At 54.3% G+C, this 253,180-nt stretch overlaps 5 protein-coding genes and 2 long non-coding RNA genes across 21 annotated transcripts; 2 read left to right on the forward strand and 5 right to left on the reverse strand.

Moving 5' to 3' along the window:
• Positions 1-1,413: 1,413 nt before the first annotated feature.
• PELI2 (pellino E3 ubiquitin protein ligase family member 2) lies at positions 1,414-61,533 on the reverse strand. Its single transcript, XM_029079439.1, has 6 exons — positions 61,431-61,533; positions 38,382-38,511; positions 9,328-9,429; positions 6,316-6,519; positions 5,099-5,287; positions 1,414-4,060 (listed from the first exon to the last, which is right to left on the reverse strand). The coding sequence occupies exons 1-6, from the start codon at positions 61,505-61,507 to the stop codon at positions 3,494-3,496; spliced, it is 1,269 nt and encodes a 422-aa protein (XP_028935272.1). The 5' UTR covers positions 61,508-61,533; the 3' UTR covers positions 1,414-3,493.
• Positions 61,534-113,193: 51,660 nt separating this feature from the next.
• Positions 113,194-174,604, reverse strand: KTN1 (kinectin 1). Of its 13 annotated transcripts, none has more exons than XM_029079343.2 (43): positions 174,047-174,604; positions 171,316-171,453; positions 169,269-169,439; positions 167,574-167,704; positions 165,827-165,943; positions 163,944-164,084; positions 162,604-162,710; positions 160,701-160,833; positions 158,805-158,892; positions 157,532-157,698; positions 155,454-155,525; positions 154,509-154,546; positions 153,490-153,580; positions 152,215-152,283; positions 151,378-151,415; positions 150,691-150,781; positions 148,157-148,225; positions 144,806-144,840; positions 143,840-143,930; positions 141,383-141,451; positions 140,067-140,104; positions 138,816-138,906; positions 138,561-138,629; positions 137,898-137,935; positions 136,850-136,940; positions 136,678-136,746; positions 135,752-135,789; positions 134,147-134,237; positions 133,991-134,059; positions 133,164-133,198; positions 131,894-131,984; positions 129,010-129,096; positions 125,167-125,256; positions 123,573-123,653; positions 123,007-123,096; positions 122,339-122,431; positions 120,619-120,690; positions 119,639-119,722; positions 119,377-119,460; positions 117,045-117,128; positions 116,235-116,327; positions 115,030-115,150; positions 113,194-113,721 (listed from the first exon to the last, which is right to left on the reverse strand). In XM_029079343.2, exons 1-43 carry the CDS (start codon positions 174,570-174,572, stop codon positions 113,717-113,719), a joined length of 4,086 nt encoding a protein of 1,361 aa, XP_028935176.1. In that variant the 5' UTR covers positions 174,573-174,604; the 3' UTR covers positions 113,194-113,716. The 13 variants fall into 13 exon arrangements, with proteins under 13 accessions (XP_028935176.1, XP_028935175.1, XP_028935174.1 ...); XM_029079342.2 differs by having other exon boundaries at positions 155,457-155,525; positions 171,316-171,456; XM_029079341.2 differs by having other exon boundaries at positions 171,316-171,456.
• Positions 171,691-208,108, forward strand: TBPL2 (TATA-box binding protein like 2). 2 transcript variants are annotated; one of them, XM_039914079.1, is made up of 6 exons: positions 171,691-172,010; positions 201,102-201,189; positions 202,510-202,601; positions 204,348-204,515; positions 205,930-206,024; positions 207,784-208,108. In XM_039914079.1, exons 1-6 carry the CDS (start codon positions 171,706-171,708, stop codon positions 207,858-207,860), a joined length of 825 nt encoding a protein of 274 aa, XP_039770013.1. In that variant the 5' UTR covers positions 171,691-171,705; the 3' UTR covers positions 207,861-208,108. The 2 variants fall into 2 exon arrangements, with proteins under 2 accessions (XP_039770013.1, XP_039770014.1); XM_039914080.1 differs by lacking the exons at positions 171,691-172,010; positions 201,102-201,189 and adding an exon at positions 196,941-197,047.
• On the reverse strand, positions 199,526-214,869 carry LOC120638810. The gene is made up of 3 exons (XR_005660774.1): positions 214,792-214,869; positions 209,952-210,040; positions 199,526-199,859 (listed from the first exon to the last, which is right to left on the reverse strand). It is a non-coding gene; the product is annotated as an uncharacterized LOC120638810 (long non-coding RNA).
• On the forward strand, positions 214,657-225,923 carry ATG14 (autophagy related 14). Its single transcript, XM_029079351.2, has 10 exons — positions 214,657-214,851; positions 217,852-217,914; positions 218,784-218,826; positions 219,774-219,855; positions 220,884-221,121; positions 222,153-222,382; positions 222,947-223,064; positions 224,149-224,239; positions 224,331-224,416; positions 225,552-225,923. Exons 1-10 carry the CDS (start codon positions 214,664-214,666, stop codon positions 225,883-225,885), a joined length of 1,473 nt encoding a protein of 490 aa, XP_028935184.1. The 5' UTR covers positions 214,657-214,663; the 3' UTR covers positions 225,886-225,923.
• Positions 225,924-228,306: 2,383 nt separating this feature from the next.
• Positions 228,307-229,848, reverse strand: FBXO34 (F-box protein 34). Its single transcript, XM_029079276.1, has 2 exons — positions 229,329-229,848; positions 228,307-228,981 (listed from the first exon to the last, which is right to left on the reverse strand). Exons 1-2 carry the CDS (start codon positions 229,845-229,847, stop codon positions 228,460-228,462), a joined length of 1,041 nt encoding a protein of 346 aa, XP_028935109.1. The 5' UTR covers position 229,848; the 3' UTR covers positions 228,307-228,459.
• Positions 229,849-229,924: 76 nt separating this feature from the next.
• Positions 229,925-251,525, reverse strand: LOC114816376. Of its 2 annotated transcripts, none has more exons than XR_003764143.2 (3): positions 251,491-251,525; positions 230,177-230,302; positions 229,925-230,022 (listed from the first exon to the last, which is right to left on the reverse strand). It is a non-coding gene; the product is annotated as an uncharacterized LOC114816376 (long non-coding RNA). The 2 variants fall into 2 exon arrangements; XR_003764144.2 differs by lacking the exon at positions 251,491-251,525 and adding an exon at positions 230,937-231,355.
• Positions 251,526-253,180: the final 1,655 nt, after the last annotated feature.

The raw sequence follows: 253,180 nt of genomic DNA on the forward strand, positions 1-253,180 counted from the left end.
AAGCGTGCTGTTCCAAGCAACCGGACGGTCGCCATCTTCCTGTGGAGAAAAAAAAAGGCCGCCACCAAGAAGCTTTAGGAAGACAAACTCTCCTTGGCTTTCTTACTAACAATCTGGAAGCTGAGGTGGCCGTCGTTTTAGAAGCAACAGCTGGCAGCCCTGGAAATCGAGCTCCGTCCATCTCCCCTCCGGAGCCCACGACGTTTATCTTTCCTCACGCCCGCAGTTCGTCGCCGGCCAGCCTCGTTTCCGGTGCTCCCCGAGGCACAGAGTCATGATTAAAAATGAAGGGGTGACGACCCTGTTCTCTTCTTTTCTCCCTTATTCCAGTTCCCTTGGATGTCTTGAAAAACACCAGCAACTGTGACGCTGAGTCCTCCCTGGGGATAAGGTGCCCCTCGAACCGATCTGAATCCGACGAACAGACGGCAGGCGGGGTAATGAGATGGGTAATGAGAGGAGCTCCACCGTGAACCATTTTTTTCCATCCCAAACTTGCTAGGTCACCAAGGGGAAGAGGAAGACAACGCATGAGGAAGGGCAGAGTGGCCTAGTGGAAAGAGCCCGGGCCTGGGAGTCAGAGGACCCGGGTTCTAATTCCATCTCCGACGTTTGTCTGCTGAGTAACCTAGGGCAAGTCGCTTACCTTCTCTTGGCCTCAGCTTCCTCATCTGCAATATGGAGATTCAACACCTGTTCTCCCTCCTAGTCAGGCTGGGAGCTGCATGTGGGACTGGGGCTGTGTTCCCGCCCTTTCTTACCCCAGCGCTTAGTACAGTGCTCGACACACGGTAAGAGCATAAGAAATACCATCATTATCATCATTATTTTGGACCCGCTGCTGCAGCTGATAACCTAATTCTCAGAAGGATGCCTGCGCAAATCAGCCAAGACCCTCCGGGGGGTCCCTAGTGGGGTCACAGCAATCCCTAATAATAATAATATTTGTGGGATTTGTTGAGTGCTTACTGGGGAGGATACAAGCAAATCGGGTTGGACACCTGTCCCAGCTGGGGCTCAAAAGTCTCAATCCCCATTTTACAGATGAGGCAACTGAGGCACAGTGACTTGCCCGAGGTCACACAGCGGAGCCGGGATTAGGAGCCATGACCTGCTGACTCCCAGGCCCGGGCTCTATCCACTTCGCCATGCTGCTTCTCTATGTGGTATCGGGGTCTGTGCTTCACAATGCACAATAATGGAGCTTGAGCTTTATTGTACATAGTAACGGGCCTAGCATCACTAGGAGTGGAAATGGGATTTGAATTTTGCCGGACATGATATCAGGGTTCCGAGCTTCACCGTGCATGGCATCGTGCACGGAGAAGTAGCGTGACCTAGTGGCTAGAGCCCGGGCCTGGGAGTCAGAAGGACCTGGAGCCCCACCACATGTCTGCTGTGTGACCTTGGCAAGTCATTTCACTTCTCTATGCCTCAGTTACCTCATCTGTAAAATGGGGATTAAGTCTATGAGCCCTATGTGGGGCAAGCACTGTGATCAATCTGATGATCTTACCCCAGCACAGCCCAGTGCTTGACACACAGTAAGCGCTTAACAAGTACAGTAATCATTATTATCTGGATGTGAGCTTCTCTGTGCACAGAACTGGGGAGCTGAGCGTCACTGTGCCCGCTACTGGGGGGGTCTGAGCTTCACTGAGCTTGATGAACGGGTTTTGTAGTGGTGTTTGTTAAGCGCTTATTATGTGCCAGACACTACTCTAAGCACTGGGGTTGTTGGACACAATGACCTTTTGTGGCCTCTAGGCTCGGAAAGTTTTGGAGAACTATTTTTTCCAAGGTCGTAAACCTGATCCTTTGCAGTTGAGGTGGTGGGTGGGTGTTTGTGTGTGAGTGGATGTGTATTGGACGCGTTGAAAAACAGGGTCACTTGGCTGACTCGTCACCCCTCGGACCTCAAAATTTCTGACCTCGGAAGCCATTTCTGACCTCGGTGCCTTGGGAACGAGCACAACCGGCATCTGAATCCCGGGCTCTGACCGACTGAGGAGGCCCCAGGACCCTCTTCAAGGCCCGCCCGATTGGCTCCGTCCCCGCCCGCTGGCGAACCGAGGCGAACCGGAGCATGGCACCGGGGGCTTCGGAGTGGGAACGCCCGCTACTGCCGCTGACCGTCCTCTTCCCTCCCAATCCCAAACGGTCCCCGCTCCCGACACACTTCCTAAAAGGCGGAGGAAGAGTAGAGCTACTGTGAGAGAACGGACAGGATGGATTTTATACCGCAAGGAGCTGTGGGAAGCAGCAGCCTGTCCAGCATTGACAGGTTAACTAGAAGATGGTGGACAGCCCAACACTGATGAAAATCGCCCAAAATCAGAGCTCTCTACAAAGGCCCCGCCCAAGGCCCGACGGTGGCCAAGGTCAGACCGGACTGGACTTCAATCCTGGGTCACGTGCTCCACTTGGCTCCTCCCAGACCCATCTGATTCCAAAGGAGAACGGCCGCCACGAAGGCTATTATTCGGGACGGAGCGAGGCCGTGGGACAGAGGGCACGATTCGGCTCGAGAAAGCCCCTGGACGAGCTCGAGAGCCACGATGCCAAGCTGGGGACCACGTTCACACTCTTCTGGGGGACGGAGAGCTGAGGATGGCATCTCCACTTCTGCCCAGCTCGCAAACGTTTTCCAGAGGCTTCTCACGCTGCCACGGAACCACAACCCCATCTCCCGACAGTTTGCCGTCCTCTGCTCGTGGTATTTTGGCTACCCTAAAGCCAGGAAGAAAACTCGGGCGCGAGCTTGGAAGTGGCCGCTTATCCCGGTACCGCTGTCCGACCTCGACAAGCGACTCGATTTGCCTAAATCTGGAAAGGCGGCATCCGGGCTTAGTTGGCTTCATCGGCCAGGGTCGCTACATTTCGATCCGCCCTCTGGGCAGACAAGGGGAGCAGTAGGGACGTCAGTGAGGGAGGATGGAAGGGGGTGGAAAATTCCTGGTTTTAACCTTAGAAGGGGCTCCGGTGGTGCAGGGGTGGAGGGAGGTGAGAGGAAATTTCACTCCACCGCATGAAGTTCCAAAAACACGACCGCCAGCGGGATCTCCGTGCCCCTCCGAGGGGAGCGCCAAGACAATCTCCGGTTCCAAATTGGGCTGAGGCGGCTCCTCGGCCATCCCACCCTGGGCACCCGGCTGGCACCGACAGGACCCTCCAGGGGGCACGGACAGCGCGCCCTCACGTGCCTTCTAAATCTGAAAGACACGGACCTAGGGGCCGGGCAGCACCCACCAGGAACAAACGTCGCCAGGAGAGCTGAGGTGAAAAAATGGAGGACCCCGTCGACCCGATCGCTACAGAAGCGCCTCAGGTCTGGGCCGATGCCAACGCTTCTGTCGCCGGAGAGCAGGCGACATCGCTGACGGATCCGAGGGACTCCCGGCCCCCCATGCCCCGGAGGGAGGATTGATCCAAAGGGAAATCCGGTGACCGGGGACAGGCCGGGGGTCGGCGGGGAATGGGGGCACAGGGAGCCTCAGTCGATGGGGCCCTGGAAAATGAGTTTGATGCAGTTGTGTTCGGCGGCCAGCTGCGTCGCACAGAAGGGGCAGGCGGCGTGGAAAGCGTGGGTGCCGTGAGGCAGGGGGATCTGGGACCAGTATCTGGCCGACTTCTCCGAGCACACGTGGCCGCAGGGGGCGAAGGCGTGGGTCGGGGGCCCCGCGTCGACGTAGAAGCCGGCCTCGCAGCCCAGCCAGAGGGGCACGTAAGGGCCCACCGTCCGGCACATGGGGCACTCGCGCTCGTTGGCTTCCGCGTCGCTGCGGTGGCCCCAGTTGTGGTGCCCGTGAACGTGGCCGCAGGTGAGGTACGCCCAGGGCTGCTTCTCCTCCACCACCTCCTTGCGGCTGATGCTGGGGAAGGCCAGGGTGTTGAGCCCCACGGGGCACTGGGGGCGGGCGGCGTTGATCTCCCGGCGCAGGGCTTCGATGTGCTTCTGCGTCGGGGTGTGGAGCAGCCCGTCGGCCGTCCGCCAGAGGAGGGTGGCCCCGCACAGGTCCACCAGGGAGCCGTCCTGAAGGACGTTGGTCTCGCTCTCGACCTGCACGAGGGGACGGCGGAGACGGGACGTCAGATCCTCCGGGACGGGGGTCGTGCTCGCGAACGCTCTAGGCTGTCAACTCACTGGGGGAAGGGAATGCGTCTGTCCTGTTGGACTCTCCCAAGCGCTTACTACAGTGCTCTGCACAGTAAGTGCTTAATAAATCCCACTGACTGACAGACTGGATAACCCAACCGGACTCTCCCAAGCGCTCAGTAGAGCGCTCTGCGGTCGGAAGACTGTAAGCTCCTGTAGGCCTGGGACTGTGCTCGTTGACCCAGCTGGACTCTCCCAAGCATTCAGTGGTGTTCCGCACACGGGGTTGACACTAGAGAAACAGGATGGACACAGTCTCTGTCCCGTATAGGGATCACAGCCTTAATCCCCATTTTACAGATGAGGTAACTGAAGCACAGAGAAGTTAAGTGATCGGCCAAAGGTCACCCAGTAGACAAGTGGAGGAGCTGGGATTAGAACAGACCTGTCCTCTTTCTACTGGGCCATGCTGCTTCTCCTCCTGTTCCCCCTTCTCTTCTCCCTTTTCCTTCTCCTTTTTCCTCCCAAACCCCAACCTACAGATTTAAACCTTTTCCACAGACGTTAGGGCTTTGCAGAGGGAAGGAGCTTGGCCTAGTGGATGGAGCCCAGAAGGACCCGGGCTCTAATCCCACCTCACCACTTGTCTTCTCTGAAATCTTTGGCAACTCACTTCACTTCTCTGGGCCTCAATTCCCTCTTCAGTACGAGAGGGATGATGACTGGGAGCCCCATGTTGGACTGGGACTGTGTCCACCCTGAAAACTTTATAGCTACCCTAGAGCTTAGAACAGTGCCTGGCACATAGTAAGCGCTTCACATTAAGAGTGTGAGCCCCAGATGAGACAGGGACTGTGTCCAAACCAATTTGCTTGTCCCCATCCCAGTGCTTAGAACAGTGCCTGGCCCACAGTAAGCACTTAACAAATACCATTATTATTATTACTATAACAAATAACAAATTCCATTAAGGAAAAGAAAAAAGGGGGGATCTGCACCCACCAGCTTTCCCCTCTGTTGCGCAGATCTCGTCTCTCGCAGCGTGTAGACGTCTCCGCACACCGAAATCTCCCTCCAGACTCCGGGTTTGGACTCTTCGGTGAAGCCGCCCCTGGGGTGCATCACCAGAACCCCGTTTGTGGTCAACCCGTCCATATGGCCGTCAGGGTTCTTCCACTTAGCGGCCTTTTCCTAGACGACACGCCACAGTACAGAGGAGAAAGTCGTGCTTTTATTTTCAAAGACTCGATAGGGAGATGCCTTTTTTGGGGTGGGGGGTATTTCAAGGTTCTTGGAAATCATTTACTGCTCTTTCTCATTCTTCCGCTTTGAGGGAAGACCATCGATAAACGAGCTGATCATTTATGCTACCGAATCTGGCAAGATTTGAGAGGAATGGCTTCTCTTCTGACAGGAAAATCGATGTCTGCAGTGAATAGCTCACCCCTGTTCCTCCAGGGATCTCAAAGGGCCTTCCCCCCATCCCGCTGAACCCTGACCAGTAATCCCGGGAGGCTAGGAGGAGTGTCAGTAGTACCCTCTCCCACCCCACCGCCCCGTGAACCCCGACAGAAGTTCCGGTCGGTTGGGGGAGTGTTGGTACGTAGCAAGGAAATCCAGAAGCTCTGTTGTTCCCTGCTCAAGAGCCGGTTCAGTTGGTGACTACGGGCCTACTGGATTGTGCCTCTCCTTAAAAATAAACAAATACATAAATAAATAAATAAAAACCAAGGCAGGAAGTCTCAGAATCCTTTGGCGGGGGGCGGGGTGGAAATCGGGCTAGCACCCTGGACCTCCAAGGTGGGAGTTCCCAGATCCGACTACCATCCTGGACTTCGACACAACCGTACGCAGAGCATGTTCCGACTTCGCATTCGGGGATCGGTTTTGTTCTGTATCCTGAATGGGGGGATTTGCCTAATTTCTTGGAAAGGGAACCCTCAGATCAATGAGCGATACGCACAAACACACATTCTCTCTCTGCATCTGTTTTCTGTCTCTCTCCCTCACTTATTCCTTCCCCTCTTGTAGGGCAAAACCCCAACACTCTAGGCCTACCTCCGGAAACCCAGCCACACCACTGAGGCGAGGTGACTTTTTAATGTCAGCTCTCCAAACTGACCACGGGAAGAAACACGGCCCAGGCCCAGGGGCCGTGACCAGACCTAGACCGAGGAGCCGAGCTTTGTCCGGGCCCCGGGGGTCCAGACGGCGCTCACCCCGAGGAAGATGTTTTTGGAGGAGTCGAAGCCTGCGGCGAAGATGCGGGCCGTGTAGGGGGCGTTCCGGTCGCAGACGATCCGGCAGGCGAACCGCGAGATGGTACTCTGCGTGATCTGCGAGTCGTCGTCGGCGTCGTTCTGGCCGCCGGACAGCGTGTCCGTCACGACGAAGTCGATGGGGCTCTCCGTCGACCTTCCGACCTGCGAGCAGATGACGCCGTCACCCGCCCGCACTCCCGGCCCCCCGAACCTCGTGGTGTTCAGAATGGCAACAAGAATAATGACGACGATGGTATTTGTTAAGCACTTACTATATGTCAAGCACTGTTCTAAGCGCTGGGGTAGAGACAAGCTTATGAGGTTGGGCACAGGCCCTGTCCCATATGCGGCTTAATCGCCTTAAACCGACTTAATCCCCATTTTACAAATGAGGTAACTTAAGACCAGAGAAGTGAAGTGACTTGTCTCTCCCCCACATCCTGCTTCTGGCCTGGAACGCCCTCCCCTCCTCATATCCGAGAGCCAATTACTCTCCCTTCCCTTAAAGTCAAACATCTCCTCCGAGAGGCCTTCCCAGACTAAGCCCTCCTTTCCTCTTCTCCCACTCCCTTTTGTGTCGCCCTGACTGGCTCCCTTTATTCATCCTCCCTCCCAGCTCCGCAGCACTTATGTCCATATCTCTCATTTATTTATTTCTATTCATGTCTGTCTCCCCTTCTAGACTGTAAAATCACTGTGGGCAAGGAATGAGTCTGTTTATTGTTCTATCGTCCTCTCCCAAGCGCTCAGTATAGTGCTCTGCACGCAGTAAGCGCTCAACAAATACAATAGAATGAACGAATCAATAAATCTCCCCCTTCTATTAGCTTGGAGTTTGGGCACCTGGCTTGAGCCTCATAAATACCATTCTTATTTTTAAGCAGCATGACCTAATGGATACAGCACGGGCTTGGAGTCAGAAGGACCTGGGTTCTAATCCCAGGTCCACCGCTTGTCTGCTGTATGATATCAGGAAGTCATTTCACATTGTAGAGCATTTTGTACAGTGCCCGGCGCCTGGTGCTTAACAAATACCATTTGTTTGTGTGTTTTTTTTAAAAAAAAGGCATTTTAGCCCATTTTACAGATGGGAAAGCCGGACCCAGAGAGGGTAAGTGAGTTGTTCCACGTCACCCAGCAGGCCAGTAGCAGATCTGGATTAGAACCTGGGTCTCCTGACTCCCAGTTCTACATTCTTCCCACTGGGCCACCCTGCCCCCCAATCTGTGTTGAGCCAATCTGGCCCTGCAGCAGGTAGGGGAGGGAGGTAAGGAAGTGTGGTCATTCATTCATTCAGTCATTCAATCGTATTTATTGAGCGCTTACTGTGTGCAAAGCACTGTACTAAGCACTCGGGAGAGTACAGTACAACAACAAACAGACACAATCCTTGCCCACAACGAGATCACAGTCTAGAGGGTCACACAATATATTGATTCCCAAATAGATATTACAGATTTAAGACCCAGGGCAAATGAAAACTTTGGTTCGCCTATTCCAAAGCGTTCTTAGTTAAAAAATAAGAGGTTTTGGAGGGTTTTTTTAAGATCTCTTTTTGCTGGAGCAGAAACCATCTCTAGATGGATCTTTCCATAGCAGCCACGTCGTTTAAACTGTACTTAAGCTGCACTTAACAACTGTTTAGGATTTTGTTATATTACCTTATTGATCTTTAGCAATAAACAAAGAGGCCCTGTCTGATGAGTTAAATTTCTGCTTTTTTCTCAGAGGATCTTGGCTCTCTAGGAGCGATACTAAGCTTGCAAGCCATAGAGATGGGATTTGGGGAAGGTATCCAAAAAGAAAAGAAGAAGAGCACTTTGAAATCCTAGAGAAATAATATCGATCGGAATATGAATGCATCGCAAGTGTTTTCATCCCCGGGACAAGCAGGTTGGAGTAGTGTGTGAGGGTGTGAGTAATTAGCAACGACAATAATGAGCATATCCGTTAAGCGCTTACTATGTGCCCGGCACTGTACTAAGCACTGGAGTAGATTTAATAAGATCAGATCAGACACAGCCCCTGTCCCACAAGGGGCTGACATTCTAATGGGGAGGGAAATAATAATAATAATGTCGGTATTTGTTAAGCGCTTACTTTGTGCAGAGCACTATTCTAAGCGCTGGGGGAGATACAGGGTAGTCAGGTTGTCCCATGTGAGGCTCACAGTCTTCATCCCCTTAAAAATCACCTCCTCCAAGAGGCCTTCCCAGACTGAGCTCCTCTTCCCCCTCTACTCCCTCTGCCATCCCCCCTTTACCTCTCCGCAGCTAAAGCCTCATTTTCCCCTTTTCCCTCTGCTCCTCCACCTCTCCCTTCCCATCCCCACGGCACCGTACCCGTCCGCTCAACTGTATATATTTTCGTTACCCTATTTATTTTGTTAATGAATTGTACATCGCCTTGATTCTATTTAGTTGCCATCGGTTTTTACGAGATGTTCTTCCCCTTGACGCTGTTTAGTGCCATCGTTCTTGTCTGTCCGTCTCCCCCGATTAGACTGTAAGCCCGTCAAACGGCAGGGACTGTCTCTATCTGTTGCCGACCTGTTCATCCCAAGCGCTTAGTACAGTGCTCTGCACATAGTAAGCGCTCAATAAATACTATTGAATGAATGAATGAATGAATCCCCGTTTTCCAGATGAGGTAACTGAGGCCCAGAGAAGTGAAGTGACTCGCCCACAGTCACCCAACTGCCAAGTGGCAGAGCCAGGATTCGATCCATGACCTCTGACTCCCAAGCAGGTTTGGAATGCCCACTTTACAGATGAAGCACTGAGCAATGAAGTGACTTGTCCAAGGTCACGCAGTAGGCGAGAGGCAGACCCGGGTTTAGAATTCAGGTCTCTAGACTCACAGTCCTGGGGTCTCGCCATGGGCCACCCTGCTTCCCGATTCATCGTCAGGAGCAGAACCAAGACACTTTTAAGAGGCCTGCTTCCCCCCGATTTTCATAAGCAAACGTACCTGGAACATATCTGTGTCTTTGTCATGGATATATTCCACCACCACCGTCTGGTTTCTTGACAAAGTGTATGAGATACTGTGCTGACCTTTACAGCTGACGGCCTGCGGAGAAAAGGACAAGAAAAATTTGCCATTTCAAAATCCCAATCGACTCTACTGCTTCACTTTGTTAGCAGTGGAATAATAATAATAATAATAATGATAATGTGCTTATTATGTATGAAGCCCTGTTCTAACCGCTGGAGTAGATACAGAGTCATCAGGTTGTCCCACGCGGGGCTCACGGTCTTGAGAAGCAGCGTAGCCCAGTGGAAAGAGCCCGGGCTTGGGAGTCAGAGGTCATGGGTTCGAATCCCAGCTCTGCCACTTGTCAGCTGGGTGACTGTGGTCGAGTCACTTAACTTCTCTGCGCCTCAGTTTCCTCATCTGTCAAATGGGGATTAAGACTGTGAGCCTCACGTGGGACAACCTGATGACCCTGCATCTACCCCAGCGCTTAGAACAGTGCTCTGCACATAGTAAGTGCTTAACAAATACCAACATAATTATTACTATTATTATTAATCCCCATTTTTCAGATGAGTTAACTGAGGCCCAGAGAAGTGGAGTGGCTTGCCCAAGGTCACACAGCAGACAAGTGGCAGAGCCGGGATTAGAACCCATGTCCTCTGACTCCCAAGCCCGGGCTCTTTCCACTAAACCACGAACGGCATGAGAAGCAGCATGGCCTAGTGGATTGAGCAAGAGCCTGGGTGTCGGAAGGACCTGGGTTCTAATCCCGGCTCCGCCACTTGTCTGCTATGTGACCTTGGACAAATGGCTTCACTTCTCTGGGCCTGTCAAATAGGGGTTAAGACTGTGAGCCCCACGAGGGCCTGGGACAGTGTCCAACCCGATTTGCTTGGATCAAATCCAGTGCTTAGTAGAGTGCTTGGCACAGAGTAAGTGCTTATCAAATATAACTATTGTCGTCGTCATTATTATTATTACGGGGCAATTTTTTTTCTAAATCAAAAGGACCAAACAGTCCAAGAATGAACCCCAGTTATTCATGGACTGCCGAAAACAGTTGCTTGAAGTTACTGTGACATTTTCCATGAATATCGAGTTATCTAAAAACCGGTTTGGCACTGGAGAAGCAGCGTGGCTCAGTGGAAAGAGCCCGGGCTTGGGAGTCAGAGGTCTTGGGTTCTAATCAAGGCTCCGCCACTTGTCAGCTGTGTGACTTTGAGTAAGTCACTTCTCTGTGCCTCAGTTCTCTCATCTGTAAAATGGGGATTAAGACTGTGGGGCTCAGTCAGTCAGTGAACGGCACCTGTGACAGTCCTAAAATGATGGTGGTCTGTTTCGGCTTTCCGACATTCCTTCCTGGCTATGGCTCTAGGGGATGCAGGTGGTTGGGGAGAAGGGAGGCCCACAGGGAGAAGAGGGAATTGAGGAAGCAATTTAACAATTTTAAAAGTTTAGATGTGTGGCAGGGGAGGAAGAGGCGGACAGGGAGAGGCCTGGTGAAGGGGGTTTCCTTGATAGAACAAATCAGCTTGGCATAGTGATAAGAGCTCAGGCCTGGTAATCAGAAGTTATGGATCCTAATAAGTACCCGTTGTGTGCCCTTAAGTCACTTCACTTCTTGGAGCCTCAGTTCCCTCTTCTGCAAAATGGGAATTCAATCCCTGTTCTCCCTTCAATTTAGAGCCCCATGTGGACCCGGATTATCTTGCGTCTACTCTGGCGCTTAGTAAAGTGCTTGGGGTATCGTAAGCGCTTATCAAATACCCAAATTATTATTAAATCACCAGGGAGGGTCCAAATTTCCACTTTACTTCCAGTGAAGTTGTATTTATGGATCAATTCACAGTTCTGGGTAATTTTGCCAAACGGGGTGTCCCAGGCTTGATTCAGGGACCAAGCATCCATTGTAATGTTCCGATGAGAAGACGGATTCTCACAAAATTCCGACTCCTGAGACAGTCCTTTGGAAGAAGCTAATCATCCCTGAAACGTGCCACCTTCCAGATTTCTTCATTTGGGCTTGGGATGCACAGTGGCTGTCGTCTTAAATCTCCCGGAGATAATCCGATCGTGACAAATATTAGTTTCCCCAAACCATGGCTTTTAACATCAACATAAAAAAGACAATTGTGCCATAAATCTCCGACATCAGACATAAATTGCCTAGGGGAAGAGGAGAGGGCTTCGCAATGACTATAAAATATGCATGAGTTGTTTTTCAAAGAAACAAATTTAGCCGAAGGAATGCGGAATCTATTTTGTGTGTTGATGTTCTTGGGAATTTTCTGTCTTTTTCCAGGAATAACATTTCCATCACGCACTTGGAAGGTGGCTGCCTCGGAGGAGCCCCCAAGTGCTGACTCAAATATTTTCCTAATAATAACGGTCTGTTGTGTGTGCTTACTTGATGCCAAGCACTGTGCTAAAAGCTGGGGTGGATGCCACTTGTCAGCTGTGTGCCTTTGGGCAAGTCACTTCACTTCTCTGGGCCTCAGTTATCTCATCTGTAAAATGGGGATGAAGACTGTGAGCCCCACGTGGGACAACCTGATTACCTTGTATCTACCCCAGTGCTTAGAAGAGTGCTTGGCACATAGTAAGCACTTAACAAGTGCCATTATTATAAGTACCAGTTAGAGATAATTGAGCAGTGTGGCCTACGGGTTGAGCCCGGGCCTGGGAGTCCAAAGGACCTGGGTTCTAATCCCGGCTCCGCCACTTATCTGCTGTGTGACCTAAGGCAAGTCACTTCACTTCTCTGGGCCTCAGTTCCCTCACCTATATAATGGGGATTAAGACCGTGACCCTTATGTAGGACAGGCACTGTGTCCAATCTAATTAGCTTGCATCTACCCAGCGCTTAGAACAGTGCTTGACATGTAGTAAGCACTTAACAAATACCAGCATCATCATGTGGATTGGGTCCGACCGAATTAGGTTGCATCTATCCCAGTGTTTGGCATATAGTGAGTGTTTAACATGTACCATTAAAAAAGGAAATACATAATAATAATGTTGGTATTTGTTAAGCGCTTACTATGTGCCGAGCACTGTTCTAAGCGCTGGGGTAGATACAGGGTAATCAGGTTGTCCCACGTGAGGCTCACAGTTAATCCCTATTTTACAGATGAGGTAACTGAGGCACAGAGAAGTTAATGACATGCCCACAGTCACACAGCTGACAAGTGGCAGAGCCGGGAATCGAACCCATGACCTCTGACTCCGAAGCCCAGGCTCTTTCCACTGAGCCACGGATAAAAACTAATGAGAATCTAGTGCCTGGCTGGATCTGCCACTGAGGGAAAAGATTTCCTCTTGGCACCCGGAAACCAGTGAGGCTTTTGAGTGGCGAACAGGTCAATATAACGGACTCCAATATAACAGAGCGGGTAGACGCATTCTCTGCTCCTCAGTGCCCTTTCTCGACCCCCCTCCCTGACTACACACCTCAAAAAAAGAGTCTAAAACAGGAAGCTGGGTATCAAATTGTCTAAATTTTGTTCAAGAGAGCAGTGCTTCATAGCAGGAGTCAGAGTATAAATGTTCTGTAGCTAAACTCTGATTTTCAGCCTATTTCCCCAGCCTCCCTCCCAAAGATGGACTTTAAAAATCTCAGATGCCACATAAACCCTTCCTTACTCGGCCACTCAGTCTCCACGGAATCACTTATCCCACACCGTTGGGGGAGGGACATATTTTTCTACCGTAGCTATTGTTTAAACAGCTGCCCACCTTTTAAGGTTTAAGTAAACCAAAGATGCACTAAGCAGAATTTAGCAGAGGATAAAACCCCTCTTGCCAACGGGTTTGCGAATGGGAGTGGATTTCGCCGGCAGGCTGCAGTGGCAGCCAGCCTAAGTGAACAGAAATAGAATTCGCACTTCTCATTTCTTTCCCAGGAGAAATTTGGGTGCAAACATTTCAGCTCTCCCTGAAACTCTATTCGTTCTCCGTCTTCAGGCGCCGAACATAAGGACACTGGCGAAATTCCTCCTATATAGCCACATTCCCAATCCGGCTTTTCCCTGGCAACTCGAAGCTTGGACTGTAAGCTCGTCGTGGGCAGAGAATGTGCTTGTTATACTACCCTTTCCCAAGCTCTTGGTAGAGTGCTCTGCACATAGTAAGCTCTCCTTAAATACTACTGACTGATTGGCAGGGGTAATGGTATTTCTGGAAGCCTCGTAAAGGCCCGGCCTCCCCTCCTTCCCTCCATGTACACTGGCAGAAATGGATTGGAAAATCTGTAACTCCCAGGGTACGGTTGCTGCTCTCAGAAAAATCTTTGTTAAGCGCTCCCTGGGGGGGCATTTGGAGAAACTAAGACCTTTCCACTCTTCCTCAGGGATTTCAGGGCTCCGTTTTCCCTCCCTAGATAATAATACTAATAATAATTGTGGTATTTGTTACGTAATTATAATAATAATAATAATGTTGGTATTTGTTAAGCGCTTACTATGTGCCGAGCACTGTTCTAAGCGCTGGGGTAGACATAGGGGAATCAGGTTGTCCCACGTGGGGCTCACAGTCTTAATCCCCATTTTACAGATGAGGGAACTGAGGCACAGAGAAGTTAAGTGACTTGCCCACAGTCACACAGCCGACAAGTGGCAGAGCTGGGATTCAAACTCATGAGCCCTGACTCCAAAGCCCATGCTCTTTCCACTGAGCCACGCTGCTTCTCCACGCTGCACGTGCCAGGCACTGCATTAAGCGCTGGTGTAAATACGAGGAAATCGGTTTGGACACAGTCTCTTTCCCACATGGGGCTCGCTGTCTTCATCCCCGTTTTACAGATGAGGGGAATGAGGTCCAGGGAAGTGAAGTGACTTGTCCAAGGTCACATAGCAGACTGTGAGCCCCATGTGGGACAGGGATAGTGTCCAAACTGATTAACTTGTATCCATCCCAGAGCTTAGAACAGTGTCTGGCTCGTAGTAAGCGCTTAATAAATACAAAAAAAAAAAAGTCATTTACTGCAGTGCTCTGCACACAGCAAGTGCTCAATAAATACCACTGTTTGATTAACTGCTGGCAAACATCGGCTCTTGCCAGTTCCAAAACCCAGATGATTAGACCCCTAAATGGGGTTGGAATTCTAGTCTAGGTAGGCGGGAGAACGGGTATTGAATCCCCATTTTACAAATGAGGGAACTGAGGCATGGAGAAGTGAAGTGACTTGCCCTGAGGTCATATGGCAGTCAAGCGGCAGAGCCAGGATTAGAACCCAGGACCCCGGACTCCCAGGCCCCGTCTCCTTCCATGAGGCCTGGCTGCTTCCCAACTTGGCTAGGATTGTGCACAACAGAGGCTTCTAACTGATAATCCAAAGTATCAGTGGCCAGAATCCACCAGGACTATCCCAATTCCATGATGAGAGAGAAGTTTCTTTTATAAAAAGCAACACGGCAGTTAAATGTAAACTCCTGATTACAGGGTCTTCAGTGTAAACGAGCTGTGATCCCACCTATGGAAGAACAAATTTCACATCTTCGAGGAAAATGGAACCCCACTCTTTCCATGCTGAACTTTCATTTGTTTAAAATAGCTGTTTGTGCTTGGGATACAAGTCTTCATCAACGATTGTGAAAGGTCACCTCTCTGCTTTTCCAGTAGCTTTTCCCTCCTAATGAAAGCCTCGCTAGGAAGATGAAGAGAGTTTTATTTTGTCTCAAGGCAGCGAGAATATAGGCTTGTAAAGAACCACCGGTACATAAGCCACGGGGTTAGGAAACATTAAAAGAGAAGCTAAAAAGTTTCTCGTCAAGCACTCGAACAACAAATGGTAAGAAAAACTGACAGGCCAGTGAAAGATGGCGTGCTCACCTTTGAAGATAACCTGGGAAAGAGACCTCAAAGGATTTATCTTTCTCCGAATCCTCTGCTCCTAATTGGCTTTCAAAACGGAAAAGTGGGCCAGAAAATTCCACCCCGCCTCCAACCAAAAAAATAAATAAATAAATAATGGGCATTCTCATTCCTTGGGCTGCCTGGTGGGGTTTTTTGGGGGTTTTTTTTGGCAAATTAGAAGGAATGAGCAACTCTTGGCTGAGAGGTGAGAATCTGCTGGTCCATCAGCCACTGGTATTTAGTGAGGGTAAAGCAATGGGTCCATGAATACTATTTACTGAACACCTGCTGTGTGCAAAGAACCGCCCTAAGTGCCTGGGTGAGTACAATAGGGACAGAAGACAAGATTCCTCCCCTCAAGGAGCTTACAATATTTTGGGGAAGACAGGCATTCAAATACATTATAGGTCAGGGGAAGCAACTGAATATAAGATCACCCAGCAGAACGATGGCAGAGTCAGGATTAGAATAATAATGATAACAATTGTATTTGCTAAGCGCTTACTATGTGCCAGGCACTATACTAAGCGCTGGGGTAGATACAAGGTATTTGGGTTGGACACAGTCCCTGTCCCACATGGGGCTCACAGTCTTAATCCCCATTAAACAGATGAGGGAACCATAATAATAATAGTATTTGCTAAGTGCTTACTATGTTCCAAGCACTGGGGTAGATAGAAGGTAATCATGTTGTCCCACGTCGGGCTTAATCCCCATTTTACAGATGAGGGAACTGAGGCACAGAGAAGTTAAGCGGCTTGCCCAAGATCATAAAGCGACAAGTGGTGGAGCTGGGATTAGAACCCAGGTCTCCTGACTCCGAAGCCCTTTCTCTTTCCACTAAGCCACTCTAGTTCTCAGAAATAATAATCATGTTATTTGTTAAGCGCTTGGTATGTGTAAAGCACTGTTCTAAGTCCTGGGGTAGGTATAAACTAATTAGGTTGGCCACAGTTCATGTCCCACATGGGGCTCACAGTCTCAATCCCCATTTTACAGATGAGGGAATGGAGGCACAGAGAAGTGAAGTGACTTGCCCAAGGTCACACAACAGACAAGTGGAGTCGGAATTAGAACCCAGTTCCTCCAACTCCCGTGCCCCCGCGTTTCACTAGGCCTTGCTGTCTCCCTTTTCGCAAGCTTCTCCTCCCCCTTAATGACTCTGTGGCTCTGGGCTGTTGAGATTAAATTCGGTTTATGTCTAGCACAAGTACCAGAACCCATTAAATGCCTTTATGGACGATCAATTGTCTGAAATAAACCCAGCCCCAAGGAGTTCGAGACAGATTTAAAAGCAAAAAAGTAAAATGCCTTGAGATTGAACTGAGCTTCATTGATGAGCATGTTGCAAAATAATTCAGGTATATTCACTTATTTCCTTATCCACAATATCACACTGGGCATTCAATTTCTTTTTATTCCGGTTACTCTGCCTACAGATGGTCTTACGTCTGTCTCTTCTAGAGTATAAGCTCCTTATGGGGAGGGAAGCAGTGTTTGACACATAGTCAGTGCTTAGGAAACAAAATCCTCATTTTACAGATGAGGTAACATTCATATTAATGTCTGTCTCTCTTTCTAGACTGTAAGCTCAATATGGGCAGGGAACACATCTAATTTCTCTTGTACTCTCCCAAGCACTTAGAAGAGTGCTCAATAAATAACACTGACTGATTGACTGATTGATGTTACTTTTCTGGTGCCACCCAGGCATTAATACAGTGCATTCCATCCAATGGTGCCCAATAAATGCTTTTCCAATGACTACTACAAACTCAGACCATATTATGCCAAGCACAGACCAGGTCACAGTCCAAAATCAACATCATTAGAAGATCAAGACAGACAAAGACAGATCCCATAAACTCTTGAGAAGAAATCTGTCAGGAAACAAGTTTAAAGGACTTCCACCTTCTTTCTTTTGTGGTATTTGTTATGCAGTTACTTACTATGTGCAAACTAGTGGGATAGATACAAGATAACGGGGTTGGACCCATTCCCCATCCCACATGGAGCTCACAATCTTCACCCCCATTTTGCAGATGAAGAAACTGAGGCCCAGAGAGAAGTTAAGTGACTTACACGTCCAAGGTCCCACAGCGGACAGGTGATCAAGTCAGGATTAGAACCCAGGTCCACCAGGCCGGGACTCTTTCCGCCAGGCCACCCTACATCTTCTCTAATACGTGATCAAAGAGATGTGTTTTTCATCCTTTAAACATCCCCTGGACGTAAAGAGATCACTCACACAGATGTAAAGTTCTTTACTAACTTCCTTTTTTAATCTGACATTCTCTGAGGGGACCTGCCATACCATTTCATTGGCCACCTTTACACTCATAAATTTACGAGAAACACCGTGGCCTTGTAGATCGAGCCCGGGCCTGGGAGTCAGAAGGACCTGGGTTCTAGTTCTGGATCCTCCACTTGTCTGCTGGGTGAATTTGGGCAAATCACTTCACTTTAAATGGGCCTCAGTTCCCTCATCTGTAAAACAGGATTAAGACTGTGGACCTTATGTGGGATAGGAACGGTGTCCAACCCGATTAGCTTGTATCTACCTCAGTGCTTAAAACAGAGCCTGGCACACAGTAAGTGCTTAAGAAAAGCCATTATTATTATTACTGGCTTATTTGTTATTGAGTCATTCACTAGTCGATTATTTCTACCATTTTTTCACTCAACTGTATCTTCATCAATTTGCATCTCCTGTTCTTCTAACCTAATTAACTATAAGCTCCATGAAGGCCACTCCTTTCTACTTCGCCCTGCTTTGCTGCTTTTATTCACCCTTCCCTCAGCCCCACAGCACTTTGTCAATATCCGTCATTTATTTATTTATACAAACGTCTGTCTCTCCCTCTAGACTGTAAGCTCACTGCGGACAGGGACCATGTCTACCAACTCTGTTATACTCTGCTCTCCCAAGCGTTTGGTAAATTGCTCTGCACACAGTAAGTGCTCAATAAATACGAATGATTGATTGGCCAAGACCGTTTCTTATTTCTTTAGTACGTCCCCTAAACACTTGTAATACCAATAATAATCATAATTACGGTATTTGTTAAGCACTTACTAAGCATCAAACACTGTTTTTAGTGCTGATTACAGGAGGCCTTCAATAATACTAACAATTATGGCATTTATTAATCAATCAATTGTATTTATTGAGTGCTTACTGTGTGCAGAGCACTGTACTTGAGCGCTTGGGAGAGTATGATAAAACAGAATTAGTCGACATGTTCCCTACCCATAACGAGCACCCTGTTGGAACAGGCCTGTATCTGGCCTGATTAACTTGTATCTACCTCAGCGTTGAGAACAGTGCTTAACACAGAGTAGGACCTTAACGAATACCATAAAAAAAATCGTCATCTCTGATAATGCAAGATATTAAAGCCAGCAATAGATTGCGCTTGTATAATCGTTGTTTCCGTGAAAAAAAAAAATAAACAAAACCCTTGTTTTCTGAAAAGGAAACGAAAATGAACGCCACATCCAGCCCTGTACAGAAACGTGTAATGTAAATAGTAATAGCCGTGATAGAGTTTACTGAGCGCCCCCCGGGCCGGTGCTCTGTGTTAAATGCTTGGGGAGTGTGAAGGGAAGAAGTGAAGAGATTTTTGAATCTTTCCCAACTGGCTGGTTGTCTGTATCCTTCACACAAAAACATCCAGGCCCTTAAAACCTCGCCTTGTACCCGGACATTAAAGTGACTGACAAGCTCGTGGAAGACGATTTGCCGCCAAATTGCATGTGCCCTGATCCCTTTATGACTCTTGGGGAATCTGGCCATATTTTGGGAGAACAAATACTTCCTCCGCATATAAAGCCAACAGGACTGAGGAAAAAACTAGCGTGCCACTGAACAAAAACTTGGGAACAGCTCATAGTGAGCTGAGATGCAGTGTGGCCTAGAAGGTAGAGCAGGGGCCTGAGAGTCAGAATAATAATAAGAATAATGATGCCATTTGTTTCGTGCTTATTAGGCGCCAGGCACTGTACTGAGCGCCGGGGTGGATACGAGCAAATCGAGGTGGACATGGTTCCTGTCCTACGTGGGGCTCACCGTCTCAATCCCCATTTTACAGATGAGGGAACTGAGGCACAGAGAAGCGAAGGTGGGTTCTAATCCCGGCTCCCCCACTTGTGATCTTGGGCAGGTCACTTCACTTCTCTGGGCTTCAGTCACCTCATCTGTAAAATGGGTGTTAATACTGGGAGCCCATGTGAGATATGGACGGCATCCAGCCGGATTTCATGTATCTACCTCAGCACCTGGAACACTGGAAGCGCTTAGCATGTACCATAAGAAAATCGCACGCCTTAATTACGACTGTTGTAATAATCACCCACCTGTCAGAGTCTGGGAGGTGAAATGTCAAAAGGTGATTTACGGCGGTGACAGATATGGAACAGGGATTTCGAGACGGACAGAAGAATCGTTTAGTGGGAGGCTGAGAATTCAAAATATCTTTAACTTCCATATATCGCTGCCAAAGATTGCCTCCTAAAAATATTTATGACAAGAATCTACGCTAGAACTAATTGATTCTTTGATATACTATGTGCGCTGAGCTCCAAGCCAGCAGGAAGTCAAATTAATGCAGGCAGATAGAATGGCAATTGAGATCAAATGCAAGATGGAGAGAGATGTAAAAATCTTTAATCTCTTCTTTTAAATCAAAGACAGTAAATGAAACCCCCCTGAAAAATGTAATCTTCTGAAAGTCAATATAACGGCAGGAGGCTTTTGGAGTCAGTAGATTTGGTTAATATTACCGTAATTATAACGGAATCACCGTAGCTGCTTTTCAGGGAGGAATGACCTAAGTCTAAGTGATAAGCTCTCCGGACACGGCAGATTTCTGGATACGTTCCCCAAGATACCAGATTGTTTTCTTTGCGTCCAGAAATGCACTAAGCAGAGATAAATAAACTCATTTTTTTAAAAAGAAAAACACACTCTAATGTCAATTCACAAATGATTCACGTTCTCAATTTTGCATACTGGATATGTTCCTAGAGGAAATTTTAGTTGCCAGCATCCAACTGGAGTGTTTGATGGAAAAAATACTGGATTTTAATCGGTGCTCAAGAGGGCCGTTATCATCATTATTTTTATCATTATCATTATACTTTTAAGTGGTTAAGTGGCTCTTCCTATAACTAAGAATCGTGACTTAGTGGAAAGAGCGTGGGCTTGAGAGTCAGAGGACGTGGGTTCCAATCCCACCCCTGCCACTTGTCTGCTGTGTGACCTTGGGCAAGTCACTTAACTTCTCTGTGCCTCAGTTACCTCATCTGTAAAATGGGGATTAAAAGCGTGAGCTCCATTTGTATCTACCTCAGTGCTTAGAACAGTGCTTGGCACATAGTAAGCACTTAACAAATACCATAATTATTATTATTATTATGGGCATTTACAATCTAAAATGACTTCTGCCACAAAGTCGTTAATCTTATTCATCTTATCCTCTGCAACGTTATCTGTTTTGACATCGTTCCAAGGAGAAAGATGATGACCATCGAGGCCTTGCGTCTGAATTAAAGATGAATTTAAGGCTTGTTGTTGACGAAGTTACTTAACCTTTGGAATGAGTCGCCCAGAGAAACGCAGAAGTAAAAGATTACAAACTCATCTCCGCGGTGACCACTATCCTCTCTGCTTCCTGTGGGCAGCGAACGTGTCTACCAATCAGTTATTTTGTCCTCTCCCAAGTGCTCTACACATAGTAAGCGCTCAGTAAATACCATTGATTGATATCAACCGACCAAAAGACCCTGAAAAATTTCAACCAGAATTTTTGCAAAAATTATTGTGCACTGGGCACTGTACTAAGTGTGTGGGAGAGTTCAATCTAACTGTATAACAGACACATTCCCTGTCCACAATGAGTTTACAGTCTAAAGGTTGACCTTCGGTAGTCGAAAGGATCTGGGTTCTAATCCCGGCTCCGCCACTTGTCTTCTGGGTGACCTTGGAGGCCTCCATTCATTTTGCGAGGCCTCGGTTCCCTCATCTGCACAGTGGGGATTAAGACTGAGAGCCCTTTGTGGGACAGGGACTGTGTCCAACCTGAATAGCTTATGTAGTAATAAAAATAATGATAATAATCGGTATTTGTTAAGTGCTTACTACATGCCAGGCACTGTACTAAGCGCTGGGGTGGAGACAAGCGAATCGGGTTGGACACAGTCCCTGGCTCACGTGGAGCTCACGGTCTCAATCCCCATTTTACAGATGAGGAAACTGAGGCCCAGAGAAGTGCCGTGACTTGCCCAAGGTCCTACAGCAGACAAGTGGAAGAACCGGGACTAGAACCCAGCTCCTTCTGACTCCCAGCCCCATGCTCTATCCACTAGACCACGCTGCTTTTCTATATCTACCCCAGCCCTTAGTACAGTGCTTGGCACATAATAAGCGCTAAACAAATACCATAAAAAAGGAAAAGAATCGAGAGCAGGATGGAGGGAATCCTCTCTGGGTGTCAGCCCGCTTGGTCGACCGTGAAAAATCAGCCCCTGCGCTGAAGAATACTGGCTCTCGTTCCTCCCATCTGCTTCTCACTTGCTCCATCTCCCCCGCTCGGACCGTGGCTGGGGAGCCCCCCCAAAAAAGGGGAGTCTGGCAGCTGCTACGGCACGGACCTGGAAATGGCGGTCAAGCAGTCATTGCCTTGAGGGCGGGGACTATCTTTCTCCTCTGTGGCGCTCTCTGAAGCGTTTAGGGGAAGTTTCCTTCACCAGCGTACCTATACTTTATTTCTATTCACGTCTCCCTATCTAATAGGAATAATTGTGGCGTTTGTTAAGTGCTTGCTACGTGCCAGACACTGTACTAAGCGCTGGGGTGGATACAAGCAAATCAGGTTGGACGCAGTCCCTGTCCCACGTGGGGCTCACTGTCCCAATCCCCATTTTACAGATGAGGTAACTGAGGCCCAGAGCTATAAAGTGACTTGTCCAGACAAGTGGCGGAGTCAGGATTAGAACCCATGACCTTCTGATTCCCAGCCTCGTGCTCTATCCACTAGGCCACGCTGCTTCCAGTTAGAGAAGCAGGGTGGCTCAGTGGAAAGAGCATGGGCTTTGGAGTCAGAAGTCATGGGTTCAAATCCCAGCTCGGTCATTTGTCAGCTATGTGACTTTGGGCAAGTCACTTAACTTCTCGGTACCTCAGTTACCTCATCTGTAAAATGGGGATTAAGACTGTGAGCCCCACGTGGGACAACCTGATTCCCTTGTGTCTACCCCAGCGCTTAGAACAGTGCTCGGCACATAGGAAGCGCTTAACAAATACCAACATTATTATTGTTCTCTGAAAACACATGGGGTCGCAAGCTCATCAAACCCCACGTGGAGGAAAATGCACGTCGTGGACCTCTAGACTGTACGTTTGTTGGGGCCGGGGAATGTGTCTGTTTACTGTTCTATTTCACTCTTCCAGTCACTCACTACAGTGCTCTGCACATAGTAAGCGCTCAATAAATACGACTGAATGAATAAACCGCTCAGGGGTGATGCTATCCAAACCCCTTTGCGTTGTTGGAACAAAGTTCCCTAACTCCCCTGCACCATCCTAGATAAAACCAGCTCTGGCAGACCTTGGCGGGGTAGGGGTGAGGGGGTCTTTCACTACCGATTCTAAAATAGGGTGAGTTAATTAGGCAGATTGTCAAAGCTCGGCCGATGCATTTTAACAGAAAGAAGCAGCGTGGCCAAGTGCATGGGGCCTGGGCCCGGGAGTCGGAAGGACCTGGGTTCTAAGTCATTTGTCTGTGTGACCTTGGGCAAATCACTTCGCTTCTTTGCGCCTCAGTTACCTCATCTTTAAAATGGGGATCGAGACTGTGAACCCCATGTTGGACGGGAACCGTGTCCAACCTGATTTGCTTGTATCCACCCCAGTGCTTAGGACAGTGCCTGACACATAGTAAGCGTTTCGCAATTACCATAATCATACTAAATAAACAAAAGATAAATAAAAGTACAGCCTGGCACATAGTAAGAGATGAACAAATACCACTGTTTGCTGGGTGACCTCAGGCAAGTCATTGCACTTCACTCAGCCTCAGTTACCTCATCTGGAAAATGGGAATTGGGATTGTGAGTCCCATGTGAGAGGCGAATTGTGTCCAACATGCCTAGCTTGCATCTACCCCAGCGCTTAGCACATTGCCTGGTACACAGTAAGCACTTAAACACCATTTAAAAAAAAAAAAAGGTGCCTATGGCAGACAGTGGGCAGGCATACTGGAGGCCTCATAGACGGCCCGATATATTTAGGTTCCACTTTAATATAAACCATTCCCTCTTCTGGAGAGGAAACACGTCAGTGAAGCATGGAAAAAAGCCACTAGGAATTGGTAAGATGCGACCAAATGGGAAAACAGTAATGCCAAATGGGTCCAAATCCCACGACTTCTGTTTGAACGCGCCTCAAATTCTGACTCTCTCTCAGGGATTTTTACGGGCATCGCCAAAGCCCTGACGTAAACCTCACAAGGGTGGAAAATGTCCATAACCTCCATCGCGAAAATCAAGCACAGTTTGTTCTGGAAACATTTTGTGGACAAGAATTCCGAGCCCGTGACCCGGGAACGAATGACCCTCATTCCCCAGGGCTGCCGTCCTCCCATCTCCGCTCTGGGAAAAGCCGCTGTCCGAGTCTTCTGAAGCCGAATCCGCAGAGGAGCAGCGCGGCCTAGTGGATTAGAGCTCGGGCCTGGGAGTCAGAAAGACCTGGGTTCCAATCCCGACTCCGCCATCTGTTTGCTGGGTGACCTTGGGCAAGTCACTTCACTTCTCTGGGCCTCAGTTCCCTCATCTGCAAGAGACCGGGAGCCCTAATGTGGGACAGGGACTGTGTCCAACCCGACTTGTTTGTATCCACCCCAGCGCTTTATAGAGGGCCTGGCACACAGTTAGTGCTTAACAAGTACCACAATTATTATTATCATTATTATCATTATTATTAAAGCCTTCCTTTTGGGCTTGAGAGGGAAGAAACGTGATGTGAAAAAAAAGACAGGAGGAAGCCATAAACTGCTGGTAATTCTGAGAGAGAAAAACTGGAAATCCATAAAACTATTCTCAGGGCTGTGATTGTGGAGAAATAAAAAACAATCTTCTACGTTCTTAAACGCTTCGTTACAATGATTAGTTTCCTCTTTCAACATCATCTACATACAGTTATTATTACTCGCTAGCTTTTATGTGCTTATTTACTCCTATCCTTAGAGCGTAGATATATCTGTTAATTCAAATGAACATGATTTTGTCTGTCTCCCCTGTTCGAAAGGAAGCTCCCTGTAGACAGGGATTGTGTCACTTTGATATTCTGTACTTCCCCAGAGTGTAGTACAGTGTACCACACTGGATGCTCATTACAGTGCTCTTGAATAATACTTTCTTAACTGCTCAGCATAGTGTTCTTACACACAGTAAGTGCTCAATAAATACCACTGATTGATTGATCGAATAAAAGGAATTACTACGGTTACCCAAATGCACTCACTTTTCTAAATTGGTTATTTCATACAGGACAATCTCTCCTCTGAGCTCAATCGATCAAGAGAATTTACTGAGCGCTTACCATTCCTAGGTATTGGGTCTCCAAAAAACGTTATTGACCACCCCCCAAACTATAAAACGAAGCATCCTCACTCAATATTCTAGTGGGGTTACACCAAGCCACGGCTTGGCGATATGACAATTTGAACCAGAACGCGCTGGAAAAAAAAATCTCATATCCTTCTTAGCAATTACCCCAAAGCTATTATTACTCTGGTTTCCACAGAAATTATCTCAGCTGTATCAATCACAGAAAACGGAAAATATTTCTAAAGTAAAGCAACCGAATTAAAACAGGACCCTGGTTTTTCAACCCAGACTAGAGGCAGAGATTCACTGAGTCAAACACAAAGGACTCCTGTCTTTGATATGAAAAAGTATTTTTCTCCAAATATTGAATTGCCGAGCATTTGGTAACGGAGATGTGGGACACCTTTTGCTGTGATTTACACTATTGGTTTAATTGGCAATTTGCAGAGCGTGTGGCTTGGAATCGAGGAAGGACGTCATAAAGTCTCAATGCGGGAGAGGAAAAAACTTCTTGGATGTCAAAACCTTGCTCTACGTGGGCTGCTCTTGGACGGCAATTTTGGTTATTAATTTCTGCCATCCCTACCTGATTCCGGTTCAATGGCCATGTAATCACAGAAGACTCAGGGGCCTTCTTTGGGTGTCTGTTGAGCACATTTTGATTAAAAACAGCCAACATGATTTCAGGAAAAGGAAACCATCTACCCAACCTGAGAGAATTCTACCATCTCCAACCCTTCTCCTTCCTTCTTAGACTGCAAGTCCCATGTGGGACGTGATTATTTTGTGGGACATGATTATTTTGCATCTACCCCAGTGCTTAGTACAGTGCTTGGTTCATAGGAAGTGCTTAACAAATACAATTATTATTAGTTGTAACTGACCATCACTTCCGATGCGTGGCAATAAAATGGAGAGTAAGGGAACTTAGAATTCTGCAATTAATTTATATTACTGTCTGTCTCCCCACCTCTAGATTGTAAACTCGTTGTCTAGATTGTAAGCTCGTAAGAAACCTGCTTATTGTCATATTGTACTCTCCCCAGTGCTTAGTACGGTGCTCTGGACCCAGTAAGCGCACAATAAATAAGACTGAATGAGTGAATTTCAGACAGCACTTCAAATTTCACATCAAAAGGTTAAGAGCTAGGTTAGAGAGCCAGGAAGTGAACAGAAAATTGGCTTTTCACTGGTGAAAAGGATACACAGCAGGAAATAGATAGAAAATGCTCAAGCTAGAGAGAGCTAGACCTACGCCAGGGACTACTGCCTGGATCTTTGACTTGCTCTGAAAAACAGAATTAGGCAAAACTACCCCCAAACTCTTATATCTCAGATCCAGAGCCACCGCAAAGAAACAAGCATTTCAAGACATCATTTCATCCGTCTAAAGATCGACAGAAGCAGTGTAACCTAGTGGAGAGAGCACTGGGTCCTAATCCCGGCTCCGCCGCTTATCTGCTGTGTGACCTTGGGCAGGTCGCTTCACTTCTCCACGCCTCAGTTTCCTCATCTGCAAAACGGGGATTCAATACCTCTTCTACCTCCTACTTAGACTGTGAGGCCTGATGACCTTGTATCTACCCCAGTCCTTAACACACAGGAAGTGCTTAACAAATAGCACAATTATTATTACATTAATCTGTAGCAACACCCACGCTTACACACAGTGGGAGGTCACTTGAGGTTCGAAATGGAAAGTTCCAGACACATGCAAAAAAAAAACAAACCTCAGAAAAGGTCTTTCCAAAAAAAAAAAGCCACTTTTAGAGAAGAAAAGAAGGCTAAATCTGACAAACACCTATCTAACCCCCCAACCCCCTTGTCTATTATTCTTTCTTTTTTTTGGTTCTTGAAAGATCAAATAACCTTTTCCGTTTTTCTCTGTGAAAGCAGATTATGAGATTGTGCTTCTGTATAGTCACACAAGCTTGTTTTCCCCGGCAGTTGTGGGCAGCCAGTCGCAACAGCTGGAGAAGCAGCGTGGCCTAGCAGACAGAGCACAGTCAGAAGGTCATGGGTTCGAGACCCTGCTCTGCCACTTGCCTGCTGTGTGATCTTGGGCAAGTCACTTCACTTCTCTGGGCCTCTGGGTTCCCTCATCTGTAAAATGGGGAAGAAGACTGTGAGCCCCATGGGGGACGTGGACACAGTGTCCAACCTGATTAGCTTGTATCTACCCCAGTGCTTAGAAGTTGCCTGGAAAATAGTAAGCGCTTAACAAATTCCATAATTCTTCTTCTTATTATTATTACTATCTGGTTGGCTCTGATCCGCGGCTAGCAGGTGATAAGAGATGCCGTTTGCTCTGCGGTGGTGGAAAACAGTCTAGAGAGTGACTACAGCTGAACCATTGTTTCAAAGTGGGTCACCTTTCAGATGCAAAACTCCCCGGTCAGTAAGATGTGTCCCTCTCAGCTCCTCACCTTTGCGGAAAAGAATAACTTTGGGCTAATTATTGCCCTTCCTGCTGGCTCCAGTTTGCTCAGGAGCTAATGGCTGCCAAGTGGGTCACTGACGCACCCAGGGCCTTTTGCTTATGGCAAACTCATGCTTTTTCCACCTGGATGTCAAACAGAAGGTTGTAAGGCAGGGTGGCCTAGTGGATAGAGCCCAGGCCTGCGAGTCAGAAGGACCTGGTTTTTAATGACGGCTTGTCTGCTGTGTGACCGTGGGCAAAGGCGCTTCACTTCTCTGGGCCTCAGTTCCCTCAACTGGAAAATGGGGATTGAGACTGTGAGCTCCATGTGGGACACGAACTCTGTTCAACTTGCTTAGCTAGGTAAGCATAGTAAGCGCTTAACAAATACCCTAAAAAAAGGACGGGTGGGGAGGGCTTCCAAGAAATAATAACAATAATAATGTTGGTATCTGTTAAGTGCTTACTATGTGCAGAGCACTGTTCTAAGCGCTGGGGTAGAGCCAGGGTTATCAGGTTGTCCCACGTGAGGCTCACAGTCTTAATCCCCATTTTACAGATGAGGTAACTGAGGCCCAGAGAAGTTAAGTGACTTGCCCACAGTCACACAGCTGACAAGTAGCAGAGCCGGAATTCGAACCCATGACCTCTGACTCTCAAGCCCGTGCTCTTTCAACTGATGATGGTGGCATACGTTTTGCACTTCCTATGTGCTGAACATTGAGCTAAACACCAGGGTAGGCGCAAGTGGAAATCACCCTGGATACAATACTCTGTGTCCCACAGGAGTCTCTGTCTAAGACCCAGAGAGGACGAGTATTTTATCCCCATTTCACAGACGAGGAAGCTGAGGGACAAAGAAGACTCAAAGCAGGCAGAGGGTAGACCTGGGATCTGAACCCAGATGTCCTGACTCCCAAGGCCGTGTGTTCTTTTCACCAGGTCACACTTCCTGAGATTCCCTTATGGGATGTCCAAGAAGAAGATGCATCTAATTCAGACACACACACACACACACACACACACACACACACACACACACACTTTCTTAACTGAAACCATCAACCACCCATTAAAGATCACCGTTCTGATGGGTTCTAAAAACTGTCCAGGAGGTCCTAATAATAATGAATAATAATTTGGGTACTTGTTAAGCTCTTAATATGTGCCAGGCACTGTTCGAAGCGCTGGGGTAGATACAAGTTAATCAGTCCCTGTCCCACATGGGGCTCACGCTCTTAATCTCCATTTTACAGATGAGGTAACTGAGACCCAGGGACGGAAAGTGACTTGCACAAGGTCGCACGGCAGATACGTGACAGAGACGGGATCAGAAACCAGGTCCTTCTGATTCCCAGGCCTGGGCTCTACCACTAAGCCACACTGCTCAAATAGACCAGATCACTTGGCCAATCTGAGTCAGGCAAATGTGAGGAAAGACTCACTTCTAGACCATAAACTCACTGTGGGCAGGGAATGTGTCTGCTTATTGTTGTATTGTCCTCTCTGAAGTGCTTAATACAGCGCTCTGCACCCAGTAAGCACCCAATAAATACAGTTGAATGAATAGAGTGGGATAAGGCCACATGTCTATACAGGGTTTTTACACAGCGCATTACTGGATCCACAAAATGCTCTTGTTTTTAAAAATGCCCCGCCAAAATTCATCGAAAGGAACATTCCACACAGACCGTATGGGCATAAAGTGATTCCAGTTGGTCCTAGATCACAAACCAAGTGAAAATGCAAAACTGAGCCTGCCACTCTAGGTGATAAAATGTTGACAACTTTCCCTTGCAAGGATTTTCTGTTATTAATTACACTTCAGTGTACAAGAGTCGCCTCGGTTGCTTTTTAGAGTAAACCGAGCCCTTCCTGGAGAAAAAGCAGCAGCCAAGAAGCAGAGAAGCAGTATCGCCTAGAGCCCGGGCCTGGGAGTCAGAAGGACCTGGGTTCTAATCCCGGCTCCGCCACTCATCTGCTGTGTGACCTTGGGCAAGTCACTTTACTGGGCCTCAGTTACCTCATCTGTAAAAATGGGGATTAAGATTGTGAGCCCCTGGTGGGGCAGGGACTGTGTCCAAGCTTATTTGCTTGTCCAGCGCATAGGACACATAGTAAGTGCTTAACAGATATCATTAATATTAATAAATAGTCACTTCCCCCCCCCACACACACACACCAATTTTTCATTTGGAGCATGGAGGTAAAAGAGCAGCATTTTAGCGGGGAATGAGATCTGGATAACGACAGGCTTCAAGGAGCTGATAGGCCGTGCTGCATTTCCCTTTGCCTCCATTTCTTCATCTGTAAAATGGGGGTGCGACACCTGTTCTCCTTCTCCCCTGGGCTGTAAGTCCCTCATGCGACAGGGATCTGGTCTGACGCCATTACCTTGCATCTTTCCCAGTGTTTAGCACACTGCTTGGCACTTAGTAAGCCCTTAACAAACACCACAGTGGTTATTATAATATTATGCTAGTACAGAAAGCTGTCACTCTGGGTCTTTTTCGCCCTGACGGGAAAGTCTCAGATCTCTTCAAGGCCCAGAGAGGAGCGAGGCTGGGTGTCCCCCTCGATCAGCCTTCCCCCTCCCCCAATCCAAAAAGCCTTCCAGCAGCTGTCGCCCCAAGTTTCCACCCTCACTAATTATTCCAGTAAGAGGCACTTACTATTTTTGCCACCTTCTCACAGTGCCTCTTTAATGCTTACTGTTCTCTGTGATAATTACTGTGATCGCCTCATCCTGAGGCAACTTGGCTTCCTCCGGGAGTCAACGTGACGGACCCGCAGAGGGTGTCCAGCGCTGCCCAAGCTTGGACGGCGAGGCCACGAAAACCCCAGTGGCTCACGGTCTTGAAGAAAACTGTGAACAGGAGTCTTGCAAAAATGGGCCATGGTCCCAGGTACCGCCCACCCCCTGCCACAAAAGAGATCAGGATCCACTAGTGAGGTTTTGTTTGCTCCACTGATCTATTGAGTCATCTCTATTTTTGAACATCTAACAGTCATTTGAATAACTAAGCCACTGAACTCAAAACCTACCTTTAAGAAGCCCTAAACCTCTCTCTCTCATACGCATTTTCTCTCAAACACACATATTTTCTCTCTTTCTCTCCCCCACACACACATTTTCTCTCTCTCTCTCACACAGAAGGGCACTTGGAGAATCTGTATTTGAGAGATTTTTTTTTTATGGTATTTGTTAAGCGCTTACTACGTGCCAGGCACTGTACTAAGCACTAGGGTGGATACAAGTCAGTTGGACCCAATCTCTGTCCCACATGGGGCTCCCAATCTTAAACCCCGTTTTACAGATGAGGAAACTGAGGCTCAAAGAAGTGAAGTGACTTGCCCAAGGCCCCGCAGCAAATGACGGAGCAGGGATTAGAACACAGGTCCCCTGACTCCCAGGCCCCTGCTCTTTCCACTAGGCCACACAGCTTCCTGTTTAAATCATTTGTTTCTTTGGTGAACACTTGGGTGTTAAATAACTCAATATCTGAAAGGAGCTAGGCCCCGAAGTTACATGAGAGCAGGACATGAAAGATGGTTTGCCTTCTAATAGGATAATCATGCGCTGTTCAGGTCTTTTCACGTACCAAAGCAATCATTAACTTGCCTTCCAACCACATGGATCTGGGTTTAAATGAGGACACGGATGTCAGAATGGCCATTAAGCTAAATTATTCACCATGAGCGTTTCGCTTACTGATGTCGCCTGCTAGAAATTCTCTTTCATTGCCCGAACCACCAGGCAGGCTGCACTTCCTTAGAACTGCTTTTATTTTAATATTTCAGACTGTAAAGAGGGTTTCTGAATTCCCACGGCCTAATAGATGGAGCACGTGGCTGGGAGACAGAAGGATCTGAGTTCTAATTCCGACTCTGCCACTGGTCTGCTGTGACTTTGAGCGAGTCACTTCACTTCTTTGGGACTCGGTGACCTCACCCGAAAAATGGGGATTAAGGTTGTGACCCCCATGGGGGACAGGGACTGTGTCCAACCTGACTTGTACCTACTCCAGTGCTTAGAACAGTGCCTGGCACCTAGTAAGTGCTTAACAAATACCATAATTATTATTATTATATGAACAAGCTCTCCTACAAGATCACTTTGAGGGGGAGCACTTCATTTGGCGTGTTCAAAGGGTCCCTTAGCAAGGACACAGGGGTGGCTCACCCAAGGGAAGAAAGCACTGCCAGATGGATTTGTACGGAGGCCCTGCAATTCCTTTCACAAACACGTGTGAATTCACATACACACACACACACACACACACACACACACTAATCCTTTGCGGGTGCAAAAAGAATCTGGGCTGAGACTCAAAAAAATTGCTCTTACAGCTGCACATTCTGTCCCAAAGCGTTTCATATTTGTGGGGTGGTGGTTGCGGGGCCGGGGGGGGGAGAACCAAGGGGGTCATATGTCAGTTGCATGTGCACACAGCACGACACTGGGATAAACAGCGATTTTTAAATCGGGAGTCTGAAAACTGCCAGCTGGAAGAACGAGTTTCATCTGGCCATCTGATTCCCAGCTGGAACGATTCAAAGAGTGGAGTACTTCTGAACTGCTCCAAAGAATTCTTAAAAGTTGGTTCAGAGGAAGCCAAAGACACCCAGGAAAGGCAGAGAAAGCCTCATCGAGTAACTGAGGATTAGAAGCAACATGGTCTAATGGTTAGAGCCCAGGCCTAGAAGGCAGAAAAGCCTGGCTTCTAATCCCGGCTCTGCCACTTGCCCGCCGGACAAGTCACTTCACTGCTCTAGGCCTCAGTTACCTCATCTGTCAAATGGGGATTAAGACCGAGAGTCCCATGTGGGACTTGGGCTGCGTCCGACCTGATTAGCTTGTATCTAACCTCAGCGCTTAGTATAGCGCCTGGTGCTTCACAAATACCATATTAAAAAAAGGTGGGAAATGCCAGAACAAAGCTGATTTGGTAAGGGAGAAAGGGATGTGGAGAGGGAGACCTCTGGGGATTCTGGGGTATGGAAAGCTGATTTATTTCTTTAATGATATTTGGTATTATGGTATATGGTATTTTATTTTTTATGGCATTTGTTAAGCTTTCCCTGATTTATTTCTCATCTCCCCACTTTGTATAACCCCAACTGCTAATATTTGTATTAGCTAAGCCCCCACCTCATTTATGTGCATACCTCTAGACTTCACTACCGCTTCTGATGTAAGATTTAATGTCTGCTTTTCCCACTCGACTGTCAGCTCTGTGTGGACAGGGATCAGGACAATTAATTTCATTGTACTCGCCCAAGCTCTTGGTACAGGCTCTGCACAAGGTAGACAATAAACACTACTAACTGCTGGGCCTTACCTCATTAGCAGCGTGGCTCAGTGGAAAGAGCCCGGGCTTGGGAGTCAGCGGTCGTGGGTTCTAATCCCGGCTCTGTCACTTGTCAGCTGTGTGACTTTGGGTAAGTCACTTCCTCAGTGACCTCCTCTGTAAAATGGGGATTACGACTGTGAGCCCCACGTGGGACAACCTGATTATCTTGTATCTACCCCAGCGCTTAGAACAGTGCATGGCACAGAGTAAGCGATTAACAAATACCATCATCATCATCATTACTCTCACAAGCCAATCAGTGGTATTTATAGCTGCTTACTGTGTGCAGAGCACTGTAATGATAATAATAATTATGGTAGTTGCTAAGCGCTTACTATGTGCCAGGTCCAGTTCTAAGCGCTGGGATGGATACAAGCAAGCCGAGTTGGACACAGTCCCTGTCCCGCATGGGGCTCACAATCTTCATCCCCATTTTCCAGAGGAGGGAACTGAGGGCCAGAGAAGAGAAGTGACTTGCCCAAGACCACAGAGCAGACAGGTATAGTGCTTGGCACACAATGAATGTTTGAATGCCACAATTGTGATTTAATTCTGCTCTCCCAAGTGCGGAGCACGGGGCTCGGCATGCACCAGTCGCTCAATAAATAAACTTGATTTATCAAACTCAGGGCTTGGTACGAAGCCATACACACACTCAGCATCTTCAGGAGCTGGCAATTCATCCCACGCTGGCATTCGTTCAGATGCCAGCTCTTTATAGCGTCTGTTCCAAAGCCCAGAGATGGTCTTTTTCTTTTTTTAATGGTATCTGTTAACCAATCAAAGGTATTTATTGAGCGCTTACCGTGTGCAGAGCACTAAGTGCTTACTACAGTGCTCTGCACAAGGTAAGCGCTCAATATATCCGATTGACTGACTCAATAAATAGGACTAGATGCACTGAACAGAATCAGCGGACATATTCCCTGCCCATAATGAGCTTACAGTCTAGAGAAGGGCTTAATGCACTGAACGAAACGCTGGGGTCGATACAAACTAATCAGGTTGGACACAGTTACTTTCCCCGTCCCCCTTCAATGCCTTATTGAAAGCCCATCTCCTCCAAGAGGGCTTCCCTGACTAAGCTCACTAAGGGCAGAGGCTGTGTCTGTTTACTGTTATACTGTGCTCTGCACGCAGTAAGTGCTCGATAAAAACGATCGAATAAATAAACGAATATAATATAACAGAGTTGGTAGACACATTTCATGCTCATAATGAGCTTAAGAGTCTAGGGGGGAGGTGGACATTCATATAAATAGGTTAAATTATGGACATGTACATATGTGCTATGGGGTTGAGGAAGTGGTGAGTAAAGTTTGCAAATCCTAAGGCAAAGGTGACACAGAAGGGTGTGAGAGACAAGGAAATAAGGGCTTAGTTGGGGCATTTGGTATTCGCTCCACCCTCAGCCTGACAGCACTTCGGTACCTATTAATAAATTATATATTATAAATCACTTCTATTAATGTCTGTCTCCCCCACTAGACCGTAAGCTCGTTGTGGGCAGGGAACGTGTCTACCAACTCGGTTGTTTTGGACTCTCCCAAGCGCTTAGTACACTGCTCTGCACACTAAACAAAAACTCCTCACTCTAGGCTTCAAGGCTCTACATCACCTTGCCCCTTCCTACCTCTCCTCCGTTCTCTCTTTCTACCGCCCACCCCGCACGCTCTGCTCCTCCGCCGCCCACCTCCTCGCCGTCCCTCGGTCTCGCCCGTCCCGCCGTCGACCCCCGGGCCACGCCCTCCCGTGGTCCCGGAACGCCCTCCCTCCTCACCTCCGCCAAACTGATTCTCTTCCCCTCTTCAAAACCCTACTTAACACTCACCTCCTCCAAGAGGCCTTCCCAGACTGAGCTCCTCTTCTCCCTCTACTCCCTCTACCACCCCCCTTCACCTCTCCGCAGCTTAACCCTCTTTTCCCCCCATTTCCCTCTGCTCCTCCCCCCTCCCTTCCCATCCCCTCGGCACTGTACTCGTCCGCTCCACTGTATATATTTTCATCACCCTATTTATTTTGTTAATGAGATGTACATCGCCTCAATTCTATTTAGTTGCCATTGCTTTTACGAGATGTTCTTCCCCTCGACTCTATTTATTGCCATTGTTCTCGTCTGTCCGTCTCCCTCGATCAGACCGTAAGCCTGTCAAACGGCAGGGACCATCTCTATCTGTTGCCGACTTGTTCATTCCAAGCGCTTAGTACAGTGCTCTGCACATAGTAAGCGCTCAATAAATACTATTGAATGAATGAATGAATGAATACAAGCCCTCAGTAAGTACCTTTGATGATTATCCAAACATAAGGAGGAAAGCTGGTGGCTAGAGCAGAAAATCTTCAGGAAAATGAACTTTAGAGTGTGACTTGGCCTGAGAGCTGAGATAAAAGCATAGCTGAGGAAAAGAATGCTTATAAAAGATTTCTAATGAGCACAGATGTTTTCTATTCACAAGGGGACAATTCTTCGCTTTGCTTCGCGTTTCCCCTACCCTCTGCTGAAAGGAGTCTCTTCGTCCTGTCCCAGGCCGAACCCCGTCCCTGACTAAGCCCCGCCTTTCCTCTTCTCCCACTCTCTTCTGTGTCGCCCTGACTTGCTCCCTTTATTCATCCTCCCTCCCAGTTCCACACCGCTTATGTCCATATCCATAATTTCTTTACTTAGATTACTTTCTGTCTCCCCTTTTAGACTGTAAGCTCACTGTGGACAGGGAATGTGTCTGTTTATTGTTATACTGTCCTCTCCCAAGCATTTAGTACAGTGCTCCGCACACAGTAAGCATTCAATAAATACGACTGCCTGACTGAGTGGTCCTGAATTCTGGGAGGAGACGTCCTTTCTATAAGACTTTGAAGGGAGGGAGGTGATTTTCTGTCGGATATGAAGAGGGAGGGCGTTCCAGGACAGAGGTGGGATGTAGATGCATGAAAAATACCATTATCATTATGAGTATTATTACTCCTGCGTTATTATTATCGTTATCATTACTCTTACCGCCTCCAATAGGCGAATCACAAAAAGGAATCACAACCAGAAGTATTATGTGTTCACATAAAAGGGCAAGAAGACAGGATAAAAGACTACCAATTCTCTCTAGACTGAAATCTCGCCGTGGGCAAGGAATATGTCTGTTATTCTGTACTCTCCCAAGCGCTTGAACGAATGCACTGCATTCAGGAGGACAGCAATATATACCATTATCATTGCTATTACTTGATTCTATTTATTGTTCTTGATTCTATTTATTGCTATTGCTATTGCTATTGTCTGTCTCCCCCTATTAGAATGTAAGCCCATCAAAGGGCAGGGACTGTGTCTATCTGTTACCGATCTGTACATTCCAAGCGCTTAGTACAGTGCTCTGCACATAGTAAGTGCTCAATTAATGCTATTGAATGAATTAGTATTATATTATTACTATCTTTATTATTACTCTTACTACTTCCAACAAGCTGATGAGAAACAGGCAACCCAGCCCGAACTGTAAGCGTTCAGATGAACGAGAAAGAGAACAAGACAAAAGACTATCAATTCCCTCTAGACCGGAAGCTTGTTGCGAGCAGGGAATGTGTCTGTAATAGTGTTATCCCATACTCTCCCAAGTGCTTAGTACAGTGTTCTACCCAGAGTAAGCGCTCAGTAAATACCACTGATGGGTTGATCGATCGATTCCCCTTTGTGGAATCTCCACTGTCCACACTTGGGTGCCAAAAATGCCAAGATAAATAGAACCACTAAACCACTAGACCACTCGGTCTACCTAATTTTTCAGAATGCGGTGAGAGCCCATTAGCTTCCGGTCGGAGGAATGTTGAAGGAGCTGGAGCACAACAAAAAATTTTAAGGGTGCACTGCAAGTTATTTCTGGAACAAGGGAAAAGAAAACACTTCTGCGTTTTATATCTTCTCTTCAAACTTTCCGGAAGCATTTACGACACACCCCGGACCACTCCAAGATATAACGTTTCTCCTCAAACCTTAATTTTTAAATCCTGATCAGGTGATTTTGGAAAATGTAATATCCTTTCCAAGACTAAAGAAGAGCAGTGGGAGAAATCAAATGTGTCACTGATCCCCAAGTACCGCTATCAGAAATACTCCAAAAACACTTTCCAAGAAGTTGGAGCAGCGTGGCCTAGTGCAAAGAGCGCGGGCCTGGGAGTCAAAGGACGTGGGTTCTAATCCCGGCGCCGCCGCTCGTCCGCTGCATGATCTTGGGTAAATCACTTCACTTCTTTAAGCTCCTCATCTGTAAAACGGGGATTAAAACTGGGAGTCCCAGGTGGGAACGGGGAGGGTGAGAAGCGGGAGTAAAACATGGCTCACGCTAGTGCAAAGAGAAGCCAAGGGTGTTCTCAGTGGTGGCTTAGGCTGGGGGGATCGGCTGGGGTCACCACCAATCCTGGGTGGGTCTGTGGTCTTGGGGGAAGTTATGGGAGGGGCGAAAGACTGAGGGTGGTGAGGACATGCCAGGCTTTGGGGCACTGTCCTTCGATCTCGCTGCCGACCTCTCGGGCATGTCCCGCCTCTGGCCTGGTACGCCCTCCCTCCTCATAGCCGACAGACGATGACTCTTTCCCCCTTCAGAGCCTTATTGAAGGCCCACCTCCTCCCAGAGGCCTTCCTTGATGTACCCTCCTTTCCCCTTCTCCCGCTCCCTTCTGCATCACCCTAATTTGCTCCCTTTATTCACCCTCCCCTGGCCTCACAGCACTTATGTCCATATCTGTAATTTATCTGTTTCTACTAATGTCTGTCTCTCCCTCTAGACCATATGCTCGTTGTGGGCATACTGTTATATTGTTGTGTTGTACTCTCCAGAGTGTTTCGTACAGTGCTCTGCACACACTAAAGGGAACGTGTCTACCAACTCTTCTATAATGTCTCCCTCCTCTTCTAGACAATAAGCTCACTGTGGGCCAGGAATGTGTCTGTTACGTTGTTGTATTGTACCCTCCCAAGAGGTTAGTACAGTGCTCTGCACATAGTACGGGCTCAGTAAATACGACTGAATGATTGATTGATTTGGTTTCCGGATGTAACCTCCTAAAAGGGGTCCGGCGAGACCCTTGTCGAGGGTCAGTCCCGGCACCAGGAAAAGAGGTAGGGGAGAAGAGATGCTGAGGAGAAAAAGAGCTCAAGGTGCAGGGCAAGGGTTAAATATCCTGGAATTTGGGGAAGGGAGGGGGGAGTGGGTGAGGAGCAAGGTGGGAGATTGCGGGGGAGAGGGGGCAAGTTTGATCTTGCATAGGGTGGGAGGCGAGGAAACAAGTTTACTCGGGAAAGCTGGCCCAGGGGGCAACTTCTGGCGTGGCGGGGCAGAATAATAATAATAATTGTGGCATTTGTTAAATGCTTATGATGTGCCAGACACTGTACTAAGCGCTGGGGTGGAAACAAGCAAGTCAGGTTGGACACAGTCCCTGTCCCACAATAGGCTCACCGCCTCAATCTCCATTTTCCAGATGAGGTAACTGAGGCCCAGAGAAACGAAGTCACTTGCCCCAGGTCACAAGGCAGCAGACCAGTGGGAGAGCCTGGATTAGAATCCAGGTCCTTCTGACTCCCAGGCCGGGGCTCTATCCATTAGACCACGCTGCTGCTCTAGTGCTTCTCTGGGAGAACCGGGCCGGGGAGTGGGCCTGACCAGAAGCTGAAAATCCTGCCTTCCGACCTGGCACTGGGATCGCAGAGACTGAGTCGTTCTGGCCGGGATCCCGGATGGGATGGGAACCACGACCTGGGTTGAGAGGGGAGGGGAAGTCCCTCTCTCTCGGCCTGGCCCTCCCTCCCTCCCTCGGCCACGACGTACCTTGGAGGCCTGGGGTGTGGAGAGCACGTGAACCGTGCTGGGCTGGACACCGTTAGCCTTGGGCCGCTTGTAAAGGGCGAACCGGCTCTTCCTCCGTCCTCGATCACCGCTCGGCAGGGTCCCGTTGTACCTAAGGAAAATGGGACAGTGCTTATTATCGGGCCGGGACGGGGGACGACAGGATAGAATGGGGCCTAAAGACCATTCATTCATTCAATTGCATTTACTGAGCGCTTACTGTGTGCACAGCACTCTACTAAGCGCTTGGGAGAGCACCGTACAACAATAAACAGTGACATTCCCTGCCCACAACAAGCTCACTGTTTAGAGGGGGGGAGATAGACATCAATCCAAATAAATAACATGACAGATATGGACATACGTGCTTTGGGGCTGGGAAGGAGGGAGAGCAAAGGGAGCAAGTCAGGGTGATGCAGAAGGGAGTGGGAGATGAGGAAAAGCGGGGCTTAGTCTGGGAAGGCTTCTTGGGGGAGGTGTGCAAACAGATGTGAGATGTGAGAGGACACTGGCTGGGTGAGAGAAGGGGCTTGGGTCGGGGTGGAGGCCGGGGCTGAGGTTGGGGTGGAGGCCGGGGTGAAGGCCAAGGTTGAGGCCAGGGTTTGGGTCGGGGCTGAGATTGGAACTGAGGTCGGGGCATGATTAGAATTTAGGAAGAGAAAGGCATGAGTAGAGAATCAATGAAAGAGGCCATTTTTCCAGAGACAGGAAGGAGGGCAGGGAATATGTTCACCAACTCTGTTATACTGTACTCTCCCAAGCGCTTAGAGCAATGCTCTGCACACAGAAAGCGCTCAATAAAAACCACAGATTGATTGACTGAGATTAGGAGTATTAGAGACAAGAGAAAGGCAGAGACAGACACCCAGTAACACACATAGGCACACCAATGGAGGGTGGGAAGGATGAAAACTCACTAGAGTCTCTTGAAAGACTTGCAGATGGTTTTTTCTCTCTCTCTTTCTCTCTCTCACACAAAAACACACACAAACACACACAGAGAGACAGCAGGCCAGGGATCCCATGCCTGTGACAGACCCTCACAGAAACACTTATCAGGCCAAGGCTTTCACTCCCGTGACAGACACACACACACACACACACACACACAGGGCAGGCAGCCAGGGCTTCCACGCTTGTCCGCCGTGGCTTCCCCGGTCCGGTACCCGTGGATGTGCCCTACCTGGGCCTGGGGCAGCCTGAACCCACCCCTAGCCAGCCTGGGCAGGACAGGGCTTTTCACAAGGTGGGCGAGCAGGAGGGTGGAAGGAGGGACAAGCTACTCCTCAGGCCTGGAAGGACTGAGATTTGACCAAAAATGCGGCTGAATTTCCTTCGGAAGTCTCCCCGGGCTCAGACTTTAAACACATACAACTCATTTCTCCCTGCCAATGTGGAGTCAATCCTCAATTTGGGGATTTAAAGAAAAATTATAATTTAAGCTTTAAGACTTCAGGTTGGCTGCCAGAAACATTTGAACGGTGAAGGAGGACGTGCCCTCCCACCCCCCAAAAAACGCTCCCGCTTTAACCCCCGGCTCCTCGAGATGCAGCTCAGATGAACCACCCTGGCAACCATCAAATAGAAGAAGAAGGAAGAAGGAAGAAGAAAGAAGAAGAAACAAGGGCAGGATCTGCTGGTGCTGAACTTTGGGGACTCTTTTGAAATGTGTACGGTATTTGTCAGTCAGTCGGTCAGTTGATCGTATTTGTTGAGCACTTACTATGTACTAAGCGCTTGTGAGACTACTATAAGCTGATCCTCTAGACTGTAAACTCATTGTGGGCAGGGAATGTGTCTGCTACATTGTTATATTGTACTCTCTTGAGCGCTTAGTACGATGCTCCATAAATCCAGTAAGCGCTCAATAAATACTACTGACTTGGTAGAATATAACCCATATAACAGACACATTCCCTGTCCACAAAGACCTTACTTGTAAATCACTTCCTACGTGCCAGGCTCCAAGGTAGATACAAGCTAATCTGGTTGGACACATTCCATGTCCCACGTGGGCTTCACAATCTTAACCCCCATTTTACAGATGAGGGAACAGCGGCCCAGAGAAATTAAGGGATTTGTCCAAGGTCACACGGCGGACAAGCGGCGGAGCCGGGATTGAACCCAGGTCCTCTGACTCTCAGGCCCGGGCTCTTGCCACTAGGCCAAGTCTAGAACTGCCACACCCTCATCTTGGTTGCCCCTGGCTCTCTTTCTAGACGTGCGTTAAATCTTCCAGATTGCCACGTTTGCCAGCCGGCTTTGATGGCTGACACAAAAGCCCTAAATCTGCCCAATCCTATTCCCGCCTAGAAACTTTAGCCAGATTTACCCTCTCCTCCCACACACGACAAGAATATTGCAGCCGGCAAGTTCCGCTTCACAGGAAGCCATACTTATGTGGATCTTGTGGTCCCTGGAGGTTTTGGGGTTACTATGGTCCATTGAAAAAGACAAAATGCAATCTTTATTTAGGTTCTAAATAGCCCCCTAGGCTGGGGCTTTTGGGTTTGTGTTGCAGGCGTTAAATTTAGACAACAAGTTTTTCTCCAGGAATGAAGGCGCAAAATCGCCAGGATTTGAAACCTGGTCCATTTTCGGGTTGGTTATGGGAACCAGAGGGAACGATAAAGTCTAAAAAAAAAGTTTCAGCAAGGGAAAGCGAAAGTCTAAAATCCGGGTAATATTTTGGGTGTGTGAGCTAAAAGGTTTAAAATTTAAATTTTTTTTAATTGAAATTATTAACACCCACCTTGGATTCAACTACTTTGCCCATATTCATTCGCTCAATCGTATTTATTAAGCACTTACTGTGTGTAGAGCACTGGGAAAGTACAATACACAGAAAAACAGCCTGTGCTACACCTGCAGTTTATTTCTATCCTTTTTTTAAAATGGTATTTGTTAAGTGCTTACTCTGTACCAGGCACTGTACTAAGCGCTGGGGTAGCATCAAACTAATCATGTTGGATACAGTCCCTCTCTCCCATGGGGCTCGCAGTCTTAATCCCCATTTTACAGATTACATAACTGAGCCACAGAGAAGTTGTGACTTGCCCAAGATTACCCAGCAGACAAGTGGTGGAGCTGGGATTATTCATTCATTCATTCAATCAAATTTATTGAGCGCTTACTGTGTGCAGAGCACTATACTAAGCACTTGGGAGAGTGCAATACAACGATAAACAGGAGCATTCCCTGCCCATAACTAGCTTTCATTAGAACCCACGTCCTCTGATTCCCTGGCCCGTCCTCTAATCACCAGCCCTCACTGCTTTCCGTTGCCCATCTTGAGCTACCACGGCACCAGGGTTCATAAACATTCGAACCAGAGCTCAGTAAAATACGAGTAAATGGCTCTCTTTCTAGACGTGCGTTAAATCTTCCAGAACATTAGTCTGTGGGGAGGTAAGTAACCTCACCGGTGCACTAACAGTGCCCTGGGGAGACTGAGAGGGTTAATTCAGCTCCCAGAGGAGAGACGATATCTTGCGTTCTTTGAGGAAAATGAGGCTATTATCTGACAAGTACAGACACGTGTCCGTTTTATTTGGGGAGAAAAGAAGAGGACGGAGACTAGATCACTTTGCTTAAAGTTCCACGCAGAAAGTTCACAGGAGAGGAAAAAGAATCGAAGCCAAGAGTTGACAGCTTCCTGTCTGTTTTCCATCGGCTGGTCTTTCACAGCCTCCCACTTCTTGAGGATTCCTTGGTCCGGGAGTCAGGGGGAGGAAGGAAAGGAATTTATTTCTCAGAGGGACCTAATTGGTTACCATGGGCTAGGAATCAATTGACGGCATTTACTGAGCGCTTACGGTGTGTGAAGCACTGTACTAAGCATTTGGGAGAGTACGATACAACGGAATTAGACGGACGCACTCCCACCCGTTACGATCTAGAAAAGCCTATCAGCCGAATATCCTTTTCTCCACCTCAACAGACTGTCAGCTTCTTGAGAGCGGGGATGTGTGTCTGCTATTTACTCACGATTAACATTATTAATCTCCATTTTACAGATGAGATAACTGAGCCCCAGAGAAGTGAAGTGACTTGCCCCGGGTCACACAGCAGAGGAGTGCCGGAGCCGGGATTAGAACCAGGGTCCTTCCGTCTCCCGGGCCCGGGCTCTATCCATTCCCGCCAACCGACTGCCTTACTTCTGGTGAAGAATTGTGAGAAAGTAGGCCAGAAAGTTAGAAAAAGTCTGAATTCTTTAGGGGAAAAGGAAGCTCTAAGCGATTAGCCGATATCTCCCTTATCTCCACCATATCTCCGAGGGAGAAGAGAGCAGATCTTACTGAAGCTTCAGGGCCGAGTTATTGATAATTTCGAGACTGGATGGATCACCTCGGATCCCTTGGATGACAGCAACGAAGCCGGGCCTACCTGGAAGAGGAAAAGCCCACGTAACCTGCCCCTGAAGGGGCCTGGAGACTCCCGAGGTGAGGAGAGAGGCCATGACGAAGCTAATTATGAAGGAAAGGAAAGCGGCAGGAAAAATGTGTGTCCTGTGCAAGAGAGGAAGGATGTTCGATGTTTTAAAATAACAAAACCAAGCACCCCCCTCCGGCCATTCCTCTGTCCCTACCGGTAGCTTTCTCCTAATGGGAACGCTTGGAATGACGTTCTGGAGCTGAGGTAACACTGCCGGTCAGGAGTGAGGAACCTTGAGGCCAGGAAGGCCTGAGAGGATGCTACACTCTGACGCCCGGATTTTTCTCCTCCTCTTCTCACCCCACCCCAATACGGCCGGACACAGAGTGAAGAAACTCCTGAAGGACGATTTAAAACTCTTCCCTCCAAACTGAAATATGACTTTTTCTTCCTGGGAAAGCCAGGTAAAAAGATAAAAATCAACCCCGAGTAGAAACGTGAGCTCCAGTACCAACACAGGGAAACGGGAAAAACGGAACCTTTCGTAGTGGGGAAGGACATAAAATGGAAGACTCCTTCCCCCTTCATATCCAAAAGATGATCACTCGCCCCATCTTCAAAAGCTTATTAAAATCACATCTCCTCCAGGAAGCCTTCCCCACCTAAGCCCTTATTTCCCCTTTCCCCTCCCTTCTGCATCCCTCTGGTATTTAGATTTGCGCATTTTATTCTTCCTACTCTCAGCCCCACAGAACTTATCCGTAATTTATTTCTATTATTTCTATTTATTTCTATTAATGCCGGTCTCCTCCCCTAGGCTGTAGCCTCACTGAGGGCAGGGAACATGTCTACCAACTCTGTTCTATTGCACTTGCCCAAGGGTTCAATAAATTCAGTAAGCGTTCAATAAATACTACTGATTGACTTGCCACCTTGAATCAGTTTCACCACTGGGTTTCAGGGTCCTTTGTTCAATCAATCTTATTTATTGAGGGTGTCCCGTTACTTCGGGAAGACCATCCAGCCCTTATAAAAACACATGTGATCTCCAGGCAGCCCTTTGCAAAACTCCACTTTGCGTAACTTCCTCTTCGTTGTTTGGCAGAAAAACCCACCGATGAATTTACAGGCACTCCGCCATCCAGCTTCCTTTCACGGATCTGATGAAGCAGCACAGAGTAATGGCCAGGGACCGGGCCTGGGAGTCAGAAGGTCACGGGTTCTAATCCCGGCTCTGCCACTTGTCTGCTGCGTGACTTTGGCAAAGTCACTTCACCTCTCTAGACCTCGGTTACCTCATCCGGAAAGTGGGGATTGAGACTGTGAGTCCCACATGGACCAGGGGACTGTGTCCAATCCTATTAACTTGTATCTTCCCCAGCGTTTAGTACAATGCCTGGCACATAGTAAGCGATTAACAAATACCATTATTATTATTATCTGATGTTTCCTTCTGCCACCATATTTTCTGGACGTTTGCAAACTCTTTCAAATGATCGCTCCTTTTTCATGGTGTTTGTTAAGCACTTACTAGGTGGCAGACACTGTACTAAGTTCTGGGGGGCTACATCTTCATCTGATACTTCCATCCCGGAATGGGAAGCGAGCGTATCCTTAGGTTTTGTCGTTTATAGGACAGAAAAATTCAAATGACTTTCTGCTTAGCGAGGTCCAAGTCGAGCGAACAGTTTTAATACGACGCGGCTTAAATCGAGTCAGCTCTAAGCGGTCTCTTCCTGCTCTTTAAAGAGGTCAAAATTCAGCCGCCAGGTATATTTTTCGCGCTTGCTCTCGTTTGAGGGAACCGGTGGTTAAGACCCGCCATTCCGCCAGACAGAAGATGGCTTCGATGAGGCGTTGCCATCGAACCCTACAGTCCTCTAGATTGTAAATTCACTGTGGGCAGGGAACGTGGCCGGTTTATTGTTGAACTCTCCCAAGTGCTTAGTGCAGTGTTCCACACACGGTAAGAGCTCAATAACTACCACTCCTACACGGTCAAGTACGGAGGCGAGTTGATCACGTTGACTTTGGGCTTCCATGTGGGGCTACCAGCCACCTGAGAGGGGGCCTTCTGCACGCACCTGGTAGTTTTCACTGCCAGACTCTGTGAAACCTGAGAGAGACCAGGAGCTGGCTGCTTCCCCGCTGGTGATGAAGAGAGAATCCCAATCTAATTTGCAAGGTTCTGTGAGGTGCTTTGAACTTAATCTCATTATGCCCAGACACCTCTCTTTTGAAATGATTTTAGGGCCCATAGTTTTGAACTTCAGAGTAAACCTTGCTAAGAATAAAGGGAAATTTTGAGATGACCAGGGCTGGCACTTCCTACCAACTGGCCACACAACTAATAATAATAACGATGATAATGATAATAATAATAATAATGTTGGTGTTTGTTAAGCGCTTACTATGTGCCGAGCGCTGTTCTAAGCGCTGGGGTAGATACAGGGTAATCAGGTTGTCCCACGTAAGGCTCATAGTCTTAATCCCCATTTTACAGATGAGGGAACTGAGTTAAGTGACTAGTCCACAGTCACACAGCTGACAAGTGGCAGAGCCGGGATTCAAACCCACGACCTCTGACTCCCAAGCCTGTGCTCTTTCCACCAAGCCACGCTGCTTCTCCATGCTTACTATGTGCCAGGCACTATATTAAGCGCTAGGATGGATACAAGGTAATGGGGTTTGACACAGTCCCTGTCCCACATAGGGCTACCGGTCTTCATCCCCATTTTACAGACGAATAACTGAGGCACTCTCCTATGAATTGACATCTTATCGTGGCAGGAAAGTCTGCGTAGGCTGATGGAGCTCAGAGCTCTGCCAGAGAGGGCTATCCGAAGCATCAGACAGAGTCGAATCACCTGTGCTGGGCAGCAGTGGCACGGCAAAGCATCAAAGGCGGATGATCGAGTGATCAAAGCGTCCATCAAAGACAATGGCAGACTCGAGTTTTTTCTGCGTGGAAGAAGGCGATGGTAAACACCTGTGCATCTTTACGAAGAAAACTCTGTGGATCCCCAGACCAGAACGACCTTATGTCAGAAGTTGAGCCGTCTGGAAGAGGATTTTGATTCAATAAGATTTAATTGAATGAATGACATTTGCCCCAACCCCAAAGCACTTTAGTATCTCTCTTTAGATTATATATTATAAATTACTTATTTATTCATACTAATGTCTGTCTCACCCTCTAGACTGTAAGGTCATTGTGGGCAGGGAACGTGTCCCTAATTCTGTTGTACTGTGCTCTCCCAAGGGCTTAGTAGTGTTCTGCACACAGGAAGTGCTCAATAAATACGATTGATTGTCTGCCTGATCAAATGGAGCAGCGTGGACTAGCGGAAAGAGACCGGGCCTGGGAGTCGGATGACCTGGGTTCTAATCCCGGCTCTGCCATTTGTCTGCTGCGTGACCTTGTGTAAGTCACTTCACTTCTCCGTGCCTCAGTTCCCTCATCTGTAAAATGGGGATTCAGACCATGAGCCCCATATGGGACATGGGCTGGGTCCAACCGGATTAGCTTGGATCTACCCTAGCGCTTAGCTCATAACAAGCGCTTAACAAAAGCCGTTACAAAATCAAAAATACAGATAATAATGTCAATCTGGTGCCTTGCTAGCTGCGTCACAGCGAGGGAAGACACTTCCTCTTGGCACCCGAGAAACGGTGAGGCTTGTTGAATGGCAACAGTCTGTGACACGATCACTGGCTCTCAAGGCTCCTTGGGGCTTCTACATTTTTCATCTGGGCCAGTGAAGTCTCGGTTTTATTTTTAGAAAGCCGAACGTCGCTGGCAAGGGGGATGAGCACTACGGAGGCAAGTTGCAACGCGAAAGGCGATAAGCAATAACGACGGCCCTTGAGCACCTCAGAGAGAAAGCAGATCGGAGAGACGGAATGTCTCTCCCAAGACCCTTCTCCTCCCCCTCTCCGGCCCCCGCCCGATTAAAAAGAAATTTGAAAAATGCGTGATGCACACAAAGGGAGCAAATGATGGGGAAGACCGTGGGAGCAGAGTGGGTAGGTCTGGGCTACCTCGGAGCTAGAGGCAAAGGTCGAGGAGAGGCGTATACCGAGTGGCAGAATGCCCTGGGTCAGTAGGCCCAGCGTCCGGCGGGTGAGGTGGTTGACGCTGGCCATTCACTCACTCACTCTTTCATTCAATCCTTCCTCAGTGGCGCGTCTCCGGGTGGAATATTCTGCCTTTTGTCAGCGGGAACTGGATCGAGGGCTGGATTAGAGAAGCAGTGTGGCCTTAAGGATGGAGCCCGGGCGTGGGAGTCAGAAGAACCCGGGTTCTTATCCCACCGCTGCCAGTTGTTGGCTGTGTGACCGGGGGCAAGTCACTTCACTGATCTAAGCACTGGGGTGGATACAAGTTATTAGGGTTGGACACAGCCTCTGTCCCATATGGGGCTCACACTCTTCATCCCCGTTTTACAGATGAGGCCCGGAGCAGTGAAGTGACTTGCTCAAGATCACTCAGTAGACAAGTGGCGGAGCCGGGATGAGAATCCAGGTCTTTTTGTGACCCAGCCCCGTGCTCTATCCACTAAGCTACGCTGCTTCTTCCTCTGGGCAAGGTATTATACTAAGTACTTGGGGGTACAATAAAGAAGAGACAATACCTGCCTTCGGGGCGCTTACAATCCAGCAGAGGAGACAGATGTTAAAATGAATTTTGGGTATAAGGGAAGCACCAACTATAAAGATATGCACTAAAGAGATGAGTAATTTAAGTATTAGAGACTCAAGTGGAGGGGTGATGTACCAGGAAGGGAAAATAGTATGAGATGAGAGATTATTGAGGGGAGGCTTCCATTTGTTCATTCAATTGTATTTATTGAACGCTTACTATGGAAAGAGCAATAAACAGACACATTCCCTGCCCACAATGAGCTCATAGTCCAGGGTGGGGGAGGCAGACATAAATATAAATAAATAAAGGACAGATATGGACATAAATGGTGTGGGGCTGGGAGGGGGGATGAAGAAAGGGAGCGAGTCAGGATGAGGCAGAAGGGAGTGGGAGAAGAGGAGAGGCGGGGGCTTAGTCTGGGAAGGCCTCTTGGAGGAGATGGGCCTTCAATAAGGCTTTGAAAGGGGGGAGGGTGAATGCCAGATTTGAGGAGGGAGGGCATTTCAGGCCAGAGGCAGGACGTGGGAGAGGGCTCGGCGGCTGATAGAGATGGAGAAGATTGGTTTTAGAGGAGCGAAGCGGGCGGGCTGGGCTGGAGTAGGAGAGTAGCAGGTGAGGAGGGAGGGGGCAAGGTGGTGAACTGCTTTAAAACCAATGGTGAGGAGTTGTTTGTTGTTGTTTTTTAATTCCAGGAGGAGATGTAATTTTAGTAAGGTTTTTAGTAGGGCCATTGGGATGGGGGCGGGGGGTGAAGGAACAGGAAACAAGGAACTGTAGGAGTTGCCTCGGAAGGAAGGGTTTCCGAACTGACAGGAAATGGCCACGTTGTGGCTCTTCTGAGGGGATGGAGGATATCAGGAAGGAGCAACTAAGAAAATTCTAGAAGCAGAGCAAGAACTACATCCCTGGACACTCTGAAACATGAAGACGGAGGCTTTTTCGCTGTAAAAGCATCTTCCTGTTATACCATGGCCAGAAAAGACTTGTCTGAGGGCAGAGGGCCCTGCTTACACAAACCTCAGAGGTGTCAATGATGACTTCCATACTCTGTACACATCACCAAACCACGGTACCTTTCTCGCTGTAAGTTTCTGTGTGTCTGCTTCTCTCTTTTCTTAATGGTATTTAAGCGCTTACTACATGCCGGGTGCTGTACTAAGCGCTGGGGTAGATTCAAGCTAATCAGGGAGGGTAGGGATTGTGTCTTGGAGCCCCATTATCCTCTCCCAAAAGCTTAGGGCAGTGCCCTGCACACAGTAAGGCTGAGATAAAGGGAAGCAGCGTGAACTAGGTGAAAGAAGTCCAAGGACCTGGGTTCTAATCCCAGCTCTGCTGGGTGACCTTGGGCAAGTCGCTTCACTTGCTGTACCTCAGTTACCTCATCTGTAAAATGGAGATTAAATCCTCCTCCCTCCAATTTAAAACTGTGAGCCCCATGTGAGACAGAGACTGTGTCCTACCTGATTATCTTGTATCAAGTACTTAATAGAGTGCTAAGCGCTTAGTACAGTGCTCTGCACCTAGTAAGTGCTCACTAAATACGATTGAATGAATCTACACCAGCATTTAGTACAGTGCCTGGACACAGTAAGCACTTAACAAGTTCCATTAAAAATAAATAAATATTATTGTTCACCTGACTGATTCAAATCCTAACCCCATCCTCTCCCTGCTGTAAAAGTGATGAGTTACAACTCACTCTCAGTAAGGATAATTAATTATAGAACATCTTAAGCGCTACGTACCAAACATTGTTCTACGCGCTGGGGTAGATACAAGTTAATCGGGATGGACGCAGTCCCTGTCCCACATGGGGCTCACAGTCTTAATCCCTATGATTAAGATGAGGTCACTGAGGCCCAGAGAAGTGACTTGCCCAAGGTCACATAGCAGGCTCGTGGTGGAGCTGGGATTAGAACCCACGACCTCTGACTCCCAAGCCTGTGCTCTTGCCACTAAGCACCTACTAATGTACCAAGCACTGCACTAAGCATCGGGTTAGGTACAAGACAATCAGTCACAGCGCCATCCATGTGATGTTCGCAGTTGAAGTAGAAGGGACAACGGGTGAATTTTTTTTTAAAGGTCAGTACCTGGAACATAGTAAGCGCTTAACAAATACCATGTACATTTGTTAAGCGCTTACTACATGCCAGGTACTGTCCTAAGCGCTGAGTCAGATAAAAGCTAGTGGGGCAAAAATGCTTCCGTTCACCAGAGAAGTCATGGCCGAAGAGAAGCTCGGAGAAGCAAAGAGAAAAGCTGACAACTGGCAGACGGAACCACTAAGTCGCAGAACAAGATCTGCAGAGATGAGATTCAGGGAAGGGACAAATCTGAGAATATCTGATGATGCCTGAGTAGAAAAAAGAGAAACCAACTGCACTCGATCGACAGAGAACCGGCAATCGATCCATCGCTCGTGCTTACCAATGCTTACTGTGTGCCGAGCACTGTACAGAGCACTTGGGGGAGTCCAATATAACAGAGTTAGACAGATTCTCTGTTCTCAAGGTCTAGAGACACACCAAAGCCCTCCGAAAAAACGGTGCTTTCTGGTAATAACAATAATGATGATAATGATGGCATTTGTTAAGCACTTACTATGTGCCGGGCACTGTACTCAATGCTGGCGTGGAGACAGACAAGCAGCATGGCCTAGTGGCAAGAGCACGGGTTTGGGAGTTGGAGGACATGGGTTTTAGTCCCGGCTTTGCCACTCGTCAGCTGTGTGACTGGGGGCAAGTTACTTCACTTCTCTGTGCCTCAGCTACCTCATCTGTAAAATGGGAATGAAGACTGTGAGCCCCATGTGGGACAACCTGATTACCTTGTTGTCTACCCCAGTGCTTAGAACAGTGCTTGGCACGTAGTAAGTGCTTAAGAAATACCATTATTATTATTATTCTCTGGGCTTCAGTAACCTCATCTGGAAAATGGGGGTTAAGACTGTGAGCCTCACATGGGACAATCTAATGATCTTGTTATGTACTTCAGGGCTTAAAACAGTGCTTGGCACATAGTAAGCATTTAACAAGTACCATAATGATTATGAATTATTATTATTCCTTGGATCCGGATGATGCACTTCCAAGAAGTTCTACAGCCCCTAACCTGCTTCCACAGACCTCTGTGGCTCCAATCCCCCCTCTCATCCCACCTCCAGAATTCTCCAGCTTCTAGGGTGGGAGAACAGAGTTCATTGTGTGGCTAAAACACGTGACTCATTTTTTTCTTTACGGGCTCAGTATCCGTGCTGCTTATTTAAATCGGCTGGAAACCAACGCTCACGTTCTGCCTCCAAAATGTTCTCCCTGGAGTCCGACCACAAAAGAATTCCCCAGCAAATCACAAGAGTCCATCAACCAGCCTGAAAGTGAAAGATCTTCCACCAGGCCCCACTCAATCAATCACTGGCGTTTCCTGAGCATCTTATTAATAATAATAATAATGGTATTTGTTAAGCACTTACTTTGTGTCAAGCACCGTTCTAAGCACTGGGGTAGACATAAGCTAATCAGGTTGGACACAGTCTCTGTCCCACATAGGGCTCAAAGCCTTAATCTCCATTTAACCGATGAGGGAACTGAAGCTCATTCACTCATTCAATCATTTTTATTGAGCGCTTACTATGTGCAGAGCACTGTACTAAGTGCTTGGAAAGTACAATTCAGCAACAAATAGAGACAATCTCTACCCAACAATGAGCTCACAGTCAAGAAGGGGGGAGACAGACATCAAGAAGTTAAGTGATTTACCCCAAGTCACCCAGCAGGCAAGTGGCTTAACTGAGATTAGAACCCAGGTCCTCTTCATTCCCAGGTCCGGGGTCTTTCCACTAAGCCAAACTGCTTCTACCTTCAGCTTATAATCATTTCTCCACATTTGCCAAATTTTTATCAAGAGTAGTCCTGAAAATGCAATGGGGCTGAGGTGTCCTTCCACAAAATATTCTTAGAGAACCACAGTTCTCAAATGTCAGTCAATCAATGGTATTTATTGAACGCTTACTGTGGGCAGAGGGTTGAACTAAGCACTTGGCAGACAGCAATACAATAGAATTGGCCCTCAAGGAGTTTACAGTTTTATGGGGAAGAGAGATATTAAATTACAGAATGTAAAAGGATGGGGTATAAGGATATTCACCTAAGTGCTATGGTATGTTTATTGCTCCATCAATGGTATTTATTGAGCGATCACTATCTGCAGAGCACTGTACTAAACGCTTGGGAGAGTACAATTCAACAGAATTAGCAGACGCATTCCCAGCTTAAAATGAACGGACAAGAGAACCTGCTGCGTGCGGAGCGCTGTGCAGAGCACTTAGGAGAGTTCAATAGTAGATACAATCCCCACCCCTCTGACACTCCGTGGAGTCTACAGTCTAGCCGGGGAGAGGCAGGCCCTAAAATAAATCACAGATCAGAAGAAGAAAAAAATGGAGAGGGGTTTGCGAGTCAGAGCTGAAAAAATAGGGAATGTAAGAGAAAAGATCGAGACAGGAAGGATGAACGAATGTTGTTATTAAAGCCTTGGGCATTGGGGGCTTTCCAAAAAGGCTGCTTGGCTGAAAAACCAGGATTAGAAAGTGGTTGATTTTGAAAATGGGTAATCTCTGCAACGGTAAGGGTGAATAATTTGTCCTACTAGATTATAGGGATAGGATAAGAGATTCTGCTGTCTACTATTCTTACCAACTCTCTACACTTCTCCTTCAGTGTGACTTCTCTCCCTGCAGTGTGACTTCTCTCTCTGCAGTGAGACATCTCTCCTTGCAGTGCGACTTCTCTCCCTGCAGTGCGTCTCGCAAACAGCAGCACTTCCGCCTCTCATGGTTCCCTCTCAGGGTTCAAGATTTCAGAACTGCTCCGGCTCAAAAGGCAGGCCGCTTCTGGAGGAGGATGGGAGGAAGGAGCATGGCCTAGTGGAAACAGCCCAGGTCTGGGAGTCGGAGGACCTGGGTTCTAATCCCAGCTCTGCCACTTGCTTGTTGTATGTGTCCTTCTAGACTGAGCCTGTTGTGGGCAGGGATTTTCTCTATTTTTCGCTGAATTGTACAGTGCTCTGCACACAGTAAGCGCTCGATAAATACGATTGAACGCCCTTGGCAAGTCACAACTTTTCTACTAAGGGCTAAGAGCTGGGAGCATCCAAGAGAATTAGCGATAGGATTTCTGCCCTCAAGGACCTTTCAAATCAGCAGATTCCACCCTACCCACCCCACACCCTCAAAGACCTAGTTCCCACTCATTCATTTACTCATTCATTCGACTATATTAAGTGCTTATTGTGTGCAGAGCACTGTCCTAAGCACTTGCAAGAGTACATATAACACTGAACAGACACATTCCCTGCCCATCTAGAGTGGTGTCTGAAATTAATAAGTAACTAAAATGGTCTTTGTTAAGCACTTACTGTGAGCCAAGTACTGTACTAAGCACTGGGGTGGATACAAGCACTTTGGGTTGGACATGGTCCCTGTCTGGCTAGGGACTCAGTCTCAATCCCTGTTTTCCACATGAGGTAACTGAGGCCCAGTGAAGTGACTTGTCCAAGGTCACAAAGCAGACAAGCGGTGGAGCTGGAATTGGAACCCAAGTCCTTCTGACTCTATCCACTACACCATGCTACGGACATAAGGGTAGAAGAGCATGAACCTGGGGAGAAGCAGCGTGGCTCAGTGGAAAGAGCACGGGCTTTGGAGTCAGGGCTCATGAGTTCAAATCCCAGCTCTGCCACTTGTCGGCTGTGTGACTGTGGGCAAGTCACTTAACTTCTCTGTGCCTCAGTTCCCTCATCTGTAAAATGGGGATTAAGACTGTGAGCCCCACGTGGGACAACCTGATTCCCCTATGTTTACCCCAGCGCTTAGAACAGTGCTCAGCACATAGTAAGCGCTTAACAAATACCAACATTATTAAGGCCATGGGTTGTAATCCCGGCACAAGCCACTTCATTTCTCTGTGCCTCAGTTCCCTCACCTGCAAAACGGGGATGAAGACTGTGAGCCCCACATGGGACAAGCTGATTACCTTGTATCCCCCCACAGCGCTTACAACAGTGCTTGGGAAATAGTAAACGCTTAACAAATACCATCATCATCATCATATTATTATTATAGAAGGGAGGGGGAGAAGAAGAAAAGAGGGTTTAGTCAGGAAAGGGCTCTGGGAACATCACCAAGGGGCGGCTGCTTAACTGCTAGATCACCAGAAGGGAGGAGAGGCTGCGTGAGCACACAGCAATGGGCGATAAATTGATAGCCCTTTCCAGAGATCAGAGAGGAAGAAGCAGAAATGGAAAGGGGATTAAGTGCTACAGACACATCAAAGGGTGGCTTTCAGGCACGCCCCATGGGAAAAGGGCAGTCTATCTGCACTCATGGATAAAGTTCACCACCTGGGAGAGAGGAGGAGGGATACGGCACATACACCAAAAAGGGAAGAACAACAGCTGAGGAAGACAGTCAACAGGGCCTTCAGGACGAAGCGACTTCCATTTGAAGGGACGAACGCCTGAACGGGCCCTGGAGAACACCAACCCGAATACGGGATAATTGAAAGCATGGTCCCTGCTATGGAGGGAGATTAAAGACTGGATCTTTCTTGGAAAAGGAGAAGGACAACAAGGGTTTATGACAGAGGATTCCCCCTGAGGCCTTTCGCCTCCGGCCATGGATGAAAGAAGCCTAATTATCCTCTCACCGGAGGGGGCAAATTTTTCCCCCAGAAGCTGCTGGGAAGCGTCTCTTCCATTACTCTAATACAGATGAGTCTGATGCAGTCATGGAGAAAAGTAGCGCAGCCCAGTGGAAAAAAGCACGGGTCTAGGAGTCGGAGCACCTGGGTTCCAATCCCGGCTCTGTCACTTGTCTGCTGTGTGACCGTGAGCAAGTCACTTCCGCTCTTCTGAGCCTCAGTTCTCTCATCTGCAAAACGGGGTTTCAATACAGCTCTCTCTACTTAGACTGTGGGACAGGGACTGGGTCGAACCGGACTAACTTATATCTACCCCAGTGCTTAGCACAGTGCCTGCATGGAGGAAGGGCTTAGGTACCATATTAGCACTATTACTTGACCATCGGCCGGCCACTGAGGATTTTCTTCATTCAACAGCCAAAGCACCATTTCCAACTCTCAACATTTCCCCTTTGTAACTTGATTTCAGAGCTCTGAAATAAATGCTCAATAAATACGAACGAATGAAGGAATGAGAGCAAAACATTAATTAATTCATTCGATCGTATTTATTGAGTGCTTACTGTGTGCAGAGCACTTGGAAAGTACAATTGAGCAACAAATAGAGAGTCCCTGAGTCACCTGAGCCTTGACCGGCAGACCTTTTAGGTTTTTTACCTCTTCCCCGGCCCAAGACCTAAGGAATGCAATCATCTAAACTCGGTGAACAAATGTGGTTTGGCATAGAAATGCCCAGCCTCCAGGGAGCTGTGGAAACGACGGTCGGAAAAGGGGGCTTTCTCCGGTCTAAGAGCGGCGTGGGGGCCACGGCTTCGCGGATCAGATGACCAGAGTAGGACCACTGGGTGACGAGGAGCATCGTGGCCTAATGGCTAGCACCCGGTCCTGGGAGTCAAAAAGACCTGGATTCTAATCTTGGCTCCGCCGCTTGCCTGCTACGCGACCACGGGCAAGTCACTTCGCTTCTCTGTGCCTCAGTTCCCTCATCTGTAAAAAATGGGGATGGAGACTGTGAGCCCCATGTGGGACAGTGACTGCGTCCAACCTGATTTGCTGGTATCCACCCCGGTGCTTAGAACAGTGCCTGGCACGTAGTAAGCGCTTAACAAATACCACAATTAAACCCCACGATTAATAAACTGGGACCAGAAATGTTATCAGATATTTAATCGGGGTTTCCCTTCGTTTCTCTCCCCCTCACCCATCCACTTTGTCAGAAGTGACAAATAAGTCTGAAGAAGCCAGGAGTAGAAACCACAAAGCAACACAGACAACCACATACTCTAAACACGTCTAAAGTTAGAAGAGGAAAATATAGAAACCCAAAGCCGGCAACACCACGGATTTCTGGAGCCGACAGATTTTGACTCGGTGCCCGCTAAACAGATCTTAGCTCTCGATGACTATATTTCATCCCCAGATTGGACTTTCAGTGACCGTTCTCTAAACAAGGAATAAAAAACTCGACTGGCTGGAAAACCAGCAAATATTCTCCATGTCAAAGGACACCGGCATTTGAAGTAAGAATAGACTCGCTCCGAAAGATGGGGAACAAAGACTGTAATTAAAGGACTAGTAATATTTCTGGACATATGGCTGTGGGGAAAATAACGTAGCCAAGTAAAAAAAGGAAAGTGGAAGAATTTTACTTGTTTGTTATTTAACAACAACGAAACCAACCATTCACAGGATCAGAGTTCGTTGAACTCTGTCTTTCCTGATGTAACGCAGGAAATGAGAAGCAGCTTGCTCTAGTGGAGACAGCACAGGCCTGGGAGTTAGAGGTCCTGGGTTCTGATCCTGGCTCCACCACGTGTCCGCTGTGTGACTGTGGGCAAATCACTCCACTTCCCTGGCCTCGGTTCCCTAATCTGCAAAATGGGGATTCAATCCCCTGTTCTCCCTCCTATTGAGACTGTGAGCCCCACATAGGACCCGATCATCCTGTATCTATACCAGCGCTTAGGAAGGTGTGGGGCATTGAGTAAGCACTTAACAAACACCACGGTTATTATAATTCAAAGTAATAACACCTGCTCATCATCACCATCAAGGGGACTTAATGAGGGCTTACTATGTTCAGTGCACTGTACTAAGTGCTGGGGAGACTACAACAGGATTTTAAAGGATTTTAATTTGTGTGGTTGGCTTTCTGCCATCTTTCTCCTCTTTTACCCACTCAGATGCACAAGGTTGGACGCATCCAAGGGGATGAAACTTTTACTGAGGAAAAAAAAATGTTATTCTTCCAAGCTTTTCTCCTCACTCCTCCCAAACTACCAGATTAGGAGAGTTTAAAAGCTGAATGAATCAATCAATCGTATTTATTGAATGCTTATTGTGAGCAGAGCACTGTACTAAGCACTAGGGAAGTGAGAGAAGAGGAAATAAGGGTTTACATCACGATCCATTAATTGGAAAAGCCAGCAGTCGGAGCCTCTTATGGTCACAGAGAAATCCAGACCTAAAGAAGCAGGCGAGAATGGGGAATTCATTCACCATCAAGCAGTTTCCCTCCTCCTGTTGCTAGTGACTTTAATCTGGCTGGTTTCATTTACATTACTGGGAGTTTTATCAGTCATGTAGAAAACAAACAAAAAATAAATCACCAAATCTGAAAGGCCCCATCAACTCTACACACACCCAACCCAAGGCACTGGATGGTTTTAGAAATGGCCATTTAAATATATGTGTAACCTAAAACGTCTAGACTTCAGGGATCTTGTCTTCTAATGCTACACAGCAGGCGCTCAATAAATACCGATTGATTCTCTGTGATCATAACTCGTAGGCAAGGAATCATAGCTAGCGGCTGTGTGCATCTTTTCTTCTAAGAAAATGTGGAAATTCTTTCCCTCCACATTAAATAATCTGGGAGGACTCCTTGAAAACATCTGTAGGCTGTAATGCCACTTACCGCCTGGGAAAAAAAAAAGCTAGAATTCTTTAGAGACCATGTCAGCTATTCCTTGTTCTCCTTGAAGCAACTTTAGTTCCACTAAAAATATTATCTCTCAGCCACCTAGCGTAACCAGAGACTTGAAGCACTCAAAATTAGAAAGCTAATTATCTGATAAGCTCCCAGAATAGGGTGACTGCACCATAAACCAAACCTTTCAAAATAAATAATGAAAGGACTTTTAAAATTCTGTGCCTACCCCCTTAATTAAAGAGGGGGCAAAAAAAAAAAAGAGTTAGAAGCTATTACACGTTAACGCCTCTGAATCACCACACAGTCAAATAGAGCTAATCCTTCAAGGGGAAGATTATCTCCCTGAAAACTATATTACCTGGATTTCTTTGGTTTTGAATAATGGTGGGAACAGAAAGGTTCTGAGGCTATTTAAGAACAGGGAGCAGATGCTCAGACCCAAACCTGGTTGATGAATGATGTTTCTGTTTAGCAAAGGAGAGAAAATGATATAATCACGCGCCCTTTTCAGCCCTCTATTAAATGATCAAACAAACTACCATCTAAGTTTACAGACAACTGGCCGGTTAAAGTCTTTAAATCATAATTTGGTTAAGAAGGAAAAGCACCCAGGGAGCCCTCGTTTTCCTACTTTTTTTTTGCTCCAATCAATCATATTTACTGAAGCGCTTACCTTGCAAAGAGCACTGTAATAAGCACTTGGGAGAGTAGACTTTAACGGAGTCAATAGACACGTTTCCTGCCCATAGCGAGTTTAAAGTCTAGAGTCTATTTTTATGTACTTGCTTAACAGACCCATGAAGGTTTGTTTGTGTTTTGTGAAAAAAGATATTAAAAATAGTAAAATGAACGCATATTGCATTTACAATGAGGGTAAACAGAGTGAAGGAACAAGTAACTTGGTTTTCCAAAATCGACACGTTGGTACACAAAGGGATGACGTGTTAACCTATGATCGAATGCTGCTTTAATAACAATAATAATAATGATGACGGTATTTGGTAAGCTCTCACTATGTGCCAGGCACTGTACTAAACGCTGGGGAGGATACAAGCAAAGTAGGTTGGACAGTCGTTGTCCCGTACAGAGCTCACAGCCTAAATCCCCGTTTTCCAGAAGAGGTAACTGAGGCACAGAGAAGTAGGATGAGTCGCTCAAGGCCAGGCGGCAGACAAAGGGCGGAGCGGGGATTAGAACCCAAGACCTTCTGACTTTACCACCACGTCACTCCATAACATAATCCTACTGGGATAATCTCAGAGGATACCGCTCAATCTATCCCATCAGGGAAGCAAATCAGAAGCCCAGAGGCTCAACAGGTTAAAAAGTACATTCGCCGCTTCACGCATTAGGAAGTCAGACAAAGAGACTGTCCCAACCGACATAATTTTATCTACCCCAGCGCTTAGTACGGTGCTTGGCACTTAGTAAAGCGTTCAGCAGATACCACAATTATTAGTTAGCGTGAAGTCTTTCCGGCTCGAATTTCCGGTAGCAGAGGACCTCAAAAAAAGAATTGTGTTTCAGACGGAATAGAGCCATCTCTCATTATCACAAATCAATTTACGGAGATTGCTTCAGATGGACCGTTATGCGCTGTCTTCCATGTCCGGCCTGTGCACACACTCCCAGTCACACACCCTGCCTCCTCTCTTCCCTCCCTCCTTTCCCTCCGATACACATTGTTTTCCTCGGAAACACCTCAACCCAGATTTCCTCAGAAGGAAAGAGTAACTTCTGAGGAAATGATGAAATAAATAACTCTTTCACGTCTGTTAACAGCACTAAATTTACCGCAAAAAGAGCTTCCCACATAAACTCCTCCTAACAGCTTAAAACTGGGAGCTTCAAGAAACTTTCAAGCCTCACAAGCTGCTTAAAAACTCAGGGTTTAATGATCCCCTCCTATTTCCTTCTGCTTTTTTCCCCCCACCCTTCACCAATTGTTTTGCCCAGGAGGAAAACGAACACCGTCTCTGAAAAACCAACAACTGTCTAAAAATGGATAATGCTTTCCTAATCCCATTCCAAGAACTGGTAGGGGAGAGAAGAGGGCAGCGTTAAGCACTTTGAAACGGTGAAAGTTGTCATTTATCTCCAAATTCTCTCTCTCGTCTCTTTTTAAAACTCTAGGTGAGGCTTAATTTGAGGACAAAACCTGGGTTTAAATTTGGGGTTTTAGCAATCGATCAATCCTATTTATTGAGTGCTTACGATGCGCAGAGTGCTGTACAAAACACTTGGGAGAGTACAACAATACAACAGAGTTGGTAGACGCACTCCCTGCCCACGAGGATGACACTCTCCCAATCGAGGATTCAGAAGTTGGATGAGGGAGTCAGTAAATTGTATTTATTGAGTGCTTACTGTGTGCAGAGCGCTGTACTAAGCGCTTGGGAAAGTACAGTACAATAAACAGACACATTCCCTGTCCACGATGAGCTAGAGGGAGGCTCCAGACAACTAAGGCTGTGGATAGAGCCCGGGCCTGGGAGTCAGAAGGACACAGGTTCTAATCCCGATTCCGCCTCTTCTCCATCATCCGTCAAATGGGGATTAAAACCGTGAATCGCACATGGGACAGGGACTGTGTCCAACCCCATTAGCTTGCACCCACCCCAGCACTTAGTACAGTGCCTGGCACGTAACCAATTCCACAATTCTTACTATCGTTATTATCACAGGCACGTTATCTACCAACTCTGGCGTACTGTCCTCTCTCAAGCGTTTAGCACAATGCTCCGCACACAGCAAGCTCTCGACAAATACCCTCATTTGACCGATAGATCAATTTGCCCGGGGCCTCTTGGGAGCTGTGGGCTTCGAGCAAAGACAAAACATCAGGCTGTAGCAGCACACATCACGCACGTGGAAACAGGAAAATCCACATTTTCACACAGGGGTTGAATCCCATTCCTCTTTCTCCCCTCCTCCGATTTTCACCCCGTCCACCCGAGATGCGGGATTTGAACCCGGGAAGCTCAGGAAATAGCTGGAGTTGAGTCTCCCATCCCAAAGGATCCCGATTTAGACACTGGAGCTCCAAAATGTGGTGCCTGGGAGAATCAGCTGTGGCTCACGACCGGCCCGGCCGGCGGATGGGCTGGGAGGCTATCTGCAAGGCTGCTCGCCCGGCAGGCCGGGGTGCTATCTGCAAGGTTGCTCGCCTGGCGACACCGGGCTCAGGGCTCAGCTGGCTGGTCACCCTCTGGTCACCCCAGGGGTGCCCTTACTGGCCACCTGTGCCCCCTCCCCTAAGCCCAGGCTGGGGGGAAACTTGGGCTTCCATGGGTTGGGGTGGGGGTGATTACAGGCATGGGGTGCCCTAGGGAAGAATGGGGGACCCCTATGGGCATAGGGTACTTGGCAGATGAATTGAGGGGCTACCGACATGGGGTGTCTGAGGGAAAAATGGGAGGGCTACAGACATGGGGTGCCCAAGAGGAGCCTACGGATATGGGGTGCCCCCAAGGGAAGAATTGGGGGGTCTATGGGCATGGGGCACCCTAAGGAAGAAAGGGGGGCCCCTATGGGCATGGAGTGCCCAAGGGAAGAATAGGGGGGCTACAGACATGAGGTCCCCGAGGGAAGAAGAGGGGAGCTAAGGGCATGGGGTGCCCGATGGAAGTATGGGGGGGCTACAGACATGGGGTGCCTGAGCAAAGGATGGGGGGAGGGAGATACGGGCATGGGGTGTCTGAGGGAAGAATTGGGGAGCCTACAGACATGGGGTGCCGGGAGGGGGCCTACGAATATGGGGTGCCCAGGGAAGAATGGGGGGGGCTATGGGCATGGGGTGTCCGAGGGAAGAATGGGGGTGGGATTTGGGCATGGAGTGCCTGAGGGAAGAATGGGGGGCCCCTATGGGAATGGAGTGCCCCAGGGAAGAATGGGGGGCTACAGACATGGGGTGCCCGAGGGAAGAATGGGAGTGGGCTACGGGCATGGGGTGCCCAAGGAAGGATGAGGAGCCTATAGACAGGGGGTACACGAGGGGGGCGTCTATGGATATGGGGTGCCCAAGGGAAGAATTGGGGGGGGATCTGGATATGGGGTGCCCAAGGGAAGAATGGGGGGAAGGCCTATGGGCATGGGGAGTGCAAAGGAAGAATGGGGGGGGCAGTAGATATGGGGTGCCCTAGGGAAGAACGGGGAACAGTAGATTTGGGGTGCACTAGGGAAGAATGGGGGGGCTCCAGGGCGGAGGAAACAGGGTCCCCCTCCCCCAAATGGGACCCTCCCCCACTCCCAGGGGGTCCCCCCCATTGCGGGGGTCAGGGGGCTGCCCAGGGACGGTCCACCTCTCGGGGGTAAACTGAGGACACCCCCCTCCCCCACCCCACGGCCGCAGGGAGGGGGGAGGGGCGCGACCCCCGACTCACCCCAAGACCACCAGCTCCCCGTACTTGCCGGGCTCCTTTCCGGGGGCGCAGGGCTCCTCCTGGCTCGGGGAGAACATGGAGCCGCCGCGGGGCGACCCCGCCCCGGACCCCCCGGACCCCCCGGACCCCCCGGGACCCCCGGACCCCCGCCCGCAGACCGGTCCTGCTCGTCCACCCCCGAACCCGGCGGCGCCAGGACAGCGGGGGAGCCCGGGGGCCGAGCCGCGCCGGGCCAAACCACCACTCCCGGGGGGGAACCCAATCCTCCCCCCAATCTTCCCCTCTTCCGACCGCGACCCCGACCCTCCCCCAACTCCAGACCCACCTATCACCCTCCATTTTCCCATTCCCAACCCTTGGAAAGGCGCTCCTCCCCTAGGACACCCCCTCATCGGGGTCCAAAATAACCCATCCCCCCCATTCCCGAGTTGGTATCGCCCTCTCTGTTATGTAAACATAGAGTAAAGTGGAAAGGGAGTCCTTAAAGGGCCAGCTCTATTTTGGGGAGGGGGTCTTTCCCGCTTCTTCCTCCCTCCCCTCTTTTTCTTCCTAAACTTCAGCCCTCCGTGCACCTTTTTTTTTATAAAAGCATCAATAATAATCCCACTTGTCGTCTTTGTTAAACTGTCACCATGCGCCCAGCACTGTGCTAAGCGCTGGGGCGAATCCCAGCAAAGGGGGGCGGACAAGGGTCCCTGTCCCGCCCGGGAATCGAGGTCTCCCGAGGACCGTACGTCCCGAATGAATCAATCGCTCGGACGTATTAATAATAATAATAATGTTGGTTTTGTTAAGCGCTTACTATGTGCAGAGCACTGTTCTAAGCGCTGGGATGGACACAGGGGAATGAGGTTGTCCCACGTGGGGCTCACAGTCTTAATCCCCATTTTACAGATGAGGGAACTGAGGCACAGAGAAGTGAAGTGACTTGCCCACAGCCACACAGCTGACAAGTGGCAGAGCCGGGATTCGAACTCATGACCTCTGACTCCAAAGCCCGTGCTCTTTCCACTGAGCCATGCTGCTTCTCTAATTGAGCGCTTGTAATTATTATTAATCGTATTTATGGAGCGCTCATTACTACTACTACTAATTATTCTGGGTGTTTGTTAAGCGCTTACTCTGTGCCAAGCACTGTTCTAAGCGCTGGGGAGATACAGGGTAACTGGGTTGTCCCACGTGGGGCTCACAGTCTTCATCCCCATTTTCCAGAGCAGGGAACTGAGGCACAGAGAGGTTGTGACTTGCCCAAAGTCACACAGCTGATAAGTAATAATAATAATGTTGGTATTTATTAAGCGCTTACTATGTGCAGGGCACAGTTCTAAGAGCTGGGGTATACAAGGTAATTAGGTTGTCCCACATGAGGCTCACAGGCTTAATCCCCATTTTACAGATGAGGTAACTGAGGCCCAGAGAAGTGAAGTGACGCCCACAGTCACACAGCTGACAAGTGGCAGAGCCGGGATTAGAACCCACAACCTCTGACTCCCAAGCCCGGGCTCTTTCCACTGAGCCACGCTGCTTCTCACACCGCTTACAGAGCGCTGTACTAAGCGTTTGGGCCCTATTTATTTTGTTAATGAAATGTACATCGCCTTGATTCTATTGAGTTGCCATTGTTTTTACGAGATGTTCTTCCCCTCGACTCTATTTATTGCCATCGTTCTCCTCTGTCCGTCTCCCCCGATGAGACCGTAAGCCCGTCAAACGGCGGGGACCGTCTCTATCTGTTGCCGACTTGTTCATTCCAAGCGCTTAGTACGGTGCTCTGCACATAGTAAGCGCTCAATAAATACTATTGAATGAATGAGAGGCGATAACACATCAAGCACATACCCGACCCACAGCGAGCTCACACTGTACTAAGAGCTGGAGGGAGGCCGGTGAAGGGAAGAGCTGGGGAGAACACTGCCGCAATGCTTAGAACAGTGTTTGACAACCTGGTAAGCGCTTAACAAACACAATTAAAAAAAGAAGGGAAATGGGAAAACCTTTTGTTTTGAGAACCATACCCACCCCCACCTGCTGGGTTTTTTTCCGGAGCCGCTCTTTTTTCCACCCCGTTGGACAAACAGAAATGGAAGTGACATCTCCCTGCTCTTTTTTTAATTTATTAATAATCATTATTATTACTACGGCATTTGATAAGCACTTACCATGTGCCAAGCACTATTGCAAGCACTGGGGTAGATACAAGTTAATGAGGTCGGACACAGTCCCTGTCCCACATGGGGCTCAGAGTCTCTATCCCCATTTTACAGATGAGGTAACTGAGGCCCAGAGAAGTTAAGTGACTTCCCCGAGGTCAAACAGCAGACAAGTGGCGGAGTCGGAATTAGAACCCACGACTTCTGACTCCCAAGCCCGGGCTCTTGCCACTAGGCCATGCTGCTTCTCTAACTCCAATCATTGGTCCGCTTTCTAGTTTTCCAGGTGGTCGTGAGCCCAGAGTGATTCTGGAGCAAGGAAACCATTTCCCAATGCCGACTGTTTTCCGTCATCCAGCATTTAATATTTATCAGCATTTATTATCCTCTGTAAGATGCTCAGAGCTCACCCACCCCGGCCTCGGCTCGTCGTTGGCAAAGAGCGTTTTCCCGCCTTCCCTTCCCCATCATCCCCGGTGGTATTTATTGAGCGCTTATAGCCCTCTGCCCATAGTACTGAGCGCTTACTATGGGCAGAGCACTAGTCTAAGCGCTTGGCAGAGCATGATACCACAGAATTAGCTGACGCTTTCCCGGCCGATCCGCTTTGAAGGGAGCTGCTGCGATTTGGACGTCGCAGGATTTGGGTCTAGACCAAGAGATGCTTAGGAATACCATGTACATTCTCTACCCGCTTCCCTCCACCTCCATCGATTGGAGTAAAGAGGCTCGTGTTGTCCTCCTGTTCTCCCTCCTGTTTAAAATGGGAGCCCCACGGATTGGGTCCAACCTGATCAATTTATATCTACCCCAGCGCTTAGAACAGTGTTTGACACCTAGTGAGCTCTTAACGAACACCATAAAAAATGAAGGGAAATGGAAAAACTCTTGTTTTCAGAACCATACCCACCCCACCTGCAATTTTTTTCCAGTGCCCCTTCTCTTTCGACCCCGTTGGACAAATAGAATTGGAAGCGACGTCCCCCCTGCCATTTTTTTATTTTAATGCCAATCATTGTTCCGTGTTCTGTTTTTCCAGGTGGTTATGAGCCCAGAATGATTCTGGAGCAAGGAAACCATTTCCCGATGCCGGCTGTTTTCCATTATCCAGCATTTAGTATTTGTTAGCATTTATTAAGCCGCCTCAGCGGTGTAGGCACACCCCTCCACATAGCTTCACCCTGTTTATTTGCTCCTTAAAATATTTAACACTCTATAAATAGGGGGCTTGCCCCATTTTTAACTGTTAGAGGTAAAAGGCCACGAGAGAAATAAGTCTTGGCCGCAGATGTTGGGTTGGGAAGGGAATGTTCTATTAAGTCGGCCGGTTTCCGAGGATCCGAACGAAACACGATGTAGGGTAGACGGTTTAGAAACGCTTATCTCTGCTCTCTTTTCATAGTTGTATTCATCCTTGAAACGTTGCACAATTGCTTGGCCGGAGTCTATTCCAGTTCTAAACTCAAGTGACCAGGAGAGAGTGACCTAAACCTCTGATCTGGAGGGCAAATAGTCACCCTAATTTAAAGGGCCAGGCCATCCCCAAAGGCCCCGTGTTCAACACCTGAAATAATAATAATAACAGTAATAATAATAATAATGGTGTCAGGCACTGGGGTAGATACAAGTCAATCAGGTTGGACACAGTCCCTGTTCCACAAGGGGCTCGCATTCTTAATCCCCATTTTACAGAAGGGGGAACTGAGGCACAGAGAAATACCGCAGAGGTTGTTGAAGACAGCACCAAAAACCACAATGCACACAGCTCTGACTGGATTGTAAAGTCCCGACAGATGATTAAATTCCCCAAGAGCAGGGATCGTGTCCGTTGTAGAAGGGATCGTTCTTTCCCCCCTTCTGGACTGTGAGCCCATTTTGGGGTAGGGATTGTCTCTCTTTCTTGCCAAATTGTACTCTCCAAGCACTTAGTACAGTGATCTGCACACAGTTAGCGCTCAATAAATACGATCGAATGAACAAACGAACATTGTCTTCCTCCAGACAGTCCCAGGTTGGGGTGGAAGGTAGGGTGGTGGGCAGTGATCCGTCAATCAGTCAACCTATGATATTTCCTGAGCGGGGCTGTTTCCCAGGCCGGGACACATCTGGAATCGCTCACGGAAGATACCCAAACAGCTACTACACAGCGGGGTGGGGGAAACCAAAGTCAAGGAGAACAGAGCAAACAATTTACGGACACGGTAAAACAAAGCCACACTCATGGTTGCGTCCAAGGCCTCAACTAGACTATTCATTCAGTTGTATTTATTGAGCTCTCTTGGGAGAGTCCAATACAACAATAGACACTTTCCCGGCCCACAACGAGCTTACAGTCTAGAGCTAACAGTTTACTGCTATATCGTACTCTCCCAAGCGCTTAGTACAGGGCTCTGCATACAGGAAGCGCTCCATAAATACCCCTGATTGATCAATTGGTTCATTTTTCATTCTGCCACATCTCCATCCCCCAGACCATTCTTCACATATCAGTCATTATTTCTCCTCTCTCCCTACCCTTTCATAAACTGGCGAGTCTACTCTAAATTAAACTTTTTTTCCTTTCTCTCTCTCTCGCTCTCTCTTGTAGGTCTGCTTTCTCTGACAAGGTTCATGTTGTTCAGCTTTGTCAGTTTGGGACATTTTTCCCTAGGGGAGAAATACCCATTATCTTAACCCGTTTGGAGTTAACACACCAAAAATTCCTTTTAAAAGAGTTAAGCAAGACGTGGCCTTCTCCTCAGCGACTCACGAGGCGTTCCTTGACAAACAGACACTTTAATTATATTTCTCTTTCCTGAGTCGGTGGGCAGTGCACGGAACGAGGCTTTCCTATATTACCCGTCAAAAACTCTTGGCCGGCTTCCCTCCCCTAATTCTGATACGATTATTTTTCCGAGGGCTGAGATCTCCGGTAACTGAAACAAGAAAAGCCACTGGGTGCTCCTTAACCAGCCTGAACTGGAAATCTTTTAACAGGGCTCAAATGGCAGGACTGTGCTGGACCGCTGCTGAGCCTCTTAAATCTCTGGAGGGTCCCTGCTTTAAAAATAATAATATTAATTATAATTGTGGTATGTGTTAAGCCCTTACTTTGTACCAGACACTGTACTAACGGCTGGGTTGGATACACCAAATTGGGTTGGACACTGTCCCTCTACCACATAGGACTCACCGTCTCAATCCCCATTTTCCAGCGGAGGTAACTGAGGCCCAGAGAAGGGAAGTGACTTGCCCGAGGTCACACAGCAGATAAGGGGCGGAGCGGGATTAGAACCCATGACCTTCTGACTCCTAGGCCCGGGCCCTATCCGCTATGCCATGCTGCTTCTTTGGGGTTGTCCCAGCCAACGGGATGGGAGGGCGGGGGTGAACGAGGGTTTCTGGACTGTAAGCTCGTTGTGGGCAGGGAATGTGTCCTTTTACTATTCTATTGTACTCTCCCAAACACTCAGTACAGTGCTCTGCACACAGTAAGCGCTCAATAAATACCACTGAATGAATGAATAAGTCTCGATTGGTCAGGGACACTGTTCCATCATCTGCCGAGGACAAGCCCTCCCAGCTGTCCCCTCTTCATTTCTGTTGCCACCTCCCTCTCTTTTTTTCTTTCGGTATATGTTAGGCACTTACTATGTGCCAGGCGCTGTCCTAAGCACTATGGTAAAATACAAGATAATAATAATAGCTGGAGTATTTGTTAAGGGCTTATTATGTGCCCGGCACTGTACTAAGCACTGGAGTGGAAACAAGCAAATTGGGTTGGACGCAGTCCCTGTCCCACGTGGGGCTCGTCGTCTCAATCCCCATTTTCCAGATGAGGGAACTGAGGCCCTGAGAAGCGAAGAGCTTTGCCCCAAGTCACACGGCAGGTAAGTGGCGGAGCCGGGATTAGAACCCAGGTCTTTCTGATTCCCAGGCCTGGGCTCTATCTACTAGGCCACACTGTTTCTCCAAGTGCTTCTCACTTAAGCCCTCTCAACCACCCAGTGGTCCACTGAGCACAAAGATTTGCATACGTTACTATTTAAGCTCTTACTCACCCACACATCTTTCTTTCCAACCTGTGTTTTCACCAAGCTGTAATTTATTTGGTCTCTGTCTCCCCCGCTAGGCTGTAAGCCCCTTAAGGGGCTATATATTTAACACTGTACTCTCAACCAATCAATCGATCAATTCAATTGTATTTGCTGAGCGCTTCCAGCCTGTAGAGCACTGTACGAAGCGCTTGGGAGAGAATAGAGTTGGTCGACATGCTCCCCGACCACCAAGAGTTTACAGTCTAGAGGGGGAGAACTCTCCCGGGGCTGCATACAGCAGGTACTGCTGTGAGGCCTTGGGGAAGTCGCTTTACTTCTCTGGGCCTCAGTTGCCTCATCTGGAAAATGGGGATTAAGATAGTGAGCCCCAAGTGAGACAGGGACGGTATTTGACCTTTAGTACAATGTTTGCACACCCTAAGTGCGAACTTAACAAATGCCACTATTATTGTTATTAAGGGGAAGGCCCCTATTGCCTTGGGAAGATCATTTTAGATTTTACTTTTCTCCCCAAATGTTCAAAAGCCATTCCACGTCTCGATGGTTCGCGAAACACACTGAGGGGTTTCAGGGACTCCGGGATTTCGAAACCAAACAAAACCCGGCAGACAGATTCACAGATTCACATCTTAATCTCTCGAATTTTCCGCGCTTTTCTCCAGTACCATGACAACCAGGCCAGAGAGCCCCTCCGATCTCCTTTCATTAATCCGGGGGATTCCGGATCGGGAAGATAAGCGGATCCCTCCCTCCCCCAAACCTTTTCTTCCTGGGGAAAACCCTTTGTTTAAAGATGGGGGTCTCGCCTCTGGGGGAGCAGGTGGAGCCGGGGTCAGATGGAGCTCCCTGGTCTTGGGAAAAGGACGAGGCAGATGCTCATTATGGACCGCGGCCTCTGTTTACCGTGACCTCCTATTGGAACGACCAGGCCTCCGTGACCTCCTGCTCCGCGCCAGCTGGGATCCCTACTCGGCATCCTTGGGGAGCAATCCTCACCCTTTAGCGTGACCCCAATCGATACTCGATGCGGGGGAGAAAGAGGAAGGGAGGACAAGAGGAGCCGAGGGGGAAGAGGGGAGGGAGATAATAACTCTTTTCATTCCGACTGCTCAGAAGGAAATCTCTAATTCTGCTAATGTTATAGGCCCAGGAGAGAATCACAGGGAAATGCATTTTAAGTTGCTTTTCTTTCTTTTTCTTACTTTCTTTTCCTTTCCTTCTTCCTTCCTTTCTTTCTTTCCTCCTCTCTCTTTCTCTCATACGTAAGTGCTTACTGTGAGGAGAGTACTGTAGTAGTCACCTGGGAGAGTACAATACAGCAGTGTAACAGACACACTCCCTGCACACACTCATACACACTCCCTGCTTGTGTCAGTTAGTGGTATTTATTGAGCACTTACTGTGTGCGGAGCTCTGTTCTAAGCGCTTGAGAGAGTACAATACAACAGTATGAGACATATTCCCTGTCTTTTTCTCTCTCTTTCTCTCCCCCTCCCTCCCCCTTTCTCCTCCCTTTCGTCTACATCCTTATCAGATAAGCAGGCACATATGCTTGAGTGTGTTTTTGTTTGTGTGTATAAGGTGCAAGGATCATCAATCAATCAGGCAGTGGTATTTATTGAGCTCTAATTAGGGGTTTTTTTCCCCACAGCAGGCACATATGGGGGGGTGTTTTTGTTTGTGTGTGTACCGGTGTAAGGATTTTCAATCAATCAATGGTATTTATTGAGTGCTTATTAGAGACTTTTTTCCCACCGGATATAAGGGCAATGGGAATGCGGGGGGGTTTTCTCCTTATTTCATGCTTCAGAGTCACTTTCAAGAGCACACCATTTTAAATGTCTTGGCTTCCACTTCTTTCCCAGCCCAGTTCGCAAGTGAGGACTGTCCACCCTTCTGCCGACAAGACAGAGTCCAATCCCAGCCCCTGCAGCTGCCGCCCTCCCCTCCTCCATCTCTCCCTCCCCCCCCATCTTCATCCCTCCTGCTCTCCTTCTCCCTCCTCCTCATCCTCTCCCTGCCCTTCCTCCTCCCCTCACAGGCCCCTCCATCCCATCCCCCTCGCCTGATTGATGGATGGGGAGAAACAAACTCGGTGTTTTGGGCTGCACCTCAGCCACCCGCTCCCCTCAGCCTCCTCCCTTTCGCCCACAGACCCGACTGGCACTGCCAAGCCCCCTGAGACAAAGCTTTTTTTTTTTCCCAATCCCAATTGCATGGGAGATAGTGTCAGCGAATCTGGGAGCAGCACAAAGAGACGGCTGTCCTGGGGCGGAGAGAAAGTTCAACTCTGTCCCCATTTTCCTGATGATTCGGAAATCTGTACACTGAACTCATTGTTACTCGCAGTGGCTACAGCCTTCGGGAAGCTTTTGTCCATGCCCTGGCCTGAGAAAATGCTCAAATGGGTGATAACGCTCAGATCGAAACTTACCTTAGGAAATGGCTTTTCCCTCTAACTGCTGTGTGGCCTTGGTCAAGTCACTTTTAACTTTTCTGGGCCCCAGTTCCCACATCTGTGAAATGGGGATTAAGATGGTGAGCCCCACGTGGGACAGGGGCTGGGTCCCACCTTATTTGCTAATATCACCCTAGCGATTAGTACAGGGCCTGCCCTTAGTAAGTGCTTAACAAATGCCATATATCTGTAATTTTATTTAATTGTATTGATATCTGACCCCCCTCCCCAGACTGTAAGTTCTCAGTGGGCAGAAAACGTCACTGTTTACTGTTGCATTGTACTTTCCCAAGGACTTAGTACAGTGCTCTGCACACAGTAAGAGCTCAATGAATCGAATGAATGAATTAAAATCATAACAAAAAAACATGGAATCTCCCTTCCAGAACTGAGATGGAGGGCACTCGCTATCACTCTTTCTCTCCCTCATCCTTCTGTCTCCTCATCCTCCATTCTCAGGAGGGAAGGGGTTCTGCCTCATACCCAGTTATTTTCTTTGGCTGCCCAGCCGGGTGGGAGATCCATGCCCGCACCCAAACTCGTTCCCTTCGATACGGTTTATCTTTCGGGTGCTTTGTATTCTGAAAAGCAAAAAAAAAATCACAGTTCCAACTTCAGCGATTCCCTGCCCCACGCCCTGTCAGAGGAAGGGCACCCTTATCTTTTTGTGCACAGGCCAGCTACGTGGAATTTTGCTGCCTAGTGTAATTCATCAGGGCCGGAGAAATGAGAGGAATGGGCCTTGCGGGAAGTTTTCAGTGTCATTTGGGGGGTCCGCGTCGTTGAAAACGCACCGTGTTATTTTGGGCGCCTGGCCAGTGAGAGATGAAATAGAGCCACGAAGTGGGAAGCTGGTGGGAAGGGGGGTTGAGGAGAGAAGGGCTCAGAAATGGGGTCAGGGTGGGCGGCGGAGGCTCCGCTATCTCCCCAGGCCCCAGCAGTGAGACGTCGGGCAGTGCCAGCTCGCCCCTTATCCATGACCAGGCCCCTGTCTCCAGAAATGGCTCTGGCAAGGGTAGAAATAAATAATAATAATGCTGGTATTTGTTACATGCTTACTAGCTGCCAGGCACTGATTAAGCGCTGGGGTAGAGGGAAAGGAATCAGGTTGGACATAGTCCATATCCCACGTGAGGCTCACAGTCTTAAATCCCATTTTACAGCTGACGGAACTGAGGCCCAGAGACGTGAAATGACTCACCTAAGGTCACACAACAGACAAGGGGTGGAGCTCGGATTGGAAACCAGGTCCTTCTGACTTCCAGGCCTGGGGTCTAGCCACTAGACCACGCTACTTCACCCACCACAGGTGCGGGCTCATCCTACCTTTGAAGGGGCATGAGCATCACTCAGTCGGTCAATCATATTTACTGAGCGCTTTCTGTATGCAGAGCACTGAACTAAGTGTTTGAGAGAGTACAATATAACAATATAACATATTCCCTCCCCACAGCGAACGCACAGTCTAGAGGGGAAGGCAGGCATTAAAAATCTATTTCTTTCCCTGGGCGTTCAAAGCATTACCAAGGTCCCATCTCTATTTATTACATTCTTACTATGTGCTTAGCACTGGGATAAATACACGCTAAGAGACTGGACCATTGGAAGAGGGATCCTGTCCTCATCATATGATGAAAAAAAGCAGAGTCCCTGAGAAGTTCAGTGCCTCAGCCAAGGCCAAACAAGAGAAAAGTGGCAGAGCTGAGATTAGAACCCAGGTTTCCTGACTCCAAGGCCCCCGCTTTTTCTCCACTAGCCTTGCTGATGATTTGAGGGCTTCTGAGAACCCTCAAGCGACTGTCCCGCTCTTCTGAGCTGCTATATTTAAAAACCAATCAATTGCATTTACTATGCACTTACAGCTCCTACTACTAATAACAACAGTAACTGTGGCATTTGGTAAGCGCTTACTATGTGCCAGGCACTGCTCTAAACGCTGGGGTAGATACAAGATTTAGGGCTGCATATTAAGCACTTGGGAGAGTCCAAGAGAACAATATAATAGACACATTCCCTGCTCACAATGAGCTTACACTCTAGAGAAAGAGTTTAGATTATTCACGGCTTTCCTAGGATTTCCCTTCCCTCCTCCAACTGGCCAGAGTCTCCCGCTCTCTCTCTCTCTTTTTTTAATGGTAATTTGTTTAGCGCTTACTATGTGCCAGACACTGTACGAAGTGCTGGGGTGGATCCAAGCAAATCGAGGTGGACACAGTCCCTACCTCACGTGGACCTCACCGACTCAATCCCCCTTTTCTAGATGAGGGAACTGAGGCCCGGAGAAGGGAAGTGATTCGCTCAAGGTCACCCAGCGGACGAGGGCAGGGCCGGGATTAGAACCCGTGATCATCTGACTCCCAGGCCCGGGCCCTAGCCACACTACGCCAGGCCGCTTCCCAGAATCTCGGCGTCAGCTGGCGTTTGCTTCGGGGGACGAGTTTCACCGGGATCCTTGGCCGAGAGAAGGGGCTAGCAGATGGGCCGGCTGGTGAGTGGCTAGCACCGGGCCCCGTCTCCGGTGCCCCCCTGCCACTCTCAACCCTCCCCCATCCCCGCCCAGGATGCTGCAGGAGGTAGGGCTAGAAGGCCCGGAGAAATCCTCTGCCAACTCCATTGTGTCTGTCTCAATAAGTAGAGCTGATCCTTTTTACCGCCTCAGCCTTCAATGCCCTCCTTGTTCTCCCAGATTGGTTCCACCAGGGCACGGGAGCCGGTGTCAAGCTGCTGCCCGCAGTCCGGTGCCAGCTGCTGGCTCCCGGCCTTGTTCATTCAATCGTATTTATAGAGCGCTTACTGTGGGCAGAGCACTGTACTGAGCGCTTCGGAAAGTACAGTACAGCAATAAAGAGAAACAATCCCTGCCCCCAACGAGCTCACAGTTGGACGGCGGGGTCGGGGAGACAGACGGCGATACAAATAAACAGACATCAATAAAAATAACCAGACATCTATGGCTTCCAGCCTCTGCCCCGCCCTCACCTACTCCAGTGCTTAGAACAGTGCCTGGCGCATAGTAATAATAACGATGGTATCTGTAAGCGCTTACTATGTGCTAGGCACTGTTCTAAGCACAGGGGTAGATACCAGGTAATCAGGTTGTCCCATGTGGGGCTCAGTCTTCATCCCCATCTTACAGATGAGAGTACTGAGACACAGAGAAGTGACTTGCCCGAAGTCACACAGCAGACAAGCAGCGTAGGCGGGATTAGAACCCACGTCCTCTGACTCCCAAGCCCGGGCTCTTGCCATTAAACCACGTTGTTTCTGCTGCTTAGAAAGTGCTTAACTAATTCCATTGTTATCATTATTATTACTATTATTATTATCCCAGGCACTGGTCTCCAGCCTTTGGCCCTCATTAGCCTCCCAAGCCCCTCGTCCAACCCAGCTCATATCCACCCCAGCGCTTAGTACAGTACCTGGCACATAGTAAGCACTTAACAACTACCACTATTATTATTATTATTATTATTATTAATAATCCCTGGCTTCCAAGCTGCAGCAGAGAGTGTTTTCCCCGGCAGAACCATCCAGCGGATCACGCTCTCTCTCTCCCTCCCTGCCTGCCTCCCGCGTCGGAGATGGTATCGGACCCATCCCCATTCATAACCCTGACATCGGATCCTGCTCTCCAGAGCAGTTTTTAATGAAAAACCCCCGCTAGATTACAGCCGGGCAGAGTCGCTAGCGAGGGACATGATGAATGTCCTAAAGTAAAATGAGATACAGGCCTGAGATTGTTTAAAAGGAAAAAAAAAAGACATTAAAAGGGGGAAGAGGAGTCAGAAGCGTTTCCTTCGCGAGCTCCAAACCCGGACACAGGATATTTCTTTCTGGCCCTGGCGAGAGGCGCCGGACTTGATTTCCCTCTCCCGGCCGGACACCGCCTCCCTCCATCCCTGCCTAGAAACCGTTGCCCAGGGCAACAGATGGGAAGGGATGCTATGGGGACGTGGGCGAGGTGGGGGGTGACAGAGAGTCCCAAGCGCTCAAACTGGAGACGGCCCACCGGAGAGCCAGAGCCCGGCTCTGACCACGGACGCTTCATTCCCTCAATCGCATTTATTGAGCACTTACTGTGTGCAGAGCACTGGACTAAGCGCTTGGGAGAGGACGGTAGAACAACGAACAGATACGTTCCCTGCCCACGACGAGCTTACAGTCTAGAGGGGGAGACTGAGACGGCCACCTCAGCATTGCCGGGACCACCTGGGCCCCAGTGGGCTCGCACTTGCCCAAAGTGTGCACCATCAGCCACTGAGCCTGCCACAGGCCTGGGAGTCACAAGGTTTTGGGTTCTAACCCCTTCTCCTCCACTCGTCTGCTGTGTGGTCTTGGGCAAGCCACTTCCGTCCTCTGTGCCTCAGTTCCCTCATCTGTAAAACGGAGATGGAGACTGTGAGCCCCACATGGGACGGGGTCTGCATCCAACCCAGTTTGCTTGTATCCACCCCAGAGCTTAGTACAGTCTCTGGCACACAATAAATGCTTAACAAATGCCAGATTTTTTTTTAGAGGGGGAGACAGACATGAATATAAATAAATAGATAAATAAATAAATAAATGAGAGATATATACATAAGTGCTGTGGGGCTGGGAGAGGGGGAAGTATAAAGGGAACAAGTCAGGGTGATGCAGAAGGGAGTGGGAGAAGAGGGAAGGAGGGTAGTTGTTGGGTAGGGATTGCCTCTATTTGTTACTGAATTGTACTTTCCAAGCGCTCAGTACAGCGCTCTGCACACATTAAGCGCTCAATAAATATGATTGAATGAATGAATGATAGACTCCCTCCTACCTCACCTCACTACTCTCCTACTGTAATCCAGCCACACACTCCTCTAATGCCAAACTTCTCACTCTACCTCGATCCCGTCTATCTCGCCGCCGACCTCTGCCCTCGTCCCGCCTCTGGCCTGGAACGCCCTCCCTCTTCATATCTGACCGACGATGACTCTCCCCCCCTTTGAAGCCTTATTGAAGGGCGTCTCCTCCAGGAGGCCTTCCCCGACTAAGCTCTCATTTCCTCTTTACCAGTGGAAAGAGACCAGGCTTGGGAGTCAGAGGTATGGGTTCTAACTACCCTCGTCATCATCATATCTGTAATTTCTTGATTTCTATTCACATCTGTCTCCCCCTCTAGACTGTAAGCTCATTGTGGGCAGGGAACACGTCCACCAACTCTGTTGTATAATACTCTCCGAAACTCTGCACACAGTAAGTGTTCAATCAATTCCTTTGATTGCTTAATAGGTATTTATTAAGTATTTAAGCACTGTATTAAGCATCAGTCCAGCTACTAGATCATCAGATCAGACAAAGTCTTTGCCCCACAGCCGTCTTCCAATCTAAGAGGTAGAGTGGGAACTTCCTCCCCGTATTTCAGGTGAAGAAACCGAGGCCCAGAGAGGTAAAGTGTCTTGCTCAACAGCACACAGCAGGCCAGCGGCAGAGCTGGGATTAGAACCCAGGTCTGTCTTTTTTTATGGTATTTGTTAAGCGCTTACTATGTGACCGGTGCTATATCCCAGCTTGGCTACCTGTCTGTTGTGTGACCTTGGTCAAGTCACTTCACTTCTCTGTGCCCCAGTTCCCTCATCTGTAAAATGAGGGTTGAGACTGTGAGTCCCATGCGGGACAGGGACCGGGTCCAACCCTATTTACTTGTATTCATTCAATAGTATTTATTGAGCGCTTACTATGTGCAGAGCACTGTACTAAGCGCTTGGGATGAACAAGTCGGCAACAGATAGAGACGGTCCCTGCCGTTTGACGGGCTTACAGTCTAATCGGGGGAGATGGACAGACAAGAACAATGGCAATAAATAGAGTCAAGGGGAAGAACATCTCGTAAGAACAATGGCAACTAAATAGAATCGAGGCGATGTACAATTCATTAACAAAATAAATAGGGTAGGGTAATGAAAATATATACAGTTGAGCAGACGAGTACAGTGCTGTGGGGATGGGAAGGGAGAGGTGGAGGAGCAGAGGGAAAAGGGGAAAAAGAGGGTTTAGCTGCGGAGAGGTAAAGGGGGGGTCCCCACCCACTTGTACCCACCCCAGCGCTTAGTACTATGCTTGGCACAGAGTAAGCACTTAACAAATTCCACAGTTATTATTATTACCAAGTTCCGGGGTAGACACAAGCTAATCAGGTTGGACACAGCCCCTGTCCCACCTGGGGCTCACAATCTCAATTCCCATTTTACAGAAGAGGAAGCTGAGGTACAGAGAAGTGAAGTGACTTGCCCCAGGTCACACCACAGACACGTGGCAGAGCCAGGATTGAAACCCATGACTTTCTGACTCGCAGGCACAGCCTCTTTGCAATAGGCAATGCTCCCTCCTGTCACTCTCCAATTAAAATCATTTCTGATAATTACAGATGCCTCACTTATGAGACAAAAAAAAACCCAGGGTCCATCTTCCTCTATTACCATCGTTCTAAGCTTCCAGTGAGGTTTTTCCCCTGGTCCACCTGACTGCAAACTTGATAAGTGGAGAGAAAAAGCTTCTGATAGGGAGGATTATCCCAAATCTTCGAAGTGTTTCCTCATGCAATTAGATTGTTTGGAAAGATTCGGATGAAATCCAACATTGCACTGGAATCTGGGCTCCGAAGCACAAGCCCCCAGCTTTCTCATGACAATTTTCACACCGAGCAGCCTCTGTTGACTTAGACATTACATTTGGCTGAGTTATAAATAATGCAAGGTTTACTCATTCTATTGGCTCTCTCTCGAAAAAAAAATCAATCATGGGAACGCAAATTTATTGTCCATCTCAATGAACGGATCAATTAATACACAATGTGTAGTCGGGTGTTTAATCAAATTCAAAGGCAATAATACATTGTAACTGAGAGTACCAACAATATGCCAGGAAAGAGCCTCAAAGAAGGGGAGCCTTCTTAATTGGGGAAGATGGAAGAATAAGGTGAGGATAGATGGGATGGGAAGGGAAGGGAAGGGAAGGGAAGGGAAGGGAAGGGAAGGGAAGGGAAGGGAAGGGAAGGGAAGGGAAGGAGGAAGGGAGGGAAGGGAAGGGAAGGGAAGGGAAGGGAAGGGAAGGGAAGGGAAAGGGAGGGAAGGGAAGGGAAGGGAGAAGGGAAGGAAGGGAAGGGAAGGGGAAGGGAAGGGAAGGGAAGGGAAGGGAAGGAAGGGAAGGAAGGGGAAGGGAAGGGAAGGGAAGGGAAGGGAAGGGAAGGGAAGGGAAGGGAAGGGAAGGAAGGAAGGGAAGGGAGGGAAGAGAAGGGAAGAGAAGGGAAGAGAAGGGAAGGGAAGGGAAGGGAAGGGAAGGAAGGGAAGGAAGGAAGGGAAGAGAAGAGAAGGGAAGAGAAGGGAAGAGAAGAGAAGAGAAGAGAAAGAAGAGAAGGGAAGAGAAGAGAAGGGAAGAGAGAAGAGAGAAGAGAGAAGAGAGAAGAGAGAAGAGAGAAGAGAGAAGGGAAGGGAAGGGAAGGGAAGAGAAGGAAGAGAGAAGAGAAAAGGGAAGAGAGAAGAGAGAAGGGAAGAAAGAAGAGAAAAGGGAAGAGAGAAGAGAGAAGGGGAGAAAGAAGAGAGAAGGGAAGGGAAGAGAGAAGGGAAGGGAAGAGGGAAGAGGGAAGGGAAGGGAAAAGAGAAGAGAAGAGAAGAGAAGAGAAGAAGAAGAGAAGAGAAGAGAAGAGAAGAGAAGAGAAGAGAAGAGAAGAGAAGAGAAGAGAAGAGAAGAGAAGAGAAGAGAAGAAGAGAGGAGAGGAGAGGAGAGGAGAGGAGAGGAGAGGAGAGGAGAGGAGAAGAGAAGAGAAGAGAAGAGAAGAGAAGAGAAGAGAAGAGAAGAGAAGAGAAGAGAAGAGAAGAGAAGAGAAGAGAAGAGAAGAGAAGAGAAGAGAAGAGAAGAGAAGAGAAGAGAAGAGAAGAGAAGAGGAGAGAATAGAAGAGGAGATGGGGAAGGGAGGGGCGGGGTCGGGCGGGGAGGGGGGGGGCGGCGAGGGGGGAGAAGGAAGGGAAAGGAAGGGGCAAGAAACCCGGCTTGGGAATCAGAGGACATGGGCTCTAATGCCAGCTTCCCCACCTGTCAGCTGGGTGACCTTGGGCAAGTCCCTTCACTTCTCTGTGTCTCAGTTACCTCATCTGGAAAATGGGGATGAAGACTGTGAGCCCCAGGGGGGACAACCTGATTACCTTGTATTTACTCCCAGTGCTTAGAACAGTGCTGGGCACATAGTAAGTGCTTAACAAATACCATTATTATTATTACTAAGGGAGGAAGAAAGGAAGAAAGGAAGGAACATGAAGGAAGGAAGAAAGGAAAGAAGGAAGGAAACACAGAGAAAATTATAAATAAATACCATTTATTATTACTAAATATTATTTATTATATATGCTATACAACATATTAATATTAATTTAGAATGTAAATATATTAAGTGTAATATGATATACTTAATCAGCTATAGTGAAAATATGTGCTCTGCACACAGTAAGTGCTCAATAAATACAATTGAATGAACGGGATGTTTTATTGTTATTCAATATTATTTTATTCTTATTAGGCCCAGAGAGTATGCATTTGGGGGTGTCTCCTCTCTTCATCCAGAATCACCTCAGAAGAGGCATGTCAATGGAAGTGGTGAGACAGAACAGCTATTTAGAAACAGCCTGGGCCAGACAGTTGGAAGTCTCACTCACTGGCCCTCTTGCTACATCTTTTCGACAGCTATCGATTACTTAATGTTGCTCGAAGCGCAGCCTCGCCGCTCCCGCCCCTGCCCTCCCCTCACTCAACCTTTGGGAGCTGCTCTGGGGCGAGCAATGTGGCTTCGTGACTAGCGCCCGGGCCTGGGAGTCAGAAGGTGCTGAGTTCTAATCCCCACTTCGCTTGTCTGCTGGGTGGCCTTGGGAAAGTCACTTCACCTCTCTGTACCTCACTTACCTCATCTGGAAAATGGGGATTGAGACTGTGAGCCCCATAGGGGACAGGGACTCGGTCCAACCCGATTAGCTTGTACCTAGCCCAGTGCTTAGAACAGGGCCTGGCACATAGTAAGAGCTTTATTATTATCCCAGCTCTGCCACTTGTCTGCCGCGTGATCTTGGGAAAGTCACTTCTCTCCTCTGGACCTCATCTGAAAAATGTGATTTAATACCTGTTCTCCCTCCTATTTAATAGTAATAACAACAATCGTGGTATTTGTTAGGTGTTTACCATGTATCAGGCACTGTACTAAGTAAGCACTGGGGTGGAAACAAGCAAATCAAGTTGGATCCAATCCCTGCCCTGCATGGGGCTCACAGTCTTAATCCCCATTTTCCAGATGAGGGAACTGAGGCACAGAGAAGTGACGTGACTTAACAAATGCCATTAAAATAAAGCCCTCACTCTCTTCGTTAATAATAATAGCAATATTTGTGGTCACACGGGTCAAGGTCACCCAGCAGACAAGTGGCAGAGCCGGGATTCGAATAGATTAGAACCTAAGTCCTTCTGACTCCCAGGCCTGTGCTCTATCCACTAGGCCACGCTGCCCTTGGAAACAGGGGCACCAATCAATCGGTGGTATTTATCGAGCACTTACTGTGTGCAGAGCACTGTACTGAGCGCTTAGGAGAGTACAACACAACAGAATTAGTAGACCCGCTCCCTGCCCATTGCAGGCACAAAAGTATCCTCCTCCGGAAGGGCTGGCAGTGGCGGGGCCGGGGCCCGTGGGAGCAAAAGCAGAAAGCCAGCGTGGCTCAGCGGCAAGAGCCCGGGCTTGGGAGTCAGAGGTCATGGGTTCGAATCCCGGCTCCGCCGCTTGCCAGCTGTGTGACTTTGAGCATATCACTTCTCTGTGTCTCAGTGATCTCATCTGTAAAATGGGGATGAAGACTGTGAGCCTCACGTGGGAGAACCTGATGACCCCGTATCTACCCCAGCACTTAGAACGGTGCTCTGCACATAGTAAGCGCTTAACAAATACCAACATTATTATTAAAGCCAGAAGTGAATGTGGGTGTGTGCGTGCAGTGGGTGTCCTTGGAGGCATTGTGTGTATTTGCATCGTGTGGGCTTGTGCAGTGCGTGTGGGAGGGACAGGGTGTGTGTTGGGGGTGTTTTTTCTCAGGAGTCTGCTCTACCCCCTGAGGCTGCACACTTTAATGAGCAATCTCATGTGCAGAGTTCATTAGGGTGGTAATGGGTGGGGGAAAGGGGTGTGTGTGTGTGTGTGTGTGAAGTGGAGGGGAAGGAGGAAGGGAGGGAGGGAGGAAGAGAAGGAGGGAGAATAATAATAATAATGTTGGAATTCGTTAAGCGCTTACTATGTGCAGAGCACCGTTCTAAGCGCTGGGGTAGATACAGGGTCATCAGGTCGTCCCACGTGAGGCTCACAGTCTTAATCCCCATTTTACGGATGAGGTCACTGAGGCTGAGAGAAATTAAATGACTTGCCCACAGTCACACAGCTGCCAAGTGGCAGAGCTGGGATTCGAACCCATGACCTCTGACTCCCAAGCCCGGGCTCTTTCCACTGAGCGAGGTCTTCTCATCCCGGGAGATAAATCTCCAAGGCCTCAGCCAGCCGGCCAGCCAGTCCATCCCGTTATTCTCCTCCTTGGTGGAGGTGGCGAGAAGGGGTCCTGACCAGGCCCCCGGATCGGCCATCACTTCGGGGGGCACCTGCCACCCCCCCGAAGAAGCCCCCAACTCAGCCCCCACCCCCACCACCCCACAAAAGACCACCCCTTCTCCCCAGGTCAGCCTGATTTACAGTCCCAGAGTTCACCCGTTCTTCCCAGCTGTGAAAACACCAAAGGGATGAATAACTGCCTCCCTCCCTCCCTCCCTCCCTCCATTTCAATTCAATCGTACTTATTGAGCGCTTACGGTGTGCAAGGCCCTGTACCTGTCTGCTGCGTGACCTTGATGATGATGATGGCATTTGTTAAGCGCTTATTATGTGCCAAGCACTGTTCTAAGCACTGGACAAGTCACTTCACTTCCCTGGGCCTCAGTGACCTCATCTGTAAAATGGGATTTGAGATTGTGAGCCCCTGGGACAGGGATCATGTCCAACCTGATTTGATTGTGTCCACCCCAGTGCCTGGCATGTAGTAAGTGCTTAACAAATACCCATCATTATTTTTTTTTTTAGAAACAGTGAAAAATAGCCCCTTTCCCTCCCCCCAAAGTTGCCACTAGAGTCCAAGGGGTCCCTCGGAGACCCCCGCCACTGTGGAACTAAAGAGATGGTCTCCCTGAGGGAGAGGGATTGTCCGGCTCAGAGCGCATGCCCGGGAAGAGAATTTAAAGGTGCTGTCACAGGATAGAAAGGGAACACGATGGATCGCCTGAAATAAAGGAAAGTGGGAAGTAAAATCGGTTCCACCCGAAGGGTGCTTTGGATTTATGTTCCCATCGTTCACCGCCAGCCGCCGGGCCTCTCCGAAGAGGGAAGCGTCAGCGCCGAGGCTGTGGCCATTCAGTTCTCTCGCGTTCTCTACCGTCGGACGGGCTTTCTCAAATTTCCAGCCCACGGTCTTGGCTACCCACTTTCAGAGAGGTCCAGCCAGGCATATTTTCCCCGGGGAACAGCTGGAGTCTGCTAACATGCTCTCCCCCGCTCCCAGACCCACAACTCTTACGTCCGTATTCTGTAATTTAATTTATTTGTATTGATGTCTGTCTCCCCCCTGCTAGACTGAAAGCTCACTGTGGACAGGCACTGTGTCTGTTTAATGTTGTATCGTACTCTCCCAACCACTAAATACAGCGATCTGCACACAGTAAGCGCAAATAAATATAACTGAATCAATGAGGGGAGGTAACTACCCCAGCACTGAGAACAGTCCCTGCCACATAGTAAGCACTTAAGTAGCAAGAAAAATAGAATCATTTTGGGAAAAATCAATCAATTGTATTTATTGAGTATTACAATGTGCAGAGCACTGTACTAATCGCCTGGAAAGTACTATATAATAGCGCTAGCTGACACGTTCCCCGCCCACAATGAGCTTCCAGTCTAAAGGGGGAGATGGACATTACTCTAGAGACAGAGTTTATAATATAGAGTTTAAAGATATGTTCGTTAATGCTGTGGGACTGGGGAGTAGGGCGAATATCACATGTGATCATCAACGTCAATAGTATTTATTGAGCGCTCACAAATACAAACGCTCGACAAATCTGAGGCGTTAGACTCTCATTCGCTGAGGTCTAGGAAAAAAACTATTCAAGGTTTCACAGGCGCTAGGCTGTGAGCACGCTGTGGGCAAGTAATCTATCATTGTATGGTACTCTCCCAAGTGATCAGTACAGTGCTCTGCACAGAATAAGCGCTCGATAACTACGACTGAACGAACGAATGAACTCCCTCAACGGACACACAAATCGGTAATCACTCTTCCAAAACAGGCACCTTGCCAGACGAGTATCACCTGCCCTTTCAAATGGGCAGAGGTTTGCAGTAATTGAACGGAACGATGTTCAATAATTTAAAATATCGTTCATTTGGAGAGAAATTAGGCTTTAATGAAAAGGGACCATTTAATAGACTGACCGACAGATACCGTAATTGGTTTCTTCAGAAGAGACCCCAGAAAGTCTAAGTTTTATTGAAGGGATAATGACATTAATTTAGTCCAGTGGACGTATAAATAACCTACCTGTGGACACCCAATCCCTCTCTAGGGAAGCAGCGTGGCCTAATGGAAAGAGCCCGGCTCAGGGAGTCGGACGACCCGGGTTCTAATCCTGGCTCCACCGCTCATCTGCCGGGTGAGCTTGGGCAAATCACTTCACTCTTCTGTGCCTCAGTTCCCTCAACGGTGAAATGAGGTTCCAATCCCTGTTCTCCCTCCTACTTAGACTGTGAGCCTCACGTGGGACTTGATTATACTGTATCTACTCCAGCGTTTAGTACAGTGCTTGGCACAAAGGAAGAGCTAAACCACAGTTACTACTATTAGACCGTAAGATCACTGTAGGCAGGGAAGGTTTCTTCCAACTTTGTTGTACTCTACTCCCAAGTGCTTAGTACAGAGCTCTTCACACAGTCAAGCCCTCAATAAATACCACTGGTGATGATTAGACTGTAAGCTCACTGTGGACAGGGAATGTTTCATCCACCTCTGATGCATCATCCTCACCCAAGCACTTAGTACAGTGCTCTGCACACAGTCAGTGCTCAATAAATAGTATTGACTGATTGAGAGGAGACTGTGATCCCACACTCTGAACATTTTCCAAGCAGTCACGAGCCTGGTTGTTAGTTAAGTGGTTTGATGTAGGCTGGCATGGCCACAGACAGCATTTATCCTTTTTTACGGTATTTAAGCGCTTACTATGTGCCAGACACTGTACTGAGTCCTGAGTAGGTACAAGCTAATCAGGTTGGACACAGTCCCTGTCCCACACAGGGCTCGCAGTCTTAATCCCCATTGTACAGATGAGGAAACTGAGGCCCAGAGAAGGGAAGTGACTTGGCCAAGGTCCCACAGCAGAGAAGTGGCGGAGCCGGGATTAGAACCCAGATCCTTTTGATTCCTAGGCCCGGGCTCTAGCCACTAGACCACGCTCATCTTCATCTCATCGTCACAACAGCATTTACTGACTGTCCTTGTGCAGAGCACTGTATTGAGCACTCTGTGAAAATTAGAAGCAGCTTGCTGTGGGTAGGAAACATGTCTACCTACTCTGTTTTATTGTCCTCTCCCAAGTGCTTAATACAGTGCTCTGCACACAGTAAGCACTCAATAAATATAATTGATTAATTAATTGATAGAAGACCCAATCTTGGTCCTCAAGGGCCTTATCCTTTCGCCGTGTAGATTCACACAAAAAAATTTCCTTATTGGAGAAAGAGAGGCTGATGAGATAGACCTGATTATTAAATAAAGGCTTAATGAGGGTGGAAATTGAAAGACTTGGGCATTTGGCCATCTGAGGAATCCTTTCAATCCACTTTCTTAACCACTAGTCCGTTCCATCTTGTTTCTCTAGAACGCCTTTCCTTTTCTCTTTTTGTTTATGATATTTTAGCGCTTACTAGCTATGAAGCACAGTTCTAAGAGCTGGAGGAGATATAAGTTAATCAGGCAGGACAAAGTCCCTGTCCCACGTGGGACTCTCGGCCTAAGTAGAAGGGAGAACAGATGTTGAATCCCCATTTTGCAGTTAAGGAAACTGAGGCCCAGAGAAGGGAAGTGACTTGCCCAAGGTCATACAGCAGGCAAGTGGCAGAGCTGGGATTAGAACCCAGGCCCCTCTGGCTCCCAGGCCCGGGCTCTATCCACTAGGCCATGCTACTTCCCCAAAGCAGCTGAACACTCAAGGAAGAGTGATGCTCTTGACATTCACATTGTGGATTCATCAACTGTCGTAGGAGCTCAGCCGTCCCTGATCCGATAAGAATTTCTGATCCTCTTGCTTTTATTGAGACTGTCAAACTTCAAGCCGGGTTTGGTTTTCATTTCGCATTTCCTCCTGCTCCGCTGCCTTTTGGGCGAATATGAATTTTGTGCTCTCTACCCATCGTAAATAAAGACTCTCGCCTTGATCCAAGCCTGACAAACATTCGCGGGAGTAAAGAAATGGTGAGGGGAAAAATAAAAAATAAAAAATAAAATCGCCTGCTCCGGAGAGAAAAAGATTACAATGGAAGATTGTGATATGCCAGCAAGAAAAAAATGCCGTCATATCACCACGACAGGACAGAGATGACATCAAAAGCCTTCAAAACCCAATCCAGGAAATGTTTGTATCCATCCCAGCGCCTAGTACAGTGCCTGGCACAGAGTTAAGTACTATAGTTATTATTATTACAATCAGGAGAGAGAAGGGTGATCCCACGCACGGGTTGGAATTGAAGAATAAAACCGTCTAGACCACTAGCATCACGTTTCCCGATCACTCAGATAATTAAAAACATTTCTCAGTTTCGGGAGCCGACATGAGAAAGCGTTTGCTTAGATTATTTCATATCACAGAGGTGTGGAACGGAAATTTAAAAGAATTATGGCAGCCAAAGAAAAGGAGAGACATCATTCATGCATTTCCTCCACACCCCGCCCTGAGAAGATGTGAAGAAAGCATTTTTCCCACGTAGAGCGGCCTCGAGATTTATTGACCGGGGATGGTGGAGGAGAGAATGCTACTCTCCTCACATTAATCTTGCTCGGGAAGCCAAGCGGTGTGAGGAAGAGCAAGGTGGACAGATGGCCCTAGCTTGGAGTCTGCTCGGAGCTGCTCCGATGTTCAGTGAGGCTGGGCAATGCCACCCTCAAGGGAATCTGGTCTTAGCGGTTGAATTTTTTAAATTTGTATTTGTTAAGCGCTTGCTATGTGCCAGTCACTGTACTGAACCCTGGAGTGGATACAAGATAATCAGGGTGAACACAGTCCCTGTCCCACACGGGGCTCACAATCTTAATCCCCGTTTTCCAGATGAGGGAACCGAGAACCGGAGAAGTCAAGTGACTTGGCCAAGGTCCCACAGCAGACAAGAGGCGGAGCTGGGATTAGAACCCGAGTCCTTCTGATTTCCAGGCCTGGGCTGCTAAGCCACTAAGATACAAGCTTCATCCATCGCACTGAGAAACAGAATAGTCCTTCCTGGGCACGGGGGACTGCCTTCTCACAGAACGCAGCAAGAAGCAGGGTGGCCTAGTGGCTAGAGCATAGACCTGGGAGTCAGGAGGACCCAGATTCCAATCCTGGCTCTGCCACTTGTCTGATGTGTGACCTTGGGGAAGTCACTTCACTTCACTGGGCCTTAGTTCCCTCATCTGTAGAATGGAGATTAAGCCTGTGAGCCCCACATGGGACAGGGATTGTGTCCAAACTAATTAGCTTGTATGTACCCCAGGAATTAGTACAGTGCCTGACACGTAGTAAGCGCTGGATAACATTAAAAAAAAAATGGGGGCCTAGCCTGCGATACTGACGTCTCTTGAAGAGCCAACTTTCTGCGGCAGTGTCCAGTCTCGTGGATTTTGACCCTTTTTTCCCCTCCGTGGTCTAGAAAGAGAGGAAGAACTATGGATCCTCTCTCTCTCGGAGTCGGTCTCTCTTGGATGAGATACACAGCTCCTTGAAGCTGGCGGAGTCTCCCCAATCAACAAAGACCCGAATCGCCTCCTCCTCCTCCCTCCCCGACCGAACTCGCCAATCCGTCTCTTGGCTTCCGCCCGTGTAAGACGGCTTACTCTCTCTCCTCTCTTCGCTGTGAATCATTCATCACGAAGTGATGCCTGACTGCTTTCAACCTGGCCAAACTCAGAAAACCGGGGGAGACCAGTGGAAATGAGCCATCTCGCCGGCTTTGAGCTCAGACTCGGGGGAAATGGAGATGCGGGGGGGAAACAACGTGTCCTCATGGAAAGACCATGGGCCTGGGAGTCAGAGGAGCTGGATTCGAAACCTGGCTCTGCCGACTGCCTGCTGAGGGACCACGGGCAAGTCACTTTGCTTCGCCTTAGTTTCCTCATCTGTAAAATGGGGATTCAATACTTGTTCTCCCTCCTGCTCAGACTATGTGTGGGGCAGGGACTGATTAGCCTGTAGCCTAGCGACCAGAACAGTGCTTAACACACATTTAGCGCATTACCAGGACCGTTCAGAAAAATTGATTAAAATATTGTTGATTCTGGTCTCTGAGAAAAATGAAACAAATATTCCATGAAAAGCTAGAGACTCTCAAATCATAACTCTGGTATTCCCAAACCCATCTCTCCAGCTAGGATTGTAAACCCTGAAGGGCAGGGAATGTGGCTTCTCTCTTTTTCCTTCCCAAGAGAAGCAGTGTGGCCTAGTGGAAAGAGCCCAGGCCTGGGAATCTGAAGGCCACTCGTCTGCTGTGTGACCTCGGGCAAGTCTCTTCACTTCTCTGGGCCTCAGTTCCCTCGCCTGTAAAATGGGAATGAAGACCGTGAGCCCCACGTGGGACAGGGATTATGTCCAACCTGATTAGCTTGGATCTACCCCAGCGCTTAGAACAGTGGCCGGCAGATAGTAAGCGCTTAAAAAACACCATATTAAAAAAACAAAAAACCCTGAGGCCAAGGTGAAGACTACTATCCGCAGAGGAGATTAGGATAAGAGGATTATTATAGCCGAGCAGGGAGTGGGCCTATAATTAAGAGAAGGCGTATCAGGACTTGTAGGTTTCTTAAAAAAAATCCAACTTTTCAAGAAGTTTAGTCTGGAAACCCCACCTGCAGATGGCGGTTCCATGAAGCACTTTATGTCCCAGAGAAATGGGGGGCTGCTCCTATCTGGGGTGAGGCAGGCCTCCCGTTGGATGGGGGAGGGAGGGCTCCGGCCCCAGGGTCTCCGATTTCCACCCCGGCCTTGGGACTTTTAGCAGGAACAGGGGTGGAGGTCATGGAATTGCTCTGGCATCACTTCCTGCCCAGCTGCTGCTTTCATTTGTTCATCCATCGGTCCTCAAATGCGGGTTCCGAGGGAAGGGGCCTAATCAATCATTCATTCATATTTATTGAGCGCTTACCGTGAGCAGAGCACGGTATTAAGCGCTCGGGAGAGTACGATATAACAATAAACACATTCCCTGCCCACTATGAGCGTACAATCCAGAGGGGCAGACGGATATGAATAGAAATAAATGACGGATCTGGTCATAAGTGGTGAGGGGGTTGGAAGGAGGGGGATGAATAAAGGGAGCAAGTCAGGGTGACGCAGAAGGGAGTGGGAGATGAGGAAGAGTGGGGCTCAGAATGGGAAGGCCTCTTGGCGGAGATGGGCCTTTTAAGGAGGTGGAGGGAGAGTCGCTGTCTGTCGAATTTGAGGAGGAAGGGTGTTCCAAGGCCAGAGACAGGACGCGGGCGAGAGGTCGGCCACGAGATAGATGTACAGTGAGATGGTTGGCAGTAGAGGAGCGAAGTATGAGGGCTGGGTTGGAGTAGGAGGGTAAGTGAGGTGAGGAAGGAGGGGGCAAAGTGACGGAGTGCTTTAAAACCTAGGGTGTGGAGTTTAGAGTAGTGAGGTGAGGAAGGAGGGGACGTAGTGACGGAGTGCTTTAAAACCTAGGGTGTGGAGTTTTTGTTTGATGCGGAGGTGGGTGGGCAACTATGGGAGGTTCTTGAGGAGTGGGGGGACATGGTCTGAACATTTTTGTGGAAAAATGACCGGAGCAGCAGAGTGAAATATGGCCTTGATTTTTCAATCATTCATTAGTATTGTGTGCAGAGCACTGTACTAAGCACTTGGGAAAGTACAATACAACAATAAACAGAGACGATCCGTGCCCACAATGAGCTCACGGCCTAGAGACGAGCTCACAGTCCAGAGGATTATCTTGTAACTACCCCAGCACTTAGAATGTAATAAGCACTTAATAATAACAATAATGCATATACTTAAATATTATATTATATCATTATTATCAAGTGCTTACTATGTGCCAAGCACATATTATCATTATTATTATGCCAGAGGGTGAGCACTGGCATTTTGCATTCCTCCAATATTCCCTACGAACTGGTGCTTTGGACACGGAGGTGTGTTCCTTTCTACAGACACAATTCTCTCTCAATTTTGCATATTGGCACCCTCTGATAACCCTCTCCCACCCACCAAATCTGAGGAAAAACTCTTGGTTGTGGCCAGATTTCTCTGCCACTCACAATTCTGTTCCAACACTTATTTTACAAGAGTGTGTATGTGTGTGAGAAAGAGAGTGAGAGAGAGAAAGAATGAGAGAACGAGAGAGAAAGAGACAGGGGGTTTATTTTTGTTTTTCTCTTCCCCTCATAATTGTAAGCTTGTTGAGGAGAGGGATTACTATGCTCTCCCAAGGACTCAGCGCAGTGTTCTGCACACTGTAAGTTCTCAATACAATAACTATTGATTGACCCAAGGGAGACAATGAGGTGGAAAGATAGACAAACTAAGATAGAGGGAGATGCAGAGGAAGAAAGAATAGGAGAAGAAGGAAGAGAGAATGGAGGAAAGGAGGAGAGAAAGAGAGAAGTGACCTTCCGCAAGTCACTTCCCTTCTCTGGGCCTCAGTTACCTCACCCATAAAATGGGGATTAAGATCGTGAGCCCCATGGGGGACGTGGACTGGGTCTAACCTGATTAGCGTCTATCTACCCCAGTGCTCAGTACGGTGTCTGGTCCATAGTAAGCGCTTAACAAATACCTCTTTAATAATAACAATAATAATGATGCTATTTGTTAAGCGCTTACTATGGGCCAAGCACTGTCCTAAGCGCTGGGGTAGATGCAAGGTAATCAGGTTGTCCCACGTGGGGCTCAGAGTCTTCATCCCCATTTTATGGGTGAGGGAACTGAGGCCCAGAGAAGTGAAGTGACTTGTCCAAGGTCACACAGCAGACACGCGGCCAAGCCGGCATTAGAACCCACGTCCTCTGACTCCCAAACCTGGGGTCTTGCCACTAAGCCACGCTGCCTCTCTAATAGTCCTTAAAAAATAGTCCTTAAAAAAAAACTCCCTAGCCAGGGTGGGAAACAGCCAGTCATTACATTTTACTTTCATTGTAAAAGCACCGAAATGGACTTATCCTGTCTTTCTTCACGTATAATTATTAGCTTCTTTGCAACCAGAAATAGGCATGTTTTGTGTGCCAGGTGAATGCCAGAAAGTCCCTAAGAGTACTTTAATTAGAGTTGGCCCCTTCCCAAGGAAACTTTAATTCCCATGTAACATGACGATTCGGAAATGAGTCTGCACACCCCTTTGTCTTCCGAACGGCAGATGATGGAATCGCCCTGAGTAACAGGGACACAAACTTTTATTCACCCGGCGACAGGAGGAGGAGGATCAGAGCAGGAGGAGGAGGATCAGAGCCGGGCCCATCAATCAAAGGCATTTATTGAACGCTCACCGGGCGTAGGGGAGTGTACTAAGTGTTTGGGAGAGCACAGTACTATAGGAGCAGCGAGGCCTAGCGGCGAAGACTACAGGTCTGGGAGGTCAGAGGGCCTCCGCCGCGTGCGTGCGACGCTGAGCCGGGATCAGTAAAGTGTGTGAGGACCCAAGGCAGCCCCAGAATAGCTCGTGGTCATTTTCGAACCCTTCGCTCCAGGACGCCTGAGTCCTATTCCGTGATTCATCCCTCCTTCCCTCCTCTCCTTTCCAGCCTTTGTGTCTTTGAAGCAGGATGCGTGGGCTGCTGATTCCTTTCTACTCCGGGAGTTCGGGTGGTGCTCGGGGCGACGGCCAAGACGTCTCTGAAAGAGGTTCGCCAAGCCGCCTTCGTGGGACGCAGAATATAAACCCCGTCGTCCAAGCTGCTGCTGGCGAGTCCTCCCCGTCTAGACTGTAAGCTCGATGTGGCCAGGGAATGTGTGCCAGGGAATGTGTGCTCTTTCCCACTGAGCCACGCTGCTTCCCTATAGAATGTGTTGTTCTAGTGTCCCCTCCCTAGCGCTTAGTACAGTGCTCTGCGCACAGATGCTGGACCTGGGAGATGGAGGGCGATGTAACCTGACCACAGTCAGCCACGAACCAGGATGCAGGGGGGCCTAGCGGAAAGACCGTGGTCCTGGGAGTCAGAAGACCTGGGTTCTAATCCCGGACCCAGCACTTACCTGTTGTGGGATCTTGGGCAAGTCTCTGCTCTCCTCTGGGCCTCAGTTCCCTCGTCTGCAGAATGGGGATTCGATGCCTGTTCTCCCTCCCTACTAAGCCCGTGAGCCCCATGTGGAACCTGATTATCCTGAATCTACCTCAGCGCTTAGCACCGTGCTTGGCATATAGTGAACGCTTAAATACCACAGTTATTATTCATTATTGTTATGAGGAAGTCTGTCCGTAGCAATAGCTCCATTTCCTCAGCTGCAAAATGGGCATTTTAATACCTGTTCTCCCTCTCATTTTGATTGTAAGCCCGATGATTATCCTGAATGTACCCCAAAACTTAGAACAGTGCTTGGCATATAGTAAGCACTTAGCAAATATCACAGTTATTATTATTATTATGAGGAATTCTGCCCACAGCAAGCTGATGGATACCACTGTCATCGCCTTCATGGAGTTTTTTTCAAATTCCCAGGGGCTACATTCGTACTATGTGGGCAGGGAATATCACTGTTTATTGTCGTTTTGTACTGTCCCAAGCGCTTAGTACAGTGATCTACACACAGTAAGCACTCAACAACTTTGATTGAATGAATTAGTAAGTGAATAATAATAATAATAATAATAATAATGTTGGTGTTTGTTAAGCGCTTACTAGGTGCAGAGCACTGTTCTAAGCAGTGAGGTAGATACAGGATCATCAGGTTGTCCCACGTGAGGCTCACAATCTTCATCCCCATTTTACAGATGAGGGCACTGAGGCCCAGAGAAGTGAAGTGACTTGCCCACAGTCACACAGCTGTCAAGTGGCAGAGCTGGGATTCGAACCCATGGCCTCTGACTCCCAAGCCCGGGCTGTTTCCCACTGAGCCACGCTGCTTCCCTATAGAAATCATAGGGAAACAGCATGGCCTAGTTGAAAGGGCACGACGAGCCTGGGCGTCGGAGGACCTGGATTCTAATCCCGAGTCCACCTCCTATCTGCTCTGTGACCTTGGGCAAGTCATTTCACTTCTCTGTGCCTCAGGTACCTCCTCTGTAAAATGGGGATTAAGACTGTGAGCCCTACGTGGGACAGGGACTGTGTCCAACCTGATTACCATGCATCTATCCCAGCACTGAGTACAGTGTCTGGCACATAGTAAGTGCTAAACACCATTAAATAAATACAGCTTGGAGGAGTTCAAAAGAGGTAAAAGCAGAGGAGAAGCAGCATGGTGTGGAGAAGGAGCATCGGGTATAGGCCTGGGAGTCAGAAGGTCATGGGTTCTAATCCCGACTCCACCGCTTGTCTGCTATATGACCTCGGGCAAGTCACGACACTTCTCTGGGCCTCAGTTCCCTCATCTGCAAAATGGGGATTGAGACTGTGAGCCCCCCCGCGGGATGGAGACCGTGTCCAACCCGATTTGCTTGTATCCACCCCAGCGCTTAGTACAGTGCCTGGAACATAGTAAGCGCTTAATAGCTACCACAGTTATTATTTAAAAGGCACCATGCCTGCCCTCAAGGAGCTTCTCTTCTGCCTCCTCTGAGCCAAACGGTTCACGGTTGAATGCAAAACACAAATCGAACCCCCGGATATTTAAACCCTTTTATGTTCTCCTCATTTCTTGAAAAATTCATGCCGCCTTTAGTAGCCAAATAATAAGATTGTCTCCAAACGGAAGATTTCATCTGAGAATTAAGCAGGCCCACCTAGAGCTCTCGATCTAATTCTCTTGAACTAAGCTGATTAAATGGTGAGAAGTTTAGAGCCTTTTATAATTTTATTACATTAGATTGCAGAGATGAAATGACTGTAAACCTGACCGGGAATTAAAGCAGACAGATCCATCAATATCAGCAGGTGTCTTAAGGCTATTCATATTACAGAAATGTCAGACATGGGGCTCTGGAATCATATCAAAATGGAATAGCGTGGTATTCTGCACAAAACTGACAACGCTTCCACTTGAAAAGAAAAAAATCTTCAAGTAGTGCCAACGAATGCAGAAAAGAGGGTTTTGTTCTAATGCTTCTGGCTCTTCTTTTTTTTTTTGGTACTTGTTAAGCACTTAATAGGTGCCAGGCACCCTACTAAGCACTAGGGTAGATACACGATAGGTTGGACACCTTTCATGTCCCACGAGGGGCTTCCAATCTTAAATCCCATTTTACAGATGAGGTAACTGAGGCCAAGAGAAATGAAGTGACTTGCTCAAGGTCACACAGCCGACACGTGAGTGTCCGAGCCGGGGTTAGAACCCAGGTGCTCAGACTCCCAGGCCAGGCTCTTCCAATTAGGCCGTTCTGGTTCCTCTAAGGAAAGCAATTAAAAAGCTGTCTAGTCCCTACCTATTTTTACAGACAAAAGTTTATTAAGCTCTAGACACAGATAAATGCCATCGGAGGGCAAATTTGGCTGCCTAGCTGATTGCCCATTGTAATGAGTCTTATGACATAATTAAAAGAGTTTTCTCCTAATTGCACTTTGTGGCTAATTAACATTTAACGCATTCTATGGTGGACATTTTGGGTTGCAATCAACGAATCTAGAATGCCGTTTTTTGGCAAAAAGTGGTTTCTGAATTAATTAATATCAGACGGGGTGCTAAAAGGGGGAATTCTAAGTAAACCTCCCTCTCCTCCCTCAGTCATTCTCCCCTAAAATCTCCACACTCTCTCCCTCTTTCATTTTTCTTATAGCATTTGTTAAGCACTTACAACCAATCATATTTAGTGAGGGTTTACGGTGTACAGAGTACTGTACTAAGCATTTGCGAAAGTACAGTATAACAATGTAAGTCAGTCAGCCTTCCTTATTGAGCGCTTCCTGTATGCAGAACACTGCACTGAGCGTTTGGGAGAGTACACTATAACAATAAACACACACATTCCCTGCCCACAGTCAGCTTACAGTCTGTTTCAAACACTGTCGTCAGCAAGGGGGTAGATACAAATTAATCAGGTCGGACACAGTCCCTGTCCCACGTGGGGCTCCCAGTCGAAGAGGGAGGGAGAACAGGCATTAAATCCCCACTTTGCCATCGAGGAAACTGAGGCACAGAGAAATTAAATCACTTGCCCAAGGTCACACAGCAGGCAAGGGATAGAGCCGGGATAAGAACCAAGGATTTCTGACTCCCAGATCCGTGCTTTACCCTCTAGGCCACACCGCTCCCAAGCCAAAGATATGGAGGACTGACCAGGTTGTGGCCTCCAAGTCCGCCTCCACCCACCCCCCGATGTCTTTCCCTCCTTTTCGGCTATCGGCGTTTTGATTAGACAGAGCCCTCTGACCGAGCCGGAGAGTCCCCACGGGAATCAGGGAGTCAATGAAGACGAATCCTTCTCGCTTCTCTTCCTGGATTAGAATTCCAGAGTCACCCTCTGCCCCATTGCAAGACAACCGGGGCTAAAGCACCAAGAAATGAGAAGCACAATGGCCTAGTGGAAAGAGCCCAGGCCTGGGAATCAGAAGGACCTGGCTTTTAATCCCAGCCCCTGCCACTTGTCTGCCGTGTGACCCCGGACAAGTCGCTTTACTGCTCTGGGCCTCAGTTCCCTCATCTGTAAAATGGGGATTAAGAGTGTGAGCCCCATGTGGGACAAGGACTGTGTCCAAGACAGATACAGGATAATGAGGTTGGAACCGGTCCCTAGCCCACAGAGGGCTCATAGTCTTATTCCCTGTTTTACACATGTGGTAACTGAGGCACGGAGCAGGGAAGTGACTTGCCCAAGGCTACCCAGCAGACAAGTGGTGGAGCTGGGATTAGAACCGAGGCTCTCACCTCACTGCCTGATAATAATAATGTTGGTATTTGCTAAGCACTTACTATGTGCAGAGCACTGTTCTAAGTGCTGGCAGGGGGATCAGGTTGGCCCACGTGAGGCTCACAGTCTTAATCCCCATTTTACAGATGAGGTCACTGAAGCACAGAGAAGTGAAGTGACTTGCCCACAGTCACACAGCTGACAAGTGGCAGAGCCGGGATTCGAACCCACGATCTCTGACTCCCAAGCCCGGGCTCGTCCCACTGAGCCACGCTGCTTCTCTGATGTCCTGCCGCGACGCCGTTTCAGCCAGAGCCAGAATGAGGGGCTTCTTCTCTGTTCCGCCAGAAGGGCTCCCCTTTCCTCACTCGGTACGTGGCCCTAAACTCATCGTGGCCAGGGAATGTGCCGTATATCATCCTCTCCGAAGCGTTTAGTATAGTGCTCTGCACACAGTAAGAACTCATTAAATATGATTGACTGACTGGCTGTCCTCGATCTCGTCCATCTCGCCGCCGACCCCTCACCCGTGTCCCGCCTCTGTCCTGGAACGCCCTCCCTCCTCAAATCCAACAGACGATTACTCTCCCCTCCTTCAAAGCCTTATTGAAGACCCACCTCCTCCAAGAGGCCTTCCCAGACTGAGCCCCCCTTTCCTTTCCTCCCACTCCCGTCTGCGTCGCCCTGACTTGCTCCCTTCTTTCATTCCCCATTCCAACCCCACACCACCCAAGTCCAGGTCTGTCATTTATTCATTTCTATTAATGTCTGTCTTCCGCTCTAGGCCGAAAGCTCACTGTGGGCAGGGAATGTGTCTGCTAGTTGTTATATTGCACACAGTAAGCGCTCAATAAATACGATGGAATCGAAATACGTTGAATGAATACCTCCCACCCACCAGCCTCTAAGAGCCCCGGGGACCTCGCTCTCCTGAGTTTGGGGGTCTCTAGAAGAGTCGGGGTGACCCACCATGATCGAAAATGATTCAAAACTACAACGGGCATCACACCTATCGATGGCTCGAGCTCTCCCGGGATGAAGGCGAGAGATGGGTTTTTAATTAGGAAAAAAAAAAAACAATTTTCGGTTTTAGGTTAACTCCGGGGAGAGAAGGGAAAAAAATCAAGGTCTATGCTGCTGGTAATGGAAATTGGAAATTAAGTTATTATTTTAGGCTGGATTGTTGTTTTCCTCCAGTATAATATGTATCATATAAAGGCACAGCATTCTATAACTCACAGGGAAAGCCAGGGATTAATTAGGCAATTCCAAGATGCAGAAGTCCATTAATACTAGGAAAATACGCACCCTAATCATACACAGCCCATTAAAGGGAATAAATCAAAGGGAATGGAGCATAAAGTCCTTTTAAGAGGAATAAAGATGTGTCGTGTTTAGAAACATCTTCACCCACTTGGAATGGAGCAGATTCATGGCCCAAACCTATTTTTTCAATTCAATTCCATTCAGATGTATTTATTGAGCGCTTACTGTGTGCTAAGCACCGTACTCAAAACAGACACATTCCCAGCCCACAATAAGCGCACAGTCTAGAGGTGGAGACGGATAGTAATATACAGCTTGGCTTAGTGGATCGAGCCCGCGCCTGGGAGGCAGAAGGTCATGGGTTCTAATCCCGGCTCCGCCGCTGGTCTGCTGTGTGGCTTTGGGCAAGTCGCTTCCCTTCTCTGGGCCTCAGTTCCCTCATCTGTAAAATGGGGCTGAAGACCGTGAGCCCCATGTGGGACAGGGACTGCGTCCAACCTGATTAGTTTGGATTAACCTGACTACAGTGCTTTGCACACAGTAAGCGCTCAATAAATACATTTGAATGGAACTGAATTGAAAAACTAGGTTTGGGCCATGAATCTGCTCCATTCCAAGGGAGTGAAGTTGTTTCTAGACCCCCTTCCGTGAGGTCATGACAACTTCTGGTGGGTTTCGGCATGCGGCCCGACCCCGGGTCTCCCGAGAACGCCGGGTTTTGAGAAACAAGGAGGAGAGGGATTGGAGAGAGCGCAGCAGCACCTAAGCCTTGTAGCAGAATAAACTGCCACCAATTTCAGCAAGGCCCCCTCCTGCACCGCCGACTGACAGTCCATAACCTAATGGGAAAATCCCTCCCCAACCCAGGCCGGCGGTCTCCTCCATCTATAGGAGAGAAAGGACTTGGGCACCAATGACTCGAGCTGATCTGTACCGGCCGAAACCGAGCTCCTGAATTTATTTATTGCTCTGCCCCTGTTCCTATTATGAGCTTTCTCCTCCGGGCTGGGCTCGCTTTTATAAATTGCAGCCAAGTAACTAAATTGGTGCGAAAGTGCGCCCCGAAGCTAGGAGCCATGAAGCAGCAGGTGGGGGAGGGTCCCCCGTAAACCGAAAACAGTTTTCTAATTAGATTTATAAAGCCGCTCCACCTCGCACACAACCCCCTCCCCATCCCTACGGGCTATAAAAACCGTTAGCCTTTTGAGAGCGGGAGGCGAGTTCTAGCACGGGCCTCGCTGATTTCATTTTTACCGTAGTGCCGGGTGAAGGGTGTTCTTATAAGCGGTGATTCTATTTCTTTTTTATTTATTTTAAGAACGCTCCTCTGGGAAAGTTCGACTCGAGACGGGGTGATATTTAACTTCTCCTCTGCACACTGCCAAACCCTCTCAGGTGAAGAAGCAGCGTAAATCTCGGAAAGTACTAATTAGGGGACTGCCATTTAGTCTGAGGATGAATGAGCTCTCATAATAGTAATGATTGGGGTATTAAGTGCTCACCATACACCAGGCACTGTGCTAAACACTGGGGTAAGTACACTAATAATAATAATGATGATGATGATATTTGTTAAGTGCTACGAGTCTAACACCGTTCAAAGAGCTGGGACCCAAGCTAATCGGGCTGAACACGGTCCGTGACCCACACGGGGCTCACGGTCTTCGTCTCCATTCTACAGGTGAAGGAACTGAGGCACAGAGAAGTTAAGTGACTTGCCCGAGGCTACACAGCAGACAAGTGGCTGAGCCAGAACTAGAACCCAGGTCCTTCAGATCCCAGGCCCGGGATCTAGCCATTAGGCCACGCTACTAAGGCTCCCAAGCTAAGAGAGAGGGAGAGCAAGTATCTTATCTTCATCTCAAGACTGTGAGCCCTATGGGGGACAACCTGTTGACCCTGTATCTCCCCCAGCGCTTAGAACAGTGCTCTGCACATAGTAAGTGCTTAACAAATACCGACATTATTATTATTATTTCACAGGTTGGGAACTGGAGGCCCAGAGAGGTTAAGTGACTCAGAGGTCACACAGCAGGCCTCTGGCAGAGATAGGACTAGAAACCAGGTCTCCTGACCTCTAGTTCTACTCTCTAGCCATTAGGCTACACTGCCTCAGATGATTGGTTTGGTTCTTCAGTTTGAATGCTCTCAGCAATGGTATTTATTTAAATAATAATAATAATGTTGGTATTTGTTAAGCGCTTACTATGTGCAGAGCACAAATCTAAGCGCTTGGGGAGGTACAAGGTAATCAGATTGTCCCACGTGAGGCTCACAGTACTCCCCGTTTACAGATGAGGTCACTGAGGCACAGAGAAGTGAAGTGACTTGTCCACAGTCACACAGCTGACAAGTGGCAGAACCGGGATTCGAATCCATAACCTCTGACTCCCAAGCCCAGGCTCTTTCCACTGAGTCACGCTGCATTTACTCATAATGTACAGATCATCATCAATGATATTTATCAGATGCCACGTACAGATCATCATCATCGATGGTATTTACTGAACGCTTACTCTGTGCAGAACATCATCGGGGTGTTTACTGAGCGCTCAGAATGTGCCGAGCACTGTACTAAGCACGCGGGAGAGTGCGGTATAACAGAGCTGTGGATGTTCCCTGCCCACAATGAGCTTACAGTCCCGGGGGGAAGAACGTTACGCTAAATTGGTAGAGAAGCAGCGTGGCTCACTGGAAAGAGCACGGGCTTTGGAGTCAGAGGTCATGGGTTCGAACCCCGGCTCTGCCACTTGCCAGCTGTGTGACTTTGGGCAAGTCGCTTAACTTCTTGGTGCCTCAGTTCCCTCATCTGTAAAATGGGGATTAAGACTGTGAGCCCCACGTGGGACAACCTGATTCCCCTGTGTCCACCCCAGCGCTTAGAACAGTGCTCGGCACATAGTAAGCGCTTAACAAATACCAACATTATTATTATTATTAGACAAGTTCCCTGCCCACAGAGAGCTAGTCGTGTCAACCTGGGCATGAAATTTCATCAGCCCTGGTCTCAGGTAACGCAAGTACCAGCACGTAGCGCTTTTCATCTGAAGTCATCGTTTAATTCCTGGAAAACGGCCTTATCCTCTTGAGGAGATCCAGATGGAATTGCTCAACGGCTTGTCGGCCTTACCCGGCGACACTTTTCTAACAACCGGTCCTGTCGGCTCCGGGACGTAAAACGGATCGGGGAATTTAGGATGGCCGGGCCTCCTGACTTCTGGCCAGAGAGGGTCCGTACGGCCGAGAGACCTATCTCGACGTCCTGGTTCACGTCGGCCTCTCGCCGAGCGGCACCTTACACTTATTAAGAGGCGAGAATAATCCCCTTTCATGATGTATAAAATAGCTTTAATAAGGCCATTTTCCCGCTTAAGTCATTTCCTTTCCTGAGCCTCGTTATCTCAAAACTAGTCTTATCTTCCCCCCACAAATAAAATGGACTTTAACGTATCTTTTGTTACCCGAGTCGATTTGGGTTTCCACTGAATGCAAGGACCGCTTGCGAATCCGAAGGCAGAAATAGCGTTTCTGGACACTAGCTGTGCTATTAATAAGACAATTTAAGCATTTTAAATGATATCTAAGAGAGTACAAGTCCATTTGAGCCCGCTGAGAGGAACCATTAAAAAAAAAAAAATCTCTTTTTTTTCCTTACCCCCAAGGGAAGACCTACATTGACTTTCTGCCTGCCAAAGACGGCTTTGCCATCCAGACACCGTTTCTTTAGCGGTGGTCTCGGGAAACCCTGTCAGAATTTCATTTAAGAAAAACTGGACACTCCCGGGCACTGTGAAATAGAAGTCCGAATCAATGACGACGAATGAATATTTCTCCTTGAAGATGATCTCCTCACTAGCTCTCTGCCTTTTTCCATTTTTTAAACGGCATTTGTTAAGCGCTTACTTTGTGCCAGGCACTGTTCTAAGTGCCGGGGTAGATCCAAGCTCATCAGGTTGGTCCCGGTCCAAGTCCCACCTGGGGCTCATAGTCTTAATCCCCTTTTTCCAGATGAGGGAGGTGAGGCCCAGGGAAGCAAAGGTCACTCAGCAGACAGGTGGAGGAGGCGGGATTAGAACCCAGGTCCTTCCTCTTTCCACTAGTCTAGACCCCTCCACTGACACCTCCCCCACCTCCTTAGAGACATCTCTAAATCGGAAGTAATCGCCCTTGCGGGTGTGAAAAACACAAGACCTCGCCAGCCTATTTCAGACGTGCCACAGCTGCCCTTCTGTCATGGGGTGAATAATAAGAATAATAATGGTATTTGTTAAGCGCTTACTATGTGCTAAGCACTGTTCTAAGCACTGGGGGGGGGGAAATACAAGGTGATCAAGTTGTCCCACGTGGGGCTCACTATCTTAATCCCCATTTTACAGATGAGGTCACTGAGGCACAGAGAAGTCAAGCGACTTCAGAAAAGTCACACAGCTGACAAGCGGCGGAGCGGGATTAGACCCCACGACCTCTGACTCCCAAGCCCGGGCTCTTTCGCTGCTCCTACTCCCTGTGCCCCTTAGACCCAAGAAATCTGGGGTGCCCCAGCTCAGCCGCCTTCTTTCTGTACCCTCCGATGTTGGCAAATGCCAGCCTGCTGCTGCTCCCTTTGAAATGAGCTAATCAAGGCTCGTACTGCAGTTACCCTTTTGGAAGGGGGGAGGCATGGCCTAGTGGAAAGAGCAGGGACCTGAGAGTCAAAGGAGTTGGGTTCTAATCCTGCCTCCGCCACTTGCCCGCTGGGTCCCCTTGGGAAAGTGGCTTCCCTTCTCCGTGCCTCGGTTTCCTCATCTGTAAAATGGGGAATCAAAACCTGCTCTTCCCACCCACTGGTTCTCCCTCTTTCTTCAACTATAAGCCCCATGTGGGATAGGGCCAGTGTCCAGCCCAGTGATTTTCTGTTTCCCCCGGTGTTTAGTACAGTGCTGGGCACACAGTGAGCACTAAATTAGCACAGTGATTATTCTGTTCTATTCAGTTTTATCCATTATTTTATAATTATTGTATTTGTTAAGCGTTTAACCCTAAGTCAAGCACTGTTCTAAGCGCTGGGGTAGAGACAAGCTGATCAGGCCGGACACCGCGGAAGCACCGTGGTCTAGTGGTTAGAGCACGGGCCTGGGAGTTAAAAGGTCATGGGTTCTAATCCCAGCTACATCACTTATATGACCTCGGCCAAGTCACTTCACTTCCCTGGCCTCAGTGACCTCATCTATAAAATGGGGATTGAGACCGTGAGCCCCACGTGGGACAGGGAATGTGTCCAACTCAATTTGCTTGTATCCACCCCAGAGCTTTAGTACAGTGTCTGGAACATACTAAGCGCTTAACAAATACCATCGTTATTCTTATTACTAAGCGCTGGGGTGGATACAAGCAAATCAGGTTGGTCACAGTCCCTGTCCTGCATGGGGCTCACAGTCTCCATCCCCATTTTCCGGATGAGGTCACTGAGGCCCAGAGAAGTGAAGTGACTGGCCCAAGGCCATACGGCAGACGAGCGACAGAGCGAGGATTAGAACCCATGACCTTCTGACTCCCAGGCCCGTGTTCTATCCACTACTCCATGCTGCTTCCCTTTTCTGGAGACCAAAAGCCAAAAATGAGAACTTCCAGATTGGGCCCGAATCCTCGCGGTTACGTGTCGATCGGAGGAATCCGTGACTCACAACCCACACCCCCGCCCGCCCACCCACCAACCCCCTCGGGGCCTTTTTTTAAATTTTTTCCAATTTGGCCATTTTGCTGTATTTTGCAAATATTTTCACTCCAGGGATAAATGTCGCTTGTGTTACCCGGACACCCCGCCTCCCCGCTTGTGAAGAGAGCCGTATTGTGAGCTAGAAGACATCTGCTCAATTGCGATATAAAAAGAACTTAATAAATAGATGAGCCTGGAATATTACAGTCACCGCATTCGTTTTCTTACGCGCTTGCGAATTAGCCTTTGCAGAACCAGATATCTCAAAATGGCAGCACACAAATCTCCTTGGGAACTCCTCCTTCTGAGCATTTCTGAGGTGTCCTATCTTCCAAGGCTGCCCATTAAATTCAATCGTATTTATTGAGTGCTTACTGTGTGCAAAGCACTGTACTAAGCGATGGGGAGAGTACCATAGAACAATAAACAAAGAAATCCCCTGCCCCCAATGAGCTTACAGTTTTATTATTATTGCTGATATTGTATCTGTTAAGTACCACTATGTGCCAGGCGCTGTACTAAGCGTTGGGGAGGGATACAAGCTAATCGGGTTGGACACCGTCCATGTCCTACACGGGGTCTGAGAGTCTTCATCCCCCTTTTACAGACGAGGTAACTGAGACCCAGAGAAGTGAAACGACTCGCCCAAATTCACCCGGCAGACAAGTGGCAGAGCTCGGATTAGAACCCAGGTCCTTCTGACTCCCAGCCCCAGGGCCTAACCAATAGGCCGCACTGCCTCTGGACGATATATATGCTACCTTCTTAATAGATGGCTATTGTATGTCCAGGCTACTGAAAACAAATTTGGGAGAAGACTTAGCAGGTATAGTTAAGGATCATAATTGTCAGTCGACATCCGGGAGCCTTAATTTATTTCCGGACCCGGATTCCGACCCGGGTGCGCAACGTTCCGTGCAGTTTGAGAAGCAGCACGGCCCGGTGGCTAGAGCCCAGGCCCGGGAGTCAGAAGGACCCAGCTTCTAATCCCGGCTCCGCCGCTTGTCTGCTGGATGACCTCGGGCAAGTCACTTCACTTCTCTGGGCCTCAGTTCCCTCATCAGGAAGCTGAGGGTTAAGACCGTGAACCTTACGTGGGACAGGGACTGGGTCCAACCCGATTATCTGAGTATCCATCCCGGCGCTTAGAACCGCTCCTGGCACCTAGTAAGCGCTTAACGAGATACCGCCGTTATGATTATTATTATTTCCGCCATCGCAAATGTGCAAGGTTCACCACTGACCGACCTCAAAGAGGCACCTCGTGAGAGGTCACTGGGGTTGGCTCTCTCTGAACCCCGAAAGGCCCAGAGGAGAAGCAGAGAACTCCCTTTTCAAGTGGGACTCCCCGTCCCTTCCCCCCACGCTTAGTACGGTGCTCTGCACATAGTAAGCGCTCAATAAATACCACTGAATGAATGGCCACCCCGAAACCTGTGATTCTGGGTCAGTGAACTCAGAACATCCGCCTCCCCGCCGCCCACATCCTCCAAGCTGGATCTGAAGGCTGGGACTGTCTTTTTGCTTTTACTATGTGTTCCTAAGCGTTTCTAGCTTCAGATCCAGCGGGCAACCACGACGCCCCTCCGCATAATAATGACGGTATTTGTTCAGCGCTTACTACGTGCCAAGCTTTGTTCTGAGCGCTGGGGTAGAAACAAGGTAATCAGGTTGTCCCACGTGGGGCTCACGGTCTTAATCCCCATTTTACAGATGAGGTAACTGAGGCCCAGAGAAATTAAGCGACTTGCCCAAAGTCACCCAGCTGCTAAGGGGCGGAGCCGGGATTAGAACCCACGACCTCTGACTCCCAAGCCCATGCTCTTTCCACTAAGCCACGCAGTGTCAAGTGCTTACTCCGTGCCAGGCACGGCACTGGGGTGGATACAAGCAATCTGGATTAGACACGGTCCCTGTCCCACATGGGGCTCAACAACAGACACGTTCCCCGCCCACTGTGAGCTCATGGTCTAGAGGGGGAGAGAGACATTAATGTACGTTAATAAATTACAGATATCTATACATACGGCTCTGTAGTAAGCTCTTCGAAGAGAACAACAGAGGTAGGAAACAATCCGCTACAAGTCGAAACTCGCCCGTTCTGGGCAGCAGAGGTATGGGAGTGATGGAGGAGACTCAAATTTACCGCGCAGAAGGTGGCAACCGTCAACCGCTTCCGGATTTTTCCCGAGAAAACTCTACGGATCCACGACGGGAACGACTGAAGATGGACAGCGGGGCGTTCAGGGAGAGATGCGTCCATGGAGTCGCTTTGGGTCGGAGACGACTCGAGGGCGGAATACCAGGCACGTGCCAAGCACTGTACTGAGCACCGGGATAGATCCAAGATCAGCAGGGCAGTGAGGACTTACGGTGGCCCTTGGCCCGCACTGTCTTTCATCCTGCCTCGATGGAGAAAGATGGGGGGACGGGGGACGGAGAGAACCGAGAACGGAGGATAAATGGCAAGATGTCACACCCCAGCCTACTCCTGAGAGGCCCGGCAGGCTGGGCTTTGATGTCTCACTGGCCCGGAGGAGTCGATAAACCTGCTGAAAGCGGCGGAGAAAAATCCATAGCTCTTTACGGCCGAAGTCCTCCAGAAAGTGCACATAAAAGAGGGAGATGATTCAACCCACCCCCTGTCATTAGAACGGTGAAAGCGCTGGCCTTCCTCCTCTCTCGATTCACCGACTCCAAAACAACTCGCGGGTCACGTGTCCTCTCGGTGCTGTGATGTGATATCTGGAGGAGGAAGCAGCGGGGCCAGGTGGTTAGAACCCAGGGCCTGGCAGAGGATCTGGGTTCTAATCCCCCATCCGCCACTTGGCTGCGTGGCCTTGAGCACGTCACTTTGCCGGGCCTGTGTCTCCTCCGCTGGAAAATGGGGTTCTTTACCCGTTCTCTGACTGGAATCCCCATGTGGGATAGGGATTGTGTCCAACCTGACTACCTTGTATCTACTCCAGTGCTGAGCACAGTGCCTGGCACATGGTAAGAGCGTAACGAATATCATTAAAAAAGAAATTGTATGATTCCAAGATCCCCACTGGGAGCTTTTCCCCATTGGGTTTTGTAGAATGGCCAGAGAAGACCTCATCAAAAAAACCCAATGGTCAGGGTCCTGATGGTTCATTAGTCTTTAATTAGCACCGACCTGGGAATCAGAAGGTCATGGGTTTTAATCCTGGCTCTGCCACATCTGCTGGGTGACCTTGGGCAAGTCACTTCATTTCTCTGGGCCTCTTCTGTAAAATGGGGATCGAGACTGTGAGCCCCAGGGGGGACAGGGACTGTGCCCAACCCGATTTGCCGGTATCCACCCCAGCGCTTAGTACAGTGCCTGGCACATAGCAAGCGCTTAACGAATGCCACAGGTAGCCCTTCGGCACCTGTTTTCCCAGCAGGCAGGTGCCCACGATGAAGATATTCGACCGTTGCCACCGTGTACGCCACTCTGGCAGTTTTATGCCAGCCTTCCTCAAAGACAAATTTACTCAGCTCCATAACTTGTGTACAGATGGGATTAACTCTTTAACGCTGAGACTCGCCCGCCCCCACGGCCCCGGGGATTCCGTTTGTCGGCAGGCCCCGTCCTTCAGCTGTCTCTGCGCTGTGGAAATTCGATCTGGACTCCGATCCCGTGCCCGGGTAGGATGTAAGATTACCCCATCGAGCGCCGTCCCCGTCTTCCTGAGTCAAAGAGGGGGAAAGAGCAGCGTGGCACTTCCCCGGGCTTCAGTTCCCTCATCTGTAGAATGGGGAGCGATAATAATAATAATAATAATAATGTTGGTATTTGTTAAGCACTTATTATGTGCAGAGCACTGTTCTAAGCGCTGGGGTAGGCACAGGGGAATCAGGTTGTCCCACTTGGGGCTCACAGTCTTAATCTCCATTTTACAGATGAGGTAACTGGGGCCCAGAGAAGTGAAGTGACTTGCCCAAAGTCACACGGCTGGCAAGCGGCGGAGCCGGGATTAGAACCCATGACCTCTGTCTCCCAAGCCCAGACTCTCTCCACGAGCGATGGGATTGATTAGGGCGCTTACTGTGTGAGGAGCACTAAACTAAGCTTTCGGTAGAGGACGATGCAATCCGTTCCCTCGCCCGTAATGGGTATAAACTACGTGTCGGGTACTGTCCTAAGCGCTGGGGTACACACAGGCTAATCGGTTTGGGCCGACAGTCTTAATCCCCCTAATTCCTCAGCCCCAGCGGAAAGAGCCCGGGCTTGGGAGTCAGAGGTTGTGGGTTCCAATCCCGGCTCTTAGCAGCTGCGTGACTTTGGGCAAGCCACTTCACCTCTCTGTGGCTCAGTTACCTCATCTGGAAAATGGGGCTTAAAAACCGTGAGCCCCACGTGGGACAACCTGATTACCCTGTATCTACCCCAGTGCTTAGCACATAGTAAGCACTTAACAAATACCATCATTATTATTGCAGAGAGAGTAGTAAGGGCAGTGAGGTGGAGAACTTCCCTTTCCTTATCAGCAGGGGCGAGGAGTGCAAGCAGCGGCCGGGCCCCTGCCCCGGTTGGCGTCAGCGGCGCGAGGGGCGGCGGGGAGGGACGCGGTTCTGCCCGGAAATTGTGAGCGTGGCCTCCGACCTCCTCCCTCCGGGGACGGGACGGCTAAAGCGGTCGCGGGGGGGACACGGAGGGAGCTTTGGCTTCGAGGGAGGGGGAGCACCGGGAAACCGGGCTCAGCCTCGTGGCGGAACTAGGCCCGACGCCCCGGGGAAACAGCTCCCACCCTCTGTTGGGCTTCACCCTCTTCACTCCCGCCGCCTCCACGGCTCAACCGAGCCCGGCCCCCCTCCCCGCATCAGGAAAAGCCTGGGTAAACAGGCGATATCCCGCCAGGGAAATATCGCGGGGGTTGCCGTCAGACTGGCCAAGTGTGGAGGAGGGACGCGGATCCGCACGGCTTTATTAAGCAGCTTTATCAATTTATGTATTAATGCAGCTACTGGTGTTTGTTAAGCGCTTACTCTGTGCCGGGCACTGAGCGCTGGGGTGGATAAGAGCAAATCAGGTTGGACGCAGTCCCTGCCCCACTTGGGGGACCCCGTTTCACGGAGGCCTAGTGGACGGAGCTGGGTCTGGGAGTCGAGAGATCTGGGTTCTAATCTCCGCTCCACCACCGGCTTCGCCGTGCCACCTCGGCCGAGTCGTTTCACCTCTCCGGATTCCGAGCGATGGCACCCATCGGGCGCTTACGTGTGAGGAGCACTAAACTAAGCGTTTGGTAGGGGACGATGCGATCCATTCTCTCATCTATAATGGGTACAAACTATGTGTCAGGCACTGTTCTAAGCGCCGGGGTACATACACGGGTTAATCGGGTTGGACACAGTCCTTGGGCCGACAGTCTCGATCCCCATTTTCCAGATGAGGGAACTGAGGCCCAGAGAAGCAAAGAGAAGCAGCGTGGCTCAATGGAAAGAGCACGGGCTTGGAAGTCAGAGGTCACGAGTTCGAATCCCGGCTCTGCCACTTGTCGGCTGTGTGACTGTGGGCAAGTCACTTCACTTCTCTGTGCCTCAGTCACCTCATCTGTAAAATGGGGATTGACTGTGAGCCTCACGTGGGACAACCTGATTACCCTGTATCTACCCCAGCGCTTAGAAAAGTGCTCTGCACATAGTAAGCGCTTAAATACCAACAAATACAAAAAAAATACAAAGCGACTTGCCCAGGCACAGCAAGTGGTGGAGCCGGGAGTAGAGCCCGATTAGACCGTGCGCCCGTCAAACGGCAGGGACCGTCTCTATCTGTTGCCGACTTGTTCATCCCAAGCGCTTAGTACAGTGCTCTGCACATAGTAAGCGCTCAATAAATACTATTGAATGAATCCTTCTGAATCCCAGGCCCGGGCTGTAGTCACTAGGCCACACTATGTCTCTGGTTTCCCGACGAATCACGCCCATCCGTTCCGGACCCCGACTGGCCGGCCGGGATCCCGCTCGGATGTCCCGGGGGACATTTGTGACCTGGCGTGCCCGGCGGGGAGACTGTCACTAAACTTCCCACCCCCACTTTGTGCCCAACGGAATGCCAAGTTGCCCCCGGGGGGGGGGGGCCTCCGGTGGGGTCACCGTGTCGGTCGTCCAGGCAAGTGGACTTGTCGCCCCCTGATGGGCAGATGCTGGCAGAGCCCTGCCGTCTCCTGTGCCAACCCGACGCCCGCAACCTGGACTTTCGGCCCCCTCCGGCACGGATAATCGCACCGAGAGGCCGCACGGCGTAGTGGATAGAGTACAGCGCTTTGAACAGTGCTCGGCACATAGTAAGCGCTTCACAGATACCATCATTATTATTATTACAGGCCTGGGAGTCAGATGGTCATGGGTTCTAATCCCAGCTCCGCCCCTTGCCTGCTGTGTGACTTTGAGCAAGTCACTTCACTTCTCGGTGCCTGAGTTACCTCATCTGTAAAATGGGGATGAAGGCTGTGAGCCTCACGTGGGACAACCTGATTACCCTGCTTCTACCCCAGTGCTTAGAACAGTGCTCGGCCCATAGTAAGCGCTTAACAAATACCAACATTATTCTCGGTGCCTCCGTTATCCGTAAAATGGGGATGAAGATGTGAGCCTCACGTGGATCAACCTGATTACCCTGTATCTACCCCAGCGCTTAGAACAGCGCTCGGCACATAGCAAGCACTTAAACACCAACATTATTATTATATTATTCTCTGGCCCTCATTTCCCTCATCTAGAAAATGGGAAGTAAGACTGTGAGCCCCACGTGGAACAGGGAATGCGTCCAACCCAATTTGCTTGTAACCACCCCAGCGCTTAGTACAGTGCCCGGCACACATAGTAAGCGCTTGACAAATACCACTATTCTTATTAGCATCCCGTCACCCGCCCATTTCCGCAGCTGTGGGCCCGCTAGGCCACGATGCCTCCGATCGGTCGATTATTTATCAAGCACCTACGTTGTACTAAGCGCTTGGGAAGACTGTGGCACAACAGAGTTGGTAGACACGTTCCTTGCCCACAGCGAGCTAACAGTCTAGATGGGAAAAACATCATTCCATTTCCATAACTCAGACTAAAATCTTTACACCTCCCTTTTTTTCCCCTCTTTTAGAGGCTTCTTGGTTTTTTTTTTTTTTACCTTTTCTGAAGGTGTGGGACCTAAGTGTAGTGATAACAATTAATAAGTTATGCTATTTAAGCACTTACTATAAGCGCCGGAGTGGTTACAAGCAAATCGGGTTGGTCACAAGCCCTTGTCCCACCTGGGGCTCACGGTCTCAATCCCCGTTTTCCAGATGAGGTCACCGAGGCCCAGAGAAGTGAAGTGACTTGCCCAAAGTCACACAGCAGACAAGCGGCGGAGCCAGGATTAGGACCCGTGACCTTCTGACTCCGAGGCCCGGGCTCCAGCCGCGACCCCAGGCTGCTTCCCAAGTAGTAGCCTTTTTTGAGCATTAATGGGATGTAAAACCCTGTGCAGAGCCCTTGGGGAAAAGCCACAGAAAATCAATCAACGGTATTTATCGAGCATCTACTGTGTGCAAAGCAGTGTGCTAAGCTCTTGGGAGACTACAGTTTAATATAAAACAATATAAGAGGCACGTTCGCTTCCAACAGGTGATCGGGTCACTAGGTCTGTGGTAGAATCATACTTCTGCGGGTCGGGGAGTCTCTCCGTGAAAGGTCAGATTGCTTTTTTGGATTCCGGTTGAGCCGCAAGGGCTGGAATTTATGCTTAGAAATTAGCAGGAGCCCAGGGAAGCAGTAGATTGGCGCTTCCTTCGGGGTAGACGTCACTACGGTTGTTTGACTGTCCTTTTGGGAAATTGGCTCTTCTCTTTAGTCCTCTCCCAGGCGCTGACTTCAGTCCTCCACACCTAGGAGGTGCTCAATAAATCCCATCAATTAACAAATTAATTGGAGTGTGTGAAGGCGGCACCCCAGAGATCTTTCCGGGATCTTGCATCTGGGGGCGGGTTTCTTGGACTCAAAGCAGAGCTGTCAGGCGGATGGAGTCCGGGCCTGGGAGTCGGAAGGAACTGGGTTCTAATCCCGACTTCGCCGCTTGCCCGCTGGGCCTCGAGTCACTTCACTTCTCTGGGCCTCAGTTACCTCGTCTGGAAAATGGGGATTAAGACTGTGAGCCCCATGTGGGACAGGGACTGTGCCCAACCTCATTAGTTTGTACCTACCCCAGTGCTTAATACAGCGCCTGGCACGTAGTAAGCGCTTAACAATGATTAAAGGGCTCTGGGGCTGAGGGAGGGGTGAATAAAGGGTGTGGATTCACGTGCAAAACCCCTCTAGGCCGTAAACTCCCCGTGGGCAGGGAATGTGTCTGCTTACTGTTGTATGGGCCCCTCCCAGGGGCTCGGTACAGTGTCCTGCACACAGTAAGCGCTCAGTAAATACGATTGAAGTGAAAGGGCAATGCAGAAGGGAGTGGGAGAAGAGGAAACGAGGGCTGAGTTGGGAAGGCTTTTTGGAAGGGTCAGGGAGGCTAAACCTCCATCCTACATACATTTCTCACCATGGTGACGGGGCCTCTGACACTCGCCCTCCCCCCGCCCCCGAATACATCCTTGGGCAAGCCACTTCACCCCTCTGCCCCTCAGTAACCTCATCTGTAAAATGAGGATTAAGAGTGTGAGCCCTCTGTGGGACGGGGATTGACTTCCTTGCATCTCCCGCAGCACTTCGAACAGTGCTCGGCACATAATAAGCACTTAACGAGCACCCTAATTATTATTCCAATCCAGGTCTTTCCAGCGAGGTTGGCAGCCGCTCCTTCCCACCCATTAGCCTCTCTCCACCCGCCCCGAGCAGACCTGGCGGCCCTCGGCTGGAAGGCTTAGTTACCATCTCCATAAATTATAAATAAGTCACTGGTTCCGCTTCACTGTGTCCGCAGAGCCCATCAGGGGTTTAATTGTTCTCCCTAATGGGTGAGGAGGAGGAGGAGGAGGAGGAGGAACGGGGAGGGGAAGGAGATGGATGACTGTTTCCTCCCACACTTACAATCTCTTCCTGGCCCTTCCATCACCGAGCCAGCAAGAAATCTCAAATCCAGTTGCAAAGTGGGGAAAAAAAAAAAAAACCCAAATCACCCTCCATCGAATTTCATTCATTCAGTCCTATTTATTGAGCAGTTACTGTGTGCAAAGAGCTGTAAATGATCATTATGGGGATTAAGACTGTGAGCCTCATGCAGGACAGGGATTGTGTCCAACCTCTTTAGTCTGTACCTACCCCAATGCTTAATACAGTGCCTGGCACGTAGTAAGCGTTTAGCAATGATTAAAGGTCATAGATCTTGATTCTATTTATTGCTATTGTTCTTGTCTGCCCATTAACAAGCCTACAGTCTAGAGGGGGAGATAAATATGAATTAGTAATTTATAACATATAATCATTACATTTGTTAGAACTACGTAATACACGTTACTCCTTCCACTTAGACTCTGAGCCCCATGAGGGATAGGGGCCTGGTCTCATCTGATTATTCTGAATCTACCCCACCGTTTAGCACAGTGTTTTAGTGCCTGGGAGGCGTTTATTAAACACCACCGCTATTTGGGGAATAATAGTAATAAAAATTGCCAGATTTGTTTAAGCCCTTACTATATTTCAGGCACTGTATTAGGCGCCGGGGTGGCTACAAACAAATCGGGTTGGACGTAGTCCCCGTCCCACGTGGGGCTCACAGTCTCAATCCCCATTTTACAGATGAGGTAACAGGCAGACAGAAGTGAAGTGACCGGCCCCAGGTCACACAGCAGACAAGTGGCGGAGCCGGAATTAGAACCCATGACCTTCCGACGTCCAGGGCCGGGCTCTAGACACTAGAAGCCGCTTCTCAGGACAGTGAAGTGGGTGGTGAGGAGGGAGGGCAGAGAGGAGTAAGATGAAAGGCCAGGAAAGTTTGCAAAGAAGCAGGAGGGGGGTGAGTTCATTTTTTCTTTTTTACCTGACAGGTCGAGGAGGGGCAGGTTGGTCACATTTCTCCACCGGCAAACTTTAGTCCAAGACCAAAGCATTTCTTCGCGTCCTCTTTCCCCTTGCCCCCTCTTCCTGGATTTCTTGAAGTCCTCTAGACTGGAAGCTCCTTATGGGCAGGATACTCGTCTGCTAATTTTTTGTCCTCTCCCAAGCACGTACCGCAGTGCTCAGCGCAGAGTAAGCGCTCAATAAATACGATGGATGGATTGCTGTTTCCCCTCCCTCTACAGACTGGGCCCTCCTTGAGGCCAGGAATCCAGTCTATAAACTCAACGTCCTCTCCCAGGCGCTCTGAGCACAGTAGATGCTCAACCGAGGGTATCGGTGGGTCGACGTCCCCTCTCCTGGCCCCATCTCTGGTTTTCCGACCCCCTCGACCCCTGTCCACTTTCCTCTGGAAGCAGGCGGCTCGGAGACCCGAAGCGGACTCTGTGTCAGCTCTAAAACCTGCGGTCAGAGGGGATTCCTCCCTCCAGGAGCCACTGAGAGATAAGGCCCATAATCTCCACCCGCCTGAGCTTCAAAACCTTGCACAGGGCAGGAATTTGTCCCGGAGAGGAGCTTATTGGATCGCTCCCACCTGGGAGCCAGTGGGAGCTGAAGATTTAAGGCCCCCATAAGCACAAACCCACCCACCAGAGTTTCAAAACGCGGTAGAGGACAGAAGGTTGTCATGGCGATGAGCTAATTTGATCACCCCCACCTGGGAACTAACAAAGCAACGTTCAACAGCTGGGGAGTTTGCTGAAATCTCAGCAGTGTATTGCTACCAGAGAAGATTGAAGTCTAATATCCTCCGTATCCCTGGTCTACTGTCTCACCCGATAATAATAATTCATTCATTCGATCACATTTATTGAGTGCTTACTATGTGCAGGAGCACTGTATTAAGCAGTTGGGAGAGTACAACAAACACATTTCCTGCCCACCACGGCCTTACAGTCTAATGATGATGACCAGAAGAATGGCATTTGTTTAGCGTTCCGTGCCAGGCACACAGTGAGGACCTAGGTTCTAATCATTCAATCATATTTATTGAGCGCTTACTGTGTGCAAAGCCCTGTACTAAGCGTTTGAAAAGTACAATCTGGCAACAGATAGAGACGATCCCTACCCGACAACGGGCTTACAGTCTAGAAGGAGAGGAGACAAACAAGAAAACAAAGCAGAACAGGTAGACAGGCACTCCACTGCTTGTCTGCTCTATGACCTTGGGCTTGTCATTTCACTTCCCCGTGCCTCAGTTCCCTCATCTGTAAAATGGGGATTAAAACGGAGCCCCAGGTGGGACAGAGACTGTGTCCAACCAGATTTGCTTGGATCCACCCCAGCGCTTAGAACAGTGCCTGGCACGTAGAAAGCACTTATCAAGAACCACAGTTATTATCAACAAATGCCATTAAAAAACATTACAAAAAATGAAAAAACTTCCCACTACCACTGCCTGCTGCTGTTCTTGATTTTGCTCCAAATTTATCTACTCTGTTTTTATTCTAACGACATTTGTCGAGCACTTCAAGGCAGTTCTAAACCCACCCGGACCGCAGTGTAAATTTACACTTTCACACCCTTAGGAATACAGTGTGGCCTAGTGGAAAGAGCCCAGGCCTGGGCATCAGAGGACCTGGGTTCTAATCCCAGCTCTGCCACTCATTGCTGGGTGACCTTGGGCACGTCATCTCACTCCTCTGAGCCTCGGTTCCCTCATCTATAAAACGGGGATGAAGACTGTGAGCCCCGCGTGGGGCAGGGACTGTATCCAACCTAATTAGCTTGTATCCATCCCAGCACTTAGTACAGTGCCTGGCACATAGTAAGTGCTTAAATACCACTAGAAAAAATGCACATACACACCCAAAACCACCCCCAAAGACCAAGAGTTCCATCTGAATAATAAGCATCCCTTTATTTGCTGACACCATTACAAAAACCGATTACATTAGCAACAAAAAAAAGGAGTGTTTACTTGAAGTTCGAGAGAGGCAGCTATTTCCCAAAATGTTATCCAAGTAAAACAGTGTACAATGTCGGTATTAAAAGGTTAAATTGTACATCGTCATTCCCACTCGTGATCTTCTGAACCAAAGTTTCGGGAGCAAAATAAGATAAAAGATTACACGCTTGCTCTATTTTTGGGAATGTAAAGGTCTAATTACCCAAATGGCTTTTAATATAAAACTAACCTCTGAAGGTGTCTACAGAGTTGAGGGTTTTTTCTTTTTCTCTCTCTCTCTCTCTCTCTCTCTCTCTCTTTCTCCCAATTCAGTAGTCAAACGAGGATTAGAAAAGACAAAACTCTGCTCAGTGTTTCTGACAAAGTAGAAAGGGTGAAACCATAAATAAGGCTTTAATTTGGCAAAATATAATACAGTGCCTTCTGCTCTCCTCAAACTGGTGGTTCTCTGGGGCTTCACTCTGTGGAGAAAGGAGGAGACGCGGAGCTGATGAAGCCCACCGAGCCCCCCAACCTCGGGGGATCGGATATTTGGGGGAGAGGGGGCACCCCGTTTGGAACAGGTTGGGGTGGGGGGCATCAGGGGTCTTCTTCCCTAGCCCCCGGCCTGGCAGCGGATGAGGGACCGAACAGGGAACTTGACCAGGGTGGGTAGGAGACAGCCCCGAGGGGGAACTGTACTTCCCAAGCGCTTAGTCCAGTGCTCTGCACACCGTAAGCGCTCGATAATTACGATCGAATATACTGAATGAATCCCGACTTTCCCGGACTCTCCAGAGCGCTCGGCGTAGTGCTCTGCATGTAGAAAATGCTCGATAGATACCACTGGTTGATGGAGCTCCTTAGGGGTCTCCTCTTGGCTCAGCTAGAGGAGGGCAAGAAAGCCCTGCGGCAGGGGCAGGAATGTTCCAGGTTCCCCCCCTGCTGAGGGCAGGGAATTGTCTTTTTATTGTCGCACTGTCCTCTCCCAAGCGCTTAACGCAGCGCTCTGCACACAATAAATACAACTGAATGAAGGAAGGAATGAATCAATGTGGTGGGAGTCCGGAGGGATCCTGGATTGGACTAATGGCCGGGTCTGGAGCCCCAGGGGGGAGTCCGGGACAGACGCTTGGACATCGGTCGGTCAGTAGATGGTATTTATTGAGCGTTTACTGTGGGCAGGAGCACTGTAGTAAGCACTTGGGAGAGTTCAGTCTAACAATGACCGGGCCACAGAGAAGCAGCTCGGCCTAGTGGGTAGAGCACGGGCCTTGGGTTCTAATCTAATCTCGCCTGCTGTCGCTTCACGTCACTTTGCTTCCCTGCGCCTCAGTTCCCTCATCTGTCACAAATGGGGATGAAGACTGGGAGCCCCATGTGGGACAGGGACCGGGCCCCGCCTGACTACCGTGGATCTACCCCGGCGCTTAGAAAAGCGCTAGGCACGTAGCAAGCGCTTAACAAATACTGTAGTTATCACGCATCCCCTGCCACAACGAGCTGGCAGCCTGTCCATCCCTGCTCCCGTCGGCTGGGCTCTCTCGGGGAAGGGCCGGGGGGCCGCCGGGTCCACGGGATGACCGGGAGATGCCCACGTGACCCGGCGAGGTGGCTGGGGCAGAGGGGGAGGCCGGAGCCCGTCCAGGTTGGCGAGAGACGGGATGCCCGAGGGGTCGGGGAGGCGGGGGATAGGGGAGGCTCCGGATGCCGGATGGCGTGAGGCGGGCACGGGACTCGAGGGGCGGGGAGTCTTCGCTCTCCACCTCGCCGGGGGGGTCTCGTCTTACCTATGATCTGGTAGTGTTCTCTTTCCTTCGTGAGTTGCTGGTTCACGGCTTGGAGCAGCTGCTGAAGTTGTCTGACGGACTGGTTGAGGCTAACTGACATCGTCTCCTTCTCTGTCGCCTCCTGAGGGCACAGAAGCCCGGCCCGCCCCACCCCGGATGAGACTCCTTTACGACTCAGTCGGTGGCGTTTATCGAGCGCTCACTGTGTGCGGGGCCCTGGACTAAGCGCTTGGGGGAAGCAAGTGCCACAGAGTTGGTAATAATAATAATAATGAATGATGGTATTTGTTAAGCGCTTACTCTGTCCCAAGCACTGTTCTAAGGGTTGGGGGAGATACAGGGAAGCAGCGTGGCTCAGTGGAAAGAGCCCGGCCTTGGGAGTCAGAGGTCATGGGTTCTATTCCCGGCTCCGCTGTGTGACTTTGGGCAAGTCATTTCACTTCTCTGGGCCTCAGTTACCTCATCTGTAAAATGGGGATTAAGAGTGTGAGCCCCATATGGGACGGGGGGCTGTGTCCAACCCGATTAACTTGTATCTACCCCAGTACTTAGAAAAGTGCTTGGTACCTAGTAAGCGCTTAATAAGTACCATAATTATTATTATTAGGCATCCTGCACACCCCAGTACTAAAGTACTAAAACTCAAGTACAAACCCTCTTTCCTTCTCCCTCCATACTGTGAGCTCGTTGCGGGCAGGGAATGTGTCTACCGACTGGTATATTGTCCTCTCCCAAGCGCTTAGTACAGTGGTCTGCACATAGTAAGCGCTCAATAAATACCATCGATTGATATCTGTCTCCCCGCTTGATTGTAAGCTCTTCAGGGGTAAGGATAGTGTCTGTGAATAAGCTCATTGCGGGCAGGGAACGTTTCTACCGACTCTGTTGCACTGAACTCTCCTAAGCGTTCAGTCTGGTGTTTTGCCCACAGTAAGCACTCAATAAATACCACTGATCGATTCATTGATTACTGTCTCCACCGTCTCTGTTACATCTATCATCTACTACATCTCTAGACTGTCACTGAAGGAAAGGAATGCGTCCGTTTATTGTTCTAGCGTCCTCTCCCAAGCGCTTAATACAATGCTCTGCCCACGGAAAGCGCTCAATTATCACGAGTGATGAAGAGCGTACCCTGCCCGGGGCTCCGTGCACGGTGGACGCTCCGTACGCACCACCGACAGAAGGGCCGACTGGCTACTCACCACTTCCGGGGCGACGTCGCTGTTTTCGATGACGCTGGTGTCTCCGGCTGCTTTGACTATCTTCGACTGAATAAGATCCAGGGACTGCTGGGCCTGGAACCACGTCAGATCCGGTCAGAGGGAGAAAATCGTCCCTATCAAAGAGCCTTTCTTGGGCTCGACGCTGAGCCTCACCCCCTCTAGACCGGAAGCTGGTCGTGGGCAGGGAATGTGACTGCTCTATTGTTCTACTGTCCTCTCCCAAGCGCTTAGTACAGTGCCCTGCTCCTGGTAAACACTCAAAAAATACGACTGACTGTAAGCTCCCTCTCGACTGTAAGCTCGCTGTGGGCAGGGAATGCGTCTGATCTATTGCACTCTCCCAAGTGCTTAGAACAGTGCTCTGCACACGGTAAGCACTCCATAAATATGCTTGACTGACTGCAAGCCCCCTCCAGACTGTAAGCCCCTTCTAGTGCCCGGGCTGATGATCCATCCCAGCGTTTAGTACAGTGCTTGGCAAATAGTTAGCACTTAAATACCACTCATCAAATAGGGACGACGTGTGGTCCCAGATAGTGGGTGTCCTCCATCTCCTCCTCCCCTCTTCCTCCTCTCCCTTTCTTTTCCCCTCCTCCTCCTCTTCCTCTTCTCCTCCTTTCTTCCATCTTCCTCCCCCTGCCATAATAAACCATCAGTCCCCACACCAGAGCGGGACAACCCCCTGCCAGCTTTTCCCGGCCCCGACATCCGCAGTAAGAATCTACTTGGTTCTGGGGTCAGGGGCCCCGGCCGGCAGAAAGCGGACCCCCATCCGGGAGAGCCTCTCACCTTATACAAGTCGCCGGCTACCTTCTGTCGCTCGCTCTGCTCAATTTTCAGCTTCAAAAGGGTCTCGTTGAGTTGGGTTTTGAGCTGGAAAAAAACAAGGGACAAGGCCGGGCCGCCGTTGAGCGAGCCCTCCCTCCTCCCGGACTGAAGGGGGAGAGGGAAAGGAAAAGGGAGAGACGGAGGGAGGAGGCGAACCATTCCGACACCCGGCAGAGGGCTGACAGCTCGTTGTGGGCAGGAAGGTGCAGAGGAGCCAAGGAGAAAGCTTCGGAAAAGGAGCTGGCCTAGGCCCGGGGCAGGAAACCAACCCTTGGCGTGAGTCACAACCCTGAGGAGCTGAAAAGGGCCTTCTCGCCGGCTGCCTGGGGGACTGGAGTGGCTAAGTGGGTACAGCCCGGGCCCGGGAGTCAGAAAGTCACGGGTTCTAATCCTGGCTCCGCAACTTGTCGGCTGTGGGACCTAGGGCAAGTCGCTTCACTTCTCTGGGTCTCAGTTACCTCATCTATAAAGTGGGGATTGAGACTCAGAGCCCCATGTGGGACAGGGACTGTGACCGATCTGATTTACTTGTATCCACCCCTGCGCTTAGTACAGTGCTTGGCACATAGTATGCTCTTTATAAATACTATAATTATTTTTATTATTATTTCCTTAAATAGGTGTGTTCAGGACTCAAACAGACCCCACCGGGGGCTTAATTAACCCGTGGGGAGGCTGGGCCTTGGCCACATTAGGCAGTGAGACACCGATCACGAATGCCTTGGGTCTCAACAACCGTTGGCTGAAAGTGGAGGCTTCTCTGAGGCCCTCCTGGGGCAGGCCCAGGAAAGACCGAATTCAATTTGAAATAATAATAATGATAATAATTATGGTATTTGTTAAGCTAAGCTTACTATGTGCCGAGCACTGTTCTAAGCGCTGGGGTAGATACAAGGTAATCAGGTCGCCCCACGTGGGGCTCACAGTCTTAATCCCATTTTACAGATGACGTAGCCGGATAGGATTTCCTCACGACGGCTAGCGTGGCTCACGGGCACCAACTTGTTGCGGATAGTGTGTGGCCAGGCTTTCGAGAGCCAACAGGCCGCAGGGCCGCCATTCTGCTCTTTCCTCAGCCCCGAATGCAAACTCTCCGGGTGTGCCAGAGGGCCGGGCTGAGCTCAGCCGGGAGTCCAGCCGTCGCCCCCGGAAGGAGCGTGGCCTAGTGGAAAGAGCCCGGGCCTTGGAGTCAGAGGATGTGGGTTCCAATCCCGGCTCTACCACTTGTCTGCTGTGTGACCGTGAGAGAGTCATCTCACTTCTCTGAGCCTCAGGCCCCTCATCTCTACAGTGGGGATGAAGCCTGTGAGGTCCAGGAGGGACAGGAATTGCTTTGCTGGTATCCACCCTAGCGCTTAGAAAAGTGCTTGGCACATAGTAAGCACTTACCAAATACTGCAATTATTATTATTATTATTAGGAAGCTGGAGCCGTTGGTGGACGACAGAGGACGGAGGCAGCGTGGCCTAGTGGAGACAGTCAACGGGCCAGGGGGCTGCCATTTTGATCTTTCCTCAGGCCCGACTGCGAACTCCACGGGTCTGCCAGAAGCTGGCCCTGATAGTGGAAGACAGAAGCAGCATGGCCTAATGGAAAGAGCACGGCTCTGCGAGTCAAAAGGACCCGGGTTCTAATCCCGGCTCTGACCTTGGGCGAGTCACTTTGTTTCTCCGGGCCTCGGTGTCCTCAACTGTAAAATGGAGATTCAATTCCTGTTTGTCCTCCTGCTGAGACTGTGAGCCCCATGCAGGACAGGGACTGTGTTCGCCCTATTTCGGCTGTAACTATCCCAGGGCTTAGAACAGTGTAGGCCACAGGTTAAGCGCTTATCAAATATCATTTAAAAAAAAACCTCTGGAACAATTTGGGGACTGTCGAACCCAGGACAAGCTGCACATCTGACACGCGTGTGCTCGCTGACAGGCCGACGCACAGAAAATTCCTCCGGCACACATTTTCATGGAGCCGCCAGGGTGGCCAGCTGGGTTTTGCTCCACTCTTACGGGAACTTTTTAAAAACATTAAAAATGAAACCTCAAAGTGGAGAAGACTCCTTTGACAGTTCTGGAAAGAGCCTTAAAGCATCAGACATGCCGTTGTTAGGAGCTAAGAAAAGAGAAGTCATTTTTTTTTTTTTTAAGGGCCCGTCCGGATATTTAGAAAATGATTGTTTTAACAAAGAGGCGAAGCTGAAGAAGTTAGTGGAAAGGAAGGATTCCGGGTAATTTCTCCACCTAGCGATACGAGTGTATTCAGGGCCTGTTTCAGACCCAGTGGAGAATAAGCTTCTTACCAAATTTAGCTCTTCATTTTGTCTTACGGCTTCAGAATATGAATCGTCAAGTTTTTTCTGCAATTCAGTCAACAGATCTTTCAGCTGAAATGAAGTTTAGAGTTTCAGATTGGTCTCCTTATGATGCCTCGTCTTGCTTCTGCTTACTTATCGGGGTCAGCTCCACAAAACTCCTCACCTCTTCTACTGAGATGTTTTATCGATCTCACCAGAAAATTAATTTCCCAAGGGAGCGAGCGGAGGAGGATTTAGGTCTATTTACCTCTCTGACTTCCGAAACGTAGGTAGACCGTTCTATTTCTGCCTTCTCTAGTTCTGTTTCCAAGTGTTCTCTCTCTCTTTTGAGCTAGATGGGTGCAGGGGGAGGAAGAGAGAATAAAACAAACAAAAAACAAATGGTAAGTACATTCCATTTGGAAAGGAGGTTACCCAATCCCTCCCATTTTATTTTGAAAAAGTCACAATTCCCACTGCTAGATTGGGGGGGGAGAGAATAAAACAAACAAACAAAAAACAAATGGTAAATACATTCCACTTGGAAAGGAGGTTACCCAATCCCATTTTATTTTGAAAAAGTCACAATTCCCACATGTCGATTTCTCTCTCTCATCTCCAAAACTACCCAAGTAACCCACTGGCCTCGGGTCAGACTTGGGTATTCGAACCAAGTTTGTGCTTTCTTCCTATCACCCAATTAATGGTGTTTATTGAGCTCTTATTATTCATTCATTCATTCATTCAATAGTATTTATTGAGTGCTTACTATGTGCAGAGCACTGTACTAAGCGCTTGGGATGAACAAGTCAGCAACAGATAGAGGCAACAGATAGAGACAGTCCCTGCCGTTTGACGGGCTTACAGTCTAATCGGGCTTACAGTCTAATCGGGGGAGACGGACAGACAAGAACAATGGCAATAAAATTATGTGCAGAGCATTGTACTAAGTGCTAAGTGCTTGAGAGAGTCCAAAACAAAAGAGTTGTTAGACCCATTTCCCCCTGCACACAATGAGCTTACAGCCTAGAGGGGGAGGCAGACATTTTATGAGTATAATTTATAGATATGTAAATAAATGTTGTGGGGTTGAGGGTGAGGCGAATATCAAATGCCCAAAGGTCACAGCTCCAAATGCCCGCAAAGGACAAGAAGAGAGAGGGAGGTAGGGAAAAGAGGCCTAATCTTCCAAGCATAACCACGATATCATATAGGACACTCCGTGAGTTAATTTATCCCTTAACTTACTGTTTCAACTTCTTTATTTTCTCCCCTTAATCTTTCCACCTCCTGCTCCAAAGGACTGAAGGAAGATTTCATCTGTGGTGACAAAACAAATCATTTCATTCAGAAGATCGGAAGGAGGGAAATGACCGCGAGGAGCAAAATCAGTCCGTCAGTGGAATTTACTGAGAGCTTACGCTGTGCAAAGCACTGTACGAAGCGCTGGAGAGAGTAAGATACCCACAGGGAGCTTACAGTCTACAGAAAGAAGAAACGTTGAGGGGTGAGGAGGAAGAGGAGAAAGAGGAGGGAGGACAGAGAAGAAGAGAAAGATGAAGAAATCCGGATGCACTGCCGTCCATCCTCAGCTCTTGTAGAGTGGAAGCTCCTTCTAGACAGGAAAAGTTCTTTGTGCTTCAAGCCCTTTTATTATATTTGTTAAGTGCTTACTATGTGTCTAAATCCCATCTCCCAGGATCACCAAACTAGCAACTAGCATGACTCTGTCTTAGTTTTCACTTCAACGTTTAATTTCAACAATGAGAAGCAGTGTGGTCTAATGGGTAGAGCACGGGCTTGGGAGTCAGAAGGACCTGGGTTCTAAGCGCGGCTCTGCCGCCTGTCCGCTGTGTGACCTTGGACAAGTCACGTCACTTCTCGAGCCCCTTCGGAGAAGCAGCGTGGCTTAGCGGTAGGAACCCGGGCTTGGGAGTCAGTGGACGCGAGTTCTAATCCCAGCTCTGCCACTTGTCGGCTGTGTGACTTTGGGCAAGTCCCTTAACTTCTCTTTGCCTCAGTTACCTCATCTGTAAAATGGGGATCAAGACTGTGAGCCCCACATGGGACAACCTGCTAACCTTGTATCTACCCCAGTGCTTAGAACAGTGCTCTGCATATAGTAAGCGCTTAACAAAAACCAACATTATTATTATAATAAGTGCTTAACAAATATCATCATCATCATTATTATTATTATGTGGGACACGGAACGTGTCCAACTTGGCTGGCTTATATCTACCCCAGTGCTTAGTACAATGAGAAGCACTTAACAAATACCACAGAAAAAGATCTAAAGTTGCAGTAAAAGGGAGCAAAAAAAAAATCTCCTCGGCACATTTAACTCGATTACCTTGTATCTACCCCAGCGCTTAGAACAGTGCTTGGCACATAGTAAGTGCTTAACAAATACCATTATTATTATTTTTTAAATAATGAATAGAAGTCAGTCAATCATATTTATTGATCACTTAATGTGTGCAGGGCACGTAAGCGCTTGGGAGAATATAACACACATTCCCTGCCCACAACAAGCTCACAGTTTAGAGGGAACGATCATTTCATGGGTGACTGTTTTTTCCCTTCTTTTCATGACCATGAGCCCCATGGGGGACATGGACTATATCCAGCACGATTAGCTTCTATCTACCCCAGGGCTTAGTACAGTGCCGGGCACATAGTAAGCGCTGGACAAATACCGTTACAAAAAAGGAGGGAAGTTTTCCCTTTTCAGTACTGACCTCTCGCCATTGCTCAGAACAGTGCTCCCACATAGTAAACGCTCAATAAATGCCACCGATCGATTCAGGCTCGCACAGGGCAACGTATCCGGCGGTGCCGAGTTGGAATTGTTGTAAGGATGAAGTTCTGTGGGTTCTGTTTTGTCAGAACTACTAATTTCCCCTTCTGCGAGGTCTGGACCCACCTCCTCCTCCTCCCCGGCCCCGAAAGCTTCTCCGTAAAATACCTGCCGCAAGGCCTTCTGAGAGTCGTCCACCTTGATCTTCCATTTACTTTCTTCCTCTTCCACGCTGAGCTGCAGCCTTTTCAAAATCCCCTCCTGTAAGCAAAATTGCAGTTCATTCAGTCGTATTTATTGAGCGCTGACTGTGTGCACAGTACTGTACTAACCGCTCGGGAAAGGGCAATATAAACAGACACCGTCCCCGCCCACAACGAGCTCACCGTCTACAGGGAAGTTCTGGAAAGAAAATCACCCACTCCGGGCCAGCAGTGGACGATAAGACTATAGAAGCAGCGTGGCTTAGTTCATAGAACCAGGGCTAGGGAGCTGGGTTCTAATCCCGGCTCCGCCACTTGTCTGCTTTGTGACCTTGAGCAAGTCACTTCACTTCTCTGGGCCTCCGTTACCTCATCTGTGAAATGGGAAAGTGTGAATCCTATAGGGACTGTGTCCAACCCCATTATTTTCTATTTACTCCCACGCTTAGAACAGTGCCTGGCACATGGTAAGCGCTTAACAAATACCATGATTTACTATTATTATGTGGGACAGGGACTGTGTTCAACCTGATTATCTTGTATCTACCCCAGTGCTCAGAACGGTGTCGGGCACACTGTAAGCGCTTTGCAAGTACCAAGCTAATAATTATTATTACAGAAGCACGTCCTTACCGTTTCTGCGAGAACAGACTTGTATTTTTCACAGTCCAGCTGCAACAGGGCATGGCTCTCCTCCGCTTCTTTCAGCTTCTGCTCCATGGCCTACAGAGGAAGAGGATAGGGCCGAGGGAGGAAAATACAGCTGTCTACCCCTCTAGACTGGAAGCACGTTTCGGGCAGGGAACACGTCTGCTAATTCTGTGGTACTGTGCTCTCCAAAGCGCTTAGTACTTGGCTCTTCATTTCGTAAGCGCTCGATAAATGCCATTGACCGACTGAGCCGAAGCAGCTTCGGCCCACCAAATGGGAAGCGGGCGGGCTTCGGTACAAGCGAGGTGCGATAGGGTTCCACGCTCCCGGCGGCTGGGGCTTGTAAAATAAATCTCAATAGTATTTACCGAGCGCTTATCGCGTGAGGAGCGTCAAGACCCCCCGCCGCTGATCCCGACCAATAGAGCCCGCAGGAAAATCCAACCCAGTGACGGTTGCGGTGGAATCGTGGGCTGGTGCCATTTTTTGGGGGGCTCCCAGGACCCCGGGGGTAAGCGGCGCAGAGGACACTGCCCCCCAACACCTACCTTAACCATCTTGGCGTCCTGCCCTGCCGCGGCCCGGTCTTTGGCTTTCTCCTCAAACCCACGGAGCCACTCGCTGAAACCCTGAGGGGAGACAAACGGACCGGGAAGAAATTTAACCTCAGCATCCGGCCCTGCCCGGCCCGGTCTTTGGCCTTCTCCTCAAACCCAAAGAGCCACTCGCTGAAACCCTGAGGGGAGACAAATGGACGGGGAAGATATTGAACCTCCTCAGCGTCCGGCCCGGCCCGGACTCTGTCCTTCTCCTCAAACCCCCTGAGCCACTCGCTGATACCCTGAGGGGAGACAAACGGGCAGGGAAGATGTGGCAGTGGGCGCAACGAAGCCAACGGGCGGTGGAGGAAATGGGCGCCCCAATCCAGACGCGCCGCTCCGAGGCGAGCGCTCGCTGGTGAGGGGGCGGTGGGGATTGATCCCGGGCTGGGAAACCGTGCCGGGGAAGAGTCTTCCCGTTTCCAGAGAGGGTCTGTTTGGCCCACTTTGCTATCACCCCTCACCCCGGCCGGGAACTCCGACGGTAGCGAAGGAGACCCAGTGGGACAGGTAGCAGTAGCCAGATTTGGGCTCTCTGAAGGCCTCCTGGGCCGGGGTGAGACATTGATGCCCAGGGGTTGCCCCGGCCAGCCACCTTTCCACAGCTTCCACCTAGTGTAGTGGATAGAGTCCAAGCCTGGGAGTCAGAAGGTCACGGGTTCTAGCCCCACGAGGGACAGGGATTGAGTCCATTTCCCCCCGTGTGTTCTCTCTCAGCATTTAGCACAGTGCTCCGCACATAGTAAGCGCTTAATAAATGCTATCACCACTATTACCACTAATCCCGGGTCCGCCACTTGTCTGCTGTGTGATCTCGGGCTCGTTCACTTCATCTGTACAATGGGGATTAAGACTGAACCCCATGTGGGACATGGGACTGTGTCCCACCTGATTATCACGCATCAATGGTCAATTAGTACAGGACCTGGCACAAAGTAAGCACTTAAATACAATTAAAAGGGAGAGGCAGGAAGCAGGAGGGAGAGGTGGGAAGCAGGAGGGAAGGGCTGGAAGAAGGAGGGAGAGGCGGGAGGAGAGGAGAGAAGCGGGAGGAAGAGGCAGGAAGCAGGAGGGAAGGGCTGGAAGAAGGAGAGACGGGAGGAGAGGCGAGAGGCGAGAAGCGGGAGGAAGAGACGGGAAGTGGGAGGAAGAGGTGGGAGGCAGGAGGGAAGGGCTGGCGGGAGGAGAGGCGAGAGCGGGATGAAGAGGCAGGAAGCAGGAGGAAGAGGCAAAAAGCGGGAGGAAGAGACGGGAAGCGTGAGGAAGAGATGGGAAGTGGGAGGGAGAGGTAGGAAACGTGAAGAAGAGACAGGAAGCGGGAGGGACAGGCGGGAAGTGTGAGGAAGAGACAGGAAGCAGGCAAAGGAACTTCAACTCTCCCAGGGCCATATCCACTCCTGCCTCCCAGTCACCTCTGCTTCAAGACAACCGATTCTCCTGCCTGCCAACCCCGCTCTCCCCAGAAGATGCAGCATTTTGTGCGGGCCCGGGGAGGTGCAGGGGGCGAGGTGAAAACGACAAGACTCACAGACACCCCCCTTACCAAGGTGGACGGGAGAGACACGCTGGGAAACAAGTCCTGCAGAACCTCTTTGGCCCGACTCTCTGCCGCTTCTAGCTGTTGTTGCCTCTCCTGGAGCGAGAGAGGAGAGGTTCAACGATCCCCAGGCACACGCGCCGGAGAGAATTCGCTCCACCGCCCTCCGGGAGACGGTTCCCACAAGAGCCCCAGGCCCGACTTCTCAAAGAACAATCCTTCATTTTCACTTTAAGATCTGGAACCGCTCCAGAGTTTAAAGAAAAATAAAATCGTCCGGGGTTTTGGGGTGGCAAGAAGAGTTGTATTCCGTGTGGCCTAAGGCAAACTCAAGGGGCTTCGAATGGAGATTTGATTTGCGTTTGTTTTCAAGCGGTGACCGGCAAGGAGCCGAAATTCCCGACTCAGATTTCGTCGGGATTCTGGCCTTGCAGTTGGCACCCACTCCGCGCCTGGGCAACGCAACGGGTGGGCAAACGGCCGTGTCTTAGCCAACGGCCGCCAGACCGATAGTTTCTAGAACTGAGCGGGTTCTAGTGCCTACGGGTGTCTTTCACAAATGCAATGGCAGGCAAAGTCCGAGAGCGTTCACGTCCCTGAAAGCAAATCACTGCGATCGCTGTAATTTCACAAGGGTGGGGGAATCTATGCTGGGGGAAGAACGCCGGTGTAACTTATGCCGGGATTTAAATATGCGTAGATCACACGAGCCCCTTCCACAATCTGACAAGAGAAAATGTCCAGTGGCAAGCAACTCCCCCAATTTAAGCCAGAGGTGAATATTTGTGAAAATGTAAACTGGAACCAAGCCAAGAAAGCCATTTCCCCTCCCCCCCCCAACTGAAGTTGGGCTGGGTTTCTTCCACAGTTCCAAAGCTTGGGTGGTGTGGAAAAGTTTTACTGGGTGTGGTGAGAATTTTTTTTCAAGCTCGAACCACTCTTCCCCATTTGGGCTGTGATCTTTTTTGGACTTTATTTTCACGGCTGGACTACCCTCGCTCTTGCTGCCTTGAAATCTAGGTGGAAAAGGTGCTTGGAACTATTTAGAGACGGCAAAGGAACAAGACCCGAATGACGGCTTCTCTTGTCTCAAATCTCTACGTCAACTGCAAAATCACGGCACCTATCCGAGAAAACGGCGAGGGTCGTATTGGCTTGTCGGAAACGTTTTCACTGAAAGCTGCCCAATCAAGCAAGGTGGCTTGATGGACCTGAATGGGCAACCTGGCTTGGAGGGAGAGTGGCCTAGTTGATACAGCTCGGGTCTGGAAGTCTGTTGTGTGGCCTGTTGTGGGGGCAAGTCACTTCGCTTCTCTGGGCCTCAGTTCTCTCATTTCTAAAATGGGGATTAAGTCTGTGAGCCCCATGTGGGACAGGGACCGTGTCCAACTGGATTAGCTCGTATCTACCCCGGTGCTTAGAACGGTGCCTGGCACACAGCGCCTAACAAATACTACAAAAAAAAAAAGATTTTCACGCTACCCTACTGGCTTTTGCTGAAAAGTCTTTCACTCGATACCCCGAGAGTCATTTCCATCCCATTTTCGGCCAGCAAAGTACGTATTCAACCTGATTTCCTTTCTCTCCCTGAACTTGGTAAGCGCTTACTCAACCTCATTCTGACTTGAACCAGGGCCAGTGCGAGCTAATACACTGCGGGCCAATCTCAGATCAGTTTTCGGGACATTCTGTTGGGGAACGTAATAACGTGCACGGGGATCGATCGATCTGATGGCATTTCCCGTGTGTTAATGCAGCGTGGCCTTGTGGCTAGAGGCCGGGCCTGGGAGGATCAGAAGGACCTGGGTTCTAATCCCGGCTCCGCCGCTTGTCTCCTCTGTGACTTTAGGCAAGGCACTTCTCCGGACCTCGGTTCCCTCCTCTGTAAAATGGGGATGAAGACCGAGCCCCATTTGGGACAGGGACTGTAATTACCTCAGACTTAGAACAGTGCTCGACACATAGTTAGCGCTTAACCAATACCAGTATTATTATTGTTATTAATGTGATTAATTAAAGGAGCGCCGATGATGCATTTTTCCTTCTTCGCTGTGTTCCTCCGCCCTGAGCCACCCCATGGCAATCGCCTCGCTAGACTGAACCCTCCTAGAGGGCAGGGATGGTGTCTACAGCTATTGCACTCTCCCAAGTGCTTAGCACAGTGCTCTGCAGCCAGTAGGGTCCCCACAGAAGCTACTGATTGGCTTATCGGTCGGTCCCTGAGCTGACACAACGAAGACAAAAGCACTTAGTGCAATGTCTGGCACATAATAAGTGCTTAAACCCCATTAAAAAAAAAAGAGAGAGACACAAGGTGACTGATAACTTTTTCCACCGCTTGTGCCAATTCAGAAACTGAGTCGAGCGGCCCGGCTCCACCACTCGTCTGCCGTGAGGCCTTGGGCAAGTGGCTTCACTTCTCCGTGCCTCATTTACCTCCCCTGTAAAACGGGGATGGAGACTGTGAGCCCCAAGAGGGACAGGTACCGAGTCCAACCCGCTTTGCTTGTACCCACCCCAGCGCTTAGTCGAGTGCCTGGCACATAGTAAGCGCTTAAATACCACACTTATTCTTTTGAAGTGACCTGGGACGGTTTCTTCGCCAGATTCCGCTCATCTTCCTCTCCTCCTCCTCTGGAGACGGAGCTTTGTTTGCCAAAAAAAACGATGAGCCGAGCCAAGGTGGGAATCAGGCCGACTTCCTCCTTAGACCGGGTACCCGGGCATTTTTAATCAATGAGCCGGACGGACCCCTCCGTGGAAAACCGCCTTTCCGGCCTCCTGCCTTTTGAGTTTGGGGATGAGGGGTGACTGCGTCGATCAACGGTAGTGATTGAGCGCCTACCGTGTGCAGAGCACTGCACCGAGCACTTGGGAGAGGACGATCCAACAGAATTGGTAGACGTGATCCCTACCCACAGGACGCTTACAGTCGGTGGGGAGAGACAGACAGGAAACGAGATTACGGCTTAGTGGGACGAGCACGGCCCCGGGAGTCGGGAGATTGGAGTTAGAGTCCCGGCTCTGCTGTGTGACCTGAGGCGAGTCCCTTCACCTCTCTGGGCTGGAAATCATCAGATTTCCTCTTAAACTGTGAACGCCACGCAGGCCTGGGATCGAGTCCAATCTCTGATCCTCTCGCATCTATCCCAGCCCTAAACGCGACGACTGCAACTTCTAGTTCCGGAGATTTCTGCCGAGCCGAGACCCCTCTTTCCAAGGCTAGCGGGTTCACCCAACGTGCCCCCCGTCTCGACAACCCGACACACTGCGGGGAGGGCGGTGGGGGGGGGGTCCCCGTCTTCCAGAGTTCTCTCAATCAGAGAACAGATCGGGGGCAGCTCAAACCGTCGGGCAACGGAACAGATCGGCGTGGCCACGGAGGAAAGAAAAAAAGGCAAAAAGGAAAGAGAAGCAGCGGGGCCTAATGGGCACAGCACGGCCCTGGGAGTCAGGACCCGGGTTCTAATCCCGCTTCGATCAATCTGTGTGGGACCTTGGGCGGGTCGCTTCATTTCCTTGGGTCTCTCCGTTCCCTCATCTGGAAAATGGGGATTAAGACCGTGAGCCCCATGCGGGACAAGGACTGTGTCCAACCTGATTAACTTCTTATCTACCCCAGAGCTTAGTACAGGGCCTGGCACTTAATAAGCGCTTAACGAATACCATTTAAAGAAAAAAAAAGCTTAAGAAAGAGATACAGACAGAAGCAGAGGGGGATGGCTAGGAATGATCGTAAAGAACAGCTCTCCCTATTTCAGCCAAAGTGAAATAAACGCTTTCGTTCTGCCGTTTGGACAGATTTTTGGGTGTTCGATGCACTGATTCCAGGAGTTGGAGCATTACAACCTTAGCAGTCTTGTTCACTTTGTCCTGGAGCAATTTTTCAGTTGATGCCAAGGCTTCCATGGCTTTCCAGTTTTTCTCTCGGAGGTCCTAATCGTTTTTAGAAAAAATGATTTCAGTTCAGCCGATATTCAAACGTGCTTGCTTTTATTTTTCATCAGTAAATTTGCAAGACAAAAAGGTGCTTTTAAATGCTTGGTTACTGCAAGATTATTTGACTGGAAACAACGACAACAAAAAATCAGGTCTAATAGCAGCAGTCGCTCAGGGGTCTGGACTGCAAACGACGACCCCCCCCAAAAAACACGCCTCCTATTTACGCCCCACGTGTTGTGATTCACAAGCAGCATGACGTAACGGATAAGGCCGGAGCCTGGGAGTCAGAAGGTCGTGGGTTCTAATCCCGGCTCCGCCACTCGACTGCTGCGTGACCTTGGGCGAGTCACTTCACTGGGCCTCAGTTCCCTCATCTGGAGAATGGGGACGGAGACTACGAGCCCTATGTGGGACAGGGACTGTGTCCAACCCCATTAGGTTGCAGAGATCCCAGCGCTTAGTACAGTGCCTGGCACACAGTAAGCACTTACAGATACGACAATTATTATTATTTTTATTAGGTTCGGGGGAGAGAGCGGGTCTCCGCTCCGCTCTTTGGGCCGCAGAGTGTGTTTGGGAGAAGGAAAAAGAAAAAGAAAGCTGGCACAGACGCACAATACCACCACACGCAGGTTACAGACAAGAGTTAAGCCCGTTGAGCTGCAGAGAATTAAATGCAGAGCAAAAGCCGGAGCGCTCCGATCAGAGGCCGCTGCCAGGCTTATCGCGAACCAAGGAAACATCCCACACCGCCCCTCTCCTCTCTCCTCCGGCCCGGTGGCTCTCCCCCGGAACGTCCGACCCTCGTTCCTGGTGGTCCCTGGGATGACCGCCAGCACTGACTCGCCGCGAGCCGACCCCTCTAGGCCGACCAGTGGTGCGCTCCGCGGAAAGGTCCCCCTCTCCCGCCGCCCCCAGGGCCCGAGGGGTGAGACAGGACCTCATTCGATCGTGGTTATTGAACGCTGTGTGCCAAGCACTGTGCTAAGCGCTTGGGAGAATACACTACAACAACCGCCATACACATTCCCTGACCCCGACGCTTCCTTTATCAGCCTAGGGGTGGGGGGGGACCCTAGGAGTTCCAGAGCTCTAGGCTATGCCACGATCGTCCGCCCGCGCCAAGCGACCCAGATCTGACCGCCACGCTTCAGCTACGCTCCGTTCATCTGTTCGTTCGTGTTTCTGGAGCGCTTACTGTGTGCAGAGCACTGTACTAAGCGTCTGGGAGAGTACGACAGAACAATAAACAGACACGTTTCCTGCCCACAACGGGCTTCCAGTCTAGAGCCAGAGAGCCGAGAGTGTCCGTTCCAGCTGGGGATCGCTTTCTCGGGGGGCCCGGGCAGTCCTCGTTGGTCTACCGATACCCCCCGGAAGAACGGACGGGGCTGCCATTAGGGGGTTGTAGGCGTGCGGGGGGGGGGGCGACGATGACGAGTCCGGAAGGGACGGACAACCACGGTTCTTTTCAAGGGGAGAACGGAGAATTTACCTTCCCCGCCTTCCTTTTACGCTAGATTCCACACCCCCTTTGACCAAATCAAATTAGGGGTATGGCCCAATTACCCTGTATCTACCCCAGCGCTCAGTACAGTGCCCGGCACAGAGAAGCAGCATGGTACAGTGGAGAGAGTCCGGGCCTGGGAGTCAGAAGGTCATGGGTTCTAATCCCAGATCCACTTGTCTGTTGTGTGCCCTATGCCTCAGTTCCCTCACTTCTCTATGCCTCAGTTCCCTCAGCTGTAAAATGGGGATTGAGACTGTGAGCCCCAAGTAAGAAACGGGACTGGGTCCAATCTGATTTGCTTACATCCACCCCGGCGCTTAGAACGGTGCTGGGCACATAGTAAGCACTTAAATATCATGATTACAATTATTATTACTAGGGATTGGGTCCAACCCGATTTGCCTGTATCCAATCCAACGCTTAGTCCAGTGCTGGGCACATAGAAAGCGCTTAGCGAAGACCATAATTATCATTACAAGTGCTTGACAAAAACCACAATTATTACTATTATTATTAAATCAAGCACTTTGGAATCAGACACTCACCCTCAACTCCTCTACCTCTCCGCCTTTCCAGCAGCCGGAGCGTTAGGAGCAAAAGAACGTCCTTCCGAAACGACCGGCGGAACGTTAGCTCACGGGGTCTCGTCCGCGTCAGGCGGAGGCGACATCCGTGAGCTTGGGGTACCCAGAAACGTCCCCTCGTCTAGCGAAAATCCCCCGGACGTCATCGCCGAGCTACCCGTCACCAAAGCGGCCTGACCCTCCTTCCGTGTTTGGTGAATCGTCCTGCCTCCCCAAGCTACTGGCCAGCGGCATCCATCTCAAAGCCACCCAGGATCCTGATGGTTGGAAATGATCCCTCACAGTCGGGAGGGACTGGGACCGGCCTCATCTCTACCGCATTCTGGTCCTTCGGCCAGTTCCCGAAATCCGGGGACCGGACAATCTTTCGTGGGCAATGTGGAAAACGAGTGGGCAAGGTTAAAGCAGAGCTCTAGACCTCGGGGAGGCGGACGGTCGTTTCGGTCGTGGAACACGGTTCGACACCTGAAACGCAGGCTTTTCAATAAAATTCAGAGCAGAGGAGAATTTGCAAACGCACTTTTCTACCACGCTCCTTTCCACCAACGGCCAAGCGAGCTTTTTTTTCCCCCCAAAAGAACCGTTCCCCCAGAAAAAGACCCTGTGGGTTAACAATCCGTTGCCCACGACCAAATCAAAGGACGCTTTCAGAAACCCGAACTGGACGTGGTTTGGTTTTTCAAAGAAATGCACTTACGTTGTTCTTCTTCCTCTGCTGTTCCACGGCATTCTTCAGCGCGTCTACCTCGCTTTGGAGACTGGATATCTCTTTCTCTTTCCCTGCGATCCTAAGTTAGAAGGGGCACAGAGACATTAGGAAATCGTTATGCCGGCTCAATAATCTAGCTCGACAAACATTCTAGCAGTATTTGCCTCTTTCCTTCCACAAGAGAAGAGGCGCGGCCTAGCCGACAGGGCCCGGGCCTGGGAGTCAGAAGGACCTGGGTTCAAATCCCAGGCAAGGGGATTGAAGGCTTTAAAGCCGAGGGTGAGGGTTTCCGTCGATTCCGGGGTGGGTGGGCAACCACTGGAGGTTCTCGAGGAGGGGGAAAACACGGAATGAACGTTTTTGTAGAAAAATGATCCGGGCAGCAGAGTGAAGTATGGACTGGAGTGGAGAGAGGCAGGAGGCCGAAGCAAGGAGGCTTCATCAATATCCAGAACGCCTGGTGATGGAGATGGTCCCGCTTTTTTTACTGGGAATTTTGGGGCAGGGACAGATGGGGATAAAGTCCTTGGGCTGGGATTATCTCAGAGCTGGCCCTTTGGCCTGGTCTCGTCTAGAACGCGCGGAAAAGCGGGGGCTCATTCTGCCTCCTCCTCTTCGCCAGGCATAAGTCAGTCAGTCAATCGCATTTATTGAGCGCTTACGGTGTTCAGGACACTAGTCTAAGTGCTCGGGAGAGTTCGATACAACAATACAACAGATACATTCCTTCCCTGCCCACAACAAGTAAGGTAATGGCAGGGCCCAGGCGTGGGAGTCAGAGGACCTGGGTTCTAAACCCGGCTCCACCACTTATCTGCTGTGTGATTTGGGGCAAGTCACTTCACTTCCCTGGGCCTCAGTTCCCTCCTTCGCAAAATAGGGATTCGATACCCGTCCTTCCTCCTACTTGGGCTGTGAGCCCCATGGGGGACAGGGACTGTGTCCGGCCTGATTATCTTGCCTCCACTCCAGCGCTTAGCACAGTGCTCGGCACAGAGCGAGCGCTTAACAAATACCACAGTTATTATTATCTGGCAGTCACGATCCACTCTTTCGGCTGCTCAAGAAATATGCCCCCATAATTGCAGGTCTTGTAACGCAGGGAGCAGATAATTACACGAGACCTTCATAGATGGAGTGATGAATAGAAGGATCTGGGTGGGGGAGGGAGATGGGGGTGCAGTCTTGGACCTGAGACCCAGCCGGAGGAAAGGAGGACCACTTCCCAGATTGAGAACTCGGAACGGTTTTTACTTACACTTGCAACAGGTCTTCACTGGGAGCAGGACAAACCTACGAGAGAGTTTCAAATGACATTTTTAAAATCGACCAAAAGAATTCTTTTTGCCTCCGCATGGAACAGTCACGTGCAATCACAGCGGCTTCCCCCAGGATTTCCTGGTCTCCCCGAGACCCTTGGGAGGGGCTTCACCTCCTTTTCAGGGACCATCGGGGAAGGGAAGACCTGACCCGCTCAGCTGTCGGGCTCCCGGCAGCCAAAGAGCTGGGCCGGAGAGTCAGGAGCCCTGGATTCTAGTCCTACTTCTTCCCCTGCCCTGTCGTGTGACCGCGGCCAAGTCGCCTAACCTCCCTGGGCCTGGGTTTCCTCTTCGGTAAAACGTGAACTCCGATGACTTTATATCTATCCCTCTGCTTAGCACAGAGTAGCACTTAACTGACGCGACAATAATAATAGTTACCCATCCATCTTTTTTAGATTTGGTAATCAATGGAATTTATCGTCCGCTTACTTTGGGCGGAAGTAATTTATAACATAAAAAGATATGCAAATAAATGCTCTGGGGTGGGGTGACTATCAAACGCCCAGAGGTCACAGATCCGAGCGCAGAGATCGACGCAAAAGGGAGAGGGAGGTGGGGAAAAGAGGGCTTAATCGGGGAAGGCCTCTTGGAGGAGACGTGGCCTTAATAAGGCTCCGAAGGTGGAGAGTGTTGGTCTAGAAAATCCGGAAGCGGAGGGAATTCCAGGCTAGGGGGAGGACGTAGAAAGGGGGTTGTAAGAATAAGAGTCACACGCATCACTTAACCGTGTTACTCGGATTAAGGAAGGATGTTTGAGAGCTACCTGTCGAGAGTTTTGTTGCTGGAGCTCTTGGATTTGCGATCTGAACACCCGGTTTTCATCTTGGACATCCTGTTTAAACAAAGAGGTATTGAGTCTTCAAGGATTCGCACTCAGCTCCCAAAGGTGTTTCTTAATCAACAAGCCCGTCGTCGTCACCTGCAGCAATTTCCCCTTGTCGGCCAGATCCGTCTCTCGCTCTTTTAGTACGGCTTCCACCATCTTCACTGCATCGTCTTTGCTCTTCAATCTGTGGAGCGATTCGACAAGAAAACGCTCAGGGGCTTCTGCCCTCTGCCAAAGCTGGACGAAGACGATGGCTCGGCACCCTGTTTTTCTCCCCCTAAGAGATCTGGTTTCACCCAGGCTGATAGTTCTGTTTTGTGTAATCGTATCTGTTAAGCACTTACAGGCCCTGTACCGAGCACTGGAGTAGATATAAATTAGTCAGGTTGGACACGGTCCCTGTCCCACACGGGGCTCACGCTCTTAATCCCCATTTTCTCTGAGGTCCAGAGAAGTGAAGTAACTCGCGCAGGGTCACAGGGCAGGCAAGTGGTGGAGCCGGAATTAGAATCCAGGTCCTCCGCCTCCCGGGTCCGTGTTCTCTCCACTAGGCCGCCCTGCCTGTCGTGGCATTTTAGACAGTCCAGTGCAGACATCCCCTGGGAAAGATCGAGTTTGGTTTCTCTGGGGCAGAGGGAGCAATCAATATGACTAATTGATTGACTCCAAAGGGGCTTCCTCTCCTAGGACTCCCAGGGACCCTAAAAGCTAATCCCTTCTCTTGCTTCCCATCACCGGATCCAGCAGTGCTCTTCAGCTGCCATCAGCGGTGTGGCCTAGTGGCTAGAGCCCGGGCCTGGGTGTCAGAAGGGCTTGGGTTCTAATCCCGGCTCCGCCACCTGCCTGCTGTCTGACCTGGGCCAAGTCACTTCACTTCTCTGGACCTCAGCTACCTCCTCTGAAAAATGGGATAAAGACTGTGAGCCCCATGTGGGACCTGGACCATGTCCAACCTGATTAGCTGGTCCTAACCCGGCACTTAGTACAGTGCCTGGCACATAGTAAGCACTTAACAAATACCATTCAAAAAAAAAAAAAAAGAAAGGGAAAGATTTAAGTTGCCTGGATCACGGACTCCCAGTCATGCTATTCCCCGATTAGAACAGTGAAGCCTCGAGGCAAGAGCCCAGGGCTGGGAGTCAGAAGGACCTGGGTTCTAGCCCCGGCTCTGCCGCTGTGCCACCTTGGGCAAGTCACTCACTTCTCTGGGCCTCAGTGTCCTCATCTGTAAAATGGGGATTCAATACCCACCCTCCCTCCTACTTGTGAGCCTCATGTGGGACAGGGACTGTGACCGACCTGATTAACTTGTTTCTACCCCAGAGTTCAGAACGGTGCTTGACATATAGTAAGCGCTTAACAGATACCGTCATTATTATTATATATTGCAACATATAATCATAAAAAAAATTATTTCAGGTGCTAGTTTCCTATTATTAAACTCCAAAAAAGAAACAAAAAACCAATTTAACCACCCACTCTTACTAAAAAAGACTAGCAATCCACGCTCTTTAGAACTTCCCATAAGCTCATTTAATTCAGGCTTTCCATTTGGAAGGAAAGAGCAAGTTCCCTCTCCCAGATGCTGCTCCCTGCTTTGACAGGCCCCTTAAAATTTTTCAGAAACTCTCCAAAGCAGCCCGAAACTATCAGGACGCACCAGCTTCGCTTACTTGCCCCACCCAGAAGAGTACTTACAGACGTTCGAGCTCCTGAATTTGTAGTGCCAAAGACGCCTAAGGGATAAGTTCAGAGGTTCGCGTTCAGCTCGGAAAATCAGACAACGTAAGCACGCTCCCAGTCCTCCGGGGACTCCGTCGGAAACCCGTTGTTGGGGAGGGATTGTCTCTATCTGCTGCCGAACAGTACTTTCCAAGCGCTGGGTACAGTGCTCTGCACCAAGTGCTCGATAAATACGACTGAATGAATGAATGAAACGAAGTAGACCCACTCGCTTCGGGATCTGTTAGCGTTCTGCTCGGCTCTGGCGTTCCCCGACTAGGCCCTACGCCCTCCCCCTGCAGCACCGCCTGCCTCCTGAGCGCTTACCGTACGCAGAACACTGTACTACGCGCTTGGGAGAGTACAACACGATCACAAGCAGACACGTTCCCGGCCCACAACGAGCTCAGAGTCTCGAGGGACGGACAGTGATATAAATAAACTACAGATATAGATCTGTAGCCTTTAAACCCTTGAAATTCCCCCGCTCCCTCTATCCCACAGAACTCAGATAGAGACGCGTAATTTTTTCTGTTAATGTCCGTCTCCCCCTGTAGACTGCAGGCTTCTTGTGGACAGGGAATGTGTCTGTTTATTGCTGTACTCTCCCAAGAGCTTAGTACAGCGCTCTGCACAAAGTAAATACCGCTGACTGCTTAACCAACACCCCGGTTATCACGATTTCTGCTCTTAGGCCGGGATCGATATTTGCCGACAATCAGCGGGGACCCCATTTCCCGTGTAACCTCCCCTCTAGACTGTAAACCGGTCGTGGGAAGGGAACGGGTCATCCAGCTCGGTTCTACTCTCCCCTCCCCAGCGCTCAGTCCAGTGCTCGGCACCCAGTAGGCGCTCAATAAATATGACCGACTGTCGGTTCCACAAGACGACCGGGGTCATACCTGCTGCGAGCTCTTCTGTGCGAGCTCCTGGACGTGTGATTTTAGAGAGGCGTTTTCGTCTTGAAGGGCCTTAGGGACGAGAAGGGCAGACGGATGTAAACGACGCTCCGCTGAATGAACACACAGACGCGCGCGGCTGAAATCCCTCTCCCTCCGGATTCCCGCTCCTGACCTGTAACCGTTTTCCGTGGTCGGCCAGCTCTTTCTTCCTCTCTTCCAGCACGCTCTCCGCGGATTTTACCTGTTCCTCCTTCCCTTTCAATCTGCACAATTAAATCCCCAAAGGTTAAAGATAAAACGTTAATGAAAACGGCCCGGGGGAACCGATTCTTAAAGGCACCTGGGGTTTTAAAAAGTTTCACGGAACCGGCGGCGGCGGCGGGGACCAAACGGATGTGGGACGGCGCTCGCAACGGTGATGTCGTAAAACCCCGAGTTGGGGAAAGTGACGCACGTCTGAGGCAGGGTAACTGGGAGTGGCCCTAGGACAAAGCTGGGAATCGGGAGCTGCGAGTTCTAATTTCAGCCCGTCCCCTGATCTGCCGTGTGACCTCGGGCAAGTCGCTTAACTCCTCTGGTCCTCAGTTTCCTCATCTGCAAAATGGGGGGAGGAGATGTCCGCGCTCGCTCCCTTGTGAATCCTACTTGGGATGGAGAATGTGTCTAATTTACCTTGTACTTACCCCCCCAGCGCTTAGTGCACTGTGGGCGTGGAAGAGCATTATTATCACTAATCATAATTTTCTATATGAATATTATTATTTTCATAGCAACGAGAGGGGACACTCTCTTTTTCAATCAGCAGGTCATCAGTCCACTACTACAAAATGGTGGAGGGAAGTTCTACCCTGCCCAACTGTCAAGCGCTTCTTGGCCACTAGCATGGCCTAGTGGCTAGAGCCCGAGGTCTGGGAGTCGGAAAGTCACGGGTTCTAATCCCGGCTCCGCCACTTCTCTGCTGTGTGGCCTTGGGCGAGTCGCTTCGCTTCTCTGCGCCTCAGTTCCCTCGTCTGCAAAATGGGGATGACGACTTTGAGCCCGATGTGGGACAGGCGCCGCGTCCAACCTGATTTGCTTGTATTCCGCCCCGGCGCTTAACAAATACCACAATTATCTGACTTATTATCATTATAGTCACTACCTTCAGTTTGAAACCCAGGCAGCTAGAAGGGATATTTCAAGGAAAAACAGGGGTCACCTCGCTCGGGAGCGATACTCACAGACTCTCCAGCTCCCGGATCTGGGCCGTGACGGATACCTGTACGGTTTCGAGCAAACGGATAGATTAATTTCCGCTCTCGCTCCTGCCCCTCCAATCCTGAGCTACTAAGATGCTCCACGTCTCCTGGGGTCAATCGTGGAGGTTCACACCTACGGATCTGTCCCGTTCAAGACCGAAAGAAGCTGCTTTAAAAGGCAAAGGGTGGAAACTGCTCTCCAATTTCTCTGAAGGGCAGACGACGGGATACCCTAGAGGTAGAACCGTTACCGCAGAGCGATCCATCCGTCCCCCTTTGGCAGTTCTCAAACTAGGAGCCCGAGGATATAATGAATTAGAAGGGCAGAGCGGCCTGGTGAGAAGAGCCCGGGCTTGGGTTCTCATCCCGGCTCTGCCACGAGTCTGCTGGGTGCCCGTGGGCAAATCACTTCACTTCTCTGGGCCTCAGTTTCCTCACCGGGGAAATGGGGATTAAGACTGTGAGCCCCAGGTGGGGCAGGGTCCGTGTCCAACCTGATTAGCTTATATCTATCTCAGCGCTCAGTACAGTGCCTGGCACATAGCGAGCCCTTAAACACCATTTTTTAAAAAGCGTTTCCAATATACTTCCCCTCTGTAAAAAAAAAACCAGCCTCCCCGCCCCGGCCCAGAATTGGGGTTTTACCTGCCGGGCCTTTTCGAGCTGGATATTTCCCACTTCCTCTTTCAGGGCCTCCACTTCCTGCCTCAGAGCCTTGAGGGTGACAGAAAGGACAAGATCGGCCAGCGGTACGGCGGGATCCCACGCGACCGGCTCGGTACGTACGCGAGGGCGGAGGCGAGACGGTCAGCCGGTCGGTCGATCGGACTTACTGAGGGCGTACCGCGTGCAGAGCCCTGTGCAAAGCGCTTACTGTCCCCATCTGTCTAGCTCGAGTACCTGAATGGTCTTCTCTTTGCTCGCGACCTTCTGCGCTTCGGCCTGGAGGAGCTCTTCCGCCGATTTGAGCTTCCCGTCCTTCTCGCGGGTCCTGAGGTAGAGAAACACGGTGTTAACGACGGCAGAGAGCCATTCCATCGCCTGGACCCTCCAATTCTTGGGAGGGAGAGAAGGGATCGACATTGGCTCGGAGAGGGCCGTTGGTGTGTTAACACAGGAACCCTTCTTGTATGACACTGAATCCATGCTCTGTCCGATGGTTCGGGGACAAAAGGAGTCATTATGACAGACAATGGAGCCAGAACATGAAAACTCCACTGGGCTGGCCACGAACAGGGACCAATTAAAGCAAGGGAGAAAGAAGTGTCATCCTCAGAGCCCAAATTTGAAGCCGGGAGCCCTCTAGACTGTAAGCTCGTTGTGGGCAGGGAATGTGTCTATTCTTGTACTGTCCTCTCCCAGGTGCTTAGGACAGTGCTCTGCACACCGTAAGCGCTCAATAAATACCACCGAATGAGATACGACTGACTACAGGGGCTGTTTCTCCTTGGTCGCTCTCTGCCCGCTCAAGAGGTTGGCTTGGTTTTAGAGAGATTTCCAGGGTCGGATGGCTTCAGGAAAAACTCTGAGGCTGCACGGGGATTGATTCTTTAAAAAGTAACCTTAAAAAACCCTAAAACTCCTTGTCATACGTTATCAAAATCCACGTCTTGACCAGGTGTGGGAATTGAGGTGAATCGGTCTATTTATTGAGCGCTTATTGGGTGCGAAGCACTCTCCTAAGCGTCTGGGAGAGAACAATAGAGCATTTATTATAGTATTCATATTAATCTCTGTCTCCCCCTCTAGACTGTAAGCTTGTAGTGGGCAGGGAAAGTGCCTGTTTATTGTTATATTGTGCCCTCCCATGCGCTTAGGACAATGCTCTGCACGCGGTGAGCATTCAGTAAATACGACGGATGTGTTCCCTGCCCATAAAGAGCTTGAACGTGTGTCTATCGATTCCGTCTGTTATTACACCTCACTCTCCCAAGTGCTTAGGTCACCGCTCTGCACCCAATACACGCTCAATAAACATGAGTGACTGCGCTTAAATGCCCTTGGCTTCCGAGGGCCCCCAAAGTAATCCTCTTTGCAAGAGGATTACATTTACATGGTGAAATTCTTGGCCCGCCCAATAGGAAAATCCTGGGCGTAAAGAAAGGGGAGAGAAACCGAGCGGAGTAGAAAACGATAGTCAAGGTTACTTACGCTCTTTGGAGTTCTTCGTTGAGGGAAGTGAGAGCCACCTGCAATAGAAGTGGTTTTGGGGTTTTTTTTCTGGTATTTGTTATGCGCTTACTATGTGCCAGGCTCTGTACTAGGCATCGGGGTACATACAAGATGATCAGGAGGCACTTTCCTTGTTCAGTCCTGGCACCTGCTCTGTTTCTGATTGCCTATGGGATCAGACAAGCCACTCGACTGAGAGGCAGCGTGGGTCTACTTCTATTTCTATCATCGTTATTACTATTGGAACTTCTCACTATTACTAATCGTTATTAATAAGCAGCGTGACCCAGTGAATAGAGCCAGGACCTGGGAGTCGGAAGGAACTGACTCTCCCAACGCTGTGTGACGTTGGGCAAGTCACTGCTCTGGGCCTCAGTTTCCTCCTCTGGAAAATGCAGACTACGAGCCTCACGTGGGATGTGCTTCTTCCTTTACGCCACGCTGCTCATTAATAATTACTATTAATAGTAATCAGTTCCGATAATAACGACGATAATAGAAATGGAACCTCCCTTAAGGACTTGCTACGCTAAGGGTCAGTGAGTCCCCTCCCACTCCGCGGGGGCTTAATCGAGGCGTATGGCGCCTGGATCGAAGCATGATCGTTAAAGTAGGATTCCCAGATTCTGTCAGCATGTCCTTCGCTGAATACGAAACCAAAAACGGGGGAGTCGCTTTGGCTTGAGTCCCCTGCGGGTGCGGGGCAGGGGTCTGCAGGACTGAGGGTGGGTGTGTGGGTGTGATGTGAGAGACAGAGACAGAGAGAGAGGGAGCGAGCACTGACCCCCTAAACAGCCAAGCCGTGGGTCCTCAGGGCTCCCCTTAGGAAGGATTACTGAGAACCAGCTTGACCTAGTGACGCCAGCCCGGGCTTGGGAGTCAGAAGACGTCGATTCCAATCCCGCTCCGCCCCTTGTCCGCAGCAGGACCTTGGCCAAGTCACTTCACTTCTCTGGGCCTCAGTTCTCCCATGTGGAAAATGGGGATTAAGACCGGGCGCCCCATGCGGGACAGTGACCGGGTCCAACCCGCTTAGCTCGGATCCACCCGGGCGCTTAGAAGAGCGCCCGGGGCGTAGAAAGCGCTTAAATACCGTCACTATCGTGACGACCGCCCAACGACTGAACACGTCACGGTATTCGGTCACCATGGTATCGAGTGAGGCAGATGGGTGCCAAAGTTCTGAAACCCCGAGTGCAGAACTTTCATAAGCACGTGAGCGCTTATGTGGCCGACTGATATCTTTCCGATGATCCGCAGGTGGGTTTGATGACGTCAGGCCGGTCGCCCCCTACCTGATCGCTTTGCTGGGCTCGAAGGCTTTTGACGTCTTTTTTCAAGGTCGCGTTTTCCGTCCTTAACACCTTTGGAAACAAACACAGGATACGGCTTTCAGAGAGCTACCTTCCCGCGGGGGGGAAGGATTTTCCTTTTTCCTGAGCGCCTACCTTGCCGTTCTTAAACCAACAAATACGCCCACTTTCTACGCCGTGCCTTCCTCCTCTTGCCGCGTTAAGCCTGACGCTTTTTCTTCCTACTTTCCGGACTGGAAGCCCACTGTGGGAACGTGTCTGCTGCAGCGTCCTCTCCCAAGCGCTGAGTACAGTGCTCTGCACACGGTAAGCGCTCGATAAATACCACCGATAGATGGATACCTCACTTTTCTCACTCCCTACCCCCGCTCTTTTCCCACTCCTTTCCTTGCCTCCATTCATTCAATCGTATTTATTGAGCACTTACTGCGCGCACAGCACTGTACTAAGCGCTTGGGAGAGTACAATACGACAATAAACTGACACATTCCCTGCCCACAACGAGCTTGCAGTCTAGAGGACGTACTCCAAGTCACTGCAACCAACTCCCTTTCCTTCACCCCATCCCCAACGTCTAGAACATCCTCGCGCCTCTTGATCCTGTTTCACTCCCTGGGACTTATTGAGCGCTTACTGCGTGCCGAGCACTGTACCACCTGCATGGAAGAGTACAATCCTAACAGATTTGGTGGACGAGGTTCCCGTCCACGAGGAGCTTGTAGTTTAGAAGGGATTGGCACAAGATATGCTCTACCCCAGGAGAATTTGTTGCAATAATACTAATTAATAATACAATAATAATGTTGGCATTTGTAAAGCGTTTACTATGTGCCCAGCACTGTTCTAAGCCCTGGGGTAGACACAGGGTCTTCAGGTTGTCCCACGCGGGGATCACGGTTTTAATCCCCATTTTCCAGATGAGGTAACTGCGGCCCAGAGAAGTGAAGTGACTTGCCCAAAGTGGCACAGCGGACGAGTGGCAGAGGCGGGTTTAGAACCCACGACCTCTGACTCCCAAGCCGGGGCTCTCTCCGCCAAGTCACGCTGCTCCCTCCAGCAGAGATATCTGCCAGACCGCTCCTTCTTCTGGGACTTGATACACAATTGTTTAGACAGTGAATGTGTCCGGCGTGTGAACAGGATGAAACAACAGGTCTAGACTGGCAGCTCGTTGAGGGCAGGGAATGTGTCTATTGTTCCATTGACCTCTCCCCAGCGCTTAGCACGGCGTTCTGCACACAGTCAGCGCTCAATAAATACGACGGAATGAACGGCTGCTGACCCTAGGCCGACACTGAGATGATTGATCCCTGTGAGGTCGTCGTGGACAGAAATGTGTCTGTTATGGGGTCCTCTCCCAAGCGCTTAGTACGGTGCTTTACACACAGTCAGCGCTCAATAAATACGACAATGAATGAATGATAGCAGAGGGGTGTCTGGAGAAGGGCAGGGGGCAAGGGACCCCTAGTTTTTCTGGGCCGGCTCAGCTGCGGGGGAGGGCTCACGGGGCCCGACTCCAAGAACGCCAGGCCTCGCTAAATGTTAGCACAGACCCCCCCCTCGCCGCCCCGCCTTCACCCCCAGAACGACATTTTCTTGTAGGAAATCCTCTAGCCGCACTCTGCCCAGTCAGGGAAAGCTGGTCCAGTGCAAATTTCCCACACGGTGCCCTCCCTAAAGTTCCATCCGACCGACCCGGCCTCACCTGGGGTCTTATATGGCTTTCTAAGGAAACCGACTTCATCGTTTTTGCATTTCCACACTACGCCGGGCCGAAGCGTCAGACAGCACGCTCCAGCCGCTCTCGCACGGGTTTGGGGGTCGGTAATATCACCTCGAGTTCATCTACCTCACCCCTGACCTCTCGCCCACGTCCTGCCTCCGGCCTAGAAGACTCTCCCTCTTCACACCTGACAGACGATCGCTCTTTCCAGACTAAGCCCTCCTAGGGCTTGCTCCCTTTATCTCCCCCTCCCTCAGCCCCACGGCACATACAGTCCACATCCCTCATTTATTTATTGATGTTAATATCTGCTTTCCCCCTCTAGACCGGAAGCTCTTTTTTCTGGACAGGGAACGGTTCTAGTGACTCTGATAAATACCGTACTCTCCTAAGCACTTCGAACGGTGCTCCGCACATAGTAGGTGCGCAGTAAATACTAATGATTGACACTTGGGTGGCGATGAAAAGCTGGGCTTGGCGGTGATCCACCAATCGTCAATTTTTTTTCAGGAGTACTTGGTAAGCGCCTACCATGGGCCGGGCACCGTACCAAGCACTGGGGTAGATAAAAGCTACCCCACGTGGGGCTCCCAATCTTCATCCCTATTTTACAGATGAGGTAACTGAGGCCCAGAGAAGTCAAGGGACTTGTCCACGGTCACAAGCAGACAAGTGGCTAACAATCTGATTGGAAAATCGCCCAATCAAAGCTGTACCTTCAATTCCTCCTCTTTATTAGCCACCTGTATCAACCCAGTTTCCAGGAGTTCTTCAACGGTCTTTAATTTCTCATCCTTCTCTTGAATGCTGAAAATGCAAAATTATTATTAGTTGTAATAACAACAATGATAATGACGGTATCTGCTAAGTGCTTATTATGTGCCGGGCACTGTACTAAGCGCTAGGGTGGGTACAAGCAAATCGGGTGGGGCAGAGTCCCCATGCCATTTGGGGCTCGCCGTCTCAACCCCCATTTTACAGATGAGATAACGGAGGCCCGGAGGAACGAAGCGACTTGCCCACGGCCACCCGGGAGACGAGTGGCGGACCTGGGATTAGAACCCGTGACCTTCCGACTCCAAGGCCCGGGCTCTAGCCACTGCACCACGCCGCTTCTCCATATATACACACCCAGCGATGCAAGTCAACTGAGAGAATACCAGCCCCACCACTCCACTAAGCGCTCGCTACAGTGCTCTGCACACGGTAAAGTACTCTGCCCATCCCCCCCGACCCAAAGTAGCATCATTTATGTCTTAAAAAAAACATTTTGGGGAGCGTGTGGTATTTTTTTTTTTAAACGCTTACTCCGTGCCAGACACCGTAACTAAGCGCTGGGGTGGATATCAGATAATCAGATTGAACTTCCCCCGGACTGCAAGCTCGTTATGGACAGAGGGCACATCTGCTAAATCTGCCTCGCTCTCCCAAGCATTTAGAACAGTGCTCTGCACATAGTAAGCGCTCAGTTAATACAACTGACCGATTGAATCCAGTCCACGTCCCACACGGGGCCCACCGTCGTAACCCCAACTTCACACACGAGGCCCAGAGAAGTGAAGTGACTGGCCCGAGGTCACGGCGGGATTAGAACCCGGGTCCTCCTTAGTCCCAGGCCCGGGCTCTAACCCCTAGGCCGGGCCGCTTGTCCGTCGGACCCGAAAGCCCGCTAGAGCTCTCACCTTCTTTCCATCTGCTCCAACCTCTCTTTTGTCACCTGTAAAACACGGAGAGTTATCGAAATTAATAGCCCGGCGGGAGATTAGCAAGCGCTCGAGATACTGCCAGAGCCAGGTTCGAGAGTCTAAATGGCCCCGCGTTCTAAGAACCGCCTTGGAAAACTGGAAAACGATAAGGCCGAGATGAAAGCATCGGATAAGCAGAAGACATTTATCGTCGAGGGGCTGGGCTCCGATAGCGGTAGCTAAGGCGATGAAACCGAAGATACAATCCTCACCTTCGCTTTACTGTGGATTCACGTACAATCAGACCACAGGGGAGTGACCGCCTCTCGTTCTCAGACAGAGCTTAATCAATCATTCCAATCGATGGTATTTACTGAGCGCTCACTAGAGCGCCGCTCTAAGTGCTTGGTTTCTAAGGTCTTCCTGTAGATAGGTTAAACTCCTCCTATAATTAAAAGTCGACGGGCCTAACGGGAGCCCTCCGGGGCCGGGTTACGGTGGCTGGGAGGCAATCAGTGGCATTTACTGAGCGCCTACTCCCGAGCAGAACACCGTCCTGAGCGCTTGGAAGCACGGAGGCGGGTGATACGATCCCCGCCTCTGACGAGTTTACAGCCGAAAGGGGGAGGGAGAAACTCCCAAAATCGATGGTATTTATTGAGTGCTCACTGCGTGCAGAGCACTGTATTAAGCGCTTGGGAGGGTCTAATATAAGACACATTCCCTGCCCACAGCGAGCTTGCTGTCTAGAGGGGGAGACGGACACGAATGGAAATAGATAAATTACGGAAACTGAAATCATTTATGGATAGGAGGAAGGAGGAGATGATTGTGAACCTCCAATTACCGGGGGACGCTAACGTCCTCCAAGTTCCACTGATCGATCTCTACATTCATTTATTCATTCCAACGTATTTATTGAGCGCTTACTGTGTGCAGAGCACTGTACTAAGCGCTTGGGAGAGGACAACGGGACAATCGGCAGGCACACTGCCTGCCCACAGTGAGCTTTCAGTCTAGAGGGGGAGACAGACACGTAAGCCCGGCGTTGGCAGGGATGGGTCTCTACTGCTGAATCGTACTTTCCAAACGCTCAGTACGGTGCTCTGCACACAGTAGGCGCTCAGTAAATACGACTGAATGAATTAACAGAAATAAACAAACGACGGATCTGGACCTAAGCGGTGTGGGGCTGGGAGGGGGGATGAATAAAAGGGGCGAGTCAGGGCGACGCAGATGGGAGTGGGAGAAGGGGAGAGGAGGGGTTAGCGGGCGCTCAATAAATACCATCCCCGGCTTTGGCTCCCGACCGTCCGGAGACCACGGGGCGGATCCTGCCTCTTTTGGGCCGGACGCCCAGGCTCTCCAACCTTAGTCACGCCGTCCTCTCGTCTCGTGCAGCCGGAAAAACAACACGACAGCATTTTGGCGGCCTCTCCGACAAGCTCGCTGTCTCCTTCCGGGTGGGATGCGGGGAGGGGAGGGCGGGAATTCCGGCCCCAAACCGTTCTCCTCCCAACTGCCACTTGGAATTTTTGAAACCTCGGCAGGCCGCTTCCGGCTCGAGGGAGGAAGCTCACTGGGGGCAGGCAATGTGTGTTACGGTTGTACCCTCCCGAGCGCTTAACACAGTGCTCTGTACAGAGTGAGCGCTCAATAAGTACAACTCACTGAGCTGAAGGGGAACCAATTCACAGTGGCCAGCGCGTTCCCCCTCGCAAGGGGCAGGAGTGGAGATCGGTCGACGGACAGGCAAAGCCGTTCGGAACCGAGAGGAGGTGGGAGTGGGGGAGACGGGAAGCAGCGTGGCTCAGCGGAAAGAGCCCGGGCTTGGGAGTCAGAGGTCACGGGTTCGAATCCCGGCTCCGCCACTTGTCCGCTCTGTGACTGCGGGTGGGTCACTTCACTTCTCTGTGCCTCAGTGACCTCATCTGGAAAATGGCGATGAAGACTGTGAGCCTCACTCGGGACAACCCGATGACCCTGGATCTCCCCCAGCGCTTAGAACAGCGCTCTGCACACGGTAGGCGCTTAACCAACCAATAATAATAATTATTATTAATAAATAATAATAGTAATAAATAATACCAACATTATTATTCAAGGCAGGGTCAACGAAAATCAGGCTCGATAATCGGGGGGGTCCAGCAAGCTGGCACGAAGCCCGACCCCCCCTTGGGGCCGTTCCAGCCGAGGAGACGGGCGCCTTTTTCAGACCACTGGGGTTCCCTGGTTTAATTACAGTTTCAGCAAAATAATTAAAAATCACCGACTCCCTCGGAGAGTTCGCTAAAGACACTTTCCTTTCCTTTTTTCTTTATCGTATTTGTTAAGCACTTATCTGCGGATAGAGCCGGAGCCCGGGGGTCAGAAGGGCACGGGTTCTAATCCTGGCTCCTCCACCCGTCTGCTGGGTGACCTTGGACAGGTGGCTTCACTTCCCTGGGCCTCAGTCACCTCCTCTGGAAATGGGGATTAGGAGTGTGAGCCCTGTGTGGGCCCCCGGACTGTGTCCGACCCGACTACCTCGTGTCTACCCCACGGCTTAAAACGGCGCCGGGCAAATAGTGAGCGCCTAACTAGTACCGTAATTGTCGTTATTACGTGCCAGGCACTCTACTAAGTGCTGGGGAACGTCAGCTGACAGTCTTCATCCCCACTTGACAGACGAGGGAACTGAGGCCCGGACAAGGATTAGAACCCAGGTCGTCCCGGCTCCCAGGCCAGTGCTCTATCCACTAGTCTACCGCAGCGCTTAGTACAGTGCTTGGCACATAAGAGCCTTGAACCAACACCACAATTATTATTATCGGTTTTCTATATTCCATTTATTCATGTGTTCATTTTGGGGTTTACTTTCCGGAGTAGTAGTACTACTATGTGCAGAACACTGTACTAAGCATTGGGAAAGATGAAATACTGGACGTGGAACCCGTCCCTTAAGGGGCTCCCCGGCTCTTGTTACCACTTTTATTAAGTCTTTGTCTGCGTGTGCACGTGCATTAGACTGCGAGCCCGTCACTGGGCAGGGATTGTCTCTATCTGTTGCCCAACTGTCCATTCCAAGCGCTCAGTCCAGTGCTCTGCACATAGGAAGCGCTCGATAAATACGACCGAACGAATAGGCCACGCTGCTTCTCCGAGGTTCCGGCCTTCCACCCCGAAAGCGGCACCGGTTGGTTTTGCAGAGCAAAGAGGCCAAGTCCAGAGCTGGCCTAACATCAGGAATGTGGCACCTTGGATACCGCCCAGCTCCAACAGCTTCCGAAAACAAAGGCACCGGAGCGATCCGTCCTTCGAAAACCCTGAGAGGTTCACTGCGGAGGAGTGAGCCAGGAAGGAACTCACCTGCTCAGACACCAGAGCTTGTAGTCTGTGAACTTCGCCCTGCAAAGCCTTGTTTTGATCTTTCAGAATCTGGAAGAGTTACAGGAAAAGCCGCAGTTTAGGGACTTGGGTTTTACGGTCTCGGACCCGAAGAGCTTTGGAAAAGAAAGGAGCCCTGATTGGTATCCCATTGGGAGGGATTTATATTGCTCGGTAAGGGGTGAGCGCTCACTAAATACCGTCGTCTGACCCACCTATTGATTATGCAGTATGACTTAATAATAATGTTGGTATTTGTTAAGCGCTTACTATGTGCCGAGCACTGTTCTAAGCGCTGGGGTAGACATAGGGGAATCAGGTTGTCCCACGTGGGGCTCACAGTCTTAATCCCCATCTTTACAGATGAGGGAACTGAGGCACAGAGAAGTTAAGTGACTTGCCCACAGTCACACAGCCGACAAGTGGCAGAGCTGGGATTCGAACTCATGAGCCCTGACTCCAAAGTCCGTGCTCTTTCCACTGAGCCACGCTGCTTCTCCACTTGTGCGCGTATCCCCGGACTGAGCCTTTTGGAAGAGTACGACAGAATTATCAGGCCCGATCCGGGCACTTCAAGAACTTAATCCGGCCAGAGGGACAGAGAGTAAAATAAATTCCACAGAGGAGAAGGAACAGGGGAGAGGAGTGTGAGCTAGGGCTCTTGAGGAGCAGGGTGGGTAAGTAATAATAATAATAATATGACCATTATAATTATTGTGGCCTTTGTTAAGCGGTTACTACGTGTGAGGCACTGTACTGAGCGCTGGGGTGGACACGAGCAAATTGGTTTGGACTCACCGTCTTAAGCCGCGTTTTCCCGATGAGGGACCCGAGGCCCAGAGAAGTCAAGTGACTTGCCCGAGGTCACACAGCCCACGAGTGGGAGCAGGGATGAGAACCCAGGTCCTCCGCCTCCCAGGCCGGGGCTCCATAATAATAACGTTGGTATTTGTTAAGCGCTTACTATGTGCAGAGCACCGTTCTAAGCGCTGGGGTAGACACAGGGGAATCAGGTCGCCCCACGTGGGGCTCGCAGTCTTCATCCCCATTTTCCAGATGAGGGAACTGAGGCCCAGAGGAGTGAAGTGACTCGCCCACAGTCACACAGCTGACAAGTGGCGGAGCCGGGATTCGAACCCATGAACTCCGACTCCCAAGCCTGGACTCTTTCCACCGAGCCACGCGGCTCCATCCGCTAGGCCGCGCTGCTTTTCTTCCTCACAGCCTCCCGTAGTCCATCAGTGCTATTTATCGAGCGCTTCCTATGTGCAGAGCACCATACTAAGCGCTTGGGAGAGGACGGTAAAAAAGAGTTGGTAGACGTGGTCCCCGCCCATCGGGAGCTTGATAGCCTCGAGGGGGAGACGGGCATAAAAGAAATTATGGTTAGGGATTGAGGGTGGGGGGAATAGAGCCACCGCGACTGCAAGGGCGAGGCAGGGGAGAACTCGGTCAATCGTATCTACTGCAGAGCAGAGCACTGTACTGCTCAGAGAAGCAGCGTGGCTCGGTGGAGAGAGCCCGGGCTCGGGAGTCGGAGGTCATGGGTTCGGATCCCGGCTCCGCCCCTTGTCAGCTGGGTGACCGTGGGCCAGTCACTTCACTTCTCTGTGCCTCCGTCCCCTCACCTGTAAAATGGGGATTACAACTGGGAGCCCCACGCGGGACAACCCGATGACCCCGTATCTCCCCCCAGCGCTTAGAACGGTGCTCGGCACATAGTAAGCGCTTAACAAATACTAACATTGTTATTAGTACTAAGCGCTTGGGAGAGCGCAATATGACAACATAACGGACGCACTCTGCGCTCGCAAAGTTTACCGCCTTGGTGAAGAGAGGGCTCGGTCAGGGAGAGCCTCTTACGTGGGGCCGGAGTGCGGAATCGATCAACGGGTATTGGCTGAGTGCTTACTGTGTGCACAGCACTGGACTGAGCGCTTGGGAGAGTATAATACAGTTGGCAGACACACTCCCTGCCCAGCAGGAGTTGGGTAGCAGTGGGGGGGGGGTGGGGGGAAGGAGGTGGGAGCCGGATATTCCCAAAGGATCCGTGGCCAAAGCGGGACACGTTGGTGGCCAGAGGGAAGCAGTGTGGCCTAGTGGATAAAGTCCAGGCCTGGGAGTCGGAAGGACGGACCTGGGCTCTGCTGGGTGACCTCGGGCGGGTCCCTCCACCTCTCTGGGCCTCGGTTTCCTCGTACGTGAAATGGGGATTAAGCCCGGGAGCCAGCCAGCCATCGCGGGACACTGTACCGAGCGCTTGGGAGAGGACGCTATAAGAGACGCGGTCCCCGCCCACCGCGGGCTTACGGTCTACAGCCCCGTGTGGGACGGGGACCGCGTCCAACCTGATTTGTTAGCAGAGTGCCCGGCCCGTGGTGAGCGCTTAACACATACCACGGTGATTAATTATGATTACGCTGGAATAACCGACCCAGAGATGGCTCCTCCTCGCCCGCCCCTCTGCCCCGCACCAAACCACGAGGCCCGAAAGGCAAGTCTCCCCGGCCGCCTACCTTAAATTCTTCCATTTTGTTGGAAACCTGAAGTAGTTCTCCTTGGAGCTGCTCTTCGAGCGCCTGGATCTTATCGTCCTTCAGGTGAACACTGGGCAACAGGAAATTAAAGTTAGGGGGGGCTCTGCAGGAGTCGGATCGAAAAGGCCTCCACAACCCCGCTGCCGACGACTGCCCGGCAGCTGGATCGAGGCGGAAATTACACTGTAAGCCCGTCGATTAGACTGCGAGCCCGTCAGTGGGCAGGGATCGTCTCTATCTGTTGCCGAAATGTCCATTCCAAGCGCTGAGTCCAGTGCTCTGCACATAGCAAGCGCTCAATAAACACTACTGAATGAATGAAGACGAGCAGCAACGCGACCTAGTGGAAAGGACCACGGGGCCCGGGAATCCGAGGACCTGGGTCCTCATCTCTGCCGACTGCTTGCCGTGTGACCTCGGGCCAGTCACTTCACTGGGCCTCATTTTCCTCATCGGTAAAATGGGGGATTCGATACCTGTCTTTCCACCTACTTTTTGAGCCCCGCGTGGGATCCGGACGGTGTCCGACCTGCTGAGCCCGGACCTACCCTAGTGCTCAGCACGGTGTTTGCCGCGCGGCGAGCGCTTAGCGCACACCAGAAGAATAAAATTCACCCTAACTCATATAACTTATAGAAGAGACGCTTCAGGTTTATACTACTTCACCTCTTTTGCATCTTCTCCAATTCGTGGGCAGCGGAAGCCTAGAAAAACAAAGCCGTAACAGTTTTTTAAGTCTTTCAAAGCGGGACGTTCTTTTCTTTGTGATAATGATGAACTTCGATGCTGACTCTTTCGATCACCACCCTCATTGCCAAAAATGAAAAATCGGAGGCAGGAAAGAGAAACTGGGTTTCCTCTACAGAAGGGGGGCAGAGAAAGTAGTTCACAACCTTTCCAACATCTCGAGGAAGATAAAGGAGAACAGGTAGGCCGACCCGAGGATCGCCTACCAAAATCTTCCCTCCGGCCACTCTCCTTTTCACGGCCAGGCAGCGTGGACTACCCCGGGCTTGGGAGTCGGAGGACCCGAGTTCTAATCCCGGCTCCACCTGTCTGCTGGGTGACCTTGGGCAAGTCGCCTAACGCCTCTGTGATCAGTTCCCTCATGTGCAAAATGGGAATTCGAACCCTGTTCTCCCTCCTACTTTGCCCGTGCGCCCCACGGGGGATCTGATGATCTCGCACCTACCCCCAACGCTAAGTACGGTGCTCGGCCCAGAGTCGGCGCTAACCAACACCACAGTGACCAACCAGCTGCAGATTTAAGGGACGTTAACCAAGCAGACGGCTAAAAAGAGGCCAAGGGATAGGAAAGCGTAGGCAATTTAAAAGGTTCCCTGGGCCAGAATTCTCACCCCCAGCGTTCTCCCGAACACGCAGAGAGACTGGCAGACAGATGGCATCACCGCCTCCGTCTCCCAGAACAACGGGGACGGTAATTCCGAACAAAAACGATCAGAAAATATCGCGAGAGATCAACGGAGCACAAAATCGAGGTACCTGTTCATTCGTCAGAGCCTTTAACTTCTGCACTTCTGCTTTTAACAGGTAATTCATGTTCTGGGTTACCTGGTGGAGGGAAAGAGAAATCGGCGCTCGTGGCTGGCAGAAAATCTATTCAACTGAAACATACTGGGCCGGATCAAGAGGCCGCTCCCAGCTGCTCTTTCCTCATCTCGAGGCGCGTGAGGGTCTTAATGCGGTTCGACTCACGTATTTCCATTTCACCTACTCCTCCACCCAAACCTCTCGCGTGTCTTCCCCGGCTACGGGGAGCTATTTCTTCAAAGACAGGAGAGATCGGTACAGTGCTGAGCGCTTACTACAGGGCTTTGCACACACTAAGCGCTCAGTAAATATGACAATGAATGAATCTGAAATGTGGGTAGAAGGGAATCTTGACACTGAAAAGTTTAACAGTTCAACCAACTGTCGAACGGGTTCAAACATTTTCGATTCCCTATTAGAAATTGGGAATTTCCCGATTAGAATTCAGAGAAGCAGCGTGGTTCAGTGGGAAGAGCCGGGGAGTGGGAGTCAGAGGTCATGGGTTCGAATCCCGGCTCTGCCACTTGGCAGCTGGGTGGCTGTGGGCAAGTCACTTCACTTCTCTGGGCCTCAGTTCCCTCATCTGTAAAATGGGGATTAAGACTGTGAGCCTCACGTGGGACAACCTGATGACCCTGTATCTCCCCCAGCGCTTAGAACGGCGCTCGGCACGTAGTAAGCGCTTAACGAGTACCAACATTATTATTATTAATGAAAATTTTCTTTCGGAATTGCCTCTGAACTCTCAACCGAGAACGAACTGTTAAGGAAAATTTTCTTTCAGAATTGCCTCTGAACTCTTTTTAACTGAGAACGAACTGTTACAGTGAGGCCTAGCAGCTACTGAATGAGATGGTTCTGATTTTCGTTAAAACCCCACCTTCCAGAAGTGCCAAACCTAGCAACAAGCATGACCTCGTCTTAGTCTCCGCTTCAACGTTCATTTCGACACTGAGAAGCAGCCTGGCCCAGTGGCTAGCGCCCGGGCCTGGCAGTCAGAAGGACCTGGGTTCTAAACCCGGCTCCGCCACCCGTCTGTCGTGTGACCTTTGACTTGGACTTCCCTGGGCCTCGGTTACCTCGTTGGTAAAATGGGGGCGATGACTGTGTCCAGCCCGATTAGCTTGGCTCTACCCCAGCGCTCAGTACAACGCCTGGCCCGTAGTTAAGCGCTTAATACCATTAGAAAAAATCCACCAACATCCAGAACTGTCCAGTTGAACGCACCTTAAGCTCCTCCTCTTTGCTTGCCAGGTGACTGCGCTCGATAGCCAGTGAGTCCTCTGCCTGTTTCATCTGCTTATCCTTTTCCGCGACCCTTTAACGAGAGACGGGTCGCTCCGTGACGTGAGAAACCGAGACGCGTCCGAGATGACCCATCTGACCCCCCTCCCTGCCCCAAAAGCGTGTGTTTCGCCGTCCGTCAAAATGCCAAGTTCCCGTGTTCTCTTCAACCCGTGAAATCCCAGGTCGATTCCAGACAGTGACTACCCCAAAAGAGAAGCTCTTCCCCTAGACCGAAAGCTCGTTGTGGGCAGGGAACGTGTCCCTCTGTGGTTCTGTTGTGCTCTCCCAAGCGCTTAGTACAGTGCTCTGCACACGGTAAGGGCTCCAAAGACACGACAAGGATTGAAATGGATCAATCGGCTCCTCCTGTTCTGAAATACCACATTAACTCTTTTCGGTCAAGCGGAGCCTTCAAATAATTACATTTTTTCAAGAGGAGGAGCTTGGCCTAGTGGCTAGAGCCCGGGCCCGGGCGTCAGAGGGAGCCGGGTCCTAATCCCGGCCCCGCCACTTGCCTGCTGTGTGACCTTGGGCCGGTCACTTCACTGGGCCTCGATTCCCTCATCTGTACAATTTGGGATTAAGACTGCGAGCCCCATGTGGTACGGGACTGGCTCGGATCTACCCGAGCGCTCAGAACAGTGTCTGCCTTAACGAACACCGTAAAAAAAGGCCTACGTGGGGCCCGAGAGATTAACAAAACACGTGCTTTTTGGTGTTTTTCCCACAGCCCGGGGACTAAATAAGCGTAAAGGCAGCAATGAGGAGAGAGACTGAACTTGGAAAGGCGTTTCCCAGCCGCAATGGGGAATTTTCAGCGGTGACCAAAAGAGTATGTTTGTAAACCGCGCTACCGGCATCTGCCTAAATCCCACTCGGCTGATGACCGAATCCGACGCATCCTTCCCCGGGATATACTGTGCGAGTGCACGACGGGGAGAAAGGAAAAGAAAGCTTACACTTTGTGTAACTCCTCTGCCAGGGCCGAAGCGGAAGTCTGAAGAAGGAAAGCAAAGGCAGAGTCGGTATAAAAATCTCGGGGGGGGCGAGCAAGGGGAGGGGAAAAACAAAAAATCAAGACGTCCAACTCATAGGTCCGACCTGATAGCTAGTGGTTAGGTTCCACGGGGAGGGGGGCCCGGTATATCCCGGGGAGCTCTGCCGTGCACCTGCTGTGTGACCTTGGGCGAGTCACTTCACTTCTCTGTGCCTCTGTTTCCCCATCTGCAAGACGGGGATTCGCCACCTCTTCTCCCATCTGGACCGCAAGCCCCACGTGGGACCGATCAAGTCCCCGATTAAGCCCCGTGCGGGACGGGAAGCGGCGGGACGGAAGGGATAGAGCCCGGGCCTGGGTGCCAGAGGGTCACGGGTTCTAATCCCGGCTGCGCCGCTCGATGGCGTGGGGCCTTGGGCAAATCGCTTCACTTCTCGGGGCCTCAGTTACCCCCCATCTGTACAACGGGGCCGGAGACTGGGAGCCCCACGCGGGACAGGAACTGCGTCCTACCTGATTAACTGGTTTCTACCCCATTACTGACTGCAGTATCTCACGCATAGTAAGCGCTTCACACATACTATTTAAAAAAAAAAAAAGCAGAATATAATTTCCCAGGCGAGACGACAGAGGAAGAAGCCCTCCGGCTCCCAGGTTCTCCGTTTCCATCGATGCTATTCCTGAGGAACGGCCTCCCAGACTCCAACTGGAGACCGATGGAGAAGATTCCACCCTATCGTCCGACTTCTTCCGACCGCTACGCTTGAAAAACAATTCCCACCCTGCTCGGGCGGGCTTCTCCACCAACCGAACTTCCCGAAGAACCTTCCAGGCTTCGGCGGAGGCGAGGGAAGTTGGCGTGGGCTTTGGGGTGGGGTTCTTGGGCGGGGCGGAGGAAAATGACTATTACCTGGGCTGCGATCTGGGTGTGACACTGCTGGATCTGAGCCTTCAGGGATTCATTCTGCTCCATAAGTTCCTTTCGAAAACAAAAGCCGGACACCGAGGAGAGTGGAATGAGAAAACAGGCAGCGCCCCCGCGGCGAGACAATCGGCCGCATTGATCGAGCGCTTACTGGGAGCAGAGCGCTGGGCTAAGCGTTTGGGAGAGTACGATCTAACGGAGGTCGGTGGCCTGTCCCTTGCCCACAAGGAGCTTACCGAGCCCTTACTATGTACTGAGCAATAATAATAATGATAATGTTGCGATTTGCTAAGCGCTCTGTGCAGAGCGCCGTTCGAAGCGCTGGGGTAGATACTGGGTCGTCGGGTTGTCCCACGTGAGGCTCGCAGTTAATCCCCATTTTCCAGCTGAGGCAACTGAGGCCCAGAGAAGTGAAGTGACTTGCCCACAGTCACCCAGCTGACAAATGGCAGAGCCGGGGATTCGAACCCATGACCCGTGACTTCTTCCACGCCCGGGCTCTTTCCACTGAGCCACGCAGGGCGCCAAGTTCTCAGGAGAGTGCGATATAAAAGAGTTGGTTGACTCGCTCCTAGCTCACAAGGATCCTACCGCCTAGGGGGGAGGTAGTAATATAAATTTTAAAAATTACGGATATATACATACATATATATATATATAAGTACTTATGTACAGAGGAGAAGCAGTGTGGACTAGTGGCTAGCGCGCAGGCCCGCTTGTCAAAAGGACCCGGGTTCTAACCCCGGCTCCGCTACCTGTCTGCTGGGTGACCTCGGGCAAGTCGCTTCACGTCTCTGGGCCTCCGTTTCCTCACCTATAAAATGGGGATGAAGAGCGGAAGCCCCGTGTGGCACTTCTAGACCGGGGTGGGCAGGGACGGTCTCTCTCTACCGCGGGATCGTACTTTCCAAACGTTTAATACAGGGTTCCGCGTGCAGCAAGCGCTCAATAAATACGACCGAATGGACAGGGGATGTGTCCAAACCGATTACCTTGAATCTAGCCCAGCAGTCGGAAGAGTGTCTGGCACATAGTAAGCACGTACCAAATGCCATCAAAAATACTCAATTCTGTGGGGCTAGAGGTGGGTAAAGGGAACAGACCCAACTGCAAAGGGCAAAAGTGAGGACCATCCGATTCAACGGGAGAAGCAGCGTGGCTCGGTGGAAAGAGCCCGGGCTGGGGAGTCGGGGGTCATGGGTTCGATTCCTAGTTCTGCCATTTGTCAGCTGGGTGACCGTGGGCAAGTCACTTCACTTCTCTGGGCCTCAGTTCCCTCACCTGTCAAATGGGGATGAAGACTGGGAGCCTCACGTGGGGCAACCTGATGACCCTGCATCTCCGCCAGCGCTTAGAACGGTGCTCTGCGCATAGTGAGCGCTTAAAACAAACACCAACATTACTTTGCGGGGTCTGAGGACCAGAGATTTCCAATCAACCGGTCCCTCCGGAGCACTTACACCCATGCCCGTCACGTATTTATTTATGTTAATACCCGTCTCCCCCTCTAGACCGTAAGCTCGCTGTGGCCGGGGAACGTGTCCAGTTATATTGTCCAGTTATAGTCTCCCAAGTGCTCTGCGTAGAGTTAGCGCTCAATAAACACGACTGAAGGAACCAAGGAACGATCTCTTGCCCCGGAGAAGCCGTCACAGGGAAGCGGCACATTCTGGTGGCCGGGGCCCGGGCCCGGGCGTCTGCCGTGTGATCTCGAGCAAGTCGCTTTACTTCTCTGGCCCTCCACTCCCTCATCTGTAAAATGGGCAGCGAGACGGGGGACGGGGCCCCAACCCGCTTACCCCGTGTCCACCCCAGCGCTTAGTACGGTGCCCGGCACCTGGCAAGCGCTTGGCAAATACCGTGATAATTATCATTATCGCCGTCATCTTAACCGGCGGAGGATCCGGCGCTTGGTACGGGACCTCGCACACAGGACGCACCCAATAAATACGACTGAACGCAAAAACGACCTACAGCGGAATGACCCCGACGCCGGCAGATCAGCCACCCTAGATATCTGATCGCCACCTGGACGCGGAAGCGTCCCGCGCCGGCCAAACCTGGGCCTGTAGCTGGAGCGAATCCTCTTTCTTTGCCCTCTTCTGTTCCGACTCCATCAGCTGGATCAGCCGCTGCTCCAGCTGCTGCTGCGACAGCATGGCGTCCGTCAGTTGGCCGTGCAGACTCTGGACTTCGTTCTCTTTGGACACCAGCTTCGTCTGCAGATCTGCAAAGCACGACCGGGGTCCTAATGCTTTCTCTCGGCCCAGGATTAAGCCTCGATTATTTCTGCAGTCACTCTCACCCATCATTACATTCAGTCAGGTCCCGTGAGCGCTTCCTGTGTGCGGAGGACCGTACTGAGGTACGATACGGTAACACACACGGACACGGTCCCGGTCCCAGATGGGGCTCACGCTCTTAATCCCCACTTCACTGATGAGGGAACTGAGGCCCAGACTAGTAGCAGAGGCGGGATTAGAACCCAGGTCCTTCTGACTCCCAGGGCCAGGCTCTCGCCATCGAGCCACGCGGCATCTCTGTCCACTGGAAATCAACAATCTGTCACATTTAACCAATTCTTACCGGGTGCGGAGCACCGTCCTGAGCCCTGGGGAGAAGGGCTTAGAGAAGCAGGGTGGCTCGGTGGAAAGAGCCCGGGCTTGGGGGTCAGAGGTCACGGGTTCAAATCCCGGCTCCGCCGCTTGTCAGCCGGGTGACTTTGGGCCAGTCACTTCGCTTCTCTGGGCCTCAGCTGCCCCATCTGTCAAATGGGGATGAAGGCTGGGAGCCCCACGCGGGACAACCTGATCACCCTGCATCCTCCCCAGCGCTTAGAACAGTGCTTTGCGCATAGTATGCGCCTAACAAATGCCATCGTTATATCTGGGGACGCAGCATGGCTTAATGGGAAGAGCCCGGGCTTGGGAGTCGGAGGTCGTGGGTTCGAATCCCGGCTCCACCACTTGTCTGCTTTGTGACCTTGGTCAAGTCACTTCACTATGCCTCAAGTTACCTCATCTGTAAAAATGGGGATTAAAAAACGTGAGCCCCACGGGGGACGATCTGATGACCCCGTATCTACCCCAGCGCTTAAAACAGTGCTCTGCGCGTAGTAAGCACTTAACAAATACCATATAGCAATGTCTACAGAGCAATATATAATTTACCGAGCATATACATAACGCACGCATTTATATTATACGTAGGATAATATACCGATATAACAGACACTGAGCTTACAGTCCAGGAGGGGAAAGTAAGGGTGATGGAAAAGCGGGCGGCCGGCCAAAACCGACGCCGTCAGCCTTCCCAGAGGCTTCCGCTGCCTACCTTTCTGTGCCGCTTCATGCTCGGCCGTTCTTTTCCTGAGATAACTCTGAATCTCCTCCCACCTTCTCTCACTCTCCTGTTGCTTGACCTGGAGAGAGGGGAGGTGGGGGGCAAAAAATGAGCACGGGTTCCCCACACTCCGCCCAACAGTCCCGCGGCGGCGGAAAGGAGCCTCGGAAAGAGAGCCCGGCCTCCCCTCCGACGCCTCTCTCGGCCTCGGGGACCCGCGGCGGTTCCCACAGAACACACGATTTTAGGACGGGGTGGGTGTCTCTCCGGGGGTCGACGTCCTATCGGGACAGGAGAGTCTGGGTACGCTGATGGAGCTTAGAGCTACGCCGCAGACCCATACGCTCGTTCGTTGCGGTTGTGGTATTTGCATGTTGTGTGTCCTCTCCCCGGCGCTTAGTACAGTGCTCCGCACACAGTAAGTGCTCAATAAATGCGACTGAATGAATTATGTCTACATATATATACTTGGGTTGCAGAGTCCAAAACAAAAGAATGACACATTCCCTCTCTCAAGAAACACACTCTAACTGGCAGGCATAAAAAATACAGAGCAATCTAAATTATCGGATGTACCACGGCATAGAACACACACACCAACACGCATACGTAGAGCGGTAAATGGCGTTTCTCGAGCGTCTGCTTGTGTGCAACGCACTGTACCGAGCGCTTGGGTACATGCAAAACGACAGTCGTAGACGCGCTCCCTTGCTCGGTCAGGACGAATGATGGACTGGTTGACTTGGGATGCGGAAAGGAATCAGGGACGGTACCCGGAGGAGGTGGCTTTGGGGAGGGCTTTCGCTGGGGGAGGGAGATGCGCCTACACCAGCCTCTAATTCTAATTCTCCAAACTGGAAAATAAGGGGGTCACTCCATCTGCACCGGTGTCTTGCACGACTCCCTTCGGCCGGACACCTGGCCCGGCGAGAAGCAGCGTGGCCTAGTGGCTAGAGCCCGGGCCTGGGAGCCAGAAGGATCCGGGTTCTAATCCCGACTCCGCCGCTCGTCTGCTGGTGACTTGGGCGAGTCACTTCTCTGGGCCTCGGTTCCCCTCTCTGTAAAACGGGGATGGGGGCTGCGAGCCCCACGTGGAACAGGGACTGTGTCCAACCTGATTAGCTGTATCCGCGCCAGCGCTTAGTACAGTGCTTGGCACATAGTAAGTGCTTAAACACCACAGCTATATTATTATTGATTAGCTTAAGCTCGGTGGGGGCAGGGAACGTGTCTCTCTATTGTTGCATTATACTCTCCCAAGCGTTTAGTACAGTGCTCTGCACACGGTAAGCGCTCAATTACTGCTCAGCTTAAGTTGGTTGGGGGCAGGGAACGTGTCTCTCTACTGTTGCATTATACTCTCCCAAGCGTTTAGTACAGTGCTCTGCACACGGTAAGCGCTCAATTACTGCTCAGCTTAAGTTCGTTGGTGGCAGGGAACGTGTCTCTCTACTGTTGCATTATACTCTCCCAAGCGTTTAGTACAGTGCTCTGCACACGGTAAGCGCTCAATTACTGCTCAGCTTAAGTTCGTTGCGGCCGGGGAACGCGTCTGTTTAATGTCGCATTGTACTCTCCCGAGCGCTCAGCACGACGCTCTGCACACGGTGAGCGCTCATCACATACGACCAAATGACTCCACCCCAGCGCTCAGTGCGGCGCCTGGCACGCAGTAAGTGCTCAACGAATACCATAAAAAGAAAAAAGTAGTCTCGGAGGTCTCCCGCCGGGCACGCTCCCCCAGCCTCTTCAACGAAGGAACCCACGGCGGGGCGCGTCCTTCCGCTTCGACAACCTCTCCCCGGGCCTGTCGGGCTTGGGGTTCGAGGTTTCATTCCGCCGCCCCCTCCCCGCCCGGGACCCCCCCCCCCCCAGAGAAGAGGTCACCTTGAGCTGGGCGAGGGCCTGCTCGGCGTTCTTCTTCTGGATCTCCTCCTGCTGCAGCGTCCCCGTCTTCTCGCCCAGCTCGTTCAGCAGCCGGCTATATTCCCGCCGCAGCTTGTTCAGCTCCGACGCCTGCCTGGAAACCAGACCGCCCGCGTCGGGCCGGGCCTCGCTCCCGGTCCCCTCCGCCTCCCCGCTCCCGGCGGCTGCCCTGTCCCGGGCGCTCGGTACGGTGCTCGGCACGCAGCGAGCGCTCGATGGATACGACTGAATGAACGCAAAGGAGAAGGGGAGGAGCGGGGGGAAGGGGAAGGCAAGGAGAGGAGGAGGAAGAAGAATGGTGGTACTCGCTAGGCGTAGGGGGAGGACGAAAGGAGCAGGAGGATGAATAATAATAATAATAATCGTGGCCTCTGTGAGCACAGGGAGGAGCAGGGGGAGGAGGAAGGTGAGGGGCGGAGGAAAGGAGTGGCTAAAACTCCTCACCCTCGGCGTTAAAGCAGTCAACCCCCTCGCCCCCTCCTACCTCGCCTCGCTACTCACCTACGCCAACCCAGCCCGCACACTGCGCTCCTCCGATGCCAACGTCCTCGCGGGACGTCCATCTCTTCCATCTCAGCGCCGACCCCTCGCCCGCGCCCTGCCTCTGGCCTGGATCGCCCTCCCGCCTCAAATCCAACAACGTCTCCCCCGCCACCTCTTCAAAGCCTTATTATCTCTTCCAAGAGGCCCTCCCTGATTTAAGCCCTCCTCTTCTCCCTCTCCTTTCGCACCCCCCCCCCCCCCCCCGGATCCCTTCATTCATCTCCCCCCTCCCAGCCCCTCGCCGCTCATGTCCGATTGGACCGTGAGCCCGTCATCGCTATCTGTTGCCGAACTGTCCATTCCAAGCGCTTAGTACAGTGCTCTGTACACAGTGAGCGCTCAATAAATATTACTGAATGAATGAATATCTGTCATTTATTCAGGTCTCTCTCCCCCTCTCGACCGCCAGCTCGTTGTGGGCAGGGAATGTGTCTGTTGATGGCTATACAGTCCTCTCCCAAGCACTCAGAACAGTGTTCTGCACATAATAAGCACTTAATACGACCGCGTGAACGGAAGGATCCGGGTTCTAATCCCAGCTCCACGGCTCGTCCGCTGCGTGACTTCGGACGAGTCACCTAATTTCTCCGGGCCTCAGTTCCCTCCTCTGTAAAACGGGGATTAAGACCGCAGGTCCTATGTGGGACAGGGACTGCGTCCGACCTGATTAGCTGGGCTCTAGCCCCAGAGCTTAGTACAGTGCCTGGCACATAGTAAGCGCTTAACAAATACCATTAAAGCAAGGAGCATCACTATCACGATCAAATAGGCGTCCACAGGAGAGAGCCTTCTCTTGCTTTGAGCGAGACACTTTTTTCAGCAGAATTTACCCCCAGAGAGACTACTCTTCGGCACAGATGAGAGAGAAGATCAAATTGAGTGAACGGGAGTAATAACAACGGCGGCTCCGTGGAAGGAGCCCGGGCTTGAGAGTCACGGGTCATGGGTTCGAATCCCGGGCTCTGCCACTCGTCAGCTGTGTCACTGCGGGCAAGTCACTTCTCTTCTCTGGGCCTCAGTTCCCTCATCTGGAAAATGGGGATTAACTGTGAGCCTCATATGTGACTGTGGGCAGGTCACTGCACTTCTCTGGGCCCCAGTTCCCTCAACTGCAAAACGGGGATGAAGACCGTGAGCCTCACGTGGGACGACCCGATGACCCTGCATCTACCCCAACGCTCAGAACAGTGTTCTGCACATGGTAAGCGCTTAACAAATACCAACATTATTATTATTATTATTATTATTATTAATAGACAGGTTCCGAGGTAGGAAAATTTGGCATCCCCGCTTCGATAAGAGATGAAGCCAGGACCCTTACTTGCTCTCCAACTGGTTGGTGGTATTGCTGACCGCATCTCTCAGGATGCCGTTTTCCTGCTTCAGGTGGGTAATCTCTGCCTCCATCTGCTCCCGGACTTGCTGAAACTGGAAATACAATCAGAGCCATAGAGCAGGTTTTACAATCACCCTTTCGCGGAAACGGCACCCGATCGGAAATAAAATTCGCCCCGACCGAAAGAGGCCTGGAAGGCCTTCTCTCTTTCCGACGGACGACTGCTCTCCCCTCCCTTTCGAGGCCTCATCGAGGGCCCATCTCCTCCAAGAAGCCTTCCCGGACTAGGCCCTCCTCTCTTCTCCCACTCCCTTCTGCGTCATCCTGACTCGCTCCCTTCCTTCGTCTCCCCCCTGCCAGGCCCCCAGCACTTATGTACATATCCTGATTCTATTCATTTGCTATTGTTTTAATGAGATGTTCATCCCCTTGATTCTATTCATCGCTATTGTTCTTGTCTGTCCGGCTCCCCCGATTAGCCTGTAAGCCCGTCGAAGGGCAGGGCCTGTCTCTGTTACCGATTTGTCCATTCCAAGCGCTCGGTCCAGTGCTCTGCACACAGTGAGCGCTCAATAAATACTACTGAATGAATCTTTAATTAATTTACTTCTGTATATTAATGTCCGTCTCCCCCTCTAGACTGTGAGCTCGCTGTGGGCAGGGAATGTGCCTACCGACTGGTTTTTTTTGTTATTTTGGGGGGGTTTTTTTAAAATGATATTTGTTAAGCGTTTACAACGGACCGGGCACTGTACTAAGCACTGGGGTAGACGCGCGCCAGACAGGTCGGACGCAGTCCATGTCCCTCGTGGGGCTCGCAACCTCAACCCCCATTTTCCAGATGAGGTAACTGAGGCCCAGAGAAGTGAAGTGACTTGCCCAAGGTCACACGGCAGACAAGTGGCCGAGCCAGGACTAGAAGCCAAGGTCCTCCTGATGAGGAGGATGAGTGAGGCATCTGAGTGCTTACTACGCGCCAAGCACTGTTCTAAGCGCGGGGGTAGACCCGAGGTAATCAGGTGGTCCCACGTAGGGCTCACCGTCTTCATCCCCATTTTCCAGATGAGGTGACCGAGGCCCGGAGAAGCGAAGCGGCTTGCCCGAGGTCACACGGCAGACAGGTGGCGGAGCCGGGATTAGAGCCCGCGGCCTCTGACTCCCAGGCCGGTGCTCCACCCACTAGGCCTCGCTGCTTCTCATTACGACAGAATTAGGTTACGCCGTACTCTCCCGAGGGCTCGGTAGAGCGGTCCGCACACAGTGAGCGCTCGATAAATACGACTGATTTATCAGCGTGCCTTCCGTGACATCCCTGACAAGTTCACCTTCATCTGCATCTGCTGAGCCTCTTGATATCCGGCATGGATTTTGTTCTGGAACACCCCGTGTTCCTTTTCCAGAGTCCCGATCCTCTCCCTCATCTTGGCCAAGACCAGGTTTCCCCTTTCCTTCTCTGTTATCAGCTCCTAAAGGGGAAAAGAAAGGCATAAAACGTGACCCGGGTGAGCACGGGAAAAACGCACAACGCCGAACGCTATCTTTCCGCCACAAACTCATTTTTATCACGTATCCGAGCCCCCACAGCGACTCGTCCCGGGCCGCCGCGTCGTTTCCGACCCACGCCGCCGCCGCGGACGCACCTCGCCCACGGCGCCCCACCTCCGCTCGTTCGAGTAGTGGATCCGGAGGGTCTTCTCGGTAAAAATCCGGAAACGGTTTACCGTTCCCTCTTTCCGCACGGTAAACCCGAGTCTCCGCCCGCGACCCCCTCCCGTGCTCTCGCTGCCCGGCACCGGTGAGTTTCCACCTGTAGCCGAGGGCCTTCCGCTCGCTGGCCACCGGCCAAGCGAGGAACGGGACGGGTCGGCCTCCGCTCGACTCTCCCTCCCGTAGCCGAGACTGCAAGAGGACCGGAAACTCTCCAAGTGCCACCCTTGGGGAAGCAGCGCGGCTCAGTGGAAAGAGCCTGGGCCTCGGAGTCAGAGGTCATGGGTTCGACTCCCGGCCCTGCCACTTGTCAGCAGCGTGACCGTGGGCGAGTCGCTTCGCTTCTCTGGGCCTCAGTTACCTCGTCTGTAAAATGGGGATTAAGTGTGAGCCTCACGTGGGACAACCTGATGACCCTGTATCTACCCCAGCGCTTAGAACGGTGCTCTGCACATAGTAAGCGCTTAACGAATGCCAACATTATTACTATTATTGTTACCCTACAGTGGGCAGAGCCTTTTTTGAAAAAAAACATGGCATTTTGTTAAGCACTTAGTGTGAGACGCCTTTCTCTTTATTTCTATTAACGTCCGTCTCCCCCTCCAGACTGTGAGCTCGCTGTGGGTGGGGAATGTGCCTGTTTAATAACGTCGGCATCTGCTAAGCGCTTACTACGTGCTAAGCACTGGGGGAGATACAGGGCGATCAGGTCGTCCCACATGAGGCTCCCGGTCTTCCCAGTTTACAGATGAGGGAACTGAGGCCCAGAGTAGTGAAGTGACTTGCCCACATCACACTGTCACAGTCTCCCAAGCACACAGCGAGCGCTCAGCAAATACGACTGTCGCGCTCCCAGGCCCGTGCTCTTCTCCCTAGGCCGACCCGTCCTCCCGCCAGACCCGTCCCTCGACATCGTCCTTCCCACCGCTCACGAACGAACACACCGGGGAAACCGCGGCCACGACGGGTTTGAGCCAACGCCTCCGGGGCCGTGACGTCGCTTCGCCTCCTAACGGCCTCTCCGAGAGAATCGGCGGGACGCCAGGTGACCGTGCCCGGCCCGATTACCTCCCATCTACTCCAGCGGTTCGTACGGTGCCCGACACGCAGTAAGCGCTTAACGAAAACCCGAGAAATAGAAAAATCTTCTGACTCCTAGCAACGGTTGAGGCAGCGTGGCCTAGTGGCAAGAGCCCGGGTTTGGGAGTCAGAGGACGTGGGTTCTAATCCCGGCTCCGCCACCCGTCGGCTGTGGGACCCCGGGCCCGTCCCTTAACCTCTCTGTGCCTCAGTTACCTCATCCGGAAGATGGAGATGGAGACCGCGGGCCCCACGGGGGACGACCCGAGCACCTTGGATCTATCCCAACCGGAAGAGCGCTTGGCCCAGAGCAAGCGCTTCAAGTCCGTCGTCGTCATTATTAGAGCGTGAACCCCACGCGGGACAGGGAAGAACCGGTTCCGCGGCTCACCGGGTCCCGACCCCAGGGGGGTGGTCTCACCTGAGTGACCTTCTTGCACTGTTCCTTCACCAGAGCGGCGTCTTCCCGGACGGCAGCGAGGAGCTTCTCTTTCTCCTGGAGCTGATGCAGGGCCGCGGCCGCGCCGCCTTTGCTGGCCTGGAAGGAAAGGGAAACCAAGACGGGCCGCCGATGATCCGAGGCGGGACAGCTGGGAACGCCGGGGACGGGATCGCGGAAAAGAACGGCCGTGGCATCTCTCTCAAGCGCCGACGGCGTGTCAGGCGCCGTAGAGAGGCGGCGCGGCTCGGGGGAAAGGGCACAGGCTTGGGAGGCAGGGGTCACGGGTTCTAGATCTGGCCCCGCCACTTGTCAGCTGGGTGACGTTGGGCAGGTCCCTTCGCTTCTCTGGGCCTCAGTGACCTCATCCGGAAAATGGGGGGGGGAAGACCGGGAGCCCCGTGTGGGACAACCTGATGACCTCGTATCCCTCCCAGCTCTTAGAACAGTGCTCGGCACATAGTAAGCGCTTAACAAATGCCATCATTATTATTGCTATTACTGCTAAGCGCTGGAGATGCCTGGGGGCAGAGAGAGTCGGGATCGGCTGCCGAAAGATGCTAACGGCCGCGATCGACGAGACGTTGGCCAGAGAAGCCTATGGGTAGCGACGGGGGTGGACGGAACGATTTTAATGGGGTTTTTTTTGGTTTGTTTTAATGGCACTGTTAAGCACTTCTTATGTGCCAGACTCTATACTAAGCATTGCGGCACACAGAAGTTGGTCAGGCTGGACAAAGTTCACGTCCCACTTGGGGCTCACAGTCTTAATCCCCGCCTCACGGATGAGGTTACCGAGGCACAGAGAAGCGAAGCGACCTGCCCGAGGTGACACAGCCGACGAGCGACGGAGATGGGATTAGGACGCGAGAAGCAGCGTGGCCTAGGGGATATCGCCCGGGCCTGGTAGTCCCCAGGACCTAGGTTCGAATCCCAGCTTTGCTGTGCGACCTGGCACACGTCACTTCATTTCTCTGGGCCTCGGTTACCTCATCTGTCAAATGGGGATTACTGCTGGGAGCCCCATGAGGGGCACGGACTGCGTCCGAGCCGATGAGCCCGTATCTATTCCGGCATTCCGCACAGTGCCCGACACGTAAGAAGCGTTAAATACCAGAAGAAAGAAAAAATCCCGACGCCTACCTAGATTGTGAGCTCGGGACAGGGATTATGTCCAACCTGATGACGACCTTGTATCTATTCCCCAGCGCTCAGAACAGTGCCGGGCACATGGTAAGCGCTTTCATCATTATTAATACCAGGCCTGTGCTCTTTCCACTGGGCCACGCAGTTTCGTCAGGTTGCCAAGTTTCAAGACAGCAGCTCTGGGGGGGCGGGGGAGAGGGGTCTCCCCTCGCTCCCCGACTCATCCCCGAGGCGGGGCCTTCGAAACCGACGGCCCGCAAACCAGCCACCTTTGTAAACGCCAAGTCGAAGACCGGCGTTGGACGGCGGTCTCGGGAACCCCAAAAGGCGCTGGGGGAAGATTCAAGGTAATCGGGCACGGTCCCTGTCCCACCTGGGGTTCCCAGGCTTCATCCCCATTTTCCAGATGAGGAAACTGAGGCTCAGGGAGGCGAAGCGACTTGCCCAAGGTCACACAGCAGACGAGGGGCGGGGTTGGGAGGAGAACTCGGGCGCTTCCGGCCCTCGGGCCCGGCTTCCCGCGTGGTTCAGCGTCTCTAACACACACGGGCAAACACGCAGAAACACACAGCCACACGCTTACCTTCTGGAGGACATCCTGAATGGCACCAGACTTCTCTTTCAGCAACTCCAGCACGCTGACGGCCTCCTCTTCGGAGAACTTCATATTCTTCAGGGCCAGGAGAAAGTCCTTAAACTTCACCTCCGCATTTTCTAGGGCCAAGGAGAGGCGTCGTTAAAACCGTCCCTTCGGCTGCCTCGAGAGCAGCGGGCGGCGAGCGGTGCCGGCGGACCACGGGGGTTCCTCGTCCACCCGATGGCCACTTCGGTTGGTAACGCCCATCGCGCTGCTTACTGAGCCCCCGGTGAGCTCAGGGTGCTGTGCCGAGCGCTGGGGCGAAGACGCACGAGATACGTTCCTTGCCCGCCCGACACAGAGACGATAAAAACTCATCTAACGGGTCCTGAGGGGACGAGCAGGCCACGTAAATAGTCACGAACCCAACACGGAGTTGACCGCCAGACATTCTTCCCCTCGGAGCACCTCGGAACGGGGCCTACTTTTATAGCAGCGGCGTGGAAAGAAGAGCAGGGGCCTGGGAGCCCCCGGACCCGGGTTCTAATCCCGGCTCCGCCACTCGCCTGCCGGGTGACCTCGGACACGTCATTTCACTTCTCGGTGCTTCGGTTACCTCGCTGGTAAGGTGAGGACGGAGTCCTACTCTATCGGCTTAGACTGCAAGCCCCACGTGGGCCGAGAAGTGGACGTCCGACCTCGACACCTTGTATCTACCCCAGCGCTTGGTATGGTGTTTGCTGACGAGCGAGCGCTGGATAAATACCATTATTATAATAATTATTACAATCACACACAAACCTGGATACGCATCCCCCCCCCGACCCCAAAAAAGTAGCACACTTCCTCCCTTCAAAGGAACTCGGATCCACGAAATGGAAGCAGCGCAGCCTAAGGGACGGAGCCCGGGCCTGGCAGTCAAGAGCACCTGGGTCGTAATCCTGGCTCCGCCGCGCGTCTGCTGCGTGACCTTGGCCAAGTCGTTTCACTTCTCCGGGCCTCACTTCCCTCATTTGTAAAAGGGGGATTGAAGACCGCGGGCCCCACGCGGGACGGGGACTGACTGGTTTTTATGTACCCCGGTGCTTAATACAGTGCTTGGCACACGGTAAGCACTTGAGAAATACGTCATAATAACGATAATGGTAGCCGTGAAGCACTTACTTTGCGCCAGACACCGTACTAAGCGCTGGGGTAGATACCAGCTAATCGGGTCGGCTACGGTCCCCGTCCCACATGAGGCTCACAGTCTCCATGCCCATTTTCCAGATGAGGCAACTGAGGCCCGGAGAAATCAAGTGACCTCATTCACCCATTTCATCGTATTTACTGAGCGCTGACTGTGTGCACGGCACCGGACAAAGCAGTTTGGGGAGTTCAAGATAATAATAGACACATTCTCTGCCCACAACGAGCTGACAGTCTAGGGGGACCTTCCCAAGGTCACCCAACAGACGAGTGGCAGAGCCGGGATTAGAACCCAGGTCCTTGTGACTTCCAGGCCCGGGCTCTCCCCGCCAGGCGACGCCGCTTCTCGTATCTCGTATCATAAAATATAATATTGTCCATTCCAAGCGCTCGGGACAGTGCTCTGCAAATAGTAAGCGCTCAATAAATACTACTGAATGAATATAAAATAAGTACACGGAACCCAGACAATTATTTGAGTGGTGTTATTTCGCGCGGCCCCATTTTGGTTACCTTTATCGGTCTCGTTCTTCAGTTTCTTTGAGCTGGGTCTGGGGGCTCCTTCGGGAGGTTCTGCTTTAACCACGTCAGCGACCTCCCTCTTCTCCACCACAGGATTCAGGCCCGAGTTATCCATCAAGGGGATATACGTGGTCGCCTGGATCGCGGGCTCGTTCACGACGGCTGCAATAAACGTTGGCGAAAGCATTACGTTCTTTCCTTCTGCTGTTTTTCGATGGGATTCGTTAAATACCGGCGGCACCTGCTAAGCGCTTACTATGTGCCGAGCGCCGTTCTAAGCGCTGGGGCAGATACAAGGTGATCAGGTTGTCCCGCGTGGGGCTCGCGGTCTTCGTCCCCATTTGACAGACGAGGGAACCGAGGCCCAGAGCCGTCGAGTGACTTGCCCAAAGTCACACGGCCGATCGGGGGCGCTTACCAGGTGCCGGGGTAAATGCCACGATGATCGGTCCCCGTCCCACATTAAGTGGCTCATTTATTGTGTGCGGAGGACTGTACTAAGCGCTCGGGATCGTACGCTACAACAACAAACGGACACGTTCCCTGCCCACAGTGATCTTTCGGTCTCGAGGCTCACAGTCTTAATCCTCGTCTTACAGAGGAGGCAACGGAGGCCCAGAAAAAGGAAGTGACTCGACCGAGGTCACGCAGCAGGTGAGCGGCGGGGCCGGGATTAGAACCCGGGTTCTTCCGACTCCCAGGCCCGGGTTCTTTCCGCGAGACCACACTGCTTCTCGGGACAGAAAACCCACGCAAAGCTCGCATCGGGTTGGAGAGTCGGCACCCGATTCTTGCCCAGCTTCAATCAGCAGGGTTCCATCGGCCTGCTTTCCCAGGATTTGGGTTCGACGGCTGAACTGAGCTGACTCGCAATTCTGCGGAGACCCGTACAGAGTTGTCACGGAGCTACCTTCACGGCAGAATTTCCCCCAAAGTCTATCCTCCCTTTCGAAATACAAGGAAGGGACGCTTCCCTTCTTCGCTGCAACTAGAGGGCCGGGGACCGCAAAACCTTCCACGTACCGAACGTGATATTCGAGAAATGTTTCTGCAAAGCTACCCGAAGGTATCTTTGACCTTGATTTCACCCCCACTTGTTCTCCCGGGCCTCCATCAGAGGAGAAGCAGTGTGGCTTTGTGGAAAGAGCCCGGGCGCGGGGGTCAGAGGACCCGGGTTCTAATCCCGGCTCCGGCGCTCGTCCGCTGCGTGACCTTGGGCGAGTCACTTGACTTCTCTGGGCCTCGCCTCCCTCATCCGTAAGCTGGAGATTTAGGCTGTGAGTCCCCTGTGGGGCAGGGACTGTGCCCAAGCTGATTATCTTGTATCTTCCCCAGTGCTCAGAACAATGCTTGACCCAGAGGAAGCATTTCAATACCATTTAAAAACAAAAATCAAATTGCGCCTCCAGACTATCCCGTTTCACCCAAAACGATACCTCAGGGAGCGACTCTCAGCGAATGCGGCTAGGCATATTGACGACTTAAATCTTGAAATTTTATTTAGGAAAGAATAGGCTAGGGAGGCCTCTAAAGCCAACAATATACGATAATATAGTTTCTTCATCCGAGCGGCCGTCCAGGGCTGCTTCCGCTCCGTAGATCGGTTTCGTTTGGGGCTTTCGCACGGGGCTTCGCTTTGGGCCAAGCGCTGTCCTAAGCGCTGGGGTAGATAGAAAAATCACCAGGACGACACAGTCCGTGTCCCGCATGGGGCTCACTGGCTAAACAGGTGGGAGAAGCGTTTAATCCCCGTTGTACAGATGAGGGAACTGAGGCCCGGAGTGGCGAAGTGACTTGCCCAGCCTCACACAGCAGGCGAGTGGTGGAGCCGGGATTAGAGCCCGGGTCCTTCTGACTCCCGGGCCACGGTGCTCTGCACAGAGTAGGCGCTTAACAAATACGACCGAATGAACGCTTCCCGCTGCTCTAGAATGAAAGCGCAGAGATTTGTCTGCACTCCCTTCTCTCGCAACTGTCGGCGCACGCGGCTCCTCCGACCGAAACCCGCATTCTCTACCCGCTATTATGGGTTACCCACTATTATCGGTTTTCTGCTTCTTTGCAGATTTCTTTTTTCCCGATCCACTTTCTTGCTTTGTTTCCTGGTGGAAGAGCAGAGGATCTTGCTTCTTGGCCGAGTACGCGGATAAAAGGGCTTCGATCTTGGCATCCTGGTCTTCTGAAAAATAGAAAGGAAATCTTCAGCACAGAAGGATCGCAAAGAATTTAAGCTTTAAACCGAGAGCAGAAAGGAGAGTTGAAAATCCACCTCTCACTGAGTTACCTATTATTTCCGTTCCTACGGTTTCAGGGCGTCTAGAGGCTGTTTAGAAAGGGGGCAAGGTATATTCACTCACGAACCTGGTTAACAATTCACCTCTGGGCTTAGGGTACTAGTCACTGTCATTCTACAGGCTTCTCCGGGTTAATGTTGTCGGCCGAACACCGTGAAACCCTCAGAAGCGGGAGCCAGGGACGGTTCTTGTCTCCCCTGTCCTCTCCCCACTGCTCAGAACGGTGCTCTGCACATGGTAAGCGCCCAATAAATACCGGTGACCATTCAGCACCTTGCCGAGGAGAAGTCTGGAGACGGGAGTTCCGAGGAGAAAAAAAGAACAAAAGAACTATCCGCTACGGTAGCCGCGTCGACCCTAAACCGGACAGCTGGAATCGCCGAAGACCTCTCCGCGACCCTGCGCCTCTACTTCCCTCAAAGCCCCCGGCCCTGCTGAGGTAAGAGGGTTGGCAGAGGCGGGCCCCGCAACGTACCTAACAATAATAATGGTAATGTTGGTATTTGTTAAGCGCTTACTATGTGCGGAGCACTGTTCTAAGCGCTGGGGGAGATGCAGGGTGATCAGGTTGTCCCACGTGGGGCTCACAGTGTTAATCCCCATTTTACAGATGAGGGAACTGAGGCCCAGAGAAGTGAAGTGACTCGCCCACAGTCACACAGCTGACGAGTGGCAGAGTTGGGATTCGAACCCATAACCTCTGACTCCTAAGCCCGGGCTCTTTCCATTGAGCCACGCTAAGAGACTCCCCGCTCTAGACCGTAAGTTCCTTGTGGGCAGGGAAGGTGTCCACCCACTCCGGCGTACTGGACTCTCCCAAGCGCTCAGTGCCGTGCTCGGCAGCTACCAAGCGCTCGATAAACACCACCGATCGACCGAGGAGGCAAATGAGCAACCGAAGGGCCGATTCCGGTCTGAAAGAGCGACCTCGTCGCATCCCTCCCTGCTCAAGACGGGGAGGAAGAGTCGAACCTGGCCCACGGAACTGACCGGAAATGGGGAATTATTTTCTCCACGCTTCCCAGCACGGGATTCACGAACCGAAACCTCCTCTGGACTCTGCTTTCCAGATGGCTATTTCTTTAATAAGACATTTATTAAGCGTTTCCTCCGCACCTGCCACTTTTCTAAGCACTGGGGGGGGGGGGGAGGGCAAGCTAAGCAGGTGGGACACGGGCCGCGTCCCGACACGGGGCTCGCGGTCTCAAGAAGCAGCGCGGCTCGGGCCTGGGAGTCGGAGGTCGCGGCTTCTAATCCCGACTCCGCCACTTGTCTGCTGCGTTGACCTCGAGCCAGCCGCTTCACTTCTCTGGGCCTCAGTTCCCTCCTCTGGAAAATGGGGATGAAGCCTGGGAGCCCCACGCGGGACCACCTCATCACCCGGTATCTACCCCGGCGCTCTCGGCACACGGTAAGCGCTTAACGAACACCATCGCTAGCATATTTTTACAGACGTCCGGAGAAGTGAAGTGACTCGCCCGCGGCCTCACAGCCGGCGAGCGGCGGGGTCCGGGTCCTTCGGACTCCCTCGGCCGCGCTCGGGCCACGCTGCTTCTCCCACCCGCTACCTTCCTTTGAGGTTGGAGGAGCTGGCCTGCGTGAGATGCTGCTCTCCTCCGTAGGAGGGAGGCGCTTTCTTTCTTTTAATGGTGTCTGTAAAGTGCTTCCTATGCGCCAGGCAGCGCCGGGGGAGAGACAAGCTAATCATGTCGGCGACACCCACGTCCCACTTGGAGCTCAGTCTTAATCCTCCTCTGACCCTCGGCTTTAAGGCACTCGATCCCCTCGCCCCCTCCTACCTCGCCGCTCTCCCACGCCAACGCGGCCCCCACGCTTCGCTCCTCTCGTGCCCACCTCCTCGCCGGGCCTCCCTCTCGTCTCTCTGGCCGCCGACCCCTCGCCCCCGTCCCGCCTCTGGCCCCGAACCCGCTCCCCCTCAGACGACGACTCTCCCCCCCTTTCCGAGCCTCACTGACGTCCCACCTCCTCCGAGAGGCCTTCCCTGACTAAGCTCTCTTTTCAATCATGCGATAGGATTTATTGGGCGCTTACTACGTGCAGAGCGCCGGACTAAGCGCTTGGAATGGACAATCCGGCAACGGATAGAGACGATCCCTGCCCATCGACGGCCTTACGGTCTAACGTCGCCCTGACTCGCTGCCTTTATCCCTCCTCCCTCCCAGCCCCGCTCCACTCGGGAACATCCCCGTCACTGATCGATCGATGGGACTGTAAGCCCGTCACAGGGCAGGGACTCTATCTGTTACCGATCTGTACTTCGTACAGCGCTCTGCACGTCGGAAGCGCTCAATAAATACTACTGAATGAATTAATGCCCGTCTCCCCCTCTAGACCGTAAGCTCGCTGCGGGCGGGGAATGCGCCTAGTATACCGTCCTCTCCCCAGCGCTCGGTACGGTGCTCGGCACACGGGACGCGCTCGACGGACGCGACCGAACGGATGGAGGCGAAATACCGTTTCCATTTTTCTGCTTCTTCGGCCCCGGTTTCTTCTTGGAAGGGACGACGGGCTCCGAGGGCGGGGTGGGCTGCTTGGTCACCGGGCTGGGTTCCGTCCTCTTGGCCGAAACCTTGGGCCCGTCGCCCTCCCTGGGGGCCGGGTCCTCGGGGCCGGCCTTCGGTTTCTTCTCCTTCTTCTTCCTCTCCCTCAGCCCGCCGGGCCCCTCTCCTCCCGCCGGGGCGGCGGGGGGGACGGGCTCCGCCTCCACCTCCAGGGCGTCGGATAACCGGAAGTCGCGGGGCGCGTTCTCCGAATCCGACTCGTTGACGCCCCCGTTCTGCGCGTCCTTCTTTTTGTTCTTCTTCTTCTCCGGCTTCTTTTTGTCCGTTTTGGGGGGCGGGGGTTTCTGGTCCCTCTTCTGCTTGGCGAGCACCTCCTCGTACAACGTCTCCTTCATGAAGAGCCAGAAGAAGAGGAAAATGACGGTGATCACCACCAGCGGGACGAGGACGATGAAGTACGTCGACTCGTAAAACTCCATGGCGCGCTCCTCGACGGGGCACTTCTAAAAACCTAGACGCAAGCGGAGATTAAAAAATAAGTGAATAAAAAGAGATGGAATTAATCCTACGGGGATCAGGAGAGTCATGATAAGGAACTGGGGTATTTGGTAAGGGCTTACTGTGTGCCAGGCGCCGTACTAAGCGGGTACAGCACGAGCCTGGGAGTCGGAAGGATCCGGGTTCTAATCCGTGTGACCTTGGCTGAATCGCTTCACTTCTCTGGGCCTCAGTTCCCTCATCTATAAAAGAGGGCTTAAGAGTGTGAGCCCCAAGGGGAGAATTAAAAAAATAAGTGAATAAAAAAAGACGGAATCAATCCTACGGGGATCAGGAGAGTCATTATAAGGAACTGGGGTATTTGGTAAGGGTTTACTATGTGCCAGGCACCGTACTAAGCGCTGGGGTGCGGCCCAGCGGATAGAGCACGAGCCTGGGAGTCGGAAGGATCCGGGTTCTAATCCGTGTGACCTTGGGTGAATCGGTTCACTTCTCTGGGCCTCAGTTCCCTCATCTATAAAAGAGGGATTAAGAGTGTGAGCCCCAAGCGGAGATTAAAAAATAAGTGAATTTAAAAAGACGGAATCAATCCTACGGGGATCAGGAGAGTCATGATAAGGAACTGGGGTATTTGGTAAGGGTTTACTATGTGCCAGGCACCGTACTAAGCGCTGGGGTGTGGCCCAGCGGATAGAGCACGAGCCTGGGAGTCGGAAGGATCTGGGTTCTAATCCCGGCTCTGCCGCCTGACTTGGATGAATCGGTTCACTCCTCTGGGCCTCAGTTCCCTCATCTATAAAACGGGGATTAAGAGTGTGGGCCCCATGAGGGACGGGGACTGTTTCCAACCTCATTCACCCGTATCTACCCCAGGGCATAAAACGGGGCTTGGCATACAGTAAGCACTTCAGTAACATAATAATTGATAATAATCATCATAACATTAATCCCCATCTGGCAGACGAGGTAACCGACAGGCAGAGAAGCGAAACGACTCGCCCGAGGTCACCCAGCCAACAAGTGGCAGAGCCGGGTTTGGAACCCAGGGCCCTCTGACTCCCGGGCCCGGGCTCCATTCACGAGGCCACGTCGCTTCCGATTTGGCAGACGGGTCCCCCTGCCCGTAACGAGCTTAGGGTCTAGAGGGGGAGAGAGACATTCATCTGAAGAAAGAAGTATTTTATCCTATATAATTAAAAGATACGTCCCTAATAATAATAATGTTGGTATTTGTTAAGCGCGTCCCACGTGCACAGCACTGTTCGAAGCGCTGGGGGAGATCCAGGGTCATGAGGTTGTCCCACGTGAGGCTCACAGTCTTCCTCCCCCTTTGACGGATGAGGGAACCGAGGTCCAGAGAATTGAAGCGACTCGCCCACGGTCACCCAGCTGACAAGTGGCAGAGCCGGGATTCGAACCCGTGACCTCTGACTCCCAAGCCCGGATTCTTTCCGCTGAGCCACGCTGCTCCTCCCTAAGGGCCGTGGGGTTGAGGGCGGGGTGAATATTAACTGTCCAGAGGCCACAGATCCAACCGACCCATCCTCAGAGTGGAGGGATTTGCCGTGTTTAAGAAACCAAGCGGCAATTTGAAAAGAAGCAGCGGGGCCCAGGGGAGGGAGCCCGGGCCTGGGAATCAGAGGAGCTACATTCAAAGCCCGGCTCTGCCGTCGTTGGCCCGCTTTAGGACCTTGGGCAAGTCGTTTCCCTTCTCCGTGCCTCGGTTCCCTCAACTCTTAAATGGGGACTCGGGCTGTGAGCCCCACGTGGGACAGGGACGGTGCCCAACCTGATTTCCTCGCATCTAGCCCAGAGTCTAGTACAGTGCCTGGCGGAGGGTAAGTACCGCAAAAAAATTAAATTAACCTGGTTTAATTCTACCTCTGGAGAAAACCTCCAGCTCCAGATAAACTGTAATGAGCTGAAATTACAAAACAGGTCTTCGCGGGACTCAGGACGGAACGAGCCCCTCGGGCATCCCGATTCGGCGTCTACTAACTCTATCGGACCTTCCCAAGCGCTTAGTACAGTGCCCCGCGGGACCTCAGTAACCGCTACCGACGGACGGGAACCTCAGATTAGTCACGGGAGCAGCGTGGCCTAGTGGCTACAGCCCGGGCCTGGGTTCTAATCCCGGATCCGCCACTTGTCTGCTGTGTGACCTTGGGCAAATCACTTCCCTTCTCTGGGCCTCGGTTACTCGGTCTGTGAAATGGGAATGAAGGCTGTGAGCCCTTGCGGGGCCTGGACTGTGTCCAATCTGGCTTCTATCTACCCCAGCGCTTAGTACGGTGCCTGGCGCATACTAAGCGCTTAAATACCAAGTTTAAAAAAAAAAAAAAAAAGTAGGGAGAGCAGGGAATTTATCTCCATTTTTCAGATGAGGAAATTGAGGCACAGAGAGATTAAACAACTTGCCCAAGCTCACAGACCTGCCCAGTGATGTCTCCAGTCTCCCAAAAGCATGTTTTGCTTTAAAAATAGTGTTTTTTAAGCCCTTAACTATGTGTCGGGCACCGTACTAAGCGCTGGGGTAGATACAAGATCATCAGGTTGGACACAATCCCTGTCCCACCTGGGGCTCACAGCTTCAATCTCCATTACACAGATGAGGTATCCGAGGCCCAGAGAAGCAAAGTGACTTGTCCAAGGTCACACGGCAGAAACAGTGGCCGAGCCGGGATCAGAACCCAGGTCCTCTGACTCCCAGGCCGGGGCTCTTTTCGTTCATTCATCCATTCAGTCGCACTTGGGCAAGTCATTTCACTTCTCCGGGCCTCCGTTCCCTCATCTGTCAAATGGGGATGAAGACGGGGAGCCTCACGTGGAACAACCTGATGACCCTGGATCTCCCCCAGCGCTTAGAACAGTGCTCCGCACACAGTAAGCGCTTAACGGATACCGACGTTATTATTATTATTATTATTAACCCATCCACCATCATTATTATTCTCCTTCTCTGCAATTCGCCCTTCATTTACAAGGAGAGGTGTAAAGGAGAAAAATAGAGAAATAAGAGGAAAAATTAAAAGCGAAAACCAGCCAGCGCCGGCAACGGCAATTCCAAGCCGTGGACCTCTTCTCCTTCTACGAGATCCGTACGTGATCATTTCTCTGACTCACTGGATCGCTATTACGACGCCCCTGAAGAATTTCGGCCAGCCATCTTTAAACGCGGCTCTCCCCGGCTGCGATAAATCGACGCTACGCTTACCAGACCCTCCGCTCTCCCTGGTGGTCAGGCCGCGGCAGGTGGAACCCTCCTCGTGGGGGATCTATTAAGTAACCGGCCCCCCCGCAAAAAAATAATAATAATAATTACTGGGACAAAGGATAGCCAGGCAGTTCGTGGTAGTTTCCCCTCCCCCAAAAAAAAAAAAAAATCCGAAAAGGATGTGCAAGCAGCCAAAAGTTACACCCAAAGCTCTCGGTGTTTTGCGCTCCATTCAAGCCCAAACTAGCCTTTTTACTTAGGAAAGCCGAATCCTAGGACCCAGAGGCCCAGCAGTCAAAAGCCCAGCGAGGAGCCGCGCGGCCTAATGGATAGTGCCCGGGGCCTGGGAGTCAGCAAGACCTGGGTTCGAATCCCGGCTCTGCCAACCGCCTGCTGCCCGGCCTTGGCCAAGTCACGTCACTTCCCTGGGCCTCGGTTCCCTCATCTGTCAAATGGGGACGAAGCCCGTGAGCCCCACGTGGGACGACCCGATGACCTTGTATCTCCCCCCGGCGCTTAGAACGGTGCTTGGCACATAGTATATACGTACAGGCTTATTTTTCTGTTTATTAATGACGCCTACATATCGATAATTCTGTCTATTTATATTGACGCTTTGGATGCCCGTCTACTCGCTCTGTCGTCTGCCTCCCCGTTTCTAGACTGTGAGCCCGTTGTTGGGCAGGGACTGTGTCTGTCTGTGGCCGAATTATACTTTCCAAGCGCTCAGTCCAGTGCTCTGCACCCAGTAAGCGCTCGGTAAATACGATCGAATGAAGGAATGAATCGTAAGCGCTTAACAGATACCATCACGATTTATTATTATTCCCTGTCCCTCGGTTTCTTCGACTATAAAATGGGGACACCAGTTCTCCCCCCGGCTTAGACCTCGAGCCCCAGGTGGGACGGGGACACAGTCCGACCTGATTAACTTGTACCTACCCCAGCGTTTAGGGGAGCGTTTGGCTCCCTAGTAAGCACTTGACAAATACCATAAAAAACAGTTCAGAGGCGCGGAGAAAAAAACCAGAAAGGAAAATTCTTTCCCTCAAGGGGATGACAGCGGAGGAGGAGTGTGGCCCCGTGGAAGGAACCCGGGCCCGGGAAGCAGAGGACCCGGGTTCTAATCCCCGCTCTTCCACTCGGCCGCTGCGTGGCCCCGGGCGAGTCGCTTCACTTCTCTAGGCCTCAGTCACCTCAACCGTAAAACGGGGATTAAGACGGGGATGAGCCCTCACGCGGGGCAGGGACCGCGTCCGACCCGATTGGCTTGTAGCCACCCCGGTGCTTGGTACGGTGCCCGGCACTTAGTAACCGCCTTAGCCGATACCATCGTGATTAACCCGGCCCCCGCCACGTGTCTGTTGGGTGACCTGGGGCAAGTCACCGAACTTCTCCTCTGTGCCTCAGTGCCCTCGTCTGTAAAACGGGGATGAGGACCGTGAGCCCCGCGGACGACAGGGACCGTGTCCGGCCTACCCCAGCGCTCGGTACGGGGCCTGGCACCCACTAAACGCTTAAATACCTTTTTTATTTAAAAAAAAAAAAAAAAAAAAGCAACTGGAGCCAGTCCAAATGTGATTGTCTGGTGGCATTGCAGGATTCGGTAATTAGAGGTTCCGGTCGACCTTTTTCCGAATTGGGGTTTCCGGGAAGGCCTCCCCGCCAAAATCTTCGCTGGTTTTCCCTGCCTGGCGGCCACAATGACCAACCCCGAGTTCCTTTGGGACGATATACCAGCAACGGCACTTACCGAGCACCCACGGCACCTATGTATATATCTACAACTTATCGACCTATTTATCTCTTTTATTTATATTCGCGTCGGTCTCCCCCTCTAGACTGCGAGCTCCCGGGGGGAGGCGGGACTGTGTCCCTCCGCTGTGACAGCGACCTCTCCCCAGCGCTCAAATCCAGTGCTCTGCCCCCCAGTAAGCGCTCAAGAAATACGACTGAACGAACGAACCCGCTGGGAGCCAGGCCCTGTACCGAACGCTTGGGAAACGCCAAATCGAACGACGACGATCACGGTACTTGCTAAGCGCCGGGGTAGAGATAAGTTAATCGGGCGGGACACGGTCCCCGTCTCCCCCTGGGGCTCGCACGCTTTTAATCCCCATCTTCCCGATGAGGGACCCGAGGCCCAGAGAAGGGAAGTGACTCGCCCGAGGTCACACAGCAGACGGGTGGAGGAGCCGGGATTGGAACCCAGTCACCTCCCTCTCCTCCCGCTCCCTTCTGCGCCGCCCCGCCGTGCTCCCTTCATCCGTCGCCAACCTTTCGGCCCCGCGCCGCTTCGGTCCACAGCCGTCATTAACTTATTTCGATTCCCCTCCGGACCGTGAGCTCGTCGCGGGCGGGGAACGCGTCCCTTGATTGTTATAATGATAATTAATAATCCCGGTATTTGTTAAGCGCTTACTACGTGCAGAGCACTGTTCTAAAGCGCTGGGGGAGATACGGGGTGGTCAGACTGTCCCACCTGGGGCTCACATTTTTTAATCCTCCTTTTTACAGAGGAGGTCACTGAGGCACAGAGAGGTTAAGTGACTCGCCCCAGGTCACCCAGCAGACAAGCGGTGGGGTCGGGATCGGAACCCACGACCTCCGACTCCCGGGCCCGGGCTCTTCCCACTAAGCCACGCTCCCCAGCGCTCAGGAGGGCGCTCTGCGCCGAGGAAGCGCTCGATAAATACGACCGAACGAATAAAGGCCGGGCTTCCTGCCCTTCCGTCACGGGTTCTAGTCAATAACGTCGGTATCCGTTAAGCGCCGACTCCGTGCCGAGCACTGTTCTAAGCGCCGGGTAGATCCAGGGTCATCGGGTCGTCCCACGTGGGGCTCCCAGTCCTCATCCCCATTTTACGGGCGAGGTGACCGAGGCCCAGGCAAGCGAAGCGCCTCGCCCACGGTCCCACAGCCGACGCGTGGCGGGGGCCGGCATTCGAACCCGTGACCTCCGACTCCCAAGCCCGGGCCCTTGCCCCTGAGCCACGAGGGGAGCGGAGAGGGGGAGAGGGAAGCGAGCGGGATGTGGGAACGCGCGGAGAAGCTGATGCCCGGCAAGCCGGACGGGAGGGGGCTACTTTCAGCGTCCCCGTCCTCCCCTCCCTCCCCGCCGCCCGGAGAGGAAGGCGCTCGGCCGTTTCCCAGCCGACGGGATTCCCGACGCCCGAGGTGGCACTTCCGCGGGCCGGTCGCGGTCCGGGCGCTCGCCCCGGATCGGCCCGGTCCCCCGTACCCAGCGCTCGCCGTGCCCGGGGCGCCGGACCGCGCGCTCGGGTAGAGGACGGCAGAACGATAAACGGGCCGACGGGCTGGAAGGGGACACGGGCGTCGGTACGAGCGACGGAGGAGCCGCGCGGCTCGGTGGCTGGAGCGCGGGCTTGGGCGGTCGTGGGTTCGGATCCCGGCCCCGCCCCTTGTCCGCCGCGGGACCCGGGGCAAGTCGCTTCTCGGGGCCTCGGGGACCTCGACCGGAAAAGCGGGGACTGAAAAATGTGAGCCCCACATGGGACGATCTGATCGTGATAATAACGTTGGCATCTGTTAAGCGCTTACCACGTGCAGAGCCCCGTTCTAAGCGCCGGGGCAGATCCGGGGTCATCGGGTCGTCCCCCGTGAGGCTCGCGGTCAATCCCCATTTGAGGTAACTGAGGCCCAGAGAAGCGAAGTGACTCGCCCACGGTCACGCAGCTGACGAGTGGCGGGTTCGGCATTCGAACCCATGACCTCTGACTCCCAAGCCCGCGCTCTTTCCACCGAGCCACGCTGCGTCTCCCCCGGCGCTTAGCAGCGTGCCCCGGACCACCGACCGGACGAATAAATGGGTCAGGAAGCCCCTGCGGGCCTCTAGACTGTGAGGTCGCCGCGGGCGGGGAACGTGTCCGTCTCCTGGTGCGTTGCGCTCTCCCGAGTGCTTAGTACAGTGCCCCGCACACGGTGAGCGCTCAGGAAGACCGAATCCTCCCCCAGCTCGACGAACGGGGGCACCCCCTCCGCGCGCGTCCCCGCGGGGGATCGCCCCGTTCCCCGACGCGACGGCCCGCTCCCCGGAAGCCGGGCCCTCCTCCCGGGAGATTCCCGGCAAACCCCGGGATCCTTCCGATTCCCCCGTCGACCTCGGGGCCCGACCGAGCGAGCCTCCAGCGGGACCGACGACTTCATCTCCCCGTCGGGGTCTCCCGTTCTTCCGTGACCCCCGGGGGGACCCGGGTTCGGATCCGGTCGTCCGCGTGCCCTCGGGCGAGTCACTTCACCGGGCCCCGGTCGCCTCACCTGGGAGACGGGGATCGAGAGCGCGAGCCCCACGTGGGACGGGGACCGGGTCCGACCCGATCTGACGTTTCCATCGCAGTGCTTGGGGGGGGGGGGGGGGGCCTGGCACGTACTAAGCGCTTAAAGACCACTATTAGTATCATTGTTATTATTAAGCGGGCACAGGGCTGACTTCCGGGGTCCCTCCCACTCTCTCGGCTCCACCGTCCCCCTCTTAGACCGTCAGCTCGTGGCGGGCAGGGACCGCTGCCCGTCCGCCGTTCCAGCGTCCCCTCCCACGCGCTCGGCACAGCGCCCCGCGCGCGGCGGGCGCTCCACGGGACCCGACCGAACGAAGGGACGCCCTCTCCCGCGCACCGGGTACGGAGGGCGAGCGGGCGGCCCCCCGCCCGCCCAGCCCGGCACGCCTGGCGGGGCGAGGAGGGGAGGGAGGAAGAGGAGGGGGGAGGAGACCATCTAAAAATGGTCCGGCTCCCCAGCCGGGGTCGCGGGGCGGGGGGGGCGCGGACGGCGGGCTATTTTGGGGCCCCCTTCCGGGCCCGGGGCCTCGGACGGGAGCGGAGGACACGAGACCGTGGCGCCGGAGGGGCGCCCGGGTCGTCTCCAGATGAGCCCGCGGGGCCCCGGCGCCGGAGCCGTCGGGCGACTTACCGGGCGCGCCCCGGAACTCGGGGTCCCGCAATCGGACGATCCCCCCCGGGCCAGTCCGTTCACTGCCGAGCGCCGGGGACCGGCCCGAGCGCTCGGGAGACCGGGAGCCCGCCGTCGGGCGGGGACCGTCTCCGGCGGTCGCCGAACCGGACGTCCCCGAGCGCTCGGGGCTCGGCACGCGGTAGGCGCTCAATAAATACGCCGGCGGACGATGAATGAACGGGGCTCGCGGTCCAGGTCGAAGGGAGCCGAGTCATTGGATCCCCGCGGCGCCGACGAGGAAACCGAGGCAAAGAGAAGTCCGGGGACTCGCCCGAGGTCACGCGGCGAGCGATCGGCCGAGCCGGCATTAGAACCCGGGTTCTCCGACCCCGTCGTTCATCCGTTCCGCCGCGGCTGTCGGGCGCTCACCGCGTGACTCGGTCGATCTCTGGCTTTTTTAATTAATAACGACGAAGATGGAGAAGCAGCGTGGCGCAGTGGAAAGAGCACGGGCTTTGGAGTCAGGGCTCGTGAGTTCGAATCCCGGCTCGGCCACCTGTCGGCTGTGTGACCGTGGGCGAGTCACTTAACTTCTCGGTGCCTCGGTTCCCTCATCTGTAAAATGGGGATTAAGACCGTCAGCCCCACGTGGGACGACCTGATTCCCCTGTGTCTACCCCAGCGCTTAGAACGGTGCTCTGCACATAGTAGGCGCTTAACAAACACCGACATTATTATTGTTAGGCGCTTCCCGTGTGCCAGGCGCCGTTCTAAGCGCTGCGGGGCACACGAGGCGAGCGAGCCGTCCCGCGGGGGGGGGGGGGGGCTCCCGCTCTCCGTCCCGGGGAAGCGGCGTGGCTCGGTGGCAAGAGCCCGGGCCTCGGAGTCGGAGGTCACGGGTTCGACTCCCGGCCCCGCCGCCCGTCAGCCGCGCGCCCGCGGGCGAGTCGCTCCGCTCCTCTGGGCCTCGGTGACCCCATCTGGAAAACGGGGATCGGCCGCGAGCCTCGCGTGGGGCGACCCGGTGACCCTGGATCCCGGCGCTTAGAACGGCGCTCTGCGCCTAGTAAGCGCCTGACAGATACCGACGTTATCGTCATCGTCACGATCCCCATTTCCAGACGAGGCCCAGAGAAGTGCGGGGATTCGTCCGGCGTCGCCCGGCGGCGGGATCAGAACCCGGGCTCTTCCCGCCGCGCCGCGCCGAGCGCCTTCTCTGTGCGGAGCGCTGTACTGAGCCCCCGGGAGACCACGGCACCCGCGCGTTTCCCGCCCGGCTAGCGCGGGAGCCCTCTTCGGCGGCCCCGGGAAGCGCCCGGGAGGAAGCCGACCTGATCTCGAGAACGTCGTCTGGTTCTTGTTCTCTTCTCTTGAGCTTTGGGCCGGGGACGGTCTCCCTCCGTGTCCCCATCGTCCACTCCAAGCGCCCAGCCCGGTGCTCTGCACATAGTAAGCGCTCAATAAATACCATCGAACGACCGGGCAGGGGACGGGCGGGAGGGGAGAACCCGCGACTCTCCCCGCGCCTCGGACGGTCCGGCCCTCGGAAGAGCGATACCGGCGCACAGCCGGGCCTGCCCCAACGTGGACGCGGCCGAGCCTCGCTCCCGCTAAACCGTAAAATACAACGGATGCCGGTATTTGTTAAGCGCTCACGAGGCGCCGCGCGCCGTTCCAAGCGCCGGGGGAGAGACGGGGTCGTCGGGTCGTCCCCCCCCCGGGAGGCTCCCCGGTCTTCATCCCCGTTTGACGGATGAGGTCACCGAGGCCCAGAGAAGCGAAGTGACTCGCCCACGGTCCCCCAGCCGACCGAGTGGCAGAGCCGGGATTCGGACCCATCACCTCGGACTCCCATGCCCGGGCTCTCCCCACCGAGCCGCACCGCTTAAGCTGGGCGTGGGCGGGTAACGGGTCTCCCGGCTCTGTTTCGTCGGCCAGTCGGTCGTATCTGTTGAGCGCTGACTGCGTGCAGAGCACCGGACTAAGCGCTTGGGAGAGGACGACGGGACAATAAACGGAGTGGCGCGAGCCCGGGCTTGGGGGTCAGAGGTCACGGGTTCGAATCCCGGCTTGTGGGCGCGGCACTTCTCTGGGCCTCAGTTCCCTCCTCCGTCAAACGGGGATGAAGACCGGGAGCCTCACGGGGGACGACCCGATGACCCCGGACCTCCCCCGGCGCTTAGAACGGCGCTCGGCACCTAGTGAGCGCTTCACCAATACCAACATCATCATCATCATCATCATCATCATCAATAAACAGACATATCCCCCGCCCACAGCGAGCTTCCGGTCCAGACGGGGAGAAAGACGTGACCATCGGGAAATGAGAGAGGTGGACGTGAGCGGCGCGGGGCCGGGAGGGGGACGACGAAGAAGGGGAGCGAGCCGGGGCGACGCAGAAGAGGAAAGGAGCCAGGGAACGCTCCCCCGGGCGCTTAGCACAGTGCCCTGCACCCTCCAAATGCTCAATCGCCCATCGGTGGTATCTACTGAGCACTTTGCGTGTGCGGAGCACTGAGCACTAAGACTCCTAGGTCTCCTAAGCGGTTGGGAGAGGACAAGAATAACGATAATAATAATAATAATAATTACGATGGCATTTAAGCACTTACTCTGTGCTAGGCACTGTTTTAAGAGCTAGGGTAGATCCAAGATAACTGGGTTCATCATCATCATCATCATCATCATAAGTGTGTGTCTCGGTATTTATCTCGATGGTACCGACGCCCGGCTAACTTGTTTTGCGGCCCGCCTCCCCCTTCTAGACCGTGAGCCCGTCGCCGGGCGGGGACGGTCTCTCTCCGTCGCCCAGTTGTCCTCCGCGAGCGTCGGGCCCAGCGCTCCGCACGCGGGAAGCGCTCAATAAATACCACCGAGCCGCTCTGCCCGTAAATACCGACGCCGACGAGGATGAGCGCCGACGACAGGGCGCGACGCTTCGCGCCGCGGTCCCTCGGGGCCGGGGGGGGGGGGGGGCTCTCGGCCCCACTTTCCCACCGATCCCCGTCGACCCCGTCACTGATAATAAGGAGGAGGAGGAGGATTGGGGTGTTCGTTAGGCGCTCACTACGTGCCGGGCACCGTAGCGAGCGTCGGGGCGGAGGGAGGTAAACCGGGCCGGACACGGTCCCTCGTCCCTACGCGGGGCCGCCGTCCCCCGTTCTCCAGACGAGGGAACCGAGGCCCGGAAAGGCGAAGCGACCCGCCCGAAGTCACACACGGCGGCGGCCGGGAGGCGCCGGCGCGGGGGGCGGGGGGGAGGATTAGAACCCACGACCGAGCGCGGCGGGTCCCCGGGGACGACGGCCGGGGCGCTCTCGGGCCGCCGCCGGGAAGCGGTCGCTTTAGAGAAGCGGCGCGGCTCAGCGGAGGGGGCCCGGGCTCGGGGGTCCGAGGTCGTGGGTTCGACTCCCACGCCCCGCCCCCCGTCGGCCGGGTGACCGCGGGCCGGTCACTCCGCTCCTCCGCGCCTCAGTTCCCTCCTCCGGAAAACGGGGCGGGGGGGGGTGGAGACCGGGAGCCTCGCGTGGGACGGCCCGCCGACCCCGGGTCTCCCCCGGCGCTTAGGACGGCTCCGCCGCTCGTCCGCCGGGCGACCTCGGGCAAGTCGCCCAACTTCTCAGTTCCCTCCTCCGTCCCACGGGGACGACGGGCCGAGGGCCTCCCGCGGGCCGACCCGACGGGCCGGCATCTCCCCCGGCGCCCGGCACGGCGCCCCGCGCGTGGCCGAACACCGGCCAACGAAGGACCGGTCGGCCGCGGGACCCGGGGCGAGTCGCCCCGCTCCTCCGGGGACGGGGAGCGGGAGCCCCGCGGGGGGCCGAGCCGACGACCCCGCGTCCTCTCCGGGGCTCAGGGCGGCGCCCGGGACGCAGCGAGCGCCCGGCGGGGGCCGGCGTCATCGTCGGACGGGACGGGGTCCCGCCGGACGACGGCGGGACCCCCGAGGCGGGTCAGGGCCGGCCCGGGCCCGCGGCGCTCTCCCCGGCGCCCACGTCGGACGGCTCTCCGTCGGTCGCGGCGCCCGGTCCGACGCTCCGCCCGCGGGAAGGGGCTCGGCGGGTGGGGCCCGGGCGGGCCCCCGTCCTCCTCCGGGCCTCGGTCTCCTCCTCCGGGCCTCGGTCTCCTCGTCCGCCAAACGGGCCCGTCGTCCGCCCCCGTTGCCCTCCCTCTCCCCCGGGGCCCGGGACGGGGCCCCGCGCCGAGCACCGTCACCCTTAGGATCGCTGGGATGATTAACAGCGTTCCCGGCGGTACCATCGCCGGCACCGTCAGGACCGTTACCGATATTAACATCACCGGTATCGTCGGTACGGTTTCCCCAGAGGATTATGAGTCTCGGCTTGAGGGGCGCCCGCCCCCCCCCCACCCCCGCCTAGATAGGTCCGGTCCCGGGGGGGGGGGATGGGGGGGCCGGGGGGGTGGGAGGAGGGAGATGGGGGGATGGGGGGATGGGGGGATGGGGGGATGGGGGGGAATGGAAGGGGGGGAGGGCAAGGGGGGATGGAAGGGGGGGATGGAGGGGGAGGGGAAGGGGGGGAATGGGAGGAGGGGGATGGGGGGATGGGGGGGATGGAGGGGAATGGAAGGGGGGGAGGGCAAGGGGGGATGGAAGGGGGGGATGGAGAGGGAGGGGAAGGGGGGGATGGGGTGGGGGGATGGAAGGGGGGATGGAGAGGGAGGGGAAGGGGGGATGGGGGTGGGGGGATGGAGGGGAGGGGGAATGGGGGGATGGGGGTGGGGGGGAATGGGGGGGTGGAAGGGCGGGGGAGAGGGACGGGGAAGGGGGGGTGGGGGAGGGGGGAGGGAAGGGGCCGGCGGCACGCGGCGGGGGGGGGGAGGAGGCCAGCCGAGGCCCGCAGCGCAGGGCCGCCCCTCCCCCCTTCCCCACCCGGGCCGGGCCGGGCCGGGCCGTGCGGGCCTGTGCGGGGCGGGGCGGGGCCGGGCCGGGCGGGAGCCTCACCGCGCAGGCCCGAGCCGGGCCGGGCCGCTCCGCTCCGCCGCCCCGGCGCCGATGCGGGTCCGGGGGGTCCCGGGAGGGGGGGTCCGGGGGGGGGGTCCGGCGGGTCCGGCGTCCGGTGTCCGGTGTCCGGTGCGGCCCGGCAGGAAGCGGAGCGGCGGAGCGGCGGGGGGCGGGGGCGGGGGGCGGGGGCCGGGCCGGGCCGAGGGGGCGGGGCCGGCACCCGCCGGTGGGCGGGGCCGTCCGGAGGGCGGGGCCGGCGCCGGCCAATGAGCGGAGGCGGCGGACGCGCGGGGCGGGGGCTCCGCCAATGGGGCGCGGGCGGGGGCGGGGCCGGCGCCGGGGGGGGCGGGGCCGGGAGCGGGATGATGGACGTGGGCGGAGGGGTGCTCGGCGCGCATGCGCGGGGCCCGCGCGGCCGCCCCGCGGCCCTTAAAGGGCCCGCGGCCCGCGCGGGATTCGAACCCGTGACCCGTCTGCCGCGGGGGCGAGGCCGGGCCGCCCCTTCCGGACGGGGTGATTCACCCTCCTTACCCCCCCCCCCCCCCCCCGTCAGCCGCGGGGCCTCGGGCGAGGCGCTTCGCTTCTCCGGGCCTCGGCGGCCTCGTCTGCAAAATGGGGAGGGAGGCAGCCCGGGAGCCCCACGTGGGACCGCCTGATGACCCCGCATCTCCCGCAGCGCTCAGCACAGTGCTCGGCACGTAGCGAGCGCTTCACGGATATTATTATTCTGAGCCAGGATCTGTCGGGGGGGGTGGTCCTAAATCCCTCACTTCAATAAGCGTGGCTCAGTGGAAAGAGCCCGGGCTTTGGAGTCCGAGGTCGTGAGTTCGAATCCCGGCTCTGCCCCTTGTCGGCCGGGTGACTGTGGGCGAGTCCCTTCACTTCTCTGGGCCTCAGTCGCCTCCTCTGTCAAATGGGGATGAAGACCGTGAGCCCCACGTGGGACCACCTGATTCCCCTGTGTCTCCCCCGGCGCTTAGAACGGTGCTCGGCACATAGTAAGCGCTTAACAGATACCAACATTATTAGTATTATTACCTCAGCGCTTAGAACAGTGCTCTGCACCTAGTAAGCGCTGAACAGATACCCACATTATGATTATTATTAATCCCAGCTCTGCCCCTTGTCAGCCGGGTGACTGTGGGCGAGTCCCTTGACTTCTCTGGGCCTCAGTTCCCTCATCTGTCAAATGGGGATGAAGACCGTGAGCCCCGCGTGGGACCACCTGATTCCCCCGCGTCTCCCCCGGCGCTTAGAACGGTGCTCGGCACCTAGGAAGCGCTTAACAGATAGCCACATTATGATTATTATTAATCCCAGCTCTGCCCCTTGTCAGCCGGGTGACTGTGGGCGAGTCCCTTGACTTCTCTGGGCCTCAGTTCCCTCATCTGTAAAATGGGGATTAAGATTGTGAGCCCCGCGTGGGACCACCTGATTCCCCCGCGTCTCCCCCAGCGCTTAGAACGGTGCTCGGCACATAGTAAGCGCTTAACAGATACCAACATTATTAGTATTATTACCTCAGCGCTTAGAACAGTGCTCTGCACCTAGGAAGCGCTGAACAGATAGCCACATTATGATTATTATTAATCCCAGCTCTGCCCCTTGTCAGCCGGGTGACTGTGGGCGAGTCCCTTGACTTCTCTGGGCCTCAGTTCCCTCATCTGTCAAATGGGGATGAAGACCGTGAGCCCCACGTGGGACCACCTGATTCCCCCGCGTCTCCCCCGGCGCTTAGAACGGTGCTCGGCACCTAGGAAGCGCTTAACAGATAGCCACATTATTGTTACTACCCCAGCAGCGCTTAGAACAGTGCTCTGCCCATAGGAAGCGCTCGACACATAGCAACATTATTATTCCCAAGCCCTCGACTAAAGCCGAGTGGCAACACTCAGCTTCGACCGACTGGAGATGATCCGGAACCCCCCCCCCCGCTTTTAAGGACCCGGGGGGCCTCTCTTAGCACGGTGGTGATCGATCGTAATTAGAAGAAGAAAATGGAGGAGTTTATTAAGTACCTTGGATGCGCAGAGCGGTCAGTGAGAAGAAGAATAATGATGATAGAATGGAGGAATGTATTAAGTCCCCTGGATGCGCAGAGCGGTGATTAAGAACAATCATAAGAAAATGGGGGACTGTATTAAGTACCTTCGACGCGCAGAGCGGTCATTGAGAATAATTATAAGAAAATGGAGGAATGTATTAAGTACCTCCGACGCGCAGAGCGGTGATTAAGAATAATAATAATAATAAGAGAATGGAGGAATGTATTAAGTACCTTCGACGCGCAGAGCGGTCATTAAGAATAATTATAAGAGAATGGAGGAATGTATTAAGTGCCTTCGATGTGCAGGGCGGTCATTAAGAATAATAGAATGGAGGAATTGATTAAGTACCTTCGATGCGCAGAGCGGTGATTAAGAATAATAATTATCATAGAATGGAGGAATGTATTAAGTACCTTCGATGCGCAGAGCGGTCATTAATCATAATGATTATCATAGAATGGAGGAATGTATTAAGTACCTTCGTTGCGCAGAGCGGTCATTAAGAATAATAAAATGGAGGAATGTATTAAGTACCTTCGATGTGCAGAGCGGTGATTAATCATAATTATGATAATTGATTAGACTGTAAGCCCGTTATTGGGCAGGGACGGTCTCCCTCTGTTACCGATTTGGCCATTCCAAGCACTTAGGCCAGTGCCCTGCACATAGGAAGCGCTCAATAAATACTATTGAATGCATGCATGAATGACTGAATGAATGAATATCACACTCTCCCAAGCGCTTAGTCCAGTGCTCTGCACACAGGAAGCGCTCAATAAATACTATTGAATGACTGACTGAATGAATGAATATCACACTCTCCCAAGCGCTTAGGCCAGTGCTCTGCACACAGGAAGCGCTCAATAAATACTATTGAATGAATGAATGAATATCACACTCTCCCAAGCGCTTAGGCCAGTGCTCTGCACATAGGAAGCGCTCAATAAATACTATTGAATGAATGAATGACTGAATAATAAAATGGAGGAATTTATTAAGTACCTTCGATGCGCAGAGCGCCGTGCTAAGCCCTGAGGTGGGTGCAATACGGGTAGACCGGAACACTTACTTGCACTGGAGGACCCGGGTTCTAATCCCCACGCTGCCGCTTGCCCGCTGCGTGACCTTGGGCCGGTCGTTTCGCTGCTCGTGGCGAGAGCCCGGGGTTGGGAGTCCGGGGTCATGGGTTCGAATCCCGGCCCCGCCGCTGGTCAGCCGGGTGACCGTGGGCGAGTCGCTTCACTTCTCTGGGCCTCAGTGACCTCATCTGTCGAATGGGGATGAAGACGGGGAGCCTCATGTTGGTTCATTCATTCGACCGTATTTATCGAGCGCTTCCTGTGTGCAGAGCGCTGTGCTGAGCGCTTGGAATGGACAAATGGGTGACAGACAGAGACGGTCCCTGCCCTCCGATGAGCTTACGGTCTAATCGGGGGAGACGGGCAGACGAGAACGATAGCAACGAATAGGATCGTGTGGGACCAGCCGATGACCCCGCATCTCCCCCGGCGCTTAGCACAGTGCTCTGCACAGAGTAAGCGCTTAACAAATATCAACATTATTATTATTCTGCGTTCCCCAGTTCCTTCATCTGTAAAACGGGGACGAAGACCACGGGGCCCAAGCGGGACGCGGACCGCGTCCAACCCGATTGCTCGTCTCTACCTCGGCCGCCGAAAAGAGTGCCCGGCACGTAGTAAGCGCTTAATGATGATAATGATGATGTTGGTATGTGTGAGGCGCTTACTAGGTGCAGAGCACTGTGCTAAGCGCTGGGGGAGAGGCGGGCTCATCAGGCTGTCCCACGTGAGGGTCACGGTTAATCCCCATTGTGCAGATGAGGTCAGTGAGGCCCAGAGAGGCGACGCGACTCGCCCGGCGGACGAGTGGCGGGGGCGGCGTTCGAACCCATGACCTCTGACTCCCGAGCTTAAAAGAGGGGGGAGAAAAAGGATGGTTTTTCCACCTCGACGTCCCCGGACGGGCGCAGGGTCAACCCGGAGGGCGTCTTCGGCTGGGGCAGGGTTAAGCGCCACTCAGCTAGCGCCGGGCGTCTTTTTATCTCGGCGATAAAGCGATGCTTTTCAAAAGACGTTCCGTGACGCGGCCGCAATTATAATCCCACACGTCTCCGAACCTCCCGGGCCACCCTTGATCTTTCCAAACAACCCTGACGATTACCTCGCCGGGAAAGGTAGCTTAAAAGCAGAGTCGGGGGGCCGGGGGAGGGGAGGGGGGGTGTTTTATCGGATTAATTCGGGAAGGCGGACGAAGGGCCGGTCCCTCTTGCCGGTGGATTAGGGCGAGGGCACAAGTGGAGATAGACGTCTCATCCCAACTAAGATTAGAGTGCCCTCTCTCTCCTCCCGGCGAGGCCGACGGTGAGGCTAATTAACGCCCCGCCGGGGGAACACTTGAGACAGAAGTTCTGCTATCACGTGGCATCGAATTCCGGTTATGGCAAAAGAAAAATAAGGCCCGTAATAGGGAGAGGCGTCCCTCGGGCTCTCCCCGTCTGGCTTGCGGTCTCGGAGATCTCCGATATCTCGGACCGAGCGTGGGGGACCGGCGAGGCCTAGTGACGGGAGCCCAGGATGGGGGGAGGACCGGAGGCCTGGCGCTCAACTGGTCGGTCGGTCGGTCGCATTTATTGAGCGCTCGCTGCGGCCAGGGCGCCGTGGTAGTGACCGATAATGGCTCAGTGGAAAGAGCAGGGGCTTCGGAGTCAGAGGTCATGGGTTCGAATCCCGGCCCGGCCACTCGGCAGCTGGCCGACTACGGGCGAGTCACCTAACTTCTCTGTGCCTCAGTTACCTCATCCGTAAAATGGGGATTAAGACATACAGGGACTCGCTGCACAGAGTAAGCGCTTAACAAATACCGACATTATCAAGCGCTCGCTACGCGCCGAGGGCCGTCCTAAGCGCCGGCGTAGAGCCCGGGGCGTCAGGTTGGCCCACCCGGGGCTCACGGGCTTCATCCCCATTTGACAGAGGAGGGAACCGAGGCCCAGAGAGGCGAAGGGACTTGCTCGCGGTCACCCGGCCGACGAGTGGCGGAGGCCGCATCCGAACCCGTGACCTCTGACTCCCGAGCCAGGGAGCGGGCCCCGCTTTTTCTCGCGAAACGATCGGCGCGAGCGGACTTTAGTTAATGAAGCGCCGAAATACCGCGTTTATTATTTCCCTTCTACCCAGCGACCTCGAAAGCCGGACGGTAGTTTTGACACTCGGGGGTTTCGCCGGTGCATCGCCTACTAACGAGGCACCGGCACCGCAGTAAGCGCTCACTTCTCTGGGCCTCGGTGACCTCATCTGTCAAATGGGGATTAACCGTGAGCCTCACGTGGGCCGACCCGGGTCTCCCCCAGCGCTTAGAACAGCGCTCTGCACAGAGTGAGCGCTTAACAGATACCTACATTAGCAGATACGAACTGAATGTTCTCAGCGCCGGGACCGCGGTGGGGTTGTTTTTATTCTTACTCACGTCCATCCCCCCCACCCCCCCAGACTGTAAAGTCGCTGGGGGCGGGGAACGCGTCTGTTTATCGTTGAGCTGGCCTCTCCCAGGCGCCCAGTACAGTGCTCAGCACACAGTAGGCGCTCAATAAATACCATCGAGGCCTGGGTGCTAAAGAGGGAAAGTAGCGCCATCTAGTGCCGCCTTCCCGGCCTCGCTCAAACCCTCCCCTTCCTCTCCACCCCACCTGCTAATAATAATGCCAATAAATAATAATAACGTTGGTATTTGTGAAGCGCTTACTACGTGCAGAGCACTGTTCTAAGCGCTGGGGGAGATGCGGGGTCAGCAGGTTGTTCCACGTGAGGCGCCCAGTCAGAGGTCATGAGTTCGACTCCCGGCTCTGCCCCTCGTCAGCTGGGTGACTGTGGGCGAGTCACTTCACTTCTCTGGGCCTCAGTGAGCTCCTCTGTAAAATGGGGATTAGCCGGGAGCCTCACGTGGGACGACCCGATGACCCCCGGATCTCCCCCAGCGCTTAGAACAGTGCTCGGCACCTAGTAAGCGCTTAACAAATACCAACATCATCATCCTTCATCCCCCTTTTTCCAGATGAGGTCACTGAGGCCCGGAGAAGTGAAGTGACTCGCCCACGGTCACCCAAGTGGCAGAGCGGGGAGTCGAACCCATGACCTCGGGCTCCCCTGAGCCACGCTGCTTCTCTACATGCAACTACTTAGTCCACCCCGCCTTCAGACATTCAGTCGTATTTACTGAGCGCTTACCGTGTGCAGAGCACTGGACTGGGCGCTTGGGAGAGTCCAAGTGGGCAACAGATAGAGACCGTGCCTGTCCACAACGGGCTCACGGTCTAGAAGGGGGAAGAAAGGCAGCCAGACCAGTACACAGGCATCAAACCATTCGTTCCATCGTGTTTATTGAGCGCTTACTATGTGCAAAGCGCTGCTCTAAGCGCCGGGGGGAGGCGAGGTCATCAGCTTGTCCCACCTGGGGCTCCCAGGCTTCAGCCCCCATTTTCCAGATGAGGGTACTGAGGCCCAGAGGAGGAGAAGAAGAAGAAGAAGAACGTTGGTGTTTGTTAAGCGCCTACTATGTGCCGAGCGCTGTTCTAAGCGCCGGGGGAGACCCAGGGGAATCAGGTTGGCCCACGTGGGGCTCACAGTCTTCATCCCCATTTTCCAGATGAGGGAACCGAGGCCCAGAGAAGCGAAGTGACTCGCTCAAAGTCACCCAGCTGACAAGCGGCGGGGCGGGGATTCGAACCCAGGACCTCTGACTCCCAAGCCCGGCCTCTGGCCACTGAACCGCGTTGCTTCTTTTAGGTATAGATCTAGAATGAGCTGATGGATGTGTATTAACGTCTGTCTCCCCCTCTAGACTGCGAGCTCCTTGTGGGCGGGGAACGTTTAGTGTTCCATCGTCCTCTCCCGGGCGCTTAGCATTTGGCACAAGAGTAAGCGCTCAATAAGTAACCGTCGAATGAACGCACGGTGCCTCGGGGGCTACTTTTGCGCCCCGCTTTCCCTGTCCCAACGCTTTCTTTAAAAGGGGTCGAGGGGTGGAAATGCTGATTTTAAACAGGGCCCGTTGAGAAACGATGGTCTCCTCTCTACTTTCCAAGCGCTTAGTACAGTGCCCCGCGCACGGGAAGCGCTCAGTAAGTACGACCGACTGACTAAGCAAACGCAAAGGGTCGACTCGCCCTCAGAGCTCATCGAGCCCCCCCCCCCCCCCCAGTTTCTTCCACCATTTCTCCGCAAACCCGTCCCGCAGCAGGTGCAGATCCCCGGTCCCCTCATCTGTCAAATGGGGACGAAGACCGCGAGCCCCACGGGGGACGACCCGATTCCCCCGTGTCTCCCCCAGCGCTTAGAACGGTGCTCGGCACGTAGTAGGCGCTTAGTGGATACCGACGTTATTATTATGACGATGATCCAGCAAGGAACCGTAATAAAAATAATGATAATGTTGGTATCCGGTAAGCGCTCACTCTGTGCAGGGCACTGTTCTGATAACGTTTGTATCTGTATTAAGCGCTTACTCTGTGCCGAGCGCTGTCCTAAGCGCCGGGGGAGACACGGGGGCATCAGGTCGTCCCCCGTGGGGCTCCCGGTCTTCGTCCCCATTTGACAGACGAGGGAAGTGAGGCCCAGAGAAGTGAAGTGACTCGCCCGCGGTCACCCAGCTGACCCGTGGCTTCACCCCCCCCCCCCACCCCCCCATTTTCTAGAGGAGGCCCAGGGAAGCGAAGGGGCGTGCCCAAAGCCAGCCAGCTGACAGGAGGCGGCATTCGAACCCATGACCTCTGCCTCCCAGGCCCGGGCCGTCGCTCGCGTGTGCGTGGTTGACCTCGGCGATGAGCGGGTGTCCCCAGTCTCCCAGAATGTGGCCGGGCGGGACTTCATGAAGCCACCGGAAACCCGTTCCCGCCGCTGTTGCCCAACCGGCCGTTGCAAGCGCTCAGTACGGTGCTCCGCGCCTCGGAAGCGCTCGCTAAATACTCTCTGCGGCCTCCTCTCCTCCAGCTCCTTCCTTGGGGAGAATGAGAACGTTGGGCGTTAAGCGCTTCCCCTGCGCGGAGCCCTGTTCTGAGCGCTGGGGGAGATCCGGGGTCATCGGGTGATCCGTTCCTTCGATAGTATTTATTGAGCGCTTACTAGGTGCGGAGCACTGGACTAAGCGCTTGGGGTGAACAAGCCGGCAAACAGATAGAGACGGTCCCCGCCGTTTGACGGGCGCACGGTCTCGTCGATCCCACGTGAGGCTCACGGACTTCACTTCTCCGGGCCTCAGTGACCTCCTCCGGAAAATGGGGATAATAACAATAATGTTGGTATTTGTTAGGCGCTCACTAGGTGCCGAGCACTGTTCTAAGCGCCGGGGGAGACACGGGGTACTCAGGTGGTCCCCCGCGAGGCTCGCGGTTAACCCCCATTTTCCAGACGGGGGAACCGAGGCCCGGAGAAGCGAAGCGACTCGCCCACGGTCCCCCGGCTGACGAGGGGCGGCGCTGGGATTCGAACTCATGACCTCTGACTCCCAAGCCCGGCCTCTTGCCGCTGAGCCACGCTGCTTCTCTAGCGAACTGGGAGCCTCCCGTGGGCCCACCCGCTGACCCCCGGATCTCCCCCCGGCGCTTAGCACGGCGCTCGGCACCTAGGAAGCGCTTATCAAATACCAACGTGATTATTATTATTCATCCCCATTTTCCAGGTGAGGGAGGCGAGGCCCAGAGAAGCCAAGCGACTTGCCCACAGTCCCACAGCTGCCGAGATGGGGGGCGGGGGGTCGAGACGGTGAGCCCCAGGCGGGGACAACTCGATGAGCTCCCCCAGCGCTTAGAACAGTGCTCGGCACCCAGTAGGCGCTTAAGAAATGCCATCGTTTACTAGGCTCATCGTCCGTAACTCCTCTACCGCGATGGTCTTTCCGTTCCGGGGCAGGGAGGGAATCGTCCGTTCCCAGCGCTTAGCCCAGTGCTCTGCGCATGGGAGGCGCTCAGTAGATGCTATCGAGTGAAGGTGCTGCCCCCAGGGAGCGCTCAGTACAGACGATTGAAAGCATGGAGCTGGACTCGATGGATCTATTTCGAGGAACGCCTCCTCTCCCCCCCCCTCCGGACCGCGAGGGCCGGGTCCGGCCTAGCGTCCTCGCCCACCCCGCCCGGGGGGGCGCTCAATAAATAGGACGGAGCGACGGCAGGGGGCGGGTCCTCGTTGCCTGAGGCCTTCCGGCGGGGGAGGGGAGGAGAAGAGGCGTCTCCCTTAGTTCCCCCGGGCCCGGCCGCTCATGGAGGGGGACGCGTCCCTGGAGGCCTTTCTGGACCTGTGCACCGGCCAGGTGACCGACGTCCCCACCCCCTGTTGGACTCCCCCGGGCGCTCAGTACAGTGCTCCGCCCACGGGGAGCGCTCAGTAAATAGGATGGACGGCCGGGGCGCGGCAGGGGGGGACCCCTTCCCTAGCTCTTTATGGGGGAGGGTGGCCGTTCTAGCGCTGTGTGCTCTCCCAGGCGCTCGGTACGGTGCTCTGCCCTCAGGAAGCGCTCAATAAATAGGATGGGCAGGGGGCGCAGCAGGGGGGAGGGGGGAATGTGTCTGTCCTAGTGTAGTGTGCTCTCCCAAGCGCTCAGTAATAGTAATAATGTTGGGGTTTGTTAAGCGCTTACTACGTGCCGAGCACCGTTGTAAGCGCTGGGGGAGATACGAGGCAATCGGGTTGTCCCACCTGGGGCTCCCAGGCCTCGGCCCCGTTTCACAGATGAGGGAACCGAGGCACCGAGGAGTGAAGCGACTTGCCCAAGCTCACACAGCTGACAGGTGGCCGAGCCGGGATGCGAACCCACGACCTCCGACTCCCAAGCCCATGCCCTCTCCACCGAGCCACGCTGTTCCTCAGTACAGTGCTCTGCCCTCAGGAAGCGCTCAATAAATAGGATGGACCGCCCGGGCGTGGGGCGCGGCAGGGAGAGAGACCCCAAGCTCCTTGGGGGGAGGGAGTGTAATAATAACGGTGGTATTTGTTAGGCGCTCACTATGTGCCGAGCACTGTTCTAAGCGCTGGGGGGGGGGCGGTTACAAGGCGGTCCCCCGTGGGGCTCCCGGTCTTCATCCCCATTTTCCAGATGAGGGAACCGAGGCCCGGAGAAGTGAAGTGACTCGCCCGCGGTCCCCCGGCTGACGAGCGGCGGGGATTCGAACCCACGGCCTCCGACTCCCAAGCCCGGGCTCTTGCCGCCGGGCCGCGCCGCTTCTCGGGAGGCGTCGCTTCTGTGGTCGCGTGTCCTCTCCCGGGCGCTCGGCACAGCGCCCCGCACTCGGGAAGCGCTCGATAAATAGGATGGGGGGGGGCGGGGCTGGGCAGAGGGCGGCTGGAGAGGGGCCCGGGTTGAGCGCCTAGTGGGCCGAGCCCGGAGCCGGGTTCTAATCCTGACTCCTCCACCGGGCGAGTCGCTTCACTTCTCCGGGCCTCGGTTCCCTCATCTGGAAAATGGGGGTGAAGACCGGCCTCCCCAAGGGGGACCACCCGGTTACCCCGTAAATCTCCCCCAGCGCTCAGAACGGTGCCCGGCACACGGCAGGCGCTCGACAAACACCCACGTCACCGTTAACTCCCGGCTCCGCCGCCGCTCGTCGGCCGTGTGACCGTGGGCGCGTCACTTCTCTGCGCCTCGGTTCCCTCCTCTGTAAAATGGGGATTGACGGTGAGCCTCCCGCGGGACGACCCGATGACCCCCGTCCCTCCCCCGGCGCTTAGAACGGCGCTCCGCGCCTAGGGAGCGCTCCACGAATACCGACGTTATCGTTATCATCCTCTGCGCCTCGGTTCCCCCATCCGTAAAATGGGGACGGAGACCGGGAGGCCCACCGGGGGACCGCCCGAGGCGCCCGGGACGGCGCTCGGCGCCTAGGAAGCGCTTGACGCACGCCGACGTTATCCGTCGCCGGTACGGGGAGGCCGGAGGTCGGGAGGGCGTGGGTCCGGGGGGGTTCACCCGAGCGCCGGGGGCGGCCCGCGGACGGAGGGGAGGGCCGCCGGGCCCGCGTCTTTACGTCCACCGGGTCTCCGGGGGGCCTAGGGGGAGCCGGGCCCGGCCGGGCGGCCGCCGCCGGGCCCCTCGGACGACGACGCGGCCCTCGGGCGGGCGACCTCCGACCCCCGGCCGGGCCCGGCCGGCCCGCCGTCGCCGGACCTCGGCTTCCTCCCCGACGAGCCGGGCCGAGACCGGGCCGGAGACGACCCCGGCTCCCCGCCGGCGGGAGGGCTCCCCGCGGGCCCGCGGCCCCCGACGGCGATGACCCCCCTGACCCCGATGACCCCCGCGTCCGAGGCGTCCGGCACAGTCCCCCAGCTGCAGTAAGTGAGCGGCGGCGGCGGCCCTCTCCTCGGGCCGGGCCGGGGCCTCGCCGAAGGCTCGGGGCTGGGGAGGGCCGGGGCCGACCGCCGGATCGACGGTATCCATCGAGCGCCCGACGAGTGGCCGCGCGCGTGCCCCGCGCCGGACCGGCCGTCCGGGCGAATCCGCCGGACCGGAGGCGGCGGACCCGTTCCCCGCCCGCGGCGAGCGGCCGGTCTAAGAGGGAGTCGGCCCCGTTTCACGGACGGGAAAGCTGAGGCCCGGAGGAGTCCGGCACTTGATTAAGTCCTCGAGTGCTCGACCGTGTGCGGGGCACCGTGCCGAACGTCTGGGAGCGTCCGCGAGAGCGGAGGCGGCGGCCCCGTTCCCCGCCCGCGAGGAGCTGACGGTCTAGAGGGAGCTTATCCCCGTTTCATTCATTCATTCATTCAACGGTATTTATTGAGCGCTTACTGTGTGCGGAGCACTGTACCGGGCGCTCGATTTGACAGATGAGGAAGCTGAGGCCCGGAGAGGTCCAGTACTTCATTAAGCATCCCGATCGTGATGGCATCGCGACCCTTTTCGAGTGCTCCACCGTGGGCGGGGCACCGTACTGACCGCCTGGGAGCGTCCGCGAGACCGGAGGCGGCGGACCCGTTCCCCGCCCGCGGCGAGCTGACGGTCTAGAGGGAGCTTATCCCCATTTTACAGATGAGAAAACCGAGGCTCAGAGAAGTCCGGAACTTTGATGATAACGGCATTTCGCTCCGTCGTATTCGAGTGCCCGACTGTGCGCGGAGCGCTGTACCAGACCCTGGGGAGGTTACAAGAGAGCAGTGAATGGACACATCCCCCCCGCCCACAGTGAGCTGAGGGTCTAGAGGGAAGCTTAGCGGCGCTTAGCACAGCGTTTTGCACAGAGCAAGCGCTTAGAGAAGCGGCGGGGCCTAGTGGCAAGAGCCCGGGAGTCGGAGGTCATGGGTTCAAATCCCCGCTCTGCCGCCTGTCGGCCGCGTGACCTCGGGCGAGTCGGCTAGCGCCTCGGCGACCTCACCTGGAAAATGGGGACGAAGCCCGTGAGGCCCGTGCGGGACAATCTGATGACCTTGGATCTCCCCCAGCGCTCAGAACAGTGCTTGGCCCAGAGTAAGCGCTTAACGGATACCGGCGCTGTTATTATCACCAACAAACGGCATCATTAGTGTTATCCCCGTTTTACAGATGAGGAGGCTGAGGCTCAGAGAAGACCAGAACTTTAATAATAATAATAATAATAATAATAATAACGGCATTTCATTCGATCGTTTTCGAGCGCTGAACTGTGTGCGGAGCACTGTACTAGACCCCTGGGAGGTTACAAGAGAACAAGAAACAGCCGCGTTCCCTGCCCCCCCCCAAGCGAGCCCACGGTTTAGCGGGGAGACGGACACTGACGTAGATGCATTTAAGCGCTTACTACGCGCTGTATTAAGCGCCGGGGTGGATCCAGGGTAATCGGGATCCCACGTGGGGCTCACCGTCCTCGCCCCCGTTTTACAGATGAGGCAACTGAGGCCCGGAGGAAGTGAAGGGACTTAATAACGTTGGTATCTGTTAAGCGTTCTAAGCGCTGGGGGGACGGGGGGGGACGCGGGGGAATCGGGTCGTCCCGCGTGGGGCTCCCGGTCTTCATCCCCATTTCACAGAAGAGGTGACTTGAGGCACAGAGAAGTGACTCGCCCACAGTCACCCAGCTGACGAGCGGCGGAGCCGGGATCCGCACCCACGATCTCTGACTCTCCGCCGAGCCCCGCCGCTTCTCGAGACGCAAGGCCGCGCGTCAGCTCCGTGGCGGAGCCGGGATCAGAGACCGGGTCCTCCCTCCCGCCCGCCGGGCCCGGGGCTCCTGCCGCTCCTCCGGGACAGTGTCCGGCACAGAGCGAGCACCTACAAAAAATACCAGGGGAAAAAGAAGTTCCCGGGTGGAGAGGAGGGGTCCCGATGGAAAAGTCCCTACGGGACGTCCCGTCCTTTCTGCTTCCTAAATCCCGGTTCTCCCGTGGTTTGATCTTCCCAGGAACATCGTGTCCACCGTGAATCTGGCTTGTAAACTCGACCTGAAGAGGATCGCCCTGCAGGCCCGAAATGCGGAATATAATCCGAAGGTCAGGATTTCGGGACCTCCCCGTGACGTGACCTGCTACGGTCCAGGTTTCCCCCGGAGGACCCGCCCGCCTCCGGCCCGTCGTCGGGCCGGGGGGGGTCGTCTCCAACGGGCGCCCGGCCGGCCGTTCCCGGCGCTTAGCACGGTGCTCCCGCGCACGGGGAGCGCCCCGTAGATACGGCTGAGTCACGGGGGAGGTTTCCCTCGGCCCCCGAAAGGGAGAGGGATAAAAAGGGAGACGGAGGCACTCGTGGTCCCGTAGGTGCTCCGTTAAGTAACGCGCTCGCTAAGCAGCGAGGCTCGGCGGAAAAGAGCCCGGGCCTCGGAGTCGGAGGCCCTGAGTTCGACTCCCGGCTCTGCCGCTCGCCAGCTGGGTGACTGCGGGCGAGCCGCTTAACTTCTCCGTGCCTCGGTTCCCTCATCTGTAGAATGGGGATTGACCGGGAGCCTCCCGTGGGACGGCCCGATGCCCCTGGATCTCCCCCAGCGCTTAGAACGGTGCCCTGCGCGGAGTAAGCGCTTAACAGATGCCAACGTTATTATTATTAAGCGCCTCCCGTGTACCAGGTGCTGCGCTGAGTACCATTAGGTACCATTACTCGACCGACGCCGGAGGTGGGTGCTCAGTAGATACCGTTCATCAGTCGACTCCAGAGGTGAGCGCTCAGTAAATGCCACCGACGGACTCGAGAGGCGAGCGCTCAATGAGTACCGTTAGTCGGTCGACTCCCGAGTGCTCAATAAATACCATTAGTCGATCGACTCCGGCGGTGAGCGCTCGGTAAATACCACGAACCGATCGATTCCAGAGGTGAGCGCTCGATTAGTCCCGTTGATCGATTCCAGGAGTGAGCGCTCTATGAATGGCATTGATCGATCGATTCCAGGGGCGAGCGCTCAGTAAATACCGTTAACTGATAGACTCCAGAGGCGAGCGCTCAGTAAATACCGTTAACTGATAGACTCAGAGGCGAGCGCTCAGTATTTTATTCGATCGACTCCAGAGTGCTCAGTAAATACCACGAATCGAACGACTCCAGAGGCGGGCGCTCAAATACCATGAATCGATCGACTCCAGAGGCGAGCGCTCAGTAAATGCCATTAGTCGATCGACCCCAGAGGCGAGCGCTCAGTGAATGCCCTGTATCGATCGACGCCAGAGGCGAGGGCTCAGTGAATACCATTAATCGACCGACTCCAGAGGCGAGCGCTCAGTGACTACCGATAGTCGATCGACTCCAGAGGGGAGCGCTCCAGTACCCTAAGTCGATCGACTCCAGAGGGGAGCACTTAATAAATGCCATTAATCGATCGCCTCCAGAGGTTCGCCGCTGTCATCATGAGGATCCGCGAGCCCCGGACCACGGCGCTGATTTTTAGTTCGGGGAAGATGGTCTGCACGGGAGCCAAAAGGTACCGTAGCAGCCGCCATTTGTCTGCGTGAACCTCCCCTACCAGCTGGGGACGCCCCGGGGTCGGGGGGGGGGCGGTCGGGAGGGGTCCGGACACGACCGCCCCTTGTCTGCCGTGTGGCCTTGGCCCAGTCACCTCACTTCTCTGGGCCCTGGCGACCTCATCGGCACGCAGTGAGCGCTCAGTAAGTACCCCGGCCGCCCCTTCCAGGCCTGTGGCCCAAGCGAGACCTCAAGGATAATAACGTCGGTATCTGTTAAGCGCTTACTATGTGCAGGGCACCGTCGTAAGCGCTGGGGGAGATCCGGGGTCACCGGGTGGTCCCACGTGAGGCTCGCAGTGAATCCCCATTTTACGGATGAGGGAACTGAGGCCCAGAGAAGCGACTCGCCCGCAGTCACCCAGCTGACGGGCGGCAGAGCCGGGAGTCGAACCCATGACCTCTGACTCCGAAGCCCGGGCTCTTTCCCCTGAGCCGCGCCGCTTCAAGCTCTCCTCTCTCCCTTCACGCGTACTTACTGAGCGCTTCCTGCGTGCGGAGCACCTACTAGGCGCTGGGGAGAGGACAGTGTAACGAAGCGACACGTTCCCTGCCCATGACCAGCTCCCTGGTATCTTCCCAAGCCCCCAGCGGAGCGCTCTGCACAGTGCAGACGCCCAGCCCTGCACCCTGCCCGCCTGCAGTTCTCTGGGCCTCAGTTTCCCCCTCTGTAACACGGGGATGAAGACCGCGAGCCCCAAGGGGGACAGGGACCGTGTCCAACCCGACGACCCCGTATCCCCCCCCCCCGGTGCTCCGAACAGTGCTCGGCACAGAGTAAGCGCCTAGGGAAGCAGCGCGGCTCAGCGGAGAGAGCCCGGGCTTGGCAGAGGTCGTGGGTTCTAATCCCGGCTCCGCCCCTTGTCAGCCGGGCGACTTCGGGCGAATCGCTTCACTTCTCCGGGCCTCGGCTCCCTCGTCCGTCAAATGGGGATGAAGACTGGGAGTCCCCACGGGGGGGGGGGGGGGGGGGGGCAACCTGATCGCCGTGGCTCTCCCCCAGTGCTTGGCACATAGTGAGCACCTAAGCAGCGAGGCCCAGTGGAAAGAGCCCGGGCTTGGGAGTCAGAGGTCACGGGTTCATCCTCCCGCCTCCGCCACTTAGCCGGGTGATTTGGGGCGAGCCGCTTCACTTCTCTGTGCCTCAGTTATCTGTAAAATGGGGATGGAGACCGTGAGCCCCGCTTGGGGCCACCCAATAATAATAACGTTGGTGTCCGTTAAGCGCTTCCTGTGGGCCGAGCACTGTCCTGAGCGCTGGGGTGGACACAGGGGAATCGGGGTGTCCCACGTGGGGCTCACGGTCTTAATCCCCATTTTACAGACGGGGCCACTGAGGCCCAGCGAAGCGACTGGCCCACGGTCACCCAGCTGACGAGCGGCAGAGCCGCGATGCGAACTCATGACCCCTGACTCCCAAGCCCGGGCTCTTTCCCCCGAGCCACGCCGCTTCTCTGACCCGACGACCTCGGATCGCCCCCGGCGCTCAGAACAGTGCTCGGCCCATAGGAGGCGCTTAACGGATACCATCGACCCCCCCCCACCGTTACGATCCAATCCGTTCCCAACCCCGTCGCCTCCCCTCCCCCCTCCTCCCGGGGGTGACCCCGCTCTCCCCCTCCTTGGCCGGGGGTGGGATTCCCCAGGCCGGGGGGCGGGGGGGGAGATCGAAGCCCGGCGCCGGTGTCTCTGTGCCCCTCCGGCAGCGAGGAGCAGTCCCGCCTCGCCGCCAGGAAATACGCCCGCGTCGTGCAGAAGTTGGGGTTCCCCGCCAGGTTCCTGGACTTCAAAATCCAAAACATGGTGGGCAGCTGCGACGTGAGGTTCCCCATCCGCCTGGAGGGCCTGGTGCTCACCCATCAACAGTTCTGCAGGTACTCGCCCCCTTCCTTCCTCCCCCCACCCAGGCCCACCCCATTTACCTCCGTATCCTCCCCTCGGTCCGGCTCAGTTCGCGTCTAGACTCCGAGCTCGCTGCGGGCCGGGAAGGCGTCTGCTTGTTATCGTGCTCTCCCACGCGCTCGGGACGGTGCCGTGCACGCGGTAAGCGCTCAGTAAATATCGGTGAATGGATACCCCCCCCCCCCCCCCCGTTTTGATGACGATGGTATTTGTGAAGCGCTTACTCTGTGCAGGGCACCGTTCCAAGCGCCGGGGGAGATACGGGGTCGTCGGGTTCGCCCCACGTGGGGTTCCCGGTTAATCCCCGTCTTACAGAGGAGGGAACCGAGGCCCAGAGGAGTGAAGTGACTGGCCCACGGTCACCCAGCTTGACGAGTGGCAGAGCCGGCATTCGAACCCATGACCTCCGACTCCCAAGCCCGGGCCCTTTCCACTGAGCCCCGTTTTCCCAAAGCGGTGTGTGGAATCGGCGCGGCGGCTCTGTAAATAATGACGATAAGGTATCGAAGCGCTTACTATGTGCCAGGCACCGTACTAAGCGTTGGCAGATGGGGGTGGACGCAGTCCCTGTCCCACTTTCCCCTCCCCCCAGCACTGGTATGTATTATCTCTCACTCTGCTTGATTAATGATGTGCATATATGTATTTTATTTTTCTGCTCTGATGGTCCCGATGCCTGACTCCCGGTTCTGTTTTGCTGCTCCTCCCGTTTAATAATAACGATGTTGGTATTTGTTAAGCGCTTACTATGTGCTGAGCACTTTTCTAAGCGCTGGGGGAGGGTCGTCGGGGTGACGGCTCGAAGTCTTCATCCCCATTGTAATAACGAGGGAACCGAGGCGCAGAGAAGTGAGCTGCCCACCCGGCTGACGAGTGGCAGAGCCGGCGTTCGAACCCGTGCCCTCTGACTCTTTCCACCGAGCCACGCTGCTTAGCCCGTGAGCAGGGATGGTCTCCATCTGTTGCCCAACTGTCCGTTCCAAGCGCTCAGCACAGCGCTCTATAAATACGGCTGAACGAATCTACCCCGGCGCTCAGCACTGGGCCGGGCGCAGCGGGTAAGCGCCCAAAAGATCCCCTAAAAAAGGACGTGGGCCGCCGGGCGGCTTCCCAGGGCACAGGATGGACGGACCCCCTCGGCCGTCCCCCCCCCCCCCCCAGCGCCCGACCGGGAACGTTTTCCTCGTTGACGCCCGCGACGGAGACCGGGCCCTGGCCACGTTTTCCTTCCGGGACGTTTCGACGGTGAAGATTTCCCTCTCCCGGCCCCCAGACCGGGACGACATTCCGACGTTTTCGTTCTTCCCTGTGGCGGAGGAGCCGGTGCTCCGGGGTGACGGGGCGCCGTCCCCCAGCTCTTCCCATTTTTCCCTCCTCTCCCAACAGTTACGAACCCGAGCTCTTCCCCGGCCTCATTTACAGGATGGTGAAGCCGAGGATCGTCCTCCTCATCTTCGTGTCCGGGAAGGTCGTGCTCACCGGTGAGTCCGGGGAGGGCCCTCCGGTTTTAGAGGCGTCGCCGTAGTGGGCGGTCCTATCTACCGAGCGCTCACCGCGTGCGGAGAGGGGCCGGTAGGTCGATAAACTCTCGGCTCGCCGCGGGCGGGGGAACGCGTCTCTACAGCTCTGTCGTCACGTTCTCCCCCGGGGGGGCGCTCGGCAAATCCCGCCGATCGATGACGACGGCGGCACTCGTTAAACGCCGACTACGGGCCGGGCCCCGTTCTAGACGCTGCGGTGGATGCGAGTTGATCGGGTTGGGCTCGGTCCCGGTCCCACCTGGGGCTCTCGGTCTCCCCCCCCCCCCCGTTTTTATTTTATTTTTTCTTTTACCGACGAGGCACAGAGGAAGTGAAGTGACTTGCCCCGGGTCACCCAACACACAAGCGGTGGAGCCGGAATTAGAACTCTCAACCTTCTGCCTCCCGGGCCCAAGGTTTATTTACGTCATGCTGCTTCTCTTACTGAGCACTTTCTCTGTGCAGAGCGTAATATCCGAAGTGGCATTTTAATCAGTGCTATCTATTGAGCGCTCGCGGCGTGCAGAGAACGGTTATTCCGAAGAGCGTTTCGATCCGTCAGTGCTAGCTACTGAACGCGTACCGTGTGCAGAGAGTAATATTCAAAAGAGTATTTTAGTTCGTGCTCTCTACTGAGCACTCACCGTGTGCAGAGCACTGTACTGAGCGCCTGGAAGAGGACGGTACCACAGAGTTGCTGGATGTCTTCCCTGCCCACGGGGAGGGGAAAATGAAAAATTCAACTCCGGATCTGTATATAAGTGCCGTGGGGGCTGAGGATGCGGTGACTAGCGAGTGCTTCAAGGGTCCAGGTTCGAGTTTCAGCCGTCCAAAACGCTGTCGGTCTATCGCTGGGAAGCGGCTCGTCCTAGTGGACAGAGCCTGGGGGTCGGAGGCCGGGGGTTCTCGTCCCGGCTCCGCCACTTTCCTGCTGCGTGACCTTGGGCAACTCACTTCCCTTCTCTGGGCCTCGGTTCCCTCCTCTGGAAAATGGGGATGAATAATAACGTTGGTATTTGTTAAGCGCTCACTAGGGGCCGAGCGCCGTTCTAAGCGCCGGGGGTGATCCGGGGTCATCGGGTCGTCCCGCGGGAGGCTCACGGTCTTCATCCCCGTTTCACAGATGAGGCAACTGAGGCCCAGAGAAGCGAAGTGCCTCGCCCACAGTCACCCCGCTGACATGTGGCAGGGCCGGCATTCGAACCCATGACCTCTGACTCCCAAGCCCGGGCTCTTTCCACTGAGCCACGCTGACGTTGTATCTCCCCCAGCGCTTAGAACAGTGCTCGGCCCATAGCAAGCGCTCAAATACCATCATTGTCATTTCTTATTTTTACCCCGTATCGACCCCGGCACCTAGTACGCTGCTTGGCACATAGTAGGTGCTTAACAGATATCACCGTTATTATGAGAGAAGCAGCGTGGCTCAGTGGAAAGAGCCCGGGCTGGGGACTCAGAGGTCATGGGTTCAAATCCCAGCTCCGCCGCTTGTCAGCTGGGTGACTTGGGCCAAATCACTTCTCTGGGCCTCAGTTCCCTCCTCCGCTAAAGGGGAGTGAAGCCTGGGAGCCCCCGGTGGGACAACCTGATGACCCCGTATCCCCCCCCCCCCCCCAGCGCTCAGAACAGTGCTTGGCACGTAGTAAGCGCTTAACAAAGGCCATCGTCGTCATTATTATTATTATCCTGCCTGTAAACCCCGTGAACTTTCCTTTTGCAGGGGCCAAAGACCGGTCGGAAATCTACGATGCGTTTGAAAACATCTACCCAATCCTGAAGGGCTTTAAAAAAGCCTGACGACGGGGACAGAGTGATCGGGAGGAGAGCACGGGTTGGGATCGAAATCCTCGGGGTTTCCACGGCTAAAACTAACCCTATTTTGCCCCCTAATTTCCTTCCCCCTCGGGGACGGGAGAGGAGATTCTGCGTGCCCTGAAAGCGGAGGGCGTGCTCAAATCCCCCGTGCCCCCTCTTGATTTTTCTCAGGCTGAAGCCCTTCCGCCCTCGCGTGTGTCGTTTCCTAAATAAACTTTTCGGGAAGGGAAGTTGCGCTTTTTCCGACATCTCTGGCGCCTGACGAAGCAAAGGACCGCACAGATAATAATAATGGTTATTTGTCAAGCGCTTGCTCTGTGCAGAGCGCTGTTCTAAGCACTGGAGGAGATAGAGGGGCATCAGGTGGTCCCGCGGGCGGCTCCCAGTCTTCATCCCCATTTTATAGATGAGGTCACTGAGGCCCAGAGAAGCGACTTGCCCACGGTCACCCAGCTGACAAGTGGCAGGGCGGGGATTCGAACCCACGACCTCTGACTCCCAAACCCGGGCTCTTTCCGCTGAGCCCCGGGAAGGGGGCGGTTGGAGTGAGAGCAGAGATTTCCTCTCTCGCTGGAGTCGCCCTTGGCAACATCCGTCAGTTGTATTTGCGAAGCGGCGCGGCTCGGTGGCAGGAGGCCGGGCTTGGGAGTCGGGGGTCGCGGGTTCCAATTCCGCCTCCGGTCAGCTGGGTGACCTTGGGCCGGTCGCTTTACTTCTCTGGGCCTCGGTGACCTCATCTGTAAAAGGGGGAGGAAGACCGGGAGCCCCACCTGGGACAACCTCACTACCTTGTATCCACCCCAGCGCTTAGAGGAGTGCTCGGCACATAGTAAGCGCTTCCCAAATAACATTATTGTTATTCTCTGGGCCTCGGTTCCCTCATCTGTAAAATGGGGATGAAGACCGGGAGCCCCACCTGGGACAACTTCATTACTCTGTAACTACCCCCACGCTTAGAACGGTGCTCGGCACGGACTAAGCGCTTCCCAAATAACATTATTGTTATTCTCTGGGCCTCGGTTCCCTCATCTGTAAAATGGGGACGAAGACCGGGAGCCCCACCTGGGACAACTTCACTACTCTGTACCTACCCCAGCGCTTGGAGCAGTGCTTGGCACATAGTAAGCGCTTCACCAATTACATTATTCTTCTCTGGGCCTCGGTTCCCTCATCTGTAAAATGGGGACGAAGACTGGGAGCCCCACCTGGGACAACTTCGTTACTTTGTCCCTACCCCAGTGCTTAGAACAGTGCTTGGCACAGAGTAAGTGCTTCCCAAATACCATCATCATTATTCTCTACATCTCAGTTACCTCATCTGTAAAATGGGGATGAAGCCTGGGAGCCCCGCCTGGGACGAGCTGCTGACCCTGTATCTACCCCAGCGCTTAGACCGGTGCTCGGCACATAGTAAGCGCCTAACAGATACCAACATTGTTTTTCTTATTTACCGAACGCTTATCGCTGCACGTAGTAAGCGCTCCATACTTACCACGGATGGATGATGTTTTAGACTCTTTCCCAAAGGGCAGAGAAAAGCCTAATCGACCCCATCGATCGAGGGCATTTACTGAGCGCCTCGTGGGTGCTGCGCGTCGGCGGCGCGGCGCAAACGCCGCTGCCTGACGGGGCACGTTCTAGACGCTTTCCAAAGGGCGTAGAAGAAATGCCTCATCAATGGGGCGAGGGTACGCGGGGCACTGTACTAACCGCTACAAGAGACACAGGAGGGCCGGTTGAACGGGGAGGCACTCCGGCGTGGTGGAAAGAGCGGGGGCCCGGGTTCTAGTCTTACCCTGCCCGGGGCTTGCTGGGCGACCCGGAGCGAGTCGCTTCACCTCGCTGGGCCTCGGTTTCCTCCTCGGAGGAATCGAGGCGATCGTGAGCCCCGGGGGGGGGGGACGGGGACCGGATCCCGTCCGATGACCTCGTATCCACCCCAGCGTTGGGCATCTGGTAGGCACTTAATAAATCCTCTAATACGAACTAAGACACCGTTTGGGCGACCGAGTCGGGGTGGACGGCGGAGTGGAGTCGGGGGACCTGGGTTCTAATCCCGGCTCCGCCACTTACCTGCTGGGTGACCCCGGGCGAGTCACTTGGCTTCTCCGGGCTTCGGTCCCCTCGTCCGCGAAACGGGGATTCGCTTCTCGGCCTCCTTCCTGTTTAGACCGGGAGCCGCAAGTGGGACCTGATTAGCTTGTATCTACCCTAGCGTTTAGTACAGTGCTTGGCCCCTAGTGAGCCCTTAACGAACACCGCTTAACCGAATGAGAAGCGGCGGGGCTCGGGGGAAAGAGGCCGGCTTGGGGGTCAGAGGTCGTGGGTTCTAATCCCGGCTCCGCCGCTTGTCCGCCGTGGGACCGAGGGCGAGTCACTTGGCTTCTCTGGGCCTCAGTGACCTCAGCTGGAAAATGGGGATGAAAACTGAGCCCCGGGTGGGATAACCTGATCACCCGGGGGTCGGAGGTGATGGGTTCGAATCCCGGCTCTGCCACCTGTCAGCTGTGTGACTGTGGGCGAGTCACTTCACTTCTCTGTGCCTCAGTTCCCTCATCTGCAAAATGGGGCTTAACCGGGAGCCTCCCGTGGGACCACCTGATGACCCCGGATCTCCCCCAGCGCTTAGAACGGTGCTCTGCACAGAGGAAGCGCTTCACAGATACCAACGTTATTATTATTATTATTATTATTGTATCCCCCCCCCGGCCAGGGCTGAGAACGGCGCTTTGCACATAGTAAGCGCTTAACAAATACCATCATCATCATTATTATAATCACGACTATTATTATTAATAAAGTGCCTAAGGGATACGGTCCCGGGCGATGACGCAAAAGGGCTACGTCCCGTAAACGCGAAGGGGGAGTAGACGCCACGGGGCCGGCCCCTCCGCAACTAAGGGGGTCGAAAACCGTTTCGAGCTTTCACGGCGGAGCAACTTCTATTTTTCTGGTCGTTGGACGTTCTTTCTAAAGCCGCTTGAACTGTCTTGCGATTCCAGGCCCGCTTCGACCATCACTGCGGAGGTGGAAAGGCCACGTCGCTTAAAATGGCCGGCGGCCGGCCTGAAGGATTCACCCCGCCGCGTCCCTAATGAGCTCTCGTTTACCTGACTCACCCCGGGATGCAGAGAGTACTGGCCGAGGTATCTTTCCGGACCTTCTAAAAATAATAATTTGGTTTGCAAGTGCGAGTCGGCTGGCGCGTTCCCCTCCCGGCCCCTGCTGTGGTCTGACTCACTCAGTGACGTGCAGTCGTAAGCATCCAGATCATTTTCTCTCTCTTTCTCGGTGATCCATCCTTGCCATCCACGGACTGGCAGCTACGGTGCTGCTTAGCGCGTACTCGGTGTGTAACACATACACTTTATTAGTAATAGTATGTGGAGGTCCAGGTCCTCATATATAATTATCTTGTGTGTGCTTATGATAGAGTATGTATATAAATCCGTGTGTGTGTGTGTGTGTATAGAAATTTAATAATAATAATGTTGGTATTTGTTAAGCGCTTACTATGTGCCGAGCATCCTTCTAAGCGCTGGGGTAGACACAGGGGAATCAGGTCGTCCCACGTGGGGCTCACGGTCTTAATCCCCATTTTACAGATGAGGGAACTGAGGCCCAGAGAAGTGAAGTGACTCGCCCACGGTCACACAGCCGACAAGTGGCAGAGCTGGGATTCGAACTCATGAGCCCTGACTCCAAAGCCCGTGCTCTTTCCACTGAGCCACGCTGCTTCTCCAGCGTGAATTTATATATGTGTGCATATACAAATTTATATATGTGTGCCTATACAGATTCATATGCATATACAAATTTATATGTGTGTATACAAAGCCATACATATAGGTGCGTATATAAATTTGTATGCTTATACAAACTTATATGTGTATACGAATTCATACATATATGTGTGCATATACAAATTCATATACAAATTTATATATGTGTGCCTATACAGATCCATATGCATATACAAATTTATATGTGTGTATACAAATCCATATATATAGGTGCGTATATAAATTTGTATGCTTCTACAAATGTATATGTGTGTATACAAATTCATACATATAGGTGCGAATATAAATTTGTATGCTTGTATGAATTTGGGTGTGTATAAATGTGCGTGTGTATATCAATTTACATATGTGTATAAACCCACATGGGTGCATATGAATTTATACGTGTGCATATATGAAATTGTATATGTGTGTATATAAATTTATGTGTGTGTAATTTGTGTGTGTATAAATTTGTGTTTGTATAAATTTGTGTGGGTAAATGTACGTGTATATAAATTTATATACATGTATAAATTATGTATGTGTGTATAAGAACTTGTGTGTATAAATTTATGTATATGTATATAAATTTATGTGTGTGTGTATAAGTTTATATATAAATAGACACAGGCACACAGGGATTGTCTACTTAGGCTACCGAACTCTCCCAAGCCCTTAGTAAGCACTAAATACCATGGCTTTTTAAAAAAAATATTATTATGGTATTTGTTAAACGCTTACTATGTGACAGGGACTGTACTAAGAGTGGCGGCAGATAAAAGTTTGGACACGGTACACGTCCCACATGGGGATTAACCCCCTGTTACAGATGAGGAATCTGAGGCACAGTATAGTGAAGTGACCTGCCCAAGGCCACCCAGCAGCCAAGCGGCGGAGCGGGGATTAGAACCCAGGTCCTTCTGACTCCCAGGCCCGGGCTCCATCCCCTGGGCCCTTAAATTGTGAGCCCCAGGTAGGAGAGGGGCTTTTTCCAACCCGATTTATCTTGTATCTCCCCCGGCGCTTAAAGCAGTGCTCGGCACATAGTCAGCGCTTCCCAAATACCAACGTTATTATGATTTTGTGGGCCTCAGTGACCTCTTCTGTAAAACGGGGATTAACTGGGGGCCTCACGAGGGACCACCTGATGACCCTGGATCTCCCCAGTGCTTAGCACAGTGCTCGGCACCTAGAAAGCGCTTAACAAATACCAACATCGTTATTATTTATTCTGTGGGCCTCAGTTCCCTCATCTGTAAAATGGGGCTGAAGCCTGTGAGGCCCACGTGGGACCACCTGATGACCTTGGATCTCCCCCAGCGCTTTGAGCAGTGCTTGGCACACAGTAAGCGCTTAACAAATGCCAACATGATGATGATGATGATGATGATGATTTTGTGTGCCTCAGTTTCCTCCTCCGTCAAATGGGGCTGACGCCCGGGAGCCCCACGTGGGGACCCCCTGCTGACCCCGCACCTCCCCCAGCGCTTAGAGCAGCGCTCTGCACATAGTCAGCGCCTCACAAATTCCACCATTATGATGTTGATCACCGTTGCAGAATTGTCCATTCCAAGCGCTCAGGCCAGCGCTCTGCCCAGAGGAAGCGCTCAGGAAATAACAACGTTGGCATTTGTGAAGCGCTTCCTAATAATAATGTTGGTATTTGTTAAGCGCTTACTATGTGCCGAGCACCGTTCTAAGCGCTGGGGGAGACATAGGGGAATCAGGTTGCCCCACGTGGGGCTCACAGTCTTAATCCCCATTTTACAGATGAGGTAACTGAGGCGCAGAGAATAATAATAATGTTGGTATTTGTTAAGCGCTTACTATGTGCCGAGCACCGTTCTAAGCGCTGGGGGAGACACAGGGGAATCAGGATGCCCCACGTGGGGCTCACAGTCTTAATCCCCATTTTACAGATGAGGGAACTGAGGCGCAGAGAATAATAATAATGTTGGTATTTGTTAAGCGCTTACTATGTGCAGAGCACCGTTCTAAGCGCTGGGGTAGACACAGGGGAGTCAGGCTGTCCCACGTGGGGCTCACAGTCTTAATCCCCAATTTACAGATGAGGGAACTGAGGCCCACAGAAGATAATAATAATAATGTTGGTATTTGTTAAGCGCTTACTATGTGCAGAGCACCGTTCTAAGCGCTGGGGTAGATACAGGGTCATCAGGTGGTCCCACGTGAGGCTCACAGTCTTAATCCCCATTTTACAGATGAGGGAACTGAGGCCCGGAGAAGTGAAGTGACTGGCCCACAGTCACACAGCTGACAAGTGGCAGAGCCGGGATTTGAACCCGTGACCTCTGACTCCCAAGCCCGGGCTCTTTCCACTGAGCCACGCTGCTTCTCTGTGTGCCGAGCTCCGTTCTAAGCGCTGGGGGAGATCCAGGGTCATCGGGGGGTCCCACGTGAGGCTCCCAGTCTTCATCCCCATTTGACAGATGAGGGAACTGAGGCCCAGAGAGTGAAATGATAATCATGTTGGTATTTGTGAAGCGCTTACTACGTGCTGAGCGCCGTTCTCAGCGCTGGGGGAGATCCAGGGGAATGAGGTGGTCCCCCGTGAGGCTCCCGGTTCATCCCCATTTTGCAGAGGAGGGAACTGAGGCCCAGAGAGGTGAAGTGACTCGCCCACGGTCCCCCAGCGGACGAGGGGCAGAGCCGGGATCCGAACCCCTGACCAAACGCTACGGAATGGATGAATGTGCGGGCCTCGGTTCGCCCCTCTGTCGAGTGGGGCTGACGAGGGGGTGCAGCTGGTGTCGTTCTAACCTCCCCCAGCGTTTAGAAGAGGGCTTAGCCCCTAGCGAGGGCTCGGTCCCTTCAGAGTCCGGCGGGGGGGGGGTCTAATGGCGGCCGGTCCTTCCCTGAGGCGCCTCCTCCTCCCTCCTCTTCTTCCCGGCAGGCCCCGCGCGCCGCCGCCGCCCCCCCCCTCCCTCCCAGAATGCAGCGGGCGTCGCCCCACGTGACCGGGGGCGGGCCGGACCCGTCATGGCGTCTCCCGGCGGGCCGGGGGCCCGGGGCGGCGGGGCGCTGGCGGAGTCGGTGGAGGCGGCCGAGGGGCTGTACGTGGCGGTGGAGCGCTGCCCGCTCTGCAACACCACCCGCCGCCGCCTCACCTGCGCCAGGTGCGTCCGCGCCGGCGACTTCGTCTTCTTCGACGGCCGCGACGGCGAGAGGTGAGGGCCCCTCCCCCCCCCCCTTCCGGCGCGCGCCGCCCCCTCCCCCCCCCCCGGAGCTCGCGCGCGCACGCTGTGGGGTGGGGGAGGGGCGGCCGGCGTCGGTGACCTCCCGCGCACGCGCAGTCGGGGCGCCTCGTGCCCTGTCAGGGCGGCCCGCCCCCACCCCCACCCCCACCCCCACCCATCGCCCTCCTGGGGGCGTCTCCTAATAATATTCGTAATGTGGGTATTTGTGAAGCGCTTATTGGGTGCAGAGCGCTGTGCTAAGCGCTGGGGTTGATGCAGGGGCATCAGGGGGTCCCACGGGAGGCTCCCGGGCTTCAGCCCCATTTGACAGATGAGGGAACTGAGGCCCACAGAAGAGTGATGATCCTCACAATGTGGGCATTTGTTAAACGCTTACCAGGTGCAGAGCGCTGTGCTAAGCGCTGGGGGAGATGCAGGGTCAGCAGGTCATCCCACTTGAGGCTCACAGTCTTCATCCCCATTTTGCAGATGAGGGAACTGAGGCCCAGAGAAGTGACTCGCCCACGGTCACCCAGCTGACAGGTGGCAGAGGGGGGATTTGAACGCATGAGCTCTGACTCCCCAGCCCGGGCTCTTGCCACTGAGCCACGCTGCTTCTCACGAGATAATGTTGGTATTTGTTAAGCGCTTACTATGTGCAGAGCACCGTTCTAAGCGCTGGGGTAGATACAGGGTCATCAGGTTGTCCCACGTGAGGCTCACAGTCTTCATCCCCGTTTTCCAGATGAGGTCACTGAGGCCCCGAGAAGTGAAGTGACTCGCCCACGGTCACACAGCTGACAAGGGGCCGAGCCGGGATTCGAACCCATGACCTCTGACTCCCAAGCTCGGGCTCTTTCCACTAAGCCACGCTGCTTCTCCCCAGGCCCTGTTCTAAGCGCCGGGGGAGGTGCGGGGTCAGCAGGGGGTCCCCACGTGGGGCTGCCAGGCTTCAGCCCCATTTGACAGAGGAGGGAACCGAGGCCCGCAGGTTAATGATAATCATCATAATGGTGGTATTTGTTAAGCGCTTCCTATGTGCCAAGCCCTGTTCTAAGCACTGGGGAGGATACAGGGTCAGCAGGTTGTCCCCTGTGGGGTTCCCAAGCTTCAGCCCCATTTTCCAGAGGCTCACAGTCTTCAGCCCCATCTGACAGATGAGGGAACCGAGGCCCGCAGAATAATGATAATCATCCTAATGGCGGTACTTGTTAAGCGCTTCCTATGTGCCAAGCGGCACTTACTATGTGCCAAGCCCTGTTCTAAGCCCTGGGGTAGATACAGGGTCATCAGTTTGCCCCGTGGGGCTCACACTTTTCACCCCCATTTTCCAGATGAGGTCACCGAGGCCCGGAGAAAAGTGACGTGACTTGTCCAGAGTCACCCAGCTGACAAGCGGCAGAGCCAGGATTAGAACACACGACCTCTGACTCCCGAGGCTGGGCTCTTTCATTCATTCAACAGTATTTCTTGAGCACTTACTATGTGCTGAGCACTGGACTAAGCGCTTGGAACGGACAGTTCGGCAACGGAAAGGGACCATCCCTGCCCACTGACGTGCCCACGCTGCTTCTCGTAGCCACGCTAAAGCACTGACTAGGTGCCGGGCCATCCCGGCCCCGCCCCTTGTCAGCGGGGTGACTTTGGGCAAGTCGCTTACACGAAGCGGCGCGGCTCAGTGGGAAGAGCCCGGGTTTGGGAGTCAGAGGTGGTGGGTTCTAATCCCGGCTCCGCCACTCGTCAGCTGTGTGACCGTGGGCAAGTCACTTCACTGCTCCTTGCCTCGGTTCCCTCATCTGTAAAATAGGGATGAAGACTGTGAGCCCCATGTGGGACAACCTGATCTCCTTGACCCCCCCCGAGCGCTTAGAACAGTGCTTTGCACATAGTAAGCGCTTAACAAATACCAGCATTATTACCGACGGAGTTAATCTGGGAACCGAAACCTCCGCAGATTCCCACCTGCCGAGCAGGCGGCGGGGCGGAATTTTGGCCGGCGGTTTTCCAGGGAGGCGGCGCCGGGGGTCTGTGCGGGAAGTGTCCTGCTCGGTCCACCTGGTCGGCCCCGACGGCCGTCTCCCCCGCCCGCCCCGCCGGGGGTGGCCGTCCTGTTCAGTACAGTGTCTGAGCCCTTGGCCAGCCCATGCGGCCTGCGCGCCTGCTAAGTCAAACGCTCTGTCTCTGTCTTGCTTTTCCCCTCTCTTCCTCTCCCCCACACTCTCTCTCGCCCTCTCTTTTTTTATCTATCTCCCCCCATGCACCGTCTCTCTCCCTCTCTCTCTCACACTCTCTTTCTCCTCTTCCCCCTCACGCTCCTTACCTCTCTGCTTCTTTTTCTCTCCCTCTTTTCCTCTCATTCCCTCACACTCTCTCTGTCTCTCTCCCTTTTTATCTCTGTCTCTCACGCTCTCTTTCTCACGCTGTCCCTCTCTTCCACTCTCCCCCTCACTCTCTGTCTCCCTTTCCCTCACTCCCTCTCTCCGCCTTTATTAATTTCTGTGTCTCTCACGCTCTCTTTCCTATGCTCTCCCTCTCTTCCACTCTCCCCCTCACTCTCTGTCTCCCTTTCTCTCACTCCCTCACACTCTCTCTCCGCCTTTATTAATTTCTGTGTCTCTCACGCTCTCTTTCCTATGCTCTCCCTCTCTTCCACTCTCCCCCTCACTCTCTGTCTCCCTTTTTCTCTCACTCCCTCACACTCTCTCTCCCTTTATTAATTTCTGTGTCTCTCCTGCTCTCTTTCTTACGCTCTCCCTCTCTTCCACTCTGCCTCTCTCTCCTTTCTCCCTCTTTCTCTCTCTCACACTCTCCCCCTCACCGTTCTTTATCTCTGTCCCTCTTTCTCCCGCACCCTCTTTTCCACTCTGTCTCCCTCACGCTCTCCCTTTCTCTTCCACTCTCCCCCTCACGTTCTTTATCTCTCTGCCTCTTTCTCTCTCATCCTCTTTTCCACTGTCTCCCTCTATCTCTCTCCGTCTCTCTCTTCTCTAGGTTTGCTGACAAAAAGGAGAGGCTAAGGCAGCTGAAGAGCAAACAAAATGAGTTCCAGGAACAGTAAGTAGGCTTGATTGCTTTTTGCATCCTTCCCCCCCCCCCCCCGCTCACGGTTTGCCTCGGGCTGCGGGAAAAGGGGGCTTTAAGCTCCTTTTCCAAGCTGGGAAAGCCCCCCGAGGGATTCTCGGCAGATCGGGAACCACTGGGAAGCCCGGCAGCAGGAGCGGGGACGCGAGGGACCGTGGAAGCGACCGGGACGTGCCGGGTCCGGCCTGGAGACCCCCGAGTGTGGCCGGTGAAGCCCGTCGGCCTCGTCATCTCTCTCTTTTTTTTTTTTTGATGGTATTTGTTAAGTGCTCACTATGTGCAGAGCACTGTTCTAAGCACTGGAGATGGATACGAGATCATCAGGTCGGATACGGTCCCCATCCCACACGGGCCTCGCCGTCTTCGTCCCCATTTTCCAGATGAGGGAACCGAGGCCCGGAGAAGTGAAGTGACCGGCCCAAGGTCACCCAGCAGACAAGTGGCGGAGCCGGGATTAGAACCCATGACCTTCTGACGCGCAGGCTCTAGCCACTACGCCGGGCTGCTGCACCTAAGGGGTGTGGGATGGAGGGGGGGGGCGATTATCAGATGTCCAAAGGGGGCAGATCCGAGCGCTTCGATGACGCAGGAGGGAGAGGGACAAGAGGGCTGAATCGGGGAAGGCCTCTTGGAGGAGGTGTGACTTTAATAAGGCTTTGAAGGTGGAGAGAGCGGCGGTCTGGCACAGATGGAGGGGGAGGGAGTTCCAGGCCAGGGGGAGGACGTGGGAGAGGGGTCGGCGGCCAGCTGGACGACATCGGGGGCCGTTGCCCCGCACCTGGGCCGGGGCCGCCGCTAACCGGCCTCGATTTCCCTCCTCTCCCCTCCCCCGTACCCTGCAGGCTGCTACAGGCCATGGAGGGGAAGCGCATAGCAGACCAGTTGGTGAGTCGGGGGGCGGTGGGGGGAAGTTCTCACTGTCTTCTTATTTCATTCCTATTTACTGAGCGCTCACTGCGTGCAGAGCACTGTACTAAGCCCTCGGGAGAGGACGACAGAACAATAAACTGACACCTTCCCTGCCCACAACAAGCTGACAGCCTATCCTTTGGGCCCTGCTGGTTTTGAGTGTTGGTTTTTTTTTTTAATGGGCGCTTACTATGTGTCGAGCACCGCTCTAAGCGCTGGGGGTGATAGAGCCTGATCGGGTCGGACGCAGTCCCTGCCCCACACGGGGCTCACCCCATTTTCCACACGAGGTAACCGAGGCCCAGAGAAGTGAAGCGACTCTCCCGGGGTCCCGCAGCAGACGAGCGGCGGGGCCGGGATTAGAACCCGGGTCGTTGGTTCAGTCAGTCGTATTTATCGAGCGCTGTCTGTGTGTAGACCGCTGTACTGAGCGCTTGAGAGAGCACGGTACCACAAGAAACAGACGCATTCTCCGCCGGCGGTCTAAAATCTACAGAGTAGTCCTCGTGACTCCCTATCGCTAGGCCACGCCGCTTCACCTCGGGGCGTCTCTCAGAGAGACCCTCTCCCTGCTCCATGAGAGATCTTTCACAGACGGGCCGCGGAGAAGCCCGAACGCCCCCCCAGTCTCCACCCTCGATCGGTGGTATTTATTGAGCGCTTTTCCCTGTGCCGGTCGGGGACAGTAGAGACGCGCTCCCTGCCCTCGGCCGACGGTCTAGCCGGGGGGAGACGGGCGTGAGGGGAAATAAATGAATCGATAATGAGCGCCGTGGGGCGAACCAAGGGAGGAAAATCCACGGGCGAGGACGTCCCCCTCGACCCACAAGTCCGGGTCCCAGCGGCTAGCCGCGGGCCACTCCAGGGTGACCCGGTGGCCACCTCTTGGGCGCCTCGCCCACCGGATGTTCTCTGAATTTCAGAGATGGAAGATAATGTCCTGCAAGATGAGGATCGAGCAGCTGAAGCAAACGATATGTAAAGGCAACGAAGAGATGACAAAAAGTAAGGAGAACGACTTGACGGAAGGCTTACTCGGGGCGGGGGGACCTTGTCGATCTTTATTTCCCCGCCCTCCCCAGGTATTTTATGTATGCGCGCAGCACTGTACTAAGCGCTCAGGGAGGTATGAGCTAATGAGGTCGGACCCAGTCCCCGTCCCACCCGGGGCTCACGGTCCTGATCCCCGTTTTCCAGATCGGGGAAGCCGAGGCCCGGAGAAGTGAAGCGACTGGCCCACGGTCACCCGGCAGAGGAGTGGCGGAGCCGGGATTAGAACCCGCGTCCTCTGACTCCCAAGCCCGGGCTCTTTCCACTGGGCCGCGCTGAGAAACGGACACGTGCCCTGCCGGCAGTCTAGAAGGGGAGACGGGCGTGAAGAGAGAAAGAAATATAGGGATCTAAGCGGGGAGGAAGGAAGGGAACGAGTCCGGGCGACGTCGAAGGGAGATGAGGAAAAGGGGGGCTTAGTCAGGGAAGACCTCTGGGAGGAGATGGGCCTTCAGTAAGGCCTCGGAGGAGGGAAGAGGAATGAACGAATGAGGGGATGAAGGTTTGAGGGAATGGGGGAGTGAAGGAACGAGCAAATGAGGGAATGAAAGCAAGAGGGAATGGAGGAATGAAGGAACGAGCAAATGAAGGCATGACAGCAAGAGGGAATGAAGGTTTGAGGGAATAGGGGAATGAAGGAACGAACAGATGGATGAAAGCACAAGGGAATGAAGGTTTGAGGGAATGGGGGAATGAAAGAACGAGCAAATGAGGGAACGAAAGCAAGAGGGAATGGAGGAATGAAGGCATGAAAGCAAGAGGGAATGAAGGTTTGAGAGAATGAGGGAGTGAAGGAACGAGCAAATGAATGAAAGCAAGAGGGAATGAAGGTTTGAGAGAATGGGGGAATGAAGGAACGAGCAAATGAAGGAACGAAAGGCGGAACGGACGGACGGACGGACAGATGAGCGAACCGCGGACCGAGCCGTCGTCCGAAGGGCCGGGCGAGGGAGCCGGGGACCGAGCGCCTGTGTTCTCCCCAGATTCGGAGGGCCTGGCGAAGACCCTGGAGAAGAACCAGAAGCTGTCGTGCCGAGCGCAGCGGCACCAGGAGAAGAAAGAGAAGATCCAGCGGCACAACCGCAAGCTGGGCGAGCTGGTGGAGAGGAAGAGCGAGGAGCTGCGTGGCCGGCGGGCCCGCCTGGCCGACCTCCGCCGGGACCACGTCCTGGAGCTCACCTCCGTCATCTTCCCCATCGACCAAGTGAAGACCGGCCCCAGGTAGAGGCGGGAGCCCCGCCCGCGGGCCCGGGGCCTTGGCGGGGAGGGAGGACGGGTCACGGCCCGGCCGGTGGAGCCCCGGCGGGTCCCGGGGTCCGGGCCCGGCCCGCCCGCCTCGCCTCCCCGGGCCTCGGTTCCCTCACCTGTCCGAGGGGGATGGAGACCGGGAGCCCCACGTGGGACCGGGTCTGACCCCGTCTGCTTCGATTCATTCATTCAGTCGTATTTATCGAGCGCTTACCGGCTGCGGGGACCGAGGGCTTGGAAAGTACAATTCGGCAACAGGTAGAGACAATCCCGACCCGACGACGGGGTCCCGGATCCACCTCGGCGCTTAGTACGGCGCCGGGCACGTGGTCGGCGCTCAAACGTCGTCATTATTATAATTATTAGGTCCGGAGTCCCCATTTTACAGATGAGGAAACAGAGAAGCGATGAGACCTGGTCAGGGTCAGTCACTGGGATTTATTGAGCGCTCAGCGTGTGCGGAGTCCTGAAGTAAGCACTGGGGCGAGGACAGTAGAACGATAAACAGATACATTCCCCGCCCGCAACCATTTTACAGTCTAGAGCGGGAGACAGACATACATATAAACAAATTATCCATTCACTCAGCCCTATCTGTTGAGCACCTGCAGACTGTATTTGTTGCCGAAGCGTACTTTCCAAGCGCTTAGTACAGCGCCCTGCACACGGTTAAGCGCTCGATAAATACGATCGAATACGGGGCACCGTAGTGAGCGCCTGGGAGAGGACGATATGACGGTAAACGTGGCTTAGTGGCAAGAGCCTGGGCTTGGGAGTCAGAGCGCTGAACGAGATACCGTAATCACTTAACGGGCGGGTAGTTGGTTGGGTTTTTTTTTGGACGCTACCCGTGGAGCGCCCCCTCTGGGTCGAGCCCCGTCCCGAGCGCGTTGGTCCCGACGCATTTAGGGACGGGGCGCCGCGCCGGGGGCCGGGGAGAGTCGGTGAGAACGACGGAGGGCGGGGGGCGGTCCGCACGGGCCCGCCGTCTCGCCCGGCCGCAGGGACCCGGCGGACGCGTCCTCGGAGAGCGACGGCGCCCTGACGTCCAGCACGGTGAGCGAGCTGGCCGAGGCCAGGAGGACCACCTACCTGTCGGGCCGCTGGGTGTGCGACGACCACAACGGAGACGGCGGCGTCAGCATCGCGGGGCCCTGGATCAGTCTGCCCAACAACGGCAACTACTCGGCCTACTACAGCTGGGTGGAGGAGAAGAAGACCGCCCAGGGCCCCGGTGAGAACCCGCCTGGCACCACCCGGACTCACCCAGCGCCGGCTGTGCGCGCCGGCCTTCCTCCCCTCGGCCGGAAAACGGGGACGGAGACCGGGAGCTCGTATCCTCGCCAGCGCTCAGGTCGGTGCTTGGCGCCTAGTAAGCGCTTCACGAGTACCGTCGTCATCGTTATTATTAGAGGAGGAGCTGTGAAGCCACTTAGATGATGATGATCGTGGTATTTCTTAAGCGCTTGCTGTGGGCCGAGCCCCGTCCCGCGCACCGGGGTGGATACGGATAAACCAGGTCCCACGCGGGGCTGGCGGTCCACTAGGGAGGAGGGAGAACGGGGAGGGAACCCCCGTTGTGCAGATGAGGAAACTGAGGCCCAGAGAAGCGACTGGCCCGAGGTCACTCACCAGCCAGGCGGCGGAGTCGGGATTAGAACCCGGGTCCCCGTGATCCCCGGGCCTGGGCTCCACCCACCCGACCACGCCGGGAGAGTCACGGGACAGGAGACGCGATCGCTTCCCTCCGGGGGCTTCCGGTCTAGCCGCCCCCGCGCTGTTCAACCGCCTCTTTCAGACACGGAGCAGAACAACCCGGCCCACACCATCAGCGCCGCCTTATGCTACGCCACTCAGCTCGTCAACATCTTATCTCATATCCTGGACGTCAATCTGCCCAAAAAGCTCTGTAACAGGTGAGGGCCCGGAGGTTTCGGGGAGGGGGCGGTCCTTCCGTCGGTCGTGTCCGTCGTGGGAACGTCTGGGCCGGGGGTCTCTCATCTCCGAGGCGCCCAGTGGGTTTTCTCGGACGGTATCGGTTAGGGGCACTCCTTTCGGTGTTGTCCGAGCACCGTACTGGGCGCTTGGGAGGGGACAGCGGAACGCCGAACGGACTCGTTCCCCGCCCGCGATGGGCTGAAAGTCGAGAGGGGGGAGGCGGCCTTGGAGAGAGAGAGAGAAATGAGTGGGACGTGGACCTAAGCGGTGCGGGGCTGGAGGAAAGGAGCGAGTCAGGGCGACGCAGAAGGGAGTGGGGGAAGAGGTCGTGGGTTCTAATGCCGGCCCCGCCTCCTGTGACCTCGAGCGAGTCATTTCACTTCTCTGGGCCTCGGCGACCTCATCTGGAAAATGGGGATGGCGACCGGGAGCCCCACGGGGGACGACCTGATGACCTCGTACCTCCCCCGGCGCTCGGGACAGGGCTCGGCACAGAGTAAGCGCCCGACAGGGACCGTCGGCGCCGTACCGTTCCGAGCAGCGGGGTCCGTCAGGCGGGACCCGGTCCCCGTCCCAGACGGGGCTCACGGTCTCGATCCCCGTTTTACAGATGAGGGAACCGAGGCCCGGAGAGGTGACGTCTCCCGTCGCCGTCGCGCCTCGGAAGGGCGATTGATAGGTGCGGTCCGGAGACGGGCGGACCCACCCGGGGTCCGGCGGTCGAGCCCGGGGGCGGCGATAAGCGGCCTGGCCGAGCGGGTGGGGCCCGGGCCCGGCTTCGGGTCCCGGTTCCCCCACCCGTCCGCCGCGCGCGACCTCGGGCGGGTCGCTCCGCTCCCCTGGGCCTCGGCTCCCCTCCGGTAAAACGGGGTCTCCCTCCGACGCGGACCGCGAGCCCCGCGGGGGACGGGGACGCCCGGCCCTCAGCGGGCGCCCGACGGGTCACCGGCCCGAGGGCCCCGGCTGAATAGCCTCGCCCCGATTCTAACCCCGGGCCGCCCCGGCGCCTCTCCGGGGGGCCAGAAGTGACGCCCTTTGCCGTCCGAACTGTCGTTCATCCAGCGAATTCTGTGGAGAGAACCTCAGCAGGCGGAAGTTCACGCGCTCGGTCAAGAAGCTCAACGCAAACGTCCTGTACCTTTGCTTTTCCCAGGTAAGGAGAGGGCGCGTCCGGATCCGTCGCGAACCGTAAAAACCCCTACCGTCCCGACGCGTTGATCTGGTCTCTTCGCTGCTTTTTCCAGCACGTAAATTTAGATCTGTTGCACCCACTCCACACCCTCAGGAATATCATGTACCTGGTCAGTCCGGACACGGAAAACCTGGGCAGGTAAGCGGGGGCGCCTTGCGCGCGTGCGCAGCCGGGGGGGGGCCCGTCGTCCTCACGGTCGTCTCGACCGGTCCTCGGGGTGCTCGCGGGGGAACGGAAGGGGTGGATCTGGGCGATGAGGCGAGGGGGCGACCGGAGAGGGAGGGGTCCGGGACCCTGTGCGGGTGGCGGGTTCGAGGTCGGGGGAAAGGCGTTTAACCCGCCCGAAGAGAGGGACCCGGAGAGGGGCGTGCCACAGCCCGGGGTCCTGCCGGTAAGACCCCCCGCCCGGGACGGAGCGGAGGGCGGGTTAGGGGGGAACTCAGAGGGGGCCGGGGATGATCTACGGAATCCCACCCCCGGCCCTACCCCGACCGCCCCGCAGGGTGGGTTGGAAGCCGTTTTCTCCCCCTCCACCCACGGTATTTGGGAAGCGCTTCCCGTGGGCCGGACGCCGTCCCGAGCGCCCCGGTCGGGTAGGTACATGCCAATCGGGTCGGACACGGTCCCCGTCCCACGCGGAGCTAAGCGGATGGCCTAGCGGCTAGAACGCGGGCCCGGGAGCCCGGAGGTCACGGGTTCTGACCTCGGCCCCGCCGCCCGTCGGCCGCGTGACGTCGGGGAGGTCACTTCACTTCTCCGGGCCTCGGCCGCCTCATCTGTAAAATGAGGACGGAGACCGTGGACGCCACCCGGGGCGGCGGGGACCGTGTCCGACCCGACTGGCCCGGGTCCGCCCCAGCGCCCGGTACAGTCCCGGGCACACAGTAAGCGCCCGACACCGTATTCATCATCATCATCGCCGCTGCCGTTTGGGACGGTCCACAAGGGAGAGCAGGTGTCGAATCCCCGCTTCCCGGTAGTGGAAACCGAGGCCCAGGGAAGCCAAGAGGCCGGCCCGAGGTCACAGAGCAGACGGGGGGGGAGGGGGCGGAGCGGGGATTAGAACCCGGGTCCCCCTGCCCGTAGGGGTCGGGCCCCTCGTCCCGGGAGAGAGGCGCCCTCCCCCGCCCAGTCCAAGGCCGGGGTGGGTCACGGGCGTCGCCGAGCGCCGTACCGAGCGCCGGGGAGAGGCCGCCGGGCCTCGGGGGCGTCCCGGGGCGGCGGGGCGGGGGCCGCGGCCGGTCCGGCAGCGCGGGTCCGTGTCGGCGGGCAGGTCCGGCCCCTTCGAGATGAGCGCCGACCTGGAGGACTCGGTGGAGTTCGTGGAGCCCGGGGCCGGCGCCGAGACGGACGAGAGCGGCGACGAGGGCGTCAGCGACGACGAGACGGACCTGGGCACCGACTGGGAGAACCTGCCCAGCCCCCGCTTCTGCGAGATCCCCTCGCAGCCGGCCGAGCCGGGCCCCTCGCCCGGCGGCCCGGGCCCCTCCGCGCCCCGGCCGCCCGCCTCCGCCTCCGTCGCCGCCGGCGGCACCGCGGGCGGCATGATCTCCTCCGCCGCCGCCTCCGTCACCTCCTGGTTCAAGACCTACACCGGGCAGCGCTAGCGGCCCGCCCGGCCCGGCGGCGCCCGCCCCCGAGCCCTCCTCCCTCGGCGCCGGGGAAGGCGTCCGGGAGGCGCGGCGCTTCGGACGACGGTCCGGCCACGCGCCGGACCCCCTGGTCCCGAGACACCCCACCCCCACCCCCCCCCCCCGGCCCTCCGGTCGACCTCTCTCGACGCCGTCCGCCGGCCGGGGTCATCCGCGTCCGGCGCCGGGCCCCTCCTCGGAGCCGGGCGACCGGGCCCGGCCGCCCCGAAGGCGGCCTTGGCGCTCGGCCGGCGGCCCGCCCTCTCTCCCCCTCCCCGGCCCGCCTCTTCCCGGGGGGGCCCGGACGTCGAAGCCCGGCCGCGTGCGACCCGGTCCCGCCCCGCCCCCCGGCCCCAACCCCGGTCGGCCGGGGAGAGCGGGCGAGGCCAGAGCGGGGTCGCGGACGAGGGGGCGCGCGCCCGGCCCTTCCGCCTCTCGGCCCGGGCCCGGGGCACGACCCTCCGCGGGGATCGGAGGCGGATCCCGGGGGCCGGGCGGCGGCGGCGGGGACGTCCTCCTCGGGAGCCGGCCGGCCCGCCCCCGTCCTCCCCGACGACGACCGAGGACGCCGAGTCGGGTCCCGGCCGGCCTCGCCCCCGGATCGAGAATCCCTCTCGCGGAGGCGGTCGGACGAGGAGGGACCCGTCGCTAACCGTTAACCCGAGGCGCTTTACGGGGACCGGACCGGGCGGGCTCCGCCGCCCCCGCCCGTCTCGCACCGGCCCCGCGGCCCCGGGGAGGGGGACGCCCGTCTCGACCGCCGTCCCCGGTCGTCCCGTCCCGCCGCTCCGTCGCCCCTCCCCGGGCCGGGCGCGCCCTCGGTCGCCACGGGGGCCCGGCTTCCTCTCTCCCCTCCCCCCACCCCCCCCCGCCCCACGAAAAGCCATAGTACTCCGGACGGGCCGCGTCTCCCGCTTCCCCGTCGCCCGGCGAAGGGCCGGAACGGCCGCGGGGGAGCGGACGGCGGGCGCCCGGAGGCCGTCGGGGCCCGGGCGGGCCGCCCCGCCGCCGGGGGGGAGGGGGTTGGGGTGAGAGGAGAGGCCGGGACGGGAGCGGGCCTCGGGCCCGGGCCCCCTCGCCCGACCGACGTCCGACGGGGGAGAGGAGGCGGCCGAGGCGGTGGCGGGGGGGGCGGCCCGGGGCCCCCGCCCGAGGCGAGACTTCCCGCTAGTCCCGTCCCTTCCCCCCCGGGGTCGGGTCGCCGCCCCGCCGTTTTCCGAACCCCCCTCGTGGTAGCGCAATAAACGTTCTAGCGGCGCCTCGCTCCCTCGATCTCGTGGTCCTTCACGTCGGCCTCGGGGGCCCGCGGGGAAACGCGGGCGGAGCCCGGGCCGCTCCCGCCGCCTCGAGGGCCCCGGAGGCCCAGCCGTTCCTCGTCCCCTTTTTATCTCCATGGCCTTGAAGCGCTCACTGGGGGCCGGGCGCCGTACCGAGCGCCGGGGGCGGAGACGGGCCGACGGGGTCGGACGCGACCGCCCCGTCCCACACGGGGCCCGCGGTCTTTACTCCCCGTCTTCGGGACGAGGGAACCGAGGCCCGGGGAGGGGAAGCGGCTCGACCGAGGTCGCCCGGCTGACGGGCGGCGGAGCCGGGATCGGAACCCGGGGCCTCCTGCCTCGCCGGGCCCGGGGCCCGGCTCCCTCCCGCTCTGATGTGGCTCACCTCCGCGGCCCGGAGACGGCGGCGCCCCGTGCCCGGCCCCGACCGCCTCCCCCCGGTCGCCCTCCGGGCCGTTGACCCTCCAGAAGGATCGGCGCGCCGAACGTTAATAACGCTCAATGCGTCGAAGCGCCCACTACGCGCCCGGCGCCGGGGCGGATCCGGCCGAACGGGATCGGAGACGGTCCCGGTCCCCGTTTTCCGGATGAGGCGACCGGGGCCCGGGGAAGGGCCCCGGCCGGGATCGCGGCGGGGGGGGGGGGGATCGGAACCCGTGACCTCGCGGGACGGCTCCACCCCCTCCGCCGCGCCGCTTCTTTCGAGCCGTCGGCGCGGCCGAGGCCCGGCCCGGGAGGGCGTCCTCTCCACCGGTCGCGGGGGCGGTGGGGGGGACCCCACAGAGGAGCGAGCCCCTTCCCGGCCCCCTCCGCTCGGCTGGCGACGGCATCCGTTCGTCCCGTCGTGTTTACCGAGCGCCGAGGGCGCGGGGAGCGCCGTCCCGGGCGCCCGGGAGGGCGCCGGGCGGACACGGTCCCCGCCCGCGACGAACCCGCGGTCCCCTGGTTTCCGCGCGCCCCCGGCCGGAAAAGACGGCGCTCGGCCCCGGTCCGATGCACGGTTTATTGGAGTAAAAAAACGAGGCCGCCGAGCCGGACGAGGGAGGACGGGCGGACCCCGGGACGACCCCCCCGTCGGCCGCCGCGGCCTCGCGCCCCGGCCCGTCGGCCCCGGGGCGCGGAGGGGCGGGGACCCCTCGGGCCGAACGAACCCTCGAACCGCGGAGTCTCTCGGAAACGTTCGTATATCACACGGGGCGCCTTCACCCGGGGCGGGTCCGGGGGGTCTCGCCCCCTCCACGGGACGCACGGCGGGCCCCCGGGCGGGGGGCGGCTAGCCCTCGTCCTCGGGGCCCCGGCCCCGCCTGGGGCCGGGGCGGTTGAAGCTGTGGCAGGCGGGCACCCAGCGGTTGTCGTGCAGGCCCAGCTGGCAGCCGGGCACCCCCTTCTGCGCCCGGTGGCAGCACATCCAGTAGCCGGGCCCGTAGGGCAGGGCCTGGCAGTAGGGCTTGGGGTGCCAGCGGCAGAGGGACACGTCGCCGTGGACGTAGGTCTTTTTGCACTGCTTGCAGGGGTCCTCGCGGTAGCGGGGGTCCCGCACCCAGCGCGAGTCCGCCGGCCGCACGTTGTAGTGCTCGATGAGGAACTTGAAGTAGGCGCAGGTGACCTTGAGGGCCACCAGGCTGCGGGTGGGCAGCAGCCCGAAGATCTTGACCATGATGTGGTGGGGCAGGAAGGTCATGTACCGCTGGGGCTCCAGCAGCTGCTGGATCCTGAAGCGGGTCTCCAGGAAGTCGTGCGACACGGGCCTCTTGGGCCGGGGGCCCCGCGCCCCGCCGGGGGCCGGCCGGGGCCCTCCCCCGGGCCGGCGCCCGCCGCCCCCGCCGCCCCGGGGGCCGGGGCGCCGCGGGCCCGGGGGCCGGCCGGGCGCGGGAAGAAGAGCACGCCGGGGAGGGGGTCCTCGCGGCGGGCCGGGCCGGGGGGCCGGCGCTCGCCCCCGCGCGGGCCGGCGGGGGGCGGGGCGGGCCCCGCGGGCCGGGGCGGCTCGGCGGCGGGGGGCCCCGCGGCGGCGGGCGGCGGGCGGTCGGGCCGGGCCCCCGGGGCGTCCGGGCCGGCGGCGGCCCCCGGGGGCGGCGGGGCCGGGGCGCCCTCCCCGCCGGCCGCCGGCGGCGCCCGCCCCGCCCGGCGGGCCGGGGGCCCGGCCTCCCGCCGGCCCCGGCGCCCGAGGCACTCCGACTCCAGCCGGGCCACCATGGCCAGCACCCGCACGGCCTCGCCCGGCCCCTCCTCGGCGGCGTCCGGCCCCGGGCCCCCGGCCCGCGGCGGCCCGGCCTCGGCGCGGCTGGCCAGCAGGGCGCCGGCCCGCCGCTCCAGGAAGGCCACCATCTCGGCCACCGACGGGGGCCGGCCGGGACGGCCCCCGTCGGCGGGGTCGGCGGGGCGGCGGGCCGGGGGCTCCTCCCGCCGCCCGTCCGGCCGGCCCTTGGCCCGCTGCGGCCCGGGGGGCTTTTTCCTCCTCTTGGCGGCCCGGCCGTCGATGTCCCAGCTGCTCTTGCTCTTCAGGGGCCCGGGCCGCCCGCCCCCGCCCCCGCCCCCGCGGGCGGCGAAGAAGGCGATCTTCTCCTTGGTGTTGCCGGGCTTGACCACGGCCCAGATGTCCAGGGGCCCGTCCCCGTCCCCGTCGGCCCGGTGGATCCCGGGCCCGCCGGCGGGGTCGCGCATCTCGGCCCCGGGCGGGCGGGCGGGGGCGGGCCGGGGGCCGCCGGCCGCGCGCCTCCCCGCGTCGCGGGCGGGCCGCGGCTGGCCCTGGCCCGGCGGGCCCGCGGGCGTCCTCGGGGCGAGGGGCCGGTCTTTCCTCTGCAGGCCGTGGCAGGCTTTGGGGTGCATCCCATAGGCTCTGGCGGGGTGAGGAGGAGGAGGAGGAGGAGGAGGAGGAGGAGGAGAGAGAAGGGCAGGGGGTCAGTCGCGCGTTCGGCCGTACTCACCGAGCGCCCCGGGCGACCGCGCGCGCGGCGCCGTGCCGAGCGTCGGGGTGTCGGTCGAGCGCTCACGGGCGGTCCGGCGGCGCCGTCCGGCCGACGGGGCCCGGGCGTCCGGAGGTCCGGGGGGGGTCCGGGAGGTCACGCCGCGTCACCTCGGGCCGGCCGCTCCGCTTCTCTGGGCCTCGGTTCCCCCGCCTGGAAAACGGGGATCGAGAGCGTGAGCCCCGCGGGGGACGGGGTCCGACCCGACCGCCCCGTACGCCGACGAGGGCGTCCGGCAAGCGCCGGCTAGGGGCCGAGCGCCGGGGGAGGGCCGTGGGGTCGGCCCCCGTGGGGCTCGCGGTCTTCGGCCCCGTTTTCCAGATGGGGTCGAGTGAGGGGCGGGGCGACTCGCCCACGCTCCTCCGCCTCCCCGCCCGCCGCCGGGGGGGGGGGGACGCCGCGTGCCGGGGCGCCCGGTCTCCGTGGCGACGGGCCCGTCGCCACGGCGACCGCCCCCTCGCCCGGGCACCGGCCCGCTTCCCGCTCCGGGGATTCGGGCCGGGTGGCGGCCGTGACCTCCCGGGGGACGGGGGAGGGCGGGGGGACCCCGAGATCCCGCCCGGGTGGCGGACCGGGGGGCGGGGGGCTCGGGGCCGGCCGCGGACTCTCTTTAAGTTTTTATTTTGTCGCAAGCCAAGCTGGGGTGCGGCGCCGTTCCGGGAGGACGGAGGGTTGCGGCGGGTGGCGGGTGGGGGGAGAAGCAGGAGGACGAGGAGGAGGGGGAGGACGAGGAGGAGATGTCGCCGCAGGCTGCCGCGTGCGGGAGTCCGGTTGTCCCGGCCGTTACCTTATCTCTACGGACGTCCGTCTCCCCATCCGGACCGTAAGCTCGGCGTGGACTTGGAATTGTCACACTGTCCTCGCCCGAGCTCTCAGTACGGTGCCCCGCGCCCAGTAAGCGTCCGATAAATACGACGGACCGACAGACGGACGCGGTCCCGGGGCCCCGGGGCCGGGCCGGGCCCTCCCTCCGACCCGCCGCGGGCTCCCGGTGGGCGGGGAACGTGGCCGCCGGCTCCGTTCCGGCGAGCGGACTCTCCCCGGCACTGAGGGGAGCGCTCCGCGCCCCGTAAGCGCCCAGTACGTAGCACCGATCGATCGACTGATGGTAGAGCGAGTTCCGTGTGGGTAGGGGACGAGTCTACCAGCTGTGTTTTATGTCCCGGCGGGGACAGACCGCCCTTCTCTCGGCTCCACGCGTCGGAGGGACCCGGGAGGGGGAAGGACGGGGGGGGGGGGGAAGACTGGGGGGAAGGACGGGGGAAGGAAGGGGGTGAAGGATGGGGGCACGGGGGAAAGACGGGGGAAGGATGGGGGAAGGAGGAACGGTGGGAAGGCAGAAAAGGAGGGAAGGAGGGGATGGGAAAGAGAAAAGGGCGTGGGAGAGGTGGGAAGGAGAGGGGGACAAGGAGAAAAGGGGGGGGCAGGAGAGGGGGTGGGAAGGAGAGGGGGCAACGAGAAAGTGGGGGGAGGGAGTAGATGGGGGAAGGAGAGGGGGGAGACGGGGGGGAAAGAGAGAGGAAGGAATGAGGGAGAAGGGGGGAAGGGGAGAGAGGAAGAGGAGGGGGAAGAGAGAAGAGGGGAGGGAGAGAGACAGAGACACCCTCCCCCCCCCCCCCCGGCCATCTGTCATCAAGAAGAGGACACAACCCCGGGAGAGCGCCGACACACGTGCCGAGCGAGCGCGCGCGGGAACGGAAGATCCTCTCGGTGAGTCGGACGGGCGCCGTTTTAACTCCGGCCTCCCGCGGACGAGACCCGTCGGTCGGCGTCCTCCCGGGGGGCCGGCGAGAGACTCCCGTTTTATCCTCGCCCTCCGCCCCCTCGACGGGGGCCCGCGTTGGGCGGGGAGGCTCCGCCGGGACCGGAGGGAGACCTGAAAAAAAAAAGCGCCGGCGGCGCAGCCGTCCCGGGCGGACCCTCTTCCGAGGCCGGGCCGGAAGGGAAAACGCATCTTACCGTTTCCCTCCCCCTCGAGACCGTCAGCTCCCGGTGGGCACGGAAGGCGTCTAGCGACCCCGTCGTACGATACGCTCCCGGGCGCCCGGCCGGCGCTCAACGAATCCCCCCCGCCGGAGGGGCGGAGCGGCGCGGCGCGACGGGGGTCGGGAGGCCTCGGCTTCCGACCCCGACCCCGCCTCCCGTCGGCCGGGTGAGCCGGGGCGGGTGGCTCGCCTCCCCCCGGGCCTCGGCGACCTCGTCCGGCGAAGGGGACGGAGACGGCGGGCCCACTCCGTTTGCTCGTACCCACCCCGGGCGCCCGGTAAGCGCTCACGTAGGACGAGGATGATAAAGCTGAGCGCCCGCGGCCCTTACGCGTATCCTTTCGAGGACGGTGCGAGGGGACCGATGCCCGTTTCCGCGGCGTCCACACGCCCGGCCCCCCCGCGACCGCCGGCCGCCGGCGGACCCGTCCCCTCACCCGTCCCCCGCCGCCCTCCGGCTCCCTCCCCGGCTCACCGCTCCGACGTGTCGGGGGCCGGCCGCCGCCGGGCGCGCGAGGCCCGTCCGCCCGCGGCCCGAGACGCGGGGAGGCGGAGCGGGTGGGTGGTGCCAAGAAAGCCGCCGGGAACGGAGGGTGGGCGGGAAGAGCCGGATGGCGCATCTTCTCTTCCCCGGGGGGGGGGCCGCGCAGAGCCGCCGGGAGATGCTCGGTTCCGCTTCTAAAATCCCAGCGGACCCGCGGCGGCCCGGCGGCTGGAGCCCGGGCCCGGGAGCCGACGGGACCCGGGTTCTGATCCCGGCTCCGCCGCCCGCCGGCTGGGTGGCCTCGAGCGGGTCGCTTGACTTCTCTGTGCCCCGGTTATCTCATCTGAAAAACGGGACGGAGGCCGAGAGCCCCGTGCGGCACGAGGACCGCGTCCCACCCCGACCGCTTCTATCCGCCCCGGCGTCTGGCAGCGCTTATCGGATAGCCCGGTTATCGTTCGTCGTTCATTCGTCACACAGATCGTCGGTTGTACCCGCTCAGCGCCTACCACGTGCCGGGCACCGGGACGGATAAAAGCTCATCGGGTTGGACACGGTCCCCGTCCCCCGGGGGTCTCGCCGTCTTCGGCCCCTTCCTCCAGACGCGGGAACTGAGGCCCAGAGGAGTGAAGCGACTCGGCCAAGGTCGCCCTACCGACAGGCGGCGGGGGCGGGATCGGAACTCGGGTCCTCCGCGCCCCCCCCCCCCCCCCCGCCCGGGCTCCGGCCCCTCCGGGCCGAGGAGCGCCGTGGGGTCGGCGGCGGAGCCGACGACGGGGGCCCCGAGGTCGCGGGTCTAAGATCCGAGGGCGCAGAGGCTCGAGAAGGATCGGGGGAGGCCTCGTGGGGGAGGCGTGACCTGAATCGAGCCGCTTGGCTTCGCGGCGGGGCTCGGGAGGCCGGGGTCGCGGGTTCTGATCCCGGCTCCGGCGTGACTCCGGGCCCGTCGCTTCGCCGGGCCTCGGTTCCCTCATCTGTCAGACGGGGGACGGAGACCGCGAGGCCCACGGGGGACCCCCCCCCCCCGACGACCCCGTATCTCCCCGGGCGCTTAGGACAGCCCTCGGCCCGGAGGAAGCGCTTCACGAATACCCTCATCAGTACGGAGGAGCGGCGTGGCTACGGGGAAACGGCCCGGGCTCGGGGGTCGGAGGTCGTCGGTTCGGATCCCGGCTCCGCCGCTCGTCAGCTGGGCGACTGGGGGCGGGTCGCTTCCCTGGGCCTCGGCTCCCCGGTCTGTCAAACGGGGATGAAGAGCGGGAGCCTCGCGCGGGACGACCCGATGACCCCGGATCTCCCCCGGCGCTTAGGACGGTGCTCTGCACAGAGTAAGCGCTTGACAGATACCAACGTTGTTATTCTTATTATCGTGTAGAGGGCGGGCGGCCTTCTCGTCCGGCCCCGCCCTCTCTCTGCCCTCCTACAGGGCTCCCGTCAGCCCCGCCGGCAACAACCACGGGTCCCCTCGGGAACGGCTGCCGCCTTCCCTATCGCCGGGAGAAACGGTCCCTCCCGTCCTCCCCTTCCTCCTCCTCCTCCTCCTCGGGCCGCCGAGGAGAGCCATCTGGAAACCCACCGCGACTGCGCGAACCCCCACCCCACCCTGTCCGGGCGGAAGAGAAATGGAGGACGACAGGCTGGCTCTGGCTCCCGGCCGGGACTCTCCGTTTCGGCTCGCCCGGGCCGGGGGGGGGGGGGGGCCGCTCGTCGGCAGGGAGGCCGGAGGGACCTGGGTTCCGATCCCGGGCTCCGCCGCCCGTCTGCCGCGTCACCTGGGCCGGGTCACTTCAGAGACTCGGTCCCCTCATCGGTCAGATGGGGTCCAGTCGGGACGCTGTTGGTATTCGTCAGGCGCTCGCTAGGTGCCGAGCGCCGTTCTGAGCGCCGGGGGAGATCCGGGGTCATCGGGTCGGCCCACGGGGGGGGGGGGCTCACGGTCTTGGTCCCCGTTTGACGGGGGAGGGAACTGAGGCCCGGAGAAGCGGAGTGACTCGCCCGCGGTCCCGCGGCTGACGGGTGGTGGGGCCGGAACTCGAACCCGCGACCTCGGACTCCCAGGCCCGGGCCCCTTCCACCGAGCCACGCCGTGAGAGCCACGCGGGACGACCCGACGACCGTCCGTCTCCCCCAGCGCTTAGAACGGCACATAGGAAGCGCGCGTCGGCCGTGTGACCGCGGGCGAGTCACTTCACTTCTCTGTGCCTCGGTCGGCCCTTCGCCCCGCCCCCCCCGCCCCCCCCGCTCAGCCCCTCTTCCCCGCCGGGACATTTCCTTCCGGAACGCCGGAACCCGCCCTTGGGTTTAGGAAGGGAGAAAGAAAACGCGACCGAAATAACACCTCCTCGAGGTGGTTCCGGCGGGCTCTCTTCCCGCCGCGGAGCTCCGCGCTCGGGCCGCGGGGAGGACGAAGAGGATTCCCGGGAGGATTCCCGGGGAGAAGAGGCTGGAAAAGGCCCGAGGCCCCGGAGTCCGAGCTTCAGTACGGACCGGGCGGCCGGCGAGGGGCGGCGGCGCGGCTCGGCGGCAAGAGCCCGGGCCGGGGGGGCAGAGGACGCGGGTTCTGATCCCGCCTCCGCCGCCTGTCCGCCGTGTGACCTTCACTTCTCTGGGCCTCGGTTCCCTCCTCTGGAAAATGGGGATGAGGCCTGGGAGCCCCACGGGGGGATGACCTCGTATCTACCTCGGCGCTTAGAACGGAGCGCTTAAATACCGTCGTCAGGAATGTTGGGTCGCGTTTATCGAGCGCTCCCAGGGCACCGTACTGAGCAGTTGGGCGAGGACAGCGTGACAGACACATCCCACGGGAAGCAGCACGGCGTAGCGGATAGAGCCCGGGCCCGGGAGTCCAAAGGTCACGGGTTCTAATCCCGGCTCCGCCGCTCGTCTCCTAGGCGGCCCGGGGCACGTCACTTCCCTTCTCGCTGCCTCGATTACCTCATCTGGAAAATGGGGATCGAGACCGTCGGCCCCACGTGGGACGGGGACCGTGTCCGGCCCCGTTTGCTTGGATCCGCCTCGGTGCTCGGGGCGGTGCCCGGGACCTAGCGCTTAACAAATAACCTTTAGAGAGACATGAAAAAGGAACAAGAAAGCCCACCCGGGGGGGGGGGGGGGGTCCACTGACTCCCAGGCCCAGGCTCTCTCCTTTAGGCCACGCTGCCTGAAAAGTCTCTGATCCTCGTGCCGACGCCGGACGACACCGGTACGTGATCCTCCTCCCTTGCGGGAGGCATTTCTTTTGAAGGCGAGGCGCGTTCGAGACGCCGCCGGGACGGACTCCGGTCACTCGGCTGCCTTCTGGACCGCACCGCGCCGCCGCGCCCTCTACACCGTCAGCGGGGGATGCGTCGGTTCTACTGTCCGCTCAGTACGGTCCTCCACACGGGGCGGGCGCTCGATCGGTACGACCGACGGCTCGCCGCTCACCCTCTGCTAGGAAGCGAGGCGCTTGCGGCCGCCTCCCACCTCGAGGCCGGTGTACCGACGGATACGTTCGGCATCCGGCCGGCCGTCGCGGGGTACTTACTGAGCCCCCGCCGGGGGCCGTACGGAGCGCCGGGGATGGGCGGTCAGCCGCGGGACCTCGGGCGAGTCACTTCCCTGTGCCTCGGTTACCTCATCTGTCAAATGGGGATGAAGACTGGGAGCCCCACGTGGGACGACCTGATCACCCCGTATCCCCCGGCGCTTAGAACGGCGCTTTGCACGGAGTAAGCGCTTAACAAATACCACAGTTTTACAGAACAGAGCTCTGAAATCCTCCCTTCCCCCCCGAGCGTCTTAGGTCGCGGCACGCCCTCGACGCCCGTCAGGGAGGGAAGGGCGGCCGGTGATCCCGGTTTGCGGGGGGGGGGGGGGGAGACTGAGGCTCAGAGAGGTCAAGTGACTCGCCCGGGGGGGGCGGAGCCGGCCTTAGAAGCCAGGACCCCGGGCAGCGAGACTGCTCTTCGCCCCCCCGAAGCCCCCTCGGCGACGGGAAAGAAGCCACCTCCCGAGGTGCCGAACCGGCTTCGGGGCGGAGTTCGGGCAGAGGATTCTGGGAATATCCCGCCCGGAGCCCTTGAGCCCCGTTTCCGGCAATTGTCGGTGCCGGTTCACTCCCTTCGACCACCATTGTTTGAAAAGGAGAGATTAAAAATCGGTTGGGGCCACTGAAGATTGCCAGCTGGAGTTTTTTTTTAAAAAAAAAAATAGAGAGGTTTAAAAATTTCCACTCCGAGTAAGGAATTTCGATGGGAATGTTAGTTACGGGGGGGGGGGGGGGGGGGAGAAACGACCTGCTCCCCGCCCCCTCCCTCCCGGCGGAGAACGCCGGCCTCTCCGTCGGGAAGGTGGCGGGGAAAGCGGGGCAGGACGTCCGACCCGGGAGCAGGGCGTCGCCACCGCCCCACCTCCCCATCCGATCGTCGCCGCGCGCTTACTGCGTGCGGAGCGCCGCGCCGACCGCTCCGAGACGACGAGCTGACGGTCCGGGGGACGGACCTGAGAGTCCAGAACCAGCCCGGCGTCGTGGCTCGGGCCCGGGAGTCAGAAGGTCGCGGGTTCCAATCCCCGCTCCGCCGCCTGTCTGCCGGGTGACCTCGGGCGAGTCAAGAGGACCAACTCGCATCGCCCCGGAAGGGTCCCCGTATTTGCCGACAAGCGGGCGGCGGCGGCGAGCGGGGCGGGCAGGAGCTGATTGGGGCCTGCGGCCTCGAGATCTCCGACCCCGCGGCGCCGCGGATGTTCGCCGTGGCTTTTGGCGAAACAGAGGAAAAAGCGAAGGATCGGAGTAGCGACTGGGGTTTCTGTCAGCCGCGTACCGTGCGCCAAGCACTGTGCCGAGCGCTGGGTCATCCCTTCGGACCCTGGCCCGCACGGGGCTCACGGTCTAGGGAGGAAGGACGGTGAAGGGTCAGGGAAATCCTGGCTTCCCGGGGGCGGGGAGGGGCGAGGATCGGTTCTCGATCGACCAAAGCTGTTTACGTGAACGGAACGCTGCGCTAAGCGTTCGGAAGAGTACGGCAGAGTCGGAAGGTCCCGCCCGTTGCCCTCCAGGACCCGCCAATCCAGAAGGAAAGACCAGCCCGGCCTAGTGGGTAGAGCCCGGGCCTCGCGAGGACCCGGGTTCCGATCCCGGCTCCGCCACCTGTCCGCCGCGCGCCGTCAGGCGGGTCGCTCCACTTCTCAGTTATCTCATCCGGAAAATGGGGATTAAGAATGGGATGAGGACGATGATGCTCTCTGCTAAGCGCTCACTCCGGGTCGAGCACCGTTCTAAGCGCCGGGGTCAATGCAGGCTCGTCACAAGAGGCCCCCCGTCCCGATGCCCATCTTCCAGGCGAGGCGACCGAGGCGCAGAGGAGGGACGCGACTTGCCCACGGTCACACAGCAGACACGTGGCGGAGCCGGGAACAGAACTCGCGTCCTCTGGTTCCCAGATCGGGCCCGGCTCTGTGGCGGGAAGGGGGGGGGGGGAACCTCTCCTCCCTCCTCTTCACTCGCTCATTCGTTCCATCGCATTTATCGAGCCCCTCCTGCGTGCGGAGCGCTGTACTGAGCGCTGGGCGGAGGACAACGGAAGACTGCAGGGACGCATCCCCTGCCCACGGCGCGCCTCCGGCCCACAGACGAGCGGAGACTGTGGGAACGGGGTCCGACCCGCTGATCTTGGCTCGACCCCGGCGCTCGGTACAGTGCTCGGCACATAGCAGGCGTTCGACGAGCGTCACCGTGGGAGGGAGGAGAGTAGGGAGTTGTCCGAGAGCTGCGGGGAGGGGAGGGGGAGCGCCCCAGGAGAGGAGCAGACGCACCTTCGTCCAAGAAGCGCCGCTTACGACGGCAGCGATGGGGTTGGGGAATTCAACGTCCCGCCGAGATAGAAAGAAAGGCTGAATAATCCAGATTTCCCCAGAGGTTCCTCCACGGCCCCTCGGGAATAAACACGCTAAATTAACTGCGCCGGACACCTCCCCCGGCCCCAACCTCACTTGCAAATCCTCAGAACAAACGTGCAGCGGGGAGGGAGGCCAAACCCCTCGGAGGGGTGGGAAAAAAAAAGGCAAGGAAAATCAAACCCTTCCCGTTTTCCCCAGCAAAATACACAGCCGAGAAGACTGGCGATGTACTTTTGTTGCCCGCGTTGCGTTTTAGCGGCCGATCGGCTCGGAAGACCTATTAAGGTCCACCGTACTGGTGGCTCAGTTTCCGGAAAGTCAAAAGGCGAGTCGGAAAGCCACGAGCGGCTTTCGGGAGGCGATGCTCTATTTTTTAATTCAGGACGGTCTCTCGACAGATTAGAAAGAGCCAAGTGTGAGCTTTTTCAGTCAGGGGATTGATATTTACGTCGAATTTTCATACTCTCACACGAATGCTCGTGGCATCGTAATGAAACCTGCTAATTAGAAGCTGGCATTTAATGACGACCCCAAAATAGTTCAGACCCGCGAGAAGGTTTAGAGAGAGAGAGAGAGAGAGAGAGAATCCTAAGGGGTAAATGGAGATCGGTCACTGTTGTTTGCTAAATAATACGAATGAGCTATATTACCCAGCCTGGAAACAAAGATGTCACACAAAGTAAAGGGAAAGTAAACAGCCCTTAGGCCACTATCGGATTGGGTGCGGGGGAGAGGGGGAGAAACAGAGAGAGAGAGAGGTGAGAGAAGAGGGGAGAGAAGGGGGGGAGCAAAGGGGAAAAAGAGGGGAAAGGAGGGAAAAGGAGGGGGAAGAAGAGGGAAAAGAAGAGGAAAAAAATGGAAAAGAGGGAAGAAGAGGGGAATGAAAAGGGGAAAGAAGAGGGAAAGGAAGAGGGAAAAGATGGGAAAGAAGGGAAAGGAGAGGGGAATGAAGAGGGGAATGAAGAGAAAAAAGATGGAAAAGAAGAAGGGAAGGAAGAGGGGAAGGAAGAGGGAAAAGGAGGGGAAAGAGAGGAAAAAAGGGGAAAGAAGAGGGGAAGGAAGAGGGAAAAGGAGGGAAAAGAAGAGGAAAAAAGATGGAAAAGGAGAGGGGAATGAAGAGGGAAAAGGAGGAAAAAAGATGGAAAAGAAGAGGGGAATAAAGAGGGGAAAGGAGGGAAAGGAAGAGGGGAGTGAAGAGGGGAAAGGAGGGAAAAGACGAGGGGAAAGAGAAGTCAGTAGAAGCAGTGTGGCCAAGTGGCTAGGGCCCAGGCCTGAGAGTGGGAAGGACCCGGGTTCTGTTTCCGGCTCCGCCACCTGTCTGCTGGGTGACCTTGGGCGGGCCACTTAGCTTTTCTGTGCCTCAGTCCCCTCCTCGGTACAGTGGGGATTAAGACCGTGTCCAACCTAATCAACGCGCCTCTTCCCCAGCGCTTCGTTGAGTGCCCGGCACATAGCCAGAGCTCAACAGAGACCGTAAGAGGGGAAAAGAAACCCCCCAAATCAAATGGTCATTATTGGCCGGGGCACACGGCAGCCGGGGCGGCCTCTTTCTTTCAGAAGGGGCAAGACCTAAGAGCGTCCTCCGGTGAGGTCGGGAGCAGCCGATCGATCGCCTCCACGGTGGCAGGCGACGCTTAATTCCAGGCGGCACGCCGGGCCTGCTCCGGCCGGGGAAGTGGTGGTGGGTGACGCCGGACCTCTCGTTCTACCGCTTTTTTTCCCCGTATAAATATTTAAGCGCTCACTATCTGCCAGGCGCTGTGCTAAGCACTGGGGGGGGGAGAGACACAAGCTCATCAGGATGGACACCGTCCCCCAGAGGGCTCACAGCCTTCAGCTGCATTTACAGATGAGGAAACTGAGGCCCAGAGAAGTGGCAGATTTTTTTTTTTAAATATCTGCCGAGCACTTACTATGTTCCAGGCACTGCACTAAGCACCGGGGAGATTCACGCTAATGAGGTTGGACACATTCCACGTCCCTCACGGGACTCACGGTCTCGATCCCCCATTTTCTGGATGAGGGAACCGAGGCGCGCGCAAGTGACTTTTTTTTAAAACGCTATCTGTTAAGCGCTTACTCCGTGCCGGGCACCGTACTAAGCGGTGGGGGCTCCCGGTCTCGATCCCCATTTTCCGGATGAGGGATCCGAGGCGCGCAGAAGTGACTTTTGTTCCGAAAAATGACACCTGTTAAGCGCTTACTATTGTGCCGGGCACCGTACTAAGCGCCGGGGGAGACACAAGCTCACGGGGCCGGACGCGGTCCCCGCCCGACGTGGGGCTCACGATCTTCATCCCCATTTTAGGGAGGAGGGAACCGCGGCCCAGAGAAGTGAAGTGACCCGCCTAGGGTCCCCCGGCGGACGGGCGGCAGGGCGGGATTAGAACCCCGGTCCCCCCGACTGCCAGGCCCGGGCTCTACCCGCTGGGCCCCGCCGCTCCGGACCGCGGTCGGCGGGGCTTCATTCGGGAAACGATTCCCGACCACCCGTCTGGTCCGTTCCCAGAGCAGACGGAGGCCACCTCACCCAGATTTCGGGGGAATTATCTTCTCCCCAAGGGCGGCCTTCCTTTCGGTTTCCCACCGTGGGGTTCGTCACTCCACCGCTTCACACCTCGAAGGCGAACGAAACCAAAAACCCACAGCTCGGAGAGGGAAGGTTCCTGATTTATTTCCGAGAATCCACTGGCCACCGCCGACCCCCCTAAAAGACAATTTCCCAGCCCTGGAGCGGACGGAGGCAGTGCAGCTCCGTGGCTACAGCCCGGGCCCGGGCGTCAGCATTTTCATTCATTCATTCAATAGTATTTATTGAGCGCCTACTATGTGCAGAGCACTGGACTGAGCGCTTGGAACGGACAAGTCGGTGACAGATAGGGACGGTCCCCGCCCTTCGACGGGCTCACGGTCCGATCGGGGGAGACGGACGAGAACGATGGCGATAAATAGAAGCGAGCCCCGCTTTTCCTCCGCTCCTCCTCCCCACCCCACAGCACTTGCCTAGATCTGTACATAATTATTCTATTTATTTTATTAACGATGTGTCTAGAGCTACGATTGTATCTATCTATTTCGATGCTGTCGATGCCCGTCTACTTGTTTTGTCGTCCGTCGGTCTCCCCCGGTTAGACCGTGAGCCCGTCGCCGGGTCGGGATCGTCTCTTATCTGTTGCCGAGCTCCACATTAGGACGGTGCTCTGCACACGGTGAGCGCTCAACGAATACGACCGAAGGAACGGATCCCGGCTCCGCCGCTTGTCTGCTGTGCGACCTCGAGCGCGGCACTTCTCTGGGCCTCAGTTTCCTCATCTCTAAAAGGGGGGGGGGAGGGCGAAGGCCGGGAGCCCCGTGTGGGGACCAGACCGGGTCCGAGCCTGCGTCTACCTCAGTGCTGAGAGAAGCAGCGCGGCCCGGTGGCGAGAGCCCGGGCTTGGGAGTCAGAGGTCGTGGGTTCGAATCCCGGCCCCCTCCACTTGTCAGCTGGGTGACCGTGGGCCAGTCGCTTCACTTCTCTGGGCCTCAGTGACCTCCTCTGTAAAATGGGGATGAAGCCTGGGAGCCTCACGTGGGACCACCTGATTACCCCGTACATCCCAGCGCTTAGAACAGTGCTCTGCACATAGTAAGCGCTTAATAAATGCCAACGTTAACAGTACCCGGCACACAGTGGGCGCCTAACAGCTACCGTTCAAAAACAAAACGGAACAGAGGGGGAAAGAGAAGGGCAGAGCGGAAGATTATAGGCGACGTGACGTCCACCGCGGATCGACCTCGACCTTCTTTCAAGACCACGGACGCCCATTCTCGCCGCCGTCGCGCTCTCGGCTCACCAGCGGCGCCTCCCCCTCGGAACGGCCGCGATGTCGCGCGCTCAGCCCGGTGCTTCGCCCAACGTAGGCGCTCAATAAGTACGACCGAAGAAATCCGGAAGACCGGGCTACCCGACCACTCCGGGGTGAGCTCGCTATCTCTCTCCCTTCGACTAACATTCACCCACACGCAGAGTTCGCCGGAAGCCAAGGTGAAAAACGCTGATGTCTTTTCCTGGTCGACGTTACCTTTGGCAAAGTGATTTTTTTCTGGTTACCGTCAAGCGCCTACTGAGCGCCAGGCACCGGACCGAGCGCCGAGGCAGATCCACGCGGATCGGGTGGGGCGCGGTTCCCCGGGAGCGTCACGCTCACGGGCTGCATCCCCATTTTGCGGACGAGGGAACCGAGGCTCGGAGAAGTAGCGTGGCTTGCCCAAAGTCACGCGGCAGGCAAGTCGGAGTCAGAAGGACCTGGGTTCCGATCCCGACTCCGCCGCTTGTCGGCCGCGTGGCCTGGGGCAAGTCGCTTCACTTCTCCGGGCCTCGGTTCCCTCGTCTGCAAAATGGGGGGGGGGGGGGGGAGACCGTGAGCCCCAGGTAGGACAGGGACTGCGTCCGATTAATCACGTTGGTGACTGTTTAGCGCTTACCGTGTGCCGAGCACCGTTCTGAGCGCCGGGGCAGATACGGGGCCATCGGGTCGTCCCCCGTGGGGCTCACCGTCTTCATCCCCATTTTACGGACGAGGGAACTGAGGCCGAGAGAAGTGCCTTGCCCAAGGTCGCCCAGCTGACAATCGACGGAGCCGGGATTAATGATAATGTTGGTATCTGTTAAGCGCTTACTACGTGCCGAGCACCGTTCTGAGCGCCGGGGGAGATCCGGGGCCATCGGGTCGTCCCCCGTGAGGCTCACGGTCTCCATCCCCATTTTCCCGACGAGGGAACTGAGGCCCAGAGACGTGAAGTGACTCGCCCCCCGGTCACACAGCTGACAAGTGGCTGGGATTCGAACCCCCGACCCCCAAGCCCGGGCTCTTTCCACTGAGCCACGCTGCTTCTCTAATAGTCTGTATCTATCCCGGTGCTCACTACAGTGCCTGGCATATAGTTAGCGATTAACAAACACCATTTTAAAAAAAAAGGGCGGGGGGGGGGGGGAGCCAGAATTAGAACCCAGGTCCTTCCGACTTGCAGGCCGGGGCCGGCCCGTCTCCGGCACCTGTCGTCCCCAGAGCTGGCTTTCTAAATGCCATCATCCTCATCATCACCATCTCTTACGGTCACAAAGCAAACCTCGAAGCCCAGCCCGCCCTTCCAGCCCCTTGAGCGTCCCGCCCACGGCCGGACCCGACGCCGCCTTAACCGCCCGGAAATCCCGGCCACTTACGGTCGCCGCCCGTGGCCGACCCGCCGGGCGGAGGGTCGGACCCGCGGACGAGAAATCCCATCCCCCTTTCCGAAGCGACGCTCGGGGCCTAGAAGCGGCTCGACGAGGCCCGGGCGGGCGGGCGCTGCGTAGGTGGGAGCCGCCGTCAGAAGTAGAAATAGACCGCGGGAGATGTTCTCGAGGCTCCGTTCTTCCAAATGGCGCGGCGTTTATAATGATGTCGGTATTCGTTAAGCGCTCACTGCGTGCCGAGCACTGTTCTGAGCGCCGGGGTGGACGCAGGGGAATCAGGTTGTCCCCCGTGGGGCTCACGGCCTTCATCCCCATTTTCCAGATGAGGGAACTGAGGCACAGAGGAGTGACTCGCCCACGGTCACCCAGCTGCCAGGTGGCAGAGCCGGCCCTCGAACCCGTGACCTCTCCAAAGCCCGGGTTCTTCCCACCGATCCCCGCCGCTCCTCCTTCATCTCGCTCGGGCCGCCCAGACGAGCTCGCTCGCCGCGGGGCCGTCAGGAGCAGCGGTCAGAGCCCGGGTCTGGGAGTCAGGAGGACCCGGGTTCTAATCCCGGCTCCGCCTCTCGTCCGCTGGGTGACCTTGGGCCTCAGTTATCTCATCTGTAAAATGAGGATGAAGACGGTGAGCCCCACGTGGGACGGGGTCCAACCGGATTAGCCGGCATTCACCCCAGCGCTTAGTGCAGCGCCCGGCACATGGTAAAGCGCTTAAGAGATACCACTATTACTAATAACGCTGGTGTTTGTTAAGCGCTTACTCTGTGCCGAGCGCTGTTCTAAGCGCTGGGAGAGATCCGGGGTCATCGGGTTGCCCCCCGTGAGGCTCCCAGTCTTCATCCCCGTTTGACAGAGGAGGGAACTGAGGCCCAGAGAAGCCAAGTGACTCGCCCGCGGTCACAACGGCTGACAAGTGGCGGAGCCGGGATTCGAACCCACGACCTCCGACTCCCAAGCCCGGGCTCCTTCCGCTGAGCCAGGCGTTCCCTGTCCGCTCGGAACAGGCGTTGTTAAAAAAACCTTCACTGACCCTAGTACTCTCCTAGTCGGGCTATTGGGAAAACTGGAAAAAAAAAAAAAAAAAAAATCGGATTATCTTTCCCATCGTATTTATTGAGCTCACACTGTGTGCAGAGCACTGTACTGAGCGCTTGGAAAGTACAATTCGGCAACATATAGAGCAACCCCCTGCCCACAACGGGCTCGCGGTGTCTTTTCGGCGTCTTGGGCGTCGCCCGGCAGCACGCAGAGTGCCGCGGTGCGCTTGCGGATATTTTTACCCAAGTCCTACTTCGTCCTGGTCCTTCTGGTTCGTATGTGCTTACTGTGCGTCAGGCACTGTACTGAGCGCCGGCGCAGATAACGAGCTAATCGGGTCGGACACCCTCCGTGGCCCAGACGGGGCTCACGGTCCTCACCTCCATTTTACCGACCGGAGGCACGGGGAAGTGAAGTGAGCCGCCCGAGGTCGCGCAGCCGGACCGGCGGCGGAGCCGGCTTTTGAACCCGGGTCCTCCTGACTCCCGTGATAACAATTATGTCGGGATTTGTTAAGCGCTTACTCTGTGCAGGGCACTGTTCTAAGCGCTGGGGGAGATCCAGGGTCCTCGGGTTGTCCCCCGTGAGGCTCCCAGTCTTCATCCCCATTTTACAGATGAGGGAACTGAGGCCCAGGGAAGTGACTCGCCCACGGTGGCACAGCTGACAAGGGGCAGGCCCGGGGTTCGAACCCATGACCTCCGACCCCCAAGCCCGGGCTCCTTCCACTGAGCCGGGCCTGAGCCCTCCCTTTCCCTCCGTCCCTCCGCTCTTCCCCCTTCCCCTCGCCGCGGCACTTGCTTATATTTGTACGGATTTATTATTCCATCTATTAACGTACATACCGACGGCACCGAGGCCTACTTGTTTTGCCGTCCGTCTCCCCCTTCGAGACCGTGAGCCCGTCGCTGGGCAGGGATGGTCTCTCTCGTTGCCGAACCGCCCATTCCGAGCGCTGGGTCCGGCGCTCCGCACCCGGTAAGCGCTCGGTAAATACGACCGACTGAACCCAACAGAAACCCCCGGGGGTCATCGAACCCGATGCCAGTCACCGGGGCCAGGCGGGCAACGGAACCCAAGATTCCTCTCTTGCCCGGCCCGGAAGACCACCGGGGAATAAACGATAATGACGATGGTATTTGTTAAGCGCTTTACTGTGTTCCGAGCACCGTTCTGAGCGCCGGGGGAGAGACCGGGTAAGCAGGTCGTCCAATACGGGGGAATAAAAGGGAATTAACGGCACCGTATCCCGTCGTCACACCTTTACGCTGGAAAGGATCTCTTACGTCCCCCGCCTCCGAGACTCCCGCGTACCCCATCTCATCCCTTCGTTCAAGAGCATTTATTGAACGCTTACTACGTGCAGGGCACCGGACTAAACGCTCGGAATGGACAATTCGGCAACAGAGAGAGTCCACCCCTGCCCCACGACGGGCTGACCATCTCATCGGGGCAGTAATAACAAGGGTGTTGGTTAAGCGCTTACTATAATAATAATAATGTTGGTATCGGTTAAGCGCTTCCCGGGGGCGGAGCGCCGTTCTAAGCGCCGGGGGGGATGCGGGGTCATCGGGTCGTCCCCCGTGGGGCTCGCGGTTCATCCCCATTTGGCAGATGAGGTCACCGAGGCCCAGAGAAGCGAAGCGGCTCGCCCACGGTCCCCCAGCCGACGGGCGGCGGAGCCGGGAGTCGAACCCGTGACCTCCGACTCCCGAGCCCGGGCTCCTCCCACCGAGCCGCGCTGCGTGCCGAGCGCCGCTCCAAGCGCCGGGGAGGAGACGAGGTGGTCAGGTCGTCCCCCGTGGGGCTCCCAGTCCTCCTCCCCATTTGACGGATGAGGGAACCGAGGCCCAGGGAAGCGCCGCCCCCAGGTCCCGCGGCGGCGGAGTGGGGATTCGAACCCACGGCCTCCGACGCCCCGGGCCGGGCCCCGGCCACCCAGCCGCCGCCGCTCCCCTCCCCGGAGACGCCGCTTTCCCTTTCCGAGCGCGGCCGCCTCCGAGCCGAAGAGAAGAGACAGGAACGGGCCCCGACGACCTCGACTCCGGCCTCCTCCGCAGATTCCCGAATCTCGGCGGTCCGGCTCTGCCGCTCGTCGGCTGGGTGACCGGGGGCGAGTCCCTTCGCTTCTCTGGGCCTCAGTTCCCTCATCTGGAAAAGGGGGATGAAGACCGGGAGCCTCCCGTGGGACCACCCGATGACCCCGGATCTCCCCCGGCGCTCGGCACCGAGTAAGCGCTTAACAAATACCGACATTATCAAGTCCCCTCAATCAAGCCCCCCGGCGACAGGGGTGAACCGTTTAGGGAATTCATCACGGCGCCTGCCGAGCGCTGACGACGTGCCGGGCGCTGTATTAATTAGTAATAATAATAATAATAATAATGTGGGTATCTGTTAAGCGCTCACTATGTGCCGAGCGCTGCTCTAAGCGCTGGGGGAGATCCAAGGTCACGGGGTCGCCCCCCGCGAGGCTCCCAGTCTTCTTCGTCCCCATTTTACGGACGAGGGAACTGAGGCCCGGGGAAGCGCAGCGACTCGCCCACGGTCACCCGGCAGAGCCGGGATTCGAACCCACGACCTTCTGGCGCCCGGGCTCCGGCCGCTCCGCCGCGCTGCTTCTCAAGGAAAGAGAAAGCGATCGGGGGGGGGGGGGGGGGGGCGGGGGGGGGGGAAAAAGCACCTTTTTAACCTTTAAAAAAAAAAAATAAAAATCATACCGCAGCCTTGTCTGCATTGGGAAAGTGTTTTTCTTTTTTTTTTTTTTTTCTTTCCCCAGTGGAAAATTCCTCTTTCTGCAGGGGGCAAAATCACGCACTTGGCATCGAATCGGGGCTTTCCCGGGTGAGCGGCAAACGGAGCCGGGCCGCCGGGCCTTCCGGGGGCCCGCCCGGAGTCGGGGGTCACGGGTTCGAATCCCCCCACGCCCCCACCCCCGCCCTCCCCCCACCCCCGTCGCCGGCCGGAGCGGGTGGGCCGGTGGGCGGCTCTCTCTGCCCCGCTTTGGCCCCGGCGGGGGGGGGGGGGGCGCCGGGGAGGGAGAAGCCCGTCCCGACGGAGGGGCCGTCCCGGGACGGGACGACGGGATCGGGAAGGGGCCGCTCTTCCGAGGAACCGACATTCCCAGGGATCGTGCCGGCGGCCCCGCCGGACGCTCGGGGCGGCGCTCGGGGAGCGCTCGATAAACCCCGCGGAGTCCACGCCTCCCTCTCCCGTTCGGACGCCTCTCCGGAGGATCCCGTGGGGGAGCGGTCCTTCGGGGCATCCCGGTGATTCCCCGGATCTAAATGACCCCCAGGGCTCCCTCGGAAAACAGCGTCGGCCGGGGGGGGGGGCCGGGGACACCGACCCCGCTGTCCTCTCCCAAGCGCTTGGTACAGTGCCCAGCGCCCGGTGAGCGCCGAGGAAATCCCACCCATCGCCAAGATCGCTCGTCGAGGGCGGGGTCCGGCGCCTCTCAAGCGCCTCCCGGCCGCCTCGACGACGACGACGACGACGTTGGGGTCCGCGAAGCGCTCGCTGCGTGCCGGGCGCCGTTCTGAGCGCCGGGGGAGATCCGGGGTCAGCGGGTCGTCCCACGGGAGGCTCCCGGTTCAACCCCGTTTTACGGACGAGGTCACTGAGGCACGGGGAGGTGCCTCTGCCACTTGCCTGCTGGGTGGCCTCGGGCGAGTCGCTTCCCTTCTCCGGGCCTCGGTTTCCTCCTCTGCAAAATGGGGACGAAGACAGGGAGTCCCACGTGGGACGGGGGCCGCGTCCGACCCGACGACCTCACGTCGACCCCGACGTCTACGACAGCGCCTGTCGCAGAGTCGGCCCTTAACCGGTGCCGTCGTTAATTACCAATTCTGGATCTTGGTAGTAATGATAATCATCATCATCATCATCACGTTGGGACCCGTTAAGCGCCTCCTCTGTGCCGAGCGCCGTGCTGAGCGCTGGGGGAGACCCGGGGTCGGCGGGTCGGCCCACGTGAGGCTCCCAGGCTTCATCCCCATTTTCCAGATGAGGGAGCGGAGGCCCGGAGAAGTGAAGTGACTGGCCCACGGTCGCCCGGCTGGCGCGTGGCAGGGCCGGGATTCGAACCCGTGACCTCTGACCCCCCAAGCCCGGGCTCCTCCCACTGAGCCCCGCCGTTCGGCGCACGGGGAGCGCTCGGTAGACACCGCCGACCGACCGGCGAGGCGGCTCGGGGGAGGCGGGGCCCGCGTCTTGCCGACGCCGCTCTACCGCACTCAGCTCCGCACGCGGGAAACGCTCAAGACGTCCCACCGACCGACTGCCCCGAGTCGGCGCCGGGACCGGTCGCAGTGTCCGCGCAGGGTGAGCGCCCAGTAAATCCCGCCGAGTGAGCGACCGGCCGGCTCGGGGCGCGCAGGGACCGTTGCCGCCGGCCGTCACCCCGCCCTCTCCCCGGCGCTCAGTAAATCCCACCGCCCGACAGGACGGTTCGTCGTGCCGTCGTTCACCGTCCCCTCCCGGCGCTCGGTCCGGTGCCCCGCGCGCGGTGGGCGCTCAATGAAAGCACCGATCGACGGCCGGAATTCGACGGCGGGACCGGTGCGGACGTCCGCCTTCTCGCGGACCCGCCGCTGGAAATCTCCCGGCGGGAGAATCCGATTTTTAGCTCACTCGATAATAATAATAATAATAATTGTGGTATTTAAGCGCCTAAGGCGGCCCGGCTTGGGAGTCGGAAGGTCACGGGTTCTAATCCCGGCCCCGCCCCCTGTCTGCTGGGTGACCTCGGCCCCGTCGCTTCACTTCTCCGGGCCTCAGTGACCTCATCTGCAGAAGGGGGCTGGAGCCCACGGGGGGACGGTGCCCGACCCCATTTGCTCGGATCCACCCCGGCGCTCGGTTCAGAGCCCGGCACGGAGTAAGCGATAAAACCCATACCATCATCGCCATTATCGTCGTCATTATTCACGGGAAGCGGCGCGGCTCAGTGGAAAGGGCCCGGGCTGGGGAGTCCGAGGTCACGGGTTCGAATCCCGGCTCCGCCCCTCGCCAGCTGGGCGGCTGTGGGCGAGTCACTTCTCTGGGCCTCAGTTCCCTCCTCTGCAAAATGGGGATGAACCGGGAGCCTCGCGTGGGACGACCTGATTGACCCTGGATCTCCTCCGGCGCTTACAACAGTGCTCTGCACTTAGTAAGCGCTTAACAAATACCAACATCACTGTTCTTCTTCTGTGGGCCTCAGTTCCCTCATCTGGAAAATGGGGATGAAGACTGGGAGCCCCACGGGGGACGACCCGAGGACCCCGGATCTCCTCCAGCGCCTAGAACGGTGCTCGGCACGTAGTAAGCGCTTCGCAAACGCCAACATCATGATTATTCTCCCGTTTAGACGGTGAGCCCGTTGTTGGGCAGGGATCTGTGGCCCAACTGTCCATTCCCAGCGCTCAGTCCAGTGCTCTGCACACAGTGAGCGCTCCAGAGACACGACACAAATACGAATTACCATTATTTGCGTCTGTGCCAAATTACTGGCGTTGTGTGCATCGTTTGCTCCGTGCCCAGCACTGTGCTGAGCGCTGGGGTAGAGATCCAAGCTCACCGGGCTGGACACGGTCTTCAAAACGAGTCCCTTCTCTGGGCCTCAGTTCCCTCATCTGGAAAATGGGGATGAAGACTGGGAGCCCCACGTGGGACCACCTGATGACCCCGGATCTCCCCCAGCGCTTAGCACGGCGCTCTGCACCTAGGAAGCGCTTCACCAACACCGACATTATTATTATTAATATTTAATGCTTATTAAATACGTATATAAATAATAATATAATAGGTATTATTAATAATAATACTAAGTAGTATTATCAATAACAATACTAAGTAGTATTATTATTAACAACGCTAAGTAGCATTATTAATAACAACCCTAAGTAGTATTATTAATAACAACGCTAAGTAGTATTATTAATAACACTACTAAGCAGTATTATTAATAACACTAAGTAGTATTACTAATAATACTACTAAGTAGCATTATTACTAACAATGCTAAGTACTAATTAGTATTAATAACAATACTAAGTAGTAGTATTAATAACGATACTAAGTAGTATTATTAATAATAATACTAAGTAGCATTATTAATAACAATACTAAGTACTGATTAGTGTTAATAACAATACTAAGTAGTATTATTAATAAGGATACTAAGTAGCAGTATTAATAACGATACTAAGTGGTATCGTTAATAACGATACTAAGTAGTATCATTAATAACGATACTAAGTAGTATCATTAATAACAATACTAAGTAGTATCGTTAATAACAATACTAAGTAGTATCATTAATAACGATACTAAGTGGTATCGTTAATAACGATACTAAGTAGTATCGTTAATAACAATACTAAGTAGTATTATTAATAAGGATACTAAGTAGTAGTGTTAATAACGATACTAAGTAGTATCGTTAATAACGATACTAAGTAGTATTATTAATCAGGATACTAAGTAGCAGTATTATCATTAGCATCACCGTGGAGGTGGGCGTGAGTGGCCCACGCGGCGCCAGACCCTGCCCTAAGCGCCGGGGCGGAGCCGCTCCCCGCGGCCGGCGGGCCCGGACGGTCCTCTCCCGGGTCCGCACCGTGACGTCACGGCCGCCGCGCGTGACGTCACGGCGGCCCGGGGGGGGGGAGGGAAGGGGCCGGCGGGCGGGCGGGCGGGAGGTCCCCGAAGGGAGACGACGACGACCACGACGACGACCACGACGACGACCACGACCTACCCGCGGCCCCGGCTGGGTCCCGGTCCCGGTCCCGCTGAGGCGGAGGCGGCGGCGGCGGCGGAGGAGGCTGCGGCCGCTGAGGAGGCGGCGCGCGACGCCGCCCGCCCTCCCCGACACGCATCTGTTTGGCCGTCGCGCCTGACGTCACCCGCGCGCCGCTCGGCCAATCGGCGGAGAGTCCGGGGGCGGGGCTTCATCCTGACGTCACCCGCGCGCCGCTCGGCCAATCGGCGGAGAGTCCGGGGGCGGGGCTTCATCCTGACGTCACCGCGCCCCGCTCGGCCAATCGGCGGAGACCCAGGGGGCGGGGCTTCATCCTGACGTCACCCGCGCCCCGCTCGGCCAATCGGCGGAGAGCCCGGGGGCGGGGCCTCGGCTTGACCCGCCTGACGTCACCCGCGCGCGGCTCCGCGGGCCTTTGGGCAGGTCACTTCACTTCCCCGGGCCTCGCCTTCATCCAATGGGGATGAAGACCGGGAGCCCCACGTGGGACAACCTGATCACCTTCTATGTCCCCAGCGCGTAGAACAGTGCTGGGCACATAGTAAACGCTTAACCAACACCATCATTATTATTATTATTATTAATCAGACGGGGGCGGGGCGTGACGTCACTCTTGCTCCATCAACGCAGGAGAGCCCGGGGGGCCCGCAGTGACGTCACCCGCACCGCGCGTGACGTCACCTGGGGGGGGGCCCCGGTTGGATAGTTGTTGCCGACTTGTGCGTTCCAAGCGCTTAGCGCAGTGCTGAGCACCCCGTGAGCGCTCAGTAGTAAATTCATTCCTTTATTCCCTCAACTGTGTTTATCGAGCTCTGCACCTAGTGAGCGCTCAATAAATTCATTCATTCGTTCATTCATTCCATCGTATTAGTGCAGTGCTCTGCACCCAGTGAGCGCTCAATAAATTCATTCATTCATTCCATCGTATTAGTGCGGTGCTCTGCATCCAGTGAGCGCTCAATAAATTCATTCATTCCTCCAATCGTCTTTATTGAGCGCTTACTGTGTGCTCGGCTCTGTACTAAGCGCTTGGAAAGTACAATTCGGCAACCGATAGAGACCGTCCTGACCCCACAACGGGCTCACAGACTAGAAGGGGGAGACAGACAACAAAACAAAACAAGTAGACATTAATACCATCAAAATAGATAAATAGAACCATAGATATGCATCATGAATAAAATTAATAAAATAAATTAAATAAAATTAATAAAATAGAGTGATAAATGATATATGCAAATATATATAAGGGCTGTGGGGAGGGGAAGGGGGTAGAGCGGACGGAGGAGGGGGAATGGGGAGGGGAAGAAGCGTGGAGGGGAAGGGAGGGCTCGGTCTGGGAAGGCCTCCTGGAGGAGGTGAGTTTTAAGTAGGGTTTCGAAGAGGGGAAGAGAATCGGTCTGGCGGAGACGAGGAGGGAGGGCGTTCCGGGACCGCGGGAGGACGCGACCCGGGGGTCGACGGCGGGACGGGCGAGACCGAGGGACGGCGAGGAGGCGGGCGGCGGAGGAGCGGAGCGTGCGGGGTGGGCGGTAGAGAGAGAGAAGGGAGGAGAGGTGGGAAGGGGCGAGGTGACGGAGAGCCTCGAAGCCTAGAGTGAGGAGTTTTTGTTCGGAGCGGAGGTCGACAGGCGACCGCCGGAGTCGTTTAAGGAGGGGGGTGACGGGCCCAGATCGTCTCCGCGGGA

This window comes from Ornithorhynchus anatinus, chromosome 14, assembly GCF_004115215.2.
Source record: "Ornithorhynchus anatinus isolate Pmale09 chromosome 14, mOrnAna1.pri.v4, whole genome shotgun sequence".
NCBI classification, from domain to species: Eukaryota; Metazoa; Chordata; class Mammalia; order Monotremata; family Ornithorhynchidae; genus Ornithorhynchus; species Ornithorhynchus anatinus.

Bases quoted from the DNA above. Each gene is read 5' to 3' on its own strand.
- PELI2 (XM_029079439.1), bottom strand. From the start codon at position 61,507: ATGTTCTCCCCGAGCCAGGAGGAGCCCTGCGCCCCCGGAAAGGAGCCC. The intron at 6,520-9,327 runs GTACGTTTGCTT...ATCTGCTCGCAG, and splicing joins AAGACACAGATATGTTCCAG to GTCGGAAGGTCGACGGAGAG. The intron at 5,288-6,315 runs GTGAGCGCCGTC...CGTGTCGTCTAG, and splicing joins CCAAAAACATCTTCCTCGGG to GAAAAGGCCGCTAAGTGGAA.
- TBPL2 (XM_039914079.1), top strand. From the start codon at position 171,706: ATGTTGTCGGCCGAACACCGTGAAACCCTCAGAAGCGGGAGCCAGGGA. The intron at 202,602-204,347 runs GTACCGTAGCAG...CCCCTCCGGCAG, and splicing joins GTCTGCACGGGAGCCAAAAG to CGAGGAGCAGTCCCGCCTCG. The intron at 206,025-207,783 runs GTGAGTCCGGGG...TTCCTTTTGCAG, and splicing joins CGGGAAGGTCGTGCTCACCG to GGGCCAAAGACCGGTCGGAA.
- KTN1 (XM_029079341.2), bottom strand. From the start codon at position 174,572: ATGGAGTTTTACGAGTCGACGTACTTCATCGTCCTCGTCCCGCTGGTG. The intron at 151,416-152,214 runs GTACCTCGATTT...TTGTTTTTCTAG, and splicing joins AGGCTCTGACGAATGAACAG to GCTTCCGCTGCCCACGAATT. The intron at 136,747-136,849 runs GTCAGGAGCGGG...CTCGTCCCTAAG, and splicing joins ACCACGGAAAACGGTTACAG to GCCCTTCAAGACGAAAACGC.
- ATG14 (XM_029079351.2), top strand. From the start codon at position 214,664: ATGGCGTCTCCCGGCGGGCCGGGGGCCCGGGGCGGCGGGGCGCTGGCG. The intron at 218,827-219,773 runs GTGAGTCGGGGG...TCTGAATTTCAG, and splicing joins AGCGCATAGCAGACCAGTTG to AGATGGAAGATAATGTCCTG. The intron at 223,065-224,148 runs GTGAGGGCCCGG...TCGTTCATCCAG, and splicing joins CCCAAAAAGCTCTGTAACAG to CGAATTCTGTGGAGAGAACC.
- FBXO34 (XM_029079276.1), bottom strand. From the start codon at position 229,847: ATGCGCGACCCCGCCGGCGGGCCCGGGATCCACCGGGCCGACGGGGAC. The intron at 228,982-229,328 runs GCCGGGCCCCCG...CGGCCCGGGGGA, and splicing joins GGCGCCGGGGCCGGCGGGAG to GGGCCCCGGCCGGCCCCCGG.